Raw genomic sequence first — 247,487 nt, 5'->3', positions numbered from 1 at the left:
TCTTTGTGATGCTTCCATGTTATATTTAGCTGTAGCTCATTCCTTTGGTTGTTGTATAGTCTTCCATCATGTGATTAGTCCATGATTTATTGATTGATTTTCCTGTGATGGACATTTGAGTTGTTTCCAGTTTGGGGCTGCTGTGAATAATGCTACTGCTGTTATTCTAGCCCCTGACTTGCGGTGAACACTGTGGTGTGCATTTCTGTAGGGTAGATACCCGAGAGTGGATTAACGGTCACAGTATTTAGTATGATTCTGCCAAACCTAGTAAGTGAGTCCATTCAACCAAAGCTCTTTTAGAAGTCTATTTTTGCACAGAAAGAAGTCACCATGGATTTTTTTTTCAGGCCAGAACATTTAGACAAGCACAGAGCCCATTCTCTTTAGCTTTTCCATTCCATGCCATGCCGTATGGTTGCAGACCCTCTCCATGTTTTCCTCCACCTGCCTTTTCTCTTCTGTCTCCTTTGATCTCAAGAGTGCTCTCTGTGTTGTGCTGTCTGTCTGACTCTCAGCCTATCTCCTCGGCACCTGCCTTACAAGAGGTGATGTAACAGCCCTGGCTGAGACCAGCTTATAGTGGGAGAGTGTCTCCAGGCCCCCAGGACTCAGAGAAGCCTCAGAGAGGGAGACGGGCAAAGGTCCCTGGCACTGGTATAAACGTGTGCCGCCCTCATGGCCCTCGGGGATGGTTAATACCAACAATAACACCAACAACCGCAAAGGAAAAGACTGCTGAAGCAAACCACAAAAACTCATGAGGCAGAAACAGGATGCATTTGATAACATCCAAATAAAGATTTCTTTTAAAGAGACACCATGGAACAAATATCAGATGACAGAGAGGAAAAACAGTATTTAAGGTGTGTAAAATCGGGACTTCTCTGGCAGGCCAGTGGTTAAGACTCTGAGCTTCCACTGCAGGGGGCGCGGGTTTGAGCCCTGGTCGGGGAACTAAGATCCTGCCTGACTCGTGGTGTGGCCAAAAAAAAACAAAAAAAGAGAAAGTTTAAAATCAAGGAGAGATTAATATCTAGAATGGAAAAGGGACAGCTGCAAGTCAGCAAGAGAAAAAGACAGCCGCTCTGATAGAAAAATGGGCAAAGAGGATGAGGGTGAGGAGGAGACTCCAAACTCTCTAGACAGGCACCTGAGAAGGTGCTAGAAATTATTGGTAGGAGATCAGGGAAGTGCAAATTGAAACGACAGTGAGTCATCCTATTTGGCAAAAATTAGAAGCTGGAAAAATGCCAAGTGGAGGCTGGGGCCTTGGGGACGGAGGAGCCCTTATGTACTGATAGGGGACAGCCCCTCCTGAGGACCGCTTGGCGCTGCAGTCAAATTAAATGTGTGCGTGGAGCTGTGACCCCACGGTTAGCTCCTGGTGTTCATACCAAGACCTTCTCCCTCAGTTCCACGTGGGGACATATACAAGGAAGTTCACTGCAATGTTATTTTGGGAGAGGTGGGGGCAGCCTGGGTGTCACCTCCGCAGGCGGGAGGGGGAATAAACAGAAGGGGACAGTCACCAGGGAGGCCTGCAAACCCCCCGCGGCCACAGACCAGGTGTCCACAGAGCAACATGGGTAGGTCCTAAAACACATAATGATGACTGACAGAAAAAGGAAACGCTATTAATATCTTATGATGTAATGCACAATGACACAGAATAATTTTCTGTTATATATACAACTCTGAGGGAAAACTTCATATTTAACATGCAAGTGTGCATTATATAGTGTATGACAGATACACATATAGTTGTGTTACTTAATTATATTAGCCTAAATATCTAATTATATAATTACACATTATATAATCTAATAATATGGTACAAACATATGTGCCATTACAGTTGTATCAATAAATCAATATTTAACTATGTAACACATAGCAATCTATTATACCTTAACATTTTATGTATAATTTTATTGAACTGCAAGATATTGTTTTGTATAACTTATTAGATACCATTACATGTTAATAATTTTTCTTTTGGCCACACCGCGCAGCATGTGGGAATTTAGCTCCCCAACCAGGGATCGAACCCGTGCCCCCTGCAGTGGAAGCGTGGAATTCTAACCACTGGAGCACCAGGGAGGTCCCAATAATGATTTTAATAGATCCCTGTATCAATCCGTTACCATGTGGTAGGCGCTAATTGGTTTCCTCATGGAATCTTCTCCACAACCCCAAGAGGTGGGGAATATCCTAAATTAGTCTAGTTGACAGATGAGGAAACTGAGGCCTAGAGGCATGAAGCTACCTGCCTGGCAGGAGGTCCAGGTGTGTGTGGCATCCTGTGTTGGGCCTCTAGTCCCCAGAGCTGCCAGTTTTAGGGAACTGCAGAGGCCCTTTGCCCCATCTCCCCAGATCCCAAACCTCTTCCAGCACCCCCTCCCCCCAGGTGGCCAGGAACAGGAAGGAGCTGGTTGCCCCTCTCAGTGCTCCCTTACTTACAAAGCCCAGGGTGCTCATCTGCATAAGGGTGGCCCAGCTAGTGACCCTCATTGGCTCAGGCAGCCCCTGGGGAGACAGAGGATTAGAATTCTGAGGGAGTGTAGCCTGGCCCTGGTGAAGTGGCTTTTTGTTGTAACTGGGAGATTTTATGCAAATATAGAGACAGTATAGTGGAATGGTTAAGAACCTTGGCTCTGGGTTCAAATCCCTGGCTCAGCCTCTGTGTGACCTTGGGCAAGTTACTTCACCTCTCTGTGCTCAGCTTTCCTCATCCGGAAAATGGGCACCGTACAAGTACTGACTTCACAAGATTACTGTGAGAACTACAGTCATCCCTCAGCATCCACAGGGGTTTGGTTCCAGGACCCCCTTGGATACCAAAATCTGTGGATGTTCAAGTCCCTTATATAAAATGGTGTAGTATTTGCATTAACCTACGCACATCCTCTGGTAAAATTTACATCATCTTTAGATTACTTATAATACCTATTACAATGTAAATGCTATGGGAATAGTTGTACATACAATGTAAATGCTATGGAAATAGTTGTACACACAATGCAAATGCTATGGAAATAGTTGCGGGCCTGTGGCAAATTCAAGTTTTGCTTTTTGGAAATTTCTGGAATTAAAAAAAATTTGTTTTTGATCTGCAGTTGGTTGAATCTGCAAATGGAAAACCCACAGATATCGGTGGGGGGGGCGGCTGTACCTCATTTATTCAGGTCGTGTCCTTAAAACCATGCGTGGCAAGGACCATACATTTTTATTTTCTCCTCTAAACAATGTAAATAAGAGCAGGATTGTTGTGAGAACTAATGAGATGCAGTGAAAAGGTCGTAGCCCAGAGCCTGAAATGTGACAGGCACGCAAAAGACTGTAGATATTAGATACTATGCCTATTATTCCTGCCTCATAAGTTTTTTTTTTTTTTTTTAATAAACTTATTTATTTATTTATTTTTGGCTGTGTTGAGCCTTCGTTGCTGCATGCGGGCTTTCTCTAGTTGCAGTGAGCAGGGGCCACTCTTCGTTGTGGTGCATGGGCTTCTTATTGCGGTGGCTTCTCTTGTTGCAGAGCACAGGCTCTAGGCACGTGAGCTTAAGTAGTTGTGGAACGCGGGCCCAGTTACTCCTCACCATGTGGGATCTTCCCGGACCAGGGCTCGAACCCGTGTCCCCTGCGTTGGCAGGCAGATTCTCAACCACTGCGCCACCAGGGAAGCCCATAAGTTTTTATAATAATGATGATGATGACGAAGACCATGATGATGCTAGCAACACTTACTTAACATTTTCTATGTGTAGGTAGTTTTTTAAATTATTATTAATTTATTTATTTATTTTGGGCTGCGTTGGGCCTTTGTTGCTCCACGCAGGCTTTCTCTAGTTGCGGTGAGCGGGGTCTACTCTTCGTTGCGGTGCACGGGCTTCTCATTGCGGTGGCTTCTCTTGTTGCGGAGCACGGGTTCTAGAGCGCAGGCTCAGTTGTTATGGCTCTCGGGCTTAGTTGCTCCGTGGCATGTGGAATCTTCCTGGACCAGGGATCGAACCCGTGTCCCGTGCATTGGCAGGCGGATTCTTAACCACTGCGCCACCAGGGAAGTCCTGTATAGGTAGTTTTTAAATACAATTTTTAAAGGTTACTTTTCAGTTATTACAAAATATTGGCTATATTCCCCGTGTTGTACAGCATGTCCTTGAGCCTATCTTACTCCCAGTAGTTTGTACCTCCCACTCCCCCTCCCCTTTATGGCTCCTCCCCCACCCCCCCACCCCCACTGGTAACTACTAATTTGTTCTCTATTTCTGTGAATCTGCTTCTTTTCTGTTATATTCTCTAGTTTGTTGTATTTTTTAGATTCCATATGTAAGTGATATCATACAGTATTTGTCTTTCTCTGTCTGACTTATTTCACTCAGCATAATGCCCTGCAAGTCCATCCATGTTGCTGCAAAGGGCAAAATTTCATTCTTTTTTTATGAGTAGTATTCCATTGTATATATGTACCACATCTTCTTTATACATTCATCTGCTGATGGATATTTAGGATACTTCCATCTCTTGGCAATTGTAAATAATGCTGCTATGAATATTGGGTGCATGTATCTATTTGAATTAGTGTTTTTTTTTTTTTTTTTTTTTTTCGGATACATACCCAGGAGTGGAATTGCTGGGTCATATGGTAGTTCTATTTTTAGTTTTTTTGAGAAACTTCCATACTGTTTTCCACAGTGGCTGCATCTGTATTGGTACAGTTTTAAGTGCTGCAAATAATCTAATTTAATCCTTGCAGCAGCCCTGTGAGGTAGGTACTATTAATATCCTCCTTACCAGTTGAGGAAACTGAGGCACAGAGAGGCGAAGTGACTTGTTCAAGGTCACACAAAGGAGTGGCAAGACAGGGATTTGGATCCAGTCTGTCTCAGAGTCCATATTTTTAATCACTGTGTATGGTGCTTTTTAAAGCCAGGAGACCTAGTGCGCATCCCCTCTCTGCTGTATGACATCAAGCAGGGGCTTCCTCATTCAGAGCCTCAGTTTGCTGTCTGTGAAATAGGAGAATGATGGCACCTTCCTTATCGCGAAGGGGGAGAGAGGGTAGATGCCTTAAAGACACCCCCCTAAGCCCGCCCACCCCAAGCGCACCTTTGGCCAAGGTTTGGGGTTTGTGGGCGGGGCTCCGTCAAAGGGGCGTGGCCTTGGCCGTCCTGCTCCAATGGGGACCCGGGGGCGGGGACCTCCTCCCAGCTCTGTCCAGCACACGAGTCCTCCACGCAGTTCCATCTACGCCGCGGGTGCCTCTGTCGTCCCCAGAGGTCTCCGACCCCAACTCGCCCCCAGCCCACCCGTCCAGCCTTCGGCCCCCTCCTCTTAGCCACCGACCTCAGCCCCAGCACCTCTGGCCTCGACATCATGGGTGACGGAGGAGAGGGCGAGGATGAGGTCCAGTTTCTGCGGACGGTGCGTATCTCTGTGTTGGAGTCTCTGGGACTATCTCTCTGGTCTGAGTGTCTCTCTGTCTCCGATGTCTTTGTCCTGATTGCTGGTGGTCTCTGAGACTCTGGGGTCTCTCCTCTGTCCCTTTGGGTGACTGTCACTCCGTCTTTCTCCGTTTCTGTCTCTCTTAGTGTCTCCCATCTTTCTCGTCAGAGAATTAGCAGAATCTGGGACTACAGAATGGGGAGGAGGATCCTCCCTCCTCCACCCTCTCTTCTGACGCTAGCGATTTGTCCCAGAGAAGGGGGCCGCTGAGAGAGCACCCCCTCCCACCACTCTGGAAGCAGGCACTTGGGGAAGGTGGTTCTAATTCCTGAGCTTAATTTAGCTGTCCCCTCCCCCACCCCCCACTTAGCCCTAATTCTCTTTTTGCTCCAGACTCTGACCTATTTAAATTCTTGGGAAGAGGGCTGTGGTGGGCTGAAGGACACAACTCCTTTGAACTCCCAGCCCTTGAGGGTCTCCTGAGGGTCCCCCTGTTTCTGGGTCTTCTTTCTTTCCCCACTTGATTTTGGAGAGGAGGGTCAGATATGGCTGCTATCTATCTCTATCTGTCTCTCCCTATCTGTCTCTTTGGGTTGTCTGTGTCTCTGTCTCTTTCCATCTCTGTCTCCCTGTCTCTGTCTCTGGCTTTGTTCTTCGGCTTCAGGCCCTCTGTGTTTCTCACTGTGTCTTCAACTCTGTCTCTCTCTGCATCTCTGACCCTCGGCAGGCGGGGGGGAGTGGGCAGGGATGGGAATTGGAACAACAGGTGTCCCTCCCAGAATAGTCCACTTTTCTGGGGCCTGGGCAGGGGACAGGGAGAGGATGGGGGGAGGGGCTGCCCATCTCGAAGTCCTTCCCACTTTTCCCTCCCAGTGGTTCTACCGGGTGTGGGGCTGTGAATATGGGAGGGGATATTCTCTCTTTTGGGCCAGGTCCGCTGATCCTGCACTAGCCCCTCCCCACCCCCTCCAGGCCCTGGGAAATGCTGACACAGCATTCCGGCCCCAGAATAGGACCCTGGTGAGCCGGCTCTGGTTTCCTGGGAGGGAGGAATGGACAGCTGGGGCTGGTAGTGAAGGATAGGGACAGCTGGACATTCGGCCATGGGAGGAGGCCTAGCTTCACCCTAGACTCTTGCACTGGCTCCAGTCCCTTAGCAGACACCATGGGTTGGGCTCTTCCCTCCTCCCAAGCCCTAATAAGACCGTGGCCATGGCCTTGAGCCCCTGAGCAGCCACTCTACGTCAGACCCCATGCCCAGGGCCTCAGCCTCCTGAGGCATCTAATTATATCCTTGCTGCCCTATCTTCTGAGGTAGGGCCCTATCTTTATCTCCCTGGGAGTTTTGAGGGAAACCGAGGCCTGAGTGGGAGTCACTGACCAAGGTTAAGGCCAGGAAGCGTCATCTCTGGATGCCCCTGGGGGCCAGCCCTCCTGCTTTCATAAGAGGAAAACTGGGCTCAGACTTGCCTGGCTAGCCAGTGTTGGATTCTAGAGGCCTGGCCTTGACATCTCTTGGCCCCAGACTGGGTCCATTTTCCTGAACTTTACTGAGGTTATGTGGTGGTTTTCTCAAACTTTTTGGATCTCATCCCACTGGTAAGAAATATATTTTATATTGCAACCCAGTACATGCATATATTCACATACGTTATAAAAAGTCAACTTTACTAGCAGAGCTATAATTGACATGCAATAATTTGTACCCCTTTTAGGCATTACAGTTGACAAGCTGCACACACCCATGTAACTACTATCATAATCAATAGACCATTTCCCAGAAAGTTCCCTTTGGCTCTTTGCAGGAATCACCCTGCCCTTCTGCTTTATGTCACCATAGATCCCATAAGTCACTAACTAGTGTTTCATATAAAATATATGCTCATTTGTCCTGCTTCTTTTGCACACTGTAACATTTTTGACATTAATCCATGTAATGTGTATCAAGAATTCATTTCTTTTTGTTGCTAAGTAGTATTCCATTGTGTGAATACGCTACAATTTGTTTATCAGTTCACCTGCTGATGGACATTTGGGTTGCCTCCAATTCATGCTATTATGCTCAAATTAGGTGCATTCACACAATTTTTTTTTTTTTTTTTTTGCGGTACGCGGGTCTCTCACTGTTGTGGCCTCTCCCGTTGCGGAGCAACAGGCTCCGGACGCGCAGGCTCAGTGGCCATGGCTCACGGGCCCAGCCGCTCCGCGGCATGTGGGATCTTCCCGGACCGGGGCACGAACCCGTGTCCCCTGCATCGGCAGGCGGACTCTCAACCACTGTGCCACCAGGGAAGCCCCGCACACAACTATTTTTAACTGAAACAAGTTTCATGAAATGCAGGTAGCCCTTAGAACACAGGGGGCATGCTGCTATTTTCTGTTCTTGCTCTACATTTATTTCACTTTTTAAGCATGATGGGCATGGTCCCCAAGTTCATTTCATTTCCTTTTGATGGGTGGCAACATCCAGCCCTGCCCAGGCTGGGGCTCCTCAAAGCATGGCCCATGTCAAAACCTCCTGGGGGCTGGTTAATGGTCCAGATTCCCTGCTGACCCCAGATCTACTGAATCAGGCTCTTGGTGTTGAGGGGGAGACTGGGGCAGCAAGGAAGTTGCATTTTTAACCAGGCTACCCCCCTTCATTCTGATGCAGGAGAAAGTTAGAGAATCATTGGTGTAGGGATTAGGCTCCCTGTCCCTGGTTTATATGTTGGTTTTGCCATTTGCCTGCTTCCTAACTTTGGGCAAGTGATTTTTAGTTTTCTCTCTGAGCCTCAGTTTCCCAATCTGGAAAATGGGGACAAAAATATGTACCATAAGGATTCAATGGGTCCATGCAAATATCTCTCTGGGCTCGTCTCCTCCCACTTTCTCCCTTGCTCCTGATGGCAGCAGCGCCAGGCTGTCTCCCTTGCTTTTTCTGAATACCCACGGCCCCAGGCCTTTGCACAGGCAGACTCCTCTTCCGGGAACTTTCTTCCTCCAGAGATGATCGGGCCTGATTCCTTCTTGTTATTCAGACAAGGCTCAGCTCAAATGTCACCTCCTTGGAGAGGCTGTCACTTCACCCCCCTCACTGATGTCATCTCTACCCCAAACTCTTACATCACCCTGGGTTATTTTTTCCATAACACTTATCACTGAAATTAACATTATAAATTGATTCACCTGTTCATTGCATTTCCCCCCACAAGGATGTCAGCTCCACAAGGACAGGGAATTCGTCTGCTTTATTCGCTGCTCTATATCCAGTGCCTAGATCAGTGCCTGGCACATAGCAGATGCTTAATCAGTGTCTATTAGATGAATGTAAAGCCGTGAGCATGAGGTGTAGCAGAGAGTATGTACTTAATAAATGCAAGCTGTGTGATCCCTGTGAATACACGGCATATGCCAAGATGTCGGGGATGGGGGTAATAGGACAGAGCAGTCCTGGGGCCTCTCGGCCGACAGGATGAATCTCTCTCCCTCCTCCCAGGCTGACAGAAAGAATGAGGGCTGCCTGTGTGGGGTGAAGCCCAGGATTTGCTGGAAGGGCTGGAGTCTGTGTGACTTCAGGCACAACGCCTAGCCTCCTTGAACCTGTTTCCTTTGCTGTAAAATGGAATAATCACTGTCTTAACTGTGGTTAATCACTGCGGTCTCCACCTGTTTTTTTTCCCCATCAATTTTGATTGAAACCTCTATCAGTAAAAATGTGGAGCAGACCCCCACATACATTTATATTAGTTATGAATGTAATATGGGCTATTCTACTAACGTATCAAGAGGTGGTCTAACTTTCTAAAAGTGGCATATTGGGACTTCCCTGGTGGTCCAGTGTTTAAGACTCCACACTTCCACTGCAGGGGGTGTGGGCTCGATCCCTGGTCGGGAAACTAAGACCCTGCAAGGGAAACTAAGATCCCACAAGCTGCGCCGGCTGTGTGACCTCAGGCAAATCACTTCACCTCTCTAGGCCTCTGTTTCCACAGGTTCACATACTAGGACTTACCTCAGAAGGGTGTTTATTTTACTTAAAATTTTAATTTATACCCTCGAGATTATTTCAAACTCAGAGAAAAGTTGCAAGGTTATCTCAGAGAACTCCCATGTGGCCTTCAGTCATTTCCCCCAAAGGTTAGGATGTAGCGTGTCTGCTTTATCATTCCCTCCATCTCTCCCTCCCTCTCTCTCCCTATTTTTTTTCCTAAGCTGTTTGAGAGTTAGCTGTGGACATGATACCCTTAACCCCTAAATCCTTCAGTGTCTGTTTCCTAAAAAAACAAGGGATGTCTCTCAGAAAACCACAGCACAGTTATCAAAATCGGGAGATTTCGTACGGCTATGATACCATCATCTAATTCACAGTCTGTTTCACCTTTCACCACTTGTCTCTATACCGTCTTTTATGGCATTTCCCCTCCATCCAGGATCCAGTCCAGACGCTGGCACTGCATTCAGGAGTCATTAGACAGCACTCCTTAAATGAGAGCTACTATTAAAATAACACACAAAAGAATAATTAGATAAGGCTGAACTTAAAAGCCATTTAACTTGAGGCACTCGTATCTTCCACCCTCCAGTGACTCACCTTGTGGACCCCCACCTGGGAGTCCTCTGGAGTCAGTTGGACTGGGGTTCAGATCCCAGCTGCTTCTCTTATCAGCCGTGTGGCCTTGGACAAGCCATGTCCCCTCATGGAGCCTCAGTTTCCCCATTTTAACGTGGGGATGCCACTGGCTTGGATCTCATGGGCATGTTAGAAGCATGTACAGTGCTCAACACGGGCCCCTACTTGACAAATGGCAAGGGTGGCTATTATTAGTCACATCTTTTTCACGAGGAGAAAGGGCCAGGTGGGTGGCCCATGGTACAGTGTCTGCAGGATGCGGGTGGGATGCGGGCGCCCACCCTGACCCTCTGCCCGTCCCCAGGACGACGAGATGGTCCTGCAGTGCAGCGCCATGGTGCTCAAGGAGCAGCTCAAGCTCTGCCTGGCCGCCGAGGGCTTCGGCAACCGCCTCTGCTTCCTGGAGCCCACCAGCAATGCCCAGGTCTGTGCAGGACGGAAGGAAGAGGGGGCCTGAGGGGCAGAGAGCCTGGGGCCCAAAGAAGAGGGGTCTGGGAGTCTGGAGAGGGGATGCTGACAGGAAGGGGAATAGGGAGGGGGGCTAAGAGGGAAAGGGGGCTGGAGGTCTGAGGAGGGGAGCTGGGGTCCTGGGGGAAGAAGGAGGGGGTCTAAGGAGATAGAAGGTCTTGAGTTCAAAGAAGAGGGGATCTGAAGGGGGTGCTGATAGGAGAGAAAATGGGAGGGGGCTTACGGGGGAAAGGGACAGAGGTCTGAGGTGGGTGGAGGTCTGAGGAGGGAGGGGCAGGGGGTCTTAGGGGGCAGGTGTCTGAGGGGGCAGAGGGTCTTCAATCCAAAGCAGAACAGCCTGGAGGGTCAGGGGGTGCCCGCAGGGGGCTGACTGGGGAGGGGGTTGGAGGTTGAGAGGTGGGGGGATCCTGGGGTCTGAGGCTGAGGTGAACTCAGGCTCTGAGGGAGGAGGTGACCTGGGGGGATGGGGCGGGGGCTGGGAGAGGGAGGAGACCTGGAGTTTGACGGGGGAGGAGGCCAGGGGCCTGAGGTGGGCAGAGAGTCTTGGGTTCAAGGGGGAGGGTGTCTAAGTGCTTGAGGTGCCTGGGTGGGAGCCTGAGGCGGGAGGTGTGAGGTGGGGCCTTGGTCCTGGGACTTTGAAGCAGTGTTCACAGGTGTCTGAGGGAGAGGGCAGGAGCTGGGACTGTCTGCTCGTTACAGCAGGAGCTGGGGCTTCCTTTGGGGTTGGAGAGATTTGCGTTTTCTGCCGGGAGGGCAAGGAGGGGGCTCCCGGAGTCGGATGGGTGGAATGCGTCTGACAGGGGCTGAGGCTTCCTATGGGATTAGGTGTGCTGTGGAAACTTCTGTGAGGTTCGGGTGGGGTACAGGGGTGTGAGGGAGGAGGCAGAGCAGAGGTGTCTTCTGGGATGTTGGTGCGAATTCAGGGTGTTTGAAGCGGGAGGCAGAGGGCAGGGCTTCTTGGAGGGCTGGGTCGGGTCTGGGTCTCTAAGGGGTGTAGGTATTTAGACTAGGGGCAGGGCGTGCACCAGCACTCTGGAGCCTTCAGGTCCCCCGTTCACATCTCCCCACCCCCCAGAATGTGCCCCCTGACCTGGCCATCTGTTGCTTCGTCCTGGAGCAGTCCCTGTCCGTCCGAGCCCTGCAGGAGATGCTGGCCAACACCGTGGAGGCCGGCGTGGAGGTGAGGCTCCCACCCAGGTGGGACGGGTGGCAGGGACGGGTGGGAGGACCTGGGGGTCATTTACCGTCTGTTCTTCTTCCTCTCTCTGCCCTGCCCCCCACAGGCCCTCAATTTGGATAAGTGGGTAGGTCTGGCCTTGGGTGTCATCTGTCCTTGCCACCTCTCCTGACCCCAGGTGGGCCTCTTGGGTCCACACCCTGCACACAGGGGCTGGGGGTTCTTCCCCACCCCGGTTGTCAGGGTCTGTGGAACCCAGAACAGGCCAGGCAGGAAGGAAGGAAGGGGGTGGGGGCTTTTGAGCCCCTGTTCTCCCACCTGCTCCTTTCTCTTCTTTTCCATCCTTTCCTCCGACCCTCCTAGCTCTTCTCCGCATGGGACCTCTCCCCTCATCACCTCCCTCCATCCCAAGTGTGAGTCCCCTCTGGACCCACATGGTGGGTCCACCATGTGATCACGTGGCCCCATCACATGGCCCCCTCAGAGCATGGGCATGTGAGAGCTGGGATGGGGGGCATGATGCCATCGAGTGCTGGGTGTGCCCACCCACTCCCAAGAGGCGCAGAGTCTTCCTGGGCCCGGGGGTGTGTGGCAGCACAGGGCAGGTCCCTGTGGGTGATGCTCCAATGTTTAACAGCTGGTAGGACAGTACCGGTGCACAGCTGTGTTATGACAGGTGAGAGCAGAGGGAGCTAAAGTCTGTGGAACACGAGATACGGGGGCTTCCCTGAGTGACCCCAGGTATCTGAACCTCTGGAAGAGGGGTTCAGCCCCCTGAGTGACTCTGGGGCCTGGTTAACAGGTTGAAGGACAGAGTGGGCTTGGGGGAATAGAAAACACCCCACCCACAGGCTTCTCAGAGACACAGACCTTGCTTCCCCTGGAAGCAGGGAACCTGAGGCAGAGACTCTGTTGTGGGTCTGAGCTGAGGCTTCTTCGCATCCAGGCCCGAGCATGGTGTCTTCTGGGAAGTGTATTCCCACCTGAGATAGGCCAGATGTTTCAGGGGGGTCTATTCTCACTCTGTGTCCTCCCCTGCCCCCTGCAGTCGTCCCAGGGTGGGGGACACAGGACACTGCTGTATGGCCATGCCATCCTGCTCCGGCACTCGCACAGCGGCATGGTAAGTGCGTCGGGAGGGGCCGGGGCGGCGGCAGGGGCCAGGGAGTGCAACGCCCGCCGGGTGGCTGACTCCCCTCTACAACCCTAGTACCTGAGCTGCCTCACCACCTCCCGCTCCATGACTGACAAGCTGGCCTTCGACGTGGGACTGCAGGAGGACGCAACAGGTGCAGGGGCTGGAGGGAGGGGCTACGATGGGGATGCCGCAGGCAGGGAGTTGGGATTCAGAAGGTCTGCAGAACCCCGGGAGCGGGCATGGGGATGTTCCAGGGGCAAAGATGGGGGCCTTTGGGGCTGAGAGTCTGGGGGTGTGGATGAATACATTCTGAACAGAGAGACTCAGGCAAGCAGGCAGAGAGTCTGAGGACAGGAATGGGGGACTGTGAGGCAGAGAGTTGGGGGCACTAAGAGGAGAGCTTGGGACGGAGGGCTTGGGAGGCTCCGTGGCTGGGAATGCCTTGGGGAAGAGCGTTCTGGGCAGCCCTCACCCCACCCCCACCCATAGGAGAGGCCTGTTGGTGGACGACACACCCGGCCTCCAAGCAGAGGTCGGAAGGAGAGAAGGTCCGAGTTGGGGATGACCTCATCCTCGTCAGCGTCTCCTCTGAGCGCTACCTGGTGAGTAGCACCTCCCTCACCACAGCTCCTACTGCTCCTGGGGCTGGGGGCACACGGGATCCACCCCATCTCCTCCTCATTGGTTTGCCTGGTCTCTGGCCCCAACGTCCTGACTCCCAATTTCCAGTTTCCATCCAATTTCTGGTTTCTGACGCCCCATTTCCTGACTTGATCTCGGTTTCTTTTCTTTTTTTTTTTTTTTTTGGTTTTTTGCGGTACGCGGGCCTCTCACTGTTGTGGCCTCTCCCACTCCGCCTGTGGCGGAGTACAGGCTCCGGACGCGCAGGCTCAGCGGCCATGGCTCATGGGCCCAGCCGCTCCGCGGCATGTGGGATCTTCCCGGACCGGGGCACGAACCCGTGTCCCCTGCATCGGCAGGTGGACTCTCAACCACTGCGCCACCAGGGAAGCCCGATCTCTGTTTCTTGATCTGTGACCTGTAATATTTGGTCTCCTGTCTTCTGGTTTCCTGGCTTCCACCCTTGGTTTCTGACTCACTCTGGAACTATTGCTCACCCCCCATTATCTCTGACCACCACATCCTGGTTGCCCACAGCACCTGTCGACGGCCAGTGGGGAGCTCCAGGTTGACGCCTCCTTCATGCAGACACTGTGGAACATGAACCCTATCTGCTCTGGCTGCGAAGAGGGTGAGGACCCCAGACCTCTGACCCCTAACCTAAGACCCCCAAAACAGACCTTCAACATTGCCCCTCAGACCCCAAACCAAGATCTCCAAATTATGACCCTTATACTTAGATCTCCAACTGACCACCAATCTGGAACCCTAGAGCTCAGACCTCGAAACCTAAAACTCAGTATCAGACTCCTAATTCAGACCCCAAAGCTCGCAAGCCAAATTCAGGTCCTGGAGGTCAGACCCCTAAACTCAGACCCGAAGCTTAGATCATCGAATGTGTAGCTTATCCCTCAGACCCCAAGCCTCAGATGACAAGCACATGGGACCTCAGCCCCCCAAATTCAAACTCAGATCCCAAACTAAGAGCCCTACTTCAGACCCCGAACCTCAGCCAATCGACTTCACACCTCCAACTCTAACCTCAAATCTCCAAAATCATCTCCCAGTTTGCAGACCCCCATGCTGAGTCCCTAAAGCATGAACCCAAAACTTTGAACCCAATTCTCACACCTCAAACCTCAGAGCCCTAAGCCGGACCCAAGCTGAGATGCACGCCACAAATCTCGAAACTCAGGCCTTAATCTCAGACCCCGAAACTCAGACCCGCCAACTTCTAACTACGACAAAGCTCACATCTCCCCAGACTCAGACCCCAGAGCTAAGCCTTCCAAACCTCAGATACCAGCCTCAGATACCAGCCTCAGACCTCCAAAATAACACTCAAAATTCAGACCCTGACTTCAGACTCCACCGTCATACCTCTAAACCCAGACCCCCATCTCAAGCCCTGGAACGCAAACCTCAGAATCGGGGAACATTAGACCCAAATCTCTAATGACATTCTCTGAAGCCAACCTCGAAAATCCAAACTGAGACCTTTAAACCCCAGACCCACAAACCTCCCAGCCTCAGCCCTGCACACCCAGACCCCCAACACTAGATCCCCAACCGCAGACCCCAAATCTCATGCCCCTACTTCAGGCCCAAATCTCAGACTACAACTTTGTACCTTGAAACTCAGATCTCCATCTGCAGACCCCCAAACCCAGCCCCCGGCTTCCCACAGGGCAGAAGCAGGGCCTGCAAACTCCACTATGGCTCCCAGGCCTTTCCGGGGCTCCAGCTTCCCAATGACCACTTTCCTTTGCTCCTGTCCAGGCTATGTGACCGGGGGCCACGTCCTCCGCCTCTTTCATGGACACATGGATGAATGTCTGACCATTTCCCCTGCTGACAGTGATGACCAGCGCAGGTCTGGGCTTGGGGACAAGAGGGTCTGGCGTCTTCGGGCCAGAAGGGGGATGGCAAAGGTTGGCTAGGGGGGCCTGGAACCCTAGGATTAGGGATCAGATTCTGGGGGGCTGGAGCCTGAACTCTTGACCTCACTCTCTTCCATGTACCCAGACTTGTCTACTATGAGGGGGGATCTGTGTGCACCCACGCCCGCTCCCTCTGGAGACTGGAGCCACTGAGAATCAGGTAGGGGTCGGGGGCAGAGGAGGCAGGCTGGGGGAGGGGCTAGGGGTTCCTGGGGGCCCTGGGAGGAGAAGAGTGTCTTGAAGGAAGAACTGAGGAAGAGACTGGAGGGTTTTGAGGGAAAATCTGGAGAACCTAAGAGAGCAATAAAGGTCCCCAGGGTCCTAGAATCCTGGAGGAAAAAGAGGTCTTGGGGGTAGTGGAGGTTCCTGAGGGAGAGATCAGGGTCTCGAGTGAAATTGTGGGGAAAGGAGGGGAGAAAATGACAGATCTGGGAAAACTGGAGACACTGAAATCATCTGGGCAGCCCTGAGGAAGTGGTGAGGGCCTGAGAGAAGATTGGGGCTCTTAAAGGAAGGCTGGGGGTCCTAAGAAGGATCTGAGGGCTCCAAGGAAGATTTGGGCACCCTGGAACAGGGCTGAGGGCTTGAGGAGGTTTCAACCAAGACTGTGGTGTCCATGGGAGAACTGGGGGGCCTCTGACCTCTCCCTCGTCCTCACCCTCTGCAGCTGGAGTGGGAGCCACCTGCGCTGGGGCCAGCCACTCCGCATCCGGCATGTCACCACCGGGCGGTACTTGGCACTCATTGAGGACCAGGGCCTGGTGGTGGTTGACGCCAGCAAGGCCCACACCAAGGCCACTTCCTTCTGCTTCCGAATCTCCAAGGTCGGTGGGGTCAGGATACCCTCCCTCAGCTGGAGCCCCAAATCCCGCCCCAGCCCCCCACCACTCTGCAGTCTCTTGTGAGGGGGAATCCCCCATTAAATGCACAAGCAGAGGAGGCTGACCTCTGTCCCCTGCCCCTGTAGGAGAAGCTGGATACGGCCCCCAAGCGGGATGTGGAGGGCATGGGCCCCCCTGAAATCAAATATGGGGAGTCCCTGTGCTTTGTGCAGCACGTGGCCTCAGGCCTGTGGCTCACCTATGCTGCCCCAGACCCCAAGGCCCTGCGGCTCGGCGTGCTCAAGAAGAAGGTGGGCACCTGGCAGAGGGAAGGGGTGGGGTACAGGCTGGGGCAGGAAGGGCACTGGGGGTGATGATGCTTGAGCCTTTAGGAGTTTGAGGTTGGGATTGAGAGAAAGACAAAGACTGAGAGAGAAACTGAGATTGAGAGAGACAGGAAAAAAGAAAGAATACATATATGAAGAGAAAGAGAGAAGTATAGACAGACATGGGGACAGACAAATAGAGAAAGACAGACAGAGAGACAGAAATAAGAAAGACAGAGGTGGAGAGAAAAAGATGAATAATAACAGAATAATAACAGAATAACATTCAGCCAATTATCGAGTACCCCAGGTGTTGTGGATGTATGTGTGGACAAATAGCTGAGCTATACAGACCTGTTCCCTGCCTTCCCTGTGCTCAGACACTGTGACTAAACCCTCTCTAATGAAGTACACAGTTTTACAACCCAACAGTGGGAAAGCTACTTTTGACAGAGGGAACACCAGGCGCAAAGGCCCTGAAGTTGGGATGAGGTTGGTCTGTTGCAATCACTGAAAGGAGATCTAGTTCGGCTGGAGGAGAGTGAGCGAGGGGTGAGTCGTGGGAGATGAGGACAGAGAGGGGACGGGAAGAGATCAGGTAGAGCCTTGTGGGCCACCGGGGAGGGTCCTGGCTTTTACTCTGGGTGAGATGGAGCCGCAAGATAGCCTTGAGCAGGCCAGGGCACGGGGGGCGGTGCCCTGATTCAGGTTCACAGGGTTCTTGAGCTGCTTATGGGAACAGACTACGGGGGTGGGCAGAGCTGGAGAAGGAAGACCAGGGCAGGTCCGCACTGGTACAGGTGGAGGATGACAGTGGACAGCACCAGGGTGGGGACTGTGGAGTGAGGAAAGGGGGCAGAGTCTGGTTGTATTCTGAGGGCAGAGCCGACAGGATTTTCTGACAGGTTGGATATCAGGGTGAGAGGGAGAGGGACTGAGGATGAGACCATGATTTTTGTCCTTTTTTGCCCTGAGCAGCTGGAAGGAGGGAAGTGCCGTTAACTGAGTCAGGGACAGCCAAGTATCAGCTCAGGAGGATGGGCCCCAATGCCTAGAACAGAGCCACTCAGTAGACTTGCTGAGTGAATCAGTGAGAAGACTAGGGCGGCACCTGTTTGTGAAAACTCAGGCTGAAGTTGGATACAACAGCAGAGGATGTAGAGATGGGCCTGGGCCAGAGAGGGCAATGTGGGAGTCGTCAGCAGGTGGACGGTATTTACAGCTGCTGGACTGGATGGGGTCCTGGGGAGGTCAGCTCAGGGGAAGGCCGGCAGCCATGATGGTCTCACCTCCCAGAAAGGGGTTCAGGCATTCTGTCTGGGACATGTTAAATTTGGGGTGCCATTAGAGCTTTCTGGTGGGGGGATGTTAAGTCAGTAGTACATACAAATGGAGAGGGGTCTGGCCTGGAGAAAGACAAGATAGAGACAGAGAGGGAGAGAGAGGGAGAATCAAAGAGGGACAGAGAAAGAGAGAAAGAAAGACAGAGAATAGATAGCTAGTGGGAAGCAGCCGCATAGCACAGGGAGATCAGCTCGGTGGTTTGTGACCACTTAGAGGGGTGGGATAGGGAGGGTGGGAGGGAGGGAGACGCAAGAGGGAAGAGATATGGGAACATATGTTTATGTATAACTGATTCACTTTGTTATAAAGCAGAAACTAACACACCATTGTGAAGCAATTATACTCCACTAAAGATGTTAAAAAAAAAAAGGAAAGACAGAGGTAGAGAGAGAGATGGACATAGTGACAGAGAGGGAGAGACAGAGCATGGGATAGGCATGAGAGAGACAGAGAGACAGAGACAAAGACAGACAGACAGAAACAAAGAGGACAGAGACAGAGAGTGAGAGGAGAGACCTAGAGGGGGGAAAAAGAGAGAGGGGTTGAGAATGAAAGACACGGGGACAGATGAAGAGGGACTGGGGGCGGAGCTGGCAGAGAGATTCCGTAGAAGATGCGGGCAATTTGGGGGCTAGAGTCTGGGTGGAGGTCTGGGGAGCATGGCCCTGGCTGGCTGAACCCCTCCTGACGTCTCTCTCCCACCACTGTCAGGCTATTCTGCACCAGGAAGGCCACATGGACGACGCACTGTCATTGACCCGCTGTCAGCAGGAGGAGTCCCAGGCCGCCCGCATGATCTACAGCACTGGCGGCCTCTACAACCATTTCATCAAGTGAGCCACCTGGCCCGCTCTGCCCTGGGGGCCAGGCCACACCTTGACCCCACGCTCCTGGTGTTCATGCGCCAGACCATTTAATCTCTACCTCTGACATTCACACCTCTCACATACACAGACTCCTGACCTCTACATACTTGACCCCTAATCTGACCTCGACAGCTATGACTTTGACTTCACACCCCTGACACCCTCGACCCTGGACCTCCCTAGCCCTGACCTCTGCTTTCATGACCTGTCCCTACACAGGCGGGGGTCCCAGGCCCAGCTCTGCCCTTGGCCACTGGGTCACCTCGGGCCAATCAATGCCCTTCTCTCTCTGCGTCTCACTCTCTCTCTCTCTGTTAAATAGGTGTGTCTGTGGGAGTCTGGCAGGGACCGGGGGTGGGTGGGGGCGGGACCCTCACAGTGTTCACGGACCCTCACTGATACGTGCGCGGTCTCCGCAGGGGCCTGGACAGCTTCAGCGGAAAGCCGAGGGGCTCGGGGTCTCCGGCTGGCACAGCACTGCCTCTCGAGGGCGTCATCCTGAGCCTGCAGGACCTCATCGGCTACTTCGAGCCACCCTCCGAGGAGCTGCAGCACGAGGAGAAGCAGGGCAAGCTGCGCAGCCTGCGCAACCGCCAGAGCCTCTTCCAGGAGGAGGTGAGGGCGCGGCCCGGGGGGGCGGGGTCTGTGGGCGCGGGGTCGGAGCCTTCAGAGGGGCGGAGCCTGCCGGACCCGGGGAAGCAGTGGTCTGAGAGGGGGCGGGGCAGGTGGAGGGGCAGGAGGAAGTTCCTGGACTGGGTGAACAGGGCGGGGAGGCGGGTCGTAGGGGACACGCGAAGGGGCGGAGCCTTGAAGCGGGTCCGGAGTGGGTTGGTGGGCGAGGCTTTGGTGAGGGGCGGGGCCTGTGAGAGCAAAGTGGAACCGGAGCCTGAAGGCGGGGCAGGACTTGTTCCCTCTCCTGGGAGGACGGGGCGGGTGAAGGTAAGCTCTGGGCCAAGGCAGGTCAGTGGAGGAAAGGCCTGAGTAGAAGCCCGAGGCTGAGCTACTAGACTCAGGAGGCGGTGACTGTAGGGGTAGGGCCTGCGGAGTGGGAGGATAGAACTAGAGTGGGGCATGGTGGGGGAGGGCCAGAGAGGTGGGCTTTTGGGTGGGAGGATAGTGTAGGGCGCGACCTCAGCTTGGGTCAGAGGCTGGGGGTCTGTGTGTTATGAGAGGAGACGTGGTGGGCTTCGCTCAGCACGGAGTCTGAGTGCGAGGGGCCGAGAGGGGTGGAAAACTGGGGCTGTACAAAGGTCCGGGGTCTGCTGTCTCCTCAGGGTGATTGGGGAGCATGTTCATTTAAAGTCTTCCAAGTTGGCCCCGCTCCTCTCCAGGGGCTCCCATTGTGATGGGGGTGGCAGACCTAGAAATGATGGTAGTAACAACAACAAAACTTACTAATGGAGTGGGATTAGTATATGCAAAGTGTTTAGAACAGTAGCAGCACAGAGTAGATGCTATGTAAGTGTCAGTGGTTATTGTTACTTTGAATTTAGCCCTTACTGTGTGTTATGGGTGTTACATACCTGACATCCTCCCCATAACCCCATGGGGGGTTGTAATTCCCATATTACAGATGGGTCACTGAGGTGCAGAGAGATTAGATAACAGCCATTGCTGAACAAATATACCAGGGGGGATATAGCTGTCAAGAAAACAGACAAAAATCCCTGTCCTTGTGGAGTTGACGTGAGGCGGGAGGATAAATGAGCAATAAAATAGGATGATTATGTGGCATATTAGATGATGATAAGGAGAAAAACAAAGCAGGGCAGGGACTTCCCTGGTGGTCCAGTAGTTAAGAATCCACCTTCCAAAGCAGGGGACGCGGGTTCGATCCCTGGTGGGGGAACTGAGATCCCACATGCTGCGGGGCAACTAAGCCTGTGCGTTCTAGAGCCCACGTGCCGTAACTACTGAGCCTGTGCGCTCTGGAGCCCGCGTGCCACAACTAGAGAGAAGCCCATGTGCCACAATGAAAGATCCTGCATGCTGCAACAAAGATCCTGCAGCTAGGTCCCGCAACTAAGACCCTACGCAGCCAAATAAATAAATATTTAAAAAAAAAAAAAAGGGCGGCGGTAGGGAGTGCTGGGGTTTTTGCAGTTTAAAATACAGTAGTCAGGGAGGGTCACGTGAATGAAGAGAGGCAGCCATGTGTACACCTGAGGGAGGGACAGAGAGGAGACAGAGCAAGTACACGGACCATGAAGTGGGAGTGTGCCTGGCAGCTTCCAGAATAGTGAGGAGGCCGGGATGACTGGGACTGGGTGAGCTAGGGGAGGAGTGGGAGGAGATGAGCACAGAGAGGTGACAAAGGCCAGACCAGGGTGAGGACTTGCGGTTTGGGAGCCACAGAAGGGTTAGGTCTTTGAAAGTCACAACGAGTTAGGGGCAGAGCCACTGTGTGTGACTCCAACTGGCTGTGCTCTCTACCACGATGCACTGCATCTCTGACTATGGGCCCAGGATATAGATACAACAATTATCATAGCAGCCCAGTTGTCTACCACCACTGGAATGAATCCACAAATGTGGCATATCCGTATGATGGCTATGGACACTACTCAGCAATGAAAATGAGCAAAGGACAACCCCATGAAACAATGCCCTTAACCTTAAAGCGTAATATTGAGAGAATTCCCTGGTGGTCAAGTGGTTGGGACTCAGCGCTTTCGCTGCCAAGGTCTCGGTTCGATCCCTAGTCGGGGAACTGAGATCCTGCAAGCCGCTCAGTGCGGCCAACTAAGTAAATAGAAAAAAAAAATTTTTTTAAAGTAATGTTGAGCAAAAGAATCCATGTGCAAAAGAATACTTACTGTACACCTCAAGTTCAAAAACAGGCAAAATTTTACTAGACTGTTTATGAATGCATGCATAGGTAGTAAAAATGGAAAAACAAGGAAAGGATTTCCATAAAAGTCAGGATAACGGTTATCCCTAGCAGAGAGGGTTGTGTAACAGGAGGGGCATCGAGGTGACTTCTGGGAGGCTAGCAATGCTCTCTTTCTTGACCTGGGTCATGGTTACACAAGTGTTCTTTCATATTTATTTGTTAAGCCATATACATTTGATCTTTATTATTTCCAGATTCTGTATTTGCAAATATGCCTACTTGCTAAAATTTATTTGTAACCTCCAAATCGATGCTTGCAGAATATTTGTAGTCATTTGTGGACATGTGCAGAGAGGCAAAAAATTTAAGTCATTTGATGTTGTGTTTCCAGTTGAGGTTGAACAAGGCGACAATTTGCCTTGTTATTTCAACTCTCACCTGTAAGCAAGTGTCCTTTTTGTGGTGTATTTAGGGCCACGCTTTTCACATTTTTGTGCTTTTTGTTAATTTCACTGATTAAAATGGCCCCTAAGCACAGTGGCGAAGCGCTGTCTACTGTTCCTAAGTGCAAGAAGGCTGTGATGTGCCTTACTGAGAAAATATGTGTTAAAGAAAAGCTTCACTGAAGCATGAGTTACAATGCTGTTGGTTGTGAGTTTAAGGTTAATGAATCAACAACATCTATTAAATTAGTGTCTTTAAACAGAAACGCACATAAAACGAGAGTGTGTATTGATTGATTGATGAAAATGTTGTGCTCAGAGACTCAGAGAAAGCCCCTGTGTTTCCCCTGGGAGCCTTGGGTCTCAGGATTCACTCAGTGCTCACGGCGACTTTACAGAACCTAACTACTACGAAAAGCAAGAATAGACTGTATATATTTTATTGTTTTTTGTTTTTTTGTTTTGCGGTACACACGCCTCTCACTGCTGTGGCCTCTCCTGTTGCGGAGCACAGGCTCCGGACGCGCAGGCTCAGCGGCCGTGGCTCACGGGCCCAGCTGCTCCGCAACATGTGGGATCTTCCCAGACTGGGGCATGAACCCGTGTCCCCTCCATCGGCAGGCAGACTCTCAACCACTGCGCCACCAGGGAAGCCCTAGACCGTATATGTTTTATGTGCTTTTCTGTATGTCTGTTATAATTCAAAATAAAAGAAGACAAAAGGTTAAAATGTTTTTTAAAAGAAGAAAGAGACAGAAGGCAAAAATCTCTCTGGTGGTTGGTGTGGAAAGTGAGCTGGGCCAATGGGACCAGCAGTAGGGTCCTTGGAGGTGGAAAGGAAGGAAAGAAAATACTGGAAGGAGAAACACAGATTCAGTCCAGATGTTAATAAGGATGTATTATGTTGGGGACAGAGGCAGAGTGCGACAAGGCCAGGTCTGGAGAGCCGAGGAGGAAGGAAGGGAGTTGGGAGTGCGGGTGCACACAGATGGCTCTGGTTTCGATCTGGGGACACCCAGTCACTAGGTGTTGAAGGAATATGAATTAGCAAGTCCAAGAAAGGCAAGGAAGGGAGGGCCTGGGATTCCTGTGATGAAACCCCCTCTTTTCTCTACCCTAGGGGATGCTCTCCCTGGTCCTGAACTGCATCGACCGCCTAAATGTTTACACCACTGCTGCCCACTTTGCCGAATTTGCCGGGGAGGAGGCAGCCGAGTCCTGGAAAGAGATTGTGAACCTGCTCTATGAAATCCTGGGTGAGGAGCCTCGGACTGGACTCCCCCTAGAGCACCCGAGGTTCCCAGTCCTACTGGGTCTGACCCCTCTCTCCACCCTCAGCCTCTCTGATCCGTGGCAATCGTGCCAACTGTGCCCTCTTCTCCAACAACCTGGATTGGCTGGTCAGCAAGCTGGATCGGCTGGAGGCCTCCTCAGGTAGGAGAACCCAGGCGGAGGGGATGGGGACTTGCGGGGACGGGAGGGCTGCAGCCACTTCACCTCTCTCTGATCCCTGTGCAGGGATCCTGGAGGTGCTGTACTGTGTCCTGATTGAGAGTCCCGAGGTCCTGAACATCATCCAGGAGAACCACATCAAGTCCATCATCTCCCTCCTGGACAAGCATGGGAGGAACCACAAGGTTGGCCTCTCACCCCTGACCTCTTATCCCCTGAATGCTGAACCCTGACCTTTCCCCATGGCCCTCGAATTGCCCCCATTTCCCCATCTTATCTCTTACCTGGACTCCTCTACCACAAGCTTCCATCTCAACACAAAGGTCTCAAACTCATGGTTCTTAAATGGGTTCTGGGCCACAGATGTGCTTCGTTATCTCGTTGAAGTATTTTTTCAATTTCTAATTTTGTAGCCTTTAGGGGGGCTGCATAGACACTCTCCAGTTTGCCCCAAGTGCTACTGGTTCCCACTGAATTGTTTCTAACCACTTCACATATTTACATTATCTACCTGGCCCCTGAAGACACAAGTTTGCAACCTCCACTGATCTAAACCTCATCTTTATCCCTGTGCTCTCTCCCTGACCGACCCTTTCACTCTTCCTACTGGCTTCTGACCTTTTACCCCAGTCTTTTTTTTTTTTTGGCCAAGCCATGTGGCTTGCGGGATCTTAGTTCCCCAACCAACGATCGAACCCAGGGAAGCTCAGAGTCCTAACCACTGGACCGCCAGGGAATTCCTCAGTCTCTCTTTTCTTACATTGCTGATGTCTTATCCCAGCTCATACGGCCCCCGCCTCTTGCCTGATGTTTCTCTTTGACTCCGATCTCTCTCTGTGACCCCTGACCTCCCACTTTCACCACCTCTTCTCAGTCAAAAGCTCTATCTCCCATCCTGGCATATCATCCTTCTGGTTTCCCACTCTGGGTCTTCCATGGACAACCCCCACCCCACCCCACCCCCCGCCCAGGTGCCCTCACACCCTGACCTCTGACCTTGACCTCCAGGTGCTGGACGTGCTGTGTTCCCTGTGTGTGTGCAATGGCGTGGCCGTGCGCTCCAACCAAGATCTCATTACTGAGAACTTGCTCCCTGGCCGCGAGCTTCTGCTGCAGACAAACCTCATCAACTTTGTCACCAGGTCTGGCCCCTAACCCCTGACCCCAGAACTCAGAACCTCGCAATCCCCTCCCTGACTCAGACTCCACACCCAGGTGGATGGGCCTTCCTCCATCTCCCACCCCGGTCCCCACAGCTGTCCCCAGCTCATCCCTGGCTTCTCATTCCTCTTGTCCTCTCTCCCTGCTCCATTTCTGCCTCTGTCTCTTCCTCCCTCTTTCTTTCTGTGTTTGCTCTTTTTGTCTTCATCTGTCTGTCTCTATTTCTCCTCCATCTCTTTTTCCTGGTCTCTCTCCCATCTCTCTCTTCTCTGTCCTTTGATGCCTCTCTGTCCGTCTCTGTCTCTGCTTTCTCTCTCTGTTTCTGTGTCTCTGCTTTTCTGTTTTTCTTGTGTATGTATATCTTTGTCTTTCTCCCTTCCTCTCCCACCCCCCCACTAGCCTGGATCTCCTCTCCATCTCTCCTTCATCCTCCTCTCCTGTCCTGTCTCTCCTACAGCATCCGCCCCAACATTTTTGTGGGCCGAGCAGAGGGCTCCACGCAGTACCTCAAATGGTACTTTGAGGTGATGGTGGACGAGGTGGCTCCATTCCTGACAGCTCAGGCCACCCACCTGCGGGTGGGCTGGGCCCTCACTGAGGGCTACAGCCCGTACCCTGGGGGCGGCGAGGGCTGGGGCGGCAACGGGGTCGGCGATGACCTCTATTCCTACGGCTTTGATGGGCTACATCTCTGGACAGGTACCTGGACCCTTCTAGGGGACCCTCAACCCTGACCATTGACCCAGGGTTTCTAGGCTCTCACCACATGCCTTGGGATCCTGACCCCCAAACAGGCTAACTTTGACCCCTTATTCCTCATTTCCCAAGACCCTAACCCTAGAGCTTTCAGAATCTGGGCTCGAACCTGTTTCTTCATAGCCTCCGGAGCTCTGACCCCAGAGGATGTCAGATCTCTGACCCTAGAGAGCCCAGAGAACTGCCCTGATTATTATGATCTCTGATCTTTGACTTACGCCCCCAAAGGTTACAGAATCCTAACTCCAAGATGACTTTAATCTTTGACCCCCACACCTCTCAGGAACCTAACCTCAGGGGAAACTTGACTTCTGCCTCTAATCTCTTGACCTTAGAGTTGCTAGGGTCCAGACCCTATAGGATCCTCTAATACCTGCCCTTATCTCTTGAGACCATTGGTTCCATTGGACCTCTGACTTCTCCCTGGTGATCCTGGTGCAGGACACGTGCCACGCCTGGTGACTTCCCCAGGGCAGCACCTCCTGGCCCCCGAGGACGTGGTCAGCTGCTGCCTGGACCTCAGCGTGCCGTCCATCTCCTTCCGCATCAATGGCTGTCCTGTGCAGGGTGTCTTCGAGGCCTTCAACCTTGATGGGCTCTTCTTCCCCGTTGTCAGCTTCTCAGCTGGTGTCAAGTAAGGACTTGCCCCAGCCCCCTGGCCAGTCCCCAGACCTGGGACTGTCCTGAGACAGCTTCTGCAAGCACGCCATGGCCTTCTATGGGGCCAGGACCCAGCAGCCTTTTCTCAGGACTGATGGGCCAGACCCCTACACGAAGGTCCCAGTGACCTCTACATGATCCCAGACACTCTCAGTGTCCTCCCAATGACCCAGACCCTCCCAATGATGTCAGCTTCACCCCAAGTGTCCCCCAAATTTCACAATGACCTTCTAATGATTAATAAGTTTCTTCCAGTGACCTCCCAGATGACCTCTGACTCTCCCAATGATTCTGTGCCATTCCAGTGACCTCCAGATGATTCCAGAATCTGACAGTGATCTTCCAATGACCACAAAGCCTCCCAATGACTCCATGCTCTTGACTTCCCAATGACCCCAGCATCTCCCAACGATATTCTAATAGCTCCATAATTTCCCAGTGACCGCTCAACGACCACAGTTACTTCAGAGACCTCTCAGTAGCCCAGTCTTTTCCCAGTGACCCCAACCTCTGTGAATGACTTACTCACCATTTCAGTGGCGATTATGATTTGCTCAAGGTTACACCAGACTCTCAGTGATTTCCAAGTGACCTTCTTCTTGGTCTCCCCCAAACCTTCTGGTATCTCTAGATGTTCTGTTGATCCAGGACCTCCTCCAAAGGACTTTCCCATGACCTTGGATTAACTCCCCAGTGACCTGACCCCCACTTTCCTTTTTTGGTTTTCCAAAGATTCCTGTTGACCTCCAGCATTTTCTTTGACCTTAGAGTTTCCTGACTCCTAAATGACCTCCATGACCCTATGACTGTCCAGTGACCTCAGGTCTCCCCAGAACCTTCCACTGATCCCAAGATTGCTCCCTTCCCCCCACTGAGTACAGACTCTCCTCTGTACACCGCCCTCACTAGTGACTCCCACTCTCCCACCTAGGGTGCGGTTCCTCCTTGGTGGCCGCCATGGCGAATTCAAGTTCCTCCCTCCGCCTGGCTATGCCCCTTGTCATGAGGCTGTGCTCCCGCGAGAGCGACTCCATCTGGAGCCCATCAAGGAGTATCGGCGGGAAGGGCCCCGGGGGCCCCACCTGGTGGGCCCCAGCCGCTGCCTCTCACACACCGACTTTGTACCCTGCCCTGTGGACACTGTCCAGGTACTGCCTGCTCTACAAGGGTTTCTTGGAGAGGCAGACTCCCTTAGGAGCCAGGGAGATGGGGAGCTGAGCTGGAAGCTGGGGACCCTGTTGTTTAACAGGTGGGGAATCTGAGGCAGAGAGGAGGCAAAGGATTCTCTCAAGGCAGAATCTCGGTTTCAGGGAGTCCTCAGTATAGTCCCCTAAAAAAAAAGGACTGTTATTTATTTATTTAATTTTTAAAAAGTATTTATTTGCTGCTCCGAGTGCCTGTGGGATCTTAGCTCCCCGACCAGGGATTGAACCTGGGCCCTCAGCGGTGAAAGCACGGAGTCCTAGTCACTGGACCACCAGGGAATTCCCTAAAAAGGACTATTATTGCCCCCAATATACAGCTGAGGAAAGTGAGGCCCAGAGAGGTTAAGCAGCCTGTGCACGTCACACAGCATTTGAGTCCAGGAAGTCTGATCCCAAAGCCTGTGATCTTATCCACCACAATTTGTTGGGCATCTTTTCTATTCCACACCTCTCTCACTCCGCCTATCCCAATCTGAGCTCCCCACCTTTCCTCCAGGCATGTCCCTATAGGAGGGAATATAAGTCCTGTTTAAGAGGCTGATCACAAGGGTTTGACTTGCAGCACGTCACCGTGGGCATGCGGCTTCACTTCTCTGTGCCTCAGTTCCCTCACCTGTGAGGAAAACGGGGGAACAAGAGAACCTCCCTCTAGCATTGTTGTGAAGGTTAGATGAATTAATATATGTGAAGTGCTTAGCATGGTCCTGAGGAAATAGTAAGTACTCAGTAGAGTTACTGTCATTATTGGTAGTAGTAATGTTATTGCAGGGGTGAACTTGCCACCCCCCTGTAGCCAGGCCAGAGCCCTGGGCCTCCTCCTGGATGGCTCCCTTCCCCTCCCCCACCCACCCGGCAGCCTCAGGGGTTGTCCACTCCACCTCTCCCAATCCCTTCTCCCCCCACATCCCACCCTGGTCCAACCATCATTATCTCTGCCTGCAGAACACCAACAATCTAAATATGACTAGGCACCTACCATGTGCCACGCGTTTATAGAAACTATGTGGGAGGGTTAGGCGCACAGTCGCAAGTCCCAGCACGGCTCTCTCTGTCTTAAAAACAAAGGAATTGGTAAATGACACACCCTAGGGCAGGAAGCTAAAATAGTTGGGATAGAATCAGGACTCAAGCCCTGGTTCTTCTGATTCCGCATCTTGTGATCTCTAATCAAACACAAGCTTTCCCCCACACTTAGTTAATTGAAAGATCTGTAAAATGAAAATACAGGTACTGTGTATGTTTACTGAAAAAAAATCCGCGCAGTTCCAGCTCACATTGTTTGAGGGTCCACTGCATATAGCATTTAGTAGTTTATGTAAATGATTTCACTGAACCCTTATAAAGTAAGTGTCATGAGTTAATATTGTTCTGATTCTCATCGTACAGAGAAGGAAAGAGACTCCTCCATTCATTCAGCAAACATTTCACGAGCATCCCCTTCTGGGCTGGACAGGGCTGGGAAAATGCTGGAGACAGAGACAGCCCCAGCCCTGCCTTCACGGAGCTCCCAGTCCACAGGGGGAGACAGACCCATTCCCAGATAGTTCCTTAAGTCTGAGGATGCTAAGTCCTTACGCAGCTGGACGTCAACCCTGGAGGCAGGGTGAGGTGATGGGGAGCAAGGCTCGGCAGTAGGAAAGGTCAAAGTTCTGGGGAACTGCTCAGGGCTCGCACGTGTTCTCGGGAAGAGGGGTCACGACGCAGACTGGAGGGGATGCAGGGACCTCACAAATGTCACCTGCCCCCAGATTGTCCTGCCTCCCCATCTGGAGGGTATTCGGGAGAAGCTGGCGGAGAACATCCATGAACTCTGGGCGCTGACTCGCATTGAGCAGGGCTGGACCTACGGCCCGGTGAGGGGGCTGCCTGCAGTGCGGCGGGGGCTGGGGAGAGGCTAGGCTCGCTGTGGTGGAGTGACAACTGCTCACTAACTGGGAGGGGCTGGGGACTGGGGGAAGCGACTTTGGGACACTAGGGGCTCCTTGGGTGGCAGAACGGGTCGGGGAGGCCAGGGGTCACAGTCTGGGAGTCCTGGGGAGGGAAGAGGAACCGAGGAGTTGACTCTGGAGTTTCTCCAGGTTCGGGATGACAATAAGAGGCTGCACCCATGCCTCGTGGACTTCCACAGCCTGCCGGAGCCCGAGAGGAATTACAACCTGCAGATGTCGGGGGAGACGCTCAAGTGAGGGGCGGACCAGGGAGCAGGGGCCTGGGCCTGACCGCTGGGCGGCGGGCAAGGAGAGACAGGGGGAGCGAGACCGAGACTGAGAGAGACAGAGAGAGAGAGACAAAAGGGAGGCAGAGAGAGAGAGGGAGACTGGGATTGTGAGGCTGAAACTGACAGGGGGCAAGTAAGAGACAGAGGCGTAAAGAGAGATGCTCAGGGCTTTCCTGGTGGCGCAGTGGTTGGGAGTCCGCCTGCCGATGCAGGGGATGCGGGTTCGTGCCCCGGTCCGGGAGGATCCCACATGCCGCGGGGCAGCTGGGCCTGTGAGCCATGGCCGCTGAGCCTGCGCGTCCGGAGCCTGTGCTCCACAACGGGAGAGGCCACAGCAGTGAGAGGCCCGCGTACCGCAAAAAAAAAAAGAGAGAGAGATGCTCAGCAAGTGAAAGAGAGAGAAAGAGACAAGGAAAGAAGCAGACAGGAAAAGACAAGCACAGTCAAAGAGATACAGCGACAGTGAAACAGGGAGAGTCAGGAGCCAGAGAGACACAGACGCCAAGACCAAGAGAGTCGGGACAGACACCCAGAAAACCAGAACAAGAGAGATGGAGAGAGCTAGTGACCCAGAGACAGAGCTGACAGGGGCTGGGGGATGAGGGGAGCTGGGCTGGGCAGGGGAGCCACGTGGGGTGACCCTGTCCCCCTGCCCCCACCCCCCGCCCCAGGACCCTGCTGGCGCTGGGCTGCCACGTGGGCATGGCGGACGAGAAGGCGGAAGACAACCTGAAGAAGACAAAACTCCCCAAGACGTGAGTGTGGGCGGCCCGGGCCCCACCTGGGGAAGAGAGTAGGGGGCCGGGGATGCCGTGGTGAGGGCTGGAGCAATTGAGGGCCGGTGGGAGGAGGCTGAGGTCAGAAACCAAGGGGCTGTGGGTTAGGGTGGAGGTCATAGGACCAGGGGTCGGGGCTCTGGAGTCAGTGGTGAGTGTCCTGGGGAGGTGTCAGGAATGCGGAGTTAGGCATTCCAGAGTGAGAGTGGGAGTGAGTCGGACCCAGGGTCAGGGTCTGCCATGGAGTCTGGGAAAATGAGAGAACAGAGGTAATATCTCTGAGTTAGAGGTCAGGGGTCAATGGAAAGAGGTGATAAATTGTTAGAGTTGCAAGTAAGGGATCTTAAAATTATAGATGAGAGATCAGAGGTCCTGGGGATAGATGCCAAGGTTCAAAGGTCAAGGACTCCAAAGCCAGGAGTTTGGAATGATAGGGTCCTGGGATCAGAGGTAAGAAGCCTCAAAGTTAGAAGTGAGGGGTCAGAGAGTTCCAGCGTGAGAAATGAGGCTCCCAAAATCAAGGTGAAGGGGTCACAGAGGCCAGAGGTCAGTGAAGTCAAAGCCCTTGCTACGGTCACAGGATCCTGGGGTCAGAAGTCAGGTATATCAAAGCTTATTTAAGGGAGTCATAGAACCCTGATGTCAGAGACCAAAGGTCAGAAATTTCAAAGCTCAAGGCTAAAGATCATGGAATCCGAAGGACAAGGGTCAGAAGTCAGGGAGCCCATAGCACAGAGCCTAGAAGTGGAGGTGAGGGTCTTGTCCCACCGAACCCCGCCACACCCGCAGGTACATGATGAGCAATGGGTACAAGCCGGCGCCTCTGGACCTGAGCCACGTGAGACTGACGCCCGCGCAGACGATGCTGGTGGACCGGCTGGCGGAGAACGGACACAATGTGTGGGCACGAGACCGAGTGGCCCAGGGCTGGACCTACAGCTCTGTGCAGGACATCCCTGCACGCCGGAACCCTCGCCTTGTGCCCTACCGCCTGCTGGACGAGGCCACCAAGCGCAGCAACCGGGACAGCCTCTGCCAGGCCGTGCGCACCCTGCTGGGCTACGGCTACAACATCGAGCCGCCCGACCAGGAGCCCAGTGAGTGCTGACCACAGGCCCCTGACCCTGACTCCTACCCTGACCCTAACCCCGGCCCTTGACTCCTGATCTCTGACCCAACTCACCTCTCAATGGGCTACATCTACAGCACTGACCCTCTCCCCCCAGCCCTGACACTCTGTCCCTGACCCTGAACCTGATCTTGACCACTGACCTTGACCTGACTCAAGCCCTGCCTGGGCTACGGCTACAACACTGAACAGCCAGACCAGGAACCAGTGAGCGCTAACCCTGACCCTGACTCCAATTCCTGACCCCCAGCTACGACCCCTAACTCCTAACCTCTGGACTATAGCTATAACATGGAGCCTCTAATCCCTACTCCTAGCTTGACTCCTGACCTATCACTGAGCCCCCAGTCCCAGCCTCAACCCCCAACCCTGACTGTGGTCCTCAACTTTCAATTTCTTAACCCCTGACCCCAGCCGCAATTTCTATCCCCTCTCTGACCCTGACTCTCTCTTCCTGATCTTACTCTCAACCCTTGATTCTTACCATTGACCTTAATCTTGACCCTTCACCCCAGACCATGACCGTGACTGACCCGACTTTCTTCCTCCATGCCTCTGTCACTAGTTCCTCTGTGAAGCTCTGACTGCAAAGGGATGGAGGAGAAGTCTCAGTAGGTCCCTCCTGCCTCTCTGTGACTGCTCTGAGATTCCCCAGTTCTTCCCTAACACCAAGAATTGTCCCTTTCCTCCCAGCCCCCCAAAGGCCCTTACCTTTCCTGGTCTCTGCCACCAACCCAGCCTCTCTGACTCTGCCTGGCCCCATTTGTAGGTCTGGTGGAGAGCCAGTCTCGCTGGGACCGGGTGCGCATCTTCAGGGCAGAGAAATCCTATGTGGTGCAGAGCGGCCGCTGGTACTTCGAGTTTGAGGCAGTCACCACCGGCGAGATGCGAGTGGGCTGGGCGAGGCCTGAGCTGCGGCCTGACGTGGAGCTGGGAGCTGATGAGCTGGCCTATGTCTTCAATGGGCACCGCGTGGGTAGCTCCCTGGGCTCCACCCTGCCAGACTCTGTGGTCCTTCCCACAGCTCATACACTCCAGCCCTTCCCACAGCTCACACACTCCAGCCCTGCCTCTACCTGTGCCTCACTCTGTCCGCCCATCTCTGACTCTACCTTCCCACTCATCTACCCATTCTTCCATGTATCCTTCCCTCTCTCTGCCCACGCATATGTCCATCCATCATCCATCTCTCTATCCAACCATCTGTCTGTCCATTCATCCATCCTTCTCATCTGTCCAAAGAATCATTTAGTCATCCACGTTGCCATCTATTCATGTAGTTGTTAGTTCCGCAATTCACCTGTTTAGTCAATTTGTGATTTCATTTATCCATTCATCTATCCAATAATTTAATGCATAAGTACATCATCTATTTATCCATCCACCCATCCATCTACCTATGTGTCTGTCTACACTTTCTTCCCTCCCTGCATCAACCCAGGTAGACTCTCAGCTTTCATTTCGTTCTTCCATCCAGCCATATACCCTGCTTCCTATCCATCCATCTCATTATCCATTTATCTATTCTGGGGGCATATGTGTATATTTGGGTCTGTATGGGGGACATGGACAGGTTAGTTTTTCCTTTCCATCCCTCTACTTGCTGCTGTCCCCAACCCTCCACTAGCACTTTGGTGGTCTGTATAACCCCAGCCCCAGTCATGGAAACAATAGAGAACCCAGGCAGAGGGGATGAGATACAGAGATTAGTGGGAGGGGAAAGCATGAAAGCTTATCCTTTGAGGATCATGGATGCAAACGTGGGGTAAGATGGGGGCCACCGTGGGGGTGAGCCCTCTTCTGTCCCACATGCCCTGGACCTGACACTTGTATCTTTGCATCTCCCGTTGCTTCTGTATCTCCCCGTCCCTCTGTGTGTCTCTCCTGCACCACGTCTCCCGTTGCTTCTGTATCTCCCCGTCCCTCTGTGTGTCTCTCCCGCACCACGTCTCCCGTTGCTTCTGTATCTCCCCGTCCCTCTGTGTGTCTCTCCCGCACCACGTCTCCCGTTGCTTCTGTATCTCCCCGTCCCTCTGTGTGTCTCTCCCGCACCACGTCTCCCGTTGCTTCTGTATCTCCCCGTCCCTCTGTGTGTCTCTCTTGCACTACGTCTCCCGTTGCCCCCTCACAGGGTCAGCGCTGGCACTTGGGCAGTGAACCATTTGGGCGTCCCTGGCAGTCAGGTGATGTCGTGGGCTGCATGATCGACCTCACAGAGAACACCATTATCTTCACCCTCAACGGCGAGGTCCTCATGTCCGATTCAGGCTCTGAAACAGCCTTCCGGGATATTGAGATTGGGGATGGTGAGGGCTGGCCTTGTGGCCCCTTTCTGGTTTTCTTCCATCTCACCTGACCCTACGCTGTCCCCTCCAGCCCCCCGCTCTTCCATCCCTTCTTTCCACAGTACCTCCTTCCCCATGGCTGCCCCTGCCCTGCCCATCTATCCTCACCCCTGCCCGTCTATCCCCTCCCACTAGGCTTCCTGCCCGTCTGCAGCTTGGGACCTGGCCAGGTGGGTCACCTGAACCTGGGCCAGGATGTGAGCTCCCTGCGGTTCTTTACCATCTGTGGCCTCCAGGAAGGTTTTGAGCCATTTGCCATCAACATGCAGCGCCCGGTCACTACCTGGTTCAGCAAAAGCCTTCCCCAGTTTCAGGCCACGCCCCCTGAGCATCCCCACTATGAGGTGAGGACCGAGCCCACTCAGCACGCTCTGATCTGCTTCCAAACCTCACTCTCCCCACAGTTCTCTTCCCCAAGCTTCTCTTTGGCTTCTTTGTTAGCCCACAAACCGCGTAGAATTGGGTGTCAGGATCATGGGCTCCCAGGGCTGCCTTGTAGGGTATAACCTTGGCAAACTACACCTTCCTGGGCTCCAGGTACCGCCTACAAAATGCGGGAAGGGAGAAAAGAGAAGCTGGATTAAGTGAGCCCAGTGGACATTTCCAGCCCTTATAACTATCTAATCCTACAACAAGGTTTAAAGAAATATAAATCACTGGGTACATTTCGGCACCTTCCTTACTAACTGTTATCTGTGGTGGTATTTTGGGGGTTTGTTTGTTTATTTATTTATTGCCGGCCACAAAGCACGGCAATAAGCTTGTGGGATCTTAGTTCCCCAACCAGGCATTGAACCTGGGTCCTTGGCAGTGAGAGCAAGGAGTGCTAACCACTGGACTGCCAGGGAATTCCCATGGTTTATTTATTTTTAGTAACTCTTCATTAATCTGGTATCCGAATTTTTAGACCCTAGTGCCTTTCTTTCCCAAGGTTAAACTCAGGGTCAGATTGTGACAATAAAGTGAGATAGTCTTTTTCTCAACCTGGGAAGAACTTGAATTCCACGTGGCTAAGCTTCAGCTGGTACTTTAGAATCAGACCTGGAGTTGGCCTTTTACCTGCTGTATGACCTGGGCCTGTGACTGTCTCCTCCTGAGCCTCAGTTTTCCCGTCCTAGGCATCGTTCAGATCTCCCTCTCTCTCACATTCTCTCTCTCTTTCTCTTTCCTGAATTATTTAGGGAAGTTGGAGACATCATGCCTCTTTATCCCTAAATATTTCAACGTGCATTTCTTCAGAACAGGCTGTGCTCTTACAGAGCCGCAGTTATGAAAATCAGGGAATTTTACATTGATACGTACTGTTACCTAATTTACAACCCATATTCAAATTTTGTTAATCGTGGCAATGATGTCTCTTTTTATTTTTCTGATCCAAAATCCAATCCGCAGTTACACGTTGCAGTTAGTTGTTATGTCTCTTTAGTCTTCAGTGTAGAATATTTCTGAGTGTTTGTCTGTCATGATGCTGACATTTTTGAAGAGTACAGACCAGTTATTTTGCAGAATATTCCTCATGTATTTGGCACGGATACCATAGCAAAGAGGTTGTGTTCTTCTTGATGCGGAATATCAGGGCGGCACATCATGTCATTATGTCTTATTACTGATTACATTAACTTTGACTGTTTGGTTATGGTGGAGTCCGCCAAGTTTCTCCACCATCAAGTTACTATTTTTCTCTTTATAATTAATAAATAATTTGTGGGAAGGCATTTTAAGGCTAGGTGAAAATGGAAGGGTTTTAAACAAGGGAATGTCCAGTCTAGATCTGAGTTTTGGAAAGGTCTCTATTGACAGTGGATTGGAGGAGGCGAGAGTGGGAGCACTAAGCCCAGAGAGGTGCCTGGGGTGGGCGAGGATGGTGGGGAAGACGTGAACCTCCCAATCCCTGCCACTGCCAGATGGTGTTCTCAACCCAAAGAACAGCATGCTAGACAGCAGTGAGCATGAATAAACTAACCTACCCACAACCACATGGACGAGTCTCTCAGGCACGATGTTGAATGAAAGAAGCCGGACGCAAAAGAGCACATACTGTAGGATCCCATTCACAGGAAGTTCAAGAATGGGCAAAGCTAACCTGTGATGTGCTAAGTCAGAAGGGCGTTAACTGTGAACGAATAATCAGACATTAAGTTGCTTTGCATACTTACCACAGGAAGGAGATGGTCAGTAGGCTTGCCAAGGAGCAGAGGCAGAACAGGATTTAGAAGAGAGATGGGAGAGAGGGGAGAAAGAGACCCTGCAGACAGTCTTGGTTGCACAGTTTTGGGATGAATTCACTGGCTGGTGAGGAGCACAGAGGTCTCTCTTGGCAATTGGTCCTTAAGGAGGTCAACTTGAGGTGGGGCATCAAAGAAAGGGAACTGCTCCAGTTGTTAATGGAGTCTCCAGAAAACTTGAGAGTCTGCCTTTGGAGCGCACAGGCCGGGCACCTGCCCCTCTCTCAGCTCCTGCCCTTTATTTAGGCCAGGTCGGTGCATTTCCCTCATCAGAATCCCTCGCTATCTTTGAGAGTGTAGTGACTAAACGGGCACTGAGGGGACTCCCAGGGGGACTGGTGGTGTTCCATTTCTCCATCTGAGTGCTGGGTACATAGGCGTGGTCCCTCCAAAACCTCATTGTGCTGTGCACTTACGACGTGTGCGTTCTTCTGAGTGTTATATTCCCACAACCAACAAGTCTAACAGAAATTCCTCTGGGGAGCCTTTAAAAAAATCTGACCCTTCTGGGCTGCTCTCCCCAAGAGCCCTTGTTCTGTTCACTGATGTGTTCCCAGCACTTGGAACAGTGCCTGGCACACAGTAGGTGCTCAGTAAATATTTGTGCAGTGTTAGATGGATGGATGGGTGAATGGATGGATGGATGGATTGGTGGGTGGAAGGATGGAAGAATGAATGGGTGGATGGGTGGATGACCTGGTCTGGAGTGAGCCCTGTGCGCAGGAAGGTTTTGAAAGCTCCCCAGGTGATTCCAGTGTCTGACCAGGGCTGCCCACTGTACGAAGGTGTCCAGACAAAGGTAGACAGAAGGCTGAATGCACCCCATGGCCAAGCTGTGTGTCCCATGGGAGTTCGTACGCTCGGAGGAGTGAGTCTTTGGCTAATTCTCACACGGTGCTCTAAGGCCTCGTGGTGACTCTGTGTGTAATAAGGTTTAGGGCCAATGGCCTAGCTCACCCTCCTGGCTCAGGGCTTCCTGCCTCACCCCCACAGGTGACTCGTGTGGACGGCACCGTGGACACACCCCCCTGCCTGCGCCTGACCCACCGCACATGGGGCTCCCAGAACAGTCTGGTGGAGATGCTGTTTCTCCGGCTGAGCCTTCCGGTCCAGTTCCACCAGCACTTCCGCTGCACCGCAGGGGCCACCCCTCTGGCACCCCCCGGCCTGCAGCCTCCTGCTGAGGATGAGGCCCGGGCAGCGGAGCCTGATCCCGACTATGAGAACCTGCGCCGCTCAGCTGGGCACTGGGGCGAGGCTGAGGGGGGCAAAGAAGGAACTGCCAAGGAAGGGTCACCCGGGGGCACCGCCCAGGCTGGGGTAGAGGCCCAGCCTCCCAGGGCAGAGAATGAGAAGGATGCTACCACGGAGAAGAACAAGAAGAGAGGGTGAGTCCAGGGTGGGGCAGGGTGGGGTTTGGGGGTCTGTCCTGGGACCCCCAATTAGGCAACCTCAGGAACTTGAGAAATCCCACTGTATCCCAAAGTGGGCCCATATATGCTAAGTGGGGTCAGATTACTGAGGGATCCTGTTATGTCTCGAGTGAACGTTATTATTTCCCTGGGATGCTCTAAAGGAATGTAAAATCGGGATGCCCCACTGTATCTATGGAGAGCTCCACGGTCCCTGGGGTACCAAAGCTTTTCATCCAATGGACTTCATTATCTGTGAACACTAAAGGGGACCTCAGAATCTTGGGAAAGTTGACTGTACCCCAAGGTACCCAGTGAATATCATTGGTCTTCTAAATTGGGGTCACTCCTGTGTCTCAAATGTACCCCCCCAAAAACTAACTTCAAGGGAGACCCTCAAAGGGCATTCAATTTGAAATGAAACGAAATCTGCTTTTCCCCTACTGTGGCAGTAGTTTTCAGTGGGATTTAGTTCTGTGTCTCTTGAGGGGATGTTTGGAGATGATGGGAGGTTTTTAGTTATCACAGTTTTGGGGGGAGGTACTGCTGGCTGGGGGCCCCAGGGATTCTACATGTCTTCAGGGCACAAGGCAGTGCCCGATGAAGAATTGTCCTTTCCCAAATGCCTTTAGCACCCACATGAGACATGGTGACTTCGGGGACCATTGTGTGCTCCCCAAGGGAACCTCCATGTTCCCAGAGGCACCTTTACATCTGGATAACCCGGAATCCGAAAGCACAGAGCTCCTCCACGGTGGACTGTGCTGGTGCAGTTGGGAATTTCATCCCTCTAGAGGCGAGGCCTTGGGTATTAGAAACGAGGCTTATTTAGGATGGATGTGGAGGCACGAACGTTGCGATGGAGAGGGCTGGGGAGCTGGGCTTGAGAGTGAGTCTCGTGACAGCCTCTCCTCTCCACCACCAGGTTCTTGTTCAAGGCCAAGAAGGCCGCCATGATGACCCAGCCACCAGCCACCCCCACTCTGCCCCGACTCCCTCGCGAGGTGATGCCTGCTGACGACCGTGATGACCCTGAGATCATCCTCAATACCACCACGGTGGGAACCGGGGACCCTCAACTTCAGGCCCCCCCTCCAGATTTCCAAATTTCATGCTGTAATCCCCAGTAATTGCCCTTATCTGGGGACACCGCAATATATACAGGAGACCACAAAATACAGTACACATCAATTTAACCCTTTGAACCCCTAAATACATATAGCTAAGGGGCCTAAAAATTGCAGGGAACACAATGAAGCCATGGGGCACACTGATAGAACTCCCAGGGCCCCCCAAATCCCAGGGATAAACCAACATAGACTCGGCACCCCAATATTTGGGTTCACCCATATAAACTCAACACCCCAAACTTAGTAGCTATTCTAGTATATTCCCGGGAACCAAAATTCACAAGTATTCCAATACAGTTTGGGGATTCACCAAATCTGGAATATTTTCTGAGACAAGCAGCCTAGTGGTTAGGATCACGGGCTACCTGGGTGTCACTTCACGGCTCTATGTCTTCTCTGCTGTGGAAGCACTATGGTTTCCCCATCAGTAAAATGGAGATAAAAAGTGTATCCGCTTGGTGTAAGGATTGAAGTGAGTTCATTTGTGAGCTATTATTTATTTATAACTTTGCTGTATAACCTGGGGAGGGACCCAAATTTGGGTGTATCACGAAACAGTCCCAAAGGATTCCCGAATCTAGGAATACATCAGTAAATACAGAGACAGAGGGACACAGACCCAGGGGGTCTCAAATCCAGCAACTTCTTGTTAAACTCCCAGAGGACACTGAGAATCCAGAGAAGTCAATTCAGAGTCTCAGGGAAGCCCACTGACCACCGGTCCCCCCTTTGCCTCTGCAGTACTACTACTCCGTGAGGGTCTTCGCCGGCCAGGAGCCCAGCTGTGTGTGGGTGGGCTGGGTCACCCCGGACTACCATCAGCACGACATGAACTTCGACCTCAGCAAGGTCCGCGTGGTGACGGTGACCATGGGGGATGAGCAAGGCAACATCCACAGCAGGTGCGGGCAGGGGCGGGGGCCGTGGGAGACCGGAGGTCAGCGCCGGGCACCTCCTCCTCCTTTCCTCCTTTTTTTTTTTTGCGGTACGCGGGCCTCTCACTGCTGTGGCCTCTCCCGTTGCGGAGCACAGGCTCCGGACGCGCAGGCTCAGCGGCCATGGCTCACAGGCCCAGCCGCTCCGCGGCATGTGGGATCTTCCCGGACCGGGGCAGGAACCCGCGTCCCCTGCACCTGCAGGCGGACTCTCAGCCACTGCGCCACCAGGGAAGCCCCTCCTCTCTTCCTACTTGTCTTCCTCCCATGGCTCCTGCTCTGTGTTTTCCCTCCTCTTCTTCATCCATTTCTTTTCCATTTTCTCCTCCTCTTCCATCTTGCCGTCCTCTTTCTAGTTTACCTCCTTTTTCTATCCTCTCGTCCTGCTCCCCTTCTCCTTCTCCTCGTTCTGGAACCACCCCTTCCCCCCACCAGCTTCTAAGAATTCTAGCTCCGAGGGACTCAGGGTCTGGGGTGAGGGGTTTCAGCACTCAGGTCTGCAGGTGGCGGGCGTTTGGGGGTGGGGCTCTGAGTCATGGTATTCCGGGAGCTCAGGGAAGGGGGCGTCCAGGGTCCAGAGCGCCTCGGCTGGCGATCGGGGCACTGATCACTCCTGTGTCCTCTAGCCTCAAGTGCAGCAACTGCTACATGGTGTGGGGTGGAGACTTCGTGAGCCCCGGGCAGCAGGGCCGGATCAGCCACACAGACCTTGTCATTGGCTGCCTGGTGGACTTGGCCACTGGCCTGATGACCTTTACTGCCAACGGCAAAGAGAGCAACACCTTTTTCCAGGTAAGCCCAGCCCTCATTCAGCAACTTAGCAATAGCATCCTCGTGTCTCAGCATCCCGGGACATCCCTCCCAGACACCCTCTGAGGGCAGACCCCAGAGAGACAGGATAAAACAGCCTCAGGACAGGCCAGAGCTGGGAGGTTCCTGGGAGACCACCTAGGTGAACCATTCCTCAAACTGACATCCAGAAAGGGGGAGACAGAGCAGAGCCTTGACCTTGGAGAGAGGTCCATATCCCTCTTGGGCTGGGTGATACCAGTCGCCACCTTTTCACCAATCAGGGCACATCCTGGGATGGGCCAAAATTCTAAGGTGGGATTTTCCTTTTCATCACTTTATTATGAAAGATTTCAAGCATACAGCAAAACTGAAGGAATTGTATCATGAATGCCCATATACCTACTACCACGAATCTGCTATCCATCCATTAATCCATCTAACTTTATTTATTTTATAAAACTTTATTTTGAATGGAGAATTTTAAAAATGCGCAAAAATAGAACAGCGTAATGAACCTCCATGTCCCCATTACACAGCTCCAACTAGTACCCGCTCACGGCTAACCTTGATTCATCTTCATCCACACCCACTGGAGGATTTTGAAGGAAATCCCAGATATCGTATGGTTTGTCTCAGATATATGATACAGTTTGTCTCTTTTCAGTATGTATCTCTAAAAGATAAGGATTCTTTTAAAAAACATAGCTACAATACCACTGTTGTCTTAAAAAAAACCCAAGAATTCTTAGATATCACCAAATATCCAGCCCATGGTCAAACTTCTCTGGTTGTCTCCAAAATGTCTTTTTACTGTTTGTTTGAATCAGAATCTAAATAAGGTGATATGTTTTGGTTGGTTGCTAAGTCCCTTCAGTCTCTTTTCATATGTAGGTTTCCCTTCCATTTTTTTCTTTTTTTCCCCTTTGAAATGTATTCACTGAAGAAATCAGCTGTCTGTCTGGTAGAACTTTGCTCCTCAAAGTGTGGTCCCGGGACCAGCAGGCTCTGCATCACCTGGGAGCCTGTTAGAAATGCAGAATCTCAGGCTCTTACCCAGACCTGCCCAATCAGAATCTGATTTTTTTTTTTAAGAGGGCTTGAATTTTAGCTCAGTTATTTATTTATTTATTTATTTATTTATGGCTGTGTTGGGTCTCCGTTTCTGTGCGAGGGCTTTCTCCAGTTGCGGCGAGCGGGGGCCACTCTTCATCGCGGTGCGCAGGCCTCTCACTGTCGCGGCCTCTCTTGCTGCGGAGCACAGGCTCCAGACGCGCAGGCTCAGCAGTTGTGGCTCACGGGCCTAGTTGCTCCGCGGCATCTGGGATCCTCCCAGACCAGGGCTCGAACCCGTGTCCCCTGCATTAGCAGGCAGATTCTCAACCACTGCGCCACCAGGGAAGCCCCAGAATCTGAGTTTTAAAATAAATCTCAGGGCATTCGTGTGCACACTACCATCTGAAGAGTGCTGGCCTAGTTTCCCACAGGCTGAATCTGGCTGGTGCACACCTGAGGTGTCATTTAAACATTTTCCTCTGTCCCCTGTATTTTCTTGTAAACTGGGAGTTGGGTCCAGATTAGATTGGATTAGATTCAGGTTTGACAAGACTGCTTCACAGATAGTGGTGTTTGTTGTGCTAGAGCCTGGGTGGGTTTCTCTTCAAAGATCAGAGGGGCTGCAGGGAAAGGCAGTCAGAGGATGCTTTTTTTTTTTTTTTTTTTTTTTTTTAGAGGATGCTTTTTGAACTTTGAAGAATAAATAAGTGCTTGGGAGAGAAACAGGAATGGCATTCGTGGGTGGGGGTGGGCACGATGTGCGCAAAGACCCAGACGACAGGTTGCCCTGGGGGAGGTGGAGGAGGTTGGCCTCATTGGGTCAGAGGAGGTGCCGCCCGTGAGCCACTTCAGGGCTCTTGCGGAGCCTCCAGTGCCTGAGTTTGGATCTGTAGACGCCAGCAGCATCAGGCTGGGGCAACTGGCTCCCGAGTCGGGGATCCAGAGTCAGTACCACCTCCAATTCATCTCCTTCCTCACCCTGCCCTCTTCTCCCTTTCCAGGTGGAGCCCAATACAAAGCTGTTTCCTGCTGTCTTTGTCCTGCCGACACACCAGAACGTCATCCAGTTTGAGCTGGGGAAGCAGAAGGTCAGGTTGCCGTGATGGGGCGCTAATGGGGGCAGGCTGAGGACAGAGGTGTGGGAGGTCAGGCTGGCAGAGCGGCTGAAGTGGGGGGAGAAATCCGGGAGGTCTTCCTGGAAACAGAGTGGCGGGAGGGAAAGGGTGGGGAATCCTGACACGTGCATCCCCCTGTGTCCCCAGAACATCATGCCGCTGTCGGCCGCCATGTTTCTGAGCGAGCGCAAGAACCCCACCCCACAGTGCCCGCCGCGGCTCGAGGTGCAGATGCTGATGCCCGTGTCGTGGAGCCGCATGCCCAACCACTTCCTGCAGGTGGACACGCGGCGTGCGGGCGAGCGGCTGGGCTGGGCTGTGCAGTGCCAGGAGCCGCTGACCATGATGGCGCTGCACATCCCCGAGGAGAACCGGTCAGGGACAGCCCCGGCGCCCAGGGGTGGGGCGGATACTGCAAGCGCTCTGGGGTCTGGATCCCACCCGGTGCCCCTCCCCACTACCCCGGAAGCCCCGGACCTACCTTACCATCCCCAGATAACACTCCAGGGGGCTCTAAATCCCTTTCAGCAGGCTCAGACCCACCTCAGGGGACCCAGACTCAGCCCAGGCATCCCCAGCTAACACCCCAGTGGACTCCAGACTCACCTACGGGACTCCAAACCCATCGCAGGGAGTCCAGATCCACAGCAAGGAGACCACACAGCATCCCAGGGGCCTCAAGTGCACCTCAGAGGGTCTTGCACATTATTCAGAGAGGCCTGGAGGCGCCCCAGGTTCTCTTGGACATACCCAGGAGACTTTAGAGGTATCCCTTGGAGATATCTAACCCGCTCCAGGGGACCCAGGCACACCGGGCTAAAGAGTATTCACATGGATGACAGGAAAGCTTTTAAGGACTCTAAATGTGGCCAGGATCCCAGACTCACCCGAGGAAGAGGCTTCATCTTTCCTTTATTCACTGATTCGACAGATAGCTCTGAGTTCCTCCTGTGTGACAGCAGAATTCTAGCCTGGAGACACCAAACTCTTGTGAATGGACATTCTAGTAATGCTCTTGTATAACTCAGGGGACTCAGACCTGCCCAGGAGGACTCAGACCCATCCCCAGGGGCCTCAGACGCACCCATTTATTCATTTGTTCCTACAACAAATATTTATTGAGCACATACTATTTGCTAAGTCCTTTATTTATTTATTTTTGGCTGTGTTGGGTCTTCGTTGCTGCACGTGGGCTTTCTCTAGTTGCAGCGAGTGGGGGCTACTCTTTGTTGCAGTGCACGGGCTTCTCATTGCGGTGGCTTCTCTTGTTGCAGAGCACGGGTTCCAGGTGCACGGGCTTCAGTAGTTGCGGCACACGGGCTCAGTAGTTGTGGCTCGTGGGCTCTAGAGCACAGTCTGGGTAGTTCTGGTGCACTCACTTAGTTGCTCTGCGGCATGTGGGATCTTCCCGGACCAGGGCTCCAACCCATGTCCCCTGCACTGGCAGGTGGATTCTTAACCACTGCGCCACAAGGGAAGCCTGCTAAGTCCTTTTTAGGTGCTGGGAATATAGCAAACAAACAAACAAAAGAGGCAGAAATGTCCTGCACTGGCGGAGTTTACATTCTGTTGGTGCTCAAATATAACCAGGGTACTCAGACCTGCCAGAGGGGGATTCAGACCCAACCTGGGATCCTAGATACATCTCAGGGTCACCAGATATTTCCCATGGACTCTTAGATCCCCAGAGTACCAGACCATCCCATGGAACCCAGATATATGTCAGGGAGCCCTCAGACCACTGAGTGACTTCCAGAACCATTAAAAGACTCCTAGACTCAGCTCCACAGACCTCACAGAAACTTGACCCAGCAGAACACTGGGATTCGCTGCTGGGGCCACCAACACTCCCCTGAGCACCTCTTTGCCTCTCTGCGGTCTGTGTCTCTGTCTCCCACCTCCTCTGCCTGCTGAGTCCCTGAATGTGGCCCATCTCCACTGCAGATGCATGGACATCCTGGAGCTGTCGGAGCGCTTGGACCTGCAGCGCTTCCACTCGCACACCCTCCGCCTCTACTGCGCCGTGTGCGCCCTGGGCAACAACCGCGTGGCACATGCTCTGTGCAGCCACGTGGACCAGGCACAGCTGCTGCACGCCCTGGAAGACGCGCATCTGCCCGGCCCCCTGCGTGCAGGCTACTACGACCTCCTCATCAGCATCCATCTCGAGAGTGCCTGCCGCAGCCGCCGCTCCATGCTCTCTGAGTACATTGTGCCCCTCACTCCTGAGACCCGTGCCATCACCCTCTTCCCGCCTGGAAAAAGGGCAGATAATGGTCCCCGCCGCTACAGCCTTCCTGGCGTCGGCGTCACCACCTCGCTGCGGCCTCCACACCATTTCTTAGCTCCCTGTTTTGTGGCTGCCCTGCCAGCTGCTGGGGCGGCAGAAGCTCCATCCCGTCTCAGCCCCAGCATCCCTCTGGAGGCTCTTCGGGACAAAGCACTAAGAATGCTGGGGGAGGCAGTGCGAGACGGTGGGCAGCACGCACGCGACCCTGTCGGGGGCTCCGTGGAGTTCCAGTTTGTGCCCGTGCTCAAGCTTGTGTCCACCCTGCTGGTAATGGCTTCCTCCTGCTTCCCTCTGGCCTGTTCTTTCACATTCCAAATCATCCATCCATCTGTACCTACATACCTCCATATGTTCCCCTCCCATTTATACATCCAGCTACCCATTCATCTCTCTGTCCATATACCCTTCACCTTCCAACTTATCCTTCTGTCATCTGCTCATTCACTTTTCCTTCCATCCATTCGTCTGCCATCTATTCATCTGTTTAGTAATCACTTCCTTCTTTCCATTCATCCATCCAACCAACCGTCATTCATCCATCCTCCACCAGCCTTTCCATCCATCCACCTATTCATTCAAACATACCCCCATCTTTCCATCCAAATGTTCCTCATCTATTTATCCTTCCAGTCTCCACCCAATTATCCATCCATCCATCCATGTATCCATCTAACTTTCAATCTAGTTGTCCATTCATTCACACATCATCACACCCACCATTTCATCTATTCATCCGTCCCCCTACCCATTTATTAATCTGTCTTTCCCTTCATGCATTCAACCATCAGCCTCCTTCCACCTGTGCATCTGTTCATCCACCCATCCACAGATTCACCCATTTCTCCATCTTCCACCTATCTGTCCATCAATCCATGCATCTCTCTATCCATATATATTAAGACCCATCCACGTACCCACAAATCCATCCAACCATCTACACCCTTTAATTCACCCATTCTCCATCCTTCTACCCCTTCTTCATTTCATGTACCCTTTCATTCACATACCCATCTAATGACTCATCCATATATCCATCCATCCATCCAATGTTTCATACGCAAACCTATCCACCCATCCACACATCCATCCTACCCCGGTGCCTGGTTAGTTACCCATTTATCTATTTGCCCATCCACTCATTTACTTGCTTATGCATCTGTCAAACCATCTATCCACCCACCTATCTATACATCATTTATCCTGTCATCCATCTACCCACCATCTCTTCTTCCACCTTTACCTTCATCTCTCAGTTCATTATCCACCCATCCATCCATCTCCCCATCAAACCTCTACTATTCCGTTTATTAATTCATCCACCCAGTCACCCGTTCATTCGTCTCTCTCTCTTTCCCCACTATTTTTCCCTTTTATCTACCTACTCTCCTTGCATCTGATAGCATCTTCATTATGTTGACTGAGAGCTAGCATATGCTGGGAGCTATGAGGGCCTCAGGTGTAGGGTGTGTCCTGTTACAGAGTAACAAATGGTCAAGCTTGGGAAAAAGGACACTTCCTTGTGAAGGGAGAGGCGCGCATGTTTGGCTATGTAGTCTGGGCCACGTACGTGGGACACAGGGTGTGGATCTGGGGGGATCTTAAGGAGGATGGGTGGCAGGGCCGGGGGCGGGGTGCCATTCCTGCTTGTAAGAGGAGCCGTATACAGCCAGTGCAGGAATGAATCTGGCCTGTGCAGGAGAAACAGATCTGGGGAGTGAGGCTGGGTCTTGATTATGGAAGCCTTGCAGGCCACAGTGACAGACCCGGGCTTTGTCCCGTAGGTGATGGGTATCTTTGGCGATGAGGATGTGAAACAGATCTTGAAGATGATTGAGCCTGAAGTATTCACTGAGGAAGAGGAGGACGAGGAGGACGAGGAGGATGAGGAGGAGAAGGAGGAGGACGAGGAGGAAGAGGCACAGGAGAAGGAAGATGCAGAACAAGAGGAAGAGGAGGCGGCAGAAGGGGACAAAGAAGAAGACTTGGAGGAGGGGCTGCTGCAGATGAAGCTGCCGGAGTCTGTTAAGTTACAGGTGGGCTGACTCTTCCTGTTTTCCAGCCTCCATCCCTCTGGGCTAGGACACACAGGGTCTGGTGGGGCTTGAGTGCAGACTTTGTCCCAAGGCCCTGGGGAGCTGTGGAAGGGCATAAAGCGGTGGAGTGCTGCTGGCTTTGAATGAGCTATCTGGTTTCCATGTGGGAGGTGAATTAGAGGGATGAGACCGTGCAGATGGCCGGCTTGAGGATCCAGGCAGGAGACAGTGGTGGCTCGACCAGAGCAGGGCTATGGAGTGGGGAGAGAAAGCAAGAAAAGTTTCAAGGAAGTCCTGACGGTCTCACCACCATCCCTCCTACTGCATGGCTGTCATCCCACAGATGTGTCACCTGCTGGAGTATTTCTGTGACCAAGAGCTGCAGCACCGTGTAGAGTCTCTTGCAGCCTTTGCAGAGCGCTACGTGGACAAGCTCCAGGCCAACCAGAGGGACCGCTACAGCATCCTTGTGAAAGCCTTCACCATGACTGCAGCTGAGACTGCCCGACGTACTCGCGAGTTCCGCTCCCCACCCCAGGAGCAGGTCCTCTGACCCCTGACCCCAGCTGGCCTTACTGTCTAAACCCAACCTCAACCTCTCCCCTTACTCTGATCACTGACGATACTCACTTAACCTCTAAATCTGAGCTTGACCTCTGACCCTATCCATATACTTATCTGTTACTCTTCTACCTCTCTCTGAACCAGACTTCTGAGTCACCGCAGACTGACCCTGACTCCTTTCGAACATTTAGTCGCCCAGATATTCTTCGCTAATGACCTTAGACAGGAACTCACGATAGGGTCTTTGATCCTTGACTTCAGAGTTCCTGCTCTGGGGTCTCTGACCCTCATTCTAATCTTTGACCTTCCCCTAGATCAACATGCTATTGCACTTCAAAGATGCTGACGACGAGGAAGATTGTCCTGTCCCTGAAGAGATCCGACAGGATTTGCTCGAATTTCATCAAGACCTGCTGACACACTGTGGTAAGAGAGGAGATCAGAGAATCCTCCTCCCAAACTTGCTCTTGAGACCTGTCTTGAAGTTTTCCTGATCTTAAATATCTACAGTATTCGTGCAGTACCTGTTGGTAAAATGAATGAGTGACTGAATGAATGAACATGTCAGTGAACAGGTGGATGATGATTGGAAGGATATGTTTATGTGGGTATTTGGGTGGATGTATATGTGGACACATGGCTGTAGCTATAGCTGGATGGAAGAGTGTGTGAACTGATGGAGAGAAGGATGGCCAAATAAAGAAATGCGTGAAGAGATGGCTGACTGGTTGGATGAATGAAAAGAAGGATGGCTGGAGGGGTGGATGGCTGACCTCTATTTTTTCTCATAAGTCAGCTGATAATCTTACTAAGATTTTCTTATATGTGATGAGTCATTTTTCCCTGGCTGGCTTTCAAGATTTCTCTTTACCTTTGCCTTTAGGCAGTTTGAGTATGATCTATCTAGGTGTGGAGCTCAATGAATTTATCCTACTTGAGCTGTTTTTGGTTTTTGCCGCACCATGAGGTTTGTGGGATCTCAGTTCCCCAACAAGGGATCGAACCCAGGCCACGGCAGTGAAAGCCAGGAACCCTAACCCCTAGGCCACCTAGTTTCTTGGATGTGTAGATTAATATTTTTCATCAAATTTGGGACTTTGAGGCCATTATTTTTCCAAATATTTTTCTGCTCCTTCCTCATCTCTCCTCCTAGGACTCCCATTATGCATCTGTTGGTACACTAGATGGTGTCCCACAGGTCTCTGAGGCTCTGTTAGTTTTTCTTCAGACTGGATAACCTCCGTTGTTCTACCTTCAAGTTCATTGATTCTTTCTCCTACCAGCTCAAGTATGCTGTTGTACCCCTCTAGTGTTTCTTAAATGTCAGTTTTTGTACTTTTCAACTCTGTATGGTTATTTTGTATATTATCTACCTCTATTAATATTCTCTGTTTGATGAGTCATTGCCATCATAATTCTCTTTAATACTTTAGACTTGGTTTCCTTTAGCTCTTTGAAGATACTTGCAATAGTTGATTTAAAAGACAAATGATTCAAGGAATGAATAAATGAACAAACATGAACATATAAAGAAACAAATGGAACCCCCCGTGAATGCACACATGAATGAGAAATGAGTGAGTGAACACATGAATGAATAAAGAAGGAAATGATAGAGCAGATGAATAAGCAAACGGATGAATGACACGCTCTCTCTTCTTGACCACCTCCAGGAATTCAGCTGGCGGGGGAGGAGGAAGAACCAGAGGAAGAAGCCACCCTGGGCAGCCGCCTGATGAGCCTGTTGGAGAAGGTACGGCTGCTGAAGAAGAAGGAGGAGAAACCGGAGGAGGAGCCACCTGCTGAGGAGCACAAACCCCGTGAGGACCGGGGCCACCAGGGATGGCACAGGGGTGGGCCAAGCAGCCCTGCGCTTGGGGAGTTTCTGGGTCCAAGACAGGCCACCAGGAGTAGCCCAAGGGACGGGTGGATGGGTATTAACGAGAGAGGAGGAGTGGAGAGAGGGGTGAGAGGGGAGGCATGCTGGAGGCGTGGCGCCGAAGTTGGGGCTGCACAGTGTGTGTGTTGGAACAGTGTGGGGCATGGCGGCCAGAGCAGAGGCATACATCCAACCTTGGGATGGGGCATCTCCTGCACCACCATGGCTTCCACGTACTTGTGGCTTTTCTTTGTTTTTCCCTTATTTCTTGGTGAAATGATTCCTATGCTGAGGGCTTAGGAAAGCAGTCGTGATAAATGTTGGGCCCATGGGTCATTAGGCAAACTAGATATTAACACCATATAACAAGGAGAGAGTCCCTAACATTGGTGGAGGGTTTATTCTATAACATTCAAGAAATTTTATTGGGTCAACTCCGGGCCAGGCACTGTTGGTAGGGCCAGGGAACGTAATAGGGGGAAGAGTCAAAGTCCCTGCCTTCAAGGAGTTTAGAATATTACAAAAGATACCAATATACATATACCATAATGTCAGATGGCCACACATATTAAGAAGAAAACTAAAGCTGAGTGAGAGGAGAGAGAGGGACAAAGATGGAGAGGTTGGAGTGGGGGAGTGAGGTATGCAAAGATCTGGGGAAAGATGATTGGTACAGATGGAACAGCCAGTGCAAAGGCCCTGAGGCAGGAAGATGCTTGGTGCCTTTAGAGACCAGTCTGGCTGGAGCAGAGTGAGCCGGAGGAGAGGTACAGAATATGAAGTCAGAAGTGATGGGTCCAGATCGTGTAGAGCAGATGGAAGGAAGGTAGGACATGTCACAGGTCATGAATTGACACCATCATTCAGTGCCAGTGCAGGAAGGTTTCTCCTGACCCTGAGACACAGGAGACATCTGTCTTCTCTCCCAGAAATCCTGGGAAGAAAAAGGGTTGGGAGAGAAAGAGAGACAGGGAGAGAAATTGATGCTGGATATAGAAGAGGAGAGTCCTGGGGACATCGCCAGGGAAAATAAAAAGAGTTCATTTTTGACATAATTTTCAGATGACACCAAAGTCTTCACAGTTTTTCTTTGTGTCTGTTGTCTCCCATGATGAAAAATCAGCAGTGTTTTTACAGAACAAATGGAATTACCACTTGCACTTTCAAAGGCGCTCAGAATAACGCTCTGGTACTTTGCAGTGATACAAATGCTTTTTCCCCCTAAAGCTTTTAGGGGGGCACTTACGGTCTGGGTATAGGGTGAAGAGGATAGGGAGACTCCTAGAGCCACAGAGCAAAATCTGCCAGAATCCGCCCCCTCCTGGCAGGGGGAGGGCGGGGGGTGGGTGGTTAGTAACTGAGAAGCCCTCTGGAAAGAGGGGCGCCCTCTGTACCGTTTTCGCTCAAGGCCCTGGCCAGGAAGAGTGTTCCTACCCTTGTGTCCCCTTCCCAGAGTCGCTGCAGGAGCTGGTGTCCCACACAGTGGTGCGTTGGGCCCATGAGGACTTCGTGCAGAGCCCCGAGCTGGTACGGGCCATGTTCAGCCTCCTGCACCGGCAATACGATGGGCTCGGGGAGCTGCTGCGTGCCCTGCCCCGGGCCTATACTATCTCACCCTCCTCCGTGGAGGACACCATGAGCCTGCTTGAGTGCCTTGGCCAGATCCGGTCCCTGCTCATCGTGCAGATGGGCCTCCAGGAGGAAAACCTCATGATCCAGAGCATTGGGTGAGGCCCCGCCCCTCCCCTGACGCTGCACGTCCCCGGGGAAGGGAGGGGAGACCTTCTGGCTCAAGCTTGTCCACCGGCTCACGTCCTCTGGACGCAATAATGTGTCCTTCCCTACTTATGCTCCATCCTCAGGGGGGTGTGCTCCTCCCAGCAGCTAGCCCATCTCCCTAGGTAATGTCCACCACCCCCCACCCCGTTACCTCTCCACCCACCCCTGGGTAACAGCTCCTGCTCACCTGTGACTCTTGGCTCAAGATGTACCCTCTTTGAACTTCGGTTTCTTCATCTCTAAACTGGGGAAGAGCCGCGCTTATCTTGAAGAGTTGTGGTGCGGCTTCAGTGAGCTCATGTAGCGGTAATAACAGTAATAATAATTATGATAACAATAGTCTTGAGCACTCAGTGCCAAGTGAGCCTCATTCATTCACTCAGCAAACATCTATTGAGCACCTACTGTGTGCCAGGCCCTTTCTAGGCACTTGGGGTTACAACATGCAACATGATAGAGATCTCCGCCCCAGGGGAGCCCACCTTGGACCCTCTGGTTTCCTTGTCTGTGAAAGAGGGATAATTCTAGTTCCCGCCTCCCAGAGTGGACATAAGGATTGAATGAGTTCAGATCTGTAAAGGGAGCGGTGCCGGGCACAGACTAGGAGTTCAGGAAATGTTAACTTTTACCACAGTGGTGGTGATGGCTCCTGCAAGGGTCTGGAGGCTCTCCCTGGACTTGCCTCCACGCACTCTACCTGTCCACAGGAACATCATGAACAACAAAGTCTTCTACCAACACCCGAACCTGATGCGGGCGCTGGGCATGCATGAGACAGTCATGGAGGTCATGGTGAATGTCCTTGGGGGTGGCGAATCCAAGGTAAGGGGGCTGCGTGGGCCGGCGAGCTCAGGGGAGGGGGCCCCGGAGGGCAGGCACTGACCACCAGCCCACCCTGCTTGCCCAGGAGATCCGCTTCCCCAAGATGGTGACCAGCTGCTGCCGCTTCCTCTGCTACTTCTGCCGCATCAGCCGGCAGAACCAGCGCTCCATGTTTGACCACCTGAGCTACCTGCTGGAGAACAGCGGCATTGGCCTGGGTGAGGAACCCCGAGCCCACTCCTGGCGGTCCACCCAGGCTGGCCCCACTCTCCGCTGGCTCACTTAGTCATTTAACAAATACTCACTCTTAACTCACCCTGGATCTGGACCTGTAATGAGAAGTGCTGGGGATACCCAGACAGCCCTGGCCCTGGCCCTAATGGGGTTCACAGTGGAGTGGGGTAGACAAACCCATCCCAGACAGTGTCAGCCTGGACTGGTCAGGCCTGGGATGGAGAAGCACAGTCAGAGGAGGCACCTGACCCAGGCTGGAAAAGGGGTGGTCAAGGAGGGCTTCCTGGAGGAGGTGAGGCAAGCAAAAGTGAGACAGTCAGCTAGGCACCTCCGAAGAGCATTCTCACTGCCTCTCACCCCGACAGGCATGCAGGGCTCCACGCCCCTGGATGTGGCAGCTGCCTCCGTCATCGACAACAACGAGCTGGCCTTGGCGTTGCAGGAGCAGGATCTGGAGAAGGTGTGGAGGGAGAAGGCCTGGCCCATACCTGGCCGCTTGGGGCACCTGCTGATTTGGGTCCCACTCTATGAGTGCCATTGTGCATGGTCCAGAACGGAATCAGAAGGGGAATAATTTGCAGCAAAGGGACAGGACCCAGTCACTCGCTCACAGGGCTGAGTGAAAATCCACACCCACCCTCCCCAGCCACGTGGGCTTGGCACGTTTCTTGGCCCTCTGTGCTCCCTGCTTCTGTGTGTAGCAGTGAAAGGCATGGGCTCTGGAGCTCAGCAACTTAGATTCAACTCCCCGCCCCTACTCCCAGCCCCACTCTCTTGCTCTGTGGCCTTGGACAAGTGGCTTAAATTCTCCATGCCTCCATCTCCTTATTTGTAGAATGAATATAATAGAAACAATTTCATACAGTTGTTCTGAGGATTACATAAGTTAACTCACGAAAGCATTTACAAAGCAGTAAGCACTCTCTAACAGTTGTCTACTATTATAGTATTATTTATTTAACAAATGTTTTTGAGCATCTACTATGTGTCAGGACCCATCCAAGGCAGCAGGCGTATGACAGTGATTGAGAGTCAAAAATCCTTGTCCTTGTGAAGCTGACATTCTAGTTGGGAGGAGGGACACTAAACAAGATGAAGAAGTAAAATATGTGGTGTATTAGCTAGTGACGAGTGTTAAGGAGGAGAAAACGTGAGCAAGGGAGAGAAATGTCAAGTGTCGGGAGGGTGTCTGAGTTTAGACACAAGTGGTCAGAGAAAGCCTCACTGAGAAAGTGACCTTCAGGTAAAGCTCTGAAGGAGATGGGGGCCATATGGACGTGAGGGGGAAGAGCATTCCAAGCTGGGAAGCAGCCAGTGCAAAGGCCCTGAGGCAGGAGTGAACCTGATGAGTCTGAGGAACGGCAGAGAGAGCAGTGTGCTTGGAGCAGAGGGAGACAGGGTGAGTGCTAGGATGTGAGGGCAGGGAGTTGACAAGGGCAGATTGTGTGGAGGGTCTGTGGGCCACAGCAAGGGCTCTGGCTTTAGCCCTAAGTGAGACAGTAGGGGTCTCTCTGACTGTGTGGGGGACAGACTAGGGGTTGAAGGGAACAGTGAGCCCAGGGAGGAGGTGGCTGCGATGGTCCAGGTGGGAGATGATGGTGGAGGATGAGGGTTATTGTTTGCTGAGGGATCCAAATTGGATTGCGGAGCTCCAGGGATGGGCAAGGACTTGAGCCTCGGGGAGGAAGGTGGTGTGGGTATAGTCTCTGGCTGAGCCTCCTGTGCCCCCAGGTGGTGTCCTACCTGGCAGGCTGTGGCCTCCAAAGCTGCCCCATCCTCCTGGCCAAAGGGTACCCAGACATCGGCTGGAACCCCTGCGGCGGCGAGCGCTACCTGGACTTCCTGCGCTTTGCCGTCTTCGTCAACGGTGAGGCAAGGGGTGGTGGTAACAGGGCGGGAGGCTGGGGGTCACTGGCCAAAGCCTCCCTCGGGTGTGGCCCACATCCTGGGCCACAGGCCTGGCCTGGGCAGGGATGCCTCCAAGTGGGCGCGGGGCAGGGTCTGGAGGTCAACGGGGGCCTGACGTTCACCCCTGAGGTGCCAGGTCAGGGGCTGTCCAGGGAGGGACCCTGGGCAGTGGCTCATGAGGCCTCCTGACCCCGCGAGCCGCCAGGTGAGAGCGTGGAGGAGAATGCCAATGTGGTGGTGCGTCTGCTGATCCGCAAGCCTGAGTGCTTTGGGCCTGCCCTGCGGGGCGAGGGCAGCTCGGGGCTGCTGGCCACCATCGAAGAGGCCATCCGCATCTCCGAGGACCCCGCGAGGGATGGCCCAGGAGTCCGCAGGGACCGGCGGCGTGAGCTGTGAGTCTCCTGCCCCTTCCTCAACAGAACCACCACCGTCCCCGAGCCCCTCGCTGCCTCCTCACACCACCCGCCTTCCCCTGCAGCTTCGGGGAGGAGCCCCCCGAGGAAAACCGGGTGCACCTTGGACATGCCATCATGTCCTTCTACGCTGCCTTGATCGACCTGCTGGGACGCTGTGCACCAGAGATGCATGTGAGACCTGAAGGCTGGGCTGGGGGGCGGGCACAGCCAACCTTGAACCTCTTCATTCAGACATTCAGCAACATTGATTTAGCTCTTGCTATGCGTGTGGTCCTGGGCTAGGCAATGCCGGGGACACACCAGTGGCTGAGAGAGCCCCTGGCCCCGCTCTCACAGAGCTCTCAGTCCAGTGCGTGAGATCAGGCAATGAAAGCCAGTGGTAGTCAGGGCTGCAGGGAGAAGCACAGACAGAGGGGTCAGGGCTGGGAATTCTAGAGTTAGCCCCACGAGACGGAGTCTTTACCTGCCAGTGGGTTGGGAAGGGGTGGAATGGGGGAATGACCATATGGGGCAGGGGGTGCCTGATGACATGCCCACCTCCCCTCTCCAGCTAATCGAAGCCGGCAAAGGCGAGGCCCTGCGGATCCGCGCCATCCTGCGCTCCCTCGTGCCCCTGGACGACCTCGTGGGCATCATCAGCCTCCCACTGCAGATCCCCACCCTGGGCAAAGGTGCGGAGGGGCGGGACTCAGCAAGGGATTGATGCTGGGGAGGAAGCAGAGGGGCCCCAAGGGCAGCCCTGACCCCGCTCTCTTGCCCACAGATGGGGCACTGGTACAGCCAAAGATGTCGGCATCCTTTGTGCCGGACCACAAGGCGTCGATGGTGCTCTTCCTGGACCGTGTGTATGGCATCGAGAACCAGGAGTTCTTGCTGCATGTGCTAGACGTGGGTTTCCTGCCCGACATGCGGGCGGCCGCCTCGCTGGACACGGTGAGCAGTCTGGCCACTCTCCCGGCCTCCAGAGTGGGATGTGTCATGGGAATAGTGGCAGCACTTTTGTTTGTTCTGAACTTGTGTACATATCATAATCCTCCCTCCCCCACCATCAAGATAGAAAACAAAAACCAAGAAAAACTCTTGAGTTCTGGGAAAGGGTGGGTGGAAATCTCCAACACCTCAGGTTATAAAAAAGAATTCTCAGTGATGGCTCAGCACCGTGGAGATACAAAGACCCGTGCACAACAACAAGAACAATAATAACAGAAGGTGACAATGCCAAGTTAAGATGAAGACTGATAACTCACCATTGGTTTGGCCAAATGGGGGAAGCAGTTTCAGTGAGGTGGTGGGGCTAAAGCCTTATGGGAAAGGGTTTAGGAGAGCCTGGGAGGACTTCCCTGGCGGTCCAGTGGTTAAGACTCCACGCTTCCACTGCAGGGGGCGCAGTGGAAGTTTGCCCCCTGGTCAGGGAACGAAGAGCCCATATGCCATGCGGTGCAGCCAAAAAAAAAATAAACAGAGAGAGAGAGAGCCCCTCTCAGAGAGAGGCTGAGAGGTGAGGTATTGGAGACAGCGAGTGTTGACAGTCTACACAAGCTGGTGACAGAAGAGGCAGGGAAATGGCGATGTGCTGGCTGGGTGAACTTGGTCAAGAGAAGGCTCTTCTTAAGATGGGAGAAATGACTGTTCCCTATTGGGAAAGGGAACCCCGGAACTTGAATCTATAACTACCAGTTTATCAGAAATACAGGGGGCAGAGGAACAAGTTAACTGACACCACTGGGAAGCGACCAACCAAGGCCAAAATGTAGGAAATTCCTTTGGACCCGTGACTCAGTTTCTTCAGCAGATAAATAGCCTTAAAAGTGGGGGAGGAAAAGGAACAGTTGCTGATGGAGAGACCTGTCAGCCAAGTACAGTATGGGGGTCTTCCTGGGGCCCTGATCCAAACAATCGCAGCTAAATGCAAAGCCATTTTTGAGACAATTAGAGAAAGCTGATCATGATTATTAAGAGATTTCGTTAATTCTGTGAGGTGTGATAATGGCAGCATGGAATGTTAAATAGAAGTATTGATACTTGTCTGAATGGAGATACATATTGAAGTATCTTTGGATAAAATGATATATGGCTGGGGGTTGCATGAAATATTACAGGAAAAAAGGCGAGGGTAGAGAGGAAAAGCATGCAGAAGGTGGGTGTCTGCAGAACAGCCTAATCTGGGTAATGAGGGTTCATTCATTGGCTCCTGGACTTTTGCGTGTATTTGAAATTTTGCATAGTCCAAAGTACTAAGGGTAGTGGAGTCTGGGAGAAGAAGTTTTCAGGGGAAGATCAGAAGAAGCCCGGGTCGTTTGCCCAGAGTTATCCTGGGCGGGTGTCAGGGCTTGATGTCCCCACCCTGCGCCCCAGGCCACTTTCAGCACCACGGAGATGGCGCTAGCGCTGAACCGTTACCTGTGCCTGGCGGTGCTGCCGCTCATCACCAAGTGTGCGCCCCTCTTTGCGGGAACCGAGCATCGCGCCATCATGGTGGACTCCATGCTTCACACGGTGTACCGCCTGTCCCGCGGCCGATCGCTCACCAAGGCGCAGCGCGACGTCATCGAGGAATGCCTGATGGCGCTCTGCAGGTGGGGCGGGACACTGGTGGGCGGGGCTACGGGTGGGGCGGGCCTCAGGGTGAGATAACCCCGCCCCGTGCATGTCCCCGCAGGTACATCCGCCCGTCCATGCTGCAGCACCTGCTGCGGCGCCTGGTGTTCGACGTGCCCATCCTTAACGAGTTCGCCAAGATGCCGCTCAAGGTGAGGGCAAGCCCTCTTCAGCTTGCGTATTTCCATGCTCCACCCACCAGCTTGCTCCACCCACCGGCTTGCTCCGCCCTCGGACTATGGGGCTCATTTGTATCACACCGCCTAGGCCAGTTAACCTGAAAACGCGCGGGCAGCGGGCCCCATAGAAACCTCTTTAACATTCACTTTGCGTCATTGGTGCCTCTAACACTCCCTAATTAGCGTTTAATTCGCATAACAGTGAGCCAACCCCACCTTAATTAGCATATATTTGCGTGGGGCACACTTTTTCTAATTAGCATGCTTATTTGCATGCTTAGACCACCGGCCTTCCACTATTCAAATGACTGCATTTATATGAGTAAATAGTACCACAGCTATCCTGAATATTTGCACACTGTCTCTCCTATTATATTTTCATTTGCATGCTAGTTTGCATAAGGAGATACCCCCAACTCAGATATTTTAACTATTTTGCATAATACATCTAAATCAGCCCCCATTTCAAATTTGCATATTGGCTGGTGGAGGCTCTCTTCCCAGCTACCACGTGTTTGCATGGGGTGCTGCCTATGTTTCTATTTGCCATGTTAATTCACATAAGCACAGATCACTTCATCCGTATGCCCATTTGCACATAACCCTACCCATGGATTAATATCTGCATGCTTATTTGTATAAAGAACACCAGACAAATCCAGCTCTGATTTAATGCCCATCCTGACTCTGAATTAGAGTGCCAAATTTACATAATAAACTGTCCAGGACCACTTCCCAATACACATGCCTTCCCCCCTTTATTAGCATATCATTTGCATAATCCACACCTCCTTCATAATTTAAAAGCACTGGCACCTCCCACCCCCACCCCGGGGCCTCCCTGGGCCTTCATTCATCTGCCACCTGTTTATGTCCCCCTCATTTATGTGTCCCCCTCTTGTTCCCACCCAGCTCCTCACCAACCACTATGAGCGTTGTTGGAAGTACTACTGCCTCCCCACAGGCTGGGCCAACTATGGGGTCACCTCGGAGGAAGAGCTGCACCTCACCCGTAAACTCTTCTGGGGCATCTTTGACTCTCTGGCCCATAAGGTCTGGGCACCCAAGGGCCCTAAAAGAAGCCGGTTTGGAGGGTCTGGGGCCCGAAGTCAGGGATCCAGAATGAAATCCTCAAAGTTGGGGGTTCAGGGAGGGAGGCAGTTCTGCAGGTTTGGATCTAGGAGAATCTATGAGTTGGGTCTCTGGTTTGAACATTATGGAAGAGGGAATGGGCCTCTAGTTTGGGGGCTTGGAGGGGGTAGCATAGGGGTGGTTTGAGAGTCCAGGTGGGTCTGAGGTTTGGGTTTCAGGGAGAGAGACCATACTTCATGTTTGAGGGCTCAAGAAAGAGGGGTGATGATTGGAGGGGTGAGTTTGAAGTCCTGGTGCTCCAGGATTTGAAGGCTCCGTCAGGCCTGCAGTGACACCCCCCTGCCCTGACCTCCCCAGAAATATGACCCAGAGCTGTACCGCATGGCTATGCCCTGCCTGTGTGCCATCGCAGGGGCCCTGCCCCCCGACTACGTGGACGCCTCATATTCATCCAAGGCTGAGAAAAAGGCCACGGTGGACGCCGAAGGCAACTTTGATCCTCGGCCTGTGGAGACCCTCAAGTGAGGCCTGGGGGCAGGAGGGGGGCCTGGGGGCTGGGAGAAGGAGAGGTTTCAGAGGTGGAAGGAGGGGCCACAGCCCTAACATCTGCTGACCCCACCCTACTAATAGTGTGATCATCCCAGAGAAGCTGGACTCCTTCATTAACAAGTTTGCGGAGTACACACACGAGAAGTGGGCCTTCGACAAGGTTGGCGTCATGGTCCTCCCCTCCCCAGGAACCCCCACCCCTGCCAGCCTTCCTCAAGACCCCAGCTTTCCCCCAGACCCAGATCCTGCCGGAGGGCCCCAGATTTCCCTGAGACCCATAACTCTTCCTGGGATTCACAGCCTCCTCTGGAACCCTCAGCCCCTCTAGGGTTCCCTCTCAGTGTATGTCCACACCTCATCCTGCTCCCACGCCCAGCTCCATAGTGACACTGCCCCCACCTGTCCCCTCTCCACCTCCAGATCCAGAACAACTGGTCCTATGGGGAGAACATAGATGAGGAACTGAAGACCCATCCCATGCTGAGGCCCTACAAGACGTTTTCGGAGAAGGTGACCAAGCCTTGGTGCCCAAGTTGGGGGTCCAAAATTTGGGGGATCAGGGAGGGGTGAGGCAGCTTCGTGGGCTTGGATCTAGCTGGATCTGTGGGTTAAGGCTTCCCATCCATGGACTTTGCCTTCCCTCAAACTTGGCTGCCTCCCCTAGACCCCAGACTCCTAGTGTCCCTTCTCTTAGAAAGAGTTGGAGAGACTGGGTTTGATTCCTTGACCATACAACTTAACTTCTCTGAGTCTCATGTATAAAAGGGGATAATGAGAGTTTGGGAATCTCTGTTACAGGACAGGTAAGACACCTGGATTGAATTCAGACTGGACCACTTCCTAGCCACATGGTCAGGGCTTTCCCCTTTTGGGACACTGGAGGCCAGTGAGGCTGAGCCAGGGGCTCCTACCTCCACCTCCCTCTCACCCCATTCCACCAACTCCACTCCTTCCTGTCTACCCCAGGACAAAGAGATTTACCGCTGGCCCATCAAGGAGTCCTTGAAGGCCATGATTGCCTGGGAATGGACGATAGAGAAAGCCAGGGAGGGTGAGGAGGAGAAGACGGAGAAGAAAAAAACCCGGAAGATATCCCAAAGTGCCCAGGTGGAGGCGGGGCTGGGACAGGGGGCGGGGTCATGAGGGGGTGGTGAGCGGCTGGAATAAGGGGCAGGGCCAGGAGAGGGTGGGGCCAGGCAGGAGGTGGGGTCGAGAGGGGGATAAGGGCCGCGGGGGGAAAAAGGTGGGGTCAGCAGAAGGGGAAAGGCCAGGAGGGGGTGCAGGAGAAGGCTGAGAGATCTGGGAAGGGAGAGGGCATGGGTCTGAAGAACTGCAAAGGGCAGAAGAGAGGAGGGTGGCTTAGAGACAGGGACTTAAGGAGAGGGCACAGAGGAGGGGTGTAGGGCCAGGTAGGGGGGATAAATTGGCTTGGGGGCTGGGCTTCCTGCTAGTCCGTCCATCTTTCCCTTGTCTCCCCAGACCTATGATCCACGGGAAGGCTACAACCCCCAGCCCCCCGACCTCACCGGAGTTACCCTGTCCCGGGAGCTGCAGGTGAGTCTTCTGATCCTTTATTTGGGGACTGGAGGTGTCTGTAGGGAGAGGAAGACATCCTCTGAATGTGGGCTTTGACCCTTTGCATCCTCTCCCAGGCCATGGCAGAGCAACTGGCGGAAAATTACCACAACACATGGGGACGGAAGAAGAAACAGGAGCTGGAAGCCAAGGGTGAGGCACCCATCCCACGCCGCACAGACTCCCCTTCGCCGTAGTCCCCTAGTCACAGGCTCCGGAGTCATAAGGGCCTGGGTTAGAGCTGTGTGACTTTGAACAGTTGCTTTCACCCCACTGAAGCTTCGTTTCTGTGTCTCTACCATGGGGATAACCACAGCATTTACTCCTGTAGGGCTGTGGTGAGGATGTGAGGAGACTCTGAAAGCAATGTTTGGTTATTCTTATCTCTGTCTTTATTACTATAATTATGCACACCCTCAACTTCAGGAACCACTTCAATGAGCAGCCTGGGTCAACCCCCACGCCCCTGATTTCTGGTCTTTGCTGCCCCAGGTGGTGGGACGCACCCCCTGCTGGTTCCCTACGACACGCTCACGGCCAAGGAGAAGGCACGAGATAGAGAGAAGGCCCAGGAGCTGCTGAAGTTCCTGCAGATGAACGGCTACGCGGTCACCAGGCAAGCGGGCTGGAAGGCTGGCCCGGGAGGGGTAGGGAAAGTGGGCGGAACCCCGGCAAAAGCTGGGATAGGTGAGTCCTAGGTAGCGGAGGCGGAGACAGAGAGAGGAAGATGATGGGGGAGGGGCCTGGGGGCAGAGGCGGGGCCAGAGAGGGGAGGAGCCTAAGAAGGGTGGGGCCTGGAAAGCGGAGGCACGGCCTGGGGGAGTCCAGGCCGAACTGGAAAGAGGCGGGAAACACGGCGGCTCTGCGTCTGGGCTGACCTCTCGTTCTGCGTGCACGCAGGGGCCTTAAGGACATGGAACTGGACACGTCTTCCATTGAGAAACGGTTCGCCTTCGGCTTCCTGCAGCAGTTGCTCCGCTGGATGGACATTTCTCAGGAGTTTATCGCCCATCTGGGTACGGAGAATTCCCTCCCCGTCCCCGCCCTAGCTGCAGTTTCACAAAGGCACCCAGTTCATTCATTTCTCCTTCCTCCCCTCATCTAATCATTGTGCCAGACATTGTTCTAGGGGTTGACAATAAGACAGTGAACAAGAAGACAAAGATCCCTGTCCTCCTGCAACTTACATTCCTGTGGTGGATTCAGCCATTTAAAGTCGGAAATAAGGAGATCACTGAGTGTGTCAGAAAGTCATTAGTGTTATGGGAAGAGGAATACACTAGAGCTAGCTAAAGAGGGTTGGGAGTGTGGGCCGGTTGTAATTTTAAACGGAGTGTTCCAGGACTTCTTGGCGGTCCAGTGGTTCAGATGCTGCACTTCCACTGCAGGGGTCATGGGTTTGATCCCTGGTCGGGGAACTAAGATCCCACGTGCCCTGCTGTGCGGTCAAATAAATAACTAGAGTATTCCAGGAAGCTGGGGAGAGAGCTATGTGGTCGTGTGGGGAGAGTATTTTAGGGAGAGGAACAACCAGTGCAGCGGTCGCTGATGTGCGTATTAGGAGGCCCATGTGGCTGAAGCAGAGTGACAGAGGGGAAGAGTGAGAGGAAATGGGGTCAGTGACAGGCAGATCGTGACGGGCTTTGCAGGCCATGGTGAGGACTGTGGTTTTTTGCTGTGAGTGAGATGGTGCCACGGGAGCATTCTAAGCAGGAGAGGGCCCTGATCTGCCTTGGGTATTCACAGGCTCCCTCTGGCTGCCTGTGGGAGCAGACTGAGGGGGGCAGGAGCAGAAGAGAGTGAGAACTGGGCAGATTCTGGATCTATTCTGAAGGCTGAGGCTGTTGGGATGCCCCACAGATGCCTCTTATATACCACTAAGAATCACAGCTGGGCCCCCTATGATCCCTTCCTGCTTCCCCTAGAGAGCCCCAGCATTCCCCTTAAGAGCCACCCAGGGACCCCCAAATTCCCTTCAGGTGAGTGAGTGGCCCAGCAGGATTCACTCATACATCTCACCCCAAATCCCACGTGAGCCAGACCTCCATGCCGCACAGCCTCCTGGCAATTCCCTCTCCTCCCTGAACCTCAGTTTGCTCATCTGTGAAAGGGGGATTCTGTTCACCATAACCAGCTACAGTTCTGTCACTTATTTGCTGAGTGACCTGGAGTGAGCTATTTCACCTCCATTTCCTCATCTGTAAAATGGGAATGAAGGACCAAGTATACAGGCCTCCAGGTTGGGAGGAGATTGTGCAAGAACATTTCTCACAGTGCCAGGGGACATAGCGAGTGTTTAGTAATTGGAGCCTTATTTTTTATTATTATTATTATTTTAATAGTACTATTAGTTTAATAATATGAATTATTACCGTCACTACGATGATGACGATGACGACTGAAACAGATTTCCACTTTAAAGTTGAATCTAATCTGTCTACATTGACTTCTTGTTTCATTCATTCATTCCACATCTACTCAGTGCCAGATACTGAAGTTCAGAAAGAAAAGGACTTGTGATTGGTGAGGAGAGCGATGTTCCATGGCCTTACCCCATCCCAGTTTGTCCTCCTCCCCATTTTCAGTCTCAGGAAGGGTTTGATCAAGGAGTTAGGGGGATCAGATGAAAGATAGGGGAGAGAGGTTTACCTCAAAGCCAATACAAGTGACTTCATACCAGGAGGCAATCTCCTATCATATCCCAACCCTGCCCCCTCAGAAAACCCTGAGTTCCCTAGCCTTGAAGCCACCATGACCCCTATTTGCCTTCCCCCACCAGAGGCTGTGGTCAGCAGTGGACGAGTGGAAAAGTCCCCTCACGAACAGGAGATTAAATTCTTTGCCAAGGTGAGAGGCGGGCTCAGAAGCTGGAGGAGGCTGGGGACTGGTGGGCTCTCCTCTCTCTTCACCCAGTCCCCTTCGTCTCTTCCCCACGCCCCCAGATCCTGCTGCCTTTGATCAACCAGTACTTCACCAACCACTGTCTCTATTTCCTGTCCACACCAGCCAAAGTGCTGGGCAGTGGTGGCCACGCCTCCAACAAGGAGAAGGAAATGATCACCAGGTGCGCCCCCCTGGGACCTGTGACTCACACCCCTGACCTCACCGCATTGTAATCCTGGATCTTTTCCTCCCACCCTTGGACCTTAGAGGCTCTGTCCTAGGTGCTGGGCACTGATCAGTCTACCTGCAGAGGTGATGGAAGGGCTATAGGGTGACCAACCGTCCTGGTGTGCCCCAGGACATGGGACTTTCAGGCAACCTGGGACTAATTGGTCACCCTGTCAGAAAGGCAGACCGGACTCCCCACCCCCAGCATACCAGTTACTGCTTGTGACTTTCAAGCCGGTTCATCTCTCTGCCCCTCTGCACCCCCTCTGTCTCCTTCGTTTTCTCCCCCATCATCCTTTCTCCTCCTGGCTCTGTCTTCTGTCCCTCTCCCCCTGTCTTCCCTGTCCCTCCTCCTCTCATTGTGTCCCCTTGGTGTCCTCGCTCCCTGTTTCTCCTGTCCTGTTTCTTTCTCTTTCTTCAGCCTCTTCTGCAAGCTTGCCGCTCTTGTCCGTCACCGAGTCTCTCTCTTTGGTAAGTAGCTCTGCTCCCGAGCCCTTCTCTCCAATCTTCCCTCTCTTCCCCTCTTCACAACCCCTCGCCCTGAAGAAATATGGCCCCGGTTCATGCCTTAATCTGAACAACTTTCACTGTGTTCTTCCTCTGGACTTGCACATGGAGTGGGTGGTCCTGGGGACAGAGCAGTGATGGGATAGTCCTGGGCCCTGCCGTCATGGAACTCTCAGACTCATCACCAGACGGTGATGGCCCAGAGGTCAGGGCCAGGATGGGGGAGGGACAGGCAGGGGGATCACAGCCAGGATGAGGGAAGGACAGGGGCCTATGGGAGTCTAGGTGGGGTGGGGATGGATGAAGAGAGATCAGCTGAGTTGGCTGTAGAGGGAGGTACTGTCCCCATAACCCTTTCTTCACCCAAGCCCAACTTCCTCCCCAAGGGACGGATGCCCCAGCTGTGGTCAACTGTCTTCATATCCTGGCACGCTCCCTGGATGCCAGGTGGGGCTAAGGGTCGTGGTGCCCACTCCCATTCTAACCGTGCTCCCACCCCCAACCCCTGTGCTCCTAGACTCCCCTCAATCTTGAATCTCAGATTCTGAAGCTGGTTTGCCCCCACTTCCCTGTTAGGACCGTGATGAAGTCTGGCCCCGAGATCGTGAAGGCTGGCCTCCGTTCCTTCTTTGAGAGTGCCTCGGAGGACATCGAGAAGATGGTGGAGAACCTGCGGCTAGGCAAGGTGTCGCAGACACGCACGCAGGTGAAGGGTGTGGGCCAGAACCTCACCTACACCACCGTGGCCCTGCTGCCTGTGCTCACCACCCTCTTCCAGCACATCGCCCAGCACCAGTTTGGAGACGATGTTATCCGTAAGGGCTCCTGATCCCAAGGGCAGTTGTTGGCGGGGGGGGTGTCAGTTCAACCAACACCACCCATCCCAGTGTGCCTGATAGAATCTGCAGGTGTTTCAGTGTTATATTTATTGAGAGGATTCATTGCCATAAGCAAAGTGTGCATTCAGTTCAGAAAATTGATAGGTAAGAGAATGAGTTAATCAGAGCATTAATTCCACAGCTCTAACAAAAGAACCTAAATCACCGTAGCTTAAACAAGTGACAGATATATTTCTTTTTCATGTAACAGTCTACTGGTAGGTTGATCATGGTGTCAGAAGCCCAGATTCCTTCCATCTCGTTGCTCTGCCATCCTTGAAATATTGCCTTTATCCATATGGTCCAAGAGGGTGCACCACCACCTTCTCATTCTAGCCAGTAGGAGACAAGAGAAGACAGAGGAGGGCACCTCAGTTCTTTTAAAGGAACAACGTAGAAATGGCTCACATCACTTCTGCTCACATTTATCCTATTGGCCGGAACTTACCATATGGCCACATGTCACTGTAAGGAAGGCTAGGATGGTAGACTTCATTCATGTGTTGAGCTAAGTATGGAGGTCTCTTACCAGGAAGAAGAGAAGAGCAGGAAGAAGGTAAGAGCAGATATTGGGAGTCAATTGGCAGTGTCTGCTGTATTTATCCTACCAAATGGCACCTACAGTGTGTGACCCAGCCTGGGATCTTGTAACATAATGCATACAGTGTGTAACATAATGTTGTTAATGAGACACGGGCAAGATAAAACACCCAATAAGGGGTGATGACATTGTATGTTCAGGTACTCAAAAAGCCCTACAAGAGGTAGAGCATGGCAGAGGCAGGAAACGACAGGAAGAGCTGGTGGGAGAGATGTCTTGGAGGCCGAGGAGATAGGCTGTAGAGGGGAGGCATCCAGATTGAGGCCCTGGCCTGGGACCTGGAGACAGTGGGGCCTCCATGAGACAAGTTGGAAGAAATAACAAGTTTGAGGGAGATGCCCAGGTCAGTTTGGGGTTCGGTGGTTGTGAGGGGCCCAGGGGATCGGAGGCATCCAGGATGGGCTGTGGGGACCGAGGGGTAGGGGAAGCCTGCCTCAGCTCCCTGCTGATTTGACATTGACAAAAATTTTAAAGAAGTAGCTCTTGGATGGGGTTCTTTCCCGGCTCCATATTTTTTTTTCGGCCGCACCATGGGGCACGCGGGATCTTAGTTCCCCAACCAGGGATCGAACCCGAGCCCTTGGCAGTGAGAGCAAGGAGTCCTAACCACTGGACGGCCAGGGAATCCCTCCAACATTTTATTCTGAAATTTTAAAAACATACAGAAAAGTAGAAAGAAGAGAATTGTTAACAATCTGCCCCCTTTGTTTTACCTTTCACTTTATGAGTGAAAGTATTTCCAAACTTTTTGTTGAACTTTTCGTTTTTAAATTTATTTTAATTTATTTTTGGCTGCATTGGGTCTTTGCTACTGCACGCGGGCTTTCTCTAGTTGCGGCGAGCGGGGGCTACTCTTCGTTGCTGTGTGCCGGCTTCTCATTGCGGTGGCTTGTTGCGGAGCACAGGCTCTAGGCACGCGGGCTTCAGTAGTTGTGGCACACGGGCTCAGTAATTGTGGCTTGTGGGCTCTAGAGTGCAGGTTCAGTAGTTCTGGTGCGTGGGCTTAGTTGCTCCGCGGCATGTGGGATCTTCCCAGACCAGGGTTCGAACCTGTGTCCCCTGCATTGGCAGGCAGATTCTTAACCACTGCGCCACGAGGGAAGCCCTTGTTGAACTTTTGAATGTGAGTTGCACACACACAGTGACACCTCATCCCTAAATACTCAGCCTGCAACACCTGAATGTTACAGAACGTTCTCTCGTATACCCACAATATCAGTCTCACACCTAACCTGACTATAGTTAAATTTCCCTATTACCCTCAAAATGTCTTTGATTTTTTTTAAAATTCAGAATTCAGTGAAGTTTCTCCCATTGCATTTGGTTTTTATGTCTCTGTTGTCTCTTTTCAATTTAGAACAGTCCCCCTGCCCTCTTTTTGCCCCATGACATTTAGGAAGTGGATGAGGTTCTTAACCTGGCCTTCTGGGGTGGGGGGTATGTGGATAACCAATATTGAAGTCACAATTGGATGTCTGTTTGCATTTGCTGGAGAGAATGTCCATCACATCATCAAGAGATCCGTGACTCCTCTCCAAGAACAGCTAGCCTTCACTGAGTGCCTCCTGTGTGCCCTGTTCCAATTGCTTTCTGAGTATTAACTCATTTAATCATCACAACAACCCCATGAGGAAGATACTATAATTATCTACATTTTACAGAGAGGGAAACTAAGGCCGCGAGAGAGTTGGTACTTGCTCAAGTAACAAAACTTGTAAATAGCAGGCTGGCTCTACAGCCCCTGCTCTTACCCGTCATTTGGAGACAAGGGAGGGGGTTAGAGAAGAACCGGTACGGACCCTCACCCTCCCTCTTTCCCTCAGTGGATGATGTCCAGGTCTCTTGCTACCGAACGCTGTGCAGTATCTACTCTCTGGGAACCACCAAGAACCCTTACGTGGAAAAGTAAGGAGAGACAGCCATAGTTTGGGGCTGGGGTGGATACTTTGGGGCCCCAGGGCGGGGAGGGCACAGGAGAATATGGGGGTGAATGAAAAGCCGGGAAATGGTCAAAGTCTTCAAAAGACGTCCGCATCGTGGCCACTGCAGTTCCTAAAGATGACCACGTGAGGGCGCTCGGAGGAAGGCCGGTGAAGAAAGTGGAGGCCACTGGTTGGGGGCCAGGTGGGCACAGGCGCTTGGCGGCCAGGATGCCAGGTTATTCTGGGCTGGCAGGGGGTACGCAGAAACCCTGGCGGCCCACAGGAGCCAGGCATGCTGGGGGCACTGGGGAGGGCCGCTGGCAGTGCCAGAATCACCGGTAGAGCAAAAGGGCACTCAGGAAACCCAGGGAACCGGCCGCATTGGTGACCACCAGTGAGTGGCATCTCTGCCCCAAAGTGTCCTGGGGAGAGGCACTTCTGTGAGGAAGGGACTGGGATCCAGGACAGGGCAGCGGGGGCGTGGGAGCTGAGCACAGCCTCGTCTTCCAGGCTTCGGCCAGCCCTGGGCGAGTGCCTCGCCTGCCTGGCAGCGGCCATGCCGGTGGCGTTCCTGGAACCGCAGCTGAACGAGTATAATGCCTGCTCAGTGTACACCACGAAGTCTCCCCGGGAGCGGGCCAGTAAGTCGGGCGGGGCTGGGGCAGCTGTCCACGGTTATATTCCACCTGCACAGGTTCCAGGGAGACCCACTGTGGGTGGTGTGGCCCAGTCGGGGCTCTGAGGGGCTGAGGATTCCTCAGGTTGGGGGCGCTCCAGATTGGGGAACCCCAGAGTTTGTGGGTGCTCTGGGCTATGGTGTGGACACTGAGGTCTGGGCATGATGGGTTGGCATGCCCTGACCCCCTCCCCGCACCCCAGTCTTGGGGCTCCCCAATAGCGTGGAGGAGATGTGTCCTGACATCCCGGTGCTGGAGCGGCTCATGGCAGACATCGGGGGGCTGGCTGAGTCGGGGGCCCGCTACACAGAGATGCCGCACGTCATCGAGATCACGCTGCCCATGCTGTGCAGCTACCTGCCCCGCTGGTGGGAGCGCGGACCCGAGGCACCCCCGCCTGCCCTGCCTGCAGGGGCCCCTCCCCCCTGCACAGCCATCACTTCCGACCATCTCAACTCCCTGCTGGGGAACATCCTGCGGATCATCGTCAACAACCTGGGCATTGACGAGGCCTCGTGGATGAAGCGGCTGGCTGGTGGGTCTGGCGGGCCTGGGGCTCCGGTCCCTGGGCCTGATGGCCTCAGAGGGAGATCCCGGGGTCCATGGTTTTCTGGGAGTGGGGAGGAGTCAGAGCTCAGTTTTCTCGGGGTCACAAGGCCAGAGGTCATCCTAAGGGGTCAGAATCTCAGGCTGAGGTGGAAGCATGGGTCCTGGGAGTCCTCCAGGCTGGAGTCTGAATTTCTGGAGCCTTGAAGAGGGTTAGGTCATGGGTTAGAAACTGGGTCAGAAGGCTGAGTTCCTTATACAAAGGGTCAGAGGACCAGGTCAAATATCAGGGTCCCCGATATGGACAGTTAGGGTTCTGGGTCAGAGATCAAGAAATGAATCTTTAAAAGATTGGGGCTCCTGGTTCAGAAGTTCCATGTCAGGGGAATTCTCTGGCGGTCCAGTGGTTGGGACTCTGGGCTTTCACTGCAGGGGCCTGGGTTCAATCCCTAGTCGGGGAACTAGGATCCCACAAGCCACACAGTGTGGCCAAAAAAAAAAAAAAAAATCATGACTTGTAAGTTCCTTGTCAGGAGTTAAGTTTTGGATCAGGGCCAAGCTAGAGATCAGGGCTGAGGTCAGAGGGCAGGGTCAGAGGTCAGAGGCTGTGGTAAGAAACCAGGGTCATAGTCAGAAATCATGTGGTGAGGTGTGTCGGGGTATAGACCAGGTCAGAGGTTAAAGACTGGGGTGAGATGTCATAGGCTAGGGTAAGATATCAGGTTAGGATTCAGTTGTTGGAGTCAGAAGTCAAGGACTTGTGTCGGGCTGAGGGGTCACAGTTTCAGGTCAAGGGTTAGGGTTGGGATCCAGGATCAGGGGCTATGTCAGAGGTCACAGCCCGAGGTCAGGAGTGGGATCAGAGGTAGAGGCTGGGGTCAGAAGCCAGGGTCAGGCTGGGGTTGATGACAGCTGCTGGGTCAGAGGTACAGGTCGGAAGTCGTGGGATGGGAACAGAGGTCAGGGGTGGGATCAGAGGTCTTAGGTCAGGTGCTGGAGTCAGTGGCCGGCCAGCAGCACCTGCGCCCCCTCTGGTTCTGCAGTGTTTGCCCAGCCCATCGTGAGCCGGGCCCGCCCTGAGCTCCTGCACTCACACTTCATCCCCACCATCGGGCGGCTGCGCAAGCGGGCAGGGAAGGTGGTGTCCGAGGAGGAGCAGCTGCGCCTAGAGGCCAAGGCGGAAGCCGAGGAGGGCGAGCTCCTGGTGCGGGATGAGTTCTCTGTACTCTGCCGGGACCTGTACGCCCTCTACCCGCTGCTCATCCGCTACGTGGACAACAACAGGTCAGCATGTCCCCAGCCGTCCCCCCACACACCCCAGCCTGACCCCTGGCTTCCTTGGACCCCCATCTGACCTCTCGCCTCTGACTTGCTATAAACTTGTTGCAATTCTCACTCAGTCCTACCCAACCTTCTGACCCCCAGCCCCTGTTGCTTATGGACCAACAAAAGCCAGCCTGTGTTTTCTCCCCTTCTGCTCCTTTAAACCTCCTGAATCTGAGGCCCTGTGGGGGCTGCACTATCGGCCATAAGGAGCCGTACTTCTCTCCCCCAGCACTGTGTCTTCAGGCTTGGGTAGACAGGATGCCTGATTTGTGCAGTGAAGTCCAATGGTCAGGCCCTCCTCCATCACTGAGAGAAGAAAGGAAGATAGTCCAGATCCAGCCAGACTAATTTCCCCCAGAAACATAAGTCTTTATAAAAGGGCAAGCGCAGGTATCAACCAATTGCTAACATCTCCCTAAAATCAGAAGCAACGTTTAAAGAATTATTGAGTCTTAGGTGCAGCCAAATCCAGGGATAGTGAACAAGATTCAACTCCAAGTTCCCTCTGGGTTGAAAAAGATTTTAAGGTTGCATCAGGGCTTTGTGAGAAAGGGTGCTTGGATTGATTAGCTATGTCTGTCATGGGAGCTGAAGCAGAAAGCAGTGGTATGCATGCTGTATACATCCTTGTACACCCATCTTTGTGCTCATGAGTGGGTATCGCTATAGGGTAGATTCCTAGGAGTAGGAGTGTTGGGTCAAAAAGTTTGGGCAAGTAAAGTGAGGTATACTCACACAGTGGAATATTACACAGCAATGTTGCAACACCCAGCAACATGGATGAATCTCTCAAACATCAGGTTGAATGAAAGAAACCAGAAAATTTTAAATGGAGTACATATTGTATCATCTATTGGTGTAACATTCAAGAACAGACCAAACTAATTCATCGGCTAGGGGACTTCCCCGGTGTTCCAGTGCTTAAGACTTCGCCTTCCAATGCAGGGGGTGCAGGTTCGATCCCCGGTCAGGGAGCTAATCCCACATGACTCGCAGCCAAAAAAACCAAAACATAAAACAGAAGTGATATTGTAACAAATTCAATAAAGACTTTAAAAATGGTCCACATCAAAAAAATCCTTAGGGGCTTCCCTGGTCGCCAGTGGCTAAGAATCCGCCTGCCAATGCGGTGGACATGGGTTCGAGCCCTGGTCTGGGAAGATCCCACATGCCGCGGAGCAACTAAGCGCATGTGCCACAACTATGGAGCCTGCACTCTAGAGCCCGCGAGCCACAGCTACTGAGCCCGCGCGCCTAGAGCCCGTGCTCTGCAACAAGAGAAACCACGGCAATGAGAAGCCTGCGCACCGCAACTAGAGTAGCTCCCGCTCACCGCAACTAGAGAAAGCACACGTGCAGCAGCGAAGACCCAATGCAGCCAAAAATAAATAAATAAAATTCTTTTTAAATCTTAAAAAAAAATTTTTTTTAATCTTAGAAACAAAATTTTCTTTAAATGTTAAAAAAGAAATTCATGGTCTAGAAGTCTGGATAAGGGCATCTTTCAGACCGGGGACTGGAAATGTTCTATTTCTTGATTTGGGTGGCAGTTACACAAGTGTGTTCACTTGGTGATAATTCATCAAGTTGAAACTTTGTACGTAATACTTCAATAAGAAGGTTAGAGAAAGAAGAAACAATTTTTAAGGAAAGGTCATTGATAATTTTTAAATCATCTGAATGGCCGGATTACCCTAGAAAGCTCTATCCCTCCCATTGGAGTCTCCGATCCCCTCCCCTGAGGTCTCTCCATGTGGGCCCCTTCTGTGGGGGTCCCTGCCCTCTTCCCTCACCAGCCCCTTCCCCTGCCTGCCCAGGGCACACTGGCTGACCGAGCCCAATCCCAATGCGGAGGAGCTGTTCAGGATGGTGGGCGAGATCTTCATCTACTGGTCCAAGTCCCACGTGAGTCCCCACCCACCCTGCCCCTCCTCTCTATAAGCCGAGAAGCTGCTGCCCAAAGATGCCCTCCCCCACCCTGTCTGATCCCCAACACTGCCTCCCCGCACCCCCAGAACTTTAAGCGCGAAGAGCAGAACTTTGTGGTCCAGAATGAGATCAACAACATGTCATTTCTGACTGCAGACAGCAAGAGCAAAATGGCCAAGGTGGGTGCTTTGCTCTGGGAAGAGAACTTCGCAGGGAGGGAGGGAACAGCTTCCTGGGCTTCCTACCTGAGCCCTCCTCACCCCGGCCTGCCCTGTCCTAGTCACATTCCCTGCAGCCCTCATAGCAGCCCCATCTCCCTCCTCCTTCCTCCCCACCTCCCCCTTCTCTCATCCCCACCTCCTCCCTCCCGTCCTTTTCCTTCCCCCCATTTCCCTCCTCTTTCCCATCTCCTCCCTCCTCCCTACATGCTTTCTCCTCCCCGTCACCCTCCTCCCCATCTTCCTCCCCATGTCCCTCCGCCATCCCAATTTCCTCCTCTCCTTTCACCCACTTCTTTCCTTCTATCCCATTATCCCACACCTCCCCCTTTCCTCTCCTCTTATCCTTCCCAGAACTGCCCCCTAAAGGACAGGGTCTAGAGAACAAACCCACCACCCTGAGTGAGGTCTGGAAATGCCCAGCTGGGGGATTTGCATCAGGGTGGGGCAGAGGAGCTGCGCTTAGGGCTGACTTGGAGGGGGCCTGGGGTTCTCGGAGGGACTGGGGTAACACTTCTTGTCTCTGTCTGCAACCTGATGAAGCAGGTGGGAGATGTACAGGTCAGCCCCACGTCTGGGACCTTCCGCATGGCTCTTGGCTAATACCCTCTACTGCGCTCCCAACCCCAGCCTCTGCTCTGCCTCCAGAAAGCCCCTGCCCCTGTTCCCCAGCCCCCATCCTCTTTCTCTTCCTCCACCCCACCTCCCACCAACCATTCCCTTCCCGGCCCTCAACTTTTGGCTGTTGAATTTTTTTTAACTTTTGTTTAAAAAAAAAAAACCAACTCCCCTCTCAGCTTTCCCCAAAGCTTCAAAGCATTTTGGGCTGAGGTCCCAGGGAATGGGAATGGGGGTGGGAAAGGCACGTGCACGGTTGGGTTTAAGGCCTGGGCTCTGGAATCAGATGGACCTGGGTTAGAATCCTGACTCTTGGCAGTTAGCCGTGTGACCTTGGACAAGTGTATTAACCTTGTGAGCCTTGGAGGGCATCCAGGCAGTGGCCCCCCAGCCCCAGGGCTCTGTGAGGACCCAGCGAGACACTGCATGTGCCGGCACATGGGTCACGCTCCACGTCACAAGCTGGCATGGATGTGGCTCCGGCCGAAGCTTGTCACCGGGGCTTCTCATTGGCATGACTGGGGTGGCCCAGGCCATGGGTCTGCACCCAAGGCTCCAGAACATGGCTGTGGGACTCTGTGCTCTGTGCTTCTGCTTCCAGATCTTTCTGGATCTTTCTTGCATCTTCTGTCTCCTTGTCTGTCTCAGTCTCTCAGTGTCTCTCTCTCTCTCTCACTTTTTCTTCCAACTTCTCTCGTCTCTTGGGACTCTTTACGGTTCTACATCTTCACTTCACTCTTGTGAACTCTGTCTTGGGCTCTGAAGTGGGGGTTGTAAGTGTTATGTAGGGGCAGGAGGGGTGTCCTACTGAAAGTTCTGGGGGGATTCTGAGAGAAGACTGCCAGAAGTTGAGAAGGCCTGGAATGGAGGGAAATCTGGAAGGATTTGGGATAGAAGTTGGAATTTGGGATAGAGGCTTGGATCTGGGAGGGTCTAGGGTCAGGGCTGGGGGTCTGAAGTGAAAGATTAGCAAGGTCTGGGGTGGAAACTGGCATGGGTGGGGGCTGCCTAGTATTCAGGCGGGGGCTGGAGTGTGGACAATGGTAGCTGGTTGGGGCTGGAGCAGGGGCCAGGCTGAGACTCAGGCTGGCGCTGAGCCCCCGTGTCCCCACAGTCAGGTGGCTCAGACCAGGAACGCACCAAGAAGAAGCGCCGGGGGGACCGGTACTCCGTGCAGACGTCGCTGATTGTGGCCACGCTCAAGAAGATGCTGCCCATCGGCCTGAACATGTGTGCACCCACGGACCAGGAGCTCATTACACTGGCCAAGACCCGCTATGCCCTGGTGCCTGCTCAGCCCCTTTCTGAGAACCTACCAGGATCCCACTCAGCACCCCCACTGAGCCCCTGGGACCCTACTGAACCCCCAGGATCCCACTAAGGCCCTCCCTTAGGACCCTACTGCATCCTTCTCCAGGAGCCTGAGGATCCACTGGGCCTCCTAGGATGCCCTGAGCCTCCCCACAGGATACTTGGGATGCTGTCAGAACTCTGGGACCAAAGGACCCTAACTGGGACCCCACTGGAAACTGGAAAGGCCACTGAGAGCACCACACCCCTGCCATGCCAGACCTGCTAGGAACCTGGGGACCCCAGCTGAGACCCCATGAGCCCCCCGAAACTCCTCCAAGCCCTCTACCAGGACCTCCCCAAGTCCCTCGGGACCCACTGATCCCCTCGTGACCCCATTGCCCCCCCCCCCGAACCTCTGGGTTCCCACTGACCTCTCCAGCTCACCACATCTTTCCTCAGGACCCACTGAGCCCCTCGTGACCCCACTGGCCACCCCCCCCCCGAACCTCTGGGATCCCACTGACCTCTCCAGCTCACCACATCTTTCCTCAGGACCCTGCTGACCCCTCCCCCGGGACTCTGTTGACACCCACCTGAGCCCCCAAAGACTCTCGGGCCCAGTGAGCACCCTGTGACCCTAAGTAGCCCCCAGGATCCTAATGGCTTCTTCCCCAGGACACACTGAAACCTTTGAGGTCTCAATTGACCCTGCCCCTGAATCCTTCTAAGCCCTCTGGGGTTCCAAAGAGGCCTCCCGGGACCCCTCTTATCCATTGTATGGGATAACAACCCCCCTCCCTGATCCTTTGTGGCCTCAGGGACCCAAGAAGCCCTCCCAGGACTCTGCCCCAAGACCCCTAGAACCCCAGGACCCTGCTAAGCACCCTGACAATCTAACCCGAGGGCCCTGAAGACCACTGACTCTCCCCTGATATCACAAGCACCCCCTTTCTCCTCCTAGGACCTGTTGAGTACTGCTGAGATCCCTACGAGCCCTCCTGGGCCCCTCTGCCCACTTACTTCGTCATGAGGGCCCCCTCTCCTGGGACCCTAAGGAAACCCCACCCTACTGATCCCTCCCTTAGCCTCCGTGTAAACCCCACCAGTGACTTGGGTGATCTGCCTGACCCCCTATGACCTCTGCTGACCTTATCGTCTCCTTCTAATCCCCCTCGCCCACCTCTAATCTTCAGAAACTCCCTGCCCATCTCCCATTTACTCCCAGCCCCACTCTGACCCTCTTCTGACCTTTGGGGATAGCCTCATGTCACCCCCTACCTCCTCTCACACCCCCAACGAGGCCCCTCTAATCCTGTCTCTTCAAGGTTCCTCTGTGGCCTCTGATGCCCTCTAGGACTCCTCTCTGACCACTCCTGACCTGTGGATCCTTTCAGTTTCTCTCAGATCTTCCCCACACAAGCCTCTCACCAGTTGCTGGGGTGATGGGGCTGGAAGGGAAAGGGTTGTAGGTCAAGGAGGACGCTTGGCCCTCCAGAGTGACCCAGCCTGTCATGTCTCCCCAGAAAGACACAGATGAGGAGGTCCGGGAATTTCTGCAAAACAACCTTCACCTTCAGGGAAAGGTACGCCTCCTCCTCCTCGTGCAACCGAAACGGGCATGTCAGGTTAACAGCAAGAGTAACAGCCGACGTTTGAGCACTTACTATGTATCAGGCATCGAAAGAGGAACCTTGTATTCAGCACCCCAGTGAATCATCACAGCATTGAATGGGGGGTGGAGCGGCCGGAGAAGCCCACTCTGAGCAGAGGGGCGCTTCGAGAAGCCCGGCTGAGAGAGGAGGGAGCGGGCAGGGGAGGGGTCTCATACGGACCGTCCTTCCTCCTCTCAGGTCGAAGGCTCCCCTTCTCTACGCTGGCAGATGGCCTTGTACCGGGGCCTCCCGGGCCGCGAGGAGGACGCTGACGACCCGGAGAAAATCGTGCGCAGAGTCCAGGAAGTGTCTGCAGTGCTCTATCATCTGGAGCAGGTGTCTTACTACTGAGTTGCCGAAGCTTGCGTCTCTGGGCGGGGCCTGGGGCGGTCCTTGAGCCTGTGGGCGGGGCCTGCGGGTGAACCTTGGGACTCTGAGCGCGGCAAGGGGCGGGCCTTTAATCTGTTGGGTGTGGTGACAGTTGAGTTTAAAGCGAGACTTAGGATGGAAACTTTGATCTGGGGGGTAGGACCTGGCGCTAAATCTTGGGCCTGGGAAAGGCGACAGGGGCAGAACTTTGGGTCTACGAGTCAGGCCCGGTGAAGACGCCTTGACTCTGCGGGCAGTGCCTTGGGCGGGTCTTGAGATGGGGGCGGGGTCTGGGTAGTGGCCCCGGGTCTGCGGGCGGGGCGTAGGAGGGAAATTCCAGTCTGATAGCAGAGTAGTACAGGTCAGAACCTTGACTCTGCGGGTGGAGCCAGGGTGTTTCTTCGGCCCTGTGAGTTGGGCCTGAATTTGGACGTGGGCACTGATGGGCAGTTTCACTCGGGTCTGGAAGTGAGAATCAGACCAGGGGCAGAGTCTGGAGACGTGACAGATAATCCCGCCTCCAGATCGAGCACCCTTATAAGTCCAAGAAGGCCGTGTGGCACAAGCTCTTGTCCAAGCAGCGCCGGAGGGCGGTCGTCGCCTGTTTCCGCATGACCCCCCTGTACAACCTGCCCACGTAAGACATACCCCCCCCACCCATGGAGGAGGGAACCTCTAGGGGCCTTGGAGAAAGAGTGGCTGAAGAGGCAAGAGGATGGAGTGTCAACCCCAGTGGGGTTTTGGGGAGTGGTTAGGGGAGGAGATATGTGGGAGTACAGAAAGGCGTGGACGGGGAGGTCTCAGCGACACCGCACATCTTTCCCCCAAAGGCAACGGGCCTGTAACATGTTTGTGGAGAGCTACAAGGCGGCGTGGATCCTGACCGAAGACCACAGTTTCGAGGGCCGCATGATAGATGACCTTTCAGTGAGCTGGGGCCTGCCTGGGAGTGTCGGGGCACAGTGGGATAGGACTGGGGCCCAGCCGTCTATTGTACACCTCCAGGGGTGGGTCGCCCTTCGCACTGGGGGGTATGGGGACCAGGGCCGGGTGAAGGATGTGGGGGGAGAGAAAAAAAAAACAGCCCAGGGCTTCCCTGGTGGCGCAGTGGTTGGGAGTCCGCCTGCCGATGCAAGGGACACGGGTTCATGCCCCGGTCCGGGAAGATCCCACATGCCGCGGAGCGGCTGGGCCCGTGAGCCATGGCCGCTGAGCCTGCGCTTCCGGAGCCTGTGCTCCGCAACAGGAGAGGCCACAGCAGTGAGAGGCCCGCATACCGCAAAAAAACAAACAAAAACAGCCCAGCAGGGCTAGGGGGGAGACAGGTGGGGACCCTAGAAGCCCCTCCCCCGAGCCCCACACCTCCCTCCAGAAAGCTGGTGAGCAGGAAGAGGAGGAGGAAGAGGTGGAGGATAAGAAGCCAGACCCCCTGCACCAGCTCGTCCTGCACTTCAGCCGTACCGCCCTGACTGAGAAGAGGTGAGGCCCCTTCCTAGGTCCCAGAGAGAAAGCCGCGACCTCTGCCCACTCCCGCAACCTCCCTGTCACTCAAGAGAGACCCTCTGTGTGGGAGCCCCATAGCGGATCTTGTAATATCATTTTACTAGGACAGGCAGAGCTCCCACGTACCACTGTGCAGACTGAGCGCTTCACAAGGGCATCTCCTCTGAAGTGTTCACATCACAGGCAATATAGATTTAGGCTTTTTCTAGAAGAAAATGTCTTGCTCCAACAAAATCAATGTACTACAGTATATTATAGGGAGAAAATCAGAATATTATGACAAATTTCCAACAGATGGCAGTGAGGAAGGGGGGCCTTTGTGTATTTCACACAGAAGCTTCGTGTGGGCTAGTGGCAGTCATGGGAATAAATAGCAGTGTTTATTAAATGTTTTTTTATGTGTCAAGCATCATGCTAAACACTTGACGTATAGATCCTCTCCCTTAATCGTCACACTATGAGATAGATATTATTATCAACGTTTTTTTTTTTTGTGGATGAGGAAATAGAGGCACAGAGATTTGTTTTTCTTATGTAATATCAAGTCAGTAGGTGGAGAGTCCAGGGCTGGGCAGTGGCACAATGACACTGACAGGGACCCAGACTCGTTCAGGATTTCTGCCCTGCCATTCTGAGCTGTTGCCTGGTGGTTACAAGATGGATGCTGACATCCAGGCATCATGACCACATGTCAGGCAGAAAGAAGGGGAAAGGCTTTCCCTTAAGCAAGACCAAAACCTTTTTGTCCTAGGAAGGTTCTCCCTGGTGGGCTTCTGTACATGTTTCATTGGCCAGAATTCTGACATCAGGCCACCATCAGTTGCAAGGGAGACTGGGAAACTGAGTATTCTGTTTTCTATGCTCTGGGACGGCAATGACCCTGGAGTTAGACTATCCAGGTTTGAATCCCAGTACAAGGTTTGAATCCCAGTACAAGCTCCATGGTTTGAATCCCAGTACAAGCTCTATGACCAGTACAAGCTCTATGACCCTGGCGAAGAAGGATCTTTGTGCCTCAGTTTCCCTCGTCTGTAAAATGGGGCTAGTAATCCAACTGACCCTTGAACAATGCAGGGGTTAGGGATACTGACCCTCCATGTGGTCAAAGGTCCAGGTATAACTCTATAGCTGGCCCTCCATATCTGCGGTTCTGCAGCCATGGACTGTATAGTACTGTAGCAGTATTTCTTCTTAAAATGCACATGTAAGTGGACCTGTGCAGTTCAAAACTACATTGTTCAAGGGTTAACTATATATCTACCTAATTGAATTACTGTGAGAATTAATTTGTTATTATATACCAAGCGCTTAGAACAGAAACCACCCTAGAGTAAACTCAGTGGGTGTTGGCCATTACCTCTGCTGTTATTAGTATTATTATTATAGAGGAGACCTAAGGAGGTGGTTGGTCATAGTTGTCAGGTGAGCCAACCAGTTGTCAGGTGGCAAGATGGCCCTGGAAGCTCCAGGCTTCCATCACACCATCACAGCAACCCCAGTGGAAAGGGAGCAGCTCTATCAGTAGCTTCAGCAAAACTCCCAGAATGAATTCCAGTGGACCAGAGTGGATCACATGACCATCTCTTACCTGTTATTGTAGCCAAGCAGATAAAAAGTACTGATTGGCTCAGCCTTGATCACATGCCCAGTCTGGCAATGGAGAGTCCCTACCCCATCCAAACCACACAGCCTGAGCATGGGGAGGGGTGGCTCTCCAAAGGAAAACTGGAAGCTGTTATAAGATGGGGTTCCTCTCTCCTGGGTCCTGACTGTCTCCCCACTTACCTCCTCAGCAAACTGGAAGAAGATTACTTGTATATAGCGTATGCCGATATCATGGCAAAGGTGAGGCCCTGCCCCCATTTAGGGCAGGTTCCCTTCCCCCTCAGCTGCAATGCCTGTCCACTGAAAGGGCTGGAACTGGCCTGGGGTATCTCTTCTGTTCACCATCATCTCTAACTGATGCCCTATCCCCAGAGCTGCCACCTGGAGGAGGGAGGGGAGAATGGCGAAGCTGAAGAAGAGGAGATTGAGCTTTCCTTTGAGGTAGGTGGGATCAAGCAGTCCCTGAAGAAAGGGATGGGGGATCCTGACTTCATTATCCCCCATTCAGTCAGCAATGCTCTGGGCCCGGCCCTAGGCTGGGTGATGTTGGGCACATAGACAGCTACACCAAGCAGGCCGTAACAGCACAGAGTATCCACTGTGGTGATGAGGGGAGCTCCAGCAAAATGGTCAGGGCGGGAATGGGGAGGCACGGGCAGAGGGGTCAGGGCGGGGGGAAGCCAGAGAAGCTCAGGGGGGTCATGCGGGCCCAGGCAAGACGCCTGATCCAGCCCGGGGAGAAGGGTTTCAGGGAGGGTTTCTCAGAGGAAGGGATGTCTGAGCAGAAGGATAAAAGGAATGTGCTTGTTGAAGAAAAAGGGAAAGGTGTTCCAGGTAGGGGCACAGCATACGCAAAGGCCAGGCAGGGAGAGAGAGCTCGTAAATGCAGTTAACCCGTCCTTTCACTCATTAAGGTGATCGGCAAGCATTTCCCCAAGTTTCTCAACCTTTTTTGTGTCAGGGTCCCCTTTGGCATCGGATGAACCCTTTCTCAGAATCCTGTACTTAAATGTATAAAACGAATCCAGAGCAGAGGAAACAAGCACATTGAAATAGTTGTCAAAATATGGCTTTAAAACTTTGTGACACAGTAATAGTCGTACTTCTCTATTAATCTACCAAATAACAAGAACTAACAGTGGATCCAGGAGCTACTGTAATTGATAAGTAGTGATGAACGTAAGTGATATTTCGAGGGAATTCCCTGGTGGTCCAGTGGTTAGGACTCGGTGCTTTCAATGCCGGGGGCCCGGGTTCAATCCCGCAAACTGCGCAGTGCGGCCAAAACTAAAAAGGTGATGTTTCGAGATGTCTTCAAAAGTGATGTGATACGGAGACGTCTGTGATGTGTACGGATGACACAACCACGGATTCTGCTAATGTTGTTGTGATTTATGGCCTCATCCATGATGGAAGGAAATGCTACATTTCAGAGGGAGGATGGGAAATATAAAAGTATAACTTTTTTCCCCATCCATGTTCACAGACCCCCTGGGATTCTATCTATTGACCCCTTGGAGGTGCATGGGGCCAGGTTACGATTGCTCCATGCCCAGCCCTGTGTAGGTGCAGGAGGCAAATCGCAGACTTAAGTCCCAGGGGATAGAAGGAGCTTACAGTTGAAGGGATGAGCCAGGGGATGTGGCTGGAGCAGGAAGGCAGCGGTGAGGGCAAGGCTGTGAGGGGGAAAGGCTGGGCTGGTGAGCCTGGACTCACCCAGCTCCGTGGGCCGGGCTCTGCTGCAGGAGAAAGAGATGGAGAAGCAGAGGCTCCTGTACCAGCAGGCGCGGCTGCACAACCGGGGCACCGCGGAGATGGTGCTTCAGATGATCAGTGCCTGCAAAGGTGCCCTGCGCGTGCATTCGGCTCCTCCTGAGTGAACCCCCCCGTCCCCAGCCCACTCGTCCCCTGTGCGCCCAGCGGGCACACTCTCCCACCCCTCACGCATGTGGACTGCACTCACGCACTTGCCTTGCAATTTCTCACCAATTCCTTCAGTCCTGATCACCCCTGCATGCACGCCCTTGCACTCTCCTCTGCCCCATTCTCTGACATCCCCCGGGATGGCTGTTTTCTGGTGAGTGAAGAACACTGCTCCCAAACTGAGTGGACCATCCGTTGCCTGCCCCGCCCCCCAACCCATCCCCTGCAGGAGAGACGGGCGCCATGGTGTCCTCCACCCTGAAGCTGGGCATCTCCATCCTGAATGGAGGCAATGCCGATGTGCAGCAGGTAATGGGCGAAGGCACTTGGGAGGGGAGCTGGGAGGGGTGGGAGGTTCCTGTGCGACCCCCAGTTCCCCCTCCACTCCCACCCCCTCTGCAGAAAATGCTGGATTACCTGAAGGACAAGAAGGAAGTTGGCTTCTTCCAGAGTATCCAGGCGCTGATGCAAACCTGCAGGTGGGCTCTAGTGCACATCTTTAGGGAAGCTGCTTGGTGTAGCCGAGCCCCCAGTCCTCGTACCACCTCCGGTTCCAGGTCTGTTCTCTTGGTTCCAGGAACAGAGACACACTCAGACCAGCTCAAATAATAGAGAGTTTATTATAAGGATTCACAAGGAATGATAAGGGAGGCAAAATGCCACAGACTTTAAGAACGAGTTGTATTAAGGATCCAGACAGCTGGAACCGGAAGGTTGTTGAGTCTTCAGGGGACACTCAGGCAGCAGGGCCTTGGGGCCCTTTCCGATGACCCCTATTCGTGTGGCTGCACTGCCGTCTGCCTTTGTTCTCCTCTTGCGGTTGACTGACTTTCGCTGCCTCTCTGAAGCTTTTGCTAATTGATGGTTTCTGTTTCCTTCTGATTTCAACTTTTATACATTTCATCCTTGCCCCACCTGACCTCACAGCTGCCACTGCATAGCTTCTATCAGCTCTTGGTTTCTGCTTCCTCTTTTTTTTTTTTTGTTTAAGATGTTGGGGGTAGGAGTTTATTAATTAATTAATTTATTTATGGCTGTGTTGGGTCTTCGTTTCTGTGCGAGGGCTCTCTCTAGTTGCGGCAAGCGGGGGCCACTCATCATCGCGGTGCGTGGGCCTCTCACTATCGCGGCCTCTCTTGTTGTGGAGCACGGGCTCCAGACGCGCAGGCTCAGCAGTTGTGGCTCACGGGCCTAGTTGTTTCTCGGCATGTGGGATCCTCCCAGACCAGGGCTCAAACCCGTGTCCCCTGCATTAGCAGGCAGATCCTCAACCACTGTGCCACCAGGGAAGCCCTCTGCTTCCTCTTGATTTCAGCTCACTCATGGTTTACGACGGCTCACCACCCTCCACCGTGGGGAAGCTACCAGGCTCTGGAAAAGAGGAGGGCAGAGGCCTCAGCACGTCTTCACCATCTTTCCTTTCTTTCCCTCAGTGTCCTGGATCTCAATGCCTTCGAGAGACAGAACAAGGCAGAGGGGCTGGGCATGGTGAACGAGGATGGAACCGGTGAGGCCTTCTTGGGCTTCCCTCTCCCTGGGGCATCCCCTTCTTTCAGGATCCACCCCCCTCCAATTGCCCAGAGCTCCCTTCCACCAAGACACCTTCCCTCCCCAAGAGCGTGCCCAGGTTTCCCCCCTGCAGTGGTCCCCAGTCCTGCCTCCCCCCCATTCCTCCAGAGTCTCCCTCGCCATGGTCCCACCCCTGGGTGTCCTTCTGTGTTCTCTCACCCATCACCACATGGACCCCACCCTCCACTTGCCCCAAGTCTCCAGCCCTGGTTGCTGTTCTCTCATTAATGTCCCTAATCCGAGTTAATCGAGTCTCCTCTTTGCCGTGTTGTGACGTGCCTAACCTTTCTGCCCTGATCCTCGCCTCCTGCCTCTTCACCTGTACCTACCCGTCTCTCTCTGTCTCTCTCCCCTCTTCTTTCTTCCTCTCTGCTTTTACCCTCTTCTTGTTCTCTTCTTTGCTTCCTTGCTCCTTGTCGCTCTTCCTCTCTGTGGGTTGTTCCTCTCTCTGTGTCTGTGCCTTCATGCCTGACCATGTCACTGTGTGTGTGTTTCTGTCCGTCTCTCTGTCCCCTTCTGCCTCCTTTTCCCCTCTTTTCTTCTGCTTCTTCCTCTCATCCTGTCGGCTGCCCCAGTCATCAACCGCCAGAACGGTAATTCCCCTAGTCCGTTTCCCGCGCTATGCTACTACCACCCCTTCCTTCTAACCCCGACCCATCCCCTCCACCTGGGGGCTGAGGATCTGGGTCATCCAGGGGAGGGAGGGTCCATGCCCGAGGAAAGACTCGAGATCAGGGGTCCAGAGACCAAGATTCGGATCCCAGATTAGCCACTAACAACACATGGGACGCTTACCTTCCGTAAGCCTCAGTTTCCCCATGTGTAAAACAGAAGCTAGAGAAGATGGCAAAGATCCCTTTCCAGATGGATGTTCTCGGACTTCCAGACCCAGATTCGCAGTCCCGAGGTGGGGTGAACCCCTCTCCCACCTACCCTGCTCTCTGCGCCCGCGACCCCATGTTGATCGAGTCTGGGGCTCCCATCCACCAACCAGATTGGTTGCCCCCAAGCAGCCACTCTGATTGGTGTGCGTGCCTCCTCTACGCCTGCTCTGGTTGGCCCGAACCTTTGCTATCTAGCTTTCCCTGCCCTACAGCCCACAGTGATTGGCTTCTTTCAGAGGCCCGTTCTGATTGGCGCATGTTTACATGCCTCCCCCTCTGCTTCTCCTGGATTGGCTGCTTTCAAGGCATCTGAGCCAATTGGCTGGCTTTGGATTCCCATCCCCCTGCTCAATCCCCTCCTGCTCAGAGCCTTGGCGTGAAAGTGACTCTGACCCCCTGTAATCCATTAACCGCCCCACACTGTCCTGGAGGGGGGCTGAGGGAGGTAACAGCAGCCCGAACCTCTGCCAGGTCGACAGACACTCCCAGCTGTCACACAGGTGGTGACATCAAAGGGACAGTGATATTGTAGACAGATACTTGAGGCCCCAGCTTCATGACTCAGGGCACCTCAGTTTCCATCTGCTGATGTCCTAGACTCTGGTGTCGTGGATGCCCGGGGCCCTCATGCTGTCTTTAAAGGGGTGGCTGGTCCTCCCTGCGCACCCCATGCTTTCTGCATGCGTGTGCAGTGTGCATGGGCCACGTGCATGCGTGCTGTGTCCTGGCGCATCTGATCCCTCTGGCCCCTTCCCCCCTCTTCCACCCAGGAGAGAAGGTCATGGCAGATGATGAATTCACCCAAGACCTGTTCCGATTCCTGCAACTGCTCTGCGAGGGGCACAATAACGGTGAGGAGGAGGGGTGGCTGACATAGAGAGAAGGCCAAGGTTTGGGGTCGGTCTGGAAGGGTTGCCTGAGTTGATCTCCAGTCTCCTCTTCCCCTTATCAGTGATGGCCTCAATGCTCCCATCCAGGCCTTGTCCTCAATCCCATTGTCGTTCATTCTTTACTTCCAGCCAGTGTCTAGGGCTGCCTGCCCACCTTCCTAAATCTCTCTTGCATGTCTGGAGCCTAGCCGCTTTGCTTCACTTTCACCTCCTCTAGCCAGTCCAATTCCCCAAAAGCAATCTGCCAAAACCCGATTTGGCCCCAAATCAATTTTCACAAAGGAGCCATTTGCCACATGCCACTTTTCCACAGGCATTTCGCAGCAGCCTCCAAAGTTCAGTAAATGTGGTCGATGGTCATAGTCTGGGTCTGTAGAGGGAAAAACTGCCGGGCATTTTTAAACGCATCTATTAGAACCACCTATTCATTTTGCTTATAAAATACTTGGCCACGAGGAAGGCCTATAGACTCTTGGCTAACTTAAACAAGTTTGAGTTTTCACAACTTTTGTTCTGGTTCTGGCAATATAACCAGATTAAGGATGACACAGCAAGTTAATTAAATACATCATTAGTGAGAAAATACAACCTCGTGTGGCACACAGCTTACAACGTTAAAGGAATAGTTGAAATTCTGAACAGTAAACACTGTACCCAACGCAGTTTCCTATGACAAACGTGTACAGTCTCAAGGTTGTGGTTATAACACTTAGTGGGTGATAAGAAACCACAGACTGCCCAGAAGTTAACCTTCACGATAAGAAAGGGAGTAATTATAAATCTAACCTCCATAGAACCCGCACCCCACTGGGCTAGTGTTCTTTAAGGTAAACGTCTTTAATCTTCACTTTTTTCTTTTCAACAGAGGATAAAGCATGATCCATTGTTTTGTATTATCATAAGCTCTTATGTCCACAGCTAGTTTTTCTTCAAGGTTTATTAAATACCTTTATGCCATGTGACTGGGGTTTTCTTTCTTTAACAAAGGTGGCATCAGTCTTTGGGGCTTAGAATGAATTTTATTCCCTGGGTCTATGACTTTTCGGAAATGAGAATGTTCTTATGGTGGGATTTCTCTCTCCCACCAAATTTGCAATCTGGTCCTCTGCCCAAATTTGTGGATTCATTAACCAGCCCAGTCGAATAAATATTTGAAATATCTTTCAAATCTCAGATGCCTTGCAGGTCTTGAGTATTCAGTGCCATTCAGAGCAGACAAAAGCCGGGGAGCCGTATTAACCATTTAGGCATACAGTCTGATTTAAATGAACACAGAAAAAGGAATTAGAAAACAGGGTTGATGGGAAAGCCTGTCCATTTGCTTATAAAATCTTGAATATTTGAGTATACTTTTCGTCTGTAATGTGAAACCAGGCAAAATGGACATTCAGCCTGATATAGTGATTGTGAAGTGGCTATAGGGAAATCAGGTGGAAGTAAAACTTTGGGAGAAAAAAGCTTTCAAGGGCTGTTGAAGCCATCCTGGGCAACGTGACATTGCTATAACATCAGAAGGATTTCACTGAAGCTTGTTTTCATTGCCTTGATAATTTGATGAATTGGTCATTTGGCAAATGGGCCTACAGAGGTTGTTCTCAAACTCAAGCGTACCTAAGAATCACCAGGAGGCCTTGTTAAACTAGGCTTCTGGACCCCATCCCAGATTTTCTGATTTAGTAATTCTGGGGCGGAGCCCAGGAATTTGCATTTCTAACAGGTTTCCTTCCGGAAGATGCTGACGCTGCTGGTCTGGGCCCATGTTTTGAGAGTCACTGCTCCAAAGTGCAGCTCTTAACCTCAGCACTCTCTTTAAGGCCCTTTAAGAACAGCTATTGTTTATTGAGCACTTATGTACCAGGTTCTGTCCTCAGTTCATTATACATGCTAAAGCATTAAAACCTCACCAAAGCTCTTTAAAGTAGGGCCTATTGTGACCACCGTGTTACATATGGGGGAACCAAGGCACAGTCTGCCACACAGAGAGGTTCAATAACTTGCCTGAGGTCACACAGCGAGGAATTTGCGCAGCCAACTCCTACTCATCTTTCAGGTCATAGCTCAGAGGTCCCCTCCTCCAAGAAGCCCTCCCTGACCACCTTGTCTGGGTCAAGCATCTCCTCTGGGCTCCTCCAACCCCCTGAGCTTCCCCCATCACAACCTTTATCATCATCATCATTATTATTCCAGAACTTCTCAACCACACCCTGCAGTAGAGAGAATGGTATAATAAGCCCCCAAGAAGCCATCACTCAGCTCTAACAGTTATCAGCTTTCTGCCATAGAGCAATGTTTTTCAAATAGTGGGAACCAACTCACCAGAGGGTCGTGAATCAAGTTTATCGCAGAGGTTCTCATTCCTAATTGCGCATTGGTATGCCTGGGGAGCTTTACAAGACACTAAAGCTCAGGTTTCACTCAGGCATTCTAATTTAATTGGTCTGGGATGGGGTCTGAGCACCGGGATATTTAAAATCCTCCAGGTAGTTCTAATGTGCAGCCAGGGTTGGGAGGTTGAGAACTACACATTCAGTGGGTTGAGTTCAGAATTCATTTGTAGTTGACTAGACTAGTTACAGGGCAGAAAATAGCAGAACGTATGGCACATAGTAAGGGTATGTGAAACTTCTGTTTCGGGTATATGTGGATGTAATTTCAGATTAGACACGTGTACTGGGTCTCAGTGTAAATATGTACTTACTGGATTTCCTACTGTAGGTTGCAGTTAGAAAAGACTGAAAACTTACTACATGATAATATAAACTTCACAAGGGCAGGGACTTTGTCTTCTACTGCTGTATCTCCAGGGCACATAATAAATGCTCAGGAAATTTGTAGTATCAAAGTATGTGACCAGTCTTCATCTCCCGTTAGCATATAGTATATGCTCAATAAATATATATTAAATAAATGAACAGATAAATAACAAATGCTTATCTCCTCTGGTTCTTGGTAGGTGCTCAATAAATATTTTTTGGATAAATGAATGAATAAATAACCAATCTCCGATCTCCCCAGCACATAGTAGGCATTCAGTAAAAAACTTTTGTGAACAAACGAAGGCTGAATCTCCATTTCCCCCTGCTACATTGTAGGTGCTCAATAAATACTTTGGGGAAAAAAATGAGTAAATGACTGGCCCTCCACCACATCTGGCACATAGTAGGCCCTCAATAAATATTTATTAGACAAATGGATAAATGATCCTCCATCTTCCCCTAACACATAGTAGGTACTGATAAAGAGCTTTAAGTAAATTAATGATTATATGCCTTCCGGCATACAATAGGCCCTCAATAAACATTTATTGCATAAAAGAATAAAGGACTCACTGTCCACCTCCCCTAGCACATGGTAGATGCTCAATAAATGAGTGACTTTTCACCTCTCTAGATTTCCAAAACTACCTACGGACACAGACAGGGAATACAACCACTATTAACATCATCATCTGTACTGTGGACTACCTCCTGCGGCTTCAGGTGAGGCTGTGAGGCCGTCCAGGTGTGACCCGGGTCGGGGTCTGTTGGGCCATGGTTGGCACCAGCAGCCCCTCACACTGTGTCTGCCCCCCAGGAATCCATCAGCGACTTCTACTGGTACTACTCGGGCAAGGATGTCATTGAGGAGCAGGGCAAGAGGAACTTTTCCAAGGCCATGTCTGTGGCTAAACAGGTGTTCAACAGCCTCACCGAATACATTCAGGTAGGGCTCGCCCGCTGCGGCGGGGCGGGGCAGTTCCGCATCCCGCGCCCTGCCTCGCGCTCACGTAGAACCTCTCTCTGCCCCACAGGGGCCCTGCACCGGGAACCAGCAGAGTCTAGCGCACAGCCGCCTCTGGGACGCCGTGGTGGGATTCCTGCACGTGTTTGCCCACATGATGATGAAGCTCGCTCAGGTTCGGGCCTCTCTGTTTTTCATCCAACTGCTTCCAGGCATCCCCCAACTGGCACGTTTCCAAGTTTTGCCCCGTCGGTCCGTGTCGCACCCCAGTGCTCCCAGCAGGTTGCAGACCGGTCCCTCTCCGTGGCCAAATCCATCTTTCTTCTGGATTGGCTCTCTCCATGACCCCGCCTCCTCCTCTGCCACCGCCAATCGGCCGGTTATCCATCTACAGTTCCCTTGGGCTGACGTTTGGGGCCCGCCCGCTCTGGTCCAGAGCTCCTCTATGATTGGTTGGTGTTCTTTCCCCTCTGATGAGGTCACCCAGATTCGGACAGGACTAGGGATAGGATGAGGGTAGGCTTCTAGATCTGGGCCTGGGGCTGAAGGGGTGTTTTGCTTCTTTATTCTGCTTGCGGCAGATGACATCTATCCAGGGCATCCATGATGTAAGGTCCCTGTCGAGCCCCGTCTCCCATCTCTAGCATCTTCGTGCTCCCCTTTTCCCCACCACCCCCGCCCCTTTGCAGCCTTGTCAATGCCTCACAAACACCGTATCCATTTGTTCTGCTTCTGTCTGGTAAACATATTCAAGGCTGCCATATGCGCTGCAGCAGGGCCCAGCATCTGAAACGGCACCATCCACATCCTAGACGTCATACATATATCGGTGTATTTATTACAATAGTTTTCCAGCAGATGGCAATATTCTGTATATTATAATTTCCCAACAGGAAAGAGTCTTGAAGAAGGGAAGCCTTTTTCTAATTTATTCAAAGGCACCACAGGGGCTGGCAGAAACCCTGTCTGGTGTCATCTGACCTTTTGAAAGGAGTTGAACTTAAGAATGCAATTTCTTAGCGTCAGTGAGTACAAGTGGGGCTGTTGCTGTAATCTTAAAATTCTAGAGGATATTGGTATCTTAGTGTAGTGTTCCAAATCCTGCAGAATTAATTCCTCAGCCGTAGTCTAGGTTAAATTGCAAGGGCTAGAAATCCAATGCAAAGTGGTAGCTTCCAAAAAAAGAATTTATCAGTTCACATCACAGATCAGATCCGGGGCCTATAGTGCTGTTAGTAGAAATGTCCCTCTCCTCTCTAGCTTCATTCTCAAGCAGGTGCTCCCCATGGGCTGGGAAAATGATGCCCTGGGCTTTCATGAGCTCCACTAACAGCTCCAGAGGGAAGAGAACACCTCTTTAGATCCAGGAAAAGATCTGCCGTATTCTCTTATTCGACTACTAGGTCACATGCTCATTCCTGAACCAATCACCCTGGCCAGGGGAAAGAAAGCTCTGATTGGCCAGTCCTGGTTATGTACCCACCCCTACAACCCGGAAGATGGGGTTAGTCCCATAGGCTCTGAGAGTGGGATTGTTGAGAGAATCAAGGGGCTACATCATGGACAGGCACACACCACAGGACTCACCCATCTTAGGATCTTGAGATCCTGGAATGTTGGAATCTTAGAGTCAGAATGCAGAGCTTTGGAACTGTGGAGACGTGTTAGGATTAGAATCAGCAACTCTAGAAGTAGCATGGGGTAGAAGGAGCCTTACATCCCATTTATCTGGTACCCTTCCCCTTCCTCCATTTCATTAGGTAGAACCATATGAAATTACCACTTTGTTGGTGAGAAATGACTGAAGGCTAGCAATTTTATGTAGCTCAACCTAATACAAATAGGGACCAGGGGGCAGAACTTTGACCATGTTGGAGACTTCTGTGGACCCTACATGAGACACTGTGACAGGAGAGCCATTCTTCCCAAATGGCTTACCAGAAAGCACATAGCTGTGTCCCACAGCCTTCTTCCTGAACCCAGAGTCCCACTTTTTCGATCACACATTCATTCAACAAACATGTGTGAAGCACCCACCGTAGGCCAGGTGCAGTGCTGAACTCTCATCTCTTCCCAGGTCTGTGTCACTGTCCCCAGTATTTGCCCCTGTCCGTCTCTGTCTCTCTTGGCTCCAAGCATCTGCTCTCAGGTCCCCATACACCTCCCAGTTCTCCTTGTCTGCCAGCCCTTGTCCTTACACGTCACCTGTTGGGCCCACTTCCCCCAAAGTGCCAATCTCACCCCACAGTCTTGTCTCTCTGCCTTTTCCCCTGCTTCCGAGGAACATGTCGGGACTCGGGTCCCCTCGGAGGTAAGAGGGGGAAAGAAAAGGGGTCTTAGGCCCTGCTGGGTGGGTGGAAGCAGCTGGAGGTGGGGGAGGCGTCTCTGCTGAGAAGAGCCCTCACAAAGCTGGGATGTGGGGTCTCTAGGACTCGAGCCAGATCGAGCTGTTGAAGGAGCTGCTGGATCTACAGAAGGACATGGTGGTGATGTTGCTGTCACTACTAGAAGGTAAACTCCTAGTGGGTGGGGGTAAGGGGAGGGTACCAATGTTCAGATGATCCTAAAAATGGCCCTCTGAGACCCAGGAGAGCCTAACCTTCAACCCCATCTGATATCATGTGAGGGTCATTGCATTTAAGTTGCTATAAGAAGCTCAGCAAACACTTATTGGGCACTTATTATGTGCCAGGTCCTGACTGTAGATATAGTAATTTATCGGATCGCCAGAGAAATCTTAATTAGGTGAGTGGCCTGGACACTTTTTAAAATTTATGCACTGAATATTTATTTGCTGAATATGTCATTTAGCTCTTGCTGCCTAACAAATATACCCAAAACGTAGTGATTTAAAACAACCATAATTTATTACTAATTAATAAAATTATTTAACTTGTAGACAAAGACTTTTTCCTATAGAGGTTCATAACAGCATCCTCATTCTTTTATATGGCTGCATAGTACTAATTGCGTGGGGATACAGTGATTCATTTAACCACACCCCATCAATGGACATTCAAGGTTCTTAATTAAAAAATACTTTGCTATTACAAACCATGTTGCAATGAATAATCCTCCTACAATGTTTTAAATTTTTGGTAACTAGTCATCAGCTTTTAAAAAGCAGATGTAAAGGGACTTCCCTGGTGGCACAGTGGTTAAGAATCCACCTGCCAATGCAGGGGACACGGGTTTGAGCCCTGGTCTGGGAAGATCCCACATGCCGCGGACTCCGCAACAGAAGAAGCCACCGCAAGGAAGAGTAGCCCCCGCTCACCGCAACTAGAGAAAGCCTGCCCACAGCAACAAAGACCCAAAGCAGCCAAAAATAATCAATTAATTTTTAAAAAATCAGATTTAACAATCAAAAATCCCTTTAAACATTTTTTTGAACAATTGAAAGATTCAGTGACCATGCATCCGCATTCTCACATGGGAAAAATCAGCTGAACTGGATTAAATAACTGTCATATCAATGTTCAATCTGATTTTGATGACTGCACTATGATTATATAAGAGAATGTCCTCGTCTTTAAGAATATATATGTGGAAACGTTTAGGGGTAAAAAGGCCTCACGTCTACAGCTTAGTCCTTAATGGTTCGGTGAAAAAAAAATAGAGAGGGAGAGGTATTATAAAGCAAACATGGCAAAATGTAAACAGTTGATGAATCTGGAATACATGAGGGTTCCCTTGCACTATTCTTGTGAACTACCTGTAAATTTGAAATTATATGAAAATTGAAAGGTACAAAAAGAAGCTGGAGCCAGTTTGGGGAGTTCCCTGGCAGTCCAGTGGGTAGGATTTGGGGTTTTCACTGCTGTGGCCCGGGTTCAGTCCCTGGTGGCAGAACTAAGATCCCGCAAGCTGTGTGGCACAGCCAAAAAATAAATGAATAAATATAAATAAAATTCTGTTAAAAAAAAGGTGGCGCCAGTTTGCTTTAGAGGGGGTGTGGGGTCCCAGTTTACCACAGTCTCCACCTCTCCCTGTTGTCTTGTCTTTGGCCTACCTCACTCATCTGTGGACCTGCCTGGCCTCTGTGGGCTAGTGGAAGGCTTAGGTGGTGTGAGCTCAGAGGTCAGGCAGCTCTGGGTTCAAGTCCTCCCCACCCCCTTTACTGGCTGTGTAACCCTGAGTTTGAGACTTTCTCTGAGTCTGTTTCCTCATCTATAAAAATGAATAGTGACACACGTTCCTTACAAAGATGAGGTCGTGTCAGTGCAGCACCTGGCATGGCATCTGGACCCGCCATTAGTTTATGCCATTGTTATCCTTGTTGATGACTCCCCCAGCTATCGGGGGAGGAGGACATAGACAGAATCAGCCAGGTTCACACCTGATGCCGAGGCAGATCAGAAAGTGACCCTTGCCCTCTGAGGGGAGGTACAGGAGCTGGCCAGGGAAGCTTCCACCAGCGCAGTGGATCCTGGTGGCTCCTGAGCTGGAGAGGGAGGCAAGCCCAATGGGGATCCAGAAGGGAGGCTCTGTTGAGCCACACTGACCTGGGGCTGCCTGCAGGGAACGTGGTGAACGGCATGATTGCCCGGCAGATGGTGGACATGCTTGTGGAATCCTCATCCAACGTGGAGATGATCCTCAAGTTCTTCGACATGTTCCTGAAACTCAAGGACATTGTGGGCTCTGAGGCCTTCCAGGACTACGTCACTGACCCCCGTGGCCTCATCTCCAAGAAGGACTTCCAGAAGGTGAGTACTGGAAGGCGGATGGGTGGGGTGCCAAGTACCAGTCATGCCCTTCTGGCTGCCTGCTGTAGGCAAGAGACTTCTCTGGATGCCTCAGTTTCCTTATCTGTAAAACGGGGATAAAATTATCATCCTTGGACTTGTTTTGAATATGAAATGCATCAACACAGATGAGAACCTTATTTCTATTATCATTATTAACAGTCATAATATTATCATTATTATAAATAGAGATCAGTTATTCAGTTGATAACCATCTATTGGGTTTCTCCTCTGTGTTGGGCTCTGTGCTGATACCATGGACACAGCAATGATTGAGACAGACACAGCCCTGCCTTCATGGGGCTTATAGACTAAAGGGAGAGGCAGTCACTAACGACCACTGCAGGTCTAAATAATGAGGCTGTTAGGAGGGAAATGCAGGAACCAGCTCTGTCCAGGAGCCCACTCACCTGCCTCTGCCAACCCTTCCACCCCAGGTAAGCCACTCATCCGCTCTAAGCCTCAGGTTCCTCTGTGAAGTGGGGCTAAGATAATAACATTAACTGTTTCACAGGACTGCTTTGAGGTTAGGCAGTGGGTGAACAGAGCCTGGGCAGTGCCTGGAACACAGGAGAGTACAAGAGATATTACCTATTATTATTACTGCCAGATCTTTCCCATCACCATTTTGTTAAATTTTTCCTTTGAAATAACTTCAGTCTTATGGAGGAGTTGCAGGAACAGTACATAAAATTTCTGAATACCTTTTCACCCGGATTGCCCAAATGTTAACTTTTTATTTATTTATTTATTTGGCTGTGCTGGGTCTTAGTTGCAGCACAAGGGGGGTCTTCGTTGCAGTGTGCAGGATCTTTTAGTTGCAGCATATGGGATCTTTAATTGCGGCATGCGTGGTCTTAGTTGCGGCGTGTGGGATCTAGTTCCCTGACCAGGGACCCCTGCATTGGGAGCTCGGAGTCTCAGCCACTGGACCACCAGGGAAGTCCCCCAAATATTAACTTTTTACTTCATTTGCTCTATCATAATTCCTCTTTACCTCTAAATACTTCAGTGTGTATCTCCTGAGAACAAGTTCATTCCCTTACATAACCACAAAACAATTATTCAAATCAGGAAATCAACATTGAGACAATCCTGCTATCTACAGACTTTATTCAGTTTTTGCTCTTGAAGAAATTTTTTTCCTTGTCAAGGATCCAGTCCAGGGCCAGGGATTACATTTAGGCATCCTGTCTCTTTAGCTCCCTTCAATCTGGAACCCTTCCTTGATCTGTCTTTGCCTCTTATGATCTCTATATTTTTGAAAAATAGAGGCCAGTTGTTTTATAGGATGGCCCTCAGTGTGGGTTTGTCTGAGTTTTCCTTGTGATTCGATTCAGGTTATACACCTTTGGCAGGAATATCAGAGGAGGGCTATGTCTTTCTCAGTGCATTCTATCAGGAGGCATGTGATGTTGGTTCTTCCCATTACAGTTGGTGTTAGCTTGGTCACATGGTGAAGGTGGTGTTTACCAGAGTCTCCACTGTACTGATACTATCGTTCCCCTTGGTATCTTGTGAAGATGTGCTTTGAGACTATGTAAATATCCTGCGCACCCTCTCAGGGTTAGCATCTATCAGTGATACTTGTCTCAACGATTACTACTATGGCAGTTGAGAAATGGTGGTTTTCTAACTTCCCTGTACCCTTTACCTTTACTAGGTACCTTTTTTCATTTTATTGCAGTATGGTTGACTTACCATATTGCAATAAAATGTTGTGTTAATTTCTACAGTATAGCAAAGTGATTTGGTTATACACACATATATATATATATTCTTTTTCATATTCTTTTCCATTATGGTTGATCACCACAGGATATTGAGTATAGTTCCCTGTGCTGTAGAGTAGGACCTTGTCGTTTATCCACCCTACATGTGATAGTTTGGATCTGCTAATCCCAAACTACCAATCCTTCCCTCCCCCACCTCCCCCTCTCCCTTGGCAACCACGAGTCTGTTCTCTATATCTGTGAGTCTGTTTCTGTTTCACAGATGTGTTCATTTGTGTCATATTTTAGATTCACACATAAGTGCTATCATGTGGTATTTGTCTTTCTCTTTCTGACTTAGTTTGCTTAGTATGATAATCTCTAGGTCCATCCACGTTGCTGCAAATGTCATTATTTTATTCTTTTTTGTGACTGAGTAATATTCCACTGTATATTTGGACCACATCTTCTTTATCCATTCATCTGTCAATGAACATTTAGGTTGTTTCCATGTCCTGGCTATTGTAAATAGTGCTGCTATGAATATAGGGGTGCATGTATCTTTCTGAAATATAGTTTTCTCTGGGTGTGTGCCCAGGAGTAGGACTGCTGGATCACATGGCAACTCTATTTTTAGTTTTTTGAGGATCCTCCATACTGTTTTCCGTAGTGGCTGCACCAATTTACATTCCCACCAACGGTGTAAGAGGGTTCCCTTTTCTCCACACACTAGGTACGATTTTACTGTAAGGAAGAGTTTTTCCCTTCTCCTCCATTTATTTATTTGTTTGTTTGTTTGTTCGTTCATTCACTCATTCATTTGTATGGGTATAGACTCATGACTTCTTATTTTATTCTAGGGATTGCAATCACTGTTGTCCGTCAGCATTTAAATAAACCCAGGGTCTCCTGAGTTGAATACAAAGTGCCCCATGCCTCCCAGATGCCTTCTGAGAGCCTCCCTGCCTCTCTGTCTCCCCGCTTCTCAGCCACGCCTCCCAAGAGCTATCTACCCTCACTCACTCCTTTCTCACCTCCCACTCCTTCCCTGATTCGGGGCTTCTGTCCCTGTCACTCTCCTGAAACTACGCCAGCTAAGATCATCAGTGACCTCTTCACCCTAAATCTTTCCTCTGACTTGTCATCTTGGCCGCGTTTGCCACAGTCGGCCATTTCCTCCCCCTCGGCAATGCCTTTCTCCCCTGGGCGTCTGTGCCATGCATTCCTGGGACCCCCACCTTCCCTGCCAATCTCTCGCAGGCTCTTTTTTTTAACATCTTTATTGGAGTATAATCGCTTTACAATGGTGTGGTAGTTTCTGCTTTATAACAAAGTGAATCAGTTATACATATACATATGTTCCCATATCTCCTCCCTCTTGCGTCTCCCTCCCCCCCACCCTCCCTATCCCACCCCTCTCGGTGGTCACAAAGCACCGAGCTGATCACCCTGTGCTATGCGGCTGCTTCCCACTAGCTAGCTATCTTACATTTGGTAGTGTATATATGTCCATGCCACTCTCTCACTTCGTCCCAGCTTACCCTTCCCCCTCCCCGGGCCCTCAAGTCCATTCTCTAGTAGGTCTGCGTCTTTATTTGTCGCCCTCGCAGCCTCTTAAGCATCACTGTCCCTGAGCCCTGCACCTTCAGGAATAAGAGCTAATATGTATCATGTTCTCACCTGTGTCAGGTCCTGTGTGTAAATGAATGTTAATTTACAGTAACCCTTAGGTAGTAAGGACTTTTTTTTTTTTGGCTGCGTTGTGTCTTCATTGCTGTGTGCGGGCTTTCTTTAGTTGCGGTGAGCGGGGGCTACTCTTTGTTGTGGGGCGCGGGCTTCTCACTGTGGTGGCTTCTCTTGTTGTGGACCACAGGCTCTAGGCATGTGGGCTTCAGTAATTGCGGCTCATGGGCTCTAGAGCGCAGGCTCAGTAGTTGTGGCACACGGGCTTAGTTGCTCTGCGACATGTGGGATCTTCCTGGACCAGGACTCAAACCCGTGTCCCCTGCATTGGTGGATTCTTAACCACTGGACCACCAGGGAAGTCCCAGTAAGGACTATTTTTTATTCCCATTTTGCAGAAGTGGAAACTGAGACACAGGAAGGTTAAAGTGCTGTGCTTAAGGTCACACAACTGATAAGTAACAAAGCTGGGATTAGAACTCAGGCAGTCTGGTTCCAGAGTACACTGCCTCCAGATTCATCCACTAATCTAGCCTAATAAACAGTCAGTGAGCACCTCCTGGGTGCCAGGCCCTCTCTGGGGAGTCCCAGCTCGACTCTCAAGACAGGCAGGTTAGGGTGAGAGTCTCAGTAGGGACTGCAAGAGAACCAAAAAGGACGGTGCAGGAGCTAAAGTCGCATCATTTATAATTTTAAAATGACTCTACTCGGCAAAGGAGACCATCGACAAAAAAAAGACAGCTGGGCTTCCCTGGTGGCGCAGTGGTTGAGAGTCCGCCTGCCGTTGCAGGGGACGCGGGTTCGTGCCCCGGTCTGGGAAGATCCCACATGCCGCGGAGCGGCTGGGCCCGTGAGCCATGGCCGCTGAGCCTGTGCGTCCGGAGCCTGTGCTCCGCAACGGGAGAGGCCACAACAGTGAGAGGCCCATGTACTGCAAAAAAAAAAAAAAAAAAAAAAAGGCAACTTACGGAATGGAAGAAAATATTTGCCAACCACATATTTAATACGGGGTTAATATCCAAAATATACAAAGAAGTCATTATAGCTCAAAAGCAATAAAACCAATAACCCAATTTAAAAATGGGCAAAGGACCTGAATAGACATTATTCCAAAGAAGACATACAAATGGCCAACAGGTACAAGAAAAAGTGCTCAATATCACTAATCATCAGGAAAATGCAAATCAAAACCACAGTGAGATATCACCTCACACCTTTTAGGATGGGTGTTATCGAAAAAACAAGAGATAACAAGTGTGGCAAGGATGTAGAGAAAAGGGTATCTTTGTCCATTGTTGGTGGGAATGTAAACTGGTGCAACCACTATGGAAAACAGAATGGAAGTTCCTCAGGAAATGAAAAACAGAACTACAGTAGGACCCAGGAATCCCATTTCTGGGTATCTATGCAAAGGAAATGAAACTATAATTGCAAAGCGATGTTTGCACTCTCACATTCATTGCAGCATTACTCATAATAGCCAAGGTGTGAAAACAACCTAAGTATCTGTCTATGGATGAATGGATAAAGAAGATGTGGTATGTGTGTATGTGTGTGTGTGAAATATCATTCAGCCTTGGTCAAGGCTGGAAATCTTGTCATTTGCAGCAACATGGATGAACCTGGAGGGCATTACACTAAGTGAAATAAGCCAGCCAGAGAAAGACAGCTACTGCATGGTATCACATATGGGAAATGTAAAAACAAAAGTCAAACTCAGAAACAGAGAGTAGAAAAGTGAGTGGTTTCCATAAGCTGGGAGGTGGTGGAAAAAGGGAGAGTTTGGTGAAAGGGTACAAACTTTCAGTTATAAGGTGATTTTTTAAAAAATGGGCAAAGATCCCTCCTGACGATTCAGGGTTTCACAAATCACAAGATTTGATGTCACGTACACAACATTTTGTAGCTCAATATCTGTTTCACAAAGTTACAATCTGTAACTTTAAAAGTGCATTGGCTTTATTTTTTGAATAAATAATACATTCACATAATTTTTAAAGTAAAATATAGCAAAGTATGAAGTGTGAGAAGTCTCATTCCCGCCCCTTTCTCAACCTACGCTTCCTTCACCCCCACTGCTGTGAGTAAGCATTAGTTTCTTTTTTTGTGTCCTTCTATCATTTTCTCTAGATATTATTTTCCTCTTTTCTTACATCATAGGTAATAAGCTATATACATTGGCCTGTATCACTTAACAATATATTCTAGAGATATAGGGAGTGTCCTGATTATTTTTTATAGGTTTCCAGTACTCCACTTTGTGTATATATTATGGTTTATTTGATTATTCCCTGTCGATGGACACTCACTTTCCCCCAGTCTTTTGCCATTACAACACATGCTGTCATTAGGGTGGCCATGGATAGTTGTACAAGTTGTGCACTGTACAAAGGTGCCGTTTATAGGACAGATATTGTAAACTTATACTGCTGATTTCCAGTAAGAGTGTTGAGGAAGGCTCCACATGGGCCACTAGCAATGCTGGCTAGAACAATTACCTTTGTATGTACATCACTTTGTACGTGAGTTGTATCTAAAGGTAAACTTCCAAAAGTGGGATTGCTGGGTTAAAGGGTAAATTCATTTGTCATTTGGACCGATCTTGCCCTGCATTTTTCCTTCTCATTAGTAAAATGTGAGACTGCCTGTTTTCCCACAGCCTCACCACCAGACCACATTGTCAAATATTTGGATTTTTGCCAATCTGATAGGTGAAAAAAGGTATTGAGTGAAGTTTTAATTCACATTTCTCCTGTTACGAGTGCAATTAGGCATCTTTTCATGTTACTTCTTTTGTATTACTTGTTCAGTGAACTGACCATGGCTTTGGTTTACTTTTCTATTGGGATGTTGGTGTTTTTCTTCTTGATTTCTATATTTGGCTGACTATAACTTTGTTAGTGATATGAGGTGTCCTTCTTTTTTCTAGTTCAGCATTTGTCTTTTGACTTTGCTTATGGTGGTTTGTTTTGTTGGTTGGTTGGTTGGCTTTGGGGAGAGAGGGTTGGCCATGCATAAGACTTGCTTTTTATGTAGAAAATTATTTTAAATATTTTATTAATTTTTAACAGAATAGATAATACAGGGATTCAGTCCTTTTGTAGAGAAATTCAGAACTTATAGCTATGGTTGAGGTTACCTTTGGTCCCCATACCCAACCCTACTCTCATCCCGCCTCTTCAAAGGCTGCCACAGTTATCCTCTAGATGTTCATATCTCTGGACATTTATTTCTGCATTTCCGTTCACATGTAAATCTTCACTGAAAAATATATAGAGGGCTTCCCTGGTGGCGCAGTGGTTAAGAATCTGTCTGCCAATGCCGGGGACACTGGTTTGATCTCTGGTCCGGGAATATCCCACATGCCGCGGAGCAACTAAGTCCGTGTGCCACAACTACTGAAGCCCGCGCGCCTAGGGACTGTGCTCCGCAACAGGAGAAGCCACCGCGATGAGAAGCCCGCGCACCGCAACAAAGAGTAGACCCCGCTGTCAGCAACTAGAGAAAACCCGCGTGCAGCAGCGAAGACCCAATGCAGACAAAAATTAAATAAATGAATAAATAAATAAATTTATTAAGAAAAGAAAAATATATAGAATTATTTTAGGGCTTCCCAAGTTCTTCGTGGTTGACAGTGTTCTTGACAGTTTGCAAAACATGTCTCCAATGATAAGTACTTTGCAGATTCCAAAACATCTACTACAGTTTGGAAAGCCCTTCCTGGTGGGTGAAAACACATTTCAGGCTACTAATTTATTCTTAGTTAGTACTATTTTGTGGTTTTCTTTATTGTTTTTTGTTAGCAAATGTTTTTGTACCTATCTCTAAATTAAAAGACTTCCTTTTAAAAAACATCTTTATTGAGATATAATTCATATGCTATAAAATTCACCCATTTAAAAGGTACAACTTAATGTTTTTTTGATATATTCACAGAATTGTGCAAGCATCACTACAATCTAATTAGAACATTTTAATCACCTCAGAAAGAAACCCCATACCCTTTAGCGGTCACTTCCATTTCCCCCACTCAGGCCCCTGGCAGCTAATCTACTTTCTGTCTCTATAGATTTGCCTGTTTTGGACACTTCATATAAATGGAACTATACAATATACGGTCTTAAAAAGCTTTCCTTCTATTTAACAAACCACAGTGTCATTATCACTCCTAACTAAAAACAAAGCAATAAAGACAAAATGAAAAAGATCCGTAGTTCATTAAATCATCAAATGTCTGGCCAACGTTCACATTTCCAGATCTTCTAAAGACCACATATAATTTTTTGTAATTTCTTTGAAGCAGGATCCAAACAAGGCCACCCAGTGCTATTGGTTGCTATTTCTTAAATTCTCCTTTTTTAAAAAAAAAAATTATCTACTTATTTATTTTTGGCTGTGTTGGGTCTTCGTTGCTACGCGTGGGCTTTCTCCAGTTGCGGAGAGCAGGGGCTACTCTTTGTGGCGGTGTGCAGGCTCCAGTAGTTGTGGCACATGGGCTTAGTTGCTCCACAACATGTGGGATCTTCCCAGACCAGGGTTCAAACCTGTGTCCCCTGAATAGGCAGGCAGATTCTTAACGACTGCACTACCAGGGAAGTCCCTGGTTGCTGTTTCTTTAAACCTCCTTTTATCTACTGCTGCCCCTCCATCACTTTTCCCTTACCTGACAGTTTATCTGATGGATACCTGGGTTGCTGGTCCTGTAGAGCAGCACTGCCCGATAGAAATACAATGAGGGCAACACATATACTTAAGAAATTTCTGGGACTTCCTTGGTGGTCCAATGGTTAGAATCCACCTTCCAATGCAGGGGACGCGGGTTTGATCCCTGGTCGGGGGAACTAAGATCCCGTATGCCACGGGGCAACTAAGCCCACGCACTGCAACTACTAAGTCCACGCGCTCTGGAGCTCTTGCACCACTAGAGAGAAGCCCATGTGCCGCAACGAAGAGCCCGTGCACTGCAAGGAAGGATCCCGCGTGCCACAACTAAGACCCAACACAGCCAAAAATAAGTAAATAAATATTTTTAAAAAAAGAAATTTCTAATACTTACATTTAAAAAAAGAAGTAAAAAGAGGGCTTCCCTGGTGGCGCAGTGGTTGAGAGTCCACCTGCCGATGCAGGGGACACGGGTTCGTGCCCCGGTCCGGGAAGATCCCACATGACGCAGAGCGGCTGGGCCTGTGCGTCCGGAGCCTGTGCTCCGCAACGGGAGAGGCCACAACAGTGAGAGGCCCGCGTACCGCAAAAAAAAAAAAAAAAAAAAAAAAAGAAGTAAAAAGAAACACGTGAAATTATTTTTAACCATGTTTTATTTAACCTACTCTACCAAAATAATATTTCAACATATAGTCAATGTAAAAATTATCAGATATTTTAAATTCTTTTTTTTATACTAAGTCTTTTTTTTTTTTTTTTAAGGAACATTTATTTATTTACTTATTGGCTATGTTGGGTCTTCGTTGTTGCATGCAGGCTTCCTCTCGTTGCGGCGGGCGGTGGCTTCTCTTGTTGCGGAGCACGGGCTCTAGGTGCACGGGCTTCAGTAGTTGTGGCTCGCAGACTCTAGAGGGCAGTCTCAGTAGTTGTGATGTACAGGCTTAGTTGCTCTGCGGCATGTGGGATCTTCCCGGACCAGGAATTGAACCCACGTCCCCTGAATTGGCAGGTGGATTCTTAAGCACTGCGCCACCAGAGAAGTCCTATACTGAGTCTTTAAAATCCATATGTATTTTACACTGTCAGCACACCTCACTTTACACCAGCCATGATTCAAGGGCTCAGTAGCCACATGTGGCTCGTAGCTGTCATTAGTGCTCTCCTAGTTGTAGAGTTTCCCACAGTTCGATCTGGCTGATGCAACTTTGTGGTGTCATTTAACGTGTTCCTCTGTCCCCTGCATTCCCTGTAAACTGGGACTTGGGTCAAGAAGCTCAATCAGATTCAGGTTTGGAGTTTTTGTTTTTATTTTTATTTTTCACCAACACCTTCCTTTGTGGTGCTTCATACGTCCGTCAAGAGGCACATCCTGTCCCGTCATCTCTCCTTTTGTGATGTCAGCAACCACTGATATTCAATGCCCAGACACATTAGTTCATTAGAGATTGCAAAATGGCAATATTCTCATTTCTAAATGTCTAACCTTTACCAAACATCATATGGTTTCCCAAACCCAAAGCGTCCTATGATTCCCAGACTCTTTACAAACTTTTGTATTTTACAATATGCTTTTCAATTTTTTTATGGTTTAAAAGAACAAGGTTAGGTGTTTTTTTTAAGGACTTCTTAATTTTCAAAAAGTATAACAAAGTTAAAAAGTCTTTTCAGTTTTCAAGATGCTTAATTCATTTGACAAACATGCGTTGAGCACGAACTGTGTGTAGCAGTGAACAAAACAGAGACTGACAGCCCAGTGGCTGTCAGATGAAAATAAGTAAAGAAACAAAATAATTTCAGGTTATAACCTGTGGTCTGAAGGAAGTGAGCAGGGTGGTGTGCAAGAGAGCATGCGTAGAGTAAGCCCTGTAAATTGGGTGGTCAGGGAAGGTCTTTCTAGAAGAGGACATTGAAGCCAAGAGCTGAAAGCTACCCTGTGAAGTTAGGGGAGGTTGTGGCATCCCCAGGACAAGGGACAACAAGTGTAAAGGCTGAAAAGTGGGAATAAGAGGGATGCAAAGGAGGCCAGTATGGCTGGAGAGGGCTGTTGGGGGCGGGGAGAGGAAAACTTTAAGTCTGAGAGGTGAGGGGGGCAGATGTGCTGACACTGGTTGGCTGCAGGGAGGACTCTGACTTTTGGCCTGAATGAGATGGAGCTAAGGGAGGATTCTGAGCAGGGGAGGAATGTGACCTGACTCAGATGTTCACAGGGTCCCTCCAACTGTGGGTGGGTGGGGAAGAGACTGTGGGGATAGAAGAGGAGAAGGGAGACCAGGGAGAAGGTTGCTGTGAGGGTCCAATGGGGGACAAAACCAGGGTAGGGGCCATGGAGGGGGCAGAAGTGTGTGTGTCCTAGATCTTTTGAAAGTAGAGCTGACAGATTTGCTGATGGATTAGGTGTGGGTAGTGAGATAAAAGAAAGGAATCAAGGATGACTCAAAGATTTTAACTTAAGCACCTGGGTGGGTGGTGATGCGATTCCGGAGATGGGTAAGACTGTGGGAGGAGAGGTTTTGCAATCAAGAGGTCAGTTTTGGCCATTTCCACAAAGAGATGTCAGGTAAGGCTTCCCCTGTTAAGTGTATGGATTCTGGGGGGTAGTCAGGGCTGGGACGTAGGCTTTACCATCATTGGCATGGGATGGCTTTCGGAGGACCAGGCCTCAATGACATCTCCATGACGAGTGTATATCTCAAGAAAAGCATGCAAATTCCAGGCCTGGAGCCCCTCCAACTTTTAGACGTCTGGAAGAGAAGGAGACTCCAGCCAAGGAAACTGACAACAGTCAGAGAAAAAGGTATTTCAAAAGAAGGGGATAGGCAAATGCACAATGTGGAGCATGGTTGGGGGGGGGTGTCAGATTTTAAGAGGGACAGTGTCACACTGTATCATAAGGGAAGGAGTCAGGTTGATGGCGTGACGGTAGAAGGTGAACAGTTCCTGTGTGATTATGTCTCCACACTCTGTGGTTTCTAGAGCCCTTCATGATTTGCAAAGCATGTTACTCATTTAGAAAGCATTTTGCAAAGTTCTTGGCTACAAAGCATTTTTTAGAGCCAGAAGATTTCGCTTCTGTTCATACCCCAGAGCAGTGTTTCTCAAACCACATTGCAACCCATCTGTTGGTCATGAAATTTAGTTAAGTCATGACCAGCATCTTTAAAAATAAAATAGAATAGAACATTGCAGAGTGTGTTACATAGCAAAAGTCAGAATTGTGTCGTGAAAACTTTTTTTTTTGGAGTCATTATAAAATGCATTCTTACTATAGGTGTGGTCAAAACATTTGAAAGGCTGCCCCAGAGAACCTCTTGCAAAGAGTGCATTGAAGATCAGTACAAGAACGTTTAATGAAAGTGTCTGTAAAGTTAAAAACTGGATATAAACTAAATGTCTGTCATCAGGAGAATAGATAGAGTGTTGTGTTTATAAAACAGGAATACTACACAGCAGTGAAAATGCATTCATTTGATCTATATATCAACATGGATAGATCTTGAAAACGTACAGCTGAGTGAAAAAAGCAAGTTTCAAATTACATGATTATAATTATAATATTCTTTAAATCAAAATAATGCACAGGATACCAAATTTTTTGTGTGAGAAAATGACAGAATATAAGTAGTAGAAGTACTGACACATCTTTTTTTATTGACGTATAGTTGATTTACAATATTATATTAGTTTCAGTGTACAACATAGTGATTCAATATTTTTATAGATTATACTCCATTTAAAGTTATCATAAAATATTGGCTATGGGCTTCCCTGGTGGCACAGTGGTTGAGAGTCCGCCTGCCGATGCAGGGGACATGGGTTCGTGCCCCGGTCTGGGAAGATCCCACATGCTGCGGAGCAGCTGGGCCCGTGAGCCACAGCTGCTGAGCCTGCGCATCCGGAGCCTGTGCTCCGCAATGGGAGAGGCCACAACAGTGAGAGGCCCGCGTAACGAAAAAATATATATATGTTGGCTATATTCTCTGTGCTGTACAATATGTCCTTGTAGCTTGTTTATTTTATTTATAGTAGTTTGTATCTCTTAATCTCCTATCCCTATCTTGCCCCTCCCCCCATGCCCTCTCCTCACTGGTTTGTTCTAATTTGTTCTCTATATCTGTGAGTCTGTTTCTGTTTTGTTATATTCATTCATTTTATTTTTTAGATTCCACATATAAGTGATAACATACAGTATTTGTCTTTGTCTGACTTATTTCACTAAGCATAATACCCACTAGGTCCATCCATGTTACACATAGTTCTTTGGAAGGATACACCAACTCCTTGGTGGATACCTTGAGGGAGGGTGGGGGTAATGGAGCAAGAGAAGGGTACACAGAGGGCTCCAGTCATACCTGTCATGTTATCGTTCTTACATATACAGTAGCTGAAAATATGTTCTGGGGTGACGGGCATACGACTTTATTCCCAGCTGAAATTTGGAGGCCTCCATTGTGTCAGGTGCCAGTTACTTAGTTGCTGGAAATGGTAGGATGGGGGACCAAAGGGCCTTGGGGAAGGGGCAGAGGTGGTGGCATGTATCAGTCAGGGCCCTAGCTGTAAGGGGGCTGGCCTGGAGGAAAGAGTAATTATCGAACTCAGAGACAGAAGGAGCTGTGTGGACAGGACGGCAGAACTGACCTTTGGCGGAGAGATACAGCCAGCACGGGGAGGGAGCCGAGGACAGAAATGCCACAAGTCCATCCTCCTGCTGCTCCCCGACCTCGGCTGGACAGGCCCCAGCTGCAGCCAGAGGGTCAGGAAAGCCTCTGGTACAGACCACAGGTGTCGTCATGTGGGGGGAGGACGGGTGGAGAGCAGGCCTGCCGGGACTCACCAGGATGGCAGGCAGGGAGCTTGGGGCGGCATCTCTTTACCAGCTGCTACACAAGTGCTGAGTTTCATCGATTCACATCTTACCATCTCTGAAAACGGACTTTATCTGACAGTGGATGGTAGCTCAGCTTTGTGGAAATGCAGCATTCAGTATTTTTTTTAATAACTAAATTTATTTATTTACTTTTGGCTGCATTGGGCCTTCACTGCTGTGCGCGGCCTTTCTCTAGTTGCGGCGAGCGGGGGCTACTCTTCGTTGCGGTGCGCGGGCTTCTCGTTATGGTGGCTTCTCTTGTTGCGGAGCACGGGCTCTAGGCGCGCGGGCTTCGATGGTTGTGGCACGTGGGCTCAGTAGCTGTGGCTCGCGGGCTCTAGAGCGCAGGCTCAGTAGTTGTGGCGCACGGGCTTATTTGCTCCGCGGCATGTGGAATCTTCCCGGACCAGGGCTCGAACCCGTATCCCCTGCATTGGCAGGCAGATTCTTAACCACTGCGCCACCAGGGAAGTCCCATAACATTCAGTGTTTTAATAGCTGGTACAGCCTCACCCATACCAACCTGCTGGACGTCAGCCTTGGGTGCTGGTTATATGATTCTGGATTTTTCTCTCCTTATGAAAAGTCCACAGTTCTTTCGGGAAAGGCATTGGGGCTCCCTAGGCCACCCCTCTGACCTCCCCCCCTCACTGCTGCCCACCCTCCAGGCCATGGACAGCCAGAAGCAGTTCACTGGTCCAGAAATCCAGTTCCTGCTTTCGTGCTCCGAAGCGGATGAGAACGAGATGATCGACTGCGAGGAGTTTGCCAACCGCTTCCAGGAGCCAGCCCGCGACATCGGCTTCAACGTGGCCGTGCTGCTCACCAACCTGTCGGAGCACGTGCCTCACGACCCGCGCCTGCGCAACTTCCTCGAGCTGGCCGAGAGCATCCTCGAGTACTTCCGGCCCTACCTGGGCCGCATCGAGATCATGGGCGCCTCCCGCCGCATCGAGCGTATCTACTTCGAGATCTCGGAGACCAACCGCGCCCAGTGGGAGATGCCCCAGGTCGGTGGCCCCGCACACGCGCATGCTTGCCTCCCGGGGCTTCGGGGCATGCTCCTGGCACGCTTGGACCACACATGGGGCTGTGCACACTTCGCACATCCGCTCTGCAGACCCTGGTGTGTCCCTGCTCCGCTCGTGCAAGCCCACGCCCACCCTTCTGCACACGTTGTAGGGGTGCTGCTGTGCCCTTGCGCACCCCGGTTCTCCCATGCCCACCTCGTGCAGACCCGGCATGGACATATACCCTTATACATGCAGCAGCGCCTGTGGGCCCTCACTGTGGCTGCTCGCACACCACGCCTGCCACTTGTACACTCACCCCGGGAGTTCTTATAATCCTGATGCGACCACACCCACACTCTTGTACTTGAACCCACGTGGTTACACACACCTTGCTCACCTTACCAGCAGCCCCTGGTATGCCCTCTCTCGGCCCTGGCCTGCCTATGCCCACTCTTTTGCACTCGCACCGTGGGGGCTCTAGGGTGCCCTGATGACTGGCATTTTGTGCCCCCAAATGCCCTCTGAGTTCCTAGCACACAATACCCTTCCCACTTATGCTGGGCCCACGTGTGCGTGCACCTCTCTTGCACACTCACTCTGAGGATGCCAGTGTGCATTCCTGCAGCCCTGGCATGCCATATGGTTGCCCGTCCTCACTCATTCACCCGCACATGCCCCGGCACACCCATGCTCATTCATGAGCACTTGGACAGCCCTCACCAGCCCACCCACAAGAGCCCCTGTGTGTCCTTGGTGGCCAGGCCTACTCCTTGACCTGATGTGCCCCGAATATGCCCAGCCTACAAGTATGTGAATGCCCCTTACACACTCACTTGCTCCAAAGTATGCCCACGTAGCCCTGGCACACCCCCAGCCCACCTCACACACTTAGCCTGCATGTGGTTCCCATCTCCCATTCTCTCACCCTCCCATGTGCCCCTCACGCATGCTCGGCCCCTGGCCCCGCCCCTGCTGTCCAGGTGGCCCTCCTGCCCACACTCACAGTGCACGCCGAGCCTGCATGCTCCTTACCTGCCCCTTGCACTCCCACTTCCCTTTTACTCCTCAGATGCCCCCAGGCACCTGCACACTCCTCCCACTTGCTCTTGCACACCCTTCCCACCTTAACACTCACAGTTCATGAGACTTGCACTCCCATCATCTCCTCAACACCTGGGCCCCTTGAGTCTCCTCCTCAGTGACACCTGGCTCATGCACGCCCGGGCTTGTGCCCTACCCTGAGCCCTGCCCTCACGTTCTGGGCCCTCTTACACTGACTCCCGGGTCCTCTTGCACACTCATCCTGCCGCACGTGCCCTGACTATATGAATTGCAGACCCCTCCCACATTTACACTCCCCACCCGTGGTTTCACCCAGGCCCTTGCATGCCTCTGCCCCATATGCCCATGTCCGCCGAGCACTGAGCCGGGCACAGTCACGTTCTCCCCATGTCCTCCCATGCCGCCACGCCCTCCTCACACCCGATTCCTCCCTTAGTCCCGGTGCCCTCTCACGAGGCTCTTGCACATCGGCCCTTTCACATACTCCGGAACTCCCAAGGTTTTGCACACTCACCTGTGTCCCTCGGGGCACCACTGTATACTCATCCTCCTCTGCAATCTGGCTTAAAAGCCCTTGCATCGTCCTTGCACCCGGGACGTCTGCACATCCCTGCATCTGCAGGAAGCCCTGGTTCACCACTGGCCCTTCACACTCTAGTACACCCTGTGGGAGCTCCGCCCCTCACGTGCACCCCACGTGCACACTCTTTCTGTTAGTGTTATTCCTCCAGACACCCACTTCCTCCTGCTCACTCCTTCCCATTCCCACGTTCTCCTACGGGTCCGGAGTCCACGTCTGCCTGCGTGGCCCTCTAGCGCTCATGCAGCAGTACCACAACAGCAAGCACTATATGGCGTTTGGTAGGTGCCAGGCACTGTTCTAATCACTCAGCATCTATTAACTCATTTAATCCTCACGCCAGCCCTTTTATGCATGGGTCCTACTATTATTCCCTGATTTACATAAGGGGAAACCGAAGCCCAGAGCGTTAAGTCTAACTCAGTGGCAGAATCAGCATTCGAACCCAGGCAGGCTGGCTGCAGAACCTTTGCCCTCAACCACTATGCTCAGTCTGTCGACGCCAAGAACATCGATCCTGGAACCAGCTTGCTGGGAACTCGAATCCTACACCTGCCACCTCTCAGCTGCATCACCCCGGACACGTGACTTTCTGGGCTTCCATTTCCTCATCTGTAAAATGGGGATATCGGCCCCTACTTCTAGGACGGTTTGTGCGGATTTAATGAGATACCATACATAAAATGCTGGATACAGGGCCTAGCCTTGCTGAGGTCCTTACAGGTGCACCTCCAGCGAGCGCTATATAGGTTCGCTTTCAAAAATAAAAATGACGATGCTTAGAACAGCGGTGAACGCGCGTGGCTGCCACCGCTGTTGTCCCAAGTCACCGCTGACGGCGCCCCCATCACGTTCCCTCCGCCCCGCGCTGCAGGTGAAGGAGTCGAAGCGTCAGTTCATCTTCGACGTGGTGAACGAGGGCGGCGAGTCGGAGAAGATGGAGCTCTTCGTGAGCTTCTGCGAGGACACCATCTTCGAGATGCAGATCGCCGCGCAGATTTCGGAGACCGAGGGCGGGCCGGGGGAGGACGACGACGAGGGCGCGGGCGCGGCGGAGGCGGGCGCCGAGGGCGCAGAAGAGGGCGCGGCGGGGCCCGAGGGCGCGGCGGGGACGGCGGCGGCGGGCGCGACGGCGCGGCTGGCGGCGGCGGCGGGTCGGGCCCTGCGGGGCCTCAGCTACCGCAGCCTGCGGCGGCGCGTGCGGCGGCTGCGGCGGCTGACGGCGCGCGAGGCCGCGACGGCCGTGGCCGCGCTGCTCTGGGGGGCGCTGGCGCGCGCGGGGTCGGCGGCCGCGGGGGCGGCGGCGGGCGCGCTGCGCCTGCTCTGGGGCTCGCTCTTCGGCGGCGGCCTGGTGGAGGGCGCCAAGAAGGTGACGATGACCGAGCTCCTGGCGGGCATGCCCGACCCCACGGGCGACGAGGTGCACGGCGAGCAGCCGGCCGGGCCCGGAGGCGACGTGGACGGCGAGGGTGCGGGCGAAGGCGCGGGCGACTCCGCGGAGGGCGTGGGCGACGAGGAGGCGGCGGCGCAGGAGGTCGGCCCAGAAGGCCCCGACGGGACTGTGGCCGTGGCCGAGGATGGTCCCTTCCGGCCCGAAGGGGCCGGCGGCCTCGGGGACATGGGTGACACGACGCCGGCGGAGCCGCCCACGCCCGAGGGCTCCCCCATCATCAAGAGGAAGCTGGGGGTGAGAGCGCGGGCTGGGGCATCAGGGTTTTGGAGAGATTGGGGTAGGAGGCAGGGTGAGAGAGACAAATAGAGGTTGGAGAGCAGTGCACAGAGAGAGGAAAAGGGCGGAGAGAGGGCCTGAGAGATACGCAGAGACAAAGAGAGACACGCTGAGAGATGGACGCAGAGATGGAGACCTGGAGGAAGTCTCCCGGTGAAGAGGGTAGTGATTCTGGGAGAGACAGGAAAAAGTGTCTGGAGCCAGAAAGAGCAAGAGACCCAGAGACCAAATTAGAGGAGAAGCAGGACCAAGAACTAAAAAGACCCAAGATAGGGTCAGAGACACTGGGAAAGACCCTCAGAGATACAGGCGGATGTAGGGAATTAAGTAGTCCACGTGACAGAGGCCCCTAAAGCATCCTCAGTGCAGTAAGTGCCATGGGGGTGTGGTTGTCAAGGTGACGGAAGGTTGTCAAGGTGACGGAAGGCCATGAGGGGAGAAGAGCTCCACTTGGAGCCAGCCTGACTCTGCACAGTGCTTTAGCCAAGGCACTCCACTTCTCTGAGCCTCAGTTTCCCCTCTGTAAAATGAGAATCTTGATCCCTCTTCTGGGGGGTGGGGGTGGGGAGTAAAACTTAGATTGCCCAGGAGAAACGGCCAGAAAGGGACACAGAGAGGAATAGGCAGGTCTGAGAGGCGCTTGGGGTACAGGCTCAGCCCTGATACTTGCCCTGCCGCCAGGTGGATGGAGAGGAAGAGGAGGTACCTCCAGAGCCGGAGCCTGAGAAAGCCGAGTGAGTGGCCTTGGGTCCAAGGGGCCCAGCCCCTATCACTGCCTCCCTCCTGGACTAGAAGCCTCCGGAGGTCAGGGCCTGAGGATGTCCTGTTCACTCTGGGACCTCAGCATCACCCATCCCAGGCCCAGGCCCGGAGGAGGGCCTCTGTGAAAGGCAGTAGAGAAATGAGCGCTCCTCTCTTACCTGCAAGCCTTTCTGCCAGCCGTTCCCTCCACCTGTAAAACCTTCTTCTGCGCTTCGTCTCAGCCTTCCTCCTCCTTCCCATCTTGGCTCACGTGACTCCTTCTCTGGGAAGCCGACCTTGACATGCCCCCTAAGTTGAAGAGGTGTCTCCTCCGGGCTCCCATAAGCCCCTGAGCTACCCTCGTCCCAGCCCTGACCACTCCGGGCTGCCACTGTCTGGTGACGGGTCTGTACCCCCATTGGACTGGAGCCCCATGGGGACAGGGCTGGAAGTTGTCTCACCACTGTGTCCCCAGCACCATCTAGACCTGGACCAGGCATGGGGTGGGCCCCTGCTCATGGCTTTAAATGAATGAATGAATGAATGCATTTCCCAGGCACCTGCTCACTCTTTCTGTGTCCTGCCCTGCAGTGCTGAGAATGGGGAGAAGAAAGAAGTCCCCGAACCCCCACCAGAACCCCCCAAGAAGACAGCTCCTCCTCCCCCCCCTCCAAAGAAGGAGGAGGCTGGAGGCGGGGACCTGGAATTCTGGGGAGAACTGGAAGTACAGAGGGTGAAGTTCTTGGTGAGGACCCAGCAAGGGCACCCTGAAGCCTCCTCTCCCAGAAAACATTCACACCACCTCTCCCCCAACGCTGTCCTTGAGCCCACCTGGGCCAGGCTCATCTCTGTGAGCAGAGACGTCCCCAGACAGAGCAGGACCTGGGCACAGGGCAGCATTTTCAGGTGGTCCCCACTTGGCTCCTCGGCCTCTCCCTGCTCACAATCCTTATTCCAGCCTCCCCGCGTTTGCGCACCTGGGGCCACCGGCCTCAGCTTCCCACCCCCATCCTCTATCCAGAGCTAAATCCTGCTGAGGCCATGGCTCTGTTCCTCCCACCGTGGCCTATTTCTTGGCTCTCAGCCTTCAGGAAGGAGCTGCCACACCAGCCCCAGCTCCTCCTGTGGGGGGAGAATTCATCTCCTCATCCAGGCCCGGAAGAAGGGAGTTCGGGGCCCATGCCTCCATCTGTCCTGTCTCCTCTCCAGGCCAGCCTGACATGAGGGGCTGAGGGAAACATGTTGGACAGAGGGTGGTTTAGTGAGGATTTGGGGAAGGCATGGGGGATGGAGAGAAAAAGAGGAAGGGAGAGGTGGAAGTAGATGTCTTCTGCCCGGGATAAAGCAGACAGGGTACCCTCACCCGGGAAGCAGCATGGCAGAGTGGTTGGGAGTGTGGACTCTGTAGCTGGACCGCCTGGCTTCAAAGCCCAGGTCTGCCACTTCTTGGCTACATAACCTTGGACAAGACAGCTCACCACCCTGAGCCTCCATTTCCTCATCCAGAAAGTGGGCGCATCAGCAGTACCTACTTCATAGGGTTGGGGTGAGAATTAAACAGGTTCACGTATGTAAAGCTCTTAGCCCAGGCCTTGGTATACAAGAAGCACTCAATAAATGGGAGATTGTGGGACCAGATGTTAAGGACCCCGGTGTTTGGGTTGTGGGTGAATGTTGGGATAAATTCTCCCGGGAAGCGAGTGGACCGTGAGCTCTGTCTTTTTCTTTCTCTCCTCATCTTAGAACTACCTCTCCCGGAACTTCTACACTCTGCGATTCCTTGCCCTCTTCTTGGCATTCGCCATCAACTTCATCCTGCTGTTTTATAAGGTGCTGATCAAGAGGGGCCGGGAGGATCAGGCGCTTACCTGGGCTGTGGGGCGGCAGGCTCAGCCCCTAACGGGTTCCCAGGGCCCTTGCAGTTCACCAGGGACAAGGTGTTGGGCTCAGGGTCCCCAGGAAGGTTCAGGCTGAACACCTGGAGCTTAAGACCCCTGTGGTGGTGAGTATGTGTGTCTGGGTCCATCTGGAACAGATGCCTGAGTGCCCTGTGAGAGTTAGTGCAGGGAATCAATCCTGGGTTCCACGCTCAGTTCTGCCACTGGCCAGCCCTGTGCCCCTGGGTGCAGGCCTTCCCCTCTCTGCAACACCCGCTGATTCGGTTACATCTCTTTGTTCTCACATAAGCTAAAGAGAAATTTGTGGGGAGGAGGAAATGGGCAGCTCATGGAAGAGAAGGAGAGGGCTATGAAGCAGGCCTCCCAAAGGACAAAGGGACCCTCGGGGTCTTGCGCGAGATCTAGATAACAGGACAGAGGGGCAGTCTAGCAGAATGGTCAGAGCATGGCTTCTGTAGGATCCGAGTCTGGCTCCACCACTCACTGGCTGCATGATGTTAGGCAAAGTTCTTAACCTTTCTGTGCCTTAATTTCCTCATCTGTAATATGGGATAATAACAGAGCCTACATCTTAGAGCTGTGGGAATTAAAAGAGGATTAACATGAGGAATTTCCTGGCGGTCCAGTGGTTAGGACTCCACGCTTTCACTGCTGAAGGCGTGGGTTCAGTCCCTGACAGGGAACTAAGATCCTGCAAGATGTGCGAGGCCCAGCCAAAAAAAAAAAAAAAGAGGACTGATGTATGTAAGGCACTCAGAATAGTACCTGACAAAAAAAGGCGCTGTATAAATAAACGACAGCTACTACTAATTTTAGTATTAGTGTTAATATTAGTGTTAAAAGTAGTCTCGTTAGGGCTCCACTATCAAGACGAATGCACTCTGTTTTCAGTGCTCCTGTCACTCAGTTCAATAGTCAGATTCCCAGGACAGAATCTGATTTGCTAGCTGGGGTCCTGGGCCCACCCCTTGATCTTGATGGACAGCCCTGCAGAGACTGTATCTGACGAGGGCCCAGTTCTGGGTGTGGCAGACCAGGTACCAGGACACCGGGTCCCCACCCTGTCTGACCTCTGTCCCCCTTTAGGTCTCAGACTCTCCACCAGGGGAGGATGATGTGGAGAGCTCAGCAGCTGGGGACCTGTCGGGAGCAGGGTCAGGTGGAGGCTCTGGCTGGGGCTCGGGGGCCGGAGAGGAAGCAGAGGGTGACGAGGATGAGAACATGGTGTACTACTTCCTGGAGGAGAGCACGGGCTACATGGAACCTGCCTTGCGTTGCTTGAGCCTTCTGCATACGCTGGTGGCCTTTCTCTGCATCATTGGCTACAACTGTCTCAAGGTGGGTCATGACCACAGCCTTGGGGCTGGGGCATGTGTGTGCGCGCGCGTGCGCGTGTGTGTGTGTGTGTTTGGAGGGGATGTGTGCCGGGGCACTGGCTGAGAGGACCTGGGGCAGGGGCTGGGGCATCTAACACAGTGATGAGGACAGAGGGGCGTCTAGGGTTGGGGTAAGGCTGGGGGACTGAGTACAGGATTGGGGTCTTTAGCAAGGGTGATATTCAAACTGGGAACTGATACAGGTTGCAGCTGAGGAGATGGGTCCTGTGACGATGTTAATTTCTGGATCAAGAAGCAAAACTTGTCATTCGGGAATATTTATTTTTACATGTTGGTCAGTGGGTGAATTAATATCTGTGAGGGTCTGTGGGCCTCAGACATAACATGGGTGCCAACAGGGGGATGTGGATTCTGACATCAACTATGCCTGAAGCTCGTGATGCCCCGTAAGGTGTATTACGAAGACTTCAGTATGGCTTCCACGAGAACTGACTGTTCAGCAAACCTTGATACTTTACAATTGGACGAACAGAGCTCTTTTGGCTTAGAACTTTTACAAGTGCTGTCCCCTCTGCCTGGAATGCTCTGCCCCACTTCCACCTCCTTTCACCTGCCTGTTTTATTCCTCCTCCTTCCCTTGGGAGGCCCCAGGCTGCAGCAGGTGCCCGTTCTGGGCTCTTCCGGGTTTTTTCCTCATCCCAGCCCTGACCCTCTGACCGCGTTTCCCCACTACTACCCTGATCACTCTGGGGAAGCTCCTGTGATGTGGGGTCTCACGAAGGCTCCAGCAAGATGTCCTAGCTCCTGCCGAGGCTGTGGTCTCCTGACACCCACCCCTTTGCCTCCCTGCATGATCTAGGTGCCCCTGGTGATCTTTAAGCGGGAGAAGGAACTGGCCCGGAAGCTGGAGTTTGACGGCCTCTACATCACGGAGCAGCCTGAAGACGATGACGTGAAGGGGCAGTGGGACCGGCTGGTGCTCAACACTCCGTAAGGGCCCAGCCCCAGCCTCGTGGTGGGTTGGGGAAGCAGAGCTGGGTTTCCACTCCAGTCCCAGCCCAGGCCTCAAAAGGCCGGCGTTCCAGTCACTGCCCGTCCTGACTCATTCTCCCCAAGCCTTTGTCTTCCTCTTAGTAATACAGACAAATTTCCCCTGCATTAAAGTACCTCTGGGGGTGCTGCTGACACGTGGGGATTCCTGGGCCCCATCCCTGGGGATTCTGGTTCAGTGAGTCTGAGGTGGCACCCAGGAACCTGCATTTTAAACTCTGTCCCCACGCGGGATTCTCACCAGGTGCCATGAGTGGGAAATATATGAAATCACTTGGTTTTCAAACTGAGCCCAGAGAGGAAATGAGGGTTGTGAGGGCAACGTGGTGGGACTCTGGACCCCCAAAGTACACTCGCAGCCCATTCCATTTTCCCCCAGGTCAAGTCCCATCTTATCTGTTCATACAGTGGGGCTGCATCCTTAGAGGGAGTCTAGAGTAAGAACACCAGGTCAGGTTGGAACCCTGGGTTGGCCACACTGTAGCCGGGAGTTCTTGGTCCAGTCACTTGGCCTCTCTGTGCCTCAGTTTCCTTATCTGTAAAGTGGGGATATATAATAGCGCCGACCTCACAAGGACCTTGTGACAATGAAATGAGTTAGTGTAGTTTCTGGGGCACTGTAAGCTCTAGGTAAGGGTTGGAAGTCATTTTCTTTTTTCTTTTAATGAAGACACTTTTTTTTTTTTGCATCAGGTCTCAGTTGCGGCATGCAGAATCTTTGTTGAGGCACACATGCAGGATCTTTTGTTTCCGAGAGCAGGCTTTTCCTTGTGGTGCGCGGGCTCCAGGGCGCGAGGGCTCGGTAGTTTGTGGCATGCAGGCTCTCTCGTTGAGGCGCGCGAGTTCAGTAGCTGTGGCGTGCGGGCTTAGCTGTGGCACACAGGCTTAGTTGCTCCGTGGCATGTGGGATCTTCCCAGACCAGGGATAGAACCCACGTCCCCTGCATTGGAAGGCGGATTCTTTACCACTGAACCACCAGGGAAGTCCCGGAAGTTATTTTCTTATGGGGTCCTGCCTAGTGAAGTGGTGCAAGGAGAGAGAGAAGCCATACCAAGGACATGCTATACTCTCACTGTCACCATCAAAGACACATTTAACTTACACACATTCAAGTACACATGCTTAAGAGAGAGAGAGAGAGAGGCACCTATTTAAAATGGTGTCTGCCCAAGACCTTGACTTCTAAATACCATTTCCCATGACAAGGAACCAGACTCCTTGGAGAAGTGGCAGATTTTTCAGGGCTGTGTCGCGGAAGTGTAAGATGAGCCTGGATTATCTTGTTATGTCAGAAAGCAAGGGTGTGCTCACTGCAAAATGGTGACATGCTGAAAGGACCCTGCTGCCAGCTTAGAAGCGGCTCCCCGTGGACAAATCAAGGACAGTTTGAGCGTTGATAAGGATAGAAAGTGCCACAAATTGAAACACATCAAATAGGCCTAAATCCATGGATTCATAATAAATCTCCACTTCACCCCCGACCCCCTCCCCAGCAAAACTCATTGGGCCACCTTTGCAGGATGTTGGGACATCAATTAGAAAACTGGTAAATAAAGGGCCAGAATCATCAAATAAAATTAAACAGTGTGAGGAAGCACCCCGGAACCGGAGCAGGGGCAGGCTGCTGGTCCCGACTCCTCCCCACCTGAGTGCAGTTCTGGGGTCTTTGCACATCCCAGCTCCGAATGCGAGCCGCCTGCCTCACCTGGGCTCCACCAAGGACAGCAGCGGGGGAGGGCGGGGTAAGAGTTGACCTTGGGCAAAAGTCACCTGGCCTGGGGGCTTTAGAGCCTGACCCTGAGTGAGATGTGACCCCCCCCTGTCTCCTGTGAGAAAAGCATTGGAATTCCAACCCCCCGCCCTGGCCTGGCTGGTGGCCCCTGTTCCCTCCTACCCTGATGTCTTGTGGCTTCTTTCTCTTGGCAGGTCTTTCCCCAGCAACTACTGGGACAAATTTGTCAAGCGGAAGGTGAGAGGACGTGGATGGGGAGGTGGAAGGGCCTCCCGGGCTGGGTTCCTTGCTGCCACCAGGCCATCCAAACCCCGTCAAGCACTTGCTTCATGTGTGACCTTGGGCAAGAGGCTTTGACTGTCTGAGGAGCACCTCAGATTGCCAGTCTGGAAGTGAGCATGACAGTCACCCCTCCCGCTCTGTAATGAGACGATACGTGTAACAAGCACAGCACAGTGCCTGGCGCAGAATATTAGTTTTGAGGGAGGAAGTAAGAATATTAGTTTTGAGGGAGGAAGTAAGGCATCCTATTTTCAGCACACAGACTCTGGTGCTAGATTGTCTGCTTTTCTATTCCTAGTGGGGTCAACCTTTCTGTGCCTCAGTTTCCCTCATATTCAAAGTGAAGTAATGAGGGCCGACCCCACCAGGTTGTTGTAAAGGTTATATGACCTACTACATGAGCAGTTCAGTAACATTCAGTTACAATCATTCAGTCACTCAACAAATGTTTCTTGAGCACCTACTGTGTGCCAGGACCTGTTTTAAGGACCTGGAATCCAAGGAGTAAACACATTTGGACCCTCAAGTTGGAAAGACAGAGGAGGAACACATTTATAGCATTCAGGTGGTGATAAGTGCTGTAGAAGAAAAAAGCCCCGCGGAGGGGTGGGGAGCACGTGGGCGTTGGCCCAGACAGGTTGCTCTTTCGTGCAGCGTGATCAGGAGGTGAGGGAGCGAGGCAGGTGGGAATCTGGCGGAAGGGTGTCCTGGGCAGGGGGAACGGCCAGTGCAAAGGTCCTGGGGGAGGAATGTGCCTGGTATATTTGAGGAGCTGTGAGGAGGCCAGTGTGGCTGGAGCAGAGTGAGTGAGGGGGTGAGTGGGAGGAGATGAATTCATAGATGATGGGGTGGGGACGCCAGTTATATAGGATTCCTTGCCTACCTGCCTAATAATAATAAATGATCCCAATTAATTTGGCTACTGAGTAAACTGGACCTTTATCACTTTGGGACCTTCCCCCTGAGGATCTGAAGAAAGCTCTGGCCCTTCTCCCCAGAAAAATGCACCCCCAATCTCTCACACAAAGTTCAGAGTGTCCCCAGACACCCCCAACCATGCAGGCTGTGACCTTCCCCACTCTAGTTGTGTCTGCACGGCCCTATGCTCCCCTGCGTAGGTCTTGGACAAGCACGGGGACATCTTTGGGAGGGAGCGGATCGCCGAGCTCCTGGGCATGGATCTGGCCACGCTGGAGATCACAGCCCACAATGAGCGCAAGCCTGAACCACCACCGGGGCTGCTCACCTGGTGAGCCAGGGGTGACCCTGCACAGGCCTGGGACAGGCAGGGGAGGTGGCCAGGGTCTGACCCCCCAGCATCTGGCCATCCCTCTTCCCTCCACCCTACAGGCTCATGTCCATCGATATCAAGTACCAGATCTGGAAGTTTGGGGTCATCTTCACAGACAATGTGAGGGGGGCCCTATAGCGGGGGAGGGGCCTGCTGGAGAAGGGCCCGAGGGCGTCGGGTGCCCCACCCCCAGGTATCCCTGACCAGGGGCTGACTCCTGACCCCTGTGCACCTCTGACCCGCCCAAGGCTCCTTACCACCCAGAACACTCTTGAATTCCCAGACTATGTCCTTCTGCGGAGGGTTCCCCAACTCCCTGCAGAATGGCTTCCCACCGAGTGCTCCGCTGTTTTAGAGTTGTTCCTGATCCTTCAAATAATCCCTAGCCAGAGATGGCCCCCCGAACCCCAGAGCGTGCCCAACACTCTCAACTGTTCCCTGGCGCCCAGAGTACTCCTTGACCCTCATGAACACACGCTGACCCCGGCTCTGTGTGCCCACAGTCTTTCCTGTATCTGGGCTGGTACATGGTGATGTCCCTCCTGGGTCACTACAACAACTTCTTCTTTGCCGCCCACCTCCTGGACATTGCCATGGGGGTCAAGACGTTGCGCACCATCCTCTCCTCTGTCACCCACAATGGGAAACAGGTGTGGAGGGGACCTGTCTGAGGGGAGTGAGCCTGGAGGGACGAGTTTGGCAGTCTGAGGAGGGGTGGAGGGTGAGGGCTGGGCAGGTAGGGTGAGGAGGGGCAAGGCTGGGCGGGCTGAGCCAGGGCAGGTGTGGGTGGTGAGACCCCAGGGGGAAGGCCACCTGGGCCGAACTGGGGCAAGGATAGAGAAGGCTGGGGACTTCCCTGGTGGTCCAGCGGTTAAGGCTCTGCGCTCCCAGTGCAGGGGGCCTGAGTTTGATCCCTGGTCAGGGAACTAGATCTCACATGCTGCAACTAAAGATCACACATGCTTCAACTATGGAGCCCGCGTGCCGCAACTAAGACCCAGCACAGCCAAATAAATAAATAAATATTAAAAAAAAAAAAAAAGGATAGAGAAGGCTGGGCATGGGGGAGGGGCAAGCCCAGAGTGGAGCTGACCGGCCCATTGCCCGTCCCCAGCTGGTGATGACCGTGGGCCTCCTGGCGGTGGTGGTCTACCTGTACACCGTGGTGGCTTTCAACTTCTTCCGCAAGTTCTACAACAAGAGTGAGGATGAGGACGAGCCTGATATGAAGTGTGACGACATGATGACGGTAAGCCCCTCCCCCCAACACTCTTGGAACAAGTTACTGACCATCCCTGACCCTTAGTTTTCCCATCTGTAAAGGGGGTGAGTAATAGAAACTACCTGTAGACTTATTGTGAGGGTTCAGTGAGCTGACACTTGTGAGGTACTTAGAACAATGCTCAATAAATGGTAGCCACTGTTGTAATAGTATTTGAGTTTTTCAAGCTATCCTTATTGGAAGGGTGCTCAGGCATGGTGCCTGACTTACAAGCCATGTGAGTTGGCTGCTCAACCTCTCCATCCTCTGGTGTCCTCACCTGTGAAATGGGTGTATAATAACAGTGCCTACATCTTCGGGTTGCTCTTAGGACTCAGTGATGCTCCCTGATCATCTAAGATTTAAAAGTCTTAGAATAGTGCCTGGCAGGTATTAAGGATTCCACAGATGTGAGCTACTATCATCATTATAACGAAGAGTGTCACCCAAAGCATGCTATCCGTGTTTTTATTTTCTCTTCTATTCTAGGAGTGGTGGTCATAACCCAAACTGAGTTGTTGTTTTTTTTCTAAACTCCATCTTTTTTTTTTTTTTTTTTTTTTTTTTTTTGCCTTACCGCACGGCTTGTAGGATCTTAGTTCCCTGACCAGGGATTGAACCTGGGCCCTTGACAGTGAGAGTGCAGAGTCCTAACCACTGGACCACCAGGGAATTCCACTAGACTCCATCTTTATTTTTACTATACCCCAACTGCACCTTAGCATTTCCTCCACTTGTGAATTTTTTAAACTTTTTATTTATTTAGTTAAAAAAATTTGTTTGGCTGCACTGTGCGGCTTGTGAGATCTTAGTTCTTCGACCAGGGATCGAACCTAGACCCTCAGCAGTGAAACCGCAGAGTCCTAACCACTGGACCGCTAGGGAATTCCCCCCAAATTAAGTTTAACCTACTATAGGCATGGGCCACAGTGGAAAGAATCATCCCAGGGCTTTATCTCAGAGATGGCCTGTAATCTGGCACTGTGCTCGCAGGATCCACTCAGCCTGACATTTGAGGCCCCACCAGACCTGGTCTTGCCACTCAGCCTTGTTCCCATCAGTCACTGGTCTTAGCTCTTACCCAAGAGAACTGGGTTCTCTCACTTCCCAGGGACACAGAAAGAACAGTGTAAAGTCTTTCCCAAGGCAGCCAGGCAGACCACGTCCCTCCCTCTGCTCAGAACCTTCTTGTGGTTTCCCGATGCCTTCACCATGGCTTACAAAGCCAGGGAAAAACCAGCCTGGCCTGAGTCTAACCAGAGTCCTTCTTGCTTTTTGCTCTCTGGCTGCCTGGTCCTTCTTCAGTTCACCTAAGATCATGTGTTTCCTCCCAACCCAAGCCCTTTGCATCTGACATTCTCTCTTCCTCCCTTGCCCGGCCCTATGTACACATACCCCTTCACTTGATGCTTCACCTTCAACTTAAATGCTGCCTCCTACAGGAAGCCCTCCATGACCATTGGCTGGACCTCATTTATCTCCCTGCTCTTGCCCACAGGAACTCTATTTTCCAGCTTCACTGAACCTCTTTCAGTTCCTCACAAGAGCAAGATGCATTCTTTCCTCCCCAAATGGTGATGAAGCACATGTGGTTTTCTCTGCCTGGAACTCTCTCTCCCACCTAACATTTTCTTCACGTTCCAGCTCACACATGTCCCCTCTTCTAGGAAGCCTTGCCCCATCACCGCAGGCTGGGTCAGGCTTTCAAAGCTTCAACGCTTCCTGTGCTTCCCCCATCTCACCCCTGATTACACTGTGCTTTCACTGTCCTGGCCCTGAGCCCTCCCTATCACAACCCTGATCATTTCTGGGCTGTCACTGTCTGATGCCAAGTTTGTGAGCCCTGTGAGAGGAAGGTTCAGGGCTGTCTCAGTCATTGCCATGTGTGCCCTGCTGCAACTAGCCCAGGGCCCTGTAGGTAGTGGGTGAATGTCGAATGATTGAGTGCATGACTAATGTGCTTCTCACTCTGCCCCCGCAGTGTTACCTGTTTCACATGTATGTGGGTGTCCGAGCTGGTGGGGGCATTGGGGACGAGATTGAGGACCCAGCAGGCGATGAATACGAGCTGTACCGGGTGGTCTTCGACATCACCTTCTTCTTCTTTGTCATCGTCATCCTGTTGGCCATCATCCAGGGTCAGTGCTTGTCGGGGGTGTGGGAGTGGGGGCTCTGTGCCCAGAGGCAGACTAGCTCATTTAAGAGTGCAGTCCCAGGATCGCATCAGCCTGGATTCATATCCTGGCTCTGCCTCTCCCTACTGTGAGACTTTGGGCAAGTCACCACTCTGAGCCTCAGTTTCTCCATCTGTAAAATGGGGGGTTTTAATTGTACTAGCCTCATCGGGTTGTTGTGAGAATTCAATCAATTCATAGGTGGTAAATGTCTGGCTCATGATAAGTGCTCAATAAATGCTAGGTATTATTATTTTTAGGAAGCAGGGTGTGATTAGGGGGATGAGGGTGGGAGGCAGGACTCAGAGGTAGGTAGCCAGAAGAGGAGGGAATCTGAACTGGGTCAGAGGTTGGGCACTGACTTGCGCCCTGCCACCCCAGGTCTGATCATTGACGCTTTTGGTGAGCTCCGAGACCAGCAAGAGCAAGTGAAGGAAGATATGGAGGTAGGTCATATCTGGGGGGGCGACCCAGAGGGATCATGGGACCCTGGGGGGTTGAATGGGCCTTGACTCTGATGTCTCCTGCCATGCACAGACCAAGTGCTTCATCTGTGGTATCGGCAGCGATTACTTTGATTCAACACCGCATGGGTTCGAGACTCACACACTAGAGGAGCACAACCTGGCCAATTACATGTGAGTGTGGGCCCACTGGCCAATCAGGAGGGTGGGGGCGTGGCTGCCGCCAGCCAGGCCGAGATACTGGCCAGTTAGGGGAGGGGGGATGGTGTCCATGTGGGTGGATTCCCAGCCAGCCAATCAGGAGCAAGTAAGGGTGATTGCGACCTGTCTACCGCTGCCTCCCATCCCCAGGTTTTTCCTGATGTATCTGATAAACAAGGACGAGACCGAACACACGGGTCAGGTAAGGGTGTGTTAATGGGACGACAATGGGCAGAGACATGGTGAATTTTAATATAAGGTCAATCAGCAGGTGACAGTAAAAAGCTCATATCAATATGAAGCATTTGAAGATGTGACCAACCAACCCTTCCCCATCCCCCACCCCTAGGAGTCTTACGTCTGGAAGATGTACCAAGAGAGATGTTGGGATTTCTTCCCGGCTGGCGATTGTTTCCGCAAGCAGTATGAGGACCAGCTTAGCTGAGACACCCCCAGCTGGCCCTTCACCCCCACCTCGAAGGTCCTTATTCTCACAGCAAGCCCCTTAGCCCCCAAATCCCTCCCCGCAAGGCGGCTGGGGGAGGGTGACCATGTACTGGCAAAATAAAGTCTGTGCTACTCCCCTGACATCATTGTGCTGGATTGTTGACATTGGGGGGTAGGTGGGCATACAGGAATTCTGCCCTCCTCTCCCCCGCCAACCCAAGAAAACCAAGACGGCAGCAGAGACTGAAGTCATGTTTATTCAGAGACAGGGGCACGTCGTGATCACTAATGTGTGTCCGCTGGGGAGGGAGGTGTGGGGACTGGTTCCTAACACCCCGTCAGGGACTCATTCCTGGATGTAGAGGTTGCTGGGGGCAGTAGGATCATCTGCTGGGCGTGTCTCCACCACCACAGGCCTGGGGAAGGAAGAGAGAAGTCAGTTCATTCATGCATTTGTTCATTCCTTCATCTGCAGAGGAGTTTACGGAGTCTTCGCCAGCACAATGCTGGGCTATAGCAGTGAATGAGCACACATGGCCCCTGCCCTCGGGGAGCTCAATCTAGAGCAGGAGACCAATATGAATCAGTGAATCAGATGAATGCAGAGAAGCATGAGGCACATAACAGGGAAACCTAGCCCAAGGGGTCAGCCAAGGTGCCCCCAAAGGAAGGATGGTGGAGCCTGAAAGAGGCTCAGGAGGGAACTTGGTGAAAAGGCAGGGAAGAGTGTTCCGGGCAGAGAGAACAGCCTGTGCAAAGGCCTTGAGGTGGGAGAGAGCCTGGGGTTTGACTGCAGAAGTCATGGTTTGTGAGCTATGACCAGGATTGGGTATTTATCCTGAGGTCACGGGAAGGATTTAAGCAGGTGGAGAGTGACACAATCAGATCTGGATTTTAAAAGACCCCTCTGGGCTTCCTTGGTGGCGCAGTGGTTAAGAATCCTCCTGCCAATGCAGAGGACACAGGTTCGAGCCCTGGTCCGGGAAGATCCCACATGCCATGGAGCAACTAAGCCCGTGCGCCACAACTACTGAGCCTGCGCTCTAGAGGCCGTGAGCCCCACTACTGAGCCCATGCACCACAACTACTGAAGCCTGCGCGCCTAGAGCCCGTGCTCCGCAACAAGAGAAGCCACCGCAATGAGAAGCCCACGCACTGCAACCAAGAGTAGCCCCCGCTCGCCGCAACTAGAGAAAGCCCACGCGCAGCAACGAAGACCCAACACAGCCAAAAATAAAGAAAGAAAAAAAAGATAACATCACCAGGAATGGGACAAAACATGTGCTTCCTGATCTGATGCAGTGAAAGGACACACCATCATTTCTGTGGTATTCCTGCCCCAAACGCTTAACCTGGAAACCTCAAACCCAGTTGAGGGACATTCTGTAAAACAAGTTTCCTGTACTCTTCAAAAGTGTCAAGGTTATGAAAAGCCAGGAAAGTCTGAAGAATTGTCCTAGGCTCAAGACTAAAGAAACATTACTCCAAAATGCAGCCCATCATCCTGGATTATATCCTGGACGAGAAAAAACGTATTATTTTTTGGTTATAAAGAGCAAGAGCATCATTGGAACAACTGGTGAGACTTGAACGAGCGTGTGAATTAGAAGGTAGTGATATTTCACTGTTATTTTCTTGATTTTGACAGCTGTATTGTGGTTTGTAAGAGTATGTCCTGGCCTTCATTTAGGAAACATACACTGAAGTATTTAGGGGTAAACTGGCATCACGTCTGCAATTCACATGCAAATAGAAAAAAATTATACATATATGAAAGGGAAGAATAAAGCAAATGTGGCTAAAACATAATATATGGGGAATCTGGGTGAAGGGGATACACAATTTTTAAATTTATTTTTGCAACTTCTCTGAGAGTCTAAAATTATGTCAAAATAAAAAGTTAGGATAAAAATTAAAAAATGAAAATTCCACCTTGGCTGCTGTGTGGGGAATGGACTATAGGGGGCAGAGATGGAAGCAGGGAGACCAGGTGAGAGGATGTCCAGGCCACAGATACAGGTGGCTGGGGATACCTCCAGATGCCCTCTCCACATCAGAAGCCCCCCCTTCCCGAGTTCATACCTGGGGGAGCCAAGCAGACGGAAGGTGAGGGTGGGGTCTCTCAGCTCCTGCAGCAGCTGGGGGAAAAGGTGCTGTGTCAGTGTCTCTCCTTTAAAGAGAGCAGGGGACAAGGTCTCTGAACTCCTCAGGTCCAGAAATAATCATTCTTGCTAACACCGCTCATCAGCTGTGTGACGTCAGGCGAGTTACTTAACCTCTCTGCACCTCAGATTACTAACCTTTGAAATCATAGTACCTACCTGATAGGCAATCACGAAGATTAAGTAAAATACAAAACTGTAAGGGCAGAGCCTGACACATGGTGTTCTGTGAGGTAAGCACCATTTTTCACTCCATTTTCCACTCCATTTTCCGGATGAGAAAAGTGAGGCACAGGAAGATTAAGTCATTTGCCTAAGGTCATTCAGCTGGATTCCAACCCAGGCAGTCTGGGCCATGCTCTTAACCCACATATCTCTACAGTGACCCTGGATGAGGTCTGGACCTAAGCGACACTGGGGTAGAGAAGGGGACCCGTCTGAACTGAGCCTAGAGAAAGCTTCTCCTCCAGGACTTCACACCCTGACTCAGTTCTCCCATTCCATCTGATGAATGAGATGACTGACATGGGAGGGGCTGGGTCGCGGGGGCTGGGACGGAGGAGCTTACCTGGTCCGAGCCTAGAGCCCACACCTGCACTCCATGCTTCCAGAAGGCCTGGAGCCGACCCCCGACCATAGCTGGGAGGAAAGCAGTGCCTGTTACCCTTGACTTTCCCTTAAGCCTCCAACCTGGACCCCGGACCCTATCATCCCGGCACATACCCACGGCCTCCACTGCTTCAGTCATGGGGATCTCTGGAGTTCGAAGCCCCCTGACTGGGGCCCCCTCTGGGGTCACCAGCTTCAGAGACCCTAGAAGGAGGTAGAGCGGGGTCTTTAAGAGCAGTAAGCGGGACTTAGGAGGTTATGGAGGGACCAGACAATAAATTCAACGTGAGAAGCAAAGCAGGATGGACAAGGACTGGAGGGGCTCAGCGTTTCTGAGAGAGGTACAGGTTCTGGGGTTCGGAGATCTAGGAATAGTGGGGGAAAGGGAGGGAGGAAGGTTCTTACCGTCCATCAACACCATCACCTTGTCTTCCTCGACCTGAGTCACCTGTACTGGTCCCTTGTGCTCTGCTTGAGAGGCGGGGGTTCAAGGACCAATTCCACCTCACTCCGCCTTTCCCAAGCAAGCGGGCTAGGCACCCTGTCCATTCCCAAGCAAAAGGGCTAAACCTCGCCCATCATAGGGTTCCCCAGTCTCCTATCATCAATCTCACCAATTATATATACCCAATGTTCTCCCGTCCCCTCTCGTTTTAACCCCTTTCTCAATTACGCCTCAGGCTAAGCACCGCCCAGCCACCCAGACCCAACCCTCTCAAACTGATAAGCCCCACCCCTCCCAGAGGCTGCACCTGTGCTCATCTCGCCCAGCCAGCAGGAGAGCGCGCCGAAGCGCACGGTGTGGAAGAGCACCGACTTCGCAGGCCGCCCGGGGCTCACGCCGATGCACACGGCGGGCAACTCGGAGCCTGGCCCGGTCAGCAGTGCAAACACCGGCAGAGGCGTAGGTAGCGGGAACAGCACCTGCTGCGGAACGCGCAGGGAGGGGCGGGCTCAGAGAAGGCTTGGGGCGGGGCCTGAGCGGGGGCGGGGTCTTGGAGGACAGTGGGCGTGGGGCTTCCGAAGTATTTCCTAAGTATTCCCTTGCCAAGAAACTTCAGGGGGTGAGGCCTCAGAGGGCTTAGAAACTGACGGATGTGCCCTCAGAGTGGGCGCGGCTTCCGTTTGGGGGCGTGCCGCCTTGGCGACAGAGAGGCAGGGCCCCCGGGGGCTGTGGCCCCAAAGGCAGCAAAGTCTCCTTAGAGACTCAAAGAACCTGAATGGGGTCTCCTTAGAGGTGGGGGGAGGGGCATAGGGCCTGAAGAATAATTAGGCCAGGGGTGAGGAGCGGAGCTGAAAGATCAGTGAGGAGCCTCCAGGTGGGCGGGGCCTTGGGGAGATTGGGGCGGGGCCTCGGGTGGAAGGCCGGATTCGTGGAGCTCTCAACAGAAGCGTAGAGTGGATCACCCTGGCCACCCAATCTGACAAAGTCCCCAGCGTCTGCAGGCTCCCTACCCGGACCAGCAGGAACTTGTTCATGGGCTGGTACCACTGAAGCAGGACCACGGATGTCTCCAATGCCCCACACAGGAACGGGCCCCCGGAGCTCGCGCCCTCTGCTGTGGAGGTAAGGATACATCTTTCCCCGGGCTCTGTTCACCCTGCCTTAACTCTGCAATCCTCTCCGGTCGAGAGGGAGTCCAAGTCCCGCCCCTGGTCCCGCCCCCTCTCTGCACACCCATGGGGTTTTCTCTCACCCACACAGCACGCCCGGCAGCCTTTGGTGTCCTGGATCTTAGTGGAGACCATGTTCTTCCTGCAGAAGAAGGGAGGCGTGAATGGGGGGAGGGACGGCAGAAATGAGGCATTAGAGGGGTCAGAGGTGCCACTGCGGGCTGGTACCTTGCCAGTAGCCGGTGGGGGCTAATGTGAGCGATGGGGCTTCCTGTTCTGGCCTCTTTCCGTTCCAGTAGGCCCAAGATGCTATGAGAATACAGGTGGGGGGTCTTTCCTGCAGTGTGTGTGTATGTAGGGGAAGCAGGCAGTTATAGGACACTGCACACTCCCACCTTTTCCCTATCCCGTCACTTGGCCCCATCCCTTTAAAATGCCCTAGCCCTCAAGTCTCAAGCACCTTTATTTACTCATTTTTCACGCAACATATTTTAAATGCCCACTGTAGGCCAGGCACTGTGCTTGGCTCTGGTGAACCATTAATGGTGAGTAAAATAATTACGTTCCCTACCCTCATGGTGCTTGTAGCCACATGACAAATGATGGACACTTAACCAGTCAGATGAAGTTACACACATTACAAAATTTAAGAAAAACATATCTACAAATTCTGCAAAAGTCTGTCATCACAAACTTTTGGCTTGGGGTCTCCTCATAAATTAGAAATTCTTTTACACAAAGTGTTTATAAAACAATGACACATAATTTTAATCTACCACTTGCTCGCTCTATTTTAGTAAAGCATGGAACAAGTACTAACTGTCACCTGAACATCAAAGAAATGTAAAGACTGACTTCTTGTGGAAATTACCTCAAAACTGACTTGAGAGGTGGGCACTACTGTGAGCCCCATTTTACAGATGGGGAAACTGAGGCTCAGGGAGAAGTCTCTTGCCCCAAGTCCCACAGTGGAAAAGTGGCTGGAATTTGAACTGTAGGCTCTGTGAAGGGGGAGCCTAATTTTTTTTTTTTCAGCCATGCCCAGCTATCTCCCAACCCCTTGACTCCTTAAGTTCTGACTCCCCACCCTCCCACCCAGCCATAACCAGACCTGAGAGAGACATGAGGACATTGTTGATAGAGTACACCCAGGTAGTCCGGCTAGAAAAAAGCTGTAGAGGAAGGGGAGATGGTCCCTGTAAGACCCCAGCAACCCCAACTCCAGCCCCCACCCTTGGCCCATCCTAGGTGCTGCCCCTCACCATCTCCAGTGTGGCCTCCTGATCATTTCGGTTCAGGATGAAAATGCCTTCCTCGGCCCCCAGAAGCAGGTGCTGGTCTGGGGAGCACAGACATGAGGATGCTGGGACCTGCCTCATAGTGGGGGACTTCCCAGACCCCCCTATGGCCCCAAACACTGGTACTCTGTTTGCCAGCCCTGACCCTCAATTCTCTGCTCTCCCTCCAAACTGACACTTCCGGCCTCTGTTTCCCCAAATCTGAACTCAAACCCTGACCAGTTCCCCTGAGCTGATCTCACTCTCACCAGCCTCTGACCACCACTGGTTCTGGTGGTTCTTCCATCCCTGACTCGCAAATCCTGACCCTCTGTCCCCTCAATTCTGCCCCCAACATTAGATATGACTCCCCAAATAGCCCTCTAAATTCTTTCCCTCTTTCTCCCCAGTTCTGGTCCCTGAATGCTAATCCTATCTCAACACTGAACCTCAAATTCAGACAGCCTTCCATATGGCTTTTTCTGTCCAGTGTGACCCCGAAAACTCTAATACTGTTTCCTTAACATTTATCCCTCACTGACCTTGTCTCCACATCTTTGATCCCCAAACTCTCTCCCCTTCTGCTACATTCTAATCCCCAAAACTCCTGGCCCCCAAATCCTGATCCCAGTCTCTCTACCATTAACCTACAACCGAGGTTAATGGGGTCCAACTGTCCTGGATCTTGTACCCCAAACTCTGACCTGTCTGCTATATCTGACACTCCTTTTTAAAAATTTGTTTATTTTTTATTTTGGCCACACCGCACAGCATGTGGGACCTTAGTTCCCCCGACCAGGGATCGAACCCCTGCCCCCTGCGGTGGAAGCGCGGAGTCTTAACCACTGGACACCCGGGGAAGTCCCATATCTGACACTCCCGGCCTCCAAACTCTAATTTTCCTAGTCTTCACTCTCAAACCCATCTTCACTCTACCCATCTTTGATCCCTCAACTCCACCTGTAACTCCTGGCTGTGCCCCTGCCTCAGCTCTGCCACTCTCTCCCCTCCCCTGTCCCTGCCTTTGTGCCTTCCATTAAGGGCCCTCCCCGTCCCCACCACATTCTCCATGACCCTCCTGAATGCTCACCCTTGGTGGAGGGGTGCGTCCAGGCTGCCGTGCTGTGGATCCGGAGGGGGCAGCCATTGAATAACTTTACAAGAAGGGCACATCCCTGGGTGGGCCATGGGGGCGGGGCAACAGCAGATCCAGCAAAAGGGAGGAGGGGACAGGAAGGCGTGGTGGTTAAGATTTGGAAGCAAGAGTGCCAAGGTTCAAATCCTGCCTCTGCTTCCTCAAAGGTTTATACCTTGGAAAGCTACTTAACCGCTCTGTGCCTCAGTTTCCCCAGTTTGAAATGGGGGATAACACCTATCTCTACGACATCTACCTCTTTCTGTGAAGGTATACACCTTGTAAAGACACGAGATCAGTGTTTGGCACAGAGGAACTGCTCAACGTATGTCACCTGTTATATTATTAGTCTTCCCAGCCCAAGCCCCCCACTCCCACCATGCATCCCCAGCCCCATCCAGAGGTGTGAGTCCTCAGCACGGCTGGCCTCACCTTTCTCTTCATCTTTTCCTTCTTGGGGGGCAACAGTGGGGGCTGGTCAGGCTCCCAGGGGGCTGGGTTCCAGAGTGAGGGTTCTGAGATGGGGTGGGGAAAATCAGCCCCCAAACCCCCCTAACCCTGCCACACCCCCCCTCTGCCCACCTCCCACCCCAGCCTGCCCTGTCACCTGAGTGGGCAGTTAGGTGGGGGCTTCGCGTGACTGGGGGAGGCCCAAGATGTGGGGTGCGTGGAGGAGGCCCACTGGCACATCGGACCAGCACCCCCGGGCTCAGCTGTCCCTCATCCCCAGTTTCCCCAGGACCCTCGTCCGATGGAGAACGGAACTTGGGCTTTGGAGAGAGAGAAGGACGGTGGGGGAATACATTAGATGATCTGAGAGAGAGGGCGCCCTTCAATCTGCCTCCACCGGCACTGACAGTAGGTCATGGCTCTGACCCTCCCCACGATGTCCGACCACCACTCCAGCCTTCCCCTCTAACCCACGCCCAACATCGACACATGCCAGCAACTAAAGGGCGAGTGCTGGGTGCAGCAGGCGTTTCCAAGGACCAGCTACTGACCAGTGTCCATCGGGCTAAATATTCTGAGTCCCACCCCTAGGGTCGGGGTTACCACTTCCAGATCCCAATGTGCTTATCGTCCCAGTCTTCCCAGAATTCAAAGGACCCGGCATCCCAGACTCCAGCCCTAGAGGGCTCAGTATCCCAGCATCTATGGACTCTGGCCTCCTGGCCCCGTGGCCCCCAGCTCTGACCCAGGGCCTTACCTTGGGGGGCAGCGGAGGAGGTGTGTCTTCTGCAGGGGTGGGGCTGGAACACAATGATGGGGTAAGCAGGTGCGGGTGTGGGGAACAAGCACTGGGGAGGGTTGGGGCCAGAGGTCTGAGCTCAGGAGGCTCAGAGGGCAACGCGGTCTGGGCTGGGGCCGGGGGCTAAAGGACTGATAACCATGATGTTAACGGTAACAGCAACTCCTGGATATCGAGTGCTGACAGTGCAGCAAGTCTCTGCACCTTCACGCCCGCCTTGGAACACAGATCCTATGAGCTGCTGGGGTCAGGTTCTCACTTGGTGCCAGGTGCGCTGCCCGTGAGCCCATGACAGACGAGACGTGTGGGATGGATGGGTGGGCCCTGAGGCTGACACAGGCCTGGGGCTGGGGGAGATGGGGGCCTGGGCCGACTGCTGGGGCTGAGGGCCTGACATGGGGGAAAGGTTCAGCCTGAGGCTGGGTGAGATGAAGAAAGATGAGGGCTGGGGGTTGAGGGTTAGGACTGCCATTGAGATCTGGGGATGGGAGCAACCTCTGGCCGGAGCCGGGGACTGAGATGTAGCAGGGGGCCCAGGGTTGCGTTGGGGTGGGGTTGAGGGTCAGGGGTCCGGCGTGAAGGAAGGTGGGGGCATTGAGGGTCCAGTCAGGGGTCAGGGGTCAGCACTGAGTGGTAGAAGGAAAGCAGGGGCTGAGGCTGGGGTCAGGGTGGAAGGAAGGCGGGGTCGTAGGAAGGTGGGGGCTGGGTGGGGGCCTGTGGAGCTGTCTTACATGTCCACGTCGTCGTAGTCATCATCAGACTCCGACAGGTGCCTCCTGAGGAGGGACAGATATAAGCCTCGGGTGGTCCCCGCATGTAGCCCAGCCTGCCTCCCACCCTGAGGGTCCCTGACCTAGGACTGCTGCTCTTGAAGTCTCCAGGGGGCTGTAAGCGAGCCTGCGGGATAGTAAAGGGTCAGCAGTGGCCCAGTGGGAGGGGAGGGGAGGGCGGCTGGGCGGCAGGGGAGGCATCTCACCGTGTCGGCTGTGGGTCTGGACTCCATGCCTCTGAGCTTCCTGAACTCCATGTGCCGCCCTGGGGGTAACACACAGTGAGCTGGGGACGTGGATTTGGGAACAAAAAGAGTAGAATTGGGGGTGGGGTCTGGGATCAGGGTCTTAGGACTGGAGCTGTCGCTCCAGGGGAGGGATCTTGGTTTACAGGGGTCTCATTTGGGGGTCAGGGTTTGAGATCAGGGAGCTGGGGGCTCAGAATGGTTACAGAGTGTTTGTTTTGAGGTTCCAGCTGGGTACCAAGGATCAGACAAAGATTTCTGAGGTCTCTGGGAGTCCTGGTGGTTGTGGGAAGTCTCAGGGGGTCTGTCTGCAGGACAGAGAGGTAGGGGTCTCTAGAGGCACTTTGTAGATCAGGTGGTGATGAGGTTTTCTCTGGGGTCTCCTGTGGGGTCAGATGGTGATGGGGTTCTCTGGGGCCTCTGGCCGTCTGATGAGGGGGCATCTCTTGGCTTATAGGATCAGGTGTCCCCGGACGTAGGGGTTCTCTACTCACGACAGCAATCTGCGTCTGGGATCCCCAGAGAGCTGGAGCGATGGGTGGATCTGATCCGCCGAGGGATGGCGGGGGGGAGCTGGGCAGAGCAGCGACTGCATCAGGACCATGCCCTCTAGCAGCCCTCACCACCCTGTGGGCCCAGCTTGGAGCCCTTGGTCCTCCCATAACCTCTGTGCCTCCAGCCCTGCGCCAAGCTCCCCATCCTCACTGGCTTTTTTCCTTCTAAGACAGGCAGCAAGGGGGTGCTCCAGGCAGGGGAACAGCGTGAGCGAAGTGGGGGGGCGGGTCCCTCACCTCAGGCTCCTCATCTTCAATCTCGCCAACAGGGGCCCCCTTCCCTGGGTTCCTCAGTTTGTCAAGAAGATCTACGATCAGGCCTCTGTTTAGCCCAGGCTGGGACACCAGTTGATGCTGGGGAGGGGAGGAGGGTGTCAGCAGACAGAGGGCTGGGCTGGAGAGAGAGGGTTGGGACGAGGGGCTGGAGAACCCATCTAAGGGAATCTAGTGGGGAAGTTGCCAACAGAGGAAGACGCAGGGAATTCTGGGGACCTGGGGGATTCTGAGGAGTCTGACGGGATTAGATAAACTTAGGGTAGGGCACTTCCCTGGCGGTCCAGTGGTTAAGAGTCCCCGCTTCCACTACAGGGGGCACGGGCTCCATCGCTACTCAAGGAAATAAGATCCCGCGTGCGCGCATCGCGGCCAAAAAAGAAAAAATAGGGTAGTTGGAGAATTCCAAAGGTGTCTTAGAGGGGACTGGAGTTCCCCTGGAATTCCAAAGCACAGCCAGGAATGGGTCCTGAAGCCCCTGGGAATTTGTGAGTTTTAAGAACTCAGCGTATCTTGGAAAAAGGTCTGGGATACAATTTGCAGAGTCTTGGGGATCCCTGGGGAATTCGGAGGGACTAGGGACTTTGAAAGGGCCATGGGGGTTCTGTGGGATGAAATTATCAACGTTCTAGGGAGCTGTGGGAGGCGCTGGGGGATTCCGGGGGTGAGTCTGGGAAGGCTTCTCTGGGATGGGAGGTTTACAGTGAGCATCTTGGTGGCGCTGGGTCGTTTCTTGGGGCTCTTAGTGAGGGTGACTTTGACAAAGTTGTGGAAGGCAGCCGACCTTGGGAGGAAGAAGGCAAGTTCTTCAGTGAGGGCACCAGAGACCCTCCCATCAGACCATCGCCCCTGGCTCCACCCTCCCTCTCCCTCCTTCCCATCAACCTCTCCTACCATTTGCCTTTTTCCTTTAGCCTTGGGGGCTGGTAGCCACTCTTGGTCATGAGGAAGAGAACTCTGTAAACAGAGTAGGACAGAATATGGGGATCAGACTTTCCAGCGGAGGTCAGACCTCATGGCTCAAGGGAACCCCGATAGCACTAAGATCAGCAGAGAGCCAAGTGGGGGACAGAATGAGAACGAGGGTTAGGATTTACAAGGCATGGGATGCCACTTCTAGGGGATACTGCTAATCGCATTACAGAGCTCCTGCAGTCTCGCAGGGAGCCTCAAGATGGCGCTCCCCGTGTTGGGGGCTCCTGGTGTGGAGGGCTGGAGAAAAGGCTTTCTGGGCTCAGGGGAGCCTGAGGGTCTCGGATGGAGCTCAGAGCAAGGGGGTGTCTCCTGTAGGGGGTCTCATGGTGGGGAAGCAGGTTGGGGGCTGGTGTCCAGGGTCAGAGTTGAGTGGGGTAACTGGGACTAGGGGGACATGCCCACATCTGCCTACCTGAGAGGGTGCACGTCAAAAAGCGGTGGTTGTAGCTCGGCTAATTCGATGGCTGTGACGCCCAGGGACCAGATGTCACACAGCTCATTGTATCCCCCCTTCAGGGCCACGGCCGCCACTTCTGGAGCCATCCTGGGGGCAGAGACCCTCAGAGAGCCAGGGCTGACACAGGAGGACGAGGGGAGACTTTTGTGGGGGGTAGGAGAGAGACAAGGAGAACGGGGCATACAGAGAGATAGATGCAGAGAGAAACATAAAGATGGAGAGAGACAGACATAAAGACGGAGCGAGGTAAAGGCAGAGAGACAGAGACAGAGAGAGAGAGAGGGAGGCAAACGTGGACAGATATGGAAAGACAGAGAGATCAGGATAAAAATCAACACAAACACTGAGAGGAACAGGTGGAGGGGGCACAGAGAGCCCTAGGTAAATGGAAAACTCAAAAGGGAGCCCAAGAGAAGACAGAACATTCAACAGAACAAGGTAGAGGCAGGGCAAAAAGCCAGGATGGAGATTCCCAGAGATCCAGGCTGGGAAAAGCTGCTGCCCCCTGTACCACCCCCAGCTGCCAGCCAGGCACCCCTCACCAGTAGGGTGTCCCAATGAAAGAGAGGCGTCGAGCCAGCGTTGCCCCGATCTGGGCCGAGATACCAAAGTCAGCTAGAGGCAGAGGGAGAGATATAGTGACCTCTCCTGTCCCCTTGGGCCCCCAGCCAGTCCCCCTCCAGAGCCCCACCAGCCACACTCACCCAGTCTGACCTCCCCAGCATCATTGATGAGGATGTTGGCTCCCTGGGGAAGAGGGGGCGATTAGAGGCTCTCAGAGATAACCCCCAAGTCCAATGCTGCTGCCACTCCCTGTCCCACACCGCCCCGAGCCCTCCAAGCACCACTCCCATATCCTGGGCTCCCCACCCACCAAGGCCACCTTTCTGCCCCTAGACCACCTTGATGTCCCGGTGTATCTTCTTCTGTGAGTGGAGATAGGCCAGTCCCTGGGGAGGAGGGTGGACACGGGGGCTGTAAGTGTCCGGGGGCTGGAGCACGGCCCTGCCCCTACCCAAGCCCACAGAGCATCTCCTCACCTGGAGCACTTCCCGGCAGACATAGCTGATCTGGAGCTCTGACAGGGGGCCTGTCACTGCAAAGGTCACCCCGGTGCGGTGTTGGGTGCGGGCCAGGCCCCTGGCCGCCTCCCACACCAGCTGAGAGGGTGCCACATAGAGAGGGGGAAACAGGATGGGACAAGTAGGGGGAGGAGGCAAAGGGGTGGTCAGCAACAGAGAGAGGGGCAGCGATGCAGGGAACCAGAGGCCGGAGGGAGAGGGATTCGTTCAACAGATATTTACCGCGTGCCTACTGTGTGCCAGCCACCGTGGCAGGCACCGGGGATACAGCTGTGGACAAAAGAGGCAGAGATCCCTGCCCTCATGGACAGAACATTCCGGTGGGGGAGATGGACAGTAGACAAGATAAACAGGTAAGATATACAGTACGTGAGATGCTAATAAATAGAAGAAAAATAAAGCAAGAAAAGACAACAGGAAATATGTGTGGGAAGGGGTATGACATTTTACACAGGGTGATCAACCCTGAGAAGGTGATGGGGGTGAAGATGGGAGCAGCAAGTGCAAAGGCCCAGAGGCAGGAGAGTGCCTGGTGGGTCTGGAAAGCAGTAAAGTGGATGGAGCGGAGATGAGGTGTGTCTGCTTGGGGTGTGCCAGTGGGGGTCAGACTTGCCGGCTGTGATGAGAAATTTGGGCTTGGCTTTGGAGGGAACTGGAAGGTATGGAAGGGCTCTGAGCAGGGGGTGATGTCACTTTGTAAAATGAGGAAAGGCAGAGAGAGACAGGGAGAGAGACAGAGAGAGAAAGAGAATCAGGAACAGACCCAAATTGAGGCAGAGAAAGAAAGACATGGTCGGAGAACAAAAAGTGGGAAAACAGACATGGTGAGAAAGAGAGACACAAAGGGGTGAAGAGGATACACTAGAGAGAGACAGTAGGCAGAGGGGTTAGAGACCAGGTCTGACGGGCTGGCAGGGTGAGTCACTTCCTCTCTGTGGGCCTCAGTTTCCCCCTCTGAGGACTTCTTAATGAAGTCCTTCCTTCCTGGCATTTGAGGTCTGAGGCCAGAGGGAGACCGGGAGATGGTCGAAGATAGAGGTGCGCAAGAGAAAACTCGAAGTGATCAGAGGCCCACCCCACCCACACCCTCCAATGCTCCGAGAGAGTGAAAAGCAGGCTAAGAGAATCAGAAATACAGTCACTATTAAACGAACATGTGGGCACTGAGGATGAGCCAGAAATGCAGAAATACTCAAACGCATGAATACACCTTGGTGAGAAAATGCAGACACGGGGAAGATGGGGCAGGGGAAGTAGAGGGGATCATTGCATGCAGAAAGACTGGGGCTGGACTCTCAGGTCCTGGAGGACAGGGGTCAGTGCCCGCTCGGTCACCACAGTATCCCCAGCATCATACAGGCCAGGCCAGGCCCAGAGGAGGGGCCAGCTTACTGTGTGAAATATGGACCGTAAAGACAGTCCCAGGAGACACAAAGGCAGAGAGACAGGACAGGCGAATTGGGGGGAATGGGGCTACCTGGATCCCCGTGCCCTTCCTCTCACCTTGGTAGATGTCCTGGAGAGAACCAGCCCCACAGAATTCCATGCAGATCCAGAGCTTCTGCAGCCTGTAACAGTTCAAAAGCAATACTAATAACAGCAGTAATGATTATAGGATACCTCCTGGCTCACTGTCCATCTTATTCTAGTTCAACAAGAACTTTAATGTAAGAGCTGTCATCTCTCTATTGCCCACTACAGTGAGAGCATCCCATTTTATAGATGGGGAAGTTGAGGCTCAGAGAGGAAATATATGTTTAGGATCAACTGGAGTGGAATCCAGCTCTTTGGGCTCCTGACCCGTGGCATCCTCTGTCGTCCCATGCTAACCTAGGAGACAGGGTAGAGACCTCACAGGTTGTGGAAGTTTGGAGGGGACAGAGGAGCTAGGATACCAGGTCTGGGGGACAGAGGACTTTATTGGGGCATCTGGGATCTTAATTTGGGGGTCAGGGAATTTAGGGGTTCGTATTAAAGGAAATGAAAGTGAAACTAGGGGACCCGAAGGGCAAAATGATGAAAGATTAGTTTTAGGGGACTTGGTTTCAGGTTTGGTTACTCAGAAGGGGTCAGTTTGGTGGACCCCTAGTCAGAAATGGGAGTTATCTATTGGAGATTAGATTTGGGGGTGCTCTGGTCAAAAAAGTGGGACTTTGGGCTGGGGATCAAGTTAGGAGTGCCCCAGTTAAAAATGGGGGTCCAGGATTTGAGGTCAGGTTAGGGGGTACCCTGGTCAGGAATGGGAGCTCGCGTGTAGGGGCTGGGCTGGGTGTCAGGGCAGGTCTGAGGCTCATCACCAGAGATAACTCCCATGGTAGGCAACGATGTTGGCGTGCCGACAAGTTTTCAAGATGAGGATTTCCTTCTGAAGTGTGGAAACATCATCGTCTGCAAGGAGGGACAGAGAGAAAAGGCTGCTACAGGGAGGGAGTATGGGGGAGATCCCAGTGTCCCAGGAGGTGGGCGTGTGGGGAAGAAGCTCCTGAGGTCCTCTCCTCACCAGGCTCCATCTTCACCATCTTCAACGCCACCAGGTCCCCCGTCACCTTGTCTCGAGCCTTGTAAAGGGGAAGTTGGCAGTCAGGCGGGCTCCATTCGCCTGAGCTCCTCCTCAGCAACCCTGAACCAAAGCCAAGGACTGGGACCCTCTCACATCCCCTTCCCTTCTTGGGCCTCACCCCAAAGGTCACCGGTTTGAGGGTGATGGAGAATGAGGGGGTTCCTCACCTTGAAGACTTCCCCATAGGTGCCACCACCCAGCCGCTGTAGCAGGTCATAGTGGTCCCGGGGATCCCTATTAAAGATGTCAGGGTCCACGAGGTCCATTCCTGGGGCCCGGAGCTGGGCCTGCGCCCAGTGGCCAGCAGGGCCTCAGGGCTCGGAGTGCTGTCACCTCCCTCCCTCCCCACACGCCCTGCACCCGCCTTGCCTCCACCGGCTGTGGCCTCCCCCCTCCCCACTCTCGCTTCCTGCCCCAGCACAGAGCTCTGCAGCCGGCTCCACCCCCTGTCCCCTGGGCCCTAAGAGCCTGTGAGGGGCAGCTTGCCTTGGGACCCAGGGGACACCCCCTCCACTTCCAGGGCCCTGGGCTGCATGTAAACCAGATGCAAACTATCTTAATTGTGACCTGGAGGGGTGCCCTAACACTCCCTCCCCCGTTCTGGGCAGCGGCTAAAAACTACAGTTGAACCTCTGCTGAGTGCTTGAGTGCTGGGCCACAACTCAGAGATGGCAGGTCTGCACAGAGACGGCCATGCAATGTATATCACTGCTCACCGGGGGCACATACATGCACTTAGTGGTAACCTCCTGTGCGGTGCGAAGACCAGTCGACATGCAAATGCCTGGATATCCGTGTGCACATATGTGGATGTACCCAGAGCATATACATAAGTGACACATGCATGTGTATCCATGCCTGCAGCGTGCAGAATCTGTTCACACATCTCATGACGGCACACACGGGGCACTCGCTTTCACCCACAAAACGAGCCGGAGGAGTCCAGGAACCCCCTCACCCTGCCCCTGCCGGGCAGAGAACAACGGCTTTGCGGGCCGCAACCCCCGGCGTTAGAATGGAGTGCGAGGAGCTCAGGATCCTGCCTCAGGGACCGAGGCCTGGGCCAAAAGGGGACCTCAGAGAGCATCTTCCTCGGGACTTGGCCACGGCCCAAAAGGAATCTGTCTAACACGTGCATTCCAACACAGTTTTGAGTTCACGGCCGCGCGCAGTGCGACGTGGGTGCAAGCCACCAGTAAACAGGCTCCTTCACTGGGAGTTCCCGCGCACTTCCCAAGGACTGGAAATGGATACTCGAGGCCCCGGAAAACCTGAGCCCCGCCTCCTCGCCTCTAGAAGCGCCTGCGCACTGGGCTAGACTAGGTCTTTTCTCGCGCCGTTGGTTCTGCTCGGTTAGAGAGTATGCGCACGCGCTAACTGCGCCGCTGGGAAGAAGTCACGCGGCAGCCGGAAAGCGTGGCAGTAGCCTCCAGAGCTTCCCCACACCTTCACCGCCACTCGGGCTGGAGAGAAAACAAAGACGTAGTTTCCGTTTCCACCAGCTCTTCCTCTTCCAGTTCTCGAGGACGCAGTGCCGGCCGGGAGTTCGGCTGTAGCCCTGGTGTGGGAGGCGACAACAGTCATGGCGATGTTCGAGCAGATGAGAGCGAACGTGGGCAAGTTGCTTAAGGGGATCGACAGGTCTGAGCCTGGTCGGAGGGAGCACTTCTGGCCAAGAGGGGTGGAGGAGAGGGTTTTCTGGAGACAGCAAGGGGTGGGATTTTTCAGTCATCCTGGAGGACATGTTTAAGGAAAGCACTGTAAAGGCCTAAAGGCAGGTGGTAGCCTTGCCAACCGCTCAGTCTCCCCCTCTTTAATTGCTTTAAGCCCGCCCTCTCTGCTCCTCAGCTTTCCCTCTATCAGCCCCTCAGTTTCCTCTCTCTGTTCCTCAGTCTCACTGTGTCTCTCAGTGCCTCTTTATTGCTCTCCTTTTTTTTCCTCATGTCATTCATTGAACACATGTTTACTAAAATCTACTCGGTCAGTTCTGGGCAATGCTGCGGACCACAGGTGACCAAAAACAGCCAAAGGTCATGCTTTCATGCAGTTCCTAGTTCAGAGTCCAGGCAGACCAGACAATAGACAGTGATAGCCAGGAGTGGTCAGAGCGGTGATGGGGGAAGCACAGATAGATTGGTCGGGGCTGGGATGAGGGAAGCTAGGCAGGAGAGGATGGGGCTAGACCACAGTGGGGTTTGGGGACAGAAGGAAGGGGTGGGTGGCGAAGATGTCCAGGGGACCAGGTATACAGGCTGCAAGGGCTGGTTGGCTGAGAGATTGAGGAGGCATCCTAGAAAAGACTCCAGGGTTCTGATGGGGTTTAGAGATTACACTTAGGTCTGGGATGTGGATAAGCTTCAGTAGAGGTTATAGAGCTGATTCAGTATTTGAGTAGAGCAAATGGCCAGTGACAGATGTAGAGGGAGGGAAGAAAGGAAGAGGGAGGAGCAGGCTACAGTGCCCTCCACCCCCCACCGGGTTCCATAGAGTGACGGGCCTCAGCTCTTGTCTCCTCTTTGCTTACCCATCTTGTTTCTCCTCTACTCTAGGTACAATCCTGAGAATCTGGCCACCCTGGAGCGCTATGTGGAGACACAAGCCAAGGAGAATGCCTATGATCTGGAAGCCAACCTGGCTGTCCTGAAGCTGTGAGTGTCTGCCTCCATTCCCACCCCCATGCCAGTAGCCAGCACTCCCAGCACTGGGTGGGGTGGGAGTTGGGAGTGGCCTGCAGGATGTGGCTTCTCTCTCTTTTTCAGAGTTGAAGTATAGTTGATTTACAACGTTGTATTAGTTTCAGGTGTACAACATAGTCTTTGGATATTTTTATAGATTATGTTCCGTTTAAAGTTATTATAAAATGTTGGTTATATTCTCTGTGTTGTACATTACATCCTTGTATTCTATTTATTTTATACATTGTAGTTTGTACCTCTTAGTCCCCTATCTTCCCCTATTTTGCCACTCCCCCACCCCACTCCCCTCTGTTAACCACTAGCTTGTTCTCTGTACCTATGAGTCTGTTTGTTTTGTTGCGTTCATTCGTTTGTTTTATTTTTTAGATTCCACATAGAAGTGAAAACATATGGTATTTGCCTTTCCTTGTCTGACTTACATCACTAAGCATGATATCCTCTAGGTCCAACCATGTTGTTGCAAATGGCAAATTTCCATTCTTTTTTTTTTTTTCTTTAAATGGATGAGTAATATTCCATTGTGTGTATGTGTTTATATGTACCACATTTTCTTTATCCATTCATCTGTTGATGGACACTTAGGTTGCTTCCAGATCTTGGCTATTGTAAATGGTGCTGCTCTGAACATTGGGGTGCATGTATCTTTCGAATTAGTGTTTTTATTTTCTTCAGATATATACCCAGGAGTGGAATTGCTAGATCATATGGTAGTTCTATTTTTAATTTTGGGGGGAAGCTCCATACTGTTTTCCATAGTGACTGCACCAATTTACATCACACTAACAACCTACGAGAGTTCTCTCTTCTCCACATCCTCGCCAATGCTTTGTTATTTGTTTTTTTTGTTGATAGCCATTTTGACAGATGTGACGTGATATCTCATTGTGGTTTTGATTTGCATTTTCCTGATGATTAGCCATGTTGAGCATCTCTTCATGTGCCTGTTGGCCATCTGTATGTCTTCTTTGGAAAAACGTCTATTCAGGTCTTCTGCCCATTTTTGAATAGGGTTGTTTGTCTGTTGGTATTGAGTTGTATGAGCTCTTTATATATTGATATTTTGGATAGGATGTGGTTTCTCTTAATGTGCAAGACTAGGAAGCCAGAGAAGTTGGGGCTGGAGGAGGGATGGCTTTTAAATAAAAACACACATACAGGCTAGGACATAAAACGAATGTATAGTTTAACAAGCGATTATAAATGAACACCTGTGTAATCACCATCCAAGTTGAAAAACTGAGTGTTGCTAGCACCCCTGGTCCTTTGCCCCACATGCTTTGTGCCAACCACCCTGACCCTGGTAACCGCTCTCGTGGTATGCTCTCATGGCCTGGCTTTATGTGAATTTACTGCACGTGCACGTACACACGCACACATACACACGCATCCTGATTAGCTTAGTTCAGGTTTGCCTGTTTTGACCTTGACATGAGTGTCATTATGCAGCTGGAGCTCTTCTGCACCTGGCGTCTTCCACTTGGCCCTGGGTTCGTGAGCTCCATCCTTTTCCTGTGTGGCTGCAGTTTGTTTGTTGTCATTGCTGTATAGTGTGTGTCTGTGTCTTAATTATCTGTTCTCCTGTTAGTGGGCGTTTGGGTTCTTCCTCCTCAGTGCTTTACTGACATACTACCAGCTGTGTAATTTTTATAGCTTGCATAGCCTCGGTTTTGCCATCGATAAAATGGAGATAACAACACTTGTGTTTGTGAGGTTGTTTGGGTGGTTATTGGTGATAACCGCTGCTTAGTCAGTGCTCCCCATGTGGCAGCTGCTGTGCTGGAAGCTTTGTGTGTATTAACTCACTTAGATGTGAGGTAATTGTGCGCTCACTTGCCCTTGAGAGCTAGATATGGTTGTTATTGTCCCGTCTTGCAAGGGAGGAAACCGATGCACAGAGCATTTAAAATAAGTAGTCCGGGCTTCCCTGGTGGCGCAGTGGTTGAGAGTCCGCCTGCCGATGCAGGGGACACGGGTTCGTGCCCTGGTCTGGGAGGATCCCACATGCCGCAGAGCGGCTGGGCCCGTGAGCCATGACCGCCGAGCCTGTGCTCCGCAACGGGAGAGGCCACAATAGTGAGAGGCCCACATACCGCAAAAAATAAAATAAAATAAAATAAAAAAAATAAAAATAAAATAAGTAGTCCGCTAGTCCCCACCAAACAAACAAACAAATAAATAAATAAGTAGTCCAAGGTCACTCAGCACTGAAGCTTAAACCCAGGCACTTGGCTCCAGAGCCTTGACCAGTACTGCAGACTGCCTCTTATGTACTCATTTGTTTGTGAATCACTCAACACTGTCTGTCTTACTGCATGGTTGTGAGCATTAACTGTCCCCATCTACAGAGCAGGAAAGTAGGGTCAGGGAGGTTAAGGTCACACAGCCAGAGAGTGGTGTGGTTGGGATCGGAGCCCAGGTGTGTCCAGCTCCCAGACTCTGGGCCGAAGCAGTGGGCAGCCTGTCTGGCACCTGGTGAGGCCCAGGGACCTGGAGACAGCACTGCTACTGTGTCTCTTGTTCCCCTTCTCAGGTACCAGTTCAACCCAGCCTTCTTCCAGACCACAGTCACCGCCCAGATCCTGCTAAAGGCCCTCACCAACCTGCCCCACACCGACTTCACGCTGTGCAAGTGCATGATCGACCAGGCCCATGTATCCTTCCCATTTCCCAGGCTGGGTGTGTGGGAGGGGGCGGGGCAGGGTAGCTGAATTCATGGGGAAGTGGTCTGAGTTCAGCCACAGACACTGAGCTCTGAGCTTGGCCCGGTGCTGGCTGGGACTGGAGCACTGTGGAGGCTGAGGAAGGCCTGGCCCCCTGCCCTCACGGAGCTCACAGTCCAGTGGGGGAGACCTGTCCTGTCGGTGACAGCCTGAAACAGTCAGGGCTTGGGGTTAGAGAGCAAGAGGCACCTGAACCTGCCTGGATGCTAGGAAAGCTTACTGGAGGAGGGAACATATGAAAGGTGAGGAATTAGGTGAAGCGGTAGGGAAGGGTGGTCCAGGCAAAGGGAATAGTATGTAGGGAAAGGAGGAGGAGAAGAGCTCAGTGCTGGTTTTCAGAGGCAGTAGAGGACGTTTGGCATAGCTGCGCCACAGAATTGGTCAAACTCAGAAAGGGCACTGGGGAGCCGTAGAAGGCTTTAAAACTGCAGAGCGATATGGGTAGATTTATGCTTTAGAAAGATTCCCATGAGGCTTCCTAGCTGAGTAAAGACCACCAGGCAAAAGGCAGGAGCCGTGAAGAGCTAGATTGTCAGCTGAACTTCATTGTATGTAACCTCAGGGCCTGGCACAGTGTCTGGCACAGTGCTGGTCTTCAGTGAAGAAATACTGAGTGAAAAATCAATGAACTGGCCTGCTCACTGGTGGCTGGGCTGAGAAGTGTCTTCCTCATTGAACCTGCTCTGCCAGGTGTGTCCATGGGAGCACCTGCCTTCTGAGAGACTGTCCACCTTCCCCAGAGGTCTGTCCCGGTGGCTTAGAAAAGGCACGTTGTCCACTTTTCAAAGTGCAACAAAGTGTACAGTGAAAAAGCCAAGGCTTCCTCCCTCCCCATCCCACAGCCACCTACTCCCCTCCCCGAAGACAGCAGTTGTTTGCAGTTCTTGGCTACCTTTCCACAGATACCCTACTGGTACATAAGTACAGGTGTTTATAGACACATATTCCTCCCCAACCAAATGGTGGGCTGTTACACACATCGTTCTGCATCTTGCTTTTTTCTTGTCACAGTGTGTCTCATCGCTTTCTCCATGTCACTTCTATAAGAGGTGACTCGATCTCAGTGTGTGGAGTGGCCACAGTCGAATTGTCCCCATCACTGGGTCACTAGGGTGTTGCTCACTTTTACCATTACGAGCGTGCTGCGGTGCACACAGGTGGGCAGGCTGGTCTAGGGTCAGCAGCAGCCTCCTCGGGCTCCAAGACCTTTTGCCCTTAACGCTTCCTCCCAGCAAGAAGAACGGCCCATCCGGCAGATTTTGTACCTCGGAGACTTGCTGGAGACATGCCACTTCCAGGCCTTCTGGGTAACTTCTCTTGGGTCCGTGGTCAGGGTGGTGACTGGGCCGCGTGGAAAAGACTGCTAAAAGTCACGGCCAGGGCTTCCCTGGTGGCGCAGTGGTTGAGAGTCCGCCTGCCAATGCAGGGGACACGGGTTCATGCCCTGGTCCGGGAGGATCCCACATACCGTGGAGCGGCTGGGCCCATGAGCCATGGCCGCTGAGCCTGCGCGTCTGGAGCCTGTGCTCGGCAACAGGAGAGGCCACAACAGTGAGAGGCCCGTGTACCAAAAAAAAAAAAATAGTCACGGCCATGCACATTTGTTGGCTGCCTCCGTGTTAGTGGGCCCTGTGCTCAGAGCTTTGCGTGTGTGGTCACATGGAATGGTCATCCTCACCCAGAGCCAGGACTCCCAGGTCCTCTCCTCTGCCCGCAAAGCTCAGGAGCGTGCTCACACGGCCCGCTCTCTCCCCCTCCCCTCCCCCCTCCCCTCCCCCTCCCCCTCCCTCTCCCCCTCCTCTCCCCCCACGTTCTTCCAGTAAAAGTCCTCCATCCTCTAAATACTCTTCCCCCTTTTCTTGTTCTAACTGAGCCTGGCTTCCCACTTCTGCAGCTTCCCAAGTGGGAGGCCAGGTGGCCTCCTAGCTGCTCACTGCCAGCTCCCAGACCCATCTCCCCTCCCCCAGGCCCCAGCCCCGAAGCGCCTGTGATAGCACTTCCTGCCCCACTTCGTTGGTATCAGCACCCCCCTGCCCGCCCCCCATGACTGCTCCTCATTTTTGTGAAGAATTCAGCTCACTGCCACTCTTTACCGCTGCTGTCTTTATTCTCAGATACTTGAAAGGGCAGATCCGTCATCCTTCCACCACCCTGACTTCTCAGTTTCCGGATTTCTTGTCCTACCTGTGTCCTGAGCCCCTTACATCCTAGACCAGTTCTCACCACATTGGACCCCTGAGGAATTAAAAAAACAAATACGAACACGTGAATCCTGCCTTCACAGAATCTGATGTAATTGGTCCAGGTGTGGTCTAGGCTTAGGGATTTTAAACACTTATCCTTGGTGATTCTGATCGCCGGCTAAGGCTGGGAACCACCGGCCTGTACTCAATTGCCTCCTCTTCTGCCCATGAATGTCAAACGTTTCCACCCTCCGACCACTTCCTCCTCGCTTCCCAGCTCGCCCCCATGAGGTCAAGTCTCCGACCCGACATTCTTGGGCCTGGCCAGCAGCCCCAGTCCTCTGTTCTGCTTCCTCCTTCAGCGCAAGGCGTGCGCTTCTCCCCTCGACACCTGTGTCTGAGGGGATGCTCCAGGCTGGAGAAGACCCAGCAAGCGACCCAGACCCGCTCTTCAGCTCCTCCTGGCCTGGGGCCTTGCTTCCCTCCCCCTCGCCTGGACAGCTCTTCACAGCTGCCCATCACCACCACTTTCTCCCCACCTCAGCTTACCATCGGGCTTCTCATTTCATGGGAAAATAGAAGCAGCCAAAGCAGAACTTCCTGCCCCTGGCCAGACGTCTACTGGCAGCTGACAGAGCACTTTTCTCTTTTCGTGGGCGACCTGCCCCTCCTCCCGTCACAGGCACCCCTGCTCCAGTGCACCGACCCCCTTCCCCCTGGCCCACTCGGCAGCATCACCCAAGCCGTTCTCCCCAGTCTCTGATAGCAGCAAACTTGGCCTTCCCGCACCGTTTCTGTCACCATGGAACACGTCCACCCCGCAGTGGGTTCTAGCCTAAAAAAGAGAATGCTCCCTGGACCTCCACACTCCCCACCAGCTCTGCCTCTTGCCCGCTCCCTCTGCTCCCCTTCCAGCCATGCTCCCGCCTGGGGCACTGGCTGGCCCAGTTTGCCCAGGGCTTTCCTGGTTTTCAAGCTGAAAGTCTCACATCCCAGGAAACCCTCAGTCTCAGGTGAATCGGGACTGTCGGTCAGCCCGCCCCTGGGCCAGGTTGCCTGTGCTCAGCCTCCCCTCTCCCCCTGCTCACATGAACTCAACGCCGCCGTTCAGTGCACTCAGGCTTTTATGACCAAGCCTCTGCCCCCCCAACCCACACGCAGGCCGTGGAACCACTCTTGTTGAGACCCACAGTGACGTCCCCATTGCGAGGTCCAGTAGGAAGTTCTCAGACCCCAGCCCAGCTGCCTGGCCAGTGTCTCTTGGCCTCCGGGACAGCTGCTCTCCTGGCTTTCCTCCCGCTGCACCGGCTGCTCCTTCCCGTTGTCCTTGCAGTTTCCTCTTTTCTCACACTGAGGTTGGGGGGCGCCCTGGCTGGGAAGGTGGCATTTGAGCAGAGGCCTGAAGGAGGTGGGAGTGGTAGCCGTGGGGGAGGAGAGTTCCAGCCCCCAAGGCAGCCAGCGCAGAGACCTTGAGGTGGGCGGGTGTCTGGAATTTCTAAGGGGCAGCGAGGAGCCCCAGTGGCTGGAGTGAGGGGGTGAGTGGGAGGAGGTGGCGGGCAGATCCTGGGGGGCCTCGTGGGCTGTGGTAGGACCGTTGCCCTTTTCTCGGAGATGGGAGCCAAGAGGAGGTAGGTGAGTGTAGGTAGCTAATCTGTATCTGTCTCCTCTCTTGGGACTGTGGTTTCTGCCTGCCAGGTTCAAACCCCAGCTCTGTGACTTTGGGCAAATCACTTAGCTGCTCTGAGCTTTGATTTCCTCATCTCTAAAATGGGCAAGGGACTTCCCTGGCGGTCGAGTGGTTAAGACTCTGTACTTCCACTACAGGGGGTGCGGGTTAGATCCCTGGTCAGGGAACTAAGATCCCACATGCCGTGCGGTGCAGCCAGAGAGAAAAATAAAATGGGCAAAAAACCAGCAACTGTTGCATCATAAGGTTGCACACAGAAGAAGGGCTGGCATGTGGGGTGGATGCTGGGGTGTTCACTTCCGCTATTGTCAGTGTCAATATTCTTGACATTATTGATGTTACTGTTATTTCAACATTGTAAATCCCCTCACAGCAAGCCCTGGATGAAAACATGGACCTCTTGGAAGGTATAACTGGCTTTGAAGACTCTGTCCGAAAATGTAAGTTCCTCTCTGAGCTTGGGCTCCCTGCTGCGGGGGAGGGAGTGGCAGCAGGGTCTTGGGGGTGGCCCTTCATCATCTTTGTCCCTAATTTCCACAGTTATCTGCCATGTTGTGGGCATTACTTATCAGCACATTGATCGCTGGCTGCTGGCCGAGATGCTCGGGGATCTGACAGGTAAGGCCCCCTCTGGGTCCCTAGTGCCCGTTTAGGAGGTTGGGAGCGAGGAGGGCGGTGGGCCTCAGCCAGCTTCTCAGATGGGCCCACCCCTGCCTCACCAGGTCATTATTGAAGGCCCAGGGAGGGAATAAGGAATTAGTATAAAATGTTCCCTTCTTTGGCGGGGTTCCTATGGCATTCATTCATTTATTCTGCGTAAATTAATTCAACGCCTATTCTGTGTTCAAGGCCCTGGGGCCACAGCAGTGAACAACACAGAATGACTCAGATTCGTTCTTGTGGAGTTGGCAAAGCAGGTGACAAATGAAGATGTACATGTCCAGTGGGAATTCATGCATGACAGCCCCTAGAGAGGGCTGGGGTGGGCGAGGGGCGGGGGGACAGGAGGCACATGGAGGTGATGAGGTGCAGCGTCTGAACGTTTACAGCCTGAGGGCAGAGCCAATGTGAGGATCCTGTGTGCTCACAGAGCGGCCAGGAAGCCCTAGGCTGGAGCAGGGTGAGTGAGGGGGCGTAGCTGAGGGCAGCGAGGTGGTGGTGGGAGGGGCTTCAGATACTGAGGAGCCTCCTGCCTGAGGACTTTGTCCTTTACCCTGAGTGAGATGGAGCCACTGGAGGATCTGAGCAGAGAGGGACCTGATCAGATTTATGTTTTTAAAGATCCCTCCAAGGGCTTTCCAGGTGGCGCAGTGGTTGAGAGTCCGCCTGCCGATGCAGGGGACACGGGTTCATGCCCCGGTCCGGGAAGATCCCACATGCCGCGGAGCGGCTGGGCCCGTGAGCCATGGCCACTGGGCCTGTGCGTCTGGGGCCTGTGCTCCACAACGGGAGAGGCCACAACAGTGAGAGGCCCGCGTACCGCAAAAAAAAAAAAAAGATCCCTCCAAAAAGAAAAAAAAAATGTGTGTGTATTTGCTCGTTTTGCAAAAAGAAACGCAAGAAGGAAAAATAAAAGAACTAAGGAAAATGGTTACTCCCTGGGGGCCGGAAGTGAGAACAGGGAGGAGAGTGGTGGGTTGGGGGAGAGATTTCTCTAAGTACCGTCTTGGGTAGTTTTGCCTTTTGAGCCAGGTGGGTTTTTTGTGGGATGTTTGTTTGTTTTCAGTGGAAGCTAACTTTTAGTGGGCACTTTGAGTCAGGCACTATACTAAGTGCTTTACCTCGGATAGATGTTTTACATATTTAAAAGTGAAATTAAATCGAAAGGGGATGAAACAACCCTTAGAATGGAATGTAAAGAGAAACAGATGAATAATAGTCATACAGAAAAGAGTTATTTCAAGGAACAGAACACTTCTCTGGCTGGACAACCTTACAGGCATATTTTCTAAAGGCAACAAACAGTTGCAGAGAAATGCTTAAACCTGGTGCCATAAGCTTGTTGTCAGTGGTAATGATGACGCCCTAATTCTGAAGCCATTTCATGTAGATTGTGGCGAAGGGCAGATAAGTACACTGCTGTCATTAGGAGCCGAGCTTCGAAATGGGAGAGGTAAATAGAAAATGAAAGGAGGCTAGGGCAAAAGCCCTGTAATGGGAAGGATGAGAAGGCTAAAAGGCTCCCTCTGGCTGCTGTTCGGAGAATGAACTATAGAAGCACCAGGCCGGCAGCAGGAGACCAGGTGGGCTGAAGGCAGGGAAGGGGGACACCTTGGCCCCCCCGGTGCTGTGGGATCAGAGTGCGCAAAGCCCCTGTGCTGCTGTGTCCCCTGCAGACAGCCAGCTAAAGGTGTGGATGAGCAAGTACGGCTGGAGCACCGATGAGTCGGGCCAGATCTTCATCTGTAGCCAGGAAGAGAGCATTAAGCCCAAGAATATCGTGGAGAAGATCGACTTTGACAGTGAGTGGTGGCCTGAGGCCTCAGGCTGTAGGCCTGAGGAGGTGCCCTTTGACAGACCAGGGCTGGGGCCCCAAAGGACCCAGGTAAATAGGTTCTGGTTCAAGGCCAGGAAATTGGCATCTGCCAGACTCCCCTGACCTCTTCCGTCCCAGGCCGCCTGCCCAGGGAGGGACGGCAGAGAATGCTGGGTGTCCTCCCCTGGAATTCTGGGTACTATATCCTGCCCTGAAGCACTCAGTAAGACTTCCCGGGGTCTGGAGGGGCCTTGCAGGGTGTCCCCGCACCTTCACTGATCCCAGGGCTCTCGGGGCCTCAGCCCCGCATCTGCTAAAACGCAGCAAAACACCAACCAGAAGTGCAGGCTCTGCAGTCCAGCTAGCTGGGTGGGATCTTGGTTCTTTATTTCATAGCTGTGTAACTTTGGGCAAGAGATTTTTATCTCTCTGTGCCTCGGTTTTCTCACGTATAAAGGGGGGATGTTGGCACCAATGATTATAACAAACACTGTGTAGTTCTTTACACTTTTTAAGTCATTGGTCCTCAGGTCACCCCCGTAAGGTAGGTGCCATTATTGTAAGTAACTGAACACCACCACGATAGGCACCTCATGGAGGTGTGAGTGTGAAGTGAGGCGATCCACGTGCACCACTTAGCAAGGAACCAGTCCCACAGCTCACTGAAGGTTACCCTTGTCACCATCATGTATACATTACCTAACACAGACTCCACTGGCTGCTCAGCTGGAGCAAACCTGTTGTTCCACTAGCACGCGCTCTCTCACCTTTGCGCTGCATGGATGTCTTGGAGTGAGAGAGAACCGGGGGACAGGGAAGGGCTGCTTCCTTAGGCCCTGGGTCTCGAGTGTGATTCTGGTGTTTGAAAGATACGGACTGGTATGGTGTAGCCTCTGAGTACAAACCAAGTTGCTGCTTAATCGAGAAACAGGATTGAGCGGGCAGTCATCTCCACATTTGGGGGCTGTGGACCCTCACTCTAAATGAGATGTGCCCACTGGGTGGGGTTCTCTGAGAGAACTCACTGGAGCAAAGGGTTCTGCAGTGAGGAGATGTAAGTTCAGTGCTCAGAGTGTCTTGCAAACAGTACGTAATAAATGTTACTATGACGGTGATGATGATAGCGAGCTACACTTACTTAGTAACAGGCATTGTTCTAAGGCCATCATTTAATCCCATAGGGTAGATGGTTCTTATAGGTGGGAAACTGATGTTTAGCGACTTGCTTGAGGTCACCCCACACACCCTGCCCCCCGGTACAGGGTGGAGCCGCGACCTGAACCTAGGCCTCCTTGTTCCAGACTCCAGACTTTTAACTCTCCTGCCTTTGTGATGGTGACTGAGGGGGTCTGTGGTCATCTGCCCCTAAACAATCATGGGCGCTGTGGTTGGTGGCTAAAGGTTCGTCTCCTGTTGTGCTCACGTTGACCCTGGCCTTCCCTTTCAACAGGTGTGTCCAGCATCATGGCCTCTTCCCAGTAACTTTGCAGGCGTTTAATAAAGACTTGTTGACTTCTTAGCCCTGTTATCTTCTTGTTGGCTTCCTGACTCTGCCCCTCTCCCGCCGGGGGAGCAGGCCTCGCATGGCCCTGTGCTGGGGCCACCTCTGTTCTGGCTGCCCACACCCACGTCCACCAGCAGCCAAGCTTCCTTTGATCTCCTCCTCTGCCCGGACCCAGCAACTGACCTCCATCACCACCTTCCTGACCTGTCAGGTCACAAGTGGAGGGCACGCAGCCATGAGTCAGCAAAGAGGGTGTGAATGGGCTGTGGGTGAGTCAGCAAGGAGGAGGGTGTGAATGGGCTGTGGGTGAGTCAGCAAGGAGGAGGGTGTGAATGGGATGTAGGAGCCCAGCCCTGCACCTGGGGCCAGCTTGGGCTCTTCTGTCCTCTTGAAAACCTAGGCGAACAGGTGTGGCCACTGGGTTCCTGGTGAGGGAGAGGCACCGGTTGCCCTTGGCCCTCACAGATGCAGCCACTAGTGGCCCTGAGGCAGTGGCTGGAGGGGTGAGTTTGCGGGGGGAGGGGGGGTATTCTGGCTGCTTGCTCAAGCGGTTTTGTGTCCTTGCTTTCTGTTCCTCAGTTTCCTCATCTGTGAAAGGGGGAGAATAATGCACCCTTGTCAGAATCATGAGGATTCTGTGAGCTCTGGCTGGTAAATTCCTCAGATCAGGACCTAGCCTGATTTTGGCGCTTAGAAAACTGGAGTCGTTAATTTCAGAGTCAGAAGAGTTTGTCCCCAGTGTTGCAAACTAGTCCCCAGCACTCTTCTGTTTGGTGAGACTTTATAAGAAAATTGGGATTTGAGGCCAGGCCATTCCACCCCTACCCCATGCCAAGTCCCAGCCTACAGTGGCCAGGAGGCCTAGCACACGTCACATGATCCTTAGTTGGGTTGGTCATTCGCATTTTACAAAGTATTCCAGACATTCTGGCAGAGTGACCTTAGGTTGGTTATTCGCATTTTATAAGGTATTCCAGACTTTCAGTCGGAGTGACTTTGGGCGGGTGTCTTCACCGGTGAGCCTGTTGCCTGCAGGAAGAGGGAGTGGGGACAACAGTGACTGGGGAAAATGGAGGAAATCAAATGCCACAATAGATGCACATCCCTTTACATAGACTGCTGGTGCCCCTGAGGGAGCGCCTCATTCTCAAATGACCGTATGTGTGGACTCTGCACACGGAAAGGGCAGGTGAGCCTGTGCTGCCAGCCTTCCCAGCCCTCCCCACTTGCCAGCACTCACACCCATCGTTCTCTGAGGGCCCTGACTTGGGGAGCCAGGGCCGACGGGACACCCTTTGCTCTGGGATCAGACCTGAGCAGGATCCAGGAACTAGGGCATACCCAAACCCTGGGGAAAAGGGTGCTTTTGCAGCTCAGGAATTGGGAGCTGGCTCTAAGGGGGGTAGAAGGAGGGGAGACTGGTATGCTGTTACCCACCCATTTGGTTGTGTGAGTCAGCAAAAGGCACCCTTTCTGGGTGGGCACACTCCCACTCACCCACGTAACATTGCCCTTGTGTAGGGTACAATGGGCCATGGCCACCCTGCAGGGGAGGAGGAAATGACCTTTATCTGTTTTGGAAGCCACAACTTGTCCGGCTTTGCCAACCTGCTTTTACTCCAGGAGGATCATCCTTTGAGCAGCTAAGAGGCCTGGCTCTGCAGAACGACTGAGTTCAAACACCAGCCTAGTGACCTTCGGGGGTGTTAGTCAACCCCTCTGTGCCTCAGTCTTACAGCTGGGGAGAGTACCCACTCCAGTCATTGCTGTGAGTTAATGCACTCAACTTGTCACCTGTCATGGTGGCTCGGGCTTAGGGCTGCTGTTTCAGGTGCTTCCACAGTCACCTCTAGACATCCCAGGACCTGTTCATGTTCCTGCCCTGAGAGGATGCAGCCCTCTCTCCTTTGTTTCATCTAAGTAGCATTAATAATGGGATACAGCATTTATTTGTTTTAATTCAACACTTATTTATTTAATTTATTTTTTTGACCGTGAGGCTTGTGGGATCTTAGTTCCCTGACTAGGGATTGAACCTGGACCACAGCCATGAAAGTGCCGCATCCTAACCATTAGACTGCCGGGGATTTCCCAGTAATGGGATACAGCATTTAATAAGTTCTGACTGAAGTCTCGAGAGCTCCAAGAAATGGTGATGTGGAAATGGTGAACCTATTGCCAGGGCCCACTGGCCATACCCTTTCACTCAGGGATCTCTCCCTGCCCCCTCTTCTTGCCTGCTGCACCTTAACCCTCCATAAACAGTAGCTGTTATTACTGCACTGTCCATGGATGGCTGCTGGGAAGTGGCCTCAAAGCTGGCAATTAAAGGGAGCCTTTAATTTAAACCTCATTGGCTGGGGACCTCGACATCCACTTCATCTCTGAGCCCTTGGTCTGGGAGGTTTCTCAGTGTCAACCGGGAGCACGCAGGGAGGGGCAGATGACCCATTGTTTGAGTGGCCTTTCCCTGCCCAGTGAGCCCAGCGCAAGAGTCCTGGGCTCGTTCTGCAGGTTAGGCAGGAAGAGGGTGCTTTGCCCCAAGCCAGACCCAGCCCAGCCCAGCCCAGCTTTGGAAACAGCCAACACCCGTTTTGGCCAGGTCATGGCATTACCTGGGAAAGTGGGCTGCCACCTAGGCATCATCCCCTTCCTTTGCTTGCCCTTGGATCTCTTCTAGTGCCTTTGAGAGAGGAGAGGAGAGATCCCGGTAGCTCCCATAACCTGGAGAAGCTGTGTCTTCTAATCCCCATCCCCAGCAGATGACTGCAACACAGTCCTTTTGTATTGCCAGTCAGGCTCTGCTTCAGTCAAACCCTTACCTTCTTACCTTCCCTAACACCCACCCATTCCCCTCAAGGTTGCTCTAGGTCCAAAACCTAGAGCCATCTTGAGTCTTGATTCTTTGCTCTTTCCCGCCCCTGCCTCCCACCCCCATCAAATTCATGACACTAAGTCTTGGAGGCTCCACTTTCCCACATCCTCCCACTGCCTCTCCTCAGCACTCTCCTCCTTCACCCTCTTGTCTGTCTGTCCAGCCTCGTCAGGACCATCGCGGCAGCCTCCCCGCTGGGCTCCCTGAACTCACTCCACCTTCTACAGTATGTTCCCCTTGTGTGGCCAGACAGACCCTAGGGACAGTTGAATCAGACCCCACCCCTGCTTGCAGTCCTCTCCTAACTTACCGTTGCACTTAGCATAAAATTCATTATATGTCCGCACTGCACTTAGAATAAAATCAAAACTTTTCAGGCAAAAAATAGTAAAAAAACCAAAAAACCAAAAAAACTCCTCAGATTCTTCAGTATGGTTTTAAGTCTGTTCATTCATCTGGGATTTATTAAGCTTCTGTCTTGTGCCAGACAGTGCTTCAGGGGCTAGAGATACAGCAGTGACCAAAGCAAAAGATCCTCACCATTCACAGGCTGACATTGTTGGGAAGGAGACAAATAAACATGATAAATAAACCAGTCATGTAGTATATTAAATGGTGATCAGTATTCTGGAAAGAATAAAGCTGGGAAGGTGTGGGATGCTATTTATGAAAAGGTGGTCAGGGGAGGTCTCACGAGGTGATACTTCCGCTGATCTGCAGGAGAGGAGGCTATGAGCCCAGGGGATCCAGTATCTGGGGAAAGTGTTCCAAACAGTGGTAACAGGTATCACCGTATACAAAGGCCCTGAGGCTGGAGCATACCCGGGGTGTTGGAGGAACAGCTAGGAGGCCAGCAGTGTGGCGGGAGCTCAGAGAGGAGGGGCAGAGTGGGAGGTGAGCTGGTATAAGAATGGGGACCAGGATGACCAGGACCTGGACGACCTTGTGGGTTTGGCTGAGGCCCCAGGAGTCTCGGTTATTTCAAAAGCTGGGCTGGGCTGCACCAGGGCAAGGAAGACTCCGGCAGCCTTTCCTCCTTTCCTTGACTTTGACACGAGGCACCAAAGGAAGGTTCTGAGCAGGGAGGAAGGGACTTGATCTGACTCAAGTGTTCACAGGCTCCTTCTGACTTCTTGTGAGAAGGAGAGTTGGGAGGTGAGTGGAGGAGCAGAGAGATGGTGAGGACGCTACTGCAGTGGTCCAAGCGAAGACAAGGCGAGGCTGGACAGGACCAGGATGTGTGGCCGTGGGGGAAAGGGGAAGTGGGTGGATTCCGTACATACTCTGAAGATGGAACTGACAGAATTTCCTGAAGAACTGGATGTGGGGTGTGAAGACAGAGGAGCCAAGGAGGACTGCAAGCTTTGTTGCCTGCGCAGCTGGAAGGATGGAGGTGCCATTGACTGGGATGGGGATGACTGTGGGGTGACCAGGTCAGAGAGCAAGATGAGGAGCTCCGCTTTGGATATTTACACTTGACATGCCTCAATGTAGCAATGTCATTTATCTGTATTTATTTATTGCTGCGCCACGCCCCCCCATATTAGCCACTTGAGAACCAATCACATTTATCATGCTCGGCACCATATCGCCAGTACCCAAGAACAGGCCCTGGCACACCAGTAGGTGCCCAATAAATGTTTGTTGAATGAATGAAGATAGACAAGTCCAAAAAATCCTCTACCTTTCCCATCAGCCAGTATCTATTCCAGTCTATCTAACTCCCATGTTCATTTCGTGAATCCCTCAGATGTTTGTTCAAATGTTCTCCTTCTCCGCAAAGGCTACCTTGAGTACTTCGTTTACGTTCCAGCTTTGCTTGATTTTTCTCCATAACACTTACCCCTGTAATATATATGCACTTAAAATTTTGTTGTCTCCCTTCCATGAGGCCAGGGAGTTTTGTCTATCTTGTTTACTGGCAACGCACACAGAGGGCGCTTAATAAATATTTGTTAAATTTCTGTTACTTAATGGGAATACACGCCACGCCTCAGCAGGTTCAAGCCTGATGTCGAGACCCGCCTTACGAATCATCCATGCTCGGGCCCCGCCCACACGCAGAGGCCGCGCGCGCTCACGCGGGAGAGGGGGCGCGGCTCGTCCATGAGCTGAAGGGCCGAGGGGAGGTGCACTCTGCGCAGGCTCCGAGCTCCCCGAGGCGGGGTTTCAGTGCTTTTTGGCATAGGAAGCGCGCGCGCGCGAGAGGGCGGCGGCGGCGGCGCGGTGCGCAGGCGCAGCGAGCAGTGCGCAGGCGTCAGTGGAGGGCGGGCTGAAGCTGCTGAAGCGGCGGCGGTAGCGGCGGCGGCGGCGGCGGCGACGGCGGCTCGGCCAGAGGGGCGGGAGCAGAGGCGGGAGTGGACGGGCTCGGGAGAGGCAGCGGAATGGTGGACTACCACGCGGCGAACCAGTCGTACCAATACGGCCCCAGCAGCGGGAGCAATGGCGCTGGCGGCGGGGGTAGCATGGGCGACTACATGGCCCAGGAGGACGACTGGGACCGGGACCTGCTGCTGGACCCGGCCTGGGAGAAGCAGCAGCGCAAGGTGCGCGGCCCGCGGGCCGAATGGGCTGGAGGGGGGGGGCTTCCGAGGGAGGCTGGGGGCTGGGAGGTCCTGAGACGGAATTGGAGGGTCTGTGGTGAGAACTGGGCGTCCTGGGAATGAACTGGCGGGTCTGGGAAGGGGTTTAGAGTCCTGAAGAGGAGTTGCAGAACTTGAGCAGGGAATTGGGAGTCTGAAAAAATAATTGGCGGCTGAGTAGGGAATATGGAAATCTAAAACAAGGAATCGGGGAGCCCGATGAAGGAATTGGAGGGTCTGGGCGGGGAATTGGGGGAAACCGGCGAGATGATTGGAGACTCTAAAATGGAACGGGGTCTGAGGCGGGACTGGTGGGTCAGGATGGACTGGGGGGTGTTCAGAGAGAAACGGGGGAGTCTGGAATTTGTGGGTCAGGATAGAGTTAGGCGTCGGGGGAGTCTGAAGAGCTCGAGTACGGAGGGGGTTATTTGGATTGCGGAATCCTCTGAAGAGGGTTGGAATTGTGGGAGCCCCGGGTTGGGGGACTTCTAAAGGGGATGAAGATTCTGGAAGTCTGAAGATGGAGTAGGGGTACCAAGGAAGGGATTATGAAGTCTGAAGAGTAGTGGGAGGACTGGGGAGACTGGGGAGGTGGAAGGAGGAGAGGGGCTGAGGAAAGAAGTGGGTGTGAAAGGACCCGGAGCTTGGGGGGTGAGAACGGGGAGGGCTGCTAAGGAGGAGTTCCGGGACTCCGGGTCTGAAGGGAGAAGTTAGGGAGCTGTGAATAGGAGGTTTTGGAGGAGGTGAGATTTATTTGGGGTGCGCTGTTCTACGGGGAAGAGGAGAAGATTGGGAGATAGGAAGAAGAGGAGGAATGTGATGAGGCCGAGACCTCATTGATGAGGAGAGGCCGAAGGGGGGATCCAGAGAGTATCTGGAGTGTTTTGAGGAGGGGTTCTGAAGAACTGATGGAACGCAGACAAAGCTCAGCAAAGGGTTGGCGGCGCCGGAGGCTAAGGTAGCCTGGACCAGGTGAGGATGGCGGGAGGGAATGAGCGGAATGGCGGATGGTGGGAGGGAGGTTAGAGTAGTAATGAAAGTCTCATTAGAAAGGGAGTGTGTGATGGATAGACTGAGAAAGGAATTTGGGGGTGGGGGCTTCTGGACATGCAGTCCCGAGACTGGAGAGAGTGTGTGTATTGTGAAGGGAGAATACATTGTTTGGGGAGGAAGAGGTGAGAGTGTCCAGAAGAATTGTGTCTTTTGGGGGTGGTGGTGAAGAGCTCTTTCTAAAGCAGGGTCTGTTTTCAGGTGGCATGTTGAGAAGGTGGTGTGTGTGTGTGTAATCCAGGGTGGTTGAGAGGGGAGAGCTCCAAGCTTATAGAAGAGAGGGTTTGAGCATGTGCAGCAAGAGCTAAAGAAAGGAGGGTGTTGAGTGGGTGTGTGTGTTGGGAGGGGGCTGTTTAAAAGTGTTGTGTGTGAAGAGGGTGGGAAGTACTTGCACTTAGAGGCATTTAATATGTTCCGGAGATCTGGATTTTCTTCCTAGCTTTGTTGTCAGCTCTGTGGCCTTGGGCAAGGCCCTTGATCTCAGGGCAGTTCTGTCATCTGTGACATGAGGAGGGGTCGAAGGGGTCCCTTCTTGATTCTACAAGGATGGATGTGTGTGGTGTTGGGACTTCGGGAGGGTAGCTTTGGGGGAGCTTCCTCAGGATCATGGGGGCCAACTCAGGCGAGGGGCTCGAGTGGCGAGTGCGGCTGGAAGCCTCTTGAGGGTGTGAGTTGGTGCTTTGGGAGCTCCGTGCAGGCAGCCCAGTGTGGAGGGGAAAGGGTGAAGGGAGCAGCTGTTCCAGGCACCCTGGGGTGGAGCCTGGCATGACCTTGGGTAAATTACCAACCTCTGCTTGAATTTCCTCATCAGTAGTTGGGGGGGGGGCGGGTGGCGGCTTGATGGTGGTGTCCTTATCTGTTGCCCCACCTTCCTCCGGGTGGACAGGTTGAGATAATCTGACATAAAATTCTTTTTGAGGGGAGAGACCTAGCCTGCAGTCTCAACAGTAATTTATTGCCGGAGGCAGTGCCGGGCTGGAAAAGGTTAAGAGTTGCCAAGAGACTTGGAAAGTTGGGAGGGGAACAGGGGGCCACGGGGTTGTTTTTGAGCATGTCTGGGATCTGTCTTCTCCAGCTCCAGGTGCTCGGGGAGAATGAGCTTCGGAACATTTTTACTCAGGTGGTGGGAGTGGGGACCTTCCCTTTCCCTCCCTTCCTGACTTCTACGACTCCCAGAGTGACTCCCTTTGCTAGCTCACTTCCACTCCCCTCTGGGAGTTAGGGTGTGTGCTCCTTCGTGGTTATAGTCTGCCTTGCGCGCTGGGTGAGGCTGAGGCACCATTCAGGCCTGGGTGGGACCCCCTAGGGGACTCACCGGAACCCCTAGGCCTTGCTGCTGTTGGATCATCCTCCCTCCTCCCTTCCACAAGGACCAGGCGAGGTTCAGGGAAAGGGTGGCTCACAACCCCTCTAATACTAGCTGTTTTAGGTTCTCAATAAGGGGCAGATTCTAGTGTGTCCTGCTTTATACAACTGCTACAAATACTTACACACAGCTGTACTTTGGGGGGAAATGTCGCTTCACTGCTGTGCACCTGCCTGTTACGGGGTGGGGATCCTTTCTGAAATGGGAGAAGGAGTAATTGAAAGGAACCATATACACAAGTTTGTGCTGTTGTCTTCCTTCTAAGAGGAACCCCCCCACCCCCATTCCCCCCAGACAGGCTGGCTGGGTTTTTCTGCGCTGCAGTGTCACTTTAGTGAATGACAGATTGCCCTTCTTGCCCCTTCAAGGCTGAGCCACTGGTCACAGGGAGAGTGGCAGTCCTGTGAGTGTCCTGTGTGTACTCTCATACCCTAAAAATCACTATCCAGGATAGCTGTAGGCCCTTAAAGCGTGTGGAATTGAATTCTTCTAGGAATTAAGCAAGGTTTGGCCCAAGTCAGAGGGTGCGTGTGATCCTGGTGGTTCTCACTTCTACCTGAAGCCCTTCTAAGGACCCTTGTAACCAAGGCATTACCTGATAAGTAGCTTATGCAACAGTTCTGATCTGGGAAGGCTCTGCGTGTTTTCTCCAGGGGTGTGGGGGAAGGACTGGTCTGGCCTTTGAGCAAATTCTTGAGCAATTATAGCTCTGGGCCAGAGTTCTCTCTCCCAGTTTCTGAAAGGGGCCTGGGTAGCCTTGCCCCGCCCCCCTGCCCCCCCAATTCTGCTGGACAGGTGAGGTCACTTGATAGCTGATCTAGAACTTCTCATCACAGCAAGAGGAATTGCCTCCTTTGCTAAGGTTGCCTGTTCATTGAAACATAACTGCTTACAGGGCCTCAGTGTTTAGACCCTGACCTTTGACTCAGGCTCTATTAGATTTGAGTTAATTATTTGAAAGTTCTGATGGTGTCTTGTTTTTCTTCAAGTAGAGTTTGTTTGTTTTGTTTTTTCCTTAGGCTGATGATAGAGACCTCAAAGTAGCCGTCTGTTATTTTGTTCCATTACTCTAATTGCTTGCCTCTTAGGACTTGGCTGAGACTAGCAAGATCCTTAGCAGTTTTAAAAACTGAATAAGTTACATACTGAAAACAAAAACAAAACCCCAAAAAACCTAAACTCAGTTGTCATCTAGAATTAAAGACTGTAAATATGTGAGGGCGGCAGGTATCCTGTTTGCCTTCTTGGGAGAGAGGTAGGGGTAGCTATTAGCTGCTAGCCTCTGTCCTCCCCGCCCCCCAACCATGTGTTTTAAGAACAGGGCTTTTCTGATGACTGCGGAAGAGATGAGATGTGGGAGGATGGCCTGGGAGTACAGCGCCCCTTGTACTCACTCACACTCATTCAGCTGAGAGTTGAAATCTGGTTGGTGCCATGGAGTGGTGCCTGTTTCTTCATATAATTCTGTGCTCTCCAGGGCGTGGGCCCAGGATTGCCCTCTACCTTTTGAAACACCCTCCCTGAGACCAACAGGGAAGCTGCTTTGGCAGCCGGGAGCTGACTCACTCTCCAGTTGGAACTGGTGCTAAATGGTTTCATTTAATGGCAGCCGATTGCCTGGCCTAGAGTGGGATGCCTTGTGGGAAAAGTTTGGTGAAAGTGTTGGAGGAAAACAACCCCGGAAATGAGGGTGGGGTTTTAATATCCAGGTGCTGCTGGTGCTATTAGACTCCTGAGATGCAGTACGGGAGGTCAGTTAAAATGTAGGCTTGCACTCAAAATGTCCTCTTAATCAGATGTCAGGGGAGCGGGGACAAGCCTGGATTCCAATCTGAAGCCTCTGGGGTGGGGAGTTCTGCCACTTAAACATATATTCCAGTCACGGCTGACTTTGGCCAGACAGCACCCTTCTACAGCGTTAACTGAGTGAGTAGTACAAGTTATTTGGCAGTGCTGGTCTAGCAGATGACAGCGAAGAGAATGGAGCCAGAAAGGAATTGATTTGGGGAAGGCTCAAGGAATTTCTGAGACTGTTGAGATGAACGCTTTTGGCTTTTGCCATATTGATTTATAGTGTGCTGGGAATTGTACAAGCCTTTGACCAGATCTTAGGGTTGTTCTTTAAAAAAAAAAAAAATTCCTTTGCTCTTATTTTGGGGGGAGGGGAGAGGGAAAGGGCAAAAATAAGGAACAGCTGTTTGCTCTGGTATCACTTGCTCATTCAGGTTTTCTGAATGGCTGAATTATCAACATGTTTCTCTCTTGTCTGGCATTTGGTATATTCCAGATCAATGGTTTCCCCAGCTTTATCCTTATTTCCTTCACTTAGTGATGTCTGTGTTTTCATCAGTCATGGTCAGTTCCCTTCCGTTGCCTTTATTTACCTATTTATTGTACAGAATAGCAAATGCACTCACGTTACCTTGTTTAAGCCTCCCTTCCCCCCCTTTTCTTTTTTCATGGAAATAGGAGGCAAGTGATAGCAAGTTGGTAATTCAATGGCAGTGGTAATTGAAACACTGACCTACTAAAAGGTGGGTGGAAGCTTCTACTTGAGCAGCTACAAATCCTGTCATCCAGGGAGGTTTGAAAGAAGCCTTTATGTCCTGGGTAGTTTGAGAGCTCAAAATCAGTCTCCTTTAGGATGAGGTTAAACTTTGAAACATCAAAGCATCAAGCGCGGTTATAAGGAAACTTAGTTTTACAGTGTTGCCTGTCTAGACGCCAGAAGTTGTTATAAAGTGTCTGAAAGTGGCACAAGTAACACTTGCTTTTCTTCAGGAAGGTTTATGAGTTACATTTTAGTCAGTAACCCAGGTATCAGGGAGTGTAGGGTTCAGTGAGTTAAGAGAAACAGAATCATTTAAAATTCCAGCCTCTGTTTAAAGAGTGATCTTATTGGGAGGAAAAATTAACCGGCGGCTGGGAGGAGGATCCCGCCTCCTCCAGAAAGTGAAAACTGCATACATTTAACTGGCAAGAGTGACCTTTATCAGTGCTTGGGAAGTTTCGTCCAAGAAGCGGTCTCCCTGGGATTATAAAAATGCCAGAGACATTTGTCTTGGTGTTGTGCCTTTTTTGGTTGTGTTGTTCTTTCATGTCCCTCCCCCTCCCCTTTCCCTCGTAAACAACAGATGCATTAACTTGGAATGTCCATGGAAAGTCTTTAAAAGCTGGTTGGTGTAACTTGGTTGCCTTCTCTTTACTCTGAGCAGGAGTTACTCCGGAAGAGGCCAGTGGACTTTTTTCTTAGATGTGATTTACTGAAGTGGTATCTAAAAGTGAGTGAATAGAGCTTACTTGGGATATGCTATTTGCCACCTGTTTCTGTACTGGCTCCTGCCTCCCTGGAGTGAGATGAGCCCCATCTCCCCAAGAGCGAGGGACCATCCTGTGTTTCCAGAAGGGACAGTGGTTCTCCAGCCAAAGCAGCCTTCCTCACCCCCACCCCATGCTTGTCTCCGTACTTCCTGAACTTCAGTCATTTGTGATTTTTCCTTAGCCACTTTTGCTTTTATATACTTAATAACATTCTTTCAAGTCAATTTGCCCTTTTTTAAAAATAAATTATTTATTTATTTATTGGCTGCGTTGGATCTTTGTTGCTGTGCGTGGGCTTTCTCTAGTTGCAGTGAGCATGGGCTTCTCATTGCCGTGCGGAGCATGGGCTCTAGGCGCACGGGCTTCAGTAGTTGCAGCACGCAGTCTCAGTAGTTGCGGCACGCGGGCTCAGTAGTTGTGGCTCGCGGGCTCTAGAGCGCAGCCTCAGTAGTTCTGGTGCACAGGCTTAGTTGCTCCGCGGCATGTGGGATCTTCCCGGACCAGGGCTCAAACCCGTGTCCCCTGCATTGGCAGGCGGATTCTTAACCGCTGCGCCACCAGGGAAGTCCCTGCCTTTTTTAACTTAAGTTTTAAAGGGGAAGTTTATATGAGCATTGCAAATGGAAAACCTAGCTTCCCTGGCCATAAATAGAAGGAAACTGCAAAAGTAAACAGGCTGAAAACAAAACAGTGCTATTAAGTTCTAGCTAGGTACTATTCCTGCTGCAGGCTCTGGACTTGAGGCATGCTCCCTTTGTTGAAAGGAGATTGGCAAGTGTTGGTGAGGTGTTAGAGACCCACGTACCAAGCAGAGACTTTCTCTTTGATCAGAATGTTTTCAAGAGAATCAAGGGGAATAACCTTCTCGCTGTTGTTCAAGGTTTAATGGAGAGTGTGGATAACCCTTAAAATCTCCCATGTGTGCATGCCGCACTTGGAAAAAACTTTATCTCGCTTGACCCTGAAACATTCCGCAAGTGGCGGGCAGAGTGACTTACCCAGGAACACACAGCCCATCCTGCTTGCCCGGCATCCCACTGTACTACCCTTGAACAAGATTGGATGGCACTGGGTTTATCTCTGCATATTCAAATGTTAAGGTTTCTTGGGTTCTGGGTTTTTTTTTAAGTAACTAGGGCCATGTTCTAAATACAAGAATTGTGGGTTTATCCCTTGCTCCTCACATCGCTTTTTCTTTTTAAGGCTCCAGCTTTCTAACACATATACACTTAAAGTTTGGCTGCTCCCAAGAATAAACCACCCTGCTACCCTGTCTGGGTTTGCATCCTAGATTCAGAAAGGAAGGCAGTACCCTCCTGCCAAGTTAAGGAGGGCTGATTTGAATGTTTTGCTTCCAAATATCAGAGCAGAACAGATTCCTTGTCTCCTATGGAACTATGGACATGGGGCAGAAGTAGTTGGAAGTGGCAGTTACAACTCCACAGAACACAGTGAAGTCATCTCGGGAAGTATCATTGATGGTGCTGAAATGATTGAACGGGATGCTAGAACACCATCAATACAACAGCATTTGTGTCTTCAGCTTTGGGCAGGAATAAAGAAGACATTGTGGTTTGTTTTATGCTTTTTAATGTTTTCCCCCCAAAGATGTGGGGCTGAGTGATGTCTTGTTACTGGCTTTCTAGTGGGTTTTTCTTTTCATCTTTTTCCCCCTCCCTGATGGCTGTTGAGAGTGGGTGGAAGCCACAGTCTGGGTGGATGGGAGGCAGTGCGGAAGGCAGGCAGTGCGCCTTCCTCCTTGTTCTCCACATGTGAAGGGAGCGCATTTGGTTTTTTAATCTCCAAAGAGCCCAGGATGAAGGGTTTCCCTATCTTACCTCCTGACCACTAAGGATTCCAGCTCCAAGAATGTCTTAATTAGCAGCCATCCAGGATGGGGGCACTGCAGGAAGCCAAATAAATGCATTTCTTCTTTTTCCTTTCCTTAATATACACTTCATTTCAGTGGCAGAGAAGGCTAGTTTGAGGTTAGGAGAAACATCACAGGAGGAAGCTTGAAAGGGATTGAACAACCAGCCACCACGCTGGGAGGTTGCTTGCAGGGGTGTCACGCCAGGAGGGTTTGTGGGTCTTCAGCTTGCGTTATTGAAAAGACAGGCTTCCCTTTACCAAGCCCCAAGGGGCAGTGCTGGAAGCCAGCTTCAGTCAGTGTCACCGGCCTCGGTATGCGCGTGTGCAAACATCAACACATCAGCGCTCTATGATCAGTCTAAATCAGGGTGTGGGTAAAAGGTATTTAGTTGATATCGCCGTGGAAACTGAGTTGCTGACTGTTTTGGGGATGCGGCTCCGTACTAGAGGCAGCACCAGTTGTGGAATGTTGGGCTACTGGGCAGAAATAGGCTGCTGCCAGCCAGTCTCACAGAAGATATCCACACGAGTGGTAGCCACGCTGGGGAGGGGGACGAGGGGCCTCTGTTCCGTGGCGCAGGAGTCAGGCCAGCCCGTTTTATTGTTTTATCGATGAGGGGTGTGTATTTGCGCAAGAGACAGAGAGAGAGGGAGAGAGAGGGAGAGAAGGACTAGAGTACACCATGAAAGCCGCTGTTGGCTTTGTGGCTGGGATGTGTGCTTTTTCTCTAGGCATTTAGAGTTGGAATTTCAGCTATGTGACTTCTTAATAGCAGGGCAAAATGTGCCTGCATCTTTTGCCTGTTTTCGCAAACACTGACAAATTAAAAAGAACTCTGAAGTTTCCAGCAAATCCCAAGCACAGTTCATTCCGTGATAACATTTTTTAAAAAAAATCCACATCCTTCCTACTCCAACTCTGACAATAAATAAGCCTTTTTCTCCCTATCATCCCCCCCTTCTCCCCCCCCCCCCCCCCGCTTTAAGGAAATGAGTATCTTTACATTAAACTGTGTCTGATGAAAATATTAAATGCTTCTTTGGCTGCTGCTGGCATGGATTATGTTTGGAAGAGTCAGTTTTGTGTTTTGTTTTTTTAATTTTATAGGCTGGTATGATCTTCCAGTTCTGGCCTATGAAATAAGCTCCATTTCAAAATTCAAAATGTCTGGAAGCAGCTGGCTTGCCAGGCTAGTTCAGGGGCAGTCTGATGAATCACCCCTTCTTACAGGCTGTCTGCTAACCAATCCTGGAAGGTGTCCAGCCCGTAAACATCACCAGGATCGTCAGGCAGTTTTTTCTTTGCAGGACGGGGTGTGGGTGGGGGCATCGTTTGAGCTTCACTGCCAAGTCTGGTAGGATTTGACTTTCTGTAAGACAGAAAGGTCTGTATCAAGATGTCTTTTTCAGAGATGTCAGGCCTGTAGTCGCCCAGCACTGTGTCTGCTGGTGGAGTGAGAGGAAATACCTAGACCAGTTGGGGTGGGGGAACCTTCTTAACCGTTTGGGCACTCGAATTTTCCCTTTCCTTTTGTAACTTTCATTAACTCACTGACTCACTGACTCAGGGACAACCCACGGAAGAGAATTCAATCCATTGAAAGCAGTGAACCATTTTAGGGATGACTGTGGTTGATGCATCATGGCCCAAAGCTGTGGAAGGTCAGGGAGCGGCACTCGGCTCCTACCCGCTGCACAGAAACACCCCAGAGATTCAAAGGGAACAAGCTTTGACCCTAAAAATACAAGAGTCCCAGCTCGTTGAGTTCTCTTCGCAGCTACCTTAGACTTAAGAAAGTTCTGGGCCTCTTTAATAAACAGCCACAAGGCAGGCCTCGCCAAATACGGCCAGCTCCAGGGCCACAGGGTTAGCTTAGGAGACAACTTTCTGCCTAAAAATAAGTGTATGTTCCTATCGAACATTCCAAGCATAGTTTAAACATGAGACTTGTGAGTAGCAGTTCAGGCCTTGTGGGTTCAGTTATGTCAGAGTGTGGGCAGTTGAGGGTCTTTGGGGAGCCTAGCTCCCCACTTTGGGATTGGCCAGTGGCCACCAAGGAAATCAGATGACCAAATGCAAACCATCTTCCAACTCATTTACATTCTTTTTTTTTTTTTTTTAAATTTATTTTTGGCTGCACTGGGGCTTCATTGCTGCATGCCAGCTTCTCATCGCAGTGGCTTCTCTTGTTGCAGAGCACGGGCTCCAGGCACGCGGGTTCAGTAGTTGTGGCTCGCAAGCTCAGTAGTTGTGGCGCACGGGCTTAGTTGCTCCGTGGCATGTGGGATCCTCCTGGACCAGGGATCGAACCCGTGTCCCCTGCATTGGCAGGCAGATTCTTAACCACTGTGCCACCAGGGAAGTCCTCATTTACATTCTTGATCTACTCACAGGCTGGTGGGGGAGACAGAGAGCAAGCATGTAAATAAAACAAGGTAATTTCAGATGGGATTATGCACTATGAATTTAATAATAACAGTTAGCATATGACTCTGTGCTAGACACTATTCTAAGAGCTTTACGTGTATTGACTCATGTAATCCTGTGAGGTAGGTAGGTGTTGTTACCTTTACAGGACAGGTGCAGAAATGGATCCATTGAAGTTGAAGTCACTTGCCTAAGTGACAGTGCCAGGATTTGAACCTTTCAAGCCTGCGCTCTCATTTCTACAGTACACTAGAGTCTAGTGATTGGGAATGGCCTGGAGAGAGGTCGCTGCAGGGAGGAGGGCAGTGCAGGTACTTTAGATCAAGAGGAAGATCTCTGAAGACATGACATTTTAGCTGTTCCCTAGGGGATGAGAAAGAGGGAGCCAAGAGAGCACTGGGGGAAGGCCGTTCCAAGAAGCGGGAATGAAAGTGTGGAGGCCCTGAGGAGCAGAAGGGTCAGAACGGTCAGAGCAGGGCACGTAGAAAACATGGGCACAGCCAGATCTCTTAGAGCCTTGCTGTTGGAAGTGGTGATGAGGCCCAGGTCTGCAAATTCGGTTCTTCTTAGACTCCAGTAGGCCAGGAACCTCATGCTTCCAGAACTCTGGCCCTGCAACCCTTTCCCCTCAGGCCCACTGGACAGGCCAAACCAGAACTGACTTCTAAAGTGGGAACCCCAGGACCGTAGAACATTAAACCGAACAAAAGCTTCAATTATCTTTGTGATCACTGCTGCAGAAGACACCTGTGTTTGATTAAAGTGTTGGTAACTTCTGAATCTGGAGTTTTATGGCACTGTGTACTCATGGCTTTGTAGTCTCTCTTTTAGCTTCTACCCCATGAACAAATTCCAGCTCCCTTCAGTCCCATCAGGAGGCTGCTTGATTTACAAAGCATCTTTGGTAAAATGTTGTGTCTCCCTCTTTGAAGTGGGAAGCCCGGAAGCCTGATTTTTTAAACTGGCTCTCCTAGGTCCCCCTTTCTCTGTAAATCTCTTCCGTTTACTCAGTATTTCCGCCTCGTTTCCTTTGGTCAGGTGGGGCTGTAGCTAGGGTGGTTCTAGTTCAGAAAGACAGATGTGCAGGCTGATTTCATTCTGAGGCATGCAGCTTTCTGTCCCTGCTGGAAGCCAGTCCAGGAACGTGGTAGATTTCATTTGGCCCATGGCTGTAGGTTGGAAGGCACACCTTGTCAAACTAGTTGTGTGGCTTTTACTCAGGAAGGGAGGAACGGTGACAGAGCTCGGAGCTATTCAATGGGCACTTCTGACTGCACACACTGCACCCAGCAAGAAGCTAAGTTCACGGATCATAAAGTGTCCATTGTAAACATGGGCTGGGATTCTCTCTGCCCTGCCCTAGATGCAATTTGACAGCAAAAATCATGCCTTCTGACAGAATGTAAAGGAGCGAATGAGTATGAAGGTGTCCTGTAATGGCCCGGCCAGCCCAGCTGCTTCAGCTGGAAAGAAGATGGTGAGGTTTCCATTTTCCTGGCAGCATACCCATGTGAACTTGTTAAATCTTTTAAGTAGCTGTATAGGAAGGGAGATGTGTGTGTGTTTTTATCCTTACCTCCTTAAATATAAAAATAAAACTTCCCCTTTATAAAACTGATTCAGAGTGGAAAGAAAGTCTATGGCGAGTGGAAAGTGTGTCCGATTATATTGAGTCCTACCCCACGTTTGGGAGACAGCTGTAAGTTTCCACGGTGGGTGGCTTATTATGCATTTATGTTGAGCTGAACCTGCTCCAAGCTGTTCCTGCGGATAGAAAAGGCTTTCTTGTGGGAGTGGGGTGGGGGGGAAGCTGTCTCTTTGCACCACACAGGAGAGGCTTGGAAGGTCTGTTGAAAGACTTCAGCAGTCGTCACTTGGGTAGCAGAATTAGGGGCCACTGACCAAAGTGCTTCTGCTTTTACACCAACCAGCATCTTGTGTAACATGAGTAGGGGCTTCATGGGCCCTGGAGTCCCGGGCTCAGGTAGAAACATGACCGCCAGGGCCAGACGACAGCCCTCGCTGGGCCCCTCTGCAGAGCGGAGCTCCGCGCTGAGCCTTTGAGGGTATGAGAGAAACCGGAGACCCGGCCCATGCTCTCAAGGAGCTTGTGGTATAGCCGGGGAGAGAGCAGAGCCACATGAGACCTCAGGAGGACACTAAGCGGCCCACGGACAAGCCCACCGCACTCTAGCTGTGTCCCAGGAGAGGAAAGGGGGTGACTAAGGGCAGGTGGGGTCAGTCATGGAAACTTTCATAAAGGAGGTGAGTGTGGCCGCGGGCAGTTTCTGGGGGCAAGTGTTAGGGGGATCCCGTCCCGCATGTGCAGTTTGAACAGGTTCCTTAGCTGCCTCTCATGAGCAGTCCTACCAGTTCCTTCCCTCAGTGAGTATTGTCTATGGGGAGTTTCCCATTTGAGGCACCATGTTCAGTATGTCTTAGCCATGCCTTGGAACTTCTGAATTGCAGGACCCCAGGTTCTGAATCCGTATCCATTCGCAGGTCCTGTCGCTTTCAGGGCTCTAGGGGGCAGGCCAGACCCTTCCCCAGGTGGGCAGCTGCTCTGACTAATCCTTTTGAGGCATTTGCTTTCAGCTTGCTGATGGTCCCTTTAGAATAAGTGCAGGCTTCAGAAAGAGAGGAGCAGAGAGAGACCCCCTTCTTCCGTCCAAGGGTTTCTTCAAGCCTTGTGCCTTACGGCCCCTCTGGGTATGTGATGCTTGCCACTGCCTTCCAGTTCAGATGACACTCAAAGCCGGGAATGGCGGTTCTGTGTTGATCGTGGAAATGAATGGGGTTGAGTCCCGGCAGGCTGGCGGGTTTGGTGTGCCACAGTAAACACGCTATCCCTGGATGAGGGTAGCCTCCAAGTGTTCTGTCCTGAGAGTTTATTCTTGCCTGCCAAGTGCAGCTTCCAGGTGCTATTCTTTTCTTTAAATAAATGCCTTAGACTGGCTTGTGGAACTTAAGAGTTCCCATCCCAAGAAATACTCGTCTGTTTAAAAAAAAAAAAAAGAAACCTCCTCATTCAGATGCTCATGGCCAAATGTGTGACTCAAATACTGCAGTGCCCTTGATTTGCTTTCCCCAAATTGACATACTTGAGTTGCACTCTGGCCCCACCATGAGATAAGGTTGGGGTAGCTGGCCCGTGCCCCTTTCTTTGCATGGTTTCAGTTTGGGCTTTTTCTCCCTTCAGTGGATGCTTGAGAGCCGTGATAGCACAGCTCATGCAAATCTGAAATCATCCAGTAGAACCTGGCCTCCATCTCCTAGACTGCCCGGGATCAGTAGGTTTGCCATGGAAGGATTTGGTGGGGTTGCAGGTGTCGCCTGGAACGAGCCAGTCTGTGTAGCTTGGGCACTGAAGCAGTGTTTCTGCCGTTAAGAGCTGCAGGATGTTAGTACAGCCAGTTTCTGTTGCCTTTTCCAGCTTGTTATGGCTTCCAATCAGGGTCTGCCTTAATCCTTAAGAGGTGCTTCTTTCCCCGCTTTTGAAAGGCAGAGATGGGAGGGAGGTGGACTTTATTCCAGGAGAGAACCCGTGGCTCACTAGTTGCAGTCGGGGAATGCATTGCTCTACCCACACTTTGGGAGAGGTTTCTGGGGGAGACGTTGAAGAATATTCAGGATCAGAATGTTTGTTGCATGAAGCCAGGCTCTGGGAGGAGATGCCTGCTCAGCCGGTGGGTGAGCCGATAGCACCCAGCCTGCCCACCAGACGATAGGAGACGGCTCAGTTGTCACTGGGATCCAGGCTGTCTCCTGGCTCAAGCAGCTGCCACCCGGGAGGGGGTGTTGAGAGCGCTGAAGCTCCTGTGGGAGGGCGCTTCTGGCCACAGAACCAGGAGGGAGTGAGAGGTGTGGGGTGGGGAGAGGGTCAGATCACAGCCTTTAGAGGGAGACAGAACTGGGTTCCGCACCCATCTCCTCCACCTGCTGTCTGCGTGACCGTGGGCAGGTGACAGGGGTTAAGCCTCGGTGTCCTCCTTTGAAAAGGGCCATCATCCTACCTCACAGGATGATTCTAAGATCAAACAAGAGAAATAGTGTGTATGAAGCACTTGGCACAGTGCATGGCACATTGTCAGTGCTCAGTAAATGCAGCTTCTCAAAATTCCTTCAGCAGCTCACCATCCTGCATCCAGGTGGGGTCTGCTGCCTGCGTCTCCTCTTTAAAGGAGTTGAAAGGGTCTGCAGAAATGTGCAGCTCAGTGGAAAACCAAAATGTATACCCCATTTCCTAAAGTCCTCCCCCAGAGAGCTCTGAACCCTAAACCCGGCCAGCGACTTCAAAGCAGCATTCACTGTCAAGTGGCAACCCGAATGTGAGATGCAGGTGACATGACGAAGCCCTCTCCCCAGCCTCTGGGTCCATCTGGGCCTCATTACCCGGGACGTGGCTTCTTGTTTCTGAGCTGCAAGCCCTAAACAGTTTTGTGTCTGGATGAGCCATAGGCAGTGCCAGCAAGGCTTTTTTGTGAGTAACCCAGCTTGTTACTAAGTTTGGAGTCAGCCGAGGGGCTCTTCCTCAGGTCCGAGGGGCTCTTCCTCAGGTCCGCTTCTTTCCCTGTCCCCTTCCCCCAAAGCAAAAAAAAAAAAAAAAAAGTCCTTATCAGCTCAAGTTAGAAACAACCCACAGCCTCGAGCCAGGCCGCCTTCTCTCAAGTGGTAATGATGTAGAAAGAAGAACGGCCTCCCACTGATAACCCCCAAAATAACTGCCCAGAAATGCTGTCAGTCGGGGCCTAGGGGTGTGCAGGAGCCTGTGCTTAGCTGCTGGCCCAGAATATGGGACCTTCCAGAAGGCTCTGCGGAGCCATGCTGCCTCCTTCCCCAGTGCTTCTCACGCCTGCGGCTCCATCCTCTTTTCCGCCTGCCTCCTGCCCCCTCCCCGAGGTCACTTCCTGATGCCATTCCTCAACTTAGCCCCTGTCCCCCCCAAAAGCAATCAAATCCACAACCTAATAAGGCAAAAGAATGAGGAGAATGTCCACCTCCCAGCCTCTCCCCTAACAGGGCGCAGGCCCGAAGCGAATTTGGAAAATGTTACGACAACGGGAAGGACAACTGACTGGTGGGGGTTGGGGGGGCCCATTTTCTGGAGCTGCCCATTGTCCGCAGCAGGCGGGACCCTGCGGGAGGGCCACCTGGTTTGCGCTTTCCAAATCAGGCGGTTGACGCCCCTCTCGCCCACAAGAGTGTGTGGAAAGTAACAGCCGAGGGTCAGCCGCACCTGCCGCGCCTTGGGGACGTGAAAGCACAACCTGACGAGTCCACTCGGAGACACCTCCCCTCCATCGCAACTGGGACTCTGCAAATCGAAACACTTTTTGCCTCTGAGATGAGCAGTTTTCTTCCCCTCCATGGTGCCAGGGTTAAATTAGCCCTGGCGTTAATGAAAACTTGTCGACACTTAGAGCCCCAGAAACCTGTCACCCCTCCTACATCGTTATCCTGGAAAAATCAACCCTCTCCTGACTCAGTTTCCATTCTCCATTCTCTCCATGGAGAAGGAGGGACAAGCCCCTCTCTGCTGAGCCAGACCTGCTTGTTTTGGAAGGTCAAGCTTAGTAATTAACCTGAACGCTTCGGGGAGGGGATGAAGGAGAAGGAACCAGGTCTAGGGATGTGCCGGGTCTTTCAAATCACTAATTATCTGCAGGCATGAGGTCATCCATAAATATATCTAATTCTTTTGCTATAATTAAGGTGCTCATTAAAAGGGCAGGGAAGTTTTATTTTATTTTTTTTAAGGAAAAAAACACAAAAAGCCTTTGTTTTGACTTGACAGGATGGCTTAGAACAGGCGGAGGACTCAAGGCACAGGGCTAGTTTCCTGTCTTAAGAGCCTTTACAGGAAATTCACTGCAAACAATATTGGTGACCCTGCCAAAGAGGCAAACCTGGGGTGATGTCATTGTTCGAAGCTGTCACCCCCAAGCCTGGCCTTGGGGGAGGAGGAGGGTTGGTGGGATTAGAAAAGTGTGTGTGTGTGTGTGTGTGTGTGTGTGTGTGTGTGTGTGTGTGTGTGTTTAGTTGTCTCTAAAAGAGGGAAGTCAATTGAAAATCTGGGCGGGAGAGAAATCACAAGTGGGGGTCTTTGATATTCTTAGCTAGGTTCAACTTTCCTTGTTTTTCCAAGTTTAAAAAAATTCTCTGTTACTATTTTTGCTCCTCAAAATGCTGTTGCTTTTTCAGACACAGCCTTTTCTGAGCCATTCCTCATTTAATGCTTTCTTGGGTAACTGGCTGTTACAGTCTGGGATTTGTGGCCCACAAGGCAGGGAGTTAGGCACCAGGTAAATGCTCACTACTGCTTTTCTCAGGACGAGAGTCCGTTGCTAGGAAATGTGGAAATGGAGGCACAGGACTAGGTTAATGTCCCTGTCTCTTCCACGAAAATCATTTTGGAAAACCACCCAGTGCCAGTAAGTTGGCATCTGTGAGTTGTTAACCTTCCCATGTGCCTCCAGGAAGCGTCTGGAGCATCTCTGGAAAAAAGGACAAACTTTGCATCTTGTCATTCTTCTTCTGGCTGGAAGTCTAACAGAGAGGCATAAACACAGTCTTAAAATGAAAGCAACAAAAATAAACTCAAACCAGCCCCGCGTGAAGACATTAATGCCAAATATGCAAGCTGACTTACTATTTATAAGGCAGAAGGCAGTCATAAGGAGATCTAGGCCTGGCTAAGGAGGGTTATGTCTTTTGAGGTGCCTGTTCCTTAGAATTCCAAATAACCCATGGGTGATTTACTCAGATGGGGTTGAAATGCAGTGTCTTGTTTCATGCTTTGCACAGTTCAGTCACTTGCTGAAACTTCTGAAATGCTAATGCAGGATCAGGATACAGTTTAGAGTGCCCCACTGCAACCTCCCCTCCTTAAAAAACATCCTAACAGCTTCAGAAGGAAGTTTGAGGATTGAATAAGGGAGCCATAAGTTTCCTGTGGTTCACATCCTGTGATCTGTTAGTGTTCTTTTTTTTTTTTTTCCTCACTCGGCTGACATTTACCCAGACATTCACAGGGTTAGATTTAGAGATACAGTGGGAAAGAAAACCAACCTAGCTCCTGTCCTCAAAGTAGTTCCATTCTGGAGGGGAAGGTGGACAATAGGTTGAATGAGTTTGCAGTCTAACTTAAATAGGCCCATTGACATTGCCTCCCTGGGTTCAGAAAGGATCTTCCCAACGAGCCATGTGTGAGTAGGAGCTCAGGTGTTCAGGCTGAATCCCGAGTGTTTGGTTCTTGGTGTGCAGTTTCGTAAGTTCCCCAGGGCTGAGGAGTCGCCTTGGGATCCAGCTTTTCCTGGAACTATCCTGGCTTAGGGCACATTGCTGGAAAGGGCTGACAGACCTAGGCAAGAAGGATGCATCTCCTGGCCAAGGAAACCAGAGTTTGCAGGTGTCCCCCATCAGTGGCATCTCTAGAATTTCTGTGTGGGAAAAGCTTCAGTGGCCCAGTCTGGTCTGGAGTGGGTGAACAGGGGCCTGGTCTAGAAGCTGCAGACCTGCTGTTTTTGCTAAGACGGAGTGTGTATAGGAGGCAGCTGGGGAGGAGCTGGTGGAGATGGTGATGGGGGTGGTGGCAGATGCCACAACCATTGCCTGGGGAGATGGTTGCCCTTAGATTGCTCGAGCTGCTGCTCCATTGCGGAGCTGCCTTGTGCACTTAGAGCCACAGTTTTGTGGTAACTACCAGGAAGCTGAGCCCCGTGTGGCCTCAGGAAGTTGGTGAGGTTAGTACTGCTTTTTGAGGGGCTGGGGACAATACCAGCACTGACACCCCGTGGGCGTAGCCCCAGGATTTTGTTCTTTGGGGACACTGTGGAAATCGTCTCTTGGAATGCTGGCTCACTTGCTCATCAGGTATCTTGAAGCGAGAGTTGAGGGAAGGGGGGAGAGGTAACAGTTGCAGCCCAGCCAAAAATCTCCGATGTATAAAATTTTAGTGCTTTTCTGATCTTCCGTGGCAAGAGCTGTTCGCTCTTAGCACCAATTGGAAACTGTTGGCAGCTAAAGGGGGTCGTTCCTCCAGGGCCCGTTGGAGCTGATATATCTGGTGTTCCTAACGTTTTCCTGACCATGCCTTTCTTTTCCATTTGTCCCATGTCAGCCTCCCAGCCCCATCATTTGGATAGAGTGCCTGGAAAGCATGTCTTCTAGGTCCCCCAGGAAATTTAGTGTTTCTGCTTGGGGGAGTTGGGGACCACATAACACCCTCTACCCCCACCCGGGGTTTCAGGCTGTATGTGGGCGCATAGGAGATGGTGGGATCCAGGAGGGAGAGTCAGAGGAGGCTGGAAGCCGAGCCGGGGCAGCTCTGCCCTCAGTCCTCTTTCAGGAATAGTGAGGACAGGGCTGGCTCTGTCCTGGCATGTAGCTTGTCACTCCGGGTGGGTGGCCGTGTCACTTGGGCCTTGCTGGAATGGGTGTGAGTGCTCCTGGTTTTCTTCTGGAGCGGAGAGACTGCTGTCTCGGGTTATCGTAGGGCAGGTGACAAAAACCAGTAAAGTAGCCTGGGTGGGGACAGGGGCAGCCACTACTCAGCTTCCGCTGATTGTGGGCCTCTGGGACTTTATTTTCCAGAAGTTTGGAAATCCAGAGTTTTATGGGGCAATTAATTCAGCTTAAAAAACAAAACTCCAAATCTGCAGGCCATACAAAATGGGGCCTATTTGGTCCCCAAAGGTACCCATTTGTGACCTCTGACCTTGAACATTTGCATGGTCTTGATTTTGTCTCTGACTCTCCTTTAGTTTCTTCTTTCCTCTTGACTGGATTGCTGCTGCTTAATCCTCTTACTGGGAGGGAGAAAATCCATTTTCTTTTGCTCCTTGGTGACAGCTCTGATAAACGGTGGTTGAAATGAATGGTGGTAAAAAGGGCTTGCCCTGGCTGGTTTTCCATCTCCGGACTCTTTCCTTTTTCCCATTACTGTCGATAAAAGAGTTGGCTCCTCAGAATCCCTCTCACCATATACATATTTTTAGGATCTGGCTCCACGTTTCTGTGAACAGAAATAGTGGAAAGTTTCTTTCGTTTGTTTTTGTTTTAGAAGGCCCCAAACAATTTTCCTACAAAGGCAGCTGTTCTGCGCACACAATAACCTGGTGAACAGGGCCAGCCTTCAAAATTACCTGCCAGTTCAAATTTTGCACCCAAGTGGCAGTTGTGCAGAAATGCTCATTTAGGATTGTTCAGCTAAACTTGACTTCTGGAAGATATTGGCAGTCCGGGTCTTGTGAAAGAGATCAATTCTAAGGTCTGTGTAGACAGAAGAGCCAGAACGCAGCACTAATCGCTGATGAGAGAGTTGGTGGATTTCAGGAAAGCGGGATCTACTAGGTGTGCGATAAATTTGTTAACTTTTGGGGAAAAAAAAAAAAGACACTTATCCGTGAAGAATCTATGCAGCTTTTTTTCCTAAGCTCTAATTAAGTTCCCTGTTTATTGGATTAATGGCCCCACAGAGAAAGATCCTTATCAAACTTTGCATTGGATCTGTCTGTCTGGGAAAATCCAGGAAACTCCCCATAAAGGCATTGCCCTCAACTTTAATTTTTTTGGGCTCCGTTGCCTCCTTGCTGGTTTGAGTATTTCCTGGCTCAATTGTTTTCTCAAGCTGGCCTTGAGTCCTTAGATGTTATTTGTGTGCCTAGAAATAGCTGGAGGAAAAATGGTTGTAATACTTTACATTGCTCACTGCCTCTCCGGTGGATGGAAACTCTCTCCGCAGGGAAAGGGCTTTCCACCCAGGAAAAGAGCTGGGTGGAGAAGACTTCAGTCACCCCTTCTGGCCATCACGTTATTCCAGCAGGGCTCTCGCTGTACCATAGTGACTGGGCTGAGAAAGTTTCCAGCTCACCGCAGATTGGCAGCCCAAGGTGCGTTAGGGTGGAGACCAAATTGGTAGGAGTTCTCATAAATGGGCTTCGCTGCTAGCCACGTGGACCACCCAGGGGTATTTGTTACACGAGGTTCTGTTTTTTTGATCTGTGTCCTTTTTGGTGGATTTGGAATGAGTGGAGGAGGAAGGAAATTAATTATGGAGGGGAGGAGAGGTTGGGCAACAGACTGATAAGGAAGAGAAGCCCTCTCACCAGTTTTAAATAATTGATCCCAGCACAATTGATGAAGAAGATGGCGTTGTCCATGCACTCAGCATTTACTGAGCATTAATCCAGTACGTGCCATAAACAAGATACTGGGTAAAGAGATGTGAACAAAATAGTCCTCTTTGTCCTCATGGAGCTTACGGCCCAGTGGGGAAGATAGGCATTAAACAGCAGCAAAAACAACAAAACCCCCAAATATATAGTGTTCCAAATTGTGATCCTTGTTTTGAAGGAAAAGAGCAGAGCCCTTTAAGAGGGCACAGTGGGGAACTTGCCATAGATTGGGCAGGAGCCACCCTGGGAGAAGAGTGTCCCGGGCAGGGGGACCTGAGAAGCGTGGGAGGAGAGAATGAGACCAGGGTGCCTGGGGCCGCGAGTGGGAAGGGTGGTGTGAGGTGAGATCAGAAAGGTGACAGCAGCCAGAACATGCCTCCAGTGAGGATCTTAGATTTTCTCCCAAATGAACGAGAAAGCATTGATTCCACAAATATTTACTTCAGGCCAGTCACTGTTTTAGGCACTGGGTATATAATTGTGGGAAAAAAAAAAAAACAAGAGAAACAGAACCATCCCTGCCCTCATGGGGCTCTCCATCAAGTGGAACTCCATGGAAGTATGTCCTTTGCTGCTGCTGGGACAGATCCCGCGATAGCTCGTAAAGCGTGTAGCACTTTAATATATATTCCTTGAGGGACTTCCCTGGTGCCTGCCAATGCAGGGGACATGGGTTCGAGCCCTGGGCCAGGAAGATTCCACATACCGCAGAGCAACTAAGCCCCCATGTGCCACAGCTACCTGAGCCTGTGCTCTAGAGCCCGTGAGCCACAACTGCTGAAGCCTGCATGCCACAACTACTGAAGCCCATGTGCCTAGAACCCATGCTCCGCAACGAGAAGCCACCACAATGAGAAGCCTGCTCACTACAACAAAGAGTAGCCCCTGCTTGCCACAACTAGAGAAACCCCATGTGCAACAGGGAAGACCCAACGCAGCCAAAAATAAGTAAATTAATTTTAAAAAGTTTTTTTTAATTAAAATAAATAAATAAATAAAATATATTCCTTGGGAATATATTCCTCGTGGTCCAGTGTTTAGGACTCGGGGCTTTCACTGCTGAGGGCATGGGTTCGATCTCTGGTCGGGGAACTAAGAGCCTGCAAGCCACACAGTGCTTCCAAAAAAAAAAAAAAAACAACTGTGTTTTTATCCCCACCTTATGGTTGAGGAGACTGAGATTCAGAGAGGTTATGTGATTTGCCCAGGGTCACTCAGCCAATAAACAACAGAACCAAGAATCAAACCATGCTCTTCGTCCTTTTAGGTTATTTCTCCCATGTCAGGGCTGAGTGATTAGTTCTCTTCTTTCTGACTTTATATACCCCTGGTAGTAAGATTCAAGGACTCCTGGTGATGCTTGGACTTCAGGCATATCAAAACACCTACACCTTGGGTCCTGCAGGATGGGGTATGGCAAGAGGACAGAGGTGGTGATATCCCTGCTTCAGTAGCCTAGAGCTGTGCATTTCATCTTTACCACAACGTCTTAGGTTGGAGACAAGCGTTTGACTGACCCACATGTCTGGGAAAACCTGTCTAAGTGGTGGTGTAGAGCTGGGGAGTGACAGCTCTCTGGCCAAACCTTCTGGGTGCAGTCTGCCTATATATGGCCTGGCCTCAAAGAACAGGTGATGGCAGTAGGAGTTGTTTTCTGTGTTCCTGGTGGGAGGTGTCCAGCTACATTCCTTTGTAGACAAGCACAAACTAGATATTTTTGAAACTGAAGGTCTGAAACCAGCCAAAGAATTAATCCCAGTCTGAAAAGCATATGGTGAGGGTACAGCCAACCTGGCTGGGGTGTCGCCTTCTCAGCTTTGTTGCTTTTTAATAAGCCTAGAAATATCTCTTAAGAGGGAGGATCTTGGGCTTCCCTGGTGGCGCAGTGGTTGAGAGTCCGCCTGCTGATGCAGGGGACACGGGTTCGTGCCCCGGTCCGGGAAGATCCCACATGCCGCGGAGCGGCTGGGCCCGTGAGCCATGGCCGCTGAGCCTGTACGTCCAGAGCCTGTGCTCCGCAACAGGAGAGGCCACAACGGTGAGAGGCCCGCGTACCGCAAAAAAAAAAAAAAAAGAGGGAGGATCTTTGTGAACATCTCCAGCCACTTTGCTTTTCCTTCTAGCTGACAGTGGAGGCCTCCAGCCGACAGTGGAGGCCTCCAGCCATCAAGGGCTCAAGTCTGTCTTGCTGTTGTGCGCACTCTGGCTAACGAGGTGCAGAGGTTGCAGCCGCTACCAGAGGGTTTTGTGATGAAGGGTCAGCTGGATGGGCCCAACTCTTCATCACTCAATCAAGAGGCTTCGTAGCAGAGAGAGAGCAAGGCCTGGACGCAGGGGCTCCTGCGGTGCACGGCCCTGCCAAGCAGAGGCCGAAGCTGGGTCTCTTCTACAAAAGGGGACCGATAATGTATTTACCTCAGGGTCAGGATTTAGTAAGGAGATAGGGTGGGGCATGTCTGCCCAGTTGCAGAGATCAGTACCTGGCGGCTCTTTTCATTCTTACTCTGTCTACTGGGGTGGGCGGTTGGGATGGAGTCTTTCTGAGGTCTCATCCTGTGGGATCTGGAGTCCCAGTTGGAGTGGTTGGTTGGGGGAGTTTGGGGACCAGGGAGCCTTTCTTCAATTAGGAAACTGCGGCCAGAGAATTAAGATAATAGAGCTGTCTTATGGTGTCTAAGTTGAAGCCAGCTGCTCTTTGAAGATTGACCCTGAGATCCAGCGAGTTCAACTGCTAGATATGGAAGCATTAAGCATTTAAGGGGGCCTGGAAGTAAGGTTCCTAGAAAGAGGCAGCAATCTCTTGCTCATCGCCGATTGTCTCAGACCCAGGGTGGAGGACGGAGTCCCTCTGGTTGAGCGGCAGACTCTGGGCGAGAAAGCTAAGCCAGGAGGGGCCGAATGCTTTGTACAGCAGTGTCCTGCAAGTGGGCCAGAGTGGGCCCTGCCGGCCCTCAGAGGAGGCTAGATGACTGTGTCCTGCAGAGCGCCCCATGTGTCCTTCCCTCTGGGAAGCCTTCCACCCCGGCAGGGCCTCTGGGGCCGGATGTGAAAGGTAAACAGGCAGCCCTTCTGCTCTGCTTTTCATCTCAGGGAGCCCTGAGGTCCCACCGGCTCCCCTGAAGCAGCCTCATTGTCCCTGTGCAGCGGCATAACCAGTGTGGCCCAGGCACTGATGCTGAAGCTTGAGCAACAGCCCCCGGCCCCCTCCCATCCATTCTCCACGTGGGAGCCAGATAATAGCCTGCTTGAAATCTTGATCCATATCCCAAATCTGGAAGCCCACTGGGCCCTGCAGGATCTGTTCCTTCCTCTCCAGCTTCATCTCTCTCCCCCTCCCATTGTATCACTGTGCTCCAGGCACGCCAGCTGCTTCTCTGCTCCATGCTCTTTCCTACCCGTGGAATCCTCTTTCCCTCGCCAAATCCCCACCCAACTCCTCCTAATTCTTTAGATCTTCCCCACTGTGGGTGAGGAAGTCATACTCAACCCCTCCAGCCTAGGCTAGGTCTCTGTCTTAGGGGCACACCTTTCACCTCCACTTCTCCTTTTAACTCTAACCATCCTTCGATCTCTCCACCACCCCACCCCACCCTACGCTGTGAGGGCCATGAGAGTAGAGACGGAGTCTGTTTTGTCCACTGCTATGTCCCTAGCATGTAGAACAATGTCTGACAAATATAGGTGCTCCGATAAATATATATTTATGGAATGAATGGATTAATAGCAAGCCGACCAGGCAGGTGGAATGGACCTGCCACCCATCTGTTCACCCACTTATTTGAGTGCCTTCTGTGGAACAGCTTGGTGTTAGGGGCAAAGATTGATCACCCTCAGTTTTCTGAGAAACAAGGCACTGACACTCTGCAGGCCAGTCGAGTCCCAGCTAAAAGCTGGCCCTGCGGTAAGCTGTGTGCTCTGGAAGGTTATAAGACGTCCTCCCCCAGGACACTTCCAGACCCAGTGGGTCAGCCAGCTGTTCTGACAGAGTTCTGCATCAGTGCCTGCCAGTTACCAGCCACAAACAGGATGCTTTTCAAGTGTAGAAAGGAGGGGAGACATCACTGTCACCTGAAGAGTGGGGAAAACATTGTTAGGACAAAATTCATCCCTTTTTGTGCAAATACCAAGCTAGGTGTCCATGTGTTGTGTGCCAGGCACTGGTCCAAGCATCAGGGATGCAACACAAGAGAAGACCCCCGCCCTCAAAAAAATGAGACACGAGGCTAAACACAGGGAGAGACCTTTTTAAATTTTTCTTTTTTTAAACTTATCTCTTTTGTACAGAGATTGCTACCTATTGCAAATTAACTTAGTATAATAAGAGACAATGAAGTGTTTTGTTTCTAGAGATAGCTACAAACATAAAAGCGCAGCCCTGTGGTCTGACCGCCTGCCCACCGTCCTGAAACCCAGCTTCCTATGGTACCGTGTTCTGGGGCAGCCCACTCGTCTCCATGTCCTGAGCTGAGCTTGGAGATGCGCAGTGCCAGGGAAGGAAGCGCAGTCTGGGCTATCTTTGGTGGCCATTGTTATTTATGGGGCATTGGCAGAGAAGTCAGTGCCGTGGAAAATCTAGAGAAAGATAGAGGCTACACGGTGTGGTTGAGCAGAATTCGATAGCTCCTCGGCGCTCTCTGGGCCATGGGACCCAGAACGACACAGCCGCCCTGTCTCTGCTGTCAGGCTTGGCCTTGGGCTTGGTCTGCCACGTCCCTCCACACCTCCTTCGCTGTCGGTGTGAGCGATGCCGGGGAATCAGCCGCTCTGTGTTCCGAATCAGGCCCCTGAGACCTTCTCTCTGTTCGGGAGACAAAACCTGAGACTGTTTCTCCTTTTAAATGCAACTTTGTTCTGCAGGAGAGGAGAAAAGCTGGAAAGAGATGGCTTGTTCGTTTGACGATAGTGAGGTGTACTCCGATATGCCTTTGAAAAGGGCCCGTTTGCCCAGCAGCCTTTGCCAGATAATGAGAGGAGAGGAACGCGGGGAACTTGGTGGGAATCTGAAGCTGGGGGTGGGCATGGGGTGGGGGAGAAGTTCACCTCGGAGCAGCCCGGTCTGTCTCTCTCCTGTAGGAAAGTAGAGTGGTGCTGGATGGTTCACCAGCTGGGTTCTATACCGGGGAGAAGAAATGTGCTTGGCTATTGGCCTTGGTGCATTTAAGAAATGTGTACGCCTCTGCTGGCTGATTCCATTTCCTCACTTCCCAGTTACTTCTCAGCCCCAGCAGCTCCCCTGAGTCTGCCCTCAGAGGTCTCCAGAGACTGGCTGATTACCATCCCTGAGGGTGTGGGCGCAGCACTGCCTGATCTGGATGTGCTTGGCGCCTCCTAAGTGCCAGGCGCTGTATTAGGTGCTGGGGATGCAGGCCGTGGTCCCTGCTGTCTCTTCTCAACCTCTCTGCAGTGCATGGTCCTTTCAAAAAAAAAAAAGACCCAACACGTTGATGAACATATACAAAAGTGGAGGGGATCCTTATGTACCCATCACCCAGCATCAACAATTACCAAAATTTTGCCCAACTTGTTTCATCAGCTTCTCCCAACACACTCCCCGCTCAGACATCACCCATAAATGCTTCCGTGTGTTTCTCTAATGGACATGGGTGTCTGTGTCTTTGATGGGACAGCACACCACTGTACTGGGTGCTTTTGAGCATGCCTTAAGAAAAAGAAAAGTTCTCCCCTTTGCCTTCCTTGACATCACCTTCTCTACTTCTCCACCATCTCATCCTCTGTCTCTGAATCCTTTCCCTCTTCCCACCTCTGAAATGGGGACATCTCACAACATCCTTTTCCCAGGAGGATTTTATCTCCCGCCTTCCCCTGGCCTTAGGTCCCACACCAGTGTGGATGACTCCACGTCCCTAGTCCTGACCCCCTTCTCACACTCTGGTGCAATTGTCTGCTAACATGTCTCTGTCCCCTGTTAGACTTGAGGTCTTTCGTGGAGGAACCCTATCTCATTTCTCTTTGTATCCCCAGCACCAGCACCACGCCTGACTCTAGGAGAGGCTCAGGAAATGTTTGAATGAGTGACTGAATGAATGCACGTGCAAACAAATGACCTTTCTGCCGAATCTTAGACATGAGTTTCTGCACACCAACTGGTTGTGCAGCACGTACTTCACTCTCGGTGTGTCCCAAACCAGACTCATTCTCGACCCCTCTCCCTGGGTTCACTGTACCCGGGTCCGACATCCAAGCCAGAAACATTGAAATCATCTTTTGACTCCTCACCCCGTCACGGGCACCAAATTTTACTTATTTCTTTCTCTCAATTATCTCTCCTCCTTTCCTTTGCTACTGCCATTGTCCTCATGCAGGACCACATAGTAAGTGCTTAAAAGTGCAGATTCTAAAGTCAGACTGCCTGGGTGTAAACTGCAGTGCCGCCATTCGCTACCTTGGGCTGCGTGACTGCGGGGAAATGCCTTAACCACTCCGTGAGGATAATGTCTGCCTCCACGGCCTGTGGTGAGACTTCGGTGAGTTAACACTGTGTGCCCTTTGCTCCATGCCGGGCACACAGGAAGTGTTCTGACGTTGGCTCCATCATCATCACCATCACCCCTGTTATACTATGTCCAGGTCTCCTGCGGCGGCCTCCTGACTGGCTTCACTCCAGTCTCCTAGTTCATCTCAGTGGCTCCATGAACATTATCTTTCTGAGACCCATATCTAAGCAGGTCACTCTGAGGAACCTTCCGATACCCAGAGAACAAGTTCTGAGTTCCTCGGCCTTTCTGCCTTCTGAGCCCAGCTGATACCATCTCCTGCCACTTTCCCTTAGGGGTTCCCCAAACATTTCTTGCACATTTATGTTTTTTTGTTCTTGATGTTCCCACCACGTGGAACAACCTTCTTCCCAGGTCACCACCTATCAGAATAGTGCTCCTCTTTCACGGCCCGGATCAGGTGTCACCTGACCTCTGCTGTCCTCGGATCACACTGCTCTGCAGTGACTGGCTTACCAGTGTCCCTCTCCAGCCAGACCGTGCACTCCTCCAGGACAGAATGTCAGGTTCTGTACATCTCCCTAGACTCTTGGTCGTGATTCTCTTTACTCATCCTGAATCTCAGTTCCTCCAGGAGATGGGAAGCTACCTGAAGGCCAGTTTCACCTTCATAGACATTTAGTTAAGTAAACAGAGGATTTCTCATTCTCTCCGCCTTTAGCTCTTCCTTTTTTCTTTGTTTTCTCGTCCAAGAGGAGAGGATGCTGTGGAAGTTAGAAACTCACGGCAAGGGTCTGCTCCCACCAGGGGAACGGCTGCCTGCTTTGCCGCTCTGCTGTGAATTCCTGTTGCCTTTCTCTGGTTCTCTCCAACAGGTTCCATCTGTGGGCAGCAGGCCAGACGCTGGGGGAACTTTGGGATACAGGCCTTCTTATCTTCCCTTTGTTTGTTGCCCCACCTTCCAGAAGGGAGCAGGCCCCAGCCATCTCAGACTGAAACGGCAGCACATGTGGTGTCTGCCTTCCTCTAGCCGCCTGCCACCCACGGAGCAGAGAGGATCAAAGGCTTTAGCAGGCGAGGAGACTGACGGGGTTTCGTGTCAGTGGAACCATCGCTTGGCCTGGCGGAGCCCCGTCCTCCCCTCGATCTGGTGGGATGTAGGGGCTACTGTGGAAGGGGCTACAGCCATTTGGAATAGATTTTGCATGGGGGGTTTAAGGTTTAAAGCAGTGACATTTTTCCGTGGCACAGCTGTCTTTCAAGTTGAATCTCACGTGGATCTGCCATATTATAAAATCTATTAAATAGCTGCTGAAGTTCCATGTGAGTAGGGGGCAGCCTCCCTCTCTGCTGGCACCCCTCACGGCAGAACTCTTTTCAGAATGCTGTTTGAAAATCACTCCTTGGTATCACATCCACTTCTCTGCTGAAAGAGGCATTCCACTGTCCCTTTGTGGTTCACCCTGGGGCCTGTGTGTTTCTAAAGATGGCTGGGGCCGCGGTGGGGGGGTCCTGGGTCTGCACGTTGGGTGCAGCTTCGTGCTGTGTGGGATAACGGTCACCTGGTTCTGTGGAGGAGGAGGCTTTGACAAAGGACAGCGCGTCCTAGTGGCTCTGCCTTCAGGGTTCTCTCCATCCTCACTGCTGTAACCCTGACATCCCCACGGCCACCAGGGGGTCTTCCCACCCCGTAAATCTAGTCATGCTACTACTCCCCCCACAACAGCTTCCTGCCACTCTTAGAATAAGACCCAAACTCCCCACCGTTCCTCCCCAGGGCCTGTAAGGCTCCCTCTGCTCCGGCCACACCCATGAGGCCTTTCCCACCCGGGGTCTCTCCTCCTGGAATGATCTCCCTCCTACTGGCAACTGGTTTGCCCTTTCTATTGGTTCAGACTCAAATAGCACCTCCACAGAGAGGTCTTCCTTGGCTGGCTGAACTTGATTCCCTCCCCGGCTGGCCCCCTCCTCCGGTTACTCTTGCTTGCATAACCCTATTTTTACTGCACCACCACTGTCTAATTCTTCTCTCTTTTTAAAATTATTTATTTATTTATTTATGGCTACGTTGGGTCTTTGTTGCTGCGTGCTGGCTATCTCTAGTTGCAGCGAGCGGGGGCTACTCTTCGTTTCGGTGCGCAGGCTTCTCTTGTTGCAGAGCACGGGCTTCAGTAGTTGTGGCACACGGGCTCAGTAGTTGTGGCGCACGGGCTCCACGGCATGTGGGATCTTCCCGGACCAGGGCTCGAACCCGTGTCCCCTGCATTGGCAGGCGGATTCTTAACCACTTCACCACCAGGGAAGTCCCATTATCCTCTTATGTATCATCTCCTCCACTAGAATGTAAACTTCATGAGGGCAGGGATGTTTGTTTAATTCCAGTGCTCAGAATATGGCAGCATGTGGTGGCTGCCCAATACATTTTTTTAATTGAAATGAGTGAATGAAGTTTGGGAGAGACTCAGAGCAGTGAGTCTCCCCCTACTGGGAGCTGGGGATGCCAGGGAGGAAGGATCTGATGCCAGCATTCTGAGCCCAGGCTGGGATGACGCTGGAATCCTGAGTTCCAGTCGGCTTTGGTTCTCATGCAGTGTCAGAGCACTCGGACCTAACCATTTTGTCCCCTAGCTCTCCTCTTTTGGGCTCCTCCGGGAGAAAGCAGGCGGCTGGGGCTCTGTGAGCACAGGCAGGACTTGCCATTCTGCTCCAGCCTGAAATCGATTTCCTCCGGGCCCTGCCTTGAGCCAGGCCCTGTGAACAGAGGGAGGGGTTGAAGCCAGGTCTCCCCTACCATGTGTTGGGAAGAGAGTGATATAGCCACTTGGCCTGAGAGCCACCAACCTTCCCCCCCCCCCTCCCTAAAAGGCACACAATGGCAGTTGGGCTGCGCCTTTGTTTTATGAGTCATCGGTGCTAGCCCGTCATAAACTGTTTTTTCCTATACTATCAGGGCAGCTTTATCGGGCGTCTCCTATGCAATCCGGGAACGGATTTGATACAGGGTCAGTTAACGTGTTGTCGAGTCGAAATCTGTCATTGTGCCCATATAAGGCAAACTCCTCGGGTTACTTTTTACCTTGGCAGAATCTCAGGAATGTCAAGGTAACCAGGCCACCTCAGCAGAGCTCTGATTCTCGTTGGGTCACCTGACTTGCCCTCCCTCTCCCATGACTCACCCTGCAGCTCTGCACTAAGCCTGCCACCCTGGGTGGTGCTGGTGGCTGGTGAAATTGGGGGAGGGTCTCCGGGACCTGCTTGCTTCTGTGTCTTCCTTCAAATGAGAGACACTATGTGAGGTGCCTCACAGGGGGCCTGACAGAGTGAGAACCAGAAACAGAAAGTAGCCTTGGCCAGACTTGAGGTTGGTGAGGAGACGATGTGGGCCCCGGCTCTGACACCTACCAGCTGTGTGACCACAGGCAGATGGCTTATCTGTAAAATGTAGAGCACTCAGAACAAATCCTGGTACATAGTAAGTGCTCAATAAATGTGAGTCATTTGTACAATCATGTCAGGTTACACCCCACCCAATCATAAAAACACCTCTGCTGTTTTCCTTTGAGGCTCAACCCCTTAGTAGCTTTAATGGGGCAGATTGAGCTGGTACTCAGAGTCCCTCCCTGGAAAACTGAACCCACAACTTCCCAGTGGCACCTCATTCCCTTTCCTCCCCCATCCGCCCCCCACACCCACACGCATGCAGAACAAGCCACTCCTCTGCTGTTACAGGGCCAGGAGTCAGCTCTGCGAGAGCGCGGCAGAGGCCCTTTGTCCTCTGACATCACACTGCTTCTGGAGACGGCCGCCCCTTATGACTGCTGTGTGGTTTGGCCAGGCCTTAGTACCAGCCCCAGGAAGGCCTGTAGGTTGGGCGAGCCAGGGTGAGAGTCTAGTGCTGTCCCTCTGCCAGGGCAAACGGTTTCACCATTTTTAATAGAGCAGTTATGAGTCAGAGGTTTCAGTCTCTCTTTACTGGTTCCTCCCAATCCTATAATTACCGTTTGGCTATAGAACCTTAATTTGGTTTTTCTTTTTTTAAATCCTAAGACACTGTTCATATTGTCCATCTCATGTGTCCAAGGGGTCTTAAGATGGAGTGGCAATGGTAAAGGGAAAAGAGAGAGACTCCAAATGCAGAGTGATTTCTTAACCCACAGAAATGATGCCTTCTCCCCACCCACTCCAAGCACCATTCTAGTGCCACGCCAGGAAGGAGAGCCAGCACCGGCTTACGCAAGGCTGATGGCAAGAGTGGATAACTCTGAACACCTCCAGTTGCCTCTTGGCAAACTTTAAACTCCAAGCCTGGAATTTCTGGTCTGAGGCACCTCCCAGATTGACCGATGGATTCATTCACACTCTTATCCAGTACGAGCCTCAGCAAAAAGCAGGCCTGCTGACGAGCACCCGGCACCTCGTCAGGCCCCCTGCCAGTGCTGGCCCACTCAGAGATGAGGGGAATTGATCATGCAGATAAACGCCCTGCATTCACTCAGTCTCCACACTCTCCCTGCTTCTCAAAGGGATCGTCTTACGCCCAGGCTCTGAGAGTGGGAAGCCAGTGGGACAGAGTATATAGAAAACAGTGCATGTCTGTGAGTGCTGGCCCAGGCTCTGGTTCCCCCTGGTATGTCAAGAGCAAAGATTTCCAGCCCAACCCACTCCACTCTAGCCATGTCGCTCAGCCCTGCTTTTCACTGGAGCAGGAGAAGGCTTCTGACCTGACCGGCAGACCGGTGAATCTGAACGTCCCAAAAACAGGGAAAAGGAAAAGGGTCACCGAGGAGGAGTTTCAGTTGTCAAAGGTGTCAGGGCTGGCACAGTTGCTTGCCCTTCCGCCAACAAGGCCTAGTTTGTGGATCATGTAAATTGCTGCAGAAAACAAGCTGTCTGCTAGAAGGCGGCAGGGGGAATGGGAGTGTTTGCACTGCCTTCAGGTGCCCCTGGCCTGTGGCGCTCTTTGCACCTCTAGATTCTGTTCGGGAGTTCCTAGGGTGGGCCACCGTGGCCCAGGGTGGAAGGGGCACAGCGCCCCCTCTGACTTCTCCTCAAATGTCAAACACCTGTTATCTCGATGAGCCAGTCCATGGGCGGATTTGTCCAGGCTAAGATGTGATTCTAAAGACCCGTCCTCTTAGGCACCTGTTAGGATTCCAAGCCGCACAGTCTCGAGGCCAGAATTGGCTCACTCGGCTATCTTTTTGAAGGATCAAAGTTTAAACCAGACGATCTTTAATCTCCCCTCCCAAGCCCGAAACCCGAGCTCAGCTGTAAACCATTGAAAATAAATGGGGTTTTTGTAGCTCAGACTCCCTCTTCTCCAGGTGAAGGGCCCCCTGTGCTTGATTGTTCCACAGCAAAATGCCAGATGGGGCCAGAGGAGAGGTGGAGGGCAGGGCCCCAACCTCTGCTGCTGCCCTAATTTTAAAACTGCCTTTTGGGAGTGGAAGTTTTCTCTTTTAAAGGTAGCTAATTTCAAGGTAGGCCTCACCCATCTCCTCTTCCTGCTGAAAAGCCCTCCTCTGAAAGCGGAGCACTGCCTCCTGCGTCTACCTTGTGGGCCCCACCTGCCTGTAGTTCAGACCCATATCTCCCTATGGATTCTGTGTGGGGAGGGCAGGCTCTTCCCCCTCAGGGAGGACCCAGTTCTTTGGAGTGTAATCTGAGTAGCTCTGGGTTGGTTGGTTGGTTTTCCGCGTGTGAGATGGCTCTGGAAAGGTCCATTTGAGAACAGACACAGGCTCAGACTGGGGCACCTCCCTACCCTGGGCTGCCTGTCCCCTGCTTCTCTGGGGTTTCTTTTAGCTCCAAGAGTCCAGTCCAGTCTAACAAATGCAGTGGCAAGGCTCACCGGTTCTGCCTGGGCTTCAGATCCCTCATTTTTAGAACAAGGGGTTAGATTTGAGTGGTGGTTCTCAACCCTGGCTTCACGTTACACTCAAACCCTGGTTTCATGTTAGAGCATTTGTAAAATATCGTTATTCCGGGACCCACCCCCAGGAAATCTGATTCATTTGGCTTGGGGTAAAGTTCAGGCTTTTTTTTTTTTTTTTGCGTTACGCGGGGCCTCTCACTGTTGTGGCCTCTCCCGTTGCGGAGCAACAGGCTCCGGACGCTCAGGCTCAGCGGCCATGGCTCACGGGCCCAGCCGCTCCGCGGCATGTGGGATCTTCCCGGACCGGGGCACGAACCCGTGTCCCCTGCATCGGCAGGCGAACTCTCAACCACTGCGCCACCAGGGAAGCCCAAGTTCAGGCATTTTTAAGAAGCTTTCTGATCCCATACATTTATTGACCTTTGTTTTTCAACAAGCGTCCAAGACATATGCATTGGGGCAAGAATAGTCTTCCCAGTAAATGGTGCTGAAACAACTGGATATCCACATGCAAAGAATGGAATTGGACCCCTTCCTTATACCATATACAAAAAAGTACCTCCAACTGGACCAAAGACCTAAATGTAGGAGCTAAAACCATAAAACCTAGAAGAAAACGTAGGCATAAATCTTCATGACCTTGGGTTAGGCAGTAGTTTATTAGATATGACACCAAAACCATAAGCAACCAAAGAAAAATAGATAAACTCTACTCTCCAAAATTAAAAAAAAACTTTTTGCTTCAAAGGACACTATTAAGAAAGTGAAAAGACATCCCTCAGAATGGGAGATAATATTTGCAAATTATACACCTGATAAGGGTCAATTGTCCAGAATATATAAGAAGTCCTACAATGCAATAATGAAAAGATAAATAAACCAGTTAAAAATGGGCAAAGGACTAGAACAGACATTTCTCCAAAGAAATATACAATTAGAAAATGGTACATGAAAAGATGCCCAATATCATTAGTCATTAGGGAAATGCAAATCAAAACCACAATGAGGTACCACCTCACAACCACTAGGGTGACTATAATCAAAAAGCCAGATAATAACAAGTGTTAGCAAGGATGTGGAGAAATTGGAATTATCATACATTGCTGGTGGGAATGTAAAGTCGTGCAGCCTGTTTGGAAAACAGTCTGGCAGTTCCTCAAATGATTAAACATAGACTTACCATATGACCCAGCAATTACACTTCTAGGTATATCCCTAAGAGAACTAGAAATACATATCTACACAAAAATTTGTGCTTAAACGTTTGTAGCAGCATTACTCATAATAGCAGATATATATAATAGCAAAGGTAGAAATAACCCAAATGTCCATCAACTTATGAATGGATAAGCAAAATCTGGTATGTCCATACGATGGAATCTTCAGTCTAAAAGGAATGTACTACACTGTGGATGAACCTTGAAAACATGCTGAATGAAAGAAGCCAGACAGAAAAGGCCACATATTGTATGATTCCATTCATATGAAGTGTCCAGATTAGGCGAATTCATAGAGACAGAAAGTAGATTAGTGGTTGTCATGGGCTGGTTTGGCGGGCAGGAGGAGGAGAAATGGGGAGTTACTGCTGACAGTTCTGGGGTGATGAAAATTTTCTGGAATCAGATAGTGGTGATAGTTTTTCAATCTCATGCTAAAACTCACTGATGTTTATATTTTAAAGGGGTGAATTCTATGGTATGTGAATTATAATTCAATTAAAAATTTGATTTTCCAAACTATGAACATGATTAAAAAGAGTACATGCACGCCTGTGATCCAGCTGCTCTACTTCTATGTTGTATTAGTTATCTACTGCTGCATAACAAATTGCCTTTTCAAAGCTTAATGGCTTAAAGCAGTAAATATTAGAGAGAGAAAATGCAAACGAACCAGAAAAGTGCCTGGGTAATTCTGTTGTAAAGCCAGGATTTGAAGGATCTCTGGAAGCAGGAAGGACCGGATCTGATCATTATATTCCTTTACTCATTTGGTAGTCAAGAGGCCAGGCAAAGGGGAGGGGAGGTTTGGGGGAAGACGGCTTTGTGTCAGCCACCAGAAAGCAGCCCGTCAACTTGGCGAATCCTAGGGTGGAGGTGTGGCTTCAACAACTGCAGCGCTGCTGCCAACGACGGCACCTTCCGGAATAGGAATAATATAGTAATGACTAGAACCTCTGTTGAGTGCTCACTGTCTGCCAGGCTGTGTGCCGTGCTGCTTCTGTGTTATCCTGTTGAGTGCCCACACCCGTCATGTCTGTTACCCTCATTTTACAGGGGAGGAACTTGAAGCTTAGAGAGGGGAAGTTCATTTTCTGCAGCCACACACAATGCGTGGCAGAGTGAGGATTCGGACCCACGTTTGTTCAGACTCGAGAGCCCTTGCTCTGGAGCACTGTGCCATGTTGTCCTCTCCTCACCCTTGTAGACCCTGGCAGACTGATGTCTTGACATGTCTGTCAGCTCCTCAAACTGTCTCCTTCTAGTCCACCTACTGCTCCGCCCCTGTCTAGGCCCAGACCCGAACCCCATGAACCAGGGTCTCTGCAAGTCCAGTGGCCTCAGATGCCTGAGCGAAGAGGGCTCCTGAGGGCTCCTCTCTTCCATTGGAGGGGCACGCCGAGGGCATTGTCTTCCCTGGCTTGTTTTTCGAACGTCTACAGCTCTAGGATTATTTCTGTGAACTCCTGAAAGCAAAATAGACTTATCCCTAAGTAGGGACCCTCACCAGTATAAAATGGGATTGGAAACCATGAGAAGTCCTAAATGGCTGGCCATGAGAAGCACCAACCCTGTTCCATTCATTCTAGGATTTACTGAGCACCTACTATGTACAAGGCGCACCGTTCCAGGCAGTGGGTCCTGCAGCAAATTGGACCCTGCTCTCATAGAGTTTATGTTACACATGGGAGGGAGACTGGTTATGGACAGAGAACCTCATTTCTGATAGCAGTAAGTGCAGTGAATAAAACAAAGCAGAGGGAAGTGACAGCGTGGTGGAGATAGCTGGGTCAGGGAAGGCACCCTGGGATGATGGCATGAGGGAAACCCTGAGTGATGAGAACTAAGCAGGCTGTAAAGAGCTAGAAGAAAGTCTTAGACCAGCATTTCTCAGGAGGAAGGGACTACACTCCAGAATCAGCCTGTTGCAGCAATAACATACACGTTTTCTGGTGCCTCGCAGGAGATTGGCTGACGCAGGAATGTTGGCTACTGGGAGGGGTCGTGGGGGAAAGAGCTGGTTTCTGGATGGACACGCAGGACCTTTGGAATGCTCTCTACTCCACTCTGCGGTATTTATACCTCTCCTCCGACTGGGAAGTCAGCTTTTTCATGTAGGCCGAGAAAACTCCGAATAAGGCAACAGCAGGCCAGGACATAAGAAAGAAGCATTCCATATTTCCCTGTAATTGCTTTCAAATTAGGTTCTGTTGTCATGGGGCAGGCACACACAGCACGCCTGCTCTGTCCCTGGCTGGATATGGAGTTGGGTCCTGAACGGGCAGCTAATGTGTCCTTGTGCTGCTGAACCGCTGGCCCCGATGACCCATGCTGGCAGGGCTGCCTGAGTCCCATGTTGCTGCACCCGTCTAAATTGTGGTCATGTCATCATGATCGGATCATTTTCTCTTCTCTCAGCCTGGTCCCTGGTTTTTATCTTCAGAATCTGGTAACGGCAGTGGATCTTCAAAATAGCACTCACATGTATAATCTCAGAACCGTTCCAGAGGCTTCACAGACTTCCTGGATGGATCCGTGCAGATGTTGCCAGGGCAATCGCCTGTTTGCCTGGGCCGCTCGCTGGTAACCCAGATTCCGGAAGGCTTAGCCATCGGATCCTGAAAGCACCTTTATAGTTGGTGATGAAGCCCAGGGGCCAGGGGAGCAGTCTCTGCTTTCAGGAACTGAGAAGATGCCCCGCTGGGGCCAGGCCTTGCCTGAAGCCTGGCAGTAGCTGGCAGATGGGTGATAAGAAGGGTGGGTGCCTACCCTAGGAATAAATAGCTGTCCCTCCCCTGTGTCCAAGCCCCGGACACCCTTCCTGAGGTCCTGTGGAAGCAGGAACCATGGGCAGCGTCAGAGGCCACACCAGGCAAGGTGGGCGTTCAGGAGGCAGGGTGGCGCCCTCCCCCTCAAAGCAGCCAACGCCCCAGCGGAGCGGCAAACCCAACACGGTATTGCAGAGACGAGGTTTGAAAACTCCCAGCTCCCTAGGGAACCCTGTCTTGCCTCCGAGTGCCCTGGGGGAGTTTGCAGTTCTTCGAGCCAGCCCTGGTCCTCCGGCAAAGATATGCAGCTGGTCCTTCTGGGTCAGGCTGCTGGCTTGTGATGTTCTGCTAAGGGGGTGGGCCGTATACACAGCGGAAGGCGGGGGGTGCAGCACGAGACAGCGAACGGTTTTTCCTAAAGTCTTGTCCAGTGTGGAGTCAATGGAATCCACATGTGAGCATCTGCTGGCGGATAGAAATAGCGCAGCCCCCAACCCTGGTCCAGGAGCTCTCCTTCGCCAGTGCTAATACTCAGAGCCAGCACGCTTGCCCCAGCCTGAGGTCGCAGGTGAGCCCATTTCTAGGTCCAAACTGACTTTGCAAAAGACTCCCTTTAGTCGGGGTTTAGTGGAATTCCAGCTTCCAACTGACATTTCCCTCCACGCCACCCCCTTCAGTACTAAGAACATGTTTTGTGACACGTAGTCGGTAAGAAGAAAAGGGAAGGAAAGTTTTTTCAGCTGGGTTAGCCGCATCCCACCAGGATCCTTCCTTCTTGCCCTTGGCATCACTCTGCCCGCTGGAATACCACCGGGTTGCCCCACGTCTTTTGAATGTTTGTTTCTTCCTTGGTGACTGCCCCAGAATCAAGAGGGTTTACCTCTTTGGGTTGGGGGAGGGAGTCATCGATGAATAGCTCATTAAAGCCCACTGCTGCCACATTCCCGGCCGTTTAGTTCACCTCCCGAACAATATGCATCATTCATTCACACAGCCACCCCACATCCTGGCAACTGGGAGGGGTCCCTGTGACACAGGAAGGACTTTATGACCAGTGATGCTAGGCCTTCTCCCCCTCCCCCAACACACAGTGACAAAGCAGAAACAGCTGGGGGGGGGGTGTCCTCTGAGGTTTGCATGGGCTTCGGGCCTCGGCACGGGGAGTGGTGACTGGATCCCAAACAAACCAACAAGCTCGTCCTCTCTTCTTCCACCCCGCCTCCCCCCTACACCGTGTGCTATTTTAACAACCAGAAAAGAATCTTTAACAGGCTGCCAGTGTGCAGAGGCAAGTTTTGAAGGCTATTCTCTGTGGGTTTTTTTCACGTGTGTTCTCAAAGGCAGACGAGTCCACATCCTTCCTTCCTCCCTAGATAGGTCAAGGGCTGGGTGCAAGCTCCCTTCACAGGATGGCAGGGCCAGGCCTGGAGCAGCACGGCCAGCGTTGGCCTCCCACACTGGGCTCAGGCCACCCTTTAAGAGGCAGGCAGGCTTTTAGGGAAACACCCCTGCCTGCCTCGCTTTGTGAGCTCAGCTCCAGTTTGGGGACTGAGGCTGGGCGGGGCCCTTCTTGACTAGGTTCTGCGGGCTCTGCTTTGCCAGGCCGGTAGGTAGCATTCCCCTCAGAGGAATGAGTGGCCGCCCCATATTTGTGTTAATAGCTGTGTGACCTTGGGCAAGTCACTTAACTTTTCCCTGCCTTAGTTTCCTCATCTGTAAAATGGAGATGATAATCTCTCACATGGCCATGGGGTTGGAGGTTTTAAACACTTGCTATGTGTAAATGGTAAGAACTAGCAATTAGCATTTACTGGCCACCCCACCGCCCCGCCATCAGAATGTAAATTCTGGGTCTGTTTTGCTTCCTCCCGTGCCCAGTGCCTAATCAGGCCTCTAAGTCAGGATTTGTCAGCCCGGTGATTGCATCGAGCGCCTCTTAGGTGAGGTGCTGGGGACACGGCCACTGCTCAGAATCAGTACTGCCCCTGGAAAATGACCTTGACAATAAAACCCAGATGAGCTTGAGATGCTTTTTGCCTTTCCCTTCTCCCACAGAGGGCCAGTAGCTCCGGACCCTCCCAAATGAAATTGAAACCTTGAGTTTGCCTTGCTTGGTTACAACTGTCAGCATTTCCAACACGGCTCCTCTGCCTTCCTCCTCCTGCCAAGTTTCTCGTAGAGGCCCTTTACCCTCTTTTTTTCCCAGGTCATCACACATTGACCCTTGCCCCCTTTGGGTCAATCCCCACACAGCAGCAGCCCCATGAGGGTGGCCCTGCCAGCCTCATGACACAGCCTGCTCTCCCTCACTCCCTTCCTTCCTCTCTCCAGCCGGGCTCTGTTCTCGCTGCCACAGGGCCTTTGCACATGCTGTTCACATTGTCTGGAAAGTCTCCCTTATTTTCATCTTACTCGTTCTCCATAGGGAAACTTCCCCATGTCCTTCCGGCCAGTAGATCAGGAGCTGTTCCCTGGCATGCTAAACGCTCTCTTCAGCTCCCTCTCTGGGGGTGGGAGGGAAGAGGACAAATGCAGGTTGACACCTCAGAGTGTGACTGCTGGAGCCAGAGTACCTGGCTTTAAATCTAGCTCTGCAACTTTCCAGGTGCGTGACTACCTGCGGTCAAGTCATGTCACCTGTCAGACACTCGGTTCCCTCATCTGTAAAATGGGCCAGAAATAGCAACTACCTCACAAAGTAGCTTTGTGGATGAGAGATGTTAACATCTGACGAAGTGCCTAGAACGGTGCCCGACACCTAGTCAGCTTATAGAAGTATCTGCTGTGGTTGTTACTGTTACCACTTTTCCTAAGGGTGTCTCTTCTGTAGTTGAGTAGTTGCTTGGTTAATGAGATCCGTCCTCTTCCTCATCAGAGTGGGAGCTCCTCAGAGTGCAGCCTGGGTCTGCTTTTGCTCACTGCTGTGGATTCAGCACCAGGCCTGGCCCTGGCTCGGCATGGAGCGAATCCTCCCTTGTCGTGGGAGTGGATATGTCCCGCCCCACAGGGACCTGGGCATCGCGGAGCCCGTGGGGCCTGCCACGCTCGGGCAGTCGGGCCCTGTAGCTCGTGCTCTGACAAATCTGCATGGTGGAGGGGTACAGTGGGCCCACGAGACGTCCATCTATAGCAGCCACCCTCCACACTACCCACCCCACACATCTCAGTCTAAACTGGGTAGGGAGAGGGAGTGAGTAAGCAGAATGTTATTTTTGTAGCCAAGTAGAAGAAGCTATGAATTTTTCATGTCCCGTTGGAACTCCAGCTCCTACTCACCAGTCATGCCGCGTGGAGCAGTGGCTGCGCACGGTGGGCTCGTTCCCGAGGAGGGCCTCGTGACTCCCGCTCCCCTCGCCCCGAGCCCAGGACTCAGCGAGCCTCCGGTGTCAGTAGATGCTCCTCGTCTTCCAGGAGGAGAAAACAGGGCCACGCAGGCCGTGGAGTGAGGATGGGAGGCCTGTCGGCGGGGTTCCCATCGTGTGTCAGGTTCAGGAGAATATCCACAGGCTTTTCCTCACCACCGAGGCGAGACCAGGCCAGTGGATATTCTCCCCTAAGCACCCGCTCTGTATTCTGCTTGGGCCTCTGCCTGCTTCCAGCCAGGGAGACAGAAGTACAGGGCAGAGTTACCATTTATTTAAAAATAGTCCTTTCCCTGAGGTTTGTATAACACTGAGTACTTAATCTGTGCCAGGCACAGTCATAAGTGATTTACTTGCATTGTTTTATTTAATCCTCATTTAAGAGGGGAGGTTATTGCCTCCATTTCACCAACAAGGAACCTGAGGCTCATTGCTTGCCCGAGGTTACCCCGCCGGCAGGTGGCCTCAGTGGCCGAGGCAAGATTGGAATCCAGGTCTGTGTGAGCCCCAAGTCAGAGCTCTTGTTTCCTGCCCAGAGAAGCTGAGCAAAGGTGCAGAGATGGGACGCATGTTTGCAGGGTGGCCGGTGCCGTGACCTTCTGAGGACAGGCTGCCTGAACCCAATGAGGCGAGGTTCGTTCAGAGCCTCCACAGGTTGGAGTGAGGGTCTGCTGTATCTTGCTACCACTCCACCCATGGCCGTGGGGTAAGGGCCTTTGCAGAGAGACGGGCTCGCATCCATCCTTCCTGGGAATGGAATGGGAAGCGGCCGGGGTGGCTGAGTTTGCATGTGTGCGCATGCTCAGTCCATCTGGCTCTTGATGCCAAGCTCTGTGCCAGATGTTTTAAAGCATTCCCCCCCATTTAGCCCTACAGCAAATACAGGAGGTAGATTCTGATAAGTCCATCCTACAGAGAAGGAAGCTGAGGTGGAAGTAGGCCAAGTCACTTGGTTGGAAACACAGAAGTAAGCCGAGGGGCTGGCATTCAAACCCCGAAGAGTTACCCCAGGTGTAACCCAGGCAGGCCGAGGCGGAGAGGGTTGCCTTTCAGACACGTGCCCAGCTCTCCCTGCAGCCCAGGCACCTAGATCTCGGCCCAGCAGCAGCGCAGCACCAGGGACGCCTGCCCTCTGGGAACTGCCCTCTTGCATCCTCGGCCACGGGATGTAATGGGCCACTTTGCTGCCCCGCAGCATCTTTCAGGTACATGCCTTAGCAGAGGCCCAGCATCCCCTGCCACTTCCTGCCCCAGCCTGGCCTGCTGCTGCCCTCTGCTTTACAGGGTGGCTGAGTTCCCCGCCCGCCCGCTGCCCACCACCGAGGCTGCTGTGCTTTGGGCATTCTATTTATTTATTTTATTTTTTGGCGGTACACGGGCCTCTCACTGTTGTGGCCTCTCCCATTGCGGAGCACAGGCTCCGGACGCACAGGCTCAGCGGCTATGGCTCACGGGCCCAGCCGCTCTGCGGCATGTGGGATCTTCCCGGACCGGGGCACGAACCCGTGTCCCCTGCACCAGCAGGCGGACTCTCAACCACTGCACCACCAGGGCAGCCCTGGGCATTCTAAATGCATGTGCGATGTGAGACTTAATTCCTACTCCCTGGGAGCACGCACACATGCAGTAAGACCCAAAATGACTGGAGAATGCTGTCAGAGAGATGCCAAGGGTTGAGCGCGGTGGCGGGGGCAGGCAGGGGACGGAGAAGGCACTCAGTGGAAGAGGCGGGCCAGGTGTTGGTAGAGGAGGAGATCCTGGGAAGCACGGGCTGTGCGGAGAGCTGCCGCTTATGAGCACCTGCCGTGTGCTCTACAGGCATTGCCGGTTCGAACCCTCACACTGACCGTGACCCAGGTGGTGTCTTCATCGCCAGGTTGCAGATGAAGAAGCTGACGTTAGGAAGGTTGGGTAACCTGCCCACATGAGTGGTGTAGCCCTGGTCTGTCTGAATTGAGAGCTGCAGAGGGGAAGGAGCGTGGGAAGCGAGGTAGGGAAGGCGGATGCCTTGCTGAGAACCTGCTCCTGGCCAGAGCCCAAAGTAGCTCATGCTTGTGGGGAGGCAGAAGCAGAGAGAATGGTGCTGTGATAGACCTGCACGAGGAGGGGGCATCCGAGTCAGAGTCGGGGTGGGGCAAGCAAGTCAGTGGGGGCGTCCGGAGGAGCCGCACTTGGGACTGATTTTGTGGGATGGGTGGGTGCGGGCTGAGGCGAGGCGGAAGCGGGGTAAAGGTGCCCGTCGCTGAGGAGACAGCCTCACGTGGGTGTCCGTCTCCGAGGTGGAAGAACTCTTCTTCGTGTTGGCGGGAGGCGGGCGGGGTGCCCTGCCCGTTCGCAGCCCTCCCCCCGCTTCGGGTTTGGAAGGAAACCTTGTACCTGTGGTGCAGCGTATTAATCAGGCGGCTTCTTTGTCTGGGAGGGGCCTCGTGTTGAGTCTCTGAATGAGCAGGGCTGGTGACAGTTGTCAAAACACATGGTCCTTGGCCAGAGGCTCCTTGGAAGCCCCTCAGCCCCACATGGCCTCTGCCGGTACCCGGGTGCACATGGGCTCTTGCGCGTTCCTGGCTGTCGGCCCACCTCCACGCTGGGCCCTGCAGATTGACGAGGGCAGAGCGAGGGACTCCCGTGAGAAACAGGCGTGGGGTTTTTCCCAGATCTTGCTGCAGGGGCCTGTCTCCACAGAAGGCATCTGGGCACATGCACCTTAACTGATGTGACGTGCACCCCTGGCGCTGAAGTCTGATAACACGCCCCAGCCAGCAGGGGGCTGAGTGGTGGTTACTACTCGGGCATTCTGTGCTCTGGTTTGGGGTTTGGGCTTCTTATCGACGGGCCTCTCCACCTGAAAAGGCCCCTTCGCCTTCCAGCACCCGCGTGCCCTGTGATCCTCCGGCAGTTCCTCCTCAGATGTGGTTGCCTAACCCTGGTGGGGGTGGGTGCCTGCCTCCCACTTGCCTTCCAGCCCCCTCTGAGATACACTGGATCTTAAGATGTGGAAGGGTGGGGCGTGGGATGTTCTCCAGGGAATAGAGGGTGTCTGGCCTCTAGGGAAACAGCATATGTAGGGGTGCCACAAGGCTCGGAGGATCTGTGCGCCCGGCCTTTGGGGGAGGTGTTGCCACTGGGCTACTGGCAGTTCGAAGAGAGACTGACTTGAGCAAACCTTGAATTTACAGGAGGCTTGTTTTCCAACTGCTTTCCTGTCCCAAGTCATCTCTGTGCCAGTGATGGGGAAATCGCTGCCCCTGCCTGAGGGGAGGGGCAGGTGGAAGGGAGCCAGGGCCGTGGGGACCTGTGGTCTGCTCTGCCCGCTCAGGGGGATGGAGGGCTGGTGGGTCTGTCCAGAAGAACGTGTCCGCGGGAGCTGGACCCCTGCTTCTTGTTTCCATGCTCAGGACCCGGTTCCGTCAGCACCTTTGCCCGATGCGTGCAGTGGGCTCACTCAGGGTGTGGTGGGGACAGCACTTGCTCTGAGGCTGGCCGACGTGGCTTCCAGTCCACGCTCTGCCACTCGTCACCTGGCTGACCAAGTGGTAGTCTGGTAACTGCCCTGAGCCTCAGTGTCCTCAGATCCACCTGCCTGGGTCGCTGTAAAGACCAGAAACAGTGTCATTGTTGATAAAAGGTGGGGCCCAGGACCTGGCCCTGAGCAAGGGCCCCGTGGCAGCCGTGCTGTCGCAGGGTCAGGGCTGTGACCTGGCCCTTTTGCTGGAGAGCCCTGACGAACACGCCGACCCTCCAAGCCATGCTCTCCTCTGCTTCCCCAGACCTTCACAGCCTGGTGCAACTCCCACCTGAGGAAGGCCGGCACGCAGATCGAGAACATCGACGAGGACTTCCGAGACGGGCTCAAGCTCATGCTCCTCCTGGAGGTCATTTCAGGTGAGGCCCCCTCCTGCGGGTGCCCACGGGGTGCTACCCACCCCGCCGTCCCGTTGCTGCTCAGGGAAGAGCGGGGCCTTTACCAGCTGCAGCAGCACTGCGCTGGCATGGGCCTGTTCTGGGGAGCAGCGGGGACCCTGAAGCTCCTCTCCCTCTCTTTCTCGGTGTTTGGCCCTCAGGGGAGCGGTTACCTAAGCCGGAGCGGGGCAAGATGAGAGTGCACAAAATCAACAATGTGAACAAGGCACTGGACTTCATCGCCAGCAAAGGAGTCAAGCTGGTCTCCATTGGGGCGGAAGGTGAGCTCAGATGGGGCCCGACCTCTGCCTTGGGAACAGAAGTTGTGTTGGTGGCGGAGAGAGCACTTGGGGGTGCCTAAAGCCCAGATACACCAAGCAGCGACCACAGTGACTGCCCTTGATGTGACGCTGGGCCCACAGACCTCCCTCCCTTCCCCCGAAGGATAATCCAGCCCAAGACCAGGAAATCCAGCTCACCCGGTCATGAGGGGCACAGGGGGAGGAATGGCTTTGACTTGGACCCCGGACACCCTCACTCGCCCTCCTGGTGCCGGGCCTGAGGGACACAGACCGACACGTGACACGGCATCTCTCTGAGCCAGCAGCACCTTCGCCCTTAGGCCCTGTCTGGTGTCTGCAGGCAGGAGCGCTCAGAGTAGGGGAGGGCGCTTGAGGCCCGGTGTCAGGGAGTGTAAGCCCAAAGGTCAGTGAGCAGACTTTGCTGGCTGCACAGCTTGGGAGAGTGTGGCCTCTTGACAGAATACCCGGGATCCTCTGCGCCCCGTGCGGGCACCTGGAACTGTGACCCTTGTCTCCGAGCCCTCCCGAGAGCAGCGGAGTGCCCTCCCTCCAGTGCAGGCTCTTGTCTCACAGACGCCTTTGGAGACCAGGCGAGGCCTGACAGAGCCCAGAAGCTCCCCATCAGCCTGGGCTCCCAGCTCCGGTCATTAATCAGAGCAGGGTTTCCTACACCCCCATATCCATGTTGTCCCAGCTTTTAGAAAAACAAAGAAAACTAATTGCCGCTAATGGCAGGGCTCCGAGAATTTGGCCAGGACTCCGGGCCAGAATGCACATCCCGCGTTCCAGGGCTCTGCCCCAACCCGGGACCTCTCCAGGGAGCGCTGCCAAGCCTCGCATGCCACGGCTGAGGTGGTTGGTGTTTGCTTAAAAAAAAAAAAAATCAAAACCCTGAACTCAGTCAGACCCTGAGATTTTCTGTTCTTGCATGGCTCTTTCCTCCTGGCTCCCCTCCAGCCTTCCGCTTCTCACAGCTGCATTGATTTTGCTCAGATGCTAGCCTGTAAATACAGAAGGGGTTAGAGGAGAGACCCGTGGCAGTCATCAGTTTTCATCTGGAGAAAAACTCAGTCTAAAAATGTTTTCCGTTCATGCCCAAGCTGCTTCACTCCCAATCCCCGTGGCCGTCGGGCCTCTGGAGGACAGCCGACTGGAGCCGCTCCGAGGGCTTTGGGATACCTGAGCGCCCCAGTCCCCGCCCACCCCCAGCTCCCTGTCCCTCCACACCATCTAGGCAGTTGCTGGAACGTGGCTTCCTCGTGGGGGTTGTGAGAGGGGTTGGGAGTCGGAGGCACAGCTGCAGGTCCAAGAAGCAGCTGGTGGATGTGTCATGAGAGCGGCCGTCTTCCTCCCCTCACAGGGACTCTCTGAGTCCTCCGTGACCAGCTTGCTCGTGGAAGCGGCTGGGTATGGGCGCTGCGGCCTCCTCTCCAGCTTGTGTCCGTCCCCGGCTTTGGGGTGCCTGGCCCTCGGGGGGAACGCAGCGTAGATTTCCTGAATGAATCACCGCCCTCACCCCACGCTGGGAAGGCTCGGCCTCGTTTCCGGCCGTGGGGGTTCTTAACACTGGGAGAGAGCTGGACAGACAACGTGTCCTTCCCCTGCTTCCAGGCGGCCAGCTACGCATATCTCCTCTCCTGAAACCCTCAAGCCGAGAGGTGCCCTCGGCCGTCAGCCCATGGCTTCGCTGTGGGGAGCCTCTCCAGTGGCTAAAAGAGCACCCACCCTTTCCTAGCGAGCATGTCCTCGGGGAAGGCTGGGCCCCATCCTCTGGGGGACCATCGTGCCTCCTTCCCAGATCAAGCCCGCCTAGAGTTTTCTGTTCTCGAGGCTGGTGAGCAAGCTCTCTTGAAGTGTCCCCTCCATTCTCCGCATCCTCTCTCCTGCATCCGGTGTGTGAGAGGCGTGGGGGTGGCAGGCCTGAGAGGACCGCCAAAGGCGTGTTGGGCCCATGGGCCCCAGGAAGAGGCCGCTTGCATGCACCTCCCTCACCTGGCTGCAGACACACGGTGCCTGAGCGTTGCAGAAGTGGTTTTTCTCTTAAGCTGCTGAAGCTGAAGAACGTGTGGTCCAAACCCTTCTCTTTCACTCCCAGAAGTTTGGGAGAGAGGCTGGTTTTCGGTTAGTTAAAAAAGCACGCACTTATCAGCTGGACCTTGTGCTACCCACTCTCCCCTTCCTGCAGCACCGTGTCTTTCTCAAGGGCCGGGTCCAGGTGCTGGGGGTGCAGAGGTGATCACGAAGGCAGACAGTGAACAACTAGACAAACCAGCACATATCAGTGTGTGAGGGGAAGAGCAGGGTGCTGGGGAGAGAGGCACCGGGACGGTCAGGGAAGCCATTCTGGGGAGGTGACATATAAGCAGAGCCTTACAGGCTGGGAAGGACCAGCCATGTGAGGAAAGGGTCGAGGCGTGCGCTTTGTGGCGGGCCAGAAGGTGTGAGATCCTTAAAACAAGAGAGAGCTGGCTTGTTGAGGGGACGGAGCTGGAGAATGCTGGGGAGGGAGGTGGGGGTCACGCAGGGCAGGCCTTGTAAGCCAGACTCCAGAACACAAAGCAGGCGACCGACACAAATCCGGTGCACCTGTTCCAGTGAACACTGTGCCTGCCGCGTGGGGTGGATCGCAGTGGGGATGGAGGGGGCAGCACGGGAGGATCTGAGGGAGACGACGGTGGCTCGGACGAAGGTGGCGGCAGTGGGATTGGAAGGAAGTGGGCAGACTCTCAAGAGACATGCCCATAAGGTGTGGTGGGTCCTGGAAACGGAGGCCCAACACCTGGGACGAGGCTCAGCGGGGAGCAGTCCGTTGAGCTGGGTCAAGAGAATGAGCTGCCCAGAGAGGAAGAGGCCTGCGTGGCCGAGAATACACGGGGATGGAAGCCCGAAGGTGCCAGGCAGCAGAAGGCTTTAGGGACAAGCGCTTCCCGGAGTGTTCAGGGGACATCTTCTCCCAGTGAAGGCGGTGGAGGACAGGCCTAGGCAGCTCTTTCAGATGATTGGAGTTGATCTCTAGACAGGCCCGGGGGCCGCCTGGGGAGTCCCACTCTGGTTTTAACAACCCTCTTGCCCTCTGCCCCCTTTCCCTGTGTGCAGAGATTGTGGACGGCAACGCAAAGATGACCCTGGGAATGATCTGGACCATCATCCTCAGGTTCGCCATCCAGGACATCTCTGTGGAAGGTGAGAGCCAAGGACCTGCTCACGGGCAAAGAACAGCCTCTCCTCCCCACCCTGGTTCCACCCGAGCTGGGGGGACTTAGTTAGGATTTCGGGCTTTTTGTCTTCATGCTTTGAGGCTCTTTCTTGTGTCCAGACATCACTCAGATGCCCTGCCTGGGGGTGGTTAGTAGAGGTGCTGGCCCAGGCTGCAGGTGAAGGGTCCCCCCCGCAGCCGCCCATCTCAGTGGACCCTCACACCACCCTTGTCAAGTGTGGCCCCATTTTACAGTCAAGTAGCAAACTAGTGATAGAGTCAGGCCTGGCCTCGTTCTCCTGGGCGTCAGCACCTATGTTTCCACTCAGCCTCCCACCCTCGGACCTTGGCCTCCATGGACCTGGGGTTGGTCCAGGCCACCACAGGATGAGAAAAGCCACAGGGCCAGTGTGCAGAGGGGGCTCCTGGTGACAGACCACAGCAGGGAGCGCATCTATCTGGTCACTTGTAGCACTCCCAGTGTGTTGAGGACAGTCAGAGCTGTCCACGGGGAACGGACGGACCTCCTGGGGCCCTCCCGCCCTGCTTCCTCGAAGCTGCGGCCAGGTCTAGAGACCCTGAGTGGGCAGGCCCGCATCAGGGCTTGTTTGGCCGTGTGTCCTGCCAGCTAAAGGCACAGGCTTTGGGGTCAGAAACATGGCGCCGGTTCAGGCCCTCACACTGGCCTGTCACTGCCACTTCTGGGGTGACCCCAGGCAAGAGACTGCTCCTCGGGGCCTGGCGTGCTGTTAGGATCAGCAGGCGCCCACCCGCGTCTGGAAGGGGCACTGCTGCTGCTCCGTCCAAGGGCCTCTCCCCCAGGTTCTGTGCGACCCTTATGCCCGAGCCGAAAGTGCAATCCACCGGGGCTGGGTTCTGAGCGCTTAGTTTTGGGCCAGTGCTCACCATCCTCATGTGTTTTGCAGAGACCTCTGCCAAGGAAGGGCTCCTTCTCTGGTGCCAGAGAAAGACGGCCCCGTACAAGAACGTCAACGTGCAGAACTTCCACATCAGGTGAGCGCCGGCCAAAGCACCCGGCCCACATCATTCCCACTCTGCTTCCTGGGACCTGAGATGCGGTCCTCCCACCCTCTCTCTTTTCCTGTGGTGTTGTCATGGTCTGTGAGGTGCCAGCTCTCAGCGGCCCCTCCCCCTGCCACTGGCCCCCGTGAGCCCCTGGCAAGGTCCCTGCGTCCCCTGGGGGAGGCAGCAGTCACCTCGCCGTCCCAGGCTAAAGGCATTAAGGCCCGGCACTCTGGCAGGCCCTCTAGAATCTTCTTTTTCCCCAAGCAAGGTAACTCAGAAGCAACAACAAAGCTCTTCCTTTGTTTTGACCTCTCAAGAGGGACCTGCCATCCTTACGGTTGCTAGTGAATGTAGTGTTGGGAAAAATGTACTGTGTCCACTAGAGGAACAAGACTCGGCCTGCACGAGCCTGTTCTTCCTCGGTTGAGGGCGGGAAATGAGTGTGTCCATGAGGTGAGTGTGGTCAGTGCCACACAAGATCTGGGAGCGTGGCATGGCCCGGGGGTTAGGAGTGCAGGCTTTGGGGGCGGCCCCGAGGTCAGATCTGGTGTGACTCTGTGACCTCACCTCTCTGAGCCTCTGGTGTTCTCCTGGGGTGGATGGACCAGGGAGAGGGCACACGTAGGAATGAAGAACGGGGCTTCATGGGATCCACAGAGGTCCTGCTGTGTCCTCAGGCTTCCTGGAGCCCTGGCACTGGACGTTGGGGACCATTGTGCTCTGCATTAAGAGCATTTGGTCCCTCCCTTGAGCTCCTCTGTGTGTTTCCTTCCTTTTCCTGCCACCAGCTGGCTGGTCCTCTGTGCATTTCTTTTTCTTTTTTTGGCTGCATTGGGTCTTAGTTGCCACACGTGGGATCTTTCCTTGTGGAGCGTGGGCTCAGTAGCTGTGGCCTGCGGGCTCAGTTGCTCTGAGGCATGTGGGATCTTAGTTCCCCGACCAGGGATCAAACCCGCGTCCCCTGCATTGGAAGGCGGATTCTTAACCACTGTGCCACCAGGGAAGTCCCTGTGCATTTCTACTCGTTTATTTATTCAATCACTAAATGTCTATGGAATGCCTACTCCATGCCAAGAGTGGGAATACAGCAGCACCAAAATAAAGTCCCCACGCTTGGAAGGTAACACCGCAGCAGGGGGACCAGTAGTTCACAAAGGCGTGAAGAAACCAACAGCGTAATTTCAGGTAGTGAGAGGAGTCATAGAAAGACGACAAAGTAGGATAAGGTGATAGAAAGTAACTGGAAGAGTACCACAGTCGGGGGCCGGGGGGGGTCTTTCTAAGGAGGCGTCATTAACCTTGACCCATGAAAGAGCCAGTGTGACTAGTATGGACTGTGACCAGCTGTCACTTTCCTCTGAACAGAGCCCCTCGTGTCAAGCCACATCCCGGCATTTAGCCAGCCCACGGGTCAGGTCAGCTAAGGTGCAGAGGGCCTGCAGTGGCCTGCCCGGCTCAGTGGGGCCTTGCAGGGACAGTGCTCAGCAGGTCACAGCTACCCTGGTAACGAGCACTCAAAGCACTTGTCATTTGTCAGGTATCGGCCAAAGCCTCACATATTTACTCATTTCATCCTCACAACAGCCCAATGAAGTGTAGGTACTGTATTATCCCCATTTTACGGATGTGACAACTGAGGTAGCAGGAGATTATGGGACTTGCCCAAGGTCACACTGACAGCGAGTGGAAGGGCTGGGATTTCCCCCAGATGGTCTGGCTCCAGCAGCCAGGTTCACGGCCAGCCGGCCACACCGTCTGCCTACAGTGCCAGGCACACACTCTAAACCACCTCACTGAGTGGGAGTTAATCATTCCTGTGGGTGCCCACAGCCTGCAGCCCTCCCATGACGGTGGGGGGGCTCCACTCATAACCTTGGCCTTTCCATCCCCAGCTGGAAGGACGGTCTTGCTTTCAATGCCCTGATCCACCGGCACAGACCAGAGCTGATTGAGTACGACAAGCTGAGAAAGGTACGTGTCTCCTGCTCCCCTCAGTGGCCCACAGACACCCTGAGTCTGACCCTGGCTCCGGGCCACCGCCCCCAAGCCCATCTGTTGCTGGCGTCCAGAGCTGGACTCTGTGCTCAGATGGGCAGACTGGGAGGGCCTTGTGCCAGCTGTCAGCAGACCCCAGGCTCGGTGGCTGATCTCGCCTCCTTTGCTCCCCTTGGGGACTGCCCTTCTCCCTCCTTGGTCATCGCAGCTACCTGGGGTTATTGTAGGGCCTGGCCGGCCATGCTTAATAGCCGCCCTTCCTTAACCCTCTAGATTCTGGAAGCATTTGGGGAGGGGTAAAGAATTCTAAACCATCACCGCCGACAGCCCTGTCCCGTGCGGGGTCCTGTTGTATTTTGCCTGTACAGAGCGTGTAAGACCCAGGCTCTGCCCTCTAGGAGCTGCCAGCCTCGCGGGGAAGACAGGACAGTTGCGTCCAGAGCAAACCAGCCGTACAGGGCCCTGTGCATGTGCTCAGGCTGCGTGGGAGTGGAGAGGGGATGGGGCCGGACAAATGCTCCAGAGGAAGGAAGGCACACCTGAGCTGGCCCGGTGGGGGCAGGGCCTCTGGGGAGGAGGCAGTTGAGGGCCAGAGAGCGGGCATCCCAGGTTGGGGAGGCACAGGCCTGCACTTAGCCCGTTCAGTCCGCAGTGAGTAATCGTATTGGGCTCTAGCTGGAAAGCCTAGGTGAAGGCACCTGAGGGAGGGTCAGGGTGAAGTGCCTTTCATCCTGTAAGCAGCGGGGCAGTTAGAGTAGGGAGGTTAGAACGGGGGCAGTTAGAGTAGGGAGGTTAGAACGTGGATGCACTCCGTTCCCTCTCTACCCCACCCCCCACGCCCAGGGCTCTCTCAGGTCTGGACCAGTGTGGGTTTCAGGGCAGGGGTCTTAATCTGGGGTCTGGGGATGGATGGAAATTCTAAGAAAAGAGCACGCCTGCATTGTCTCTGGAGAAAGGGTCCACAGTTTGCCCCACAAAGATTTCCAGAGGCATTCCTTTGGGTAGGAATTGACTTTACCCGGGTGTCCCCCCTCCCCTCACTGATCCCTGCAGCAGCACAGGTGGCTGAGAACTGCCTGAAGGACCCTTTCCAGTCCTAGCCCTTCCCAAGATCCCTCCCTTCCGGGCCAGCCCTTGTTCCTTCTGCTTGTGCATCCTGCCCCTGACCAAGTTTCTCCTCCTTCCCTCACCTCCCTCCCCCAGGACGACCCCGTCACCAACCTGAACAATGCCTTTGAAGTGGCTGAGAAATACCTAGACATCCCCAAGATGTTGGATGCAGAGGGTAAGTACATCCCTTTTGTTCAGTCAGCACCCTGTTTTGTGGGCATGTCTTGCAGTAGCCTCAGGGAGCTGGCGGAGCCAGCCAGAACGCCTGAATGAATCAGCGTGAACTGGGGACAGTGGTGTCACCCAGGGAGCCAGAGCAGGAGCAGCCTGAGCAGCCAGGGGTGCAGGTGGTGGGGAAGAGGTCCTTGAAGGGTCAGCTCTCAGGGGCTGCCTCTTGGGCTGGGCCCAGGTGCCCTGCCTTCCTGACTGATCCCACCCCTCCCTCCGGAGGGGCGAGGGAGGTCGCCAGGAGGGTTGACTCCTGCAAACAACCAAGGCCTCTGCCTTCCCTGCCTGCCACAGCCTCGGAGTCTGGAGCCCACCAAAGTGGAGTGTTTTTTCCTTTTCCGGCTTTGCTCCTTTTCCCAGCCATGTACCACCCCCAGCCAGGACCCATGCCTCTGGCCTCTGGTGGCCTTTGGGGTTGACCGTCTAGCAGCCCCTTGAGGCCACTCTCAGAGAGAGGGAGTGGCCTCGTTTTAATCCATTTCCCACAGGCTTGGCCTTTCCAGTGACCATGGGGGATGGAGGGGCCAAGGGTGTGGCCAAGCCAAGCCCACTGGAGTCGCCAAGGGCCGTGGAATCAGCTCTGAGGGTCCTTCTCCCAGGATGGCTGTGGCCTTGGGAGCCTGTGGATCCAGTGGGTGACCGCCCCCGCCCCACCCGCCCCTGCTTGGGCGGTTTAACCCTTGTTGTTCACTTGCAGACATCGTGAACACGGCCCGGCCCGACGAGAAGGCCATAATGACCTATGTGTCCAGCTTCTACCATGCCTTTTCAGGAGCGCAGAAGGTACCGGGCAGGGCCAGGCAGGCCCACCTCGCTGCCACTGCCCAATGCCGCTGCTGCCTCTCGCCTCCCGTGCTCACCTCATTTCTCTTGCAGACGGCAGCGGTCTCTCTCCGACTGGAAGCCACCCCCTGACTCCTTGGCACCTCCGCCCATTCAGTCCTTGCCCACATTGTCTATCAAGGGCCTGACCTGTGCCAGGCTCTGTTCCAGGCACTTAGGATATAGTCAGTGACTGAGTCAGGCACGGTCCCTGCTCTCATGGAGCTTACATTCTAGTGGGCAAGGCAGACAACAGGCGTGTCCACAGATAGAGTAATTTCATGTGATAAGTGCAGTCGAGAGCATGGGACAGGATGGTGGGATGGGGAAGCGTGGGGGCTGCTTCGCTGGGGCTGTCAGGGGAGGCAAGATGAGCAGGAGCTGCCTGGTGAAGATCTGTAGGAAAAGTGTTCCAGGTAGAGGGGGGAGCAAGTGCGAAGGCCCTGAGGTGTAAATAAGCATGGCTTTTTCAAGGAATGGCTGGAGAAGAGTAGGAGAGGGGAGGAAAATGAGGTCGGAAAATGTGACGGGCCCAGGCCGTGCAGGACCATCGTAGTCCGGGATCCGGAGCTTGGGTTTTATTCTGGGGACATCAGGAGACCACCAGGGGTTTATGCTAAGGTGGTAGGTGGTCACACCGGACAGGATCTTGCTTATGTTTCCAGGAAGATCAAATAACACCTGATCCTTCCAGCCCTAAACAAGGCTTCCTTGCTAGTGTTTCACAAACTCAGGCCTGGTTCGAAAAGGAATCCATCTTATTCAGACCCTCCCCCTTCCCCTCTACAAAACCCCGGCAAGACATGCCCACCCAGGCCGGAGCCAGGGCCTGGCTTCCAGTCCAGAGCAAGCGCTGTTCCTCCGCATGAACCTCGGGCCTCGGCCGGCCTTCCTGCGCCTTTCACTCTCTCCTGCCTCTCTCTCTCTCTCTCTCTCTCTGCACAGATATTGTAGGCACTCTGAGGCCAGATGAGAAAGCCATCATGACTTACGTGTCCTGCTTCTACCACGCTTTCTCGGGGGCTCAAAAGGTGAGCTGGGGCGGGAGCACCCTCACTGCTGTGGCTGGAGACTCGCCCTTGCCACCCCTCCACCCCCACGTCCCCCTGCCCGGGCTGCGGCCTGAGGACCGACCCAGTCTGGCAGGTTCCTGTGACTGTGGGCCTCCATTGCCACCACCGGGCCGGTGCTGGCCCAGTGTCGAGACACCACAGGTAGTCTCTCTCTGAATACCGCCCACTCTGTGAGATGGGTGGTGGCACCCTGGTTTCTCAGACAAGGCAGCTGAATCCCAGTGTCACCTTAGATGGCAGAGCGCAGCTTGGGCCTGTGCTGCTCTGCTCGGCCGCCCCGCCCTTTCCGTGATCCGTGCCGGCCACCTGCCTGCTGCGCTGGCTGTGCCTCTGCCCGGAGCATTGGCTTTGCTGCCCCTCTCTGCAGCTCTGTCCCCTCCCAAAGGCCCCAGGAAAGGCTCTGGGCCTGCTCCTGCTGACCCAGATCGTCAGGCCGCTGTCCCCAGCAGCCCCGCGGACACAGGTAGGGCCGTCAGAAGTGTCTGCTCCCAGGAGCGGCCCTCCCCGAGCCTGGCTGACCTCACGTGTCCCCCGCTGCGCCTGTCAGGAGCCCTCTGCTTCCACAGGATGGTGCCCAGCTGCCCCCACGTGGAGGCCTGGCCGGCTCTGTCCCCTCCACTTGCCTCCTGGGTGTCTGGTCTTGGCCAGCGGTGTATTCCCAGCAGCTTGATTTTGTGTCACCGTTGGCAGTTGGGCAGGGAGGAGAACAAGAAGAAATGAGCTCTCATTTATTGAGCACTTACTGCATGCAAGGGACTGCTCCGAGGACTCCATGTGCACAGGCTCTAAGAGTCCCCTGCACACCCCCGGGAGGGGTGGGTGCCGTTATCCCCATTTACAAGAGGAGGACACTGAAGTCACGGGGCGGGGACTTTGCTGCCTCCTTCAGAGCCTCAAGGCCAGTGGGGGCCTTCCTACGGGCCATCTGCTTGGGCCGCCTCTCAGCAGTGTGACCTCGGATAAGTCTCTTCACCTCCGTTCTCCCACGTGGAAAACGTGGAGCAGGCTAGTACCCGTCTCAGGGCTGTCCTGAGGATGAAGTGAGCTCATGCGGGTGAAGAGCTCAGGACGGTGCCTGGCCCCTTAAGCGCCCCGCCCGCGGCCCGGCAGTCAGAGTGGCCCGCCTCTGCCCGCCGTGCCACTTCCCGTGCCACCTCCCCGGCAGGTGGTCGGAGCTCGTGTTCGGAGTGTTCTGTGGGGGGGCACAGGCAGGGAGAGTGGAGGGGACCCCTCACCCTAGCAGGAAGGCGGGGGGGGGGGGTGGGCGGTGATAGATTCCTCGCCACAAACCCCAACTAACAGCACGTTTGTGTTGGCCTCACCCCTCCACGGGCCCCAAGCCAGCCTCGCTGCCCACCACACTGCCCTCGAGGGAGTGTCTTCTCTCTGCCCAAACTGCCCCCTCATGCTTAGAGCTGAGCTCTGGTGTGGGGGACCGGAGGCCTTGAGGCATCTGTGGGAGGGGATACTGGCAGGAAAGCCCAGGTCAGAGCATTTGGGAGTCTTTGAGGCAGCTGGGCCCCTCTCGTGAGGGAGGAAATAAAGGCCGGCCTATTGGGAGCTGCCCGTCACCAAGGGACGTGCAGGATCCAGGCCTCTCCGGCTATGAGCCCAGCTTCCCCCGGCCCGTGTTTACTTCCCAGGACATCCTTGTAATGCTTTTATTATTGTGGCTGTCTTTTCCCCAGAGGTTCAATCCAGTCTCTTAAAAGAGTGCTCTCTGGGTTTTGTTTTGTTTCATGAATGCAAGGGCAACCCTAGCCCTAGCACCAAGTTTGCCCGTTCTCTCCTGATAGTTTATTTCTAGTCACTAAAGCATTTGCTCCTTGTTCCTTTGCTCACTCATTCATTCATCAACTCTTGAGTACCTCAAACACGCCAAGCCCTGAGCTGGGTGCCAGGAACTCAGTGGTGAACCAAAACACTTGTGACCAGCAGCCCGCACCTTCGCGGGCCTGCACAGCGCAGTGGAGCTGAGCTTGGGGTGCCAGTTGTCTCTCCAGATTTGGGGTCAGGGACTCACCTCCGTGACTCCCCCACAAGCTGCGATCTTGGCTCTGCTTCCTGCACTCACTAGGGGCTGGGTGTTCATTGGCCGAGGCCCTCGTGAGCCTCACCTCTGAGGAGCACTGCCTGTGGCCGTCGGCCTGTGTCCTGCAGCATGAAGCAGGGTGTGTGTGTGTGTGTGTGTGTGTGTGTGTGTGTGTGTGTGCACCACTCTCAGCTGGTCCCCCACTCACCTCCCCACCTGTCCCAGAGCAGCGTGTGGAAGTGGGAGGCTGGGCGTCAGTGCCTGCAGCTAGCCAGGTCTGGAGCCACCCCCAAGCCTCTCTGTTTTCCTTCCCCGCCACTCTGTAGACCCTCCTCACTATTTCTGTTCCTGTTCTGTTGCCGTTTCAACTCTTCTTCTTGGACCCTTTCTGTGCTTCCTGAAAGGTACCTGGTCTCTGTGTGGCATCCCTCACCCTCCTTCTCCTGTCCTTGCATTTTCCCCCCAGCAGGACAAAGCAGGACATTGTCCTGTAGTTCTGGGCAGAGACTAGTCACTGTCTGCACCGCTCCCTACTCTCCGAAGCCCTGGCTCCCCTCCGCCCTGTGCATCGTGACTTCCGCCCTCTGAGCCTTCAGCAGCCTCCTCGAGGGGAGGATTAGGAAGGGGCCGGGCATGCTCTGCCTGCGCACTGACCACCAGACTTCTCTGGGGGGCGCCAGCACCCCCCCCTCTGCCCGCCGCCACAGCTCTCTGGCGCTCGGCCTTCCCCGCGGTCTCCCTTCCCAGCCAAGGGGAGGGTCCTTAGCCTAGCGGAGGACCCTACCCAGCCTCACCCAACTCTCCTCTTGGAGGGCCTGTGAGTCCGTTTCCCCCACAGTGGGTGAGCGTACGGCTCCCTAGTCCCCTTCAGCACCTCCATGGTCCAAGTCGAGAGAGCCCACAGGCCCAGCTCCCCTGGCGGGGGCCTCAGCAGTAAGCTTTGGGGGCCCCGGAAAGGCCTGTCAGGACACAGCCACTCGGCCCCATCTTGCTGATGCTGTGCTTCCTCTCCTTCCCTCCTTGGGGACTTCCGTGTGGGCCACGGATGAGCCAGCTTTCAGGGGACGTGCCTGTCAGGAGGGAGGGTCAGCAGCCCCCAGGCAGCCCTGACTGTGTGCTTTCCCCTCCCCTGCCCCAGGCTGAGACTGCCGCCAACCGGATTTGCAAGGTGCTGGCTGTCAACCAGGAGAATGAACACCTGATGGAAGATTATGAGAGGCTGGCCAGCGACGTGAGTGTGTCACTCCCCCCTGCCCTGGTGGCCCCGCCAGCGCTGAAAGATTAGGTCACCTCTTGTTACTCTCTGCCAAAGGTCATGGGACATCTGCAGAGGGGAGAGCAGGGATGGCAGCGAGACTTTCTAGAAAAGGTCGTAAGGTTATATAGGCTGTGGAGTTTGACCAAGCCAGTATGTGACCTTTCGGGTTGATTTTACAAGACTAAGGGGTCAGACTGCTGTGTCACTATGCTGGCTGGCTTCTGGGGTCTCGAGCTTGGGTTTCTACAGAAGATAACTCAAGGACAGAGTTTTCTGAACACCCGACTGCATTAGAATCAGCTGGGGAGCTTTTTAAAAATTTAAAAAATTTTTGTTCCCGTGCCCCACCCGTGGAGAGACTGATTCCGTAGGATGGAGAGAGACCCGAGAGCTGATATGGTGACAGGACAGCAGTTTGTCATGTCAGGCCCCCGTGCAAGCACTTCACGAACAGGATTTACCATCTCCACAACAGCCCTGTTAGGAGGGAACTCCTATTACCCCCTTTTCCAAGTGAGGAAACAGGCCCAGAGAGGATCAGGCACAAACCCACCACCATGCGGCTTGGTGGGACGGAGGTTCAAACCCAGGCAGCCCTGCTCCGGAACCTGAACCCGGACCATCAGTTGGGAATGTGGGTGTTTAGTACATCTCTCCTAGATTCTCCCCTTTATTTTTAAAATTTCCACATTAAAAAAAGATAAAAACATCTACGCTCCCCAAGAGGAGTAGTTTGACTGCTCTTCTAGACCAGTGGTTCCCAGACTTCGAGATTTCACAGACCAGGAAAATTTGGGAAAGTATTTGCCAGCCAACCTAGAGTGGTGAACTTCTTATTTTGCCAAGTTAAGGATATTTTTAAAAGAAAAAGCTACCGTTTGTTACCACCATCATGTCTAACACCTAAGAAGGTTAAAAGGTTATATCTTAGGATCCCGGCCCTTCCCAAGAGAGGGCAGTTAGCATCACGCACCAAGATGTCAACACACACGGAGACCTTTGTCCTTGGTTTTCTCATCCTGCCAGAGGTTGGCATTTGGGAATCACTTCCCCGGGCCTATCTATGCTGGACAGTACTCGATTTTCCTCTCCTAGGATTGTTCTAGAATGTCCAGTTTGTTTGCTTGTTTGTACCCTGGTCTCACTCCATCAAAGACATGAGTGGCTCATACGGGTCACTTTCTTTTTCAGTTGTACTTTATAATTTTCTGTGTCCCAGGCCCCGCGCATGGCACTGACCACCCGAGAGTGAGCTAGGCGTGCAGTCAGCCCTGCCCTTGAGGCGGCACAGTCAGTGACCAGGACACAGTGAGGCTCTCAGTGTGAAGCTCGGTGCAGATGGCGACAGCGGGCTCTCATGGGGGTGCAATGGGGGCGGCCATCCAGGAGGGGCGTCTGAATTGAGGCTGCCCTGCTTAGGTGAGGGAAGGAAGGCCAAAAGCAAAGGCAGGAGCAGGAAGTAGCCAGAGAACAGCCCCGTGGTTCAGAGGGGGCACGTGTTCCCAGAATTCCTGGTCATGGGATTCCCGTCGGGAATCATGGAAAAGTCGAGCTGGGGAGCAGGGGTGATTCCCCAAGATGGGGCCCTCGGAGATCCAGGTCCCCTGTGCCCATGAGCCGGGGGCGGCCCTATCTGTGCTCAGAGGGTCCCCTGCAGAGGCCACCGCAGCTTCTTGTGGGCCCACAGCTCCTGGAGTGGATCCGGCGCACCATCCCCTGGCTGGAGGACCGCGTGCCCCAGAAGACCATCCAGGAGATGCAGCAGAAGCTGGAGGACTTCCGCGACTACCGGCGCGTCCATAAGCCGCCCAAGGTGCAGGAGAAGTGCCAGCTGGAGATCAACTTCAACACGCTGCAGACCAAGCTGCGCCTCAGCAACCGGCCCGCCTTCATGCCCTCCGAGGGCAGGATGGTCTCGGTGAGTGCCGGGGGCTGAGGGTGGGCCGGGGCCCAGGAGGTGTGTGGGGCTGCAGGTTCCCTGTGAGGGAACAGCTGAGGGGCGGCTGCTCACCGCCCACAGGCTTATTTCCCCAGCATGGTCTTTCTTAACTGAAATGCACAGCTTTCGGAGTGCAGAGTGCGGTGGGGCATGCACTTGACACTTTACTGTGTTCCTTCTCCCCCCATCACTCCCCAGACTTTTACACCCATCCCCAAACCACACCATAGTTTGTGTGGAATTGTTTGAATTTGGACCCTCATTTGGCTGTGACTCCAGGACCTCCAGTGCTTGAGACCCCTTCTCAGGGGAGGGACAATATTCACTGGACAGTCACCTTCTGACTCCCAGTGCCCCGTATGGCATTCGTTCATTTTCATTCAATCATTTACTCCAAAAGTATTGACCGCACCTGCCATGTGCTGGGCCCTGACCAGACACGCAGATACAGCAAAGCCGGGGAGAGATGTGACCCCGGCCCATTTCTGCTGCCTTCCCGTCATCATCAGGGTGGTAACCTTCAGGGAGGCATTGCCCTGCTGCGTGCCCCAGCTCCCTGTGGTAGCCCTGCCCTCTCCCGCCCCCACAGGACATCAACAACGGCTGGCAGCACCTGGAGCAGGCCGAGAAGGGCTACGAGGAGTGGCTGCTGAACGAGATCCGCAGGCTGGAGCGGCTCGACCACCTGGCGGAGAAGTTCCGGCAGAAGGCCTCCATCCACGAGGCCTGGACCGACGGTACGACCCTCCCAGCTCCCTCCCTCCTTTCTTGTCTCTCAGAGACACACGTGTACGCACACACAGACACACACACACACAGAGCCCCTCCTGCCTGCATAGCGTCTGTTTGTCAGACCCCCTTTCCTGCTGCCTGGGAACATGCATGTCACAAATGCCGCTGTGGGTCCATCCAGCCCCAGGCAGCAAGGAACAGTTTGGGGCCAGGTCCGCCCAACCTGCCCTGGCCTCAGAGATTACTTACAGGTGGACTGCTTCCTGGGTCACTGGACCCTGTGCCAGCTGCACAGGGACGTGGCCCCTGTCCCGGTCACTCTGCCACGTCTCCCCTGAGTATGGCGGCCCTCCGGGCCAGGGTGGGCGTGGGGGTATGCTCTCCCCTCCCTGGCAGCCTGGGTTCACACCCTGCCTTCCGTGCCCAACACCCTTTGAGACTGTGGACTGAAGAGCCAGTGCTGGATGGTCTGTGGTCCTGAGCATGGTCCTTAGAACGGGCCAGGGAGCCGCCTCCCGGCCCTGCTGCCCGACTTGCACCTGCTGCTCACTGACCACCAGCCACGTGCCCTTCGGTGTGGCCCGCTGTGGGAGCTCCTTCTCACCCCTGCCCTGTCCCGGTGCCTCCCCCGGGGGCCCCACCCACAAGGGCAGCGGTGATTCCGGCTTCTCCGCAGCTTTGCAGTGCCTGTTCCCTTGGCTCGGGATGTGGAATTCCATCACGTCCCTGGCCCTCGGTCAGGACCCACACCACGGCTGAGATTCTGCATCCCAGGGGCCCAAAAGCTTTCGGGAAACGGCCAGCGCCTTCCACTGGGCTCCCACCCTCCCACTTCTGGCTGCCTCCTGCACTCCCTGCCCTGGCCCTCCTGCCACCACTCTGCCTAGCTGGTCTCACACTTCCTTGCATTGGTCAGTGCGGTTTTTCATCCCTCCCACCCTCCCAGGTCCCCATGAGATCCTCACTGAGCCCCTGGGGGCTCCTCTGGCCCCACCCACCCAGCTATTTGGCAGGCTGCCGCAACCCTGGTCAGTCGCTGAGACCCACCCAGAGGCACCCATACGGAGCCTGCCCCACCCTTGCCGGCATGCGGACACGCAGCTCTGCAGGGTCCGCAGACCTGGGCCTGTGTCACCTGTGTCCCCAGCCGCAGCCCGGCTAATGCCCTCCTCACATTAGCTCAGGCCAGCTGCTCTCCAACGGCAGCTACCAGATGCAGAGCAATACCCTGACCCCTCCTCTGCCAGGGAAGGAATGCAGAGGAGGGGAAGCCAGAAGGCGAGCCGAGGACAGGGTAGCCTGGGCCAGGGACGCAGGCACCTCCCTCTGCCCCACAGAAATGGCGCCTGTGGGCTCTGCCCCCGCAAAACTGAGGGGGGGGTGTTGGCATGTAGTTTATTCGTTTGTTCTTCATTCATTCATTCAACAAACACCTCTTGAGCCTCTTCGCTGTGCTCAGCAGTTTCCAGGTACGTGAGGTCCCTGCCCAGGGAACTGCAGATTTTGACATCTTTCTTGTCAGGGGCCCTTGGACATGTAAGTGGATTTTACAGCACCCGGTCCCACGCTTGGACTGAGCTGCCTCCTGTCATTATCCACGTGTTGTAGCCCCATCATCCTTTCTTAGGCTCCTGTGTCCTCCCTGTGGATTTCCCTTCTGGGGGCCTCTTATCAGCCCTCCAGCCTCTCTCCTGGGGCTCCAGGAGGCCCTGAGAAGATGGTCTCCTGAGGCCGAGGGGTGTGGGTGTGACGGCCCACCAGAGCTCCTTCCCTGGGAACCGCCTTGGCCGGCCTTCACCCGAAGGCGTTTAGGAGAAGTGGCCCAGTCTTTAGCCAGGGCCCAACTCCACACGCCCCTGCCCCACCCCTACCTCCCCACAGGCACTTTGGCATCTGGCCCTGCCCCTTGCATTAGCCCGGAGTCCCCAGGCAGGCCTGTCCACTCTCATTCCCAAGGCCTGAAGCCTCTGTCCTCTGAACCACCCAATTATGCAGAACAGGAGGACAGACCAGCCTCCCGACCCCTCTACACCCCTGGAAGCCGGGTGTAGCAGCCTCCTCACCTGTGGGGGTTGGGGGGCAGAGGGCGGGTTGAGCCACCATCACTGTGCCCCCTCACCATCCCTACAGCCTGCAGGAGTGAGCACCCATGTGGGTGCTTCTCACAGGGTCTCAGATTGTCTGGGGGAAAAGCAAAAATGAGCCCCCATCCCCCCCCCAGCCTAGCTGCCCCTTGGCCTGGGTCCCAGGCAGCCGTGGCTGTGGCCCCCTCCTCCCGATTCTTCCCAGCACACCCCTGGCAGCTCCCTTGCTGAAACTCTGCTGAGGCAGAAAAGTGGTAACCTACTATTTCTGGTTCCCACCCTTGGGAGAAAGCAATTTGGAGAAGGGAATTGCAAGCTTGCCTTTGTGGTTGAGCCTGCTGCCCCGGGGCTGGAGTGGCAGGGCCGGTGCACTCGGTCTCCCAGGCTGACACCTCCTGTCCGCCAGTGCCGGGCCCTGTCCACGGGGTGGCTGAGATGCAGATGGAACTGGCTGGTGCCCGGCCTTCTCAACATCCCCTCATTGAGGTGTTAACCTTGGGCTGGCACTGGCCGCATTTACAGAGGAAGAACAGGTGGGGAGAAGCTGTCTGCCATCCCCTGCTCTAGGCAGGCAGCTGTTGGTTGGATTTCCTGGTGCCAGCTGAGGGGGTCTCTGAGCTGCCGCTCCGGGGTAGCCGGAGGTAGCTTTAGGGGTTGGGGGTCCCAGCCACCTTTCCCGGCCAGCGTTTCCCCCTTGGTTCTTAGCAGTACCTTACTGTGCTTGCAGGGCTCACTTGAGCTTCTGTAATGGGGTGTATCATTAGCCAGGCTCCAGGACTGATAGCAGTGTTCCTCCCTTCCTTCAAAGGGCCCGACAATGGGCCCTGCCTCGCTGCACATGGAAAGCCCTTAGGATAGTGTGGAGCAATAGGTGTGTGATAGGACTCCCACACCGAGGGGGCCTGGCGCCCAAGTGCCAGGGGTCAGGCTCCTGGGAGAGCCCTGACTCAGACTTCCCCTTCCCCCCACTGCTGAGGCACGGCTGCAACGCCAGCTGCTTCTCCAGATCACAGCGGTCCGCAGGTAGGCGTCCACATTTCCAGCCCTGGTAGCACAACCCAAATTCTTACCGTCTACCAATAAAGGATACTAAGTTTAGAGCCCACAGCTTGAATTGGGATATGGCTCAGGCCCACCAGCCCCACAGCGTCTCCCAGCTCCATCCAGGATCTAGTTGGGCATAGAGATTCCTGCAAAGGGCGAGGAAAAAGGCTCTGGAGGTTTCTAGCTCTCGTGGCACCATCCTCGGCAAGGCAGGGCGTGGGGTCCACACCCCGTCTCCCTCCCTCTGGCGCTGTTGACGAAGCACCCCCTGCCCTCCGCGCCCCCCCAGGGAAGGAGGTGATGCTGAAGCACCGGGACTATGAGACGGCCACCCTGTCGGACATCAAAGCCCTCATCCGCAAGCACGAGGCCTTCGAGAGCGACCTGGCCGCGCACCAGGACCGCGTGGAGCAGATCGCCGCTATCGCCCAGGAGCTCAAGTACGTGTGGGCTCGTGGTTCCCCGTCACCTGCTTCCCCTCCAGCACCCAGTCCAGAGCAGTGGCGGGGCAGTGGTGGAATGGGGTCCCCCAGCCCTTTCCACCCTCACACCCTCCTTTCAGATGCCAGGGAAGAGCCTTACAGGATGATGCCTTTTGCCCACCTTGTCTTTACCCCAGATGAGAAACAGTGGGATCTAGATTCTCCAGCAGAAGGGGGGGGTCTCTGACCCCTTGTCCTGATTCCTCAGGCTGTTGGGGTCCCTGGGGCTCCCCCTCCTCTGCCTGCCACACCAAGGAGACCCCCTGGCCCCCTGATGTGGTGGGCGGCCTAGCCCACACTGCTCCCACCCCCTGCTCCCTGAGGGAATCTGGCTGCACAGAGAGCCCATTGTTTTGTCCGGCCCCTTCCCTCTCCTGCTCAGAATACACTTATTGTAAGAGCTTCCAGGCAGTCGGTTCTCTGCCCTCCCTTCCCCACCCCAGTCAGATAAACTTGTGCACACAATTAGTACACTGAACCTCCAGAGCCAGTGAAAGGGGCCTTATTCCACCAGCGCAGCGGCCATCAGCAAGCAGGGCCCAGGGAGTGGGAGGCCCAGGCCATGACTTCATGGAAAATCCACAGGCCCTGGAGGGCGGCCGGGCTCCCAGAATAGCCGTCTGCTCCAAAATAGGATCCTTGGCTGGAACTACCCTCTCCACAGACACCCCCTACCCTGTCACAGTCATCCCCAAAGTTCTCCTTGTTCCTGCAAGGCTGGGGCCTAGCACTGATGCCCAGTGGAGCCCCACACCGGGCAGGGCTGGCTTCCTTCCTGACTCACGCCCGCCACACTGCCCAGCTGCTCTGGGGGCTCCCCATTTGCTCACCCAGAGGCAGAAGTACCACTGGGTCTTCACAGTACCGGGGACACGGTGTCCCCATTGAGCGCTGTTGGGGGCACCCCTTGAAGTCCTGCAGCTCCCCTAGGATCGAGCCCCTGTACCTGGCATGCCCAGGCCAAGGAGAGTGAGGTCACAGACGCAGACGTCCACCACCCTCAGGGGTTGTGGGGTGGGACATAGGCAGGTCCCCCACCCCCACCCCCACCCCCATTGACAGGCGAGCTCCTGGAAGCCAGTGAGAAACAGACTTGGAGGAGCTCCTAGGCCAGCCCACTTCTCAGGCACTGGGAACAGCCATGTGAAACCCATTACCCTGAGCCGGGGAACAGGCGGTCCCGAGGCAGCTTTCTGGACAGTAGCCCTGGAGGAGAAAGGGAGGGCTGTTTGGGGTGCTGTCTGTTGCCCCGAAGATGAGTCTGAGGGCCCAGGGCCGGCCAGGATGAGCCTGGATAGACAGCCCGGCTGAGCGTAGATTAATGGTAATGACGAAAACTCAGGGCACTTAGTGCTCTATGTATACTAGCTCATTTAATCCCCCAGCAATCCTGTGTCACAGAGTGGGAACTGAGGCACAGAGAGGCCAAGGGGCCTGCCCAAGGTCACACAGCTAGGGAGTGAGATAGGACTGGAACCTGGGCCGCCTGGTCCCCGTGTGAAGCACAGCCTTGCTCCTCCTCCAGCCCTTGCCTGCTCCCCCGGCCCCTGTATCCTGCCTGCCCGTCTGGCTCACCAGGCAGGCGACACAATCCCTGTGTCCTGGTTCCCATGTCATGTTCCTCCCCATAGTTGTTCCCCCAGACCTGTACACTGACTCCCTAGGAGCCTTGCTGCTAAGAGTATCCAAGTGTGGACCCCAGGAGGCAGGAATGCTGGGGCTGAAGAGAGGGAATAAGGGGCAGGGGGCTGGGAACTATGGTATCAGCTTAGTGTTTCCAACCTCAGTCATTGCAGTAATAATACCCATTCCCTAATCAGCTCACTTTTTTTTCCTTGAATATATCGTTAGTTGCGTACAGTGAGATTGTAGGCTAATTGTACATTTCTTCCTTAATACCCATTAAAGTAAATACACAACCTTTAATGAGGAACTGTTGCTACTTTTACCTACTGGGTGCAAAGGACTGCTCTCGGCAGTTCACACGAGCTAAGTAACTTGGTCTCCGTGATAACCCCACCCCCATTTCAGAGAGGAGAAAACCGAGGGATCCAGAGGGAGTTCATTCGCCCAGGGTCACACAAGTTCAAAATCGGAGAGCTGGAATTCACACCTAGGGAACTTGGCTCCAGAGCCTTATTCTCTAACCAGTGTGTTCTGCTAGACTTCCTTTAAATGGAAAATTATCCAGGGCACTTCCCTGGTGGTCTAGTAGTCAGGACTCTGTGCTTCCACTGCTGGGGGTCTGGGTTCGACCCCTGGTCGGGCAACTGAGATTTCACCAGCCTACAGGGATGGTCGAGGGCCACGCTCTGGGAGCCCTGCATAGCTTACAGTGACAGCAAGCTCTGTTATCCTCTCCCCGCAATTCCTCCTGCCCCGGGCCCGAGGGGTGATTGATGACTGATGTGCTTAAGTGTCGATATCCCCTGGTACCAGGGCCTGGGACACCTGGGGGCGGGTGGGTCCAGCACACCCTGACTGCCCCTGCTGGATCTCATCACCCTCTGCCCGGCCCACAGCGAGCTGGATTACTACGACTCCCACAACGTCAACACCCGCTGCCAGAAGATCTGCGACCAGTGGGATGCCCTTGGCTCTCTGACCCACAGTCGCAGGGAAGCCCTGGAGGTGAGGAGGGAGCGATGCCCCCCACTGAGGTCTGTGCCTTGTTGCCCTCAGAGCAGGGGTCTTCCCCTGACCCCTTGGTGCCCCCGGACCCCTCTCCACCGTACACACCTCCTGCTAGCCTACTGACCTCCCTCCTCTGTCCCCGTCCCTCCCAACACGCACCAGAAAACAGAGAAGCAGCTGGAGACCATTGACCAGCTGCACCTGGAGTACGCCAAGCGGGCAGCCCCCTTCAACAACTGGATGGAGAGCGCCATGGAGGACCTCCAGGACATGTTCATCGTCCACACCATCGAGGAAATCGAGGTCCGCCCCTTCCCCTCCCGCCCTTCTCGTGGCTCGTGGGGCCTCCACGGGTCCAGGCCGCGCCCTCATCCCTTCTCTTCCTGCCCCCAGGGCCTGATCTCAGCCCACGACCAGTTCAAGTCGACACTGCCGGACGCCGACAGGGAACGGGAGGCCATCCTGGCCATCCACAAGGAGGCCCAGAGGATCGCCGAGAGCAACCACATCAAGCTGTCAGGCAGCAACCCCTACACCACCGTCACCCCCCAGATCATCAACTCCAAGTGGGAGAAGGTGGGCGGCACACACCCACCGGCAGGGCCGGGGCAGGACCAACCAGGCGAGGCGGCCGCCCGCCTGACTGCTCCTGCCCGCATCCCCTTCCCCAGGTGCAGCAGCTGGTGCCCAAGCGGGACCACGCCCTCCTGGAGGAGCAGAGCAAGCAGCAGTCCAACGAGCACCTCCGCCGCCAGTTCGCCAGCCAGGCCAACATCGTGGGGCCCTGGATCCAGACTAAGATGGAGGTGAGGGCGAGTCGCCCCAGCCCTGCTGGGCCCAGGAGAGTCTCAGGGCAGAGTTGAGGAAGAGCCCCCACTGAACGGGAGGCTGCTTGCCCCTGGTGGGAGGGCCCCAGTGCTCCACGGGGCCGGTGGATCTGGGACCCAGCTCTCGTGGCCTCATGGGATTAGGAGCGTCAATAACGTATTCATGGAAATGGCAGCACCATCCAGAGAGAAGCTGTGCTGAGGGGTCAGGTAGAGACGGCTTCGAGTCTCGACTCTCCCCTCGGCTTCCGGTCGGGAGTCAGGCACAATTTAACCTCTGTGGCTCAGTTTTCTCACCCCTAAAAGGATGAGGAAGACCATTACTTCCTTCCCTCAACAGACACTTTTGGGCGCCGCCCTATGCCAGCCGCATCACAAGCACTGTGGTGTAGCTGTGACCAAGGTGGTCCGAGCTCAGACCCTCCCTGCGCCCCCACTCTGCCCTCGTGACCCAGCCACGGGAAGGCTTGTAACCATGCCGACTGCGACTCAGGCCACCACTTACGAGTGCTCACTGTGCACTAGGCACCCCACTGACCAAAGTGGCCTCACTGAAACTCACGACAGCCCGAGAGAGGATCGGGCAGGTCGGCTGCGGGGCTCAGTGCCCCCTGCACAGCTTGGTCACCCTGGGAAGCGAGGCGTGGGGTGCTCGTGCTCAGGAGCACGGGTTCTGAAGTCACCAGGCCTGGGTTCCGATCCTGGCTCTGCCTCTTAATGTCATAAGTTGCCCTCTTTGGGCCTCAGTTTCCACCTCTGTGGAATAGGCCTGTCCCAGTCTTGGGCCTCACAGGGAGTCAGGCGGGGAGCAGCGAGGTTAGCCCTGTGGAGCGTTGGTGCAGAAACCGCATCGTGGCTGCTGTTACACTGGAGGGAGGGCCGGAGGGGACCCCTGGGCAGAGGTCCCGGGCTGGAGGCGCCCTGGCATTGGGGCGGCCCGCGACAGACCGCCTCCTGGTGGCTGGTCGTGGCCGAGGGTCCGCCAGTCCCCCACCCAGTAGCACCACCCTCTGTGCAGGAGATCGGGCGCATCTCCATCGAGATGAATGGGACTCTGGAGGACCAGCTGAGCCACCTGAAGCAGTATGAGCGCAGCATTGTGGACTACAAGCCGAACCTGGACCTGCTGGAGCAGCAGCACCAGCTCATCCAGGAGGCCCTCATCTTCGACAACAAGCACACCAACTACACCATGGAGGCAAGCCTGCCCCGCCCCCACCCGCCTGCCCTTGCACGCGCTTGCGGGATTCCTGTGGCAGCCCAGGCAGGGCCCGGCTGTCTTATTCCAAATGGCTTTTGCCCTGTAGAAAAGTGTCTCCTGCTTGCTCTGTCTCCCCTTTCTCTCTGACCAAAAAGACTAGATCCAACGTTTACATGTCTCTAAAAATCACGGTTTCTCTACCACTACTCTCCCATCACCATGACAACACACATCTCAAGACAAGCTCCCTGGAGAGCTGGGAGGGCGGGCAGCACCTGCCCCCAGTGTGACCTCAGCCGTTTCATCCTCACTCGAGGACGCAGATCCAGCCAGCATGTGCGGGAATCCCGTGCACCGGCTCGCTGCCGCCAGGTTACAGCATCAGGGCTGGTTGCCATCATATTGGTAGCTTGAAATGGTCCGTGGTGACAGCACTTAGACCATGCAGATCGGAAGATGCCACCAAATAAAAGGGGGGAAGGGCTGTTTCCCCAGAAAGCTAGGTACACATTGCCCAGCATGTCTCTACAAAGCTTCCCTGTGGATCCTGGCACAGGTATCAGGACCCGCTTGTCTGCTGCATCCGTCACTGGGACATACACCGGTGTGACGTGAACCCCGCTGGTTGGCAGAGGCAGTAGGCGGGCACCGTGCCGGTGGCCCTGTGTACATGAGCCGCATGGCAGAGTGTGGGGCTGGGTTGGCATTTGGGAGAAAGTTGGGGTGAGTCTGACTCCAGGCCACACATACCCCCGCACAAGGAGCAGCCAGTCCCGAGCCCCCCTCAGCTACAGCGGCGGTGGTCCCAGCATCCCCACCTGCCGGCCAGCCCACACTCACGCCCTCATTCCTCCCGCAGCACATCCGCGTGGGCTGGGAGCAGCTGCTCACCACCATCGCCCGCACCATCAACGAGGTCGAGAACCAGATCCTCACCCGCGATGCCAAAGGCATCAGCCAAGAGCAGATGCAGGAGTTCCGGGCGTCCTTCAATCACTTCGACAAGGTGAGCCGCTCCCTCTGCCCCCTGCTGTCGTCCCTCCCCACCGTCACCTCCCACCCTGCCCCCTGCGTCTTTGCATCTGTCCGTTTGTTCACATCACAGTTGCTGAGTATCAGAGGCCACTCACAGGGACCGGCAGGGCCCCAGCCACTGAAGGGGGTGCAGAGGTGCATCACCTCGACCCACAGCGTGGGCAGCTTCCCTCAGGAAGAGAAAGGGGAGTCCCAAGCCCCGCCCCCCAGGGCTTTGCATCCTCGCCCACCTGCCGATGCAACCCTGAACAGACAAGTCCCAGCACACCAGGGATTTGAGACCTGACGCAGGAATCTGATCCACACATACACACAGTGTCCTTAAAAGTCAGGTTTGGTTTGGCAGCCCCTTTAGAGGGGCCCTGAGCACCAGTTTGCCCCAGGCCCTGCCGGGCCTGATGTGTCATCTGCCTGCTCTCTGTGGGTAGCATGTGCTCTGGGCGTTAGGCAGGGGCCCAGCAGGAGGGGGTGCAATCCCCTTTCTCCCACCCCTGCTCTGGCCCAGAGGAGCTGGGAGGCGGCCTCTGACTGCCCTCCAGGCTACCCACGCCCCTCCACCTGCCCCGCCCTGGCCATCACCTTGTCCACGTCACCTCTAACTGTGTTTCCCTCCCCCGTGTGTCCCCTTCCCCCACCCTCTGCATGTGACCCGGGCCCCTCTCCCTGCCTTGGTGCCGGCCTGGTCTCCACACCGCCCCTTGTGCACACCTGCCTTCGGACGCCGGCAGGACCACGGCGGGGCGCTGGGGCCAGAGGAGTTCAAGGCCTGCCTCATCAGCCTGGGCTACGACGTGGAGAATGACCGGCAGGTACACGCCCCCTGGGCCCCAGCGGACTGTGGCATTAACTGCTCTTCTCTTTCTCTCTCTCCTTCTCTCTGTCTCCCCTCCCTCTGGCCATCCCACCCCTTGCCATCATGTGTGCCATTTCACGGGCTCTCTTGCCGCCTCCCTGCCCTGTGTCTCTCCGGACACCTTCCCCCTTACCTGGTCTCTCGGGGCCGCCTCTGTCTCCCCCGCTCCCTGCCACTGTCCTGTTTCCCCGCTGTGCACACGGGGCGGCCCCTCTTGCCTACTCTGGGCCCGGTCTCCTCTGCTGTCCCTGCGTCCTCGAGCAGAAGCAGACGGGCAGCATGGACTCCGATGACTTCAGGGCTCTGCTTATCTCCACGGGATACAGCCTGGTATGCCGCCTCTGCCTGCCCTTGCTGCTGTGCCTCTTCTCCTCCCCCTCCTCCGTCCCTCCCCCTCCTCCGTCCCTCCCCCTCCTCCGTCCCTCCTCACCGCCTCCAGAATGTCCGCGTCCTCGGGGACACTCCTCCACCAGAGCAGCATGGCCTGGCCTCCCTCCTCCTCCTCTGCTGCATCTGCTGGTTGGGGTCCCTCCGATGACTCCCTGAGCCTCCCGCCTCCTTTCCTGGAAGTCTCCGGAGAGAGGAGGTCAGGCCTCCAGCTCTCTCCCCTTCTCTCTCTCTTTCTTTCTTTCTTTCTTCCTCGCCCTCCGGAGCTAACTTTCCAGCCAGGGCTGAGGAGCAGTAGGCCTGCTAGATCCACTCCCCAACTCCCCACTTCCCAGAAACGCGGGACGGGAGGAGCAGAGGGTGCACGTCCCAGGTCTGGGGCAGGTGGGGCAGTCGGCCGGGGAGCCAAGACCCTTGGAGGCGGGCTGACGACGCCTGTCGTGTGCGCTGGGGTCGGGCCCTGCTCTCCTGACCCGGTTCTAGCCACCAGGCTGGCCCGGCCGCCCTGCCCCGCTAAAGGCTGCCTGTCCCCCGCCCACCCCCCTCGCAGGGCGATGCCGAGTTCAACCGCATCATGAGCGTGGTTGACCCCAACCACAGCGGCCTCGTGACCTTCCAAGCCTTCATCGACTTCATGTCGAGGGAGACCACCGACACAGACACGGCCGACCAGGTCATCGCCTCCTTCAAGGTCCTGGCCGGGGACAAGGTGAGCAAGACACCTGGGAGGCACCCAGCGGCCGGCGGGGAGGGGCCCTTGCGGTCAGGGCTGGGCGTGACCCAGATTCCCGCCCTGCCGCCCCCAGAACTTCATCACAGCCGAGGAGCTGCGGAGAGAGCTGCCCCCCGACCAGGCCGAGTACTGCATCGCCCGCATGGCCCCATACCAGGGCCCTGATGCCGTGCCCGGGGCCCTCGACTACAAGTCCTTCTCCACAGCCCTGTACGGCGAGAGCGACCTGTGAGGCCCCCACCAGAGAAATCCTGACCAAACACCCCTCCTCACAGCCTCCAGGAGGGGCTGGGGGAGCTTTTCTGCCCCACCCCACCCCCCCACTGCAAGGGCACCCCCTGGCCCCGCTCCTCTGACTCTGTATCTATGCAAAGCACTCTCTGTCAGTCCTTTCTGGGCGGGAGTGGGGTGGGCAGGGAGGGGCTGGGGCAGGCTCTCTCCTCTCTCTTTGTCAGTGGGCCAGGAGGATCTCCCCCTCCCCCTGGACGGGTGTGAGGGAGGCTTCCGGGGTCAGCGCTTCTGGTCTGGTAAATATATATGATGTGTTGTTTTGTTTTGTTTTTTTAACTCTGTGGAGGGGACAGTGGATCCTCACAGTAAAACAGGCCCCCTCCAAGCCCTAGAAATGCCCACCCCTCACCACCCCCCTGGTCCATTTCTTCTCCCCTGAGGTCCCTTCAAGGCCTCCCACATCCAGGCCAAAGCCCGACGTGCCTTGTCCAGGAACCGCCCGGGCCTGCGATGGGCCCCGTAGAGGGTGCCACAGCTGCCCGGCAGGAAAGAGGACCAGCCTGCTCCCTGCTCCCTTGTCCCCTCCCCTCACTTGGCATCGCCAGGAGATGAGGGGGTTCAGCTCAGTCCCCCCTCTTCTGCACCAGGAGTGGGGTTGGGCAGACCAGCCTCCCACCCTCACCCCCAGCCAGCCCCCACCTTGCTTTGTCTGGACCTGCGTATCTCTCAGATTTTCTAAGGACCCCCTCCACCGGCAAAAAAAAAAAAAAAAAGAAAAAAAGAAAAAAAACACACACACAAAACACACACAAAAAAAACACACAAAAATCCACAAAAAAAAAAAACTATGAAAAAAAACTTTCAGAGAATTACTATTTACTTTATTAACTTACGGATTTATTATATAAATATATATTCACCTAGCAGCATATCTTCGCCGCCTCTTGCTCTCATAATGAAGACATAGCTGATTTGCTCCCCTCCCCCAGCCCCTTACTGATTTCTCTGATGTCTGCCGTCGGTGTGGGTCTCTGGGGACCCCCCCCCCCCGAGGCAGAGGGTGGGCTGCTGGCCTAGCTGCCTGTTAGTGGATGGTTTCACTCCACCACCTCCCCCCCCCTTTTTTTTGAGTTTATTCCGATTGATTATTTTTTTTCTCGGTTTCTGGATAAACCACCCTTCTGGGGACAGGATAATAAAACATGTAATATTTTTAAGAAGGATTCCTACAGTGTCCTCTGTTTTTCTATCTGTTCTCCACCTCTTAGGAGAGCGATGATAGAGCACCTCTTGCCAGAGTGAGGTGGGGCGTGGGAGTGCCCCGATTCCTGTTCCCATGAGTGTGTGAAAGTAGGAGTGCTGTTGGGGACCCACTCCAGGTCATGCACTGTTGTAAGCGTGTAACGTGGGCTAACTCGTGCAGCCTGCATGAGAAAGGTGCTGTTACCATGCCCGTTTACCAGAGAGGTGCAGTGACTTGCCCAGTGTCACCCAGCTGGTGAGTGGGGGGGCCGGAAGTCAGCTCCAGGCAGGCTGGCTCCCAAGGCCACACTCTGAATCACTGCTTAACATCAGGGCATCAGCCCCTTTCCTGTAGAGGAAACCCTGGTCCGGGCTGGGAGAAGGGTAAGGCAGGGCTCCCAGGCTGAGGTCCTAGAAGATGGCCACCTCCATCCACTGAGCGAGAGGAAACAGCAGGCATGAGGCAGGGGACTCCTGACACTCCCGTGCCACCCCTCCCTGCAGCCCAGGCTCACCTGTCTGTGGGTCAGGCAGACGACCCCCTCGCCCCCATCCAGGTGCTGGCTGCAGTGGCCTGTCAGAGGGGGGCAGGGTGCGCGCCCACCTCCCTGGTCCACCTACTATGGAGACATCCTCCCCCTGTCCCACCAGTGCCAGGGATGACACTCACGGAAGAGGCAGATGAGCTGGGCCACGCAGGACGCCAGGTGCTTGAAGTCCACGCGCAGACGGCTGTCCCAGTAGCGGCTAGTGAGGGCCTGGGTCAGCTGGTTCAGGTGGAAGCCCGGGGGAGGCCGCCTCTGAGCCTGGGCTGCCCCGGGAGCCCCACCTCAGGGTCATACCCCCCCTCCGACTCCCCAGGGAAGGCAGACACCAGGGGGGCCTGGTCCCACCTCTCTAGTCCCAGCTCTGCCTCATCCCAGCCGTGAGGCCACGGGCAGCTCCCTTCACTTCTCTGGGCTTCAGTTTCCTTATCTGTCAAATGGGGACTATGATAGCCCTGACCCTGTAAGGTCGTGTGAAGATGTTATATGTAGAGAGCTTAGGGCAGTGTCTGGCCCATCATAACTACTGTATTATTATTCCTTTAAACTCTGCAGGATTTCTGCCAATAGACACTAGAGGATATTTCTGTGCAGCAAAGCATTTTTGTCAGCCCCGTATGATGTCAATTTCTTGATGTTCCAGACCAGGGGCGATTTCTGGAGTTCAGAAATCACCCCCGATGAGGAATCGTCCCACAGAGGCTTTTAAAAGCCAGTCCTTGTGAAAGCCCTTACCTCGGTTACTGGGCCCTAGTGACCACGACCTCCTGGTTACCCCTCCCCAGGGCCCCTGTTGTCCCCAGCTGCCTGGTGGCCTGCACAGGCTGCACCTCATCTCCTGTTCCCCACCTCCCTCTCCTCTCCTTGACCTTGGGCTTTGCCTTGCCTTCTTTGCACTTGATGTTCCCTCTGCCCAGAACACCACGTCCTCTCTCAGCCCGGAGTGTTCCTACTCTGATACACGCCTCCTCCAGGAAGTCCTCTCAGATACTCAGCCCCCAGCAAGCAGCATGAAGCCCCTCCTCTGGGGTCCCACAGCTCACGTCCCTGCCCTGAGCCCTCTGGGCCCCCACGTCCCTGCCCTGAGCCCTCTGGGCCCCCACGTCCCTGCCCTGAGCCCTCTGGGCCTCCACGTCCCTGCCCTGAGCCCTCTGGGCCTCCACGTCCCTGCCCTGAGCCCTCTGGGCTGTCACTGTCTTTGGTGGGTCTGGCTGCGCCTGCACTGGGCAGGGGAGTGAGTGGTGGGTGAGGTCCAGGAAGGGCTTCTGGTCACCACTGAATCCCCAGCACCAGCCAGCACAGGGCCTGGAGCAGAGCGGGGCTCAGGGGGTGCTTGTGGAGCAGAGGATAGGATTGGATCGGAGCAGGTTCTTTCTCCTGTCCGTCCCCCCAGCCCAGGATTGCTAGGTCTCCGGACCTTGCTCCCAGCTGGCCCGCTCCCTGGTATTCCCTCCACCATACACACCACCTTTCCCTTGCCTGTCAGCTCCAGGCTCACACACAAGTCCCTGACCCTGGACTTGCCTCTCCCTCCTCCCTCTCATACATATTTAAGAATTTTTAAAGAGCTGTCCTCCCAAGGCCTCGTGGGGCTCTCCTGTCTTCCTCCACCGATCTCCCCTCTGACCACCTCCCCCTCCCCACTTGGCTCCAGCCACACTGGCCCCCTGTCATCTCCATCACTGGGCCCCTAGTTCACTCCGCTGCCTCCACACCAGCCTCCTCAGGGCCTTTACACTGACTTTCCCCATCTGGACCGCTCTTCCCCGGAGTCCCCAAGGCTCACTCCTTCCGGTCTCTGCTCACACATCACCCAAGTGAGGCCTTCCCTGACTGCCATGTCTCAACCCACACCTCACGCTCTGCGGGTCCCAGCACCATGGCCTGTTTCTTTTTGCCACTGTAGGACTTCTCACCATCTGCGCTAGACGTTCTGCTTGTTCTGTGTCTGCACCATCAGCACGTCAGCCCCTTAGAGCGCTCCTCTGCCTAGACTAACACCAGGCTTGTACCAGGCACTCGGGCATACCGCATGAACAGTACAGCCTTCCGCCTTCCGCCACCCTCTCTCGCCTCTGCTTCTGCCTACCTGGGACTCTTGTTTCTCAAGCTCACATCTCCCAATCTTCTGACTCCATCTCCCCCCTGTCTTGAGTTCCCTTTTCCTGCACCTCCCTGCACCTTTGACTTCCCCCCTCAGGGTCTCCCCCTGCCTCTCAGACTCTGGGTCACATCACCCCCAGCCCCCCATCTCCCCATGTCTCACCCTTCCCTTTGCTGTGGCAGATGAGCCCTGCGGTGGGGTGGGGGTCTGGGAGTTCTGTGTCTGATCCCAGACCACACCCCGTCCATGCAAGGTGGAGTGGGGGACAGATCACATGCACTTTTCCAACTGTATAGCCCAGGGAAAAAGTTGCTCTCTGCCTCTGTTCATTGGCTAGGATTTTTGGGCTCCCACACAAATGGAATGGGGCTGTTCTACGTCTCCTGGAAGAACTCAGCCTTTCAGTGGGAGCCTTCCTTTGGGCACTCTGGCATGTTGTCATGGAAGCTGCATTCCCCAGCACTAAACCCTGTGGGCTCCATTCCACAGGCTCCTCCTGGCCACCCTGTGTATTAGCCATTTTACAGAGAGGGAAATGGAGGCTCCAGGCACCCAGGGCCACCCAAGGAGTCCAGGAGTCCAGGACATTCTACCATGAGGTCCTGGGAGCTGGGGCCTCTCAGACACCAGCGCCCACGCCCCCCTTCCCCTCCCAGGAGGGCCGCACTCCCTCCCTCAGTGCCCTCCTCCCCCCACACAGAGGATTCTCCCCTTTGGGCCTCTCTCAGGGTCACCCATTTCCTGCCAAGAGTGGGCAACTGAGGTGTGGGCTTTGTGGATGGCGGGGAAGGAGTACAGGGGAGGAGGGGGAGCAGATCTGTCCCCAGGATCCCGCAGGACCTCTGTCCATACCCACTGCGTTCAGGGCCAGCCTCAGTTCATAGGAGTTCATGGTTCCAGAGGCGTCCTCATCGAACTTGTCAGATGTGGCCTGGGCAGGGAGGTATTGGTCAGTCCCATCCCCAGGCCCCTAGGCACCCTGGAGGAGGCTGAAAGTGGGTCTTGGAGCCAGAGAGACTGCGTTCCCACCCACCTCCCTTTCTTCCTGGCCGCCCTGTGCAAGCAGCTTTGGGTGTCTGTTTCCCATTCGGTAAATTGGGAATAACAGTACCAGCAGTAACAAGGGTGTTGTGAGGACAAGGTGATATTCTCACCACAAAGGGCTTAGGGAGGGCTCAGTGAACAGTGGCTTACCACTTGCAGTGTGGGGAGACCTGGGACCATCTCCTCACAGGGAGCCAGAGCAGGGGCGGGGCGGGGAATTATCACCTCCCAGTGACAGACAAGTAGAGGGACAACAAAGGGGTGTATGGGGCAGGAATATCCCAGCCAGATGCCTCCAGGTTGGCGTGGTGTGGTCAAGTTCCCCTTCTCCCCTGGGGCCCTGCTAGCCCACAGAGCACCTATACTCATGTTAGTAAAGGTGCCTCTCCCTCCAGAAGGAGGTGCCCTGCCCAGCCCCCATCTTACCTGCCACTCCAGGAGGTGGCCCCAGAGCTGCTGGAAGTGGTACAGGTCGAGGCTTCGCCCATGCTGGGGATGCGGCATCTGGTTAAGGTCAATGTCCCCAGAAGGGAAGAGGAGGCCATCCTCCCTACCCAGGCAATGCCCCCATCATATACCCCAAAACGCTGCCCCAGCTGCTCCCAGGTCCTGAGCCCGATTTCTCTGGGAGTCCGTGCATGGGCCCTGGCTACAGGAAAAAAAAAAAAGGTACTTTCTGCGTACTGGCCATTAGTATAAGCGCTAGGGATTATTGTTATCCTCAATAATCCTTTCTGAAACTGAGGTGCAGAAAGCCATGGGACTGCTGGAAACTAGTAGAGCTGGGATTTGAACCCAGGCACGGGGCTCTGGGTCTGTGCTCAGGACAGTTACACTTCCATAAAGGAAGATGGGCTTATACGTGGCCATGGCCTTGGCCACGGGTCCTATCACAGAACCCACAGGTCTGGCTACAGGGGAGATGCCAGCAGGCTGAGCCCAGGGTTCCCATGGCCTGACTCCCAGAAGCATCATGGATTAACACACATGGGGGCTCTGGAGTCCGCTCTTGGTCCCCAACTCACCAGGCTCCAGGGCAATGCTTAATAAGGTCTGGAGCTGAGGGGTATTGAGTTCTTCCTCCTGGTAAGGAGAGAGCCGGTTGTGAGCCTGCACTCGGGCAGTCATTCAGCAAACAGCCCTGGGCCGCCCAGACAGTATGCTGGGTGGTGCTGGGACACAGCAGGGACTGAGAGAAGCCCAGGCCTGCCCTCTCAGAGCTCCTGGTCCTGGAAGGGAGTGAGCCCTGTCCCCAGAGTGGTCAGGGCTGCAATGGGGAAGCATTGGGCTGCGGGAGCCCACAGAGGACAAGCAGCTGACCAGCCTGGGGGAGGGTCAGGGCACGTTGGAAAGATAAGGCCTTAGCCTGGCAGGGGTTGTGAAGGGAGAGAAAGCAGTCCAGGGGGAGGGTACGGACTGAGCAAAGCCTCTGAGGCAGGGAAGAGCTGTGAGCATTTTGAGAAAAGAAGCTCATGAGATTTAAGCACAGACAGACTGAGAAATCAAAGCAAAATGAGATGTCTAGGATGAGGGAGAAAGGGAGGGAGGGGTACATGGCGAGGGTAGGGGAGGGGAGGGAAGGGACCCCCTTAGCCCTGCCCCATCTCCTCACCTCTCCTGCCAGCTCCTGAAACAGCTGCTGCATCTCTAGCTCCAGGGTAATGTAGGGGACCTGTGGGGTAGGGGGTGTTTAGTTCTGGTCCCCCAGCACACACACACCCTCGCACCCCTTCCCAGAGCAGCGCCTCACCATGAGGGCACGCAGGTCGGCGCTGATCACATCTACCTCCCTGCAAATTACAGACGGGAGATGGGGGGAGGGGACTGCCCACCCCGCGGCTGGGGATATGGGCCGCGCGGGGTCTCAGCTGAGGCTCGGGTGGGCTCTAGGTGGGACCCTGGGGGCGCTGGGCTGACCCAGGCGCGGGGCAGGGGATCCCGGGGCGGAGCAGGGGATCCTGGCTCACACTGCGGTGTGGCGGCGCTCGGAGAACACGCGCAGCGTGAAGTCGATGGCGCGGGCGGCGCGGGCGGCGCGGGCGGCTGGATACCACCAGATAGTGGCCAGGGCGCAGGCGGCAGCGGTGGCTCACGTCGCGGCGGGCACAGAAGGGCGAGCGGTCGGCGCGCAGCAGGCCCCGCAAGACTGCGCGGGGAGTCCCACAGTCCCAGCAGCTGGGGGGCAGGGCGACGTGACCACCGCCGTCCAAGTTCACCCCACCCAGCCTCCGACCCACTGCATCCTCCACACCGCCCTGTCCAAACCCACTGGTCACCCATCACCCCAAGCGCGTCCCAGGCCCCCAGGTTGTCCCAGCTGCTGGGGCTGGCTCAGAGATGGATGGAATCTGGGGTCCTACCTGATACCCACCTCCTCTGGGATCTGTAAGAAGGAAGAGCAAGGGGAGTCAGGGCCAGGCAGAGGCAGCCACCCCTCAGAGTCCCCCCGCTCCGGCTCCCTCCACACCCCTCCCTCTCTTTTCTTCCCATCCCACCCCTTCTAAAGCCCCTGCCCCAGCCCCTCCGGACCCCTCCCTCCCATCTGTGCCCTCTGCTCCTCAGTCCCCTCCCTGATCCTCAGCCTTTCCTCCAGCCCTTTCTCTGTCTGCTTTCTGACCCCTCACCCCTCACCCCTCTACCCTTCTGACCCCCAGCCTCTCCCTCTGCGCCCTCCCTAGCCCTTCAGTGTCTCCTTGACCCCCACCTCCGATTTCCTCAGCTGTCTCCTGACTCTGACCCTCGGCCCCCATCCTCTACCCCCTCAGATCCCCCCTTTGGCCTCCTGCACCTCCATGCCTCTGTGTTCCCCCCATTGCCTCTTCCAGCCCGGGGTCCCACCTGGAGCACGTGGAAGCCCACAGTCAGGTATGTGAGGCCCTGGGCCCTCAGGGGCCGCCGGTTGCGCTGGATGGGTGACAGAAGCACAGTGCATTTGGGGGTGCGCCCCCCAGTGCGGGCCCTGTGCCCCTGCTGCCCCCCAGCCCTCCCAGGGCCCCTCGTCCTCCTCCTCAGGCTCCAGCAGCGTCAGCCGGAACTGGGGGTGAGTCCAGAAGGTTTCTAGTAAAGGACAAAGAAACAGGGTTACCCAGCCTGCCACGGCCCCCCTTGCTTGCCTTTAGGGGACCCTCCAGGCCTCACTGGCACGAGACTGGCCCCGGCCAGAGTTGAAGCCGCGTACCCAGTGGCCTTGGAAGGTGTGGATGTGCCTGCCGCCTCCAGCCGGGCTGCGGACCAGCACCTCAGGGTTCAGCAAGCAGACCTGGATGGTGGCGAAGTGGCAGAGGAAGTCCTGCAGCTCCATCCTGGACGGTGGCCGGCAGTCAGAGGTGGGGTGGCCCGGCCCCCACCCCAAATAGCTCATGACCCCCCAAGTCACAAAGCCCCTAAATTCCTTAAATGTCTCCAAGTACACTTCAGTCCCCCAAATAATACATGTCTCCAGAAATGACCCTCAAATTAGAGCCCTCCAGCTCCCTCAGATTTCTGCAAGTCCTCAGAAATGCCCTGCAAGTAGCCAAGGTCCACAAACTCCCCCCAGATATGGTCCAATTGCCTTCAACCCCCGAATACCAAGACCCTCAGATTCTCTATTACCAGTAAGTACCCTTCAGCCCCTCAGTATTGCCAAATCTAAAGAAATGCCCCAATGTCACCAAGCCTCCCTCAACTGCCCTAAATATTACCCATCCCCCTTCAACCCTCCAAAGATTACTATGCTTCCAAGTTCCCTAATGTTACTGCTAATTCTAATTCGACTCCGCGAAATAGAACCCAACTCCCGAATTACCACAGACATGGACAGTTTCTCCCCGTTAGGACCCACCCCCATGAACTTCTCCCATGTCCCTTCAAGCGGGACTTGCCCCCTCCCTGACCCTGCTGGCCTGGCGCCCCTCCCCGAAGCAGACCAGGGACCCTGCGCCACTCACCAGAACTCACCATCCTCCTTTTTCACCAGCAAGGCATCTCGCCACTCAGCGGGGAGCACGTCCCAGCATGGGCCTCTGGGGAGACGGAGGTGTAAGGGGTGGGCAGGTGGGACCGAGCCACCCACCCACCCCAGATCCATCTCACCTATCACTCCAGGCCCCAGGCCACTCCACTCGGCCCTGTGGGCTCCGCAGCCGCAGCAGACGCACGTTGGTGAAGCCCCGTGACACCTAAGGGAGACGTGGTCAGTGGGGGTTTGGTGCTTGGACACCCCCTGCCAGCCCACCCTGGGGGTTCCTCACCTTGTGTGTGCCTGTGACTGAATATGCATGTCCCTTCACCAGCCCGTCTTCTGTACCGTACTCGCCCCGATCACTCTGGGAAGAGGACAGGACAGTGAGCCATAGCAGGGGACAGAGCTCCCCTGTGCATCCCCACCTCCTTTCACCAAAGCAGGAGTCACCCAGAGCACCTAACTGAATGGCACCAGGCTCTGAGAGGGGCTGGGAGTTGGCAAGTGAAGGCAAGAGAAGGAGAGAGAGGCAGATGGAGACAAGAGACCAAAACAGATTTAAAGAGGAGCGACATACAACTTCCTTGGTGGCGCAGTGGTTAAGAATCCGCCTGCCAACGCAGGGGACACGGGTTCAAGCCCTGGTCTGGGAAGATCCCACATGCCGCGGAGCAGCTAAGCCCGTTGCCCCAACTACTGAAGCCCGTGCTCCTCAACAAGAGGAACCACCGCAATGAGAAGCCCGCACGCCACAATGAAGAGCAGCCTCTGCTCACCGCAACTAGAGAAAGCCCGCGTGCAGCAACAAAGACCCAACACAGCCAAAAATAAAAATAAATAAATAAATTTATTTTAAAAAAATTTACTAAAAATATAAATAAATAAAGAGGAGAGACACGGGGACAAAGAAAGATACAGAACAGAGAGGAAAAGAGGTGGAGAAATGCAAAAGACACTCAGTAACTGAGTAGAGGATTAAATAAATGAATGAACGAATGAGTTAGACTGACTCAGTGAATGAATATGTGATTGGGTCACAGATGGACATATGACCCAAACTGAGCCCATGAAAAATCAGTCCTGAGACTTTTGTTGAAATTCTCAGAAAGAGGCACTTTTTTTTTTCACACACACACATCCCCCGGGGGCAGTAGGAGGAACCTGCAGCTGTGGGGCCCACTTTTGTGCCCATGAGAGGAAAGCCTGCCTGTGAGTGAATCTAACCCAGAAGCAAGAATAGAAAAACACATTCACAACAGCCACTAAGCACCTGGATCCAGCTGTGCCTGAAGCTTCATTAGTCATGAGAGCAAATAAATGTCCTTTTGACTTGCTGGCATTAGATTTGTGAGAGACAATAAGCCAGCAGTGAAAGCAGAGGGGAGAAGGACCCAGGACACCGCCCCTCTCTAGCTGTGATGGCACTCTGGTCCTGGCGGGGGTCTTCATGGGAGTCTGACTCTCTCACCAGGGCAGCGGCTCCCACGAGGGACCCCTCGGCCATGGCATGGCGCAGGGTAGAGAAGAGGCCTGGAGCGTCCTGCCTCAGGTAGAGCACCTCGCCCACACCACCTGTGAAGTCCACGAAAGCCTCATTCATGTGGCCGCCTCGCATCACCCCGTAGGAGCCATGGAGCCTGTGGAAGCAGGTCTCGGGTGGGGTGTCTGAGTCATGGGCGAGTATCTTGGGCAACCATGGGAATGTGGGGGGCCTCTGTCTCATGCTGTGAGGTCCCAAGGGCTATCCCCCAAATTGGCAGACTCTTAAGGAGGGTGCACTTGGTAGGCCCTGAGAAATTTGGCTGGTGGCTCTTGGGGCCACCAGGACTGCGTGATCTGGGGGTCACAGTAGAGCTCTGTCAGAATTCTGGGCATCCTGGGGTCTGTGTCTGACACTGAGTCTGTGGGAGATGTCTGCTTTGCGGGGTGATCCCTAAGGGGTTTGTCAGGGATTTCAGAGCTGCAGAATAGGCAAAAGTGAAGATTTAAGGGTCCCAGGATTGCACCCAATATTTTAGAGGTGTCTTGGGTTTCTCAAGGGATCAGGAGAGATTGTCTGAGGTTACAGGTCCCCCAAGGGGACTGCTTAGATTTGGTGACTCCGGGGCCTCATACGAGATTTCAGTCTCCTTCAGAATTAAGAGTGTTCGGTTGGTATCTGGGAATATTTTGTGTGAAATATCAATGGAGGGGGACTTCCCTGGTGGTCCAGTGGTTAAGCCTCTGTGCTCCCAATGCAGGGGGCACGGGTTCAATCCCTGGTCAGGAAACTAAGATCCCGCATGCCACAAGGCACGCCCCCCCAAAAAAAAAATCAGGGAGGTGTTTATGATTTGGAGGTCCTCAGGCGATGGTATGACATGAGGGTCCTGTGGGCTGTACCTTGGTTTGAGATCTTTGGTGGGGTGTCTAGAGGATCCCAGAAGTCGGGGGTGCTCCGGGCGTCCCCTGTGGCTTGGGGCCTGCTGGCTGGGACTTGGGGCTGCCCCTGGTGGCATCGGGGTCCTTACTTGGCGTAGGCCTTTTCCAGGAGTGGGTCCCAGAACTCGTTCCTCTGATCCGAGCGCACGAACATCAGCTTCCCCTCACGCACAGGCAGCCTGTCGTCCACCACGACGTCCACCCAGCAGCCAAACTACCAGAGCTGGTGGGAGAAGGGGAGGGGCCTGGGCTCGGCTTCCCACCTCCAATCCTGCTGGGCCCCAACCTCTGATGCCTGACCCTGCTGTACCAGTCCGAAAATTACAGCCCCATGGGGACAGTGTCAACTATGAAATCCATGTCACCCTGGGGGAAACTGAGGCATGAACAGAGGAACCGAGCTTTACCTGGAAGTGGAAGACGCCTGCGTAGCCGTCTTGGAAGCCCTGTCCCGGGGAGACCACCTGGGACAGGAGTCGTGGGTACAGAGTGATGGAGGCAGCGGCTGCAAGAAACCAGCTGTTACCTGGCAGGAGAGGCTGGGATTGGGGGAGGGTGGAAAGAGGGAGACCGAGGCACCAGGAGAGGAGAGCCTGAGAGGGAGGGGGAGGGGCAGGGACAGGGCAGGGGGAGGCTGAGGGCGGAGCTGTCGGGGTCCCCACTGAAACCTGCCAGATCTGGGGGCTCAGCAGGGGTTCAGTGGTCTCACCCAGACTCCCCTGACACACGTCTGTTCCGCTCATGTCCTCACAGATGAACTGGGGCTTAGCGCAAAACTCCTGGAGGAGATGGGGGAATCCAGACCTCAGCCAGGAAGGGGAGGGAAGAAGCAGCTGGGGGGTCAGATGCCCGGGCCCCCTCCTGCCCTCGCGGCTCTGGAGTAATGGGCGCCTCCAACCCCATGAGAGGCTTGTGAAACCTGTGGGCAGCCGTTTGGCTTCCCTGGGCCTCCCCTGACCCAGGATTGCTGAACCTGCTCTGAGCTGGTCCCACAGTGACGCCTCCTCCCTCAGACCAGGAGCCCAGCCCCCAGCCTCCTTCCTCAGACCTGGGAGCCCAACCCCCATCCCCACATTACATGGGGCCTCTTCCATTCCACCCCTTTGGCCTTCTCCGAGTCGGGCCCCAGCTGGTCATAGCCAAGGGCATCAGGGCCAGCAGGGAAGTAGGGCATCAGGGCCAGCAGGGAGATAGGGATCTCGGAACAGGATCCCCTCATCCAGGCAGGCTGCTTGGATTGCTTTGTAGTTCTGGCCCCGAGAGGGCTTTGGGCCCTTGGTTCCAGGCCCTGCCTCCTGGTTCACCAGCTGGATGGTGACTCTCTTTCTGCCACACGCCATCCGGACACTGTGGGCTCACAGGCCGGATCTAGGCCCTTTAACCTCCTGAGTCATGGGGGTAGGGCCTCCCCTCCATCTGAGCCCAGATGGGGGTCTTTAGGCAGAGAGGAACCTTCCCTCGTTAATACTAATTGATGGTTTGGTGTGCAGGGAGCAAGGATGCCTCTTCAGTGTTTTCCTCCTCAGGGCGTGGGGCCTTCAGCTGTGGCCAGGGTAGCAGCTTAATGGGCTTGGCCAGCAGCAGGAGGGAAGGTGGGCAGAGCTGAAGGAGGACCGGCTGCTGCTGTGGGAGTGCCTAGAAGGAGGTCAGTGTGGGCGGTGCATCTCCACCAGCTTGTCCCTGCAGGCCTCCCTCTGTGGGGTTGAGAAGGGCAGGGATGGGGAGAGAGGCATCTTTTTTTTTTTTTTTTTAGTGCCTTTGATCTGCCTTTTTTATAGCCTGCTTTATCCTGGAGGGAGTTATCTTTACTGCTGTATCTCTCTCTCTCTGTCTCTCCATCTGACAGTTTCTCTCTCTGCCTGCCATTGTTATCTCTCTTCTCTATCTTGACCTCACTGTCTCTGTCCATCTCTCTGGTCTCCTTTTGTCTTTCTCCATTTTTTGTTTATCTGTACCTGTATCTCTCTCTGTATCTCCCGCTGTCTCCATCTCTCTCTCTCTCTTTTTTTTTTTGGCCGGGCTGCATAGCATGTGGGATCTTAGTTCCCAACCAGGGATCGAACCCACGCTCCCTGCATTGGAAGCATGGAGTCTTAATCACTGGACCGCCTGGGAAGTCCCTCCATCTCTCTCTTTATATCTCTTCTTGTGTCTCTTTTTCTCTCTGTGTCTTTCTTGTATGTGCCTCACTCTCTGTCCCTCTCCATTTTTCTCCCTGTCCCTGTAACTCCTCAGTCACCCAAAGTGGGACCCCCATCTCTCCCCTCCCCGACAAGGCAGACCTCAGCCTGGTCGCCCCAGGCAGAGCTGACCATGGAGGGGCCGCTCTGCACCTACCTGTCCTGGGCTGGGGCAAGGCCCACCGGTGACTATGACACCCCATCCTGCCCACCTGTGGCTCAGGGTTCGGTAGAATAGTATTTCCCCAAAAGGACGCTGTAGCTGATTCTGGTGGTGGAGCGGCTGGAAGAAGGACCTTGGTTCTTGTCTTCTTTGAAGAAAGAATTCAGCAAAGAGACAAAGATTACAAAAAAGATAAAAGCGTTTATTAGAAGCAAAGTACACGTGGCAGAGTCACAGAGGTTGCACACAATGGGGGCAGCTTAGGTTGCTTTTATAGGGGCAACTTTCCGGGTTTTTTTTCTGACCAATCATCTCCATATTTGGTCCTGGTGTGGGCACCAATCTCTCAGCCAAGATGGATTCCAGCTGGCATCTTCTCCCTCTTGCCCTTTCCCTAGACTGAGGGCCTTTTCTGAGCATGTTTTGGGCTGGGAAATCCACAAGAACGCACCCAGTCAGGGCCCAATACCTCTGCTGGTATCCCATCTCGAAGCAGCAGGAGACCAGCCACAACTGCTCACCCGGGGGCCTATCTCCTACCTCAAATCCCTCCCGAGAGATGTGGACTCAAAAACATCTTATTGGGAGGCTGAAGGGCAATGGTTCATCTTCTGTAGCTTCTTCAGGCTGACACTGGGTTCATAGACCCGACCTAATCGGGGCCATGGAGCTCTTACCTTGCCTTGTTCGGGGCCCCAGGGCAACTTCCGCTGTTATTCCGGCAGGACTGGTTTCAGGCAGTGGATGCAATCCCTGCATCACCATCATCTTGAATGGCTGTAACCTGGAAAAAGCAAACTTAACAAGCAGGTTAAAAAAGCAAGCGCTGAAGATCAGCCTTCGAGCAGGCCCTTGCTTTTCCCATCGATCTGCCTTAGCCAGGGTCAAGACAAAGGGCTGCCCTAGGCCCACCCTTAACCCTAATATAGCCCCAAGGGGGCCCAGAAGGTCTCACCCCAGTAGTAGGGTAGGACACTCAGGAACAACTAGAAAGGCATGTGAGATCAAACACTGTTCAAACCGGCAAGCGAGGGGCCCAGGGAAGTAATGCGCTCAGGCTTTCTGTCAACACCAGTTAACTGTGCAACTTTTAGAGGAAAGAGGCCCAGCATGAGAAATCAAGACAGAATAAGTGGCTCCCGTATCAATTTAAAAACTCCATCTTCTTACCTGCCACATCAAGGACCACCTGGGGCTCCTCGACAGAGACAGACAGCTCGTGAGGGGGCATGGGGGAGCCGCCAGAATCCCTGGGACCGCCTCAGTTGTCCAGCATGGCCATCTGGAGCAGAGACGCCTTTCCCCTTCAGGACTGAGGGCACGCCCATCTCCAGAGACCGGTCTCTTTGCAGACTGGGCATGGCCTGGGGGCGCTCCTGGCATTTACAGGCCCAGTGGCCAGTTGACTTATATTTGAAGCATTCCCTCTTGTTGGTTTTACCTCGACACTGATGGTTGAACCTAGACTGAGGCCTTCTCTGCGCATGTGTTGGGCTGGGAAATCCACAAGAATGCACCCAATCAGGGCCCGATGCTCCCGCTGGTATCCCATCTCAAAGCATCAGCAGGAGACCAGCTGCAGCTGCTGAGTCTGGGGCCTATCTATCTCCTACCTCAGAGCCATTGGAAGAAATGGGAGAAATAGGTTTCAAGTGGCCGAAACTCACCAGTTTTCATCCCCACAGCCCTTCCACACTCAGCAGGGGGGTCTCCTGCCCCAGCAGAGCCTTGTCTCCTCTGTGATACTAGATGTCCCTCAGCCCTCTGGCATCTTTCCCTCCAGATGGACAAACAGATATTGTCTGTGCCTCCCGGCTGTGTGGCCACAAAAAGGAGGTTATAAACAGGTTTTCTTCCTATAGAATTGCAAAGACCAACCCTCCACGTGAGGCAGGTGACAGGGTTAGGAGTCAGAGGGCCTGGGTTCAAATCTCAGAGCTGCCACTCAGAACTGTGTGTCGTGGGCAAGTCACTTATCCTCTCTGTGCCTCAGTTTCCTCATCTTTACAATGGGGGTAATAATAAGACCTATCTCTGGGTGTTGTTGTGAGAAACATATGAGTCGATATGTGAGACATGTTCAGAACAGTGCCCGACACACAGTAGTTGCTCAATGAACGTTCTATGTCATGACTACGTCCTGTGATCCCATCTATGGTCACCTATCATCACCGGCTTTGGCTGCTGTCTCTGCCATTTCTACAGTCACTTCCACCATCCCATTATCTGTTCTCCATGTTCTCACCCCGCGAGGTCACGGCCCTCTCCCCTTTATTTGCCCCAAAGTACCACTAACAGTAGGAGGAAGCTTTTAGTAAAACCTGACATCTCGCAATGATGTAAAAATCCTGTCAGATGCTCTGGCCTCCTACCTGCCCCTTCCCCGGCCCCTCCTGCAAGGCCCCTCCAGGCTGCTGCTCTTCCTAGCTGCCTGCCGGCTGCCATGCTTCAGGGCTCTGCTCACAACCCACAAGCAAGTGTTCTCTCGATCATCACTCCCCACATCGCTCCTTGAATCCGGAGTCCCAAATATGCTTTCCCCAGCCAAGGTAAGAAGAACGCATTGATGTTACTGTAGTAGATGCTTTGTGAGCCCAGCACCCCCGACCTCTTTCCGGAATCAGCACCCCCATTATGTTTTGGGGACCCACGGGCCCCTTATTCTCAAGCCCTGTGGCTCTGGTAGGGCTGGCCCCTCCCTCCAGCTCCAGGGAAGTGCATGGGACTCAGAACAGCCAATCAGAGCACCTCAGCCCCTGGTCACGCCCCTCGGTCACACCCCTTGTTCAGTACCTGGGAATCAGGACAGGGCTTCTATTTTCCTGAGGCCACTAAGCGGACGGCATGTAAGCCCCGAGTGGCTCAGCTCTACCTTGGCCGTGTAGTCCGGAGACCCTGCCTGAGAGTGAGGACAACGCTGAGGGAAGCAGAGCCAGTGACAAGATTCCCGCCAGCAGACAACCCCTCAATCGGGTGTGCTCAAAACCAGACTTTTACATTAACGGAGTCAATAATTCTCCTCTCTTTTTCCCATTTATTATTTATTTATTTATGTCACTAGCAACCAAAAGAAACCTTCCTAATTCAGTTGGCATGATTTCTGCAGCGGTGCGCTAGCCGGAATGTCGAGGACATCAATTCCCTGTGGAGTAAGGAATCCTTCACTGTCATGGAGTAAGGGGTCTGGTGCCAGTTACTCGGCTTCTACTCCTGCTTCCTTACCTAACCAGCAAAGTAGAGTGTTCCTGTTTCACCAAGTTAAGGCTGCACTTGGGCCAAATTAAAAAAAACTTTTTTTTTTTTTTTGCCTGAAATGCTATCATGAAAATGAAAAGACCCACCATAGAGAGCAGGTATTTGTTACACATATAATAACAAATGCTTACTATTTACCGAGCACTTGCTGTGACTGTGCACAAGAGATCATAAATATGCTCTGGCAGCTATAGCAAAGACCACAGACTGGGGGCTCAAACAGCAATGACTATTTCTCAGTTCTGGAGCCTGGGAGTCCCAGATCAGGGTGTCAGCATGGTCAGGTTCTGCTGAGAGCTCTCTTCCAGGCTTGCAAACGGCCATCTTCTTGGTGTATCTTTCCATGGCAGAGAGAGAGCTCTGGTGTCTCTTCCTCTTCTTTTTTATTTATTTTTTTTCATTTGGAAGATCTATAGTTTTTCACTATATTTAATTCTATGTCCCATCTGTTTTTTTTTGTTTGTTAGTTTTTGTGGGATCTTAATTCTCCGACCAGGGATTGAACCCAGACCCCGGCAGTGAAAGTGCTGAGTCCTAACCACTGGTCCACCAGAGAATTCCCTCTCTTCCTCTTCTTATCAGGGCACTAATTCCATCATGGGGATTCCCCACCCTTATGATCTCATCTGAACCTAATTACCTCCCAAAGGCCCCCACCTCTAACTACCACCACATTGGGAGTTAGGGCTTCAACATATGAATTGGTGGGGAGGGGTACAAACATTCAGCCCATAGCAAAAGGTAAGGTTTATAGTGACCCCATTTTACAGATGAGGAAACTGAGATACAGGGAAGTGTGGTATTGTGGCCATGCTCTCACAGTTGCACACTCAGGATTTTAATCTGGTGGTCTGGCTTACTGATTATACTATACTGCTTCTCAAAAGGTCAGTATTCAGAATATACAAAGAGCCCCCGTAAATAAACAAGTTGACTCAATAGAAAACGGGCAAAAACATGAATAAGCAGTTGCCGAATAAGCAGCATGGCCAATAAGCATATGCTAATATGCATATGCTAAGGAAATGCTAATTAGAACCATATGAAATACCATTATCCCACTAGATGAGGAAGAAAGTTAAGAAGTCTGAAAATACCAAGTGTTGGCAGGGATGTGGAGCAACAGAAGTGCTGATGGAGAGGTGTAACTTGGTACAAACACTTTAGAAGACAATTTGGCATTACTCAGCAAATGCCTATGCTATAACCCAGCAATTCCACTCCCAGGTATACGTATCCTAAAGAAACGCATGTGACATGTATCCCAGGAGACGTGTTCAAATACGTTCATAGCAGTATGGTTTGTAATAGCAAAAACCTGAAAACATCTCAAATATCTTTTGTCAGCACAATGAGGAAATTAGGGAAGACTTCACAGAAGTGAAAATTGGATGAACTGCAGATACAGCATGGGTGACCCTTAGAAACATAATGTTCAGTGAAAAAGCAAGCCTCAGAAGAATACCCACAGTATGACACTGTTCTCTAAAAGCAGTACCTTTTGTTACAGAAAATTTAAAACACAAACAGAAGCAGACTGAAGGATATAATGAAGCCTCGTATCTTGATCAGCCAGACTCAATGATTTTTAACTCAAATCCAGCTTCACTTCTACCCCACCCCTCTTGTATAATTTTGAAGCAAATCCCAGACATCATTTCATTTCCTTAGTAAATATTTCAATGTATTTCTCTAAGATAGAAACTCTTAAAGAGAACCATAACCTGAATACCATTGTCACACCAAGAAAATTAACAATAATTCCTTAATATCATCAAATATCCACATTTCCAATTGTCTCATAAATGTAATAAAATTATTAGTAGTTTATTTGGATCAGGACCCAAATAAGGTAGCTTCACTGAAGTTGATTGACATGCCTCTTAAATCGCTTTTAATCTGTAGGTTTCTTTTTTCACCTTACGGAAAATGATGAAAGTTTACTAGATTCTTATACACTATTCAAACAAGGGTGGAAAGTGTCTAAGATACTTTAGTCAACACTGCAAGCTACCAATTTCATCAATAACAGGCCATTTTTAACACCCACTATGTTAATTATTAACAAGCCACTCAATATGCAAATGAAAAGCCATTTCTAACTTTCATCATGCTAATTAGTGAAGTCTCTGGTGTTTCTCAAAGATAGTTGAAGCCCTTGAGGTAATTGCCTATTTGGCTTTTGATCAGATGCTGGCTGACTCTTCTGGAAGTGTGTATTCCACCTTAGGCCAACTGATGGCCCCTGGAGTTTAACTTAAATGAAACATATATTTAAATCGCCCTGTGTCTTAGTGTGAGTTCCTTAAAAACAGACTCCAAGGGACTTCCCTGGTGGTCTAGTGGTAAAGAATCTGCCTTCCAATGTGGGGGACACAGGTTCAATCCCTGGTCGGGGAGCTATGATCCCACATGCTGCAGGGCAGCTAAGCCCGTGTGCCACAACTACGGAGCCTGTGCTGTAGAGCCCACAAGCCAAAACTACTGAGCCCGTATGCCACAACTACTGAAGGCCGCGCGCCTAGAGCCCGTGCTTTGCAAGAGAAGCCACCACAATGAGAAGACCGCGCACCGCAGTGAAGAGTAGCCTCCGCTCACCGCAACTAGAGAAAGCCTGAGTGCAGCGACGAAGACCCAACACAGACAAAAATAAATAAATAAATAATTTTTAAAAATAAATAAATTAATGAATTTTAAAAATGCTGATAAAAATTTTAAAATGTGTATGAATACAAAAAAGACCTACAACAAAGTAATTTTGAAAAGAACAATGTTGCAAGACTTATACTATGTGATTTTTTTTTATAGACTTTTTTAAAAATAGATTTTATTTTATTTATTTATTTTTGGCTGTGTTGGGTCTTTGTTGCTGCACGCGGGCTTTCTCTAGTTGTGGCTAG

At 53.2% G+C, this 247,487-nt stretch overlaps 5 protein-coding genes and 1 non-coding gene across 12 annotated transcripts; 3 read left to right on the top strand and 3 right to left on the bottom strand.

The window, feature by feature from the left end:
- The first annotated feature begins 5,379 nt into the window (after window positions 1-5,379).
- Window positions 5,380-123,126, top strand: RYR1 (ryanodine receptor 1). 2 transcript variants are annotated; one of them, XM_059999264.1, is made up of 106 exons: window positions 5,380-5,427; window positions 10,365-10,484; window positions 11,604-11,708; window positions 12,754-12,828; window positions 12,916-12,994; window positions 13,333-13,445; window positions 14,002-14,095; window positions 15,244-15,337; window positions 15,490-15,564; window positions 16,072-16,228; window positions 16,372-16,536; window positions 18,607-18,728; window positions 19,181-19,376; window positions 23,158-23,293; window positions 23,376-23,471; window positions 23,556-23,674; window positions 24,498-24,631; window positions 25,108-25,349; window positions 25,848-26,040; window positions 26,998-27,214; window positions 29,020-29,124; window positions 29,350-29,453; window positions 30,161-30,244; window positions 31,055-31,362; window positions 32,164-32,366; window positions 33,526-33,700; window positions 33,875-34,083; window positions 36,958-37,352; window positions 38,302-38,434; window positions 39,248-39,408; window positions 40,068-40,233; window positions 42,288-42,374; window positions 42,549-42,775; window positions 44,346-44,958; window positions 46,473-46,724; window positions 47,068-47,268; window positions 47,603-47,714; window positions 48,962-49,108; window positions 50,621-50,894; window positions 51,654-51,768; window positions 51,854-51,986; window positions 52,368-52,462; window positions 53,734-53,869; window positions 54,116-54,302; window positions 54,389-54,497; window positions 54,877-54,997; window positions 55,090-55,259; window positions 56,682-56,902; window positions 56,986-57,076; window positions 58,016-58,156; window positions 58,553-58,716; window positions 58,826-58,904; window positions 59,165-59,254; window positions 59,711-59,851; window positions 60,224-60,298; window positions 60,397-60,472; window positions 60,812-60,935; window positions 61,220-61,335; window positions 63,099-63,166; window positions 63,262-63,383; window positions 63,852-63,901; window positions 64,324-64,384; window positions 64,514-64,752; window positions 67,240-67,321; window positions 67,849-67,979; window positions 68,218-68,550; window positions 69,605-69,845; window positions 71,705-71,792; window positions 71,903-71,995; window positions 72,581-72,595; window positions 73,767-73,937; window positions 75,469-75,528; window positions 75,796-75,933; window positions 76,491-76,603; window positions 76,797-76,893; window positions 77,339-77,445; window positions 79,263-79,314; window positions 79,447-79,515; window positions 80,820-80,919; window positions 81,227-81,306; window positions 81,400-81,476; window positions 82,431-82,504; window positions 83,142-83,159; window positions 84,221-84,301; window positions 87,731-87,819; window positions 87,914-88,042; window positions 88,131-88,235; window positions 90,490-90,571; window positions 92,582-92,769; window positions 106,398-106,739; window positions 109,259-110,071; window positions 110,795-110,847; window positions 111,446-111,599; window positions 112,598-112,684; window positions 113,839-114,090; window positions 114,949-115,079; window positions 117,067-117,109; window positions 118,273-118,403; window positions 118,505-118,565; window positions 118,949-119,095; window positions 119,560-119,694; window positions 121,688-121,844; window positions 122,262-122,326; window positions 122,418-122,518; window positions 122,696-122,747; window positions 122,895-123,126. In XM_059999264.1, exons 1-106 carry the CDS (start codon window positions 5,380-5,382, stop codon window positions 122,988-122,990), a joined length of 15,093 nt encoding a protein of 5,030 aa, XP_059855247.1. In that variant the 3' UTR covers window positions 122,991-123,126. The 2 variants fall into 2 exon arrangements, with proteins under 2 accessions (XP_059855247.1, XP_059855246.1); XM_059999263.1 differs by lacking the exon at window positions 72,581-72,595.
- On the bottom strand, window positions 120,306-120,378 carry TRNAE-CUC (transfer RNA glutamic acid (anticodon CUC)). Its single transcript has one exon. It is a non-coding gene; the product is annotated as a tRNA-Glu (tRNA).
- Window positions 123,127-123,235: 109 nt separating the features above from the next.
- MAP4K1 (mitogen-activated protein kinase kinase kinase kinase 1) lies at window positions 123,236-138,220 on the bottom strand. Its single transcript, XM_060000756.1, has 31 exons — window positions 138,122-138,220; window positions 137,895-137,952; window positions 137,692-137,782; window positions 136,898-136,962; window positions 135,353-135,408; window positions 135,215-135,262; window positions 135,017-135,059; window positions 134,855-134,927; window positions 134,268-134,399; window positions 133,775-133,837; window positions 133,583-133,664; window positions 132,845-132,961; window positions 132,548-132,626; window positions 132,015-132,073; window positions 131,892-131,935; window positions 131,770-131,814; window positions 130,997-131,039; window positions 130,397-130,559; window positions 130,222-130,304; window positions 129,745-129,829; window positions 128,640-128,716; window positions 128,489-128,549; window positions 127,606-127,714; window positions 127,461-127,519; window positions 127,219-127,322; window positions 126,516-126,690; window positions 126,169-126,231; window positions 125,878-125,967; window positions 125,723-125,793; window positions 125,075-125,130; window positions 123,236-123,408 (listed from the first exon to the last, which is right to left on the bottom strand). The coding sequence occupies exons 1-31, from the start codon at window positions 138,218-138,220 to the stop codon at window positions 123,339-123,341; spliced, it is 2,463 nt and encodes an 820-aa protein (XP_059856739.1). The 3' UTR covers window positions 123,236-123,338.
- A 1,191-nt stretch (window positions 138,221-139,411) lies between these two features.
- On the top strand, window positions 139,412-151,235 carry EIF3K (eukaryotic translation initiation factor 3 subunit K). Of its 2 annotated transcripts, none has more exons than XM_060000754.2 (8): window positions 139,412-139,595; window positions 140,504-140,602; window positions 143,181-143,301; window positions 144,603-144,677; window positions 147,614-147,680; window positions 147,781-147,858; window positions 149,577-149,702; window positions 151,167-151,235. In XM_060000754.2, exons 1-8 carry the CDS (start codon window positions 139,537-139,539, stop codon window positions 151,196-151,198), a joined length of 657 nt encoding a protein of 218 aa, XP_059856737.1. In that variant the 5' UTR covers window positions 139,412-139,536; the 3' UTR covers window positions 151,199-151,235. The 2 variants fall into 2 exon arrangements, with proteins under 2 accessions (XP_059856737.1, XP_059856738.1); XM_060000755.2 differs by having other exon boundaries at window positions 139,473-139,570.
- Window positions 151,236-156,375: 5,140 nt separating this feature from the next.
- Window positions 156,376-228,913, top strand: ACTN4 (actinin alpha 4). Of its 5 annotated transcripts, XM_059999927.1 has the most exons (22): window positions 156,376-156,641; window positions 200,334-200,448; window positions 200,628-200,747; window positions 203,865-203,951; window positions 204,891-204,978; window positions 206,883-206,961; window positions 208,189-208,270; window positions 209,021-209,106; window positions 213,389-213,481; window positions 215,196-215,426; window positions 216,037-216,184; window positions 219,597-219,747; window positions 222,312-222,420; window positions 222,586-222,726; window positions 222,817-222,999; window positions 223,095-223,229; window positions 224,269-224,448; window positions 225,311-225,457; window positions 226,215-226,295; window positions 226,604-226,669; window positions 227,277-227,435; window positions 227,533-228,913. In XM_059999927.1, the coding sequence occupies exons 1-22, from the start codon at window positions 156,480-156,482 to the stop codon at window positions 227,689-227,691; spliced, it is 2,802 nt and encodes a 933-aa protein (XP_059855910.1). In that variant the 5' UTR covers window positions 156,376-156,479; the 3' UTR covers window positions 227,692-228,913. The 5 variants fall into 5 exon arrangements, with proteins under 5 accessions (XP_059855910.1, XP_059855909.1, XP_059855908.1 ...); XM_059999926.1 differs by lacking the exons at window positions 209,021-209,106; window positions 226,215-226,295 and adding an exon at window positions 210,091-210,176; XM_059999925.1 differs by lacking the exon at window positions 226,215-226,295.
- Window positions 228,914-229,343: 430 nt separating this feature from the next.
- CAPN12 (calpain 12) lies at window positions 229,344-240,329 on the bottom strand. Its single transcript, XM_060000655.1, is given in 25 exon segments — window positions 229,344-229,367; window positions 229,448-229,506; window positions 229,603-229,738; window positions 232,438-232,512; window positions 233,052-233,114; window positions 233,204-233,274; window positions 233,651-233,708; window positions 234,238-234,297; window positions 234,376-234,415; window positions 234,593-234,666; window positions 234,668-234,770; window positions 234,772-234,800; window positions 234,997-235,008; window positions 235,464-235,578; window positions 235,580-235,682; window positions 235,764-235,927; window positions 236,555-236,629; window positions 236,700-236,785; window positions 236,858-236,932; window positions 238,037-238,205; window positions 239,079-239,212; window positions 239,397-239,515; window positions 239,699-239,768; window positions 240,068-240,184; window positions 240,186-240,329. Coding segments are annotated over 25 exon segments (2,175 nt in total).
- Between the last annotated feature and the right edge of the window lie 7,158 nt (window positions 240,330-247,487).

Source organism: Delphinus delphis, chromosome 20 (assembly GCF_949987515.2).
Source record: "Delphinus delphis chromosome 20, mDelDel1.2, whole genome shotgun sequence".
Taxonomy (NCBI): domain Eukaryota; kingdom Metazoa; phylum Chordata; class Mammalia; order Artiodactyla; family Delphinidae; genus Delphinus; species Delphinus delphis.
This window is presented reverse-complemented; position numbering and strand designations above follow the sequence as displayed.

Bases quoted from the DNA above. Each gene is read 5' to 3' on its own strand.
- RYR1 (XM_059999264.1), top strand. From the start codon at position 5,380: ATGGGTGACGGAGGAGAGGGCGAGGATGAGGTCCAGTTTCTGCGGACG. The intron at 63,167-63,261 runs GTGAGAGGCGGG...CCACGCCCCCAG, and splicing joins AGATTAAATTCTTTGCCAAG to ATCCTGCTGCCTTTGATCAA. The intron at 92,770-106,397 runs GTGAGTACTGGA...CCCACCCTCCAG, and splicing joins CCAAGAAGGACTTCCAGAAG to GCCATGGACAGCCAGAAGCA.
- ACTN4 (XM_059999927.1), top strand. From the start codon at position 156,480: ATGGTGGACTACCACGCGGCGAACCAGTCGTACCAATACGGCCCCAGC. The intron at 200,748-203,864 runs GTGAGCTCAGAT...CCCTGTGTGCAG, and splicing joins GGTCTCCATTGGGGCGGAAG to AGATTGTGGACGGCAACGCA. The intron at 223,230-224,268 runs GTGAGGGCGAGT...CCCTCTGTGCAG, and splicing joins GGATCCAGACTAAGATGGAG to GAGATCGGGCGCATCTCCAT.
- EIF3K (XM_060000754.2), top strand. From the start codon at position 139,537: ATGGCGATGTTCGAGCAGATGAGAGCGAACGTGGGCAAGTTGCTTAAG. The intron at 140,603-143,180 runs GTGAGTGTCTGC...TCCCCTTCTCAG, and splicing joins AACCTGGCTGTCCTGAAGCT to GTACCAGTTCAACCCAGCCT. The intron at 149,703-151,166 runs GTGAGTGGTGGC...CCCTTTCAACAG, and splicing joins GGAGAAGATCGACTTTGACA to GTGTGTCCAGCATCATGGCC.
- MAP4K1 (XM_060000756.1), bottom strand. From the start codon at position 138,220: ATGGACCTCGTGGACCCTGACATCTTTAATAGGGATCCCCGGGACCAC. The intron at 131,040-131,769 runs GTAAGACAGCTC...ATTGTGTTCCAG, and splicing joins GACTACGACGACGTGGACAT to CCCCACCCCTGCAGAAGACA. The intron at 128,550-128,639 runs GTGAGGGGCAGC...CTTCCTCTACAG, and splicing joins AGGAGGCCACACTGGAGATG to CTTTTTTCTAGCCGGACTAC.